Here is a 288,358-nt window from a genome sequence, read left to right as displayed (position 1 = left end):
TGCTGGATGAACAGCAGCATGTAAATACAGCAAATAGAGTTGTTTTTTTCACATGAGCGCTGTGGGCACCACTGGCCTTTTAAGATAATTTTGTTTTAATGTATTTAGCTTATGAGGGAAACACATGTGAGTGGAGGTGATAAAGTGAAAGGCATGGGTGAACGAGCAGCTGCAGTATTAAACCAGTTGACATTTCCTCTCCTACTCCCATTGGGCTGTCTCAAGGCTCAGTCACCCTCTTGCAATCTCCCCTATGCCCACAGCCCATCACTGCCTGTTCTGCTTTCTAACATATATCTTGGGCTGTGTACTAGTTACAGTATAATGTTGGCCGCTTTGGGACACATTCACAATGATGAGCCTGTTATCAGCTATCAGTTAAAGGCTAAAATGTTGATGAGGCTCTTTAAGGCATATTTGACATTTATTCCCCGTGTGGGTGTGTTGTTGTTACTGTTGTTCTCAGAAGCTCAGGTGAGCACTGTGGGATTTTATAAGCTGTTGGAGATTTGATAAAGGGCTGCTGCCGAATCTCAGAGAAAGAAAAGGCAATTAATCCACAAATAAGGAAATAAACCCAGGCAGATAGCCTGCCTCAGTCAGCCAATGTGCATCCACCCTCCCTGATGAGTACACACACACACACACACACACACACACACACACACACACACACACACACACACACACACACACACACACACACACACACACACACACACACACACACAGTGATGTTTAAATCCCCTTTTCTGCCCAGACAGCCACTTTCCCTGCTCTAATCCACTCGGTAACAGGTTATTTAGGAGGAGGAGAAATGGGATCCGCCTCCTCCTTGGTAATTTTAATTATTCCTCTTTTAATCCCTTTGTTTTGATTTAATAGGTATGACATTACCTGGTTGATAAACCCTCTTCCCCTACAATTAAAAATGCTAAAATCTTTGTTTGCCAATGTCATGTTTAATACTGTCTAGCCTAGTCACGACTGTTTTACTGAATTATGGCACTTGACACTTTGAGATAGTTCATCAAATCAGCGAAGTGGGTGTGTTGTTTCCTACCGTCACCACCTGGGGGCGGCCCGTCAGGAAGTTCAGGACCCAGTTCCACAGGGTGAGGTTCAGACCCAGGGCCCCGAGCTTAATGATGAGCTTGGAGGGTACTATGGCGTTGAAGGTTGAGCTACAGTCAATGAACAGCATTCTTACGTAGGTATTCCTCTTGTCCAAATGGGATAGGGCAGTGTGCAGTGCGATGGCGATTGCATTGTCTGTGGATCTATTAGGGTGGTAAGCAAATTGAAGTGGGTCTAGGGTGTCAGGTAAGGTAGAGGTGATATGATTCTTAACTAGCATCTCAAAGCACTTCATGATGACAGAAGTGAATGGTTCGGGGCAATAGTAATTTAGTTCAGTTACCTTTGCTTTCTTGGGTACAGGAACAAAGGTGGACATCTTGAAGCAAGTGGGTACAGCAGAATGGGATTGGGAGAGATTGAATATGTCCGTAAACACTCCAGCCAGCTGGTCTGCGCATGCTCTGAGGACGCGGCTGGTGGCACTGTGTTATCCTCAAAGCGGGCGAAGGTGTTTAGCTTGTCCGGAAGAAAGACTTCGGTGTCCTCGACGTGGGTGGTTTTCCCTTTGTAATCCGTGATTGTCTCGTGTCTGAGCCGTTGAATTGCGACTCCACTTTGTCTCTGTACTGAAGTTTTGCCTGTTTGATTGCCTTAAGGTGGGAATAACTACACTGTTTGTATTCTACCATATTCCAGTCACCTTGCCATGGTTAAATGCGGTGGTTTGCGCTTTCAGTTTTGTGCAAATGCAGCTATCTATCCACGGTTTCTGGTTTGGGTAGGTTTTAATAGTCACCGTGGGAACAACATCCTCTATACACTTCCTGATGAACTCAGTCACCGTGTCCGTGTATACGTCAATGTTATTGTGAGAGGCTACCAGGGACATATCCCAGTCCACATGATCAAAACTATCCTGAAGCATGGATTCCGATTGGTCAGACCAGCGTTGAATAGACCTTAGCACGGTACTTCCTGTTTGAGTTTCTGCCTATAGGAAAGGAGGATCAAAATGTTGTGATATGATTTGCCGAAGGGAGAGCGGGGAGGGCCTTGTAGGCATCTCAAAAAGGGGCAGTAGCAGTGGTCTAGTGTTTTTCCAGAGCGAGTACTACAGTCAATGTGTTGATAGAACTTTGGAAGTGTTTTCCTCAAATTTGCTTTGTTAAAATCCCCAGCTGCAATAAATGTTGCCTCAGGATATGTGGTTTCCAGTTTGCATAAAGTCCAATGTAGTTCCTTGAGTGTGGTCGTGGTATTTGCTTGAGGGGTAATATACGGCTGTGACTATAACCGAAGATAATTATCTTGGGAGGTAATACGGTTGGCATTTGATTGTGAGGTATTCTATGTTGGGTGAAGAAAAGGATTTGAGTTTCTGTGTGTTATCACAATCACACCATGAGTCATTAATTATGAAACATACACCCCCGCCTTTCTTCTTCCCGGAGAGTTCTTTATTCCTGTCTGCGCGATGTACTTAGAACCCAGCTGGCTGTATGGATGGGGACAGTATATCCCGAGAGATCCATGATTCTGTGAAACAGAGTACGTTACAGTCCCTAATGTCTCTCTAGAAGGAGATCCTCCCCCTGAGCTCGTCTACTTTATTGTCCAGAGACTGAACATTAGCGAGTAATATACTCGGAAGCAGTGGAAGGTGTGCACGCCTCCTGAGTCGGACTAGAAGTCCTCTCCGAATACCTTTTCTCCGCCGGCAGCATCTTGGATTAGCCTCTTGGACAAGTTCAATTGCCCTGGGGGTTACGAACAAAGTATCATGGTCATAATGCTGGTGAGTTACCGCCGCTCTGATATCCAAAAGTTATTTCCAGCTGTATGTAATAACACAAAAAAAGTAATGGGCTAATAATGTAAGAAATAACACACAAAAAAACGAAATACTGCAAAGTTGCTTAGGAGCTGGAAGCAGAGCTGCCATGTCTGTTGGTGCCATGTCGGTTTGGCAAAGAATAATTTGAACAGCACATATCTTTTTTTCATACTATAAAACGCAAATGTTTCTAGTTGTTCTAGTTGTCAGAACTACTCTCTTTAAAGTCATAATGGGAAGCAGAGAGTGACAGTGAGGGTTGTTGCTATATGATTAGACTTTCAAAGGGCAAACTTTACACTCCTCCTTCTCTTTACAAATGGAGCAGATATTGGATATGGCTCACTGTATGCTGTGAGACGTGTCTCCTGACATATTGACATTGAGAATGAGATGAAGATGGAGGAGAGAAGGAAGGGTAGATCCACAGGCAGGCAGGGAGGATGGTAATTATTCTGGACTGGATTTTACGAGGGCAGCGTGTGAGTTATTATGTTTGCCCCAACTCCAGCTGACTTCTGCCAGTAGCACTTTCACCCAATTAAGGTGATGTTGATTAGATCAAACAGCCCTCTGTCTCCCTCTATCCCTCTCTCTCTGCCTCCTATCCTTCTTTCAGTCTCTTTCTCTCTCTCTCTCCCTCGTTCTTTCTCTCTCCATCATTCCCTCCACATCTCAGCCTCTCCAGGTACAGCAGGTGTGCTGGTCACATTTTCCTTCCCATTTTCACTCAGGTTGGTGGGGGTAAGGGTCTCTCTTATCTGCTCCGTGCCTGACTTTTTTGCCTCCATGTGAGAGCTGAGGTGAATTGATTTAGCTGTTTATTTTCATTTTTCAGGCCGTGAGTTTTTAGCCAGAGGGGAAAGAATTGGTATGTTTCAAGGCCCGCACGCGTGGATAAAGGTTCCCAGAGTCTCATTACATTCGCAAAACACATCTCTGAAGCATGAGTGTCTTCGCTGTGCTCCAGAGTGTTATTCAACTTATAGTTCCTTTGCAGAATCACTTAGAGCAACACAGTAGAAAAGAGGCTCAGTGAAAAACAACTGTGAAAATAAAAAATCTATAGTTCCTCCCATTAGATATATCCCCCATCAAATTAGGCCCGCTTCGATCGTTTCGAAATTTTGGGATGTCTAAGGGCCAATTCATTTCAGAATGTCTCACAAAATTACAGTTCACATTTCTCAAAACCACTCTCTAAACTTATTTTGAGGACACAGTGGAGAAAGAGGAGCAAAGACAGATGGAAGAAGAGAAAGACATATTTCACTTCAAATAAAACAGAAAAGTTTTAATCCCCCCCCACACACACACACAAAGGGAAAAGGGAGCTGAATACAAATCAATGAAACTCCTGAACATGTAATAAAATGGCTACCCAAACTATTTGCATTGCCCCCCCCTCTTTTACACCACTGCTACTGTCTGTTGTTATCATCTATGTATGGTTGCTTTGATAACTCGACTGGCCGGTGCCCCCTCGCATTGACTCTGTGCCGGTACCCCCCTGTATATGGTCTCGCTGTTGTTATTTTACTGCTGCTCTTTAATTACTTGCTACTTTTATTTCTAATTCATATTTTTTTAATATATATTTTTAACTGCATTGTTGTTTAGGGGCTCGTAAGTAAGCATTTCACTGTTGTATTCAACCATGTGACAAATACAATTTGATTTGATTTGAATCTAACTGTGTATACCCAATTTATCAAGGAGAGTGGTGGAATCATTTTCATTTACATATCTCTTTTACAGTATTTTGTACTGCATGCATTTTACTTGTCGATCAGCAGTGAAGGAAAATCTTTTGACATTTAGTTTGCTAAAGAAAGCTGGACCCTTGAGCACATCATGAACTTACAACTCTCCATGTATAGATGGGCAATCTCATCTCTTTCTGTATATCAGATATAAAATGCCTTATCTATGGGCTAAAGAAATGGCCGCTACAATGCCTCCCCATTCACATAGCAGAATCTGTGTAGCATACAGACCTTGAGCAACAGCACAGCTGCTCTGCAGCAGAGAGAGTGCCTGTCTCCACTAGCAACAGGAACGACACACTCGTACACGAGCTCAGGCAGGATCAGTCCCATGGTCCTGAGGGGCTGTCCTTACTGTCCAGACACGGCTGAAAAACAACCATACTCATACAGCGGCTACATATCATAATGGAGAGAGAAAGACAGAGACAGAGTTCTGAGTAGAGCCCACAGTGACAGAACAGCGGAATGAGAGATGGCAGAGGGAGACAGACAGCTGGATCGATAACAACTCACATTTCATAACGCTGTGTGTGGAACACATGTCTGTGTGAAGAAAGGTTTAGCTAGCAGCACAAACTGTACCCAAAGTCTGTGCATCAATCTGATTTATTTCACTATAAGATATATACATGTATTACCCTACTTTTATGTAACTTCTTATAAATTACATATAAAGGCACCAGGCTGCAATTCATGTGTGTTTTTCCTGCTAGTCTTGGGACTTATTGTCACGCCCTGGCCATAGAGAGGCTTTTATTCTCTATTTTGGTTAGGCCAGGGTGTGACTACGTTGGGCATTCCAGTTTCTTTATTTCTATGTTTTCTGTTTCTATGTTTTGGCCGGGTATGGCTCTCAATCAGGGACAGCTGTCTATCGTTGTCTCTGATTGTCAATCATACTTAGGCAGCCTCTTTTTCCACCTTAGTTGTGGGTAGTTGTCTGTGTTAGTGGCCTGTATAGCCCTAGTCAGCTTCACGTTCGTTTCTGTTGTTTCTTGTTTTATTAAATAGCTTTTTCCATCATCAATCTACACACAATACCCCATAATAACAAAGCAAAAACAGTTTTTTGAAATTTGTGCAAATTAAAAACTGCAATATCACATTTACATAAGTATTCAGACCCTTTGTTGAGGCAGCCATTGCAGCCACGAGTATTCTTCGGTATGACGCTACATTCTTCTCTGAAGATCCTCTCAAGCTCTGTCAGGTTGGATGGGGAGCGTTGCTGCACAGGTATTTTCAGGTCTCTCCAGAGATGTTCGATCGGGTTCAAGTCCAGGCTCTGGCTGGGCCATTCAAGGACATTCAGAGCCTTGTCCCGAAGCCACTTCTCAGTTGTCTTGGCTGTGTGGTTAGGGTCGTTGTCTTTTGGATGGTGAACCTTCATCCCAGTCTGAGGTCCTGAGCACTCTGGAACAGATTTTCATCAAGGATCTCTCTGTACTTTGCTCTGTTAATCTTTCCCTCATTCCTGACTAGTCTCTCAGTCCCTGCCGCTGAAAAGCAACCCCACAGCATGATGCTGCCACCAGCATGCTTCACGCTAGGGATGGTGCCAGGTTTCCTTCGGGCCAAAAAGTTCCATCTTGGTTTCATCAGACCAGAGGATCTTGTTTCTCATGTTCTGAGAGTCCTTTAGGTGCCTTTTGAAAAACTCCAAGTGGGCTGTCATGTGCCTTTTACTCGGGAGTGGCTCTGTCTGGCCACTAACATAAAGGCCTGATTGGTGGAGTGCTGCAGAGATGGTTGTCCTTCTGGAAGGTTCTCCCATCTCCACAGAGGAACTCTTGAGCTCTGTCAGAGTGACCATTGGGTTCTTGGTCACCTCCCTGACAAAGGCCCTTCTCCCCCGATTGCTCAGTTTGGCTGGGCGGCGAGCTCTAGGAAGAGTCTTGGTGGTTCCAAACTTCCATTAAAGAATGATGGAGGCCACTGTGTTCTTGGGGACCTTCAATTCTGCAAAAAAATGAAATGTTGGCACACTTGCCCAGATCTGTGCCTCGACACAGTCCTGTCTCAGAGTTCTACGGACAATTCCTTCGACCTCATGGCTTGGTTTTTGGTCTGACATGCACTGTCAACAGTGGGACCTTATATAGACAGGTGTGTGCGTTTCCAAATCATGTCCAATCAATTGAATTTACCACAGGTGGACTCCAATCAAGTTTAGAAACATCTCAAGGATGATCAATGGAAACAGGATGCGCCTGAGCTCAATTTCGAGTCTCATAGGAAAGGGTCTGAATACTTATGTAAATAAGGTATTTCTGTTTTTTCTTTTTTACACATTTGCAAAAATGTCAAAAACATTTTTAACTTTGTCATTATGGGATAGTGTGTATAGATTGCTAAGGATATTTTTTTATGCATTTTAGAATATGGCTGTAATGTAACAAAATGTGGAAAAAGTCAAGGGGTCTGAATAGTTTCCGAATGCACTGTAACCACTATAGAAAATAAATACATGTTCCATTCAGCAGGGTGTGACAGAGAAGCACATGTCATTGTCAAGTTCTCAAATGTGTCCATGGCCATTTTACACAGACCAATTGAGTCTCTTTATTCTGTCTAAATCTGTACCAAGGGTGTATATTTCTATCTTCTCTGTCCTCTCCATCCTGAATGTTTAATGTAGGATACCTATCACCTGTCTTGTGTAATTGATTGCAACTGATCTGTGTTGACGATGCCCTTGACTATCTGTTTATCTTTCTTTTCCTCTCCCTGTCATTCTCTCTTCTGCTTTTTCACTTTCTATCCACTATTCTCTCTTTTCTTACCAGGCCTGTAAATTGTGATGAAACCTACTGTAGTCTACTTGCAACACTGAAGAGAAACAACATATCTCACCTACGCCATCAAGCCTAAGGAGAGAAGACCTCTCACCATAACTAAAACAACTAGCAAACAATTACACAAAAACACAATTCAGACTGGCCCTCTGTGGTATTAAGCTTCTTGGGTTTCCCTACATTATCTTACCCCCCCCCCCCCCCCCCCCCCCCCTTGTTCCACACCAGCTTTTAGTTACCTCCCTTCACCTCTACCCCACCCCTCTCTCCGTCCACTACCGCCCCTAGCTCTGTTCCACCTCCCCTGAACAGTTGTCCTTGCCACTGGTCTTCTCCCTCGCCCATCCTTTCCCACCCCTCGCCCGCCCGTCTCCTCCGTCCATCTCTGTGGGTTCTGTTGTCACGGACACCACCGCCTGAATGGACTCTTTTGCTGGGCAAGGAAACACTGCATAGTCTGAGCTACTGGATGGGGAACAGCATTGACTTTTTGATGTATTACTTTATTTTCTCGTCACAGACGAGTGTATTTGATCTTGTTTCCTACTGTAATGAGAGAAAAAAAACTGTTTTTGTCTGCAGTGGTTGTGGTTAGGGCAAGGTGGTAGCCATAAGCCTTCTCAAGTCAGAAGTTTCTGGAGTCTTTTTTGATTCGTTCTGTTTCTATTGCATTAGTTGTCATGGAGTGGAAAACAATATATCTTTATAGTAACGGTGTGAAACTTACAAAAAAGTACACTATATATATTTTATTTTTTACCATTGTACAAATATATTAATTAACTTATGTATTTGGACTGCCGGCTCTCAATTACCCCCACAGAAAAAAAGAGAAACATTTTTGTGGACTTTAGGCACTATTTCTAATGCTATCGATGTGTTTTACTATTTTTAATGTACATCTCCAGTTTTTTGAGAATCTGTGATTAATTTTAATCTGGAGTCTTGAATTGCTTTGCTGATTAGGAATCTGTCTGCCTTGTGTTACATGGTTTTGTTTCTCTGACACTAGTACCGCCTCCCCCTGAGTCACACAAAGAGGTCAAGGAAGGCTAGTGAATTGGTGGTTCGTTTTTTTGCACTCGTAAAAAAAATGGTGTGTGTGGGTTTGTGTGGAAGACCCCATGAGTCACGATAAAGCAAGAAAAATGTGACATTTTGAGTGAGTTATGTCTGTCTTTTGCACTAATTTAATAAAGCCGTTACTGTAATTCCCATCACATTAAGTTTTATTGCTTGTAAGAGCCCCTACAGGGCTTGTAAGTGTGTTTACCAACTGGTTGTGACAGCAAAACGGAGACCCAAGGCTTCTCACAGACATCCTCCTATTACTTATTCATACTCCTTCACACATGGACACCTACATGACAGAGCTCATTTACATAGAGACCACATGTATAGTAGTTGATGAAAGCAGGCATCCCACAGATGATGTGTAGGTAGGTGTGTGTGGGGGGGGGGGGGGGGGGGGGGGGAGGGATACCCTGTGATTGCCTGAGACAACTCATTGGTTGTGTCTGGCTGGTAGCCTAGTGGTTAGAGCATTGGGCCAGTTCGATTCCCCGAGCCGAGAAGGTGAAAAATGTGTCAATGTGTCCTTGAGCAAGGCACTTAACCCTAATTGCACTTAACCCTAATTACACTCTCAGAGTGTGTCTCAGGGAGAGTTGAGATATGCAAAAAACATAATGTCCAATTCACACATCAAATAGGACAAATATACTGTATTCAACCACCAAATGATTATTATTTACAATTATTATTATTTGTTTAGCCTTATCTATGAACACATTCTAAAACACATCCTTCTATTCAAGCCGTATCGCAGAAGTTCCCATTTTAGACTGCATTCACGCGAAACGCTGCACATCTCGGCTCAATTGGAAAGTACCTTTACATTTCTATTACGCAATATGTAACGCTTCAGCGATCCAGATTGAACAGAGCACTTCAATTTATTTCTTACACATCCTCTGACAATGTTCTGTGTGATTGCTATTGATTGCTCTCGTCTTGTCTAGACTGCACAGTCATTTTTTGGGACTTCTTTTTTTATGTTGATTATAGAAAACCCCTTGTTCTATCTCTCATTAATGCATTTGACAGCATTAAAGCCTTTTGTCAGCCACCCTGAGTGACAGGCTGCTGCTCATTAGGTCTGGGACAGAATACAGACTCCTCAGTCCTCATAGACATTTACATTTACATTTAAGTCATTTAGCAGACGCTCTTATCCAGAGCGACTTACAAATTGGTGCATTCACCTTATGATATCCAGTGGAACAACCACTTTACAATAGTGCATCTAAATCTTTTAAGGGGGGGGGGGGGGTTAGAAGGATTACTTTAGACACACATAGACACACATACACAGACTTTACTAATGGGTCGTTCCACTAATTTACAGACGTAAATGAATCACTAATCACATTAAATAAATAATCATCTTCAGAAAAAGCTTTGTCAAAGCAACCAAATAACTAGGGGAAAACGTGGATACGTTTTGGGGTTAAGTGGGTTAAAATCTGCACAGAGGGACAATTGAAAATGCTTAATTTTTGTGTACTTTACATTTATTTCATTCTCCATGTGTTCGATATTAAAGGGCACTTCATTTAATTTAATAGGCTTTTAAAATGCAATATTGGTGCACAATTTCCACTTAAATATCAAAGGGACACAAAGACACTCATTTCGTGGAACGACCCTAATACACTCCCGTCACTAAATGAACACTGAGGGGATTGGTCATGGTGGTGGAGAGCAGTAGTACGGTAAGTTCACCTGAGGTCAACGTCATGTTACCACATTCAGAGCTCTCTGGTGCTAATACCTAACTCAGGTTAGATTCTGCTGTCTTTCCCACTCTTACAGTTGATTTCCATGAGTTTGTTATTCTGCACTTTGACATTTCCTATTCTGCCAGTGCTGCTTACTGTAGAACATGGAAGGGAATGCTAAAGAAGTCTTTCTCACACAGGATACAGAGCCCACTGGGCACAAAGTGGTTGAATCAATGTTGTTTCAATTTAATTTGTCAATTTATTGTGATGTGGAATCTACAGGTAAAATACATTGGATTAGCAAAAAGTCATCAACGTAAACAGTTTTTTTGAGGGTGAAATTTCAACCACAGAATTATGCCATCATGTTACCCAATTTTTCTATATATGTTGAATTTGTACTTTTGAAACATCGTCAGATCTTCAACGTTATATCCGCTTTAAGAATAAAATTGTCCAGGCAGCACCTCCTACAGGACAGTTGATCTATTGTCCAGGCAGCACCATTATTAGTATAATGCTAGCTGGATAATGCAACAAATAGGTAACCTGGCCTATCTTTAGGCCTAAACACTAAATGACAGAACTCATGTTAATTATGATAGCAGGGATATTGGAGAAAGGTTTATATACCGTGTCTGATTATGGGTAGCTAGTAACCTAACGTAGCAGGCGTAAAAGAAGCGCCTGAAACTAGATCCCTTACATACCGGTCTTGACTAGAAGGAGGTTTTCTTCTGCACTGTTCAACCAATCCAGTGAATGTGGAGGAGTTAAGATTGAGGGTTGCCTTGTTAACGTCCAAAAGTGGAAGTCGCACCCATTTCCCCTGAAAACCGGAACATCCGGTTGTTGGGGGCTTGGCAGAGGCTAGCTAGCTAATAACATTAGGCTAATTGTAGAGCCTTTGCTACCACAGATTCCCACAAAGTCTCAGACTCCAGGACGGACAAATGCTTATAAGAAAGAAACAAATGAAGACACAAATGTTATCGATTTCAATTGTTACTTGTAATGTAAAAAGAGGAGAAAAAGACAATCATGTTATTCACCATATTTATAGGATGCAGTTTTGAGTCACCACTAAAATAGTTATTTTGTGTTATTGAGAATCCCTATATGTTTGTTTAATCTAATTAATCTAATTATGAATCTAAAAATAAAAATCCTTATTATTCTGTAAGAAATATAAGGTATTTTTATATGTTGCAATAAAGTTGACGAAAGTAGAAGCTTATCCTTTGCAGGTATTTTCACTTAGTAATGAGTCGTAAGTATAGTGGCTATAGAAATCTACACCCCTTTGAATTTTTTTCACATGTTGTTGCGTTACAAAATGGGATTAAATTGGATTTAATTTTCATTTTTGTCAAGATCAACACAAGATACTAATGTCAAAGTGAAAAAATAAATAAAACACTACTATGCAGTACCTTGATTAGACAAGTATTCACCCTCTAAGTAAATACATGTTAGAAACACCTTTGGCAGTGATTACAGCTGTGACTTTTCTTGGATAAGTCTCTTTGTATTGTGCAATATTAGCCTATTATTGTTATCAACATTTTTCAAGCTCTGTCAAGGTGTTGGGGATCATGGCTAGACAGCCATTTCCAAGGATTTCAATAGATTTCCAAACAGATTTAAGTCAAAACTGTAACGTGGCCACTCAGGAACATGCACTGTGTTCTTGGTAAGCAACTCCAGTGTAGATTTGTCTTTGTGTTGTCGGTTATTGTCCTGTTGAAAGGTGAATTCCTCTCCCAGAGTCTGGGGTAAAGCAGACTGAAGCAGGTTTTCCTCTAGGACTTTGCTTGTGCTTAGCTCCATCCTGTTTATTTTTATCCTGAAAAACTCTGCAGTCTTTGACGATGTCAAATATACCCATACCATGATGCAGCCACCACCATGCTTGAAAATAAGGAGGCAGTACTCAGTGATGTGTTCTGTTTGCCCCAAACATAAGACTTTGCATTTAAGCCAAAAATTGTATTCCTTTGCTGTGTTTTTTAAAAGTATTAATTTATTGCCTTCTTGCAAACATATGTGACCTACCGGCTCGATTCGGTCTTATGTAGCAAAATTTGAAATTGTATTACATTACATTGGATAAAAGTAGAGAGTCAGAGCTAGAAAATGGTATATCATACACTACAGTTGAGGAACAATGGGAAAGTAATTCTGCTTTGAAAGTTGATAAACTTGTAACCTCACTTTTGATAAAATTGCCCTTGAATGTTTTGGTACCTACTGGAGAGCTCTTCTTTGTCTACACCCATTCAGCATCGTTCACACCATTTTAAGCTTTAGCCCCACCCATCTCTTCACATGTGAGGCTATGTACAAAACAACCAAAGATTTCAAGACTAAAGGCTGGTTTATACTACGGGTGTGTTCATAAATTTAATCTGGCGTGCCAAAGTGTGCTCTGGGTGTTCGTAAACTCAGAGTGTTGTCAGATTGTCCGTTCGTAATCTCAGAGCGTAGCTAGCCAGAGCGAATTTACCAGCTACGTCTATCGATAGTTGTTGCAGTGACATCGTAAACATTCTATTGAAATAGTTACTTGCATAGTGGAGTCTTTGGTTTAGACATGTATCTAGCTAAACAATTAACCATAATCCCAACTCATAACGTTACTATCCTGCATGAATCTGCAGGTAGCTAACCAACCAGGTTCAATGTTAGCTAGCTAACATTAGGCTACAACTAGCAATGCAAATGGCTCTGAGATATTAATAATATTACTACACAGATCATACACGTAACATTAGCTAATAGCCAGGCAGCTAACGTTAGCTAGCTATCTAACATTTCACTTTAACTTGAAATGAAAATGACTTTCTGACAAAATTAGAAACGTGTAATATCTGAAAATATATCTAGCAAGACTCTCTTACCCATATAGATGGATGGATGCTTCTCTCTCTCTGTCATGGATGTCATGGTTGCCCTTCTGTATGTTATCTTTTCAACTCCGTCTGCATATTTGCAATCAAACGCCAGAATTTTCTCAATTTCCTTAGCTAAATCCACTGATTTCAAAACTCGGTCCTCCAGAAAGTGGAGGGCAACACTTTTGCAGTTCTACTACGTGATATCTTTTTTTTTTAAAGCCGCATTAGAAAGGATGACCTACACACACTGACCAGCTCATATTATAGACAGAAGCATGGCAGACCAATCCTAACTCATCTCTCGGCATGTCCAGCCCATTCATTATCTCAGCCCATCATGGCTAGCAGGAAGGTTGCTGGCTTTTAATATGGCTATGGCTAAACCAACTAGGCTCGTAATTTAACAATTTTATTTGTATTTAAAGTTCACGAATGTTCCAGAGGGCATTTCTACAAAAAACGTTTAAGTTTACGTTCAAATGTCGCTCCTGTGAAGTAGTGACGTGTGGCATACGCCTAGTTTCCTGAAACGAGTCACATACTTTATGTATATTTTGGAATATTTTTTTCTAAATATTTGTATTCTTCTTTTCACTCTGTCATTTAGGTCATTATTCTGGAGTCACTACAATGTTATTGATCCATCCTCAGTTTTCTCCCATCACAGCTAATTTAAGTCAAAACTGTAACTAGGCCACTCATGAACATTCAATGCCGTCTTGGTAAGAAACAGTGTATATTTGGCCTTGTGTTCTATGTTATTGTCCTGCGGAAAGGTGAATTTGTCTCCCAGTGTCTGTTGGAAAGCAGACTGAACCAGGTTTTCCTCTAGGATTTTGCCTGTGCTTAGCTCTATTCTGTTTCTTTTTATCCTAAAAAACTTCCTAGTCCTTGCCGATGACAAGCATACTCATAACATGATGCAGCCACCACCATGGTTGAAAATATGATGAATGGTACGCAGCGATGTGTTGCATTGGATTTGCCCCAAAAACTCTTTGTATTCAGGACATTAAGTTAATTTATTATCCTTTTTTGTTGTTGCAGGTTTACTTTAGTGCCTTATTGCAAACAGGATGCATGTTTTGGAATAATTTTATTCTTTACAAGCTTCCTTCGTTTCACTCTGTCATTTAGGTAAGTATTGTGGACTAACAGCCATTAAATTCTGTAACTGTTTTAAAATCACCATTGACCTCATGGTGAAATCCCTGAGTGGTTTCCTTCCTCTCAGGCAACTGAGCTCGGAAGAATGCCTGTATTTTTGTAGTGACTGGGTGTATTGATACACCATCCAAAGGGTAATTAATAACGTCACCATGCTCAAAGGGACATTCAAGTGTCAGATTTTTTTTTTACCCATCTACGAATAGCTGCCCTTCTTTGCGAGGCATTGAAAATCCTCCCTGGTCTTTGTGGTTGAATCTGTGTTTGAAATTCACTGCTCTATTGAGGGACCTTACAGATAATTTTATGTGTGGGGTACAGGGATGAGGTAGTCATTCAAAAATCATGTTAAACACTATTATTGCACAAAGAGTGAGTGCAACTTATTATGTGAGTTGTTAAGAACATTTTTACTCCTGAATTTACTTAGGCTTGCCTTAACAAAGATGCTGAATAGTTATTGACTCAAGATATTTCAGCTTTCCATGTTTAATTATTTTTTATTAATTTCTAAAAACATAATTCCACTTTGACATTGCGGGGTATTGTGTGTAGAACAGTGACACAAAATCGACATTTTATCAATTTTAAGTTCAGTCTGTAACACAACAAAATGTGGGAAAAAGTCAAGGTGTGTGAATGCTTTCTGAAGACACTGTAGGTACACAATAATTACAAGTAAGTAACCCTCAGGATTCACTTAGTTTGAACTATCCAAATCATGTGTAACACCTAGTAATTACATTGTATTTAGGCAGATATTACATGTACTCTGTGGTGTACTAGTAACTAGTGTGTTTATCCTCCCACTTGAATGGTGCTTCCAGAAGCTTTAAAATGAGGGCCATGCTGTTAATATGGGTAATGTACTATATAAGTACACATTAATTACAAATAGGTACCCCTGAAAATACACCTCTTTTTAACTAACTAAATCCTGTTTAAAACCTAGTAATTACATTGTCATAAGACTGATACAGCATTACATGTACTCTGTGGTGTAGTAGTGGGTTTTTTCTCCCACTATGATGGCAAGGATGTTCAGATTGTGATATTGGGTAATGTACACATTAATTATAAGTTCATTAAAAAAATTAGTCTTTGATGAAACCCGTATGCCGTTTAGTGAGGTTGACAAAATCAGATCTGTCTCTGGAAACTCAACCAAGTTAACCCATATGGTACACTTTTTTGGGGCAAGTGCTAGCAACACTGAGTGGAGATTTTGAAGAGTGCATTCATGGATAGGTAATTAAAGCCCATTGATCCTCCAACCTTTGTAATCTTGGACAGCCAATACATCTGTCCATTAGAGATGACAACTTTGTGACAGTTGTTTTTTAATTTTTTAATTTGTAATTATTTATTACAAAAAACACAAGGAAGGGGTAACATTAAAGTATTAGAACATGAAGGACAAACAATACAGCATCAAGACACTATCAAACATGTATCAGTCTTTCCGCAACAGAGCCATCCTTGTGTGAGGGTGCATGATAGTGATATAAAATATGTCAGTTTCCTTTTTCATGATCACAATCTTGTGGAGGCCGAACCCTCCAAGATCCCCCCCACAGTTCCCCAATAGCTGTACCGCAACCATTCGAGACCCCTCCCACAGCCCACCCCCCCCCCCACGGAAGAAAAAAATATATACAATTAATTCCATTCCTCACCCCCAAGAACCCCCCCAATGCACCAACAATAAAGAGAATGAACTGAAGAGAAAAAAGGAAAAGGAAAAGACAGAAGAAAACAGCAAACAACAATGCAAAAATAACAAACAAAAACATTACAATTTAAACAAAGGACATCAAGGAGAACTGAAATCATAACAGCAATGCCTACTTTATATGTTAGTGTGCATGTCTGGCACTATTACATGTATGTGTGTGTTCTTGTATGTGTTTATTTGAATGAGAGTGTGTGTATATGCATGTGTACAAACACCTGCACAGCATCAGCCTCAGGCAAACCGGCATTAGTTGTAAAAACACTGCCCCTCAGTGTCATTCAAATGTACTTTTATTATGTTTTATTTTGACTTTTTTTCCCTTTATCTTTTGTAACAGTTGTTACTGAATCAGATGCAGCTGAGAAGGAACAAAACACAAAATTGGTGAATTTAGTGGAAACTGGCCCATTGGTAACAAGCATCCGTTGTTACACCTCTGTAACTACAGACTGCAATTCAAGTCAAATCAAATGTTAATTGTTCCATGCGCCGAATACAACAGGTATAGATAGACCTTACCGTGAAATGCTTACTTACAAGCCCTTAACCAACAATGCAGTTCAAGAAATAGAGTTAAGAAAATATTTGTTAAATAAACTAAAGTAAAAAAATGTAATATAAAATGAACACAATAAGATTACGTAACATTAACGAAGACATATACCACCAGTAACATGTTATTATTACAGTGTAAGTTTGAGTTTTTACAATCAACTACAATACATTTTACAGTGTAATTACATGTGTAATAAGGACTCCTTAAAATTTCCATTGGAATTTGGATGTACTTCTAAATGATTAAAGGCATAGTGATTACAAATTGGAAATTGAAGAAACTTTTTGCTGTCTTTTAGAGTGGGTGTATATACAGTGCCTTCGAAAAGTATTACAAATAAAACACTGAAGAAACACATTTACATAAGTATTCAGACCCTTTACTCAGTACTTTGTTGAAACACTTTTAGCAGCATTGAGTCTTCTTGGATATGACGCTACAAGCTTGTCACACCTGTATTTGGGGAGTTTCTCCCATTCTTCTCTCCAGATCCTCTCAAGCTCTATCAGGTTAGATGGGGTGCGTTGCTGCACAGTTATTTTCAGGTCTCTCCAGAAATGTTTGATCGGGTCCAAGTCCGGGCTCTGGCTGGGCCACTCAAGGACATTCAGAGACTTGTCCAGAAGCCACTCCAGCGTTGTCTTGGCTGTGTGCTTAGGATCGTTGTCCTGTTAGAAGGTGAACTTTTGCCCCAGTCTGAGGTCCTGAGCGCTCTGGAGCAGGTTTTCATCAAGGATCGCTCTGTACTTTGCTCCGTTCATGTTTGCCTCAATCCTGATTAGTCTCCCAGTCCCTCCCACTGAAAACATCCCCACAGCATGATGCTGCCACCACCATGCTTCACTGTAGGGATGGTGCTGGGTTTCCTCCAGACGTGACGCTTGACATTCAGGCCATAGAGTTGAATCTTGGATTCATCAGACCAAAGAATGTTATGTTTAATATGTTTAATCCTTTAGAATAAGGCTGCAACGAAACAAAATGTGGAAAAAGTCAAGGGGTCTGAATACTTCCCAAGAGCACTGTAGGTTGTAATCTCATTAATCTCAATGATCAACATTTCAACCAAATATTACCCAATTGTCCACATTGAAATTATTTGGTGTCCCAGTGGGAAGCATCTCTAAGCTGGGTATTGTCTAAGGCTCCTGCAGGAAAGAAAGGCTCTTAGGGGGGTATTCAGACCTGAGTTATGCACGTGTAAATGGAGCTTAATCCCCTTTCTAAGCATTTTTCTTCTCTATGTGTATAGGTGCACTCTGACTTTGAACTTAAGCGTGGGGAAACGCATGCTAGCCAGCTATACATTTGGGGTGGAGATCACAGAACTCGAGTTGTGGCAGAGGTCTGTCTACACATACCCGTATTCTGACCTTGACTTAATGCCATGTTCAAGACAACTCGGAATCTTGGAACGTCCATGTTAATATGTGCATACGTTTTTTGCGTAGAGATTCCTATTGGTTGATTCTGATACATTCCAAGTGGGAAAATGGAGCTCATCTTTCTACGATTAGTTTCCAAGTCAAACATTTCGAAGTTTCCGAGTTCTGAGTTGGCTTGAAAACTGCATAATTCCCTCATAATTTCACCACCTTTATGTGTGAGGAAACCATTAATACAAGTTGAGCAACCTGTTGGTTTCAAACATCTACTTAATGTTTTCACTGATATAAATAACACCATTCTCCATGCACTATCATTTATACATTGATAAGAGCTGTTATAGCTAGATAAATGAGTAATCAGTTTGGAGAAGGAGATGATAAATACAAATACTGGAAACACCAGGTTTTAAGGTAAGACCCAGATGCAGACACGTTGAATTGACAATGGTTTAATATTCCAACAGGGGCACACAATAGACAGGCCAAGGCAGGCAGGGGTCAGTAAACCAGAGGTGGGGCAACGGTACCGGACGGCAGGCAGGCTCAGGGTCAGGGTAGGCAGAGGTCAACAATCCAGAGGTGGGGCAAAGGTACAGGACGGGAGGCAGGGGCAGGGGCAGGCAGAGTGGTCAGGCAGGCGGGCTCAGAGTCAGGACAGGCACGGGTCAAAACCAGGAGGGCGAGAAATAGAGAGACTGGGGAAAAGGAGGAGCTGAGAACAAAAACGCTGGTTGACTTGACAAACAAGACAAACTGGCAACAGAGAACACAGGTATAAATACACAGGGGATAATGGGGAAGTTGGGCGACACCTGAAGGGGGGTGGAGACAATCACAAGGACAGGCGAAACAGATCAGGGTGTGACAGGAAATGCATAGTGATTGATTTGAATTGTTTTCCCTTATGATCGCTGAAGACAAAATCACATCAACATTTTGGCCCTGTTTCCACAGTGAAGTAGGCCTATAAATAGTTGTGCCATTATCATAATTTTTATTATTTGGCCTTGTAATTTGTGGGGATAAAATTTTGGAGACCCAAGCCAAGTAGGCTGTAGACTATGGAATGAATGCCTTGCTCAATGATAGGTGCACTGAACCTACCAAGTGTTTTGTGCGCTCTAGAATATTTTAGAATACTTTTCTCATTTCTACAATTTGTATCATGTCAAATATTGGCCACTATCTGTAGCCACCATCAGTATTAACCACACACATTTATAAACTATCACTTTAGTGTTAGTTTCCTTCTATTTGTTGCCTAAATCAGCTTTGCACACTTATGGCATTCTCTCAACCAGCTTCATGAGGAATACTTTTCCAATAGTCTTGAAGGAGTTCCCACATATGCTGAGCACTTGTTGGCTGATTTTCCTTCACTCTGTGGTCCAACTCATCCCAAACCATCTCAATTGGTTTGAGGTCGGGTGATTGTGGAGGCCAGGTTATCTGATGCAGCACTCCATCACTCTCCTGCTTGGTCAAATAGCCCTTACACAGCCTGTAGGTATGTTTTGGATCATTGTTCTGTTAAAAAACGAATGATAGTCCAAATAAGCAAAAACCAGATTGGATGGCATATCGCTGGAGAATGCTGTGGTAGCCATGCTGGTTAAGTGTGCCTTGAATTATAAATAAATCACTGACAGTGTCACCAGCAAAGCACCATCACACCTCCTCCTCCATGCTTCACGGTGGGAACCACACATGCAGAGGTCATCCGTTCACCTACTCTGCGTCTCACAAAGACACGGCGGTTGGAAACAAAAATCTCAAATTTTATCAGACCAAAGGACAGATTTCCACCGGAGCCAATGATAATAATGCTCGCCGGACAGGATGGCTGCCGTTTTACGGGCTCCTAACCAACTGTGCTATTTGTTCATTTTTTCGCATTGTTTGTAACTTCGAACCCTCAACATTCTAGTTTACAATTAGTATTTGGTAGCATTGCCTTTAAATTGTTCAACTTCGGTCAAACGTCTTAGGTAGCCTTCCACAAGCTTCCCACAATAAGTTGGGTGAATTTTGGCCCATTCCTCCTGACAGAGTTGGTGTAACTGAGTCAGGTTTGTAGGCCTCCTTGCTCGCACACGCTTTTTCAGTTCTGCCCACAAATTTTCTATAGGATGAGGTCAGGGCTTTGCGATGGCCACTCCAATACCTTGACTTTGTTGTCCTTAAGCCATTTTGTCACAACTTTGGAAGTATGCTTGGGGTCATTGTCACTTTTGAAGACCCATTTGCAACCAAGCTTTCACTTCCTGACTGATGTCTTGAGATGTTGCTTCAATATATCCACATAATGTTCCATCCACATAATTTTCCTGCCTCATAATGCCATCTATTTTGTGAAGTGCACCAGTCCCTCCTGCAGCAAAGCACCCCCACAACATGATGCTGCCACCCCTGTGCTTCAAGGTTGGGATGGTGTTCTGCGGCTTGCAAGCTTCCCCCTTTTTCCTCCAAACATAATGATGGTCATTATGGCCAAACAGTTCTATTTTTGTTTCATCAGACCAGGGGACATTTCGGTTTTTAATTATACACTTTTTCAAGATAATTGATGAGAAGAGTATCGTCTAACCCATCAGGTATCTCACTGCACCCTCTTATGACATTTCTTGAAATATGCAGACAGACGGATTAAAAGTACATTTCCATTGTAATACTTCTGACAGCCAACTTTCTAACTCCATCCATAACTGTTGGACTGGAATGCCTATCTGCAAGGTTTTGTATATCTTACCGATCATATGAATATAATTTTCTGACTCAAAAAGGATACCCTTAAGATTGCTCTGATCGAAATTTTGTGATATGAAACGTTTAAGATGAATGTATTTGAAAATATCTAACGGTTTGTGTTCCGTAAGGATTTAAAAAGTCTGCATGTTATGATTTATTTTTTACTATAATTTGTATTTGGTCTTCATTAAATATTATCCACTATTACTTGACCCTCAGTAACAACCACATGGACGTGACTGAGTTTACAGAGGAAACAAAAAAGGTAGGCTTAATCTAACAATGGAATGGAATGATAAGAAGGTAGTGTAGGGCCTACCTACGAACACTAAATTGGCAGTTAAATATACGTGATTATTACTTGTGGTTGCTACTGATAGTGGCTAATAATATTTAACATATAACCTACAAATTGAAGGAAATACGAAAAGTTGGGGCATATGATTAAAACATTCTAGACAGTACAAATGTTACATTTTGTGCGACTCTTTGGCATTTCATCTTATTTGGCTTGCCTATCGAAATGCATTCCCTGCAAATTATAAAGCCATACAATTAAAATTCTTCACTGTGGGAGTGGCATAAATGGTTTCCTGACATATGAATGGTTTCACATTCATCTCCAGCGAAGGTAAAATAGATCTTATATCAAATACAATTGTAATTTAGCCTGTAAGAGCTAGCTCTTATCAACAGCTCTTTTCAATTGATAAATTACAGTGCATGGAGAATGGTGTTATTACTATAAGAAAAAAGAAAGAAGATGTTTTCTACTTGGAACCGACAGGTTCTCTCGACCTTATTCATGGTTTCTTCATGCATAAAGGTGGTGGAATTACGAGGGAATTAAGTCGAGGTCCGAATATGGCGTATCTGTGGACACAACTGTGCCACACCTCCATTTCTGTGATCTCCACCCCAAACGGGTACCTGGTTGGCACTGGCTTTTTCCCATGCTTAAGTTCAAGGTAAGAATACGCATAGAGAGAAAAGTGCATAAAAAAGGGAATTAAGTTCCATTTACGTGTGTGTAACTCAGGTCTGAATTACCTTAGAGAAGAGAGGAGAAGGTCTTGTTCTATTTCTACTTTAGTTTATTTCAGAAAAAGTTTCCTCCTAAAAAGACAACTCACTTAATTTCAGGTTTTATTTTGTATATATATATTTTTTTAACGTAATTAATAATTTTTTCCCCATGTTTGCTTGCTTTGCCCATCAGATAATTAAAGATCTACAATCAGATAATGAAAGATCTGCTATGTAAAATGGAGGAGCAGCTGAAAAGGCTGAGAGGTTTGTTGATTGATTAGCTTTGTCATGGTATAGGGCAGGGATGAGCAACTTTGATGGGGGTGGGGGCCACAAAAAATCTGAACTCATCAGGCCTACCCACACATGCAGTCAGAGCCAGCTCGAGTTTTTAGGGGGCCCATAGTAAAATGTTGTTGGCCCCCAGATAATTTCCTGCAATTCTACATATGGGCCATCGAAACAAATGCTGCTGTTTTAAAGCAAATTTGCTGCAATTCTATTTTGCCATGTGGCTGAGAGAAGATTTTGCAATTTTATAACTCATTTCATGCAATTTTACTCATTTTGCCAAATCAATGGGGGCCCCCCGGTCAGTAATTCGACCATGATTACTCTAAGTTCAGATAGCTGGCTGCTAGACTAACTTACCGATCTAAAAAATGTTAGCTAACAAGGGCTAATTGTGTGACTGTCAGTGACTGACATAAGAGGAAAACTACTGATGCACAACCAAATTTCGAAATTGAACCTTGTGTATACCTACATTTGTCAGTTGCTCAGCTGAATAAATTCAATAGAAATGTGTCTTCCCGCATTTAACCCAACCCCTCTGAATAGGGAGAGCTGCGGGGACTGCCTTAATCGATGTCCACATCACCAGCGCCCGGAGAGCAGTTGTTGTTTAAGTGATAATGCCAGAGAAGCCGGTATTTGGAGGATATATTGGCACAGGTGTTGTTAAGCCTGAGATGCGGTCGAGGGCATCATCACTTATCACCAGCTTCGAGGACATTATTACTTTTATACAACGGGTTACCAACATATTCAAATAATGATTTATATATTTTCATTAAAAAATATTTTGATTAATTTAATAATACCATTTAATCCTTCCACGAGATATAGTCCCGACACAAATCTAGGGTTGGTTGCCAGAGAAGCGACCCAGTTGTTAAGTCTTTTTATTCTAAATCTATGGACAGCCGTTTGTTCTAAATCTTCCGTTGCCATGATGGCTGACAACATTATTATCCCTTGCTTGCTAGCTAGCTGACTTTGGCTAACACAGTCACGTCAAACAGTACAGCCAGAATAACAGCAAAGTCACTGCATTTGCATTTGTTTAAGCTGTTTTCTGGTGATTGTTTTTGGATACATGTATAACAATGAGCTAATAATTTGCGATTTCACATGGCATATAACATTTGCTCTCTCGCCAGGCCACTGTTCAGAAGAGATTGACAACTACACAGCTAACACAATCACTTCAAACTAAAGCTGGAATGACAGCAAACTAGCTGCATTTAATGTTTTTATTTTAACATTTCTTTGTCTATATCCATATAAGTGATGTTGATTTATAATTTCGACTGACTGAGAAAAGCTGCTAGCCTGTTTGTCTCGTCCTGATTCCCGACACGTTCATTACTATAGGACAGCTGGAGATCGAATTTCAATATTGGAACAATGTTGCAAATGTCAGAGAGACAGACAGCAAGGTTATTACAAATCTCCGCTGTTGAAAATCAAATGCTAGTCTAAAAGAAATGGGAGATGATGTCTAGATCATTTTTACAGTGTGGATCTAGAATATACAGTAAATTGCCTGGCTGAGCTGATGAGACAGTGGATTGCACAGTCAGATGGAACAGAGTAAATAGGCATTTTAATATCATAGATTTAGCCGGTGGTAACTTGTGGAATAGACAGCAGCCGGAATGTGTTTTTATACAATCAGCACCTAGGATTAGACCTACCTGTTGTATCATGGGGGTTATCTGCCTTGCAGAGCAGCAAAGTTTTTGGCAGATTTTTCAGGCTCTTGGATTCAAACAAGCAATCTTTCAGTTACTGGCCCAACGCTCTTAACCACTAGGCTACTACTCTAACTCTTAACAGTTAGTTGAGTCCCCTACTGAGTATTTTTTGGTGGCAGGGATACTTGATCTGCGAGACTACAAAAGGGGGGCCCTGGCGAAACAATGTTCTTGTTTTTTCAATTTACGGACAGCCAGAGGCACACTCCAACACTCAGACATAATTTACAAATGCAGTATTTGTGTTTAGTGAGACCGCCATATCAGAGGCAGTAGGGATGACATCGTGTTATATTTATAAGTGTGTGAATTGGACCGTATTAATGTACTGCCTGAGCATTCAAAGTGTAGTACTTTTGGGTGTCAGGAAAATTCTATGGGAGTAAAAAGTACATATTTTCTTTAGGAATGTAGTGGAGTAAGAGTACTTACAGAGGGATTAACTCCCTCTCTAAGGCCAACTGTGAGGCCAGGGGCATACAGACAGGGCTCTGACAATAGACCAGATAACTGAACTGACTGGGTTCACTCAGTGGACCTGAGGAGGGATCTAGACATTCAACCTGACGCATCCCAGAGATGATTATTCATGATAAGCCTGCTTTCTCTCTCTCTCGCTCTCTCTCTCCCACTCTCCCTCTCTCTCTCTGTCTCTCTTTCTTTCTGTCTGTCTCCCTCTCTCTCTGTGAGGAGAAGAGACGTGATGTATTTTATTTGTTACAGGTGCTATGGTGAAGCTGCTCTGGAGGATGCAGCGGTACAGGTAGGTGTGTGTTTGACGTGACATGTGAGTGCCCTGGGGGCAGATAGATGCTTCCTCAGTCAGGAAGAGAACCAGAGCTGTCAGACACCTAATTGTTCCTGCAGAGCTCCTGATGGGGAAAAAAGGGGCAAGACGGCCTCCAACCTGACTACTAGAAATCAGGCAGCTCAGTGTGTCAACACGATGCTCTCGCAAGGGTGTGTGTCTATGTGTGTCTGTCTGTCAGTGTGAGAGTGTATGTGTGTACTGTACACTGAGTATACCAAAAATGAGGAACACCTTCCTAATGTTGAGTTGCACCCCTCCCCCTTTGCCCTCCGACCAGCCTCAATTCGTTGGGGCATAGACTCTACAAGGTGTCGGGGATGCTGGCCCATGTTGACTCCAATTATTCCAACAGTTGTGCCAAGTTGGCTGGATGTCCTTTGGGTGGATGGATAATTCTTGATACATAGGGGAAGCTGTTGAGCATGAAAAACCCAGCAGCGTTGCAGTTCTTGACACAAACCAGTGCGCCTGGTACCTACTACTATACCCTGTTCAAAGGCACTTACATATTTTGTCTTGGCCATTCACCCTCTGAATAGCACACATACACAATCCATGTCTCAATTGTCTCAAGGCTGAAAAATCCCTCTTTAACCTGTCTCCTCCCCTTCATCTACACTTATTGAATTGGATTTAACAAGTGACATCTTCACTTGGATTCACCTGTTCAGTCTATGTCATGGAAAGAGCAAGTGTTCTTAATGTTTTGTACACTCATTGTGTGTGTTGGCTGTGAGGAAGCAGTATGGACTTTTGCCCCATGTTTTTATACTGATATCCTGTGGCAGGCAGAAGATGGAAACCTTCGTAACCTGCTGGTCCCATGGAGTTAATTAGCATGTCATAAATACCCTTCTTTGGCTTCTTGTACAGGACACGGCTGATAACAGATACAGAAAGCAACTGGCAACTACCTATAACACTTTCCTGTTGGAGGACACCTGTGGGCCTGTAGTTTAATGCCTACAATTGAGGTCAGAGAGTGTCACTATCTTTGAAAAAGCTTCCAAACACATAGAAGGTTGTCCTCCCACTGTCCCAAGGCTCCTCTGTCAGACAAACTGTGAGTCATCCATGTTTCATCTTCACCACAGGCTGAACACTGGGATGGGATTCTAAACGTACTCAGAAAAACACACCACCACTCCTAGGCACTGTGTTCCCCTCCTCTGTATGTGTCCTTACAAGAAAAATAATCAACACCCCCTGTCTCATCTCTCTGCACCCCTCTCTCACTATGTCACACACACACACACACACACACACACACACACACACACACACACACACACACACACACACACACACACACACACACACACACACACACACACACACACACACAGAGATAGTTGTGTATTACTAAACTTGTGAGAACATTTTGTGGACCAAAAATTGATTCCCATTCAAAATCCTATTTTCCCCAACTCTAAACCTAACCTAACCCTACCCTAACCTTAACCCTAATCTTAACCGTAACCCTCAATCCTAATCGTAAACCTAACCCCTAACCCTAATTTTAACCCTAACCCTTAAATAGCCTTTTTCCTTTTTAGGACCGGCAAATGTCCTCACTTTTACGAGTTCTCATTGGTTTACTATTCTTGAGAGGGATTCTGGTTGTGGAGGTAATTGACTGTAGGGGAGAGAATGTGTTAGTGTCTCCATCTGTCTCCCTCCCTGCTCCTGTGTTGTTCACTGTTGTGTGGCCTGGGAACAGTGGAGAGCGGCCCTCTCTCCCAGTATTGACTCATGAATTATTGAACCCAACGGGATCACCTGGGTGATCTCATTATGGAGGTGCCGGAGGAGAGAGGGCTGCAGTATGGTAGGCATGAGACTCCAATCAAACAGCCAACAGCATGAGGCCGGCTACTCTACCACATCTCCACCCCAATTATCGCTTTAGAGACAATGTAACACACAGCGCACACACTGAGTTTGTCTCTCGCCCTGTTCTCTCACACACACATTCCCTCAGCCTCAGAGTTAATCTAACATGACGATATACACAATGTGACAAACAGTTGCTGTTTTTTCAGGAAGTCACATCCCAGCTAGCACATTTGGTTCCTTGGAAGTTGCGGGAATGTACGTTTTTGGTTTTCCTTTGCTTCTGGGAACGAAGCCATACGTTTCCTAACTGGTAAACAGTTTTTTAAACGTTCTGAGGATGGAAGTGAAAGTTTTGCCTGTTTTGCGAATGTTCATTTTTAGGTTGCAGGGAGGTTCTGGAATGTTTTAGTATGGTTCCCTGAAAGTTTTCCTGGGAGGTTTTATTAACATTCTGAGAATGGAAATGAAAGGTTATTCAATTTCTGATGTTGCGCATAAGACACACCACTCGGACTGGAAGGAGAGCGAGTGCACAAATTGTTGAGAGTGAATTGTTTGATGCTAAAGGTTAAGTTTAATATTCTAGAGTCTATTTGTTATAAAAAGGTTAAGTTTAATATTCTAGAGTCTATTTGTTGCAAAAGGTTAAGTTTAACATTCTAGAGTCTATTTGTTTAATTACATTTTTCCATTTGGGTGTATTTACCGACAGCCTGTATAGGTCTGGAAAAATAAAAAGTTATTGTCTCTTCTTTTTTTACTCTGCCTGTAAATAGTTATCTCTGCGATACGGACTCTGTTGCTGTGTCTCTTCTCATGGAGGCTTCCCCGTTCAGAGGAAATATTTAGCATTTTGTGCGCTGCAGGAGCTGTATTTACTATGCTCTCTTTCGGGACAATGCAACCTTGTTACCATACAGAAAGCCCTTGTTGTATTAAAACTTGTACTTAATGCACGCAAGACTAAATACATGTTGTTCTCAAGTTCTCGCAGGAATGTTTCAGATGGGCTACATATTTATTAATTGGATGGTTCTCCCATTGATCGGGTTCCCGTCTACAAATATCTGGCCATTTGGACTGACAAAGACTTAACGTTTAAAAAACATACTGATGAGCTAGTTAAAAAGCTAAGATTTAAAGTGGGCTTCTTTTTTTTTAGAAATAGATCTTGCCTCTCCCTAAATAGCAGGAATCAGATTGTACAGTTAACTTTCCTGCCAGTTCTTGATAATGGTGATACCATTTACCAGATTGCAACAGCCACTACTCATAAACCTTAGGATGCTGTCTAACATAGGGCCATTAATTTTATCACTGGTGCCAGTTTTAATACTCACCACTGCATCGTGTATCAAAAGGGAGCCTGGTCCTCATTAAAGTCCCATAGATCAATGTATTACTCCCATTTTGTTTACAAAGCCCTACTACACAAGCTTCCAACTTACCTAACTTCGTTGCTAACGTATGACATATTGGGGCAGCAGGTAGCCTAGTGGTTAGAGCGTTGGGCCAGTAACCAAAAGGTTGTTGGATTGAATCCCTGAGCTGACAAGGTAAAAATCTGTCGTTCTGAACAAGGCAGTTAACCCACTGTTCCCTGGTAGGCCATCATTTTAAATAAGAATTTGTTCTTAATTGACTTACCTAGTTTAAAATTAGGCAGTGGTGTAAAGTACTTAAGTAAAAATTATTTCAAGTACTACTTAAGTCGTTTTTTGGGTATCTGTACTTTACTATTTATATTTTTATATACTTAAGTATATTTTAGCAACTACATTTACTTTTGATACTTAAGTATATTTAAAACCAAATACTTTGAGACTTTTACTGAAGTAGTATTTTACTGGGTGACTTTCACTTTTACTTGAGTCATTTTCTATTAAGGTATCTTTATTTTTACTTAAGTATGACAATCAGGTACTTTTTCCACCACTGAATTTAGGAAAATACTCCTTTAGTTTTTGTGCCACCCATTGTTGGAATAACCTACAAAATGCATTGTATCTTGATTCCCTGGTGCAGCTTGTCACACCCTGATCTGTTTCACCTGTCTTTGTGATTGTCACCACCCCCTCCAGGTGTCTCCCATCTTCCCCATTATCTCCTGTGTATTTATACCTGTGTTCTCTGTTTGTCTGTTGCCAGTTCATTTTGTTTTGTCAAGCCTACCAGCGTTTCCCTCTGTTCCTGTCTCTCGATTGTTCCTGGTTTCTAGTTTTCTACGGTGTTGACCTTTTCTGCCTGCCCTGAGCCTGCCTGCCGTCCTGTACCTTTGTACCTTTATCTGGATTACTGACCCCTGCCTGCCCTTGACCTGTCGTTTGCCTGCTCCTGTTGGATTAATAAACTGTTGTTACTTCGACGTTGTCTGCATCTGGGTCTTACCTGAAACGTGATAGCCGTTGGGGCAGTTTAAGACTCTGGTGTTGAATTAATTCATTAGGGATTGCTTGTTTTGATTGATTGTAGTGGTTTATTTGTTGAAATTGTGGTGTTGAGGTTGTGCCTTGTTCTTATTCTTCTGTTGTCGTGGAAATTCTTACACAGGGACACTCAAAGTCAATTTTAAATTACTAATTATTTATTGTCAGTGCGCTGGAGAGGTTCCACCAAACTTGATGCACCATAGTGAACGTCTGTCAGGAGTTCTCCCAGGGCAGTCCCATTAGTTCTCATATATACCGCAGACAAGTCATATTTGCACGATTTAGCTTATTCATAATTAATTAATCACTAACATTTGCTTCATTCATGTGACCGACCAATACTGGGTCATGCATATGACAGACCAATACCTCATGAGGCTCCTTCTCTCCAAGATGAGACCTTGAAACTGAGATCTATTTCATTCTCAAAACAAGGGTCTGGGAGTACTGGCAAATTGCAGATACTGATAGTGAGAGTTTGTTCAATCAGTCACTTGCATGAACACAAAGGGTTACTAGAAAAGCACAAACATAGAACACAGAAATTGGTAAATAGAAAATCACCAACATTACAATTCAAACAATATGATGGAAGATGTCAAATGTTTCTACTAAGGGCACCATTGTGAATGAGACCCTGGTCTCAATTGGACTACCCGGAGTAAATAAAAGTTAATACAAAAATGATAACATTTGAAGGTAATTAAATAACGTACTGAACATTCTCTAAATGTTGTGAATGTCTTCTGATAGGTTATGTAGAGGTTTTTGAAAACTTCCTTAAAACTTTCACTGAATGTTTTAATGAGACTTTTAATAACAGCGCTAGCTCAGTTTGTGTTTACTATTTTGAACTCCAAGCACAGATAAGACACATTAATTTGCTTAGGCATTAATCATGCAGACACATTTCTTTTTTGTAGGGTCATGGTGTCAAGGAGATTCAAACCTATGATCATCTGTTCTCTGTTCATGCAATTAGACCACATTTTTTTACTCATACAAAGTTGTTCATTTTATTATATTAAAAGAAGACCCCAATTTTAAAGGAAAAAAAGCACTAATTTGCCATGTCTAGACTTGACAGTTCATGCAGCTTAAGTATTCTGATCATAGAGTTCTGATCATGGAATTCTGAACGCATCATGCGTCTACACCTACATTTTTCCCGTGAAGTACAGAGAGATATTCAAATGCCAGTATGCATTCTACAAACAGTGGAATAGGAAAAATATGATAATAACACAACAACAACCAATGGCAGTATCTACATAACTACTGTAGCTAACTAGCCAGCTAACCTCTGTAGCCAGCAAGCTAGCAGGTTAGCATAACTCTAGCCAGACAAATATTTTTTCTAAATATTAGCTAGCTGGCTAGCATTTATGAGGCCAGCACACACATTCCTCACACGCTAGGAAAGTATTTCCTCCAATGTTATAATGAAAAGGTGCCTCTCAGTCCCAAAACACAAGTTTTCTGGAGACTTGTGGGAGGAGTGCTGATGACGTCGCCCACTGTATGCGCTTCGGTAGTCTGTTTGCGATCAGACTGAGGAGAAATCTGCACACAATACATCCTTGACCACCTCCTGAAGTGGTCAGCCAGATCTGAACACAATCAGACCATGAAGCGACTTTTGTGCGTCTCGACCTGTCTTTTAAATGCAATCTTTGTATTCTGATAGTAGAAGTCACATGTAAGTGTCAAGTGTAGATACGACCCTTGAGATCAGGTGTGGCCAATTAGTGGGCGTGGCCAATACACCTAAATACTCCTAACAAGACAGAGGATGCGTCTCAATCCACTGCATCCATCTGTGGTGAATGGTGGTAGACCTAGAGAAGTGTTTGTCAGACCATGAGACATCCTGAAAATCGGTCTTCTCACGAAAACGTCTGTAGCTGTCACGCCCTGATTTGTTTCACCTGTCTTTGTGCTTGTCTCCACCCCCCTCCAGGTGTCACCCATCTTCCCCATTATCCCCTGTGTATTTATACCTGTGTTCTCTGTCTGTTGCCAGTTCGTCCTGTTTGTCAAGCTTACCAGCGTTTGTCCTGTCAGCTCCTGTTTTTTCCTAGCCTCCCTTTTTCTGACCCTCCTGGTTTTGACCCTCGCCTGTCCCGTCTCTGTACCCGCCTGCCTGACCACTCTGCCTGCCCCTGACCCTGACTGCCGACCTGTAACCTTGCCCCTTCTCTTGATTATTGACTCCTGCCTGCCTTTACCTGTCTCTTGCCTGCCCCTTGGACTATTAAACCATTGTTTATTCAAAGTGTCTGCATCAGGGTCTTACCTTGATTCCTGATAGTACGAACTGGCCATGACTGATCCAGCTGACCCGGGCCAGCTGCGCAATGGCATCTCCACCCAGGGCGCCACCATCGGTATGCACGCGAAATTGCTTCGTGGCCTTGCGGAGGGGTTCCAAACGTTGGCTGAACATGACCGGGCGTTGGACAGTTTGCTGGAGCAATTCTACGGGTTGTCGGGGAGGCCGCCTACCACGATGGTAACCCCACAGCTCCTCAGCGACTCAGCTACTAGCAGCGCTGGCTCATCGGTCACTCCACCTTCTCAGGAGCCCCGCTTATCTCCTCCGGAACGCTTCAATGGAGAGCCGAGCAGCTGTCGGGCATTCCTAGCTCAGTGTGCCCTCGTCTTCGAGCTTCAGCCCTCCTCCTTCCCCTCATATCACTCCAACATAGCCTACCTCATAACGCTGATGTATGGGAGGGCTCTCACCTGGGCTACTGCCGTGCGGGAACAACAGCCGTCCATATGCGCTAGTCTGGAGGGGTTTGTGGGAGAAGTGATGAAGGTCTATGATGCCCCGTTCTCCGGGCAAGAGGCCGCCTGGAAGCTAATCCAGCTTTGGCAGGACTCCTCCAGTGTAGCTGATTATGCAGTGGATTTCCTCACGTTGGCAGCAGAGAGTGCTTGGAATCAAGAGGCACTGTTCGATATGTTCCTGCACGGAACCTCGGAGGAGGTCAAGGACGAGCTTGCAGCCCAGGAGTTACCTATGGAGCTCGATTCCGTCATCACTTTGACCATCCGTATCGATGGGCGATTATGGGAACAACAGAGGGACAGGAAATTGGATTTCGCGAGCATGCCCAGGGATCCCACTTTGCCTCCGAGTCAACCCGGAAGCTCCCGACGGACTCATTGTTGAGAGGACCCGAGGCTTCCCGATCTGCCCCGAGGCCTGCCGAAGACAGCCGAGTCACCGCTTCCTGAGCCTATGCCACTAGGCAAATCTGGGCTGTCGCCAGCGGAACGGCAATACAGGATCGACACGAAGAGTTGTCTGTATTGCGGGACTCTTGGTAATTTTGTTTCCTCTTCTCCTTTAATGAAGCCAGGCTCACCGGCGGGAGCAAGGAGTCTGGTGGGCCATATGGAGAACATTCCTGCTTCCTCTGCTCTCACCCCTTTTCATGCCATTCTGCTGTGGGGAGACCAGTCCAAATCTCCCCGGGTTCTCATTGACTCTGGGGCCGACGAGAGCTTTTTTGACGCTACCCTATCGTCCGCGCTGAACATCCCCACTCAGCCCCTCTCCATTCCCATGGACGTTAGAGCGCTGGATGGGTGCTCTATAGGCCGAGTCACCCACAACACCACTCCCATCCACCTACGGGTGTCAGGGAACCACAGCGAGGCTATCCAGTTCCTGCTCATCATGTCCCCTCAGATTCCCATGGTATTGGGATTCTCCTGGCTCCAATGACACAATCCCCTCATTAACTGGTCCACTGGTGCCATCATGGGCTGCAGCCCATTCTGCCATGCCCATTGCCTGAAGTCATCACAACCTGCCCCGGGACATCTTCCTGGGGGCTCGGAAGGTGCCCCGGACCTCTGAGCCATTCCCGCGGAGTACCAGGACCTCCGGGAGGTGTTCAGCAAGGCCCGGGTCACGTATCTTCCGCCGCCACGACCCTATGACTGCGGGATTGACCTTCTCCCTAGCATCACGCCGCTCCGGGGACGTCTGTACTCTCTGTTGGGACCTGAGACCAAGGCTATGGATACCTACATTGGGGACTCCCTAGCTGCTGGATTTATCCGTCCCTCTTCCTCTTCCATCGGCGCAGGCTTCTTCTTCGTGGAGAAAAAGAACAAGACCCTGCGCACGTGCATTGACTACTTGGGACTCAACGACATTACAGTTAAGAATCGTTATCTGCTACCACTCATCTCCTTGGCCTTCGCGCCGCTCCAGGGGGCCACTGTGTTTTCCAAGCTGGATCTACGGAACACCTACCACCTGGTGTCGATACGAGAGGGGGAAAAGTGGAAGACCGCCTTCAACATGGCCAGTGGCCACTACGAGTATCTGGTCATGCCCTTTGGCTTCACCAAAGCCCCTGCTGTGTTCCAGGCTCTAGTGAATGATGTTCTCCGTGACATGTTGAACTGGTTCATCTTCCTCTACATTGATGACATCCTCGTCTTCTCCCGCTCCCCTCAAGAAAACGTTCTCCACGCCCGGCAGGTCATTCAATGCCTTCTGGAGAAACAGCTGTTTGTGAAGGCGGAGAAGTGCGAGTTCCATTGCTCCACCATCCCCTTTCTGGGTTACATCATCTCGGCTGGGAGTGTCCAGATGGATCCCAGGAAGGTGAGAGCATTGATGGATCGGCCTCAGCCTACATCCAGGGTGCAGCTGCAACATTTCCTTGGGTTCACCAATTTCTATCACCGCTTTATCCGGGGTACAGCACCCTGGCTTCCCCCCTGTCAGCACGCACCTCGCCCAAGGTTCTGTTCACGTCGTCCCCAGCTCCTGACCGGGCGTTCCGGGACCTCAAACATCGCTTCACTACAGCTCCCATCCTGGTTCATCCGGACCCATCTCGTCAGTGGTATATAACCTGTATATAGCCTCGTTATTGTTCTTTTATTGTGTTATTTTATTGTGTTACTATTTTTTTCTCTATTTGTTAATTCTCTTACTTTATAAGTGCATTGTTGGAAAAGGGCTTTTAAGTAAGCATTTCACTGTAAAAGGGTACACTTCCTGTATTCGGCGCCTGTGGCAAATAAAACTTAATTTATTTGAGTGACTGGGTGTATTGATACACCATGCAAGGTGGAATTAATACCTTAATCTTGCTCAAAGGGATATTGCATGTCTGCTTTTTGTATTTTTACCCATCTACCAATAGGTGTCTTTCTTTGCGAGGGATTGGAAAATCCTCCCTGGTCTTTGTGGTTGAATCTGTTTGAAATTCACTGCTCGACTGAGGGACCTTACAGATAATTGTATGCCTACCACTCAAATGAATAGCAAATTTGGTTTAAAAAAACATAAAGCAACACCTTACGGCACAACGCATCTCCCCAATTTAACCTAGATAGTTTGTGTATGTATCGATATGTAGGCTACGTGTGCCTTTTTCTTCTTTGATTTTTATTGATTCTGTCCTTGAGTTGTTCTTGTCTATTAATGTTCTGTATTATGTCATGTTTTGTGTGGACCCCAGGAAGAGTAGTAAAATACAAAACAAAAGACCAAATACCACATCACCATGAGGAGAACTCATATCAATAATTATGCATTTCTGTGTAGTACAGATGAGGGTCCCGTGGTTAAATTCCATTACTGCAATTTAATTACCCGGTGTAAATCTGCTTCACTTAATGTAGTTCAATAACTCCCCTCCTCCAAAAATTGCTGACACACCATTCTTTCTGCAGACATCGTTTAATCTTAATTCGGAGCAGATATTTAACAGAGTTTTCTGAAAATCTGTAGGCATAACAAACTGAGTGAGATTGTACCAAGATTCAGTTACCAAACTTCCATTTTCAGTGTAAGTTGTTAGAAGTAGTCCTTGTGCATAGAGTTGTATGGTTTGTTAAACTTTGCAGTCAATGGTTTTTGTTTGGCATACTGTGTATTCGGAAAGTATTCAGACCCCTTGACTTTTTCCACATTTTGTTAGGTTACAGCCTTATTCTAAAATGGATTAAATCGTTTTTTCCCCCCTCATCAATCTACACACAATATCCCATAATGACAAAGCAATTTTTTATGCAATTTCAATTTATGTTTTACCCCAGAAATACTCCAGACATTTACATAAGTATTCAGACCCTTTACTCAGTACTTTTTTGAAGCACCTTTGGCAGCAATTGCAGCCTCGAGTCTTCTTGGGTATGACGCTACAAGCTTGGCACACCTGTATTTGGGGAGTTTCTCCCATTCTTCTCTGCAGATCCTCTCATGTTCTGTCAGGTTGAATGTGGAGCGTCGCTGCACAGCTATTTTCAGGTCTCTCCAGAGATGTTCCATCGGGTTCAAGTCCGGGCTCTGGCAGGACTTCTCAAGGACATTCAGAGACTTGTCCCGAATCCATTCCTGCGTTGTCTTGGCTGTGTGCTTAGGGTAGTTGGCCTATTGTAAGGTGAACCTTGGTGGTTCCAAACTTCTTCCATTTAAGAATGATGGAGGCCACTCTGTTCTTGGGGACATTCAATGCTGCAATTTTTTTGGTACTCTTCCCCAGATCTGTGCCTCGACACAATCCTGTCTTGGAGCTCTATGGACAATTCCTTCGACCTCATGGCTTTGTTTTTGCTCTGACCTGCACTGTCAACTTTCGCACCTTATATAGACAGATGTATGCCTTTCTAAATGATGTCCAATCAATTGAGTTTACCACAGGTTGACTCCAATCAAGTTGTAGAAAAATCTGAAGGATGATACAAGGTAAACAGGATGCACCTGAGCTCAATTTCGAGTCTCATAGCAAAAGGTCTGAATACTTATGTAATACATCTGCAAAAATTCTTAAAACCTTCACTTTGTCATTATGGGGTATTTTGTGTAGATTGATGAGGGAAAAAATAGTTAATCCTTTTTAGAATAAGGCTGTAACATATAAAAATGTGAAAACGTCAAGGGGTCTGAATACTTTCCGAATGCACTGTACATTTATTTTAAGTGAGAAATCTGAGTCTTACCGTGGAATTGCCCACGGACATTATAGACATTATAATAGTATGGGTTCAGAAGGTTAGGTTGCTAGAACCAGCTCTTAGCCCTTTAATCTTGTTTGCTAGGCACATACCGTATAAAGTGTATAAAGTATTCACACCTTAAAACAGTTACAGAGTTTAATGGCTGTGATAGGAGATAACTGAGGATGGATCGACAGCATTGTAGTTTCTCCACAATACAAATATTCCAAAACATGCATCCTGTTTACAATAAGGCGCTGAAGTTATGCTTGTCATCGGCAAATACTTGGGAGTTTTTTTAGGATAAAAATACACGGAATATAGCTAAGCAGAGGCAAAATCCTAGAGAAAAACTTGGTTTAGTCTGCTTTCCAACAGTAACTGGGAGACAAATTCATATTTTAGCAGGACAATTACCTAAAACACAATGCCAAATATACATTGGAGTTGCTTATCAAGACAACATTGAATGCTCCTGAGTGGCCTAGTTATAGTTTTGACTTAAATCGGCTAGACAATCTATGGCAGACTTTAAAATGGCTGTCTAGCCATGATCAACAAATAACTTGACAGAGCTTGAAGATTTTTTTAAAGAATAATGTACAAATATTTTACAATCCAGGTGTGTAAAGCTTAGAAACGTACCCAGAAAGACTCACAGCTGTAATCACTGCCAAATGTGATTCTAATATGTATTGACTCAGGGGGTTGAATACTTATCTAATCAAGATATACTGTAATGTTTAATTTTCCAGGTTTTTTTGTTAGAATGTTTCTTCCATTTTGACATTAGACTATTTTCTGTATATCTTTGACAAAACATGACAATTAAATGCATTTTAATCCAACTTTGTAACACAACAAAATGTGGAATAAGTCAAGTGGTGAGAATACTTTCTGAAGGCACTGCAGGTGTGTATGGCCAGTGGTATAGACATTAGTGCTTCCTCTGTACATGATCATGTGGTATAATGATCTGAATAACAATCAGTGTTGTAGATGGTCATCACTAACTGCCATATCAAGGTGAGGAACCTGTCATGCTGAGTTGAGGATACTGATGTGATGGCTGCTGTACTATACAGTTATGAAGATTCAGAGCAGGAGCGGTAACAGATTCACAGCAACATTGTGGTGTCTGATGGGCTCTGATTGATCACTTTCTCTTGCAATTAGCCACATTTGTATGTGTAAAGTTATGAATGCAATTTATTTAGTTTTGCTGATATGAGGATGCTATACATCACATTAACACATTGTGGAGTCATCTAATGGTTTAACAACCTCTTAATGCTTTTGAAATTGAAAATGAAAAGAAAATCCTCTTGCTCTTTCTTTTCACTAACTCACTGTCTCTCTCTCTTTCTTTCTCTCATACACACACTCCCCCTCTCTCTCATCATACATTATATATTTTTTTAACTCAAAGTAATTTAAATTTAACACGTAGTGAAATTAAAATGTATGAAAATATGCATACTTAACGGCACTCACTTGCCACACATCTTGACATCACTTTATTGGTCAATTGCACACAAGATCCAAACGAAATTTGACTTCTGCTTTTAACCCAACCTCTCCGAAAGACACAACAGACACTACCGGTAAAAAGTTTTAGAACGCCTTCTCATTCAAGGGTTTTTCTTTATTTTTACTTGTTTATACATTGTAGAATAGTAGTGAAGACATCAAAACCATGAAATAACACATATGGAATCATGTAGTAACCAAAAAAGTGTTAAACAAATCAAAATATATTTTATATTTGAGATTCTTCAAATAGCCACCCTTTGCACACTCTTGGCATTCTCTCAACCAGCTTCATGAGGTAATCATTGCCTTGCTAAAAGTTAATTTGTGGAATTGATTTCCTTCTTAATGCGTTTGAGCCAATCAGTTGTGTTGTGACAAGGTAGGAATGGTTTACAGAAGATCGCCCTATTTGGTAAAAGACCAAGTCCATATTATGGCAAGAACAGCTCAAATAAGCAAAGAGAAACGACAGTCCATCATTACTGTAAGACATGAAGGTCAGTTTATATGGAACATTTCAAGAACTTTGAAAGTTTCTTCAAGTGCAGTCGCGAAAACCATCAAGCGCTATGATGAAACTGGCTCTTATGAGGACCACCACAGGAAAGGAAGACCCAGAGTTACCTCTGCTGCAGAGGATACGTTCATTAGAGTTACCAGCCTCAGAAATTGCAGCCCAAATAAATGCTTCACAGAGTTCAAGTAACAAACACATCTCAACATCAATTATTCAGAGGAGACTGTGTGAATCAGGTCTTCATGGTTGAATTGCTGCAAAGAAACCACTACTAAAGGAACAATAAGAAGAAGAGACTTGCTTGGGCCAAGAAACACGAGGAATGGACATTAGACCATGGAAATGTGTCCTTTGGTCTGGAGTCCAAATTGGAGATTTTTGGTTTCAACCGCTGTGTCTTTGTGAGACGTGATGTGGGTGAACGGATGATCTCCACATCTGTATTTCCCACCGTAAAGTATGGAGGAGGAGGTGTTATGATGTGGGGGTGCTTTGCTGGTGACACTGTCTGTGATTTATTTAACCACTTAACCAGCATGGCTACCACAGCATTCTGCAGCGATACGCCATCCCATCTGGTTTGGGCTTAGTGGGACTATCATTTGTTTTTCAACATGAGAATGACCCAACACACTTCCAGGCTGTGTAAAGGCTATTTTACCAAGAAGGAGAGTGATGGAGTGCTGCATCAGATGACCTGACCTCCACAATCCCCCGACCTCAACCAAATTGAGATGGTTTGGGAGGAGTCGGACCGCAGAGTGAAGGAAGAGCAGCCGACAAGTGCTCAGCATATGTGAGAACTCCTTCAAGACTGTTGGAAAATTATTCCAGGTGAAGCTGGTTGAGAGAATGTCAAGACTGTGCAAAGCTGTCATCAAGGCAAAGGGTGGCTATTTGAAGAATCTCAAATATGAAATATATTTTGATTTGTTAACACTTTGTTGGTTACTACATGATTCCATATGTGTTATTTCATAGTTTTGATGTCTTCACTACTTTCTACCATGTAGAAAATAGTCAAAATAAAGAAAAACCCTTGAATGGGTAGGTGTTCTAAAACTTTTGACTGGTAGTGTACAGATATACATTTTTGGAGAGGTGCAGGGGGCTGCCACGCTGGATACTCGGGGTGCTGTTGTTGTGGGCGGGCATCTAGTATTTCATCATACCAGCAACCCTTTGGTTGCCAGCTCACTTCCAAACAGATTTTTTCACTCTGAAATGATATTCAAACTGGCAAGCCAACCTAACCGCTAGGCTACGTGCCGCCCATAGAAACCAGTAGAAAAATACTTCAAGTTCAAACGAAGGTAAGTAATTAAACGTCAACACCTCTCTCCATTCACACTAATGTGCATAATCGCATGTTACATGCAATTATGTACATTAATATGAAAGGAAATCAGTGGTGGCATTTAATTACTTACCTTCCTCTGAATTTTAAGTATTTTTGTACTGGTTTCTATTTCTAGCTAAATGGTTAATTAGTCAGTTTGGACTGTATGTGACAGTTTTACTCCTGCAAATTTTACAGTTCAACCATTCATTAACATTTTTTATAAGTGTACAGTAGTGTACTGTACTGTAGTTAGCAGTACACTGTATTGCTCATTAATATCCCTTCAGTGCATACCCACAATGTTTCAAAGGTTGCTGAAATATTATAGCAATTACCCGTTTCTCCTACATTGCTACTTTAGGCATTGTAATCTGTATGTGCGTTCAATGTAAATCACAGAATAGCGTAACTCAGCACTTGACCTATGTTCTCAACCCTTAGCAGACATGAAAATGAGAATTAAAAACATGTGCAGCCCCTGATTCGGCCGTGATCTTGCAGTTACTCGACCTCAAGAAATGCATTTGGCGACTGGCTCTCGTTCAGGCAAATGAAAAATAAGTGCACTCAGTGTCACGACTTCCACCGAAGTTGTTCCCTCTCCTTGTTCAGGCGGCGTTCGGCGGTCGACGTCACCGGCTTTCTAGCTGCCACCGATCCATGTTTCATTTTTCCTTTTGTTTTGTCTGTTTACACACCTGTTTCCCATCTCATAATTATGTTCCTTATTTAACCCTCTGGTTTCCCTTTCTGTTTTGTGCGTGATTGTCTTTCGTGTGTTGGAGTTCGATGTCCTGTTTTGTCCTTGTTTTTAGGGGATTTTCATTACGTTATTGGATTGAGTAAATACAGTGTTCTTTTACTCGTACCTATGTCCTGCGCCTGACTCCTTCGCTATCTTCTAGATAGCCTGAGTGTCAGAGTCTATCTGGAAGGCCAAAATTAGTTACTTTAAGGAGCAGTTCTCTCTCTTTGGGTCTAACCCCAAGAAGTTCTGGAAAACAGTTAAAGACCTGGAGAACAAACCCTCCTCCTCACAGCTGCCCATGTCCCTTGACGTTGATGATACTGACAAGAAGCATATGGCTGAGGTCTTTAATCACAACTTCATTAAGTCAGGATTCCTATTTGACTCAGCCATTCCTCCTTGCCCATCCAACATTTCCTCATCTCCCACCTTTTCTAATGCGACTATCCCAGATGCTTCTCCCTCTTTTTCCCCTGCCCCGCTACAAAGTATCTCCCTGCAGGCGGTCACTGAGTCCAAGGTGTTAATGGAGCTCGTGAAACTTGACCCCAAAAAAACATCAGGGTCAGATGGTTTAGACCCTTTCTTCTTTAAGGTTGCTGCCCCTATCATCGCCAAGCCTATCTCCAAATCTTTTTAACATGTCTCTCCTTTCTGGGGAGGTTCCCATTGCTTGGAAGGCAGCCACGGTTCTTCCTTTATTTAAAGGGGGAGATCAAGCTGATCCTAACTGTTATAGGCCTATTTCTATTTTTCCCTGTTTATCAAATGTGTTCTAAAAATGCTCAGGTTATGGATGTGTCACTGCAACCTTAAAGGTCCTCAATGATGTCACCATTGCCCTAGATTCTAAAAAATGTTGTGTTGCTATTTTTATTGACTCGGCCAAAGCTTTTGATATGGTAGACCATTCCATTCTTGTTGGCCGGCTAAGGAGAATTGGTGTCTCCGATGGAGTCTTTGGTCTGGTTTGCTAACTACCTCTCTCAAAGAGTGCAGTGTATAAAGTCATAAAATCTGCTGTCTCAGCCACTGCATGTCACCAAGGGAGTACCCCAAGGCTCGATCCTAGGTCCCACGCTCTTCTCAAATTACATCAACAACATAGCTCAGGCAGTAGGGTGCTCTCTCATCCATTTATATGCAGATGATACAGTCTTATACTCAGCTGGCCCCTCCCCGGATTTTGTGTTAAATGCTCTACAATAAAGCTTTCTTAGTGTCCAACAAGCTTTCTCTACCCTTAACCTTGTTCTGATTACCTCCAAAACAAAGGTCATGTGGTTTGGTAAGAAGATTGCCCCTCTCCCCACAGGTGTGATTACTACCTATGAAGGTTTAGAGCAGGGGTGGGCAATTCCAGTCCTCGAGGGCCTGATTGGTGTCACAGTTTTTCCCCAGCCCCAGCTAACACACCTGACTCCAATAATCACCTAATCATGTTCTTCAGTTTAGAATGCAATTTGATTAATCAGCTGTGTTTGCTAGTGTTAGGTTCTTATTTTTCTGAGTAAATAACTCACGAACACTAGAGAAGCTTAACCAAGTTTAATTATTCCCAAAGGGTCGACACAGCTGTATTCAGACAAAAAACATTTCTCACCATCCCAGGTATGTATACCCCACTTTAGACACTCCTCCTTCTCTCCAATCCTTACATCTTATGGTTCCACAGGAAGAGGGTAACAGGATAATAAACCCTTATTACTCCCTTCAGGGGATCTGACCTGACCTCCTGACCTCAACCCCTCCTTTGCCTAATCCACAGATGTCCATCTGCTTCCCCTATAGCAATCCTGTGATCTCCTCCCGTCCACCCAGCACATTCCACAGCCACTCTGTCTTTCTACAGATCTCACTCCTTTATATAGTATGCGTCTGATCTATCATGTCTTTAATATCTCAATGTTCACTAGGGATGGAGAAAAAGTGTAACACCAATCAGGCCCTCGAGGACTGGAGTTGCCCACCCCTGGTTTAGAGCTTGAGGTAGTCACCTCATACAAGTAATTAGGAGTATGGCTAGATGGTACACTGTCCTTCTCTCAGCACATATCAAAGCTGCAGGCTAAAGTTAAATCTAGACTTGGTGTCCTCTATCGTAATTGCTCCTCTTTCACCCCAGCTGCCAAACTAACCCTGATTCAGATGACCATTCTACCCATGCTAGATTACGGAGACATAATTTATAGATTGGCAGGTAAGGGTGTTCTCGAGTGGCTCGATGTTCTTTACCATTCGGCCATCAGATTTGACGCTAATGCTCCTTTTAGGACACATCACTGCAATCTATACTCCTCTGTAAACTGGTCATCTCTGTATACCCATCGCAAGACCCACTGATTGATGCTTATTTATAAAACCCTCTTAGGCCTCATTCCCCCTATCTGAGATATCTACTGCAGCCATCATTCTCCACATACAACACCCGTTCTGCCAGTCACATTCTGTTAAAGGTCCCCAAAGCACACACATCCCTGGGTTGCTCGTCTTTTCAGTTCGCTGCAGCTAGCGACTGAAACGAGCTGCAACAAACCCTCAAACTGGACAGTTTTCAAAGACTCAATCATGGACACGCTTACTGACAGTTGTGGCTGCTTTGCGTGATTTATTGTTGTCTCTACCTTCTTGCCTTTGTGCTGTTGTCTGTGCCCAGTAATGTTTGTACCATGTTTTGTGCTGCTACCATGTTGTGTTGCTACCATGTTGTTCTCATGTTGTGTTGCTACCATGTTGTGTTGTCATGTGTTGCTGCCTTGCTATGTTGTTGTCTTAGGTCTCACTTTATGTAGTGTTGTCTCTCTTGTTGTGATGTGTGTTTTGTCCTATATTTATATTTTATTTTTGTATTGTTAATCCCCCGTACCCGCAGGAGGCCTTTTGCCTTTTGGTAGGCCGTCATTGTAAATAATAATTTGTTCTTAACTGGCATGCCTAGTTAAATAAAGGTTAAAGAAAAAAGAAAAAAAATGAACAGAAGGAATAATAGCAATAATTTCGGCAATGTTCTGTATGTGCTGATGAATGAGTGCTCCACTTTTCCTTGTGGAGTATGGTCTGGTGATTATGATGGCCCTGTAAAGAGCCAAGTAAAATTGCCCCACTGAACTATTATGACCATAGTCACTCACAGCATGCTCTCTGAGTAACCATGTGGTCTATGGTATCAGAAACATTATTTTGTTGATATATAATTTGATCTCTAAGAAATTAAGCTAATTGATTGCACCCAAATTGGCCACTTGAATGTATAGGATTCAGGTAATATAGAATAAATATAGTTCCCAACATCCGATTTGTGCCAAATTTCTTCCTACCAATGAGTAAGACATGAGGATCCCCCCCCCCCCCCCCAAAAATTTTTTTGAAAAGCTACCCATGGACCCACCACACCGATGCCAATCCCACTCCAACAACCAGTATACAGTATTAGTTCTCTACGTTTGAAGCTGTGGCTTGGATTAATTGCTTCTCCGTAGTAAATAATGTATTCCCTGTGAATCTGGTGATGTTTTTTCCCACATTCACAGAAATGTGTAATTGAAGTCACTTGCATTATATACCGTAAAGCAGTGTGAAAGTACCACGTTTTAACCAACAGATGCCACTGATCCTGCTATACCGCCGCACTTTTTATCCATTTCTCTGGTCTCCTGTGTTTATTAAATATCTGGAATAAAAATATAAATGCAACATGTAATAATTTCAAAGATTTGACTCATACAGTTCATATAAGGAAATCAGTCAATTGAAATAAATAAATTAGGCTCTAATCTATGGTTTTCACATGACCGGGCAGGGGTGCAGCCATGGGTGGGCCTTGGAGGGCATTGGCCCACCCACTTGGCAGCCAGTCCCCCCTCCCCTTCAGACGATCGCGCAGGTGAAGAAACCAGACGTGGACTGGCATGGTTACATGTGGTCTACGGTTGTGAGGCCGGTTGGACGTACTGCCAAATTCTCTAAAACGACGTTGAAGGCGGCTTATGGTAGAGAAATTAACATTCAGTTCTCTGTCAACAGCTCTGGTGGACATTCCTGCAGTCAGCATGCCAATTGCACACATCCCTCAAAACTTGAGACATCAAATCAAATCAAATGTATTTATATAGCCCTTCTTACATCAGCTGATTTCTCAAAGTGCTGTACAGAAACCCAGCCTAAAACCCCAAACAGCAAGCAATGCAGGTGTAGAAGCACGGTGGCTAGGAAAAACTCCCTAGAAAGGCCAAAACCTAGGAAGAAACCTAGAGAGGAACCAGGCTATGAGGGGTGGCCAGTCCTCTTCTGGCTGTGCCGGGTGGAGATTATAACAGAACATGGCCAAGGGGGGGCGCCAACCCAGACAGGAAGATCACGTCAGTGACTCAACCCACTCAAGTGACGCACCCCTCCTAGGGACGGCATGAAAGAGCACCAGTAAGCCAGTGACTCAGCCCCTGTAATAGGGTTAGAGGCAGAGAATCCCAGTGGAGAGAGGGGAACCGGCCAGGCAGAGACAGCAAGGGCGGTTTGTTGCTCCAGAGCCTTTCCGTTCACCTTCACACTCCTGGGCCAGACTACACTCAATCATATGACCCACTGAAGAGATGAGTCTTCAGTAAAGACTTAAAAGTTGAGACCGAGTCTGCGTCTCTCACATGGGTAGGCAGACCATTCCATAAAAATGGAGCTCTATAGGAGAAACCCTTCCTCCAGCTGTTTGCTTAGAAATTCTAGGGACAGTAAGGAGGCCTGCGTCTTGTGACTGTAGTGTACGTGTAGGTATGTACGGTAGGGCCAAATCGGAGAGATAGGTAGGAGCAAGCCCGTGTAATGCTTTGTAGGTTAGCAGTAAAACCTTGAAATCAGCCCTAGCCTTAACAGGAAGCCAGTGTAGGGAGGCTAGCACTGGAGTAATATGATACATTTTTTGGTTCTAGTCAAGAATCTAGCAGCCGTGTTTAGCACTAACTGAAGTTTATTTAGTGCTTTATCCAGGTAGCTGAAAAGTAGATTATTGCAGTAGTCTAATCTAGAAGTGACAAAGGCAGAGATTCATTTTCTGCATAATTTTTGGACAGAAAGTTTTGGATTTTTGCAATGTTACGGAGATGGAAAAAGCTGTCCTTGAAATAGTCTTAATATGTTCGTCAAAAGAGAGATCAGGGTCCAGAGGAACGCCAAGGTCATTCACAGTTTTTTGATGACTGTACAACCATCAAGATTAATTGTCAGATTCAAAAGAAGATCTCTAAGTTTCTTGGGACCTGGAACTAGCATCTCTGTTTTGTCTGAGTTTATAAGAAAAACATTTGGCGCCATCTACTTCCTTATGTCTGAAACACAGGCTTCCAGCGAGGGCAATTTTGGGGCTTCACCGTGTTTCATCGAAATGTACAGCTGTGTATCGTCCGCATAGCAGTGAAAGTTAACATTATGTTTCCGAATGACATCACCAAGAGGTAAAATATATAGTGAAAAGAATAGATGTCCTAAAACAGTCCTCTTGTAACGAGTGCGCTGAGAGTCAGGAAGCAAGTTCAGGTAATGAGTGTTTTAATAAATAAATGAAACAATAAACACGTAACACAAACAACACACCAACATGAAAACAGAGTCAATAACACTTGAGGAAAGAACCAAGGGGAGTGACAGATATAGGGAAGGTAATCAGGGAGGTGATGGAGTTCAGGTGAGTCTGAGGATGTGCAGGTGTGCGTAACGATGGTGACAGGTGTGCGCCATAACGAGCAGCCTGGTGACCTAGAGGCCGGAGAGGGAGCACACGGGACACCTCTACTCGGACAATTAATCTACATATAAAAGGGTAAACCGAGTTTGTTTCTAGTAATATCTCCTCCTTCAGGCTTCTTCTTCTTCTTTGAACTTTATACGGTGGTTGGCAACCAACTGTTAGGTGCATTACCACCACCAACTGGACTGGGGTGTGGACCTCAGTTCATCTTTCAATTGCCCACGTGGGTATATGCTATTTTTTACCCTTGACGCTCTGCAAGTCATTGCCTCTCCCATCTCCTCATTGGTTTTTAGGAGGATATACCCACATGGGTGATTGAAAGATGAACTGAGCTCCACACTCCAGTACAGTTGATGGTAGTAATGCACCTTAAAGTTGGTTGCCAACTGCCATATAAAGTCCACAGAAGAAGATGAAGAATAAGAAGGAGGCGGAAGGAGGAGAGATTACTAAAAACTAACTAGGTTTCCTCTTTTATCTGTGGAGTAGAGAACACACGAGTTTGTGTGACTCAAAATGGGTCACAATTCTACAAATATACAGAAAAAAAGGACCTTGTGCATTAAGGTAAAATAACAACCCAATGTTTATATCCCAGGACAAATTAGCTAGCAATAGCAAGCTAGCTAGCTAAATGGCCATGAATGTTTCATGTGTTTTGAACTTATCCCAAATATGATATTTAAACCTGCATGTTCTAATCGCATCTGGTAGGGATGGACAAAATCAACACACGCACGTGGACACACGTGCCCGGTCTAGTCGGCGTGTTAGAGAACATAGAAACCATTAGAACTGCTGTAGCCTAATGGTTTGCTTGTTCACCGGGAATGGTCTAGCAGTAACTAATCCACACCTTTTTTTAAGGGAATAAACCACACACAAAGGGGCCGTTTCCTGGACACAGATTAAGCGAAAAAGAAGAACAAACTGATTTGCTTTCATGGAGGGCTGGCTTGAATTGTGAGGATGACCACACACTGTATTGTAACCATGAGCCAAATCCATTGGTTTTTCTACCCAAAGTTGCAAAGAAAATGTGATCTATTTAATAAACACGAGACCAGCAAAATGGATAATAGAGTGTGGCGGTATGGCTGGATGGTGGTAAAAACCTGGTACTTTCACACTACTTTATGGTAAATAAGGCAACCGACTTCAATTACTAATTTCTCTGAACAGGGCAAAAAAAACATCACCAGATTCACAGGGAATACATTACATAGTATAGAGAAGCAATAATCCAAGCCGCAGCAGAACTGATACTGTATACTGGTTGTTGGGGTGGGATAGGACTGGGTGTGGGGGGTCCGTTGGTAGCTTTTGACCATTTATTTGGATTCCTCAGGTCTACCTCATTGGTAGGAAGAAGTTTGGTCCAATTTGGATGTTGGGCACTATATGTATTGAATATTATCTGAATCCTATAAATTAAAATAGCCAATTTTGGTCCATTCAATTAGCTTAATTTCTCAGAGATTAAACAAAATGTAAACAAATTAATGTTTCAGGAATACCAATCTTACATGTTTCTAACTGCAGAAACAATTTCTGAACAATCTAAGATGGTGGGTGTCGTGGTTTGTGGAAATGGCGATGTTTCACTATCCCAAATGCCATGCTAATGTAAAACATTACATTAGCATGGCATTCTCCCTTCCTTCACTCCCCCAGCCTTCTCCCCTCTCTCTTTCTCTCTCTCTCTCTCTCTCTCTTAGAACTCGGTGACAGGGTGCCCCTCCGCCATGTTCTTTTCTGTCCTCTGCCACCAATCTCATTACCTGCTGGGCCTGTGCATAGTCAGCCCTAACAGAGACATACAGCACAATTACACACACTTTCACTGCTAAACATCTGAAATGCCATTACCCAACAGCATCTCCAGGCTGAATATTAAATAGGGTTGTAGCCAGGCTGAGAGGAGACAGAGGGAACAGGAGGAGGACTTTAAGAGCCCTGAGAGGGGGTAGAGGGAACAGGAGGACTGTAGGAGGCCTGAGAGGCCTATGACTATGCAGTGTGGTTCCACTACATTATTCTCCCAATTAAACCTGTGATCTTGGAACTTGAATACAACTAGAATACTGTATTCAAATCAGCCGAGATGGCTAGCCAATGGATATTAAAGGCCAGTTGCCCATCGTAAGAGGCCCCATCCATTTAGCAGGTTGGAATTTATTTGGATGAATCTTGCCCTGGAGGCAGCTCTAGAGAGTGGTGGCACAGACACAAAGTCAAAAAGCCCTAAACTTGACCCTAATGTTAACAACACTGCTAAACCTAATGCTTGACCTTAAATTATGAACAAAAAGCACATTTTGGTTTTCAGGAATTTTTACGCTATAGCCAATTTGGACTTTGCAGCTGGCCCGTCTAGCGGGAATCGCTCAGTTCTGCCTCCAGGGCAAGATTCATGACAATTTTTAACTAGGCAAGTCAGTTAAAAACAAATTCTTATTTACAATGACAGCCTACCCCAGCCAAACCCGGACAACGCTGGGCCAATTGTGCTCCACCCCATGAGATTCCCAATCACGACCGGATGTGATACAGCCTGGATTCAAACCAGGAACTGTAGTGACACCTCTTGCACTGATATGCAGTGCCTTAGACCACTGCACCACTCAGGAGCCCATATAGGGCATCAAACAGCCATGGTCCAGAGAGAGAGAGAGAGAGTAGAGGAGGAGGGGTGGAGAGAGAGGTGGAAGAGTGTGACTGGACCAGCTGGTGGCCATCCTGTCTGGTTAATATGTGTAGAGAGTTCAAAGCCAGTCCAGCGGCTCCTCTCGCAAAGCTTCGTTAAGCAAAGTACACACACAACCCTGGTTCACAGAATAATATTCCTCCTCATCCATGCTGTTTACATGCTCATCCTGGCAAATTGCAGGGTGGAGATTTGCATGTTTAATTCACTTGTTGAGGACGCGCTGGAGTGAGCAGACAGACAAAGGCTTACTGTGAGCGCTCAAATCCTCCTCGCCGCCCATCCTCAAAGCGGCTGTGTATGTCCCAACATGTATCATGTTATGGCTCGACATTTCCCATTTCACTAGATTATTCATTTTGTTGCCATTTCCTCTTTGTTTGGGCAATTGAACATTGTTATTTAAATGTTCACCTTATATTCTCCTGGGGTGTGAATACCGAGACTATACTGTACAGTACATACATCTTGAGAATGAGAACAGCAGGGGAATTGTTCTAATTCCGTTAAAAATCATCCCATTCATTCCTTGTGTTCACTATGTCCAAGCACAGCTGTTCCCAGAATTCAATACAAACTCTTATCAAATGGATTTCTCTTCTCTCCAGGCTCCACCATTTTAGCACCTATTAGGACTGCAGTGTATAAAGGCTGTTTGAGTCAGCCAACTGACAGACAATTGTAATGCAGGAGTTGCAGTACTGTAGCATGCTGATAACAAGGTTTGAATTACCATTATACTCCACGAATGAGACATTATATCTCATGTGATGGGGTTGAAATCTCACCTAGCCACCACAATGGCTGAGACAGAGGAACACAATACAGTGAGTCATGTAGAGGACAATAAAGAATAGAGTTACAATATGTATCTGAATAAGTGGAACTGTTTTCTCCTGAACACTTCATTATTGAACTGAGCTCGATGATTGTATTCTCAGATTTGATACAATAAGGGAGAAAAAACAAATTAGTCTCTGCTGGTGTGAATAACATTCATGAATATCATAAATCCCAAGTTCCCAAAAACCACTGTGGTGTTTTTCAGCAACATATACTCACTCAGTGATGCCTTCATGTAACATCTTTAAATGTGCAGCTCAACCATTCAGACAGAAACCCCCATAAAATGTAGGTATCTACACGGCTCGTCAAACATCTCAGCATCATGGGTATTACAAATTGAATTGGTCCACCCACACAGACAGCGTTGTGAAGAAGGCGCAGCAGCGCCTCTTCAACCTCAGGAGGCTGAAGAAATTCGGCTTGTCACCAAAAGCACTCACAAACTTCTACAGATGTACAATCGAGAGCATCCTGTCGGGCTGTATCACCGCCTGGTACGGCAACTGCTCTGCCCAGAACCGTAAGGCTCTCCAGAGGGTAGTGAGGTCTGCACAACGCATCACCGGGGGCAAACTACCTGCCCTCCAGGACACCTACACCACCCGATGTCACAGGAAGGCCATAAAGATCATCAAGGACAACAACCACCCGAGCCACTGCCTGTTCACCCCGCTATCATCCAGAAGGCGAGGTCAGTACAGGTGCATCAAAGCAGGGACCGAGAGACTGAAAAACAGCTTCTATCTCAAGGCCATCAGACTGTTAAACAGCCACCACTAACATTTAGTGGCCGCTGCCAACATACTGACTCAACTCCAGCCACTTTAATAATGGGAATTGATGGAAATGTATGTAAAAATGTATCACTAGCCACTTTAAACAATGCCACTTAATATAATGTTTACATACCCTACATTACTCATCTCATATGTATATGTATATACTGTACTCTATATCATCTACTGCATCTTGCCATCTTTATGTAATACATGTATCACTAGCCACTTTAAACTATGCCACTTTATGTTTATATACCCTACATTACTCATCTCATATGTATATACTGTACTCTATACCATCTACTGCATCTTGCCTATGCCGTTCTGTACCATCACTCATTCATATATCTTTATGTACATATTCTTTATCCTTTTACACTTGTGTGTACAAGGTAGTAGTTGTGGAATTGTTAGGTTAGATTACTCGTTGGTTATTACTGCATTGTCGGAACTAGAAGCACAAGCATTTCGCTACACTCGCATTAACATCTGCTAACCATGTGTATGTGACAAATAAAATTTGATTTGATTTGGTTTTTAATATGGAGTTGGTCCCCCCTTTGATGCTATAACAGCCTCCACTCTTCTTCTAAGGCTTTCCACATTGCTGCAGTTATGTGCTTCCATTCAGCCACAAGCATTAGTGAGGTTGGGCACTGATGTTGGGCGATGAGGCAAACCATTTCTGTATGGACCTCGCTTTGTGCACGGGGGCATTGTCATGTTGAAACAGGAAAGAGCCCAAAACTGTTGCCACAAAGTTGGAAGCACAGAATCATCTAGAATGTCATTGTATGCTGTAGCATTAAGATTTCCCTCACTGGAACTAAGGGAGTGTAATTGTTTTTAGGCCAGCTGTTTTTAGTCAAGACTTTCGTGTTTTTAATGTAAAATGTTTTTGTTGTAATGTATGTGTGTTTATAGTTTTGTTTAATGTTGTGTTAGTGTATGTAAGTTGTTTTGTATGAAACGTTGTTCCCTCTGCTGCTATTGGACCAGGTCTCTCTTGGAAAAGAGATGTTATCTCAATGAGAAAAACCTGTATGAATAAAGGTTAAAAAAATAAAAAATAACCAAAAAAATGTAACAAGGGGCCAAGCCTGAACCAATGAAAAACAGCCGCAGACCATTATTCCTCCTCCACCAAACTTTACATTTGACACTATGCATTTGGGCAGGTAGCGTTCTCCTGGCATCTGCCAAACCCAGAGTCGTCCATCGGACTGCCAGATGGTGAAGTGAGATTCATCACTCCAGAGAACACGTTTCCACTGCTCCAGAGCGAGTGGTGTAAAGCGGCGAGCTTTACACCACTCCAGAAGATGCTTGGCATTGTGCATGGTGATCTTGTGCTCGGCTGCTCGGCCATGGAAACCCATTTCATGAAGTTCCCGACGAACAGTTGACTGACGTTGCTTCCAGAGGCAGTTTGGATCTCTGTAGTGAGTGTTGCAACTGAGGACAGACCATTTTTAAGCGCTGCGTGCTTCAGTACTCGGCGGTCCCGTTCGGTAAGCTTGTGTGGCCTACCACTTTGTGGCTGAGCTGTTGTTTCTCCTAGACGTTTCCACTTCACAATAACAGCACTTACAGATGACCGGGACAGCTCTAACAGGGCAGAAATTTGACGAACTGACTTGTTGGAAAGGTGGCATCCTATGACAGTGCCATACTGAAAGTCACTGAGTTCTTCAGTAAGGGCCATTCTACTGCCAATGTTTGTCTATGGAGATTGAACGGCTTTGTGCTTGATGTAATACACCTGTCAGCAACGAGTGTGGCTGAAATTGACAAATCCACAAATTTGAATGGCTGTCCACATAATTCTGGCCATGTAGTGTATACCTATTTTGGCACTACTGTGCAGTGCTGCTGAGAGTGTAAGACTGGATGTGACTGTGCAAGCATATAGACGCTCAGGTCTGACTGCTCTGCTCTTGACACAGCTTAAAGCTCTGTGCCTGACTGCCTGAATGCCTGGCAGTGGCTCCCCATCCAGAAACACACAGACAGAACCACTTGTCTGCTGCCTAAACACTGGCGCAGGACTCAAAACGTGAGAGTGAAATTATGTTGTATGTGTCTCATATCAGGAGCAACATTGGATTTGGCAACTCCCCTTCCACAATATGATATGTCATATTTCAATCACCAAGGTTGAGATAAGGTAACATACTGGAGTTGTTCTCGAAGGTAGCCATAGTCGGAGAGAGAGGAAGTCATTCTGAGGGAGCAAATAACCTTTTCTCAGAAATGTCTATCAATTTAAGGCATCTCCAAGACTCTGTTACAGCTGTTTACTGTTCTTTTTTTTTATTTGACCATGTCTTCTCACATGCGCATGTTCCATTCTCACACTCTCCCTCGAGTTGTCAGTGCTGCCATGTAAATTGTTCGGCATTCCCTCATGCTGCATACCTGTGTGATAATTCTGTTTCATTCCCTATCGGCACATACTGTACCACCGTGTGAGGAAAGGTTAGAGAAGTGATTGAATTAGATGTTTGTGACTGACCACAGCAGGATTCAGAGAAAATGAGGGAAGTGATGTTAGTTATTCATAGACTTAGTGTGATTGGCTGGTCCCTCTGGCAACACATCAAACCAGAGACTTTAATTACATCTGCAATTCCTTTGTCACGGGAGAAAACAACAGTGACGTTGTTCATTTTGACAGAAAAATGTACTCATCTCCCTCAGAACTAGCAAGCGATTAGTAAACAAATTCTCAGCCATGATGTGACTCTGCTGTGCAGCCACTCGTGCATTCAAATGTTATATTGACAAGGACGGAGGGAGATGTGAATGCAGTGGCACAAACAGAATTCATTTCACTGAGCCTTGTCCTCAATCTGTTCTTCAGTCCCTGAAACGGGGTACTTAGTGAGGAAAAAATTATGTTTTCTTTGGCTGGATTATTACTCATAATCTGAGACATAAATGAATCATCTCAAGCATTATGACATCTCAAGCATTGTAACTTTCCAGAGGGGTGACTATACAAAGGAAGAAAATGTCACAAATATTTCCACTTCCTCCCTAGACGCAGGTATTCTATAAGAGCACGTCTTATGTCTCAGCAGTTAGCTATCCTCCTCAACACACTCTGTGAGTCTCAGAGATGTTTATCCCTGGAGAGGAGCAGCCCAACCAAGGATAACAAGAGGTCATTAAATACATTTACTTTCTGCAATTGTTGCCTTCCGCTTGTTTCTCAGTGCGAATCCTTGTGTGATATGGATTGTTTTCAAGTAACAGGCTGTGGAAATGGATGGCTCATTATTTTTAATAGGGATTTGAGATGGGCCCATTGCAGAAGCGTGCTGTCATTTAGCTGCCCAGGCACAGCACAGGATTAAAGGGAGAATGAATGAATGAATGAGGTGCCAGGGGAAATGGGCCCAATTCAGAGGCAGATCGGCATGCTCTGTGTCCCAACACCTTTTCCTTCTGGTGGTGGGAGAGCCTAATAGCTCGTGGTCGGTTCTGTTGCCATGAGAATATTCTAATGTGTTTACTTTGATCACTGGGCTTTAATTTACCAGAGAGATTTGTTTTATCTGAAACCTAATGGTGTTTGTGTCTGGCCATGACCCAAGTGGCCACAGCACACTAATTGTGATCATTTTTCAATTTACATTAGTCAGCTGGTTAGTGAGCCCCTCTCAAGTTCCCCCACACCTTGATTATATATCTCCTAAGTCCACAGCACCTTAACAAAGGGCATTTCCCCCCTGCATTTTCCATCTAGATGAGTTTTAATTAAGTCTGCTCTCCATGGTCCCCTGTGGCTGTTATAATCAAACCACGAGAGCGTTCCTTCTTCCTCTGCTGTTTTCTAAGGGATCATGTAGCATTATGGGTTTCTTGCTCAGATACTCACTATACTCATGTTGGGAGGGTGGCAGAGCAACATGAGCTCAGAATGTATCACTTACACTGAGAACATCTCATTGGAAATACTTTACTCTGAGATACAGCTTTAAGATATTTGTCAGATTTGTGACATCATGAGAATATGTTTTACTTGTCATCGAAGATGTAGTGTACAAAACGGTCCATTTTACTTTAAAATAATGAGAAAAAAGAAGAAACCCGCACACTGCTCTTGATAATATCACTGCTCTTTAATAAGCTTTATGTATCAGCTTCAGGGCCTTCGTCAGAGCTTTACGTATCGGCCTCAAGGCCTTCGTCAGAGCTTTACGTATCGGCCTCAAGGCCTTCGTCAGAGCTTTACGTATCGGCCTCAAGGCCTTCGTCAGAGCTTTACGTATCGGCCTCAAGGCCTTCGTCAGAGCTTCTATGTGCGGGTTTCTTCTTTTTTCGCATTTTATTAAACTGTTACAATGCACCTGCAAAAAAGATAGGTCAGATGTGCACGTGACTTTGACTTTAAGATAATGGACATGGACCTGTGTTCCTCTTTAGAGACACGTACACAGCCCCTAGAAAACATTACAGATGTTAGTAAACAATTAGATATCACATATAAAATTAAGCTCTAGGCATACCATAATGGTGACACGATACAACCAATCTTCATAAACAATAGATTGATATTTAGGATATGATTTCATTGAATGTGATTGTGATTGTGTTAGTGTAGTTTTTGTGAGTTTTGTATTTGCAGGTGTTCAGGTGTTGCATTCTAAACTAAATTTGCTTGGAAGTCAGGAGCAATATGCTGTTTCACACGATTTAATCTGGCCCTAACAAGGAAACATTTGAAGTAAATCTGTAATGACTTTTTTGTGCCAAGTCTAGTTTTCCTCCCTCTGCCTTCTCATCTCCCTTCTTTTTTTGGAAATGATTATTTATTACGTGACGCATAGAATTGTTACTGCCCACAAAGCTGATAGAGGTTCACAACAACATAATGTGGAAGTCATTGCTGAAGATAAGACAATTCAGACACAATTACCTGAAGAAAAATGTTTATTTTTGTGTAATTGAGTCATGGAGCCACAGAGAAAACAAAGTACAAGAGTAAGAATGTTTGATCTCAGCCTGGCAAGAGCACTACATTAGTTGAGGTGTATGTATTTAACATTCTTATAATTATGAATGATCAGAGTTTTCCGTGAAGACACCAGCAGTGGATGGGTTTAAATCCTGCCTGGTTGACCCTGTCCGGTGGTATTTTCTGATTGGGCTACAGTGTCCCTCTATACTGCAATGTCCCGGGGGTCTGGGGTCAGTCTGTCCTATCTGGTGTAATTATCCTGTCTTATCTGGTGTCCTGTGTGATCTTAAGTATGCGCCCTCTAATTCTCCCATGTCTCGCTCTCCCTTCCCTTCTGGAGGAACTGAGCCCTAGGACCATGCTTCAGGACTACCTGGTCTGACGACTCCTGGCTGGTCGTACTGCTGATCCCGTTTCTGCTGTTCTGCCTGTGGCTATGGAACCCTGACCTGTTCACTGGATGTGCTACCTAGTCCTATACTTGCTGTTTCGACCCTCCCTCTACATGTCCATCACACCACCCTTTCTCACTACATTAGTGAGGAAAGAAAACAACCTATACAGAACCTGTTTTATAAGAAAAGGGGCTGCTGTTGGGAGTTCATTGTATATAGTACAATCATTTTACTTTTTATAAACTGACATTTACTCCTGAGGTGCTGACCTGCCGTACCCTCTTTAATCACTGTGATTATTATGAATGTTTGAACATCTTGAAGAACGATCTGGCCTTAATGGCCATGTACTTTTATAATCTCCACCAGGCACAGCCAGAAGAGGACTAGCCACCTCCTCAGAGCCTGGTTCCTCTCTAGGTTTCTTCCTAGGGTCCCTCCTTTCTAGGGAGTTTTTCCTAGCCACCATGCTTCTACATCTGCATTACTTGCTCTCTGAGGTTTTAGGCTTGTATAAGCACTTTGTGACATCTGCCGATGTATAAAGAATACCTGGTTACATTTTTTAAATAATAAATGTATAAAGGGCTTTATAAATGCATTTGACTAAAGTGAGTCTTGAGAATTCAACATGTCAGAAGAGCAGGATGGAGACCAGGGTGGAGAGATCGGTGAACTACAGAAAGAGAGATGAAAGGAGAGCCATCCACACCGTGCATTTAAATCAAAACACAGATAATTGTTTGAATTGTTTTAGGTCTATTATTAATAATTGATGTGATAGAAGGATAAAGGCAGAAACTATAGCTTCATTAAAAGTTGCTCTTAGTGGGTCCAGTCAAAAGATATTTGCACTGAACTTTTTTTCAATGAGAGAACAACTACTTTAACAGTAGGAAAGGAATGAGATAGATTTTTCACAAAGATATTATTGTATTCTCCTAATTGTATTCTTTATCATAAAAGGATGGTGAGACAAAATCCAATTTGAGATGCTTGGGTAACTGCAGTTATCTTTTATATATTTTCTCTCTTGCTGCCTGATTTGTGTTATGTTCCTTGACGATTTAATCTGTTGGAGCTCTCTGTCTCTCTCTCTCTCTGATTGCTCTGGAAATGCTTACATAGCAATGCTTACATAGAAACTTCATGGGGAGGAGGAAGATGTAAGATCTTAATTTGATCACTCTTTTGTTGCCACCAATCAAGCAACATTATCAATGTTAAAATCTGGTTGCTGCAGGATTATTTTGCTGTGGCAATATAGGTCAAATTAAGATCCTATATCTGTATGCTTTTTACATTTGTATCACAAACCATTTTTGGGGAAAGTGGCAATTTTAGGCCCTTTATAGAGCCATACATGCCTCTGGTAAGACCCCTATGATCCGTGAACCGCACATGATCATGTACCTCTTATAGTGTGCTATAAATATGGAGTATGTCTATAAGTATGTCTAGATTCTGAAATAAAAAACATTGCATGAATTTAAATATTAAAATATTACTATGAAATGTACCCTTTTTGATTTAGCTTATGTTAAACATTGTTTGGAACAATATACTCTATAAACATGTCAGATGTCAAACTAGTGGCTGCCAGTGTAACGACTTCTGCTGAAGTTGGGGCCTCTCCTTGTTCGGGCGGCGTTCGGCGGTCGACGTCACCGGTTTTCTAGCCGCCACCGAACTACGTTTCATTGTCCATTTGTTTTGTCTTTATTGTACACACCTGGTTTCCATTACATTATTATTTATTCCCTATTTAATCTTCTGGTTCCCACATGGTTTTGTGCGTGTTTGTTCTGTGTTTAGCAGTCGCTACTATTTTGTGAGCTGGATTGTTTTCCCTGCGTGGAATTTATTTTGTTGTCGTCTTGAGTAAAAGTCTGTTATTACTCATCCTCTGTGTCCTGCGCCTGACTCCGTCCCACCTGCTGCACATCGACCCTTTACAGAAACACGCACCTAAAATATGGAGTCAGCAGGTGCACCCAGTCCTCCGTTACCTGTGGAGGAACGCGTCCAGACGATGCTACAAAATCTTGGCACAGCCATGGATCGCGTGCTGCACACCATGGAGCGATGGGAGAGAGGGGGTTTTCCCACACCCCCATCAACTTCACCCCAACCCACACTGCTGTGCACCCCTCCGTCACCTGGACCCAGTGGGATTCAGCTCTCGCTCCCGAGGGCATATGATGGGACGGCTGCCGGGTGCCAGGGGTTCCTGCTCCAGTTGGAGCTCTACCTGGCGACCGTCCACCCGGCTCCCTCGGGACACGAGAGCATGTCTGCCCTCATCTCCTATTTGTCGGGGAGAGCACTTGAGTGAGGCAACGCCATATGGGAGAGAAGGCCCACTATGAGGATTTCACCCACCGCTTCCGGGCGATCTTCGATCATCCACTTGAGGGGAGAGTGGCGGGGGAACGTTTGTTCCATCTTAGACAGGGGATGAGGAGCGCACAGGACTTTGCACTGGACTTCAGGACCCTGGCAGCCAGCGCGGGATGGAATGAAAGGGCCCTGATCGACCATTACCGGTGCAGTCTACGGGAGGACGTTCGTCGGGAGCTGGCATGCAGGGACACCACCCTTATCCTCGACCAGCTGGTGGATTTATCCTTCCGGCTGGATAACCTGTTGGCCACCCGTGGACGTCCGGATCGGGGCCCGTTCATTCCATCCCCCAGCACCTCCGATCCTACACCTATGGAGCTCGGAAGTGCTGCTCTGAGGGTGACCAGAGGGGGGGCCATTTCCTGTACCACATGTGGCCGCAGAGGGCACACTGCCGGTCGATGCTGGGGACGTTCCCCACGGAGTCGAGGGAGCAGGCAGGGCACTGGTGGATCATCCCAGGTGAGTAGGCACCCGAGTAGGCACCCGGCACCCAGAGCTCCCTGTTGCGCACATGTGTGTGTATAGAATTTCCTGAGTTTTCCCCGCATTCCCAGCATAAGGCACTAGTAGATTCAGGCACAGCTGGGAACTTTATTGACCGTTCATTTGCACTTAGATTAGGGATCCCTATTGTTCCTGTTGATGTGCCCTTCCCTGTACATGCCTTAGATAGTCATCCTTTAGGGTCAGGGCTGATTAGGGAGGCCACTGCTCCACTATGTATGATAACGCAGGAGGGTCATGAGGAGAGAAGTAGTCTCTTCCTGATTGATTCTCCTGCGTTTCCCATGGTGTTGGGCCTTCCCTGGTTGGCCTATCATGACCCCATTATTTCGTGGCAACAGAGGGCTCTCAAGGGATGGTCACGTAAGTGCTTAGGGAGGTGTGTAGGTGTTTCCATCGGTGCTACTACGGTGGGGAGTCCAGACCAGGTCTCCACCTTGCACATTCCCTCTGAATATGCCGATTATGCTCTTGCCTTCTGTAAGAAGAAGGCGACTCAACCACCACCCCATCGACGGGGGGATTGTGCGATAAATCTCCTGGTAGACGCAGCACTTCCCAGGAGTCACGTGTATCCTCTGTCACAGGAGGAGACAGCGGCTATGGAAACAAATGTCTCCGAGTCTTTGGGGCAGGTATTACATTCGGCCTTCCACTTCACCTGCCTCCTCAAGTTTCTTTTTTGTGAAGAAGGACGGTGGTTTACGCCCGTGTATTGACTATCAAGGTATCAATCAGATAACTGTGAGGTACAGTACCCGTTGCCTCTCATAGCCAGTGCGATCGAGTCAATGCACGGGGCGCGCTTCTTCATAAAATTGGATCTCAGGAGCGCTTACAATCTGGTGCGTATCCGGGAGGAGGATGAGTGGAAAACGGCATTTAGTACCCCCTCTGAGCACTATGAGTACCTCGTCATGCCGTACGGGTTGATGAATGCTCCATCAGTCTTCCAATCCTTTGTAGACAAGAGTTTCCGGGACCTGCACGGGCAGGGTGTAGTGGTGTATATCGACGACATTCTGATATACTCCGCTACACGCGCCGAGCATGTGTCCCTGGTGCGCAAGGTGCTTGGTCGACTGTTGGAGCATGACCTGTATGTGAAGGCTGAGAAATGTCTGTTCTTTCAACAGTCTCCTTCCTAGGGTACCGCCTTTCCACGTCAGGAGTGGAGATGGAAAGTGACCACATTTCAGCTGTGCGTAATTGGCCGACTCCAACCACGGTAAAGAAGGTGCAGCGGTTCTTAGGGTTTGCCAACTACTACCGGAGGTTTATCCGGGGCTTTGGTCAGGTAGCAGCTCCCATTAGCTCACTGCTTAAGGGGGGACCGGTGCGACTGCAGTGGTCGGCTGGGGCGGACAGGGCTTTTGGTCACCTGAAGGCTCTGTTTACCCAGGCTCCCGTGCTGGCTCATCCCAATCCCTCCTTGGCATTTATAGTGGAGGTGGACGCGTCCGAGGCTGGGATAGGTACTGTGCTGTCTCAGCGCTCGGGTACAACACCCAAATTCCGCCCCTGTGCTTTCTTTTCGAAGAAGCTCAGCTCGGCGGAGCGTAACTATGATGTGGGGGACCGGGAGCTACTGGCTGTCATAAAGGCTCTGGAAGCGTGGAGGCATTGGCTTGAGGGGGCTAAACACCCTTTCCTCATCTGGACTGACCACCGCAATCGAGGTTTATTATAGGTTACAGCTCCCCCCTGATTACCGTATTAACCCCTCGTTCCATGTGTCTCTCTTCAGGCCGGTGGTGGCTGGTCTGCTCCAGGAGTCTGAGGTTCCTCGGCCCCCTCTAGACATCGAGGGGGCCCCGGCGTATACTTTCGAGCCATCATGGACTCAAGGCGTCGGGCGAGGGGCCTTCAGTACCTCGTGGAGTGGGAGGGGTACGGTCCGGAGGAGAGATGCTGGGTGCCGGTGGAGGACATCCTGGACGCTTCGTTACTGCAGGAATTTCACCATCTCCTGCGCCTCGCGGATTGTCCTGCATCTCGTCCTCCGGGTCGTCCCCGAAGACGGTGTCGGCGCCTTGCTGGAGCCGCGCGTCAAGGGGAGGGTACTGTCACGACTTCCACCGAAGTTGGTGCCTCTCCTTGTTCGGGCGGTTTTCGGCGGTCGACGTCACCGGTTTTCTAGCCGCCACCGATCTACATTGTCCATTTATTTTGTCTTTATTGTACACACCTGGTTTCCATTACATTATTATTTATTCCCTATTTAACCCTCTGGTTCCCACATAGTTTTGTGCGTGTTTGTTTTGTGTTTAGCATCCGCTACTATTTTGTGAGCTGGATTGTTTTCCCTGCGTGGAATTTATTTTGTTGTCGTCTTGAGTAAAAGTCCGTTATTACTCATCATCTGTGTCCTGCGCCTGACTCCGTCCCACCTGCTGCACATCGACCCTTTACAGCAAGCTAGTTTTGAAGATACTTATGACCCATTGTCAGGCTCGGGGAGTAACTGATTACATTTAATCTGATTACCAAAAATGTTTCACTGTAATCATTTACATTACAAGCTAAATATTGTATTCAGATTACAGATCATTTTGAAGGACTAGGTGATTACTACTTGGATTGCTTTTGAATTCAGAAAGGATGTGTTTGCGAAAAAAATGCATTGTCACTAGGATTGTTGCTGTGACCATATTAACGCCAGAACGGCAGTCATGAGTCATGACCACAGTAAAATTCTACATGACCGTTGAGTCATGGTAATCTCCTTTTATGCACTCTGGACATGTGTTAGTATTACCCAACTTGCTAATGATCATCAGGTCGCTAATGGCCTGGTACTCGGGGCTCTATTGTCCCTCTAACCACTCTGAAATCAATGCAAATGCTATCGAAAATCAAAACAGTTTGATTTTAAAACTCACCTCACTGTGATTGATGGTCGGGAAATTCTTGAGGGAAACCTGTTTCAGTCTTCCAGAGATTTGAGACTGGGACGGAGGTTCATATTCCAGCAGGACAATGACCCTAAGCATACTGCTAAAGCAACACTCGGGTGGTTTAATGCGAAACATTTAAATGCCTTGGAATGACCTAGTCAAAGCCCAGACCTCAATCCGATTGAGAATCTGTGGTATGACTTAAAGATTGCTGTACACCAGCGGAACCCATCCAACTTGAAGGAGCTGGAGCAGTTTTGCCTTGAAGAATGGGAAAAGATCCCAGTGGCTAGATGTGCCAAGCTAATAGAGGCATACCCCAAGAGACTTGCAGCTGTAATTGCGGCAAAATGTGGCTCTACAACGTGGCTCTACAACGTACCAAAGCTATCTTTGGTACGTAATTGGTCTAGCCTAAATTAAACAAATTCAGAGCCTACAATTATAGTGAATATGTATTTGCTTTTGAAGAGCCTAGTAATATGTCATTGTTTATATTTTCATAAATAATAGGCTGACACATTACCTTTAGCTACAGAATTTCTCACCACCGTGCTTTCCATATCCTCCCCATTCTCCTTCATTCCTTTCTCCAGCGCACAGAGAAATGGGCTGTCGACAGTTTAACAAAATATGTTTTGTTATCAATATTCCTGAACAGATTTCACTTCGTTTCCTAAATTAAGCACTGGTTAGCTGCAGGAACAGCCTTGAAGAGCCCATGGCATACAGAGTTTGGGCGGAATATCACCTGTCGCACAGAAAAATAACCAGAGTAGCCTACCTGACATGTTTTTTCCCCCTGCCTCTGTTCCTGCCCATTTGATAATGGGACATTCTAAATTGAAACTAGTTGTAATTCCTCCCAAACCCGGATCCGGGAGCACCCCCATCAGTAAAAAAGCTGACTAGCATAGCCTAGCATAGCGTCACAAGTAAATACTAGCATCTAAATATCATTAAATCACAAGTCCAAGACACCAGATGAAAGATACACATCTTGTGAATCCAGCCATCATTTCTGATTTTTAAAATGTTTTACAGGGAAGACACAATATGTAAATCTATTAGCTAACCACGTTAGCAAAAGACACCACTTTTGTTACTCCACCATTTTTTTGCTCCATCAGTAGCTATCACAAATTCGACCAAATAAAGATATAAATAGCCACTAACCAAGAAACAACTACATCAGATGACAGTCTGATAACATATTTATTGTATAGCATATGTTTTGTTAGACAAATTTGAATATTTCAGGTATAAATCATAGTTTACCATTGCAGCCACCATCACAACTCTCACCAAAGCGACTAAAATAACTACAGAAAGCAACGTGAATTACCTAAATACTCATCATAAAACATTTCTGAAAAATACACAGCGTACAGCAAATGAAAGACACAGATCTTGTGAATCCAGCCAATATTTCAGATTTTTTAAGTGTTTTACAGCGAAAACACAATATAGCATTATATTAGCTTACCACAATAGCAAACCACACAACAGCATTGATTCAAGCCAAAAATAGCGATAACGTATAACCCAGCAAAAGATATGAATTTTTTCACTGACCTGCTCAGAATTCTTCAGATGACAGTCCTATAACATCATATTACACAATGCATATAGAGTTTGTTCGAAAATGTGCATATTTAGCGGCACAAATCGTGGTTATACAATGAGAAAAGTAGCCAAGCTGCAAAGAAAATGTCAGGAGAAATCTTGGGAAAGGCACCTATTCTAATCGATAAGTAATCATAAACTTCACTAAAAAATACAGATTGGACAGCAAATGAAAGATAAATTAGTTCTTAATGCAATCGCTGTGTTAGATTTTTAAAATTAACGTTACTGCGCAATACAGCGTGCGCTAAAGCGAGACCGCACCGAAATTCATGGCGGAATTATTATTTGACATTTGTCAACATAAATACGAATTAACAGCATAAAGACTGCTTACTATTTGCTGAGCTTCCATCAGAATCTTGGGCAAGGTGTCCTTTCTCCAGAACAATCGTCTTTTGGTTGAAAGATGTCCTCTTCTCCTGTCGAAATAGCCGCTAACGTTAGCTATGTGCCGGAAAGGTGTCCAACTCCTGATAGCGCGTCACAAAGAAATCCCAGAAAATCGCAATAAACTGATATAAACTGCTATAAGTCGGTTTAAATTAACTACCTTATGATGTATTTAACAACTATAACGAATAAAAACATGACCGGAGATATAGAACTGCTAAAACGAAAGCTTTGCAGGACGCCATTGTGATGTCCCTGATGCGCCAGGCGCCCCGTTGAAAAGAACGGTACTTCCGTTCCACGGTCTTATATAGGGCCCCAGATGGTGCAATCCACTCCATTCAAATTCTCACCGCTTACTGACATCTAGAGGAAGGCGTATGCAGTGCATGTAGCCCCACAGCTTGCATGGGGACTTATAAACTGACCTCAGAACAGGGACCTCGATTTCAGAAATCTCACTTCCTGACAGGAAATGTGCTGCAGAATGAGTTCTGTTTCACTCAGAGAAATAATTCAAACGGTTTTAGAAACTAGAGAGTGTTTTCTATCCAATAGTAATAATAATATGCATATTGTACGAGCAAGAATTGAGTACGAGGCAGTTTAATTTGGGAACGAAATTATTACAAAGTGCAAATAGCACCCCCTATTGCCAAAACAAGATTAAATTGAGAATAGTCCGATGGGTGAAAATATGATCACTTGATGAGAGAACAGCGATCGCAGCCTGAGGCAAGGAACAGAGCACACGCTTTTTTTGTGAATTTCTCATGTAATCAATAGCCTATAGTCGCTTCATGCAGCCCATATATCTTTGGATTTATAAGGCATTATACGGTTTGTATCATTCCCAACTACAGTTGCCAAATAACTCTGAATCTAGTACATAGGACCGGTTTCAAATTATCACTTTTACGCTCAACATAGCCACTTCATATGTGCACTCTCCGAAATGGTACAAATATCCTTTCTATTTTATTCAGCTCGGTGTTCAATTATATATATATATATATATAAAATATGAAATAATGGCACGGTACTTAAATCATATATTGTCTGCTAAATAAACACGCCTACAGTCTATGGTATGGCACATAGCAGGATAACATACAGTAGGCCAACTCATATTCTGTTCTTCCAACTCAATACATTTTCTTCATATCATAATGTTTCTTTAGACCTGCATAACATAAATAATGGATTTATTGTGATGGTGTATATTCAATTCATTTATTAGACTTTGATGTTCCAAAGACACGCATCAGCAGCTTGAATGCGGCTTGTATGTGTGGAGGCCTGGAGATGCTAAACGTGTTTGTTAGTTAACGATCAATTACCATCATGCATCAGCATGACAATAACTATCTGACAAAATGTCATGACCGCACTGACATAATTATGACACCTTTCTGTTTTCTCAATGACAATGCTTGAGTTTGTTCCAACTGAGACCACTATGATGACACACCAAATGCATTTCATGGATCCTTTAAGTGTTCTTCTAATGCCTCTTAAGGGGAAGTAATCCAAAAGTTACGTTACTGATGACGACTTTGGAAAGGTAAGTAGTTACTGTAACGGATTATAATGGTGTCGGAGGGGATGGCTGCCGTTTTACAGGCTCCTAATCAACTGTGCTATTTTATTAGTTTTTTTCCCGCATTGTTAAAACCAAGATGGCGTAGCAGTCAGACGTCTTTGTCCTTCGTCTTGTCGTTTCCCATGTATATATCTTTTATATATTTTTCTTTACATATATTTTTATATTTTTTCTAAACCTCAACTTCAAAATACTCTCCTGCAACCCGCCTCACCCAATGTGGTGTGGATCTGTTTTTTCTAAAGCATTTTTATTTACCTCGGAACCGGAATCCCCCAACAGAAGCTAGCCAGCTCAATAGCTACTAGCTAGTAGTCAGCTAACCACTGCTAGCGGTCATCAGCTAACCTTTAGCTCGGGAAAGCTCTCGCCAGTTTGTACAACGCGACTCAAACCAGAGCATACTGGACCTATTTTCTCTCCATATCCCCGGATTCCTACCGAATGCTCTGGACCATCGCAGCTAGCTAGCTGCTATCTGAGTGACTACTCCTGGCTAACGTCGGTCCCAAAGCAAGCACCAATTAACCTGGAGCTAGCCCATGCTAGGCCCTTTCTCGAGGCTAGCTAAAGAGGCCCATCAGCCACTCCTGGGCTACAAAACCCGGACCCCTTTTACTGCCGATACGGTGCACGGAACCCCGCCGATCCTTCACGACTGGACTACGACGTAATCTGCTCGAGGGGGTACTCAACTGGCCCCTACATCTCGCGATGTCCCTTGAATGCCCATCTGCTAACCGCGGCCCGCTAGCTGCTAGCCGCGGCCCGCTAGCTGTCTAGAGCATATTGGACTGTTAGCTGTATAGATCCATCGGCCAATTTCTTGGGCCACTATACCTATTTTGCCAATTGGACTTGGACCCCTCTGCTACTCGGAACCCTACTAATCCATCGACGTCACCGCACGCAGAGGCTAAAACAGACTTTTCTCCGTCGAGACGTCCCTCTAAGGCCCTTCTGCTAGCTTGCTTTCCCCGGCCTGCTAGCTGTCTGAATCGCCGTGTCTCCAGCCAGCCCAACCACTCACTGGACCCCTATGATCACCCAGCTACGCATGCCTTCTCCCGAATATCAATATGCCTTTTCCATTACTGTCCTGGTTAATGATTATTGTCTTATTTCACTATAGAACCTCTAGCCCTGCTCAATATGCCTTAACCAACCCTTTAGTTCCACCTCCCACATATGCGGTGCCATCACCTGGTTTAAACGTCTCTAGAGACAAAATCTCTCTCATCATTACTCAATGCCTACCTCCAATGTACTCACATCCTACCATACCGCTGTCTGTACATTATGCCTTGAATCTATTCTATCGCGCCCAGAAACCTGCTCCTTTTACTCTCTGTTCCGAACGCACTAGGCGACCAGTTCTGATAGCCTTTAGCCATACCCTTATCCTACTCCCCCTCATGTGGAGGTGATGTAGAGGTTAATCCAGGTCCTGCAGTGCCTAGCCCCACTCCCACTCCCCAGGTGCTCTCATTAGTTGACTTCTGTAACCGTAAAAGCCTTGGTTTCATGCATGTTAACATTAGAAGCCTACTCCCTAAGTTTGTTTTACTCACTGCTTTAGCACACTCTGCCAACCCGGATGTCTTAGCCATGTCTGAATCCTGGCTTAGAAAAACCACCAAAAACCCTGAAATCTCCATCGCAAACTATAACATTTTCCGCCAAGATAGAACTGCCAAAGGTGGCAGTGTTGCAATCTACTGCAGAGATAGCCTGCAGATTTCTGTCTTACTATCCAGGTCTGTACCCAAACAATTCAAGCTTCTACTATTAAAAATCCACCTTTCCAGAAACAAGTCTCTCACCGTTGCCACGTGCTATAGACCACACTCTGCCCCCAGCTGTGCCCTGGACACCATATCTGAATTGATTGCCCCCCATCTATCTTCAGAGCTCGTGCTGCTAGGTGACCTAAACTGGGACATGCTTAACACCCCGGCCATCCTACAATCTAAGCTTGATGCCCTCAATCTCACACAAATTATCAATGAACCCTCCAGGTACAACCCCAAATCCGTAAACATGGGCACCCTCATCGATATCATCCTAACCAACTTGCCCTTCAAATACACCTTTGCTGTTTTCAACCAAGATCTCAGTGATCACTGCCTCATTGCCTGCATCCGTAATGGTCTGCGGTCAAACGACCACCCCTCATCTCTGTCAAACGCTCCCTAAAACACTTCAGCGAGCAGGCCTTTCTAATCAACCTGGCCCGGGTATCCTGGAAGGATATTGACCTCATCCCGTCAGTAGAGAATGCCTGGTTATTCTTTAGAAGTGCCTTCCTCACCATCTTAAATAAGCATGCCCCATTCATTTTTTTTTAACCAGGAACAAATATAGCCCTTGGTTCTCTCCAGACCTGACTGCCCTTGACCAGCACAAAAACATCCTGTGGCGTTCTGCATTAGCATCGAATAGCCCTCGTGATATGCAACTTTTCAGGGAAGTTAGGAACAAATATACACAGGCAGTTAGGAAAGCAAAGGCTAGCTTTTTCAAGCAGATACTTGTAGCACAAACTCAAAAAAGTTCTGGGACACTGAAAAGTCCATGGAGAATAAGAGCACCTCCTCCCAGCAGCCCAATGCACTGAGGCTAGAAAACACTATCACCACCGATAAATCCACTATAATTGAGAATTTCAATAAGCATTTCTCTACGGCTTTCCACCTGGCTACCCCTACCCTGATCAACAGCCCTCCACCCCCCACAGCAACTCGCCCAAGCCGCCCCCATTTCTCCTTCACCCAAATCCAGATAGCTGATGTTCTGAAAGAGCTGCAAAATCTGGACCCCTACAAATCAGCCGGGCTAGACAATCTGGACCCTCTCTTTCTAAAATTATCTGCCGAAATTGTTGCAACCCCTATTACTAGCCTGTTCAACCTCTCTTTCATATCGTCTGAGATTCCCAAAGATTGGAAAGCTGCCGCGGTCATCCCCCTCTTCAAAAGGGGGTGAGACTCTAGACCTAAACTGCTACAGACCTATATCTATCCTACCCTGCCTTTCTAAGGTCTTCGAAAGCCAAGTTAACCTCTCTAGGGTATGTGGGACGGTAGCATCCCACCTCGTCAACAGCCAGTGAAACTGCAGGGCGCCAAATTCAAAACAACAGAAATCCCATCATTTAAATTCCTCAAGCATACAAGTATTTTACAGCATTTTAAAGCTACACTTGCTGTAAATCCAGCCAAAGTGTCCGATTTCAAAAAGGTTTTACGATGAAAGCACACCAAATGATTATGTTAGGTATGAGCCAAGTCACAGAAAAAGACAGCCATTTTTCCAGCTAAAGAGAGCAGTAACAAAAAGCAGAAATAGAGATAAAATGAATCACTACCTTTGATAATCTTCATCAGATGACACTCATAGGACTTCATGTTACATGTATTTTTTGTTCGGTAAAGTTCATTTATATCCAAAAATCTGAGTTTAGGCAAGACGCTACTGTATCACTTGGCAAAAAGCCTGAGAAAATGCAGAGCGCCAAATTAAAATTAATTACTATGAAAATTACTATAAAATCAAACTTTCATTAAATCACACAAGAAAGATACCAAATGAAAGCTACACTGGTTGTGAATCCAGTCAACATGTCAGAATTCAAATAGGCTTTTCAGCGAAAGCATACGATGCTATGATCTGAGCATAGCACCATAGTAAACAAAAGAGAGAAAACATTTCAACCCTGCAGGCACGACACAAAACGCAGAAATAAAAATATAATTCATTACTTCCCTTTGACGACCTTTGTTGTTGGCACTCCAATATGTCCCATAAACATCACAAATGGTCCTTTTGTTCGATTAATTCCGTCGATATATATCCAAAATGTCAATTTATTTGGCGAGTTTGATCCAGAAAAACACCGGTTCCAACTTGCTCAAACGTGACGACAAAATATCTCCAATGTTACCTGTAAACTTGTCAAACTACTTTTGTAATATAACTTTTTTTTTATTTTTTTACGTTAATAATCGATAAAATTGAAGACGGGATGATCTGTGTTCAATACAGGATTAAAACGAAATGTTGCATGCCTTCTGTTTGATTGAAGCGCATGTCCAGGACACCTGGAGTGCCTCGACTTCAAGATGGCCGTATTTCTTCATTACACAAAGGAATATCCTCAACCTATTTCTCATGACTGTTGACATCTAGTGGAAGCCGTAGGAACTGCAAGCAATTCGCTTAGAAATCTGGTTTCCCAATGAAAACACATTGACCTCAAAAACACAGTGACCTCAAAAAAAAGAATCTGAATGGTTTGTCCTCGGGGTTTCGCCTGCTAAATAAGTTCTGTTATACTCACAGACATGATTCAAACAGTTTTAGAAACTTCAGAGTGTTTTCTATCCAGATCTACTAATAATATGCATATCTTATCTCCTGGGGATGAGTAACTGGCAGTTGAATTTGGGTATGCTTTTCATCCAAACGTGAAAATGCTGCCCCCTACCCTAGAGAAGTTAACAAACAGATTAGCGACCATTTCGAATCCCACCGTACCTTCTCCGCTATGCAATCTGGTTTCAGAGCTGGTCATGGGTGCACCTCAGCCACGCTCAAGGTCTTAAACGATTTCATAACCGCCATCGATAAGAGACATTACTGTGCAGCCGTATTCATCAACCTGGCCAGGCTTTCGACTCTGTCAATCACCACAGTCTTATCGGCAGACTCAACAGCCTTGGTTTCTCAAATGATTGCCTCGCCTGGTTCACCAACTACTTCTCTGATAGAGTTCAGTGTGTCAAATCGGAGGGCCTGTTGTTCGGACCTCTGGCAGTCTCTATGGGGGTGCCACAGGGTTCAATTCTCGGGCCAAGTCTCTTCTCTGTATACATCAATGATGTTGCTCTTGCTGCAGGTGATTCTCTGAGCCACCTCTACGCAGACGACACCATTCTGTATACCTGTGGCCCTTCTTTGGACACTGTGTTAACTAACCTCCAGACGAGCTTCAATGCCATACAACTCTCCTTCTGTGGCCTCCAACTGCTCTTAAATGCAAGTAAAACTAAATGCATGCTCTTCAACCGATCGCTGCCCGCACCTGCCCGCCCGTCCAGCATCACTACTCTGGACGGTTCTGACTTAGAATATGTGAACGACTACAAATACCTAGGTGTCTGGTTAGACTGTAAACTCTCCTTCCAGACTCACATTAAGCATCTTCAATCCAAAATGACATCTCGAATCGACTTCCTATTTCACAACAAAGCATCCTTCACTCATGCTGCCAAACATACCCTCGTAAAACGGAACATTCTACCGATCCTCGACTTCGGCGATGTCATTTACAAAATAGCCTCCAAAACTCTACTCAACAAATTAGATGCAGCCTATCACAGTGCCATCCATTTTGTCACCAAAGCCCCATATAGTACCCACCACTGCGACTTGTACGCTCTCGTTGGCTGGCCCTCGCTTCATACTCGTCGCCAAACCCACTGGCTCCATGTCATCTACAAGTCTCTGCTAGGTAAAGCCCCGTCTTATCTCAGCTCACTGGTCACCATAGCAGCACCCACCCGTAGCACGCGCTCCAGCAGGTATATCTCACTGGTCACCCCCAATGACAATTCTTCCTTTGGCCACCTTTCCTTCCAGTTCTCTGCTGCCAATGACTGGAACGAACTGCAAAAATCACTGAAGTTGGAGACTCATATCTCACTCACTAGCTTTAAGCACCAGCTGTCAGAGCAGCTCACAGATCACTGCACCTGTACATAGCCCATCTGTAAACAGCCCATCCAACTACCTCATCCCCATACTGTATTTATTTATTCATCTTGCTCCTTTGCACCCCAGTATCTCTAATTGCACATTCATCTTCTGCACATCTACCATTCCAGTGTTTAATTGCTATATTGTAATTACTTCGCCATCATGGCCTATTTATTGCCTTACCTCCCTTATCCTACCTCATTTGCACATGCTGTATATAGACTTTTTCTAAAGTATTATTGACTGTATGTTTGTTAATTCCATGTGTAACTCTGGGTTGTTGTATGTGTTGAACTGCTTTCCTTTCTCTTGGCCAGGTTGCAGTTGCAAATGAGAACTTGTTCTCAACTAGCTTACCTGGTTAAATAAAGGTGAAATAAAAAATTTAAAAATAGTTTGTAACTTATTTTGTACACAAAGTTGCTGCTACCATCTCTTATGAACGAAAAGAGTTTCTGGACATCTGTCGTGTCTTTAGTATCATTCTATGTGAAGACTGTTATTTTATCAAATCAATTCTCTGTAATTATTATTACGTGATTAAACTAATCATGTAAATGAAATTAACTAGGAAGTCGGGGTACCACAGAAAATGTTCAGATTACAAAGTTAGAATTTTCATTTTTTTCTCGAATTTCCGAATATAACTCTAAAGATATTTTAATATCTGATCAATTAGTATTCTATGATTGTATTATTCTTATTACCTTCGTCAGTCTCATCTGAATGTCGTAAATTGTTGGTTATCTGCACGAACCCAGCCTCTACTATGAATCATCCATACACCAATTGGCTCAATTATTTATTTACTAACTAACTAAATAATCACAGAAATACATAAACAAACAGTAGATATTGGTTACTAATAATGATAGGAAAGAATCCCTAGTGGACTAAGCCTATATGACGACTTGGTGGACAAAGGGAAAGGGGTGGGACTGAGAAAGAGAGGGAAAGACAAATGGATTCATTACACACAGTCTAAGTATGTACATTGAAATACTGCTAATCCTTTGCTCATGAACGGCCGCTCACTCAGAATAATTTCAAGTATATATTTACGGCCGTATGTCATTGTTGTCTTCTCTGTTGGAATCCGGTCCGTCTGCTGGAGAGTTCATCAGCGTCTCTATGGTTGCGTTTCCCCGAAGATCAATGTATTTTGTGGTTAGAATGGATACTTCAGAGTACCATTCAGAAACATTCTCATAGATAGATGTTTCGGCGGTTGTCGGTATTCGCATCCTAGGTTTACAGAAATTCTAGCTGCAGTCTAGTAATTAGTATCTAAGATTTGCTCTTATTCTGTAGGGATCGATAGTCTCAGAGTTTAACCATTTCCAGCCTTGCAGCCAATGCTCCACTTGGTATGGTTAGGAATTCACCGGGGTTTGCGTGGTCTTAACTATTCGCAAACACAGCTCACGCTGGGGGTTTGCTTAGTCTGTTGTGAATTTCCTCAGGAGTGGGTTTGATTCGTAACAATAGAAAAGGGCGGTTCCATGACGCCCGACCATGTCTGTGCTCACGGGGGCGTGGCCACTGACTAGTTAAACTTTACATGGAAAACAATTCTCTCAAATAAAAGGTTAACATCATATTACATAATTTCACAAATAGTTTCATCTTTACTCATTCATTGCATACAAGAATTTGATGCAAACCCCATAACTGAGAAATGTACACATTCAGAGATATAGTTATGTGTGTTTCCTGTCCTTCATGACGTCACCAAATGTAACACACTCAACATAACTGTCCCTTAAGTGTCCACGGACCATTCCCACAAAAGTGGACATATTGTTTTTAATTCTCCCATTTTGGGGATTTAGGTGTTTACCAAGTGAAATCCCTTGTTCTCTCTCTGTGTTCTCTCTTTCTGCATGGCCAGGGGGAGAGAGTCTTTATGACCTGAGATAACAGAACATGGGTGTAGGAGAGAGAGTGAGAGAGAGGGGAGCCATGATCTACACCCAGAAAGGGCCACATCATGACACATCAGAACAGCAATTACTCACCTCGAACTGGACAAACATTTTTTTTTTTATGAATCTGACGAGAAGGATATACCGCTTTCCGGAGAGCAGGAAAGCAGCAGCCTTCTTCGCATGAAGAAAAGGCGGAGATACAGAGAGAGAAGGTCGGGGTGCTTTGTGAGGATTCGGAGGCGAGTAAGTAAATCACCACTATCATTGGTTCTATAAGTCAACATGCAATCACTGGAAAACAAACTCGGTGATCTACGGTCGAGACTATCCCACCAATGGGACATTAAAAACTATAATATCCTATGTTTCACCGAATCGTGGCTGATCAACGTCATGGATAAAATAGAGCTGGCTGGGTTTTCCGTGCATAGGCAGGACAGAGAAGCTACGTCTGGTAAGACCAAGGGCGGGGGTGTGTGTCTATTTTTCAATAACTGTATTCACCCCCCTTGGCATTTTTCCTATTTTGTTGCCTTACAACCTGGGTTTGTATCATTTGAGTTACACAACATGCCTACCACTTTGAAGATGCAAAATATGTTTTATTGTGAAACAAAGAAGAAATAAGACCACAAAACTGAAAACTTGAGCATGCTTAACTATTCAGCCCCCCAAAGTCAATACTTTGTAGAGCCACCTTTTGCAGCAACTACAGCTGCAAGTCTCTTGGGGTATGTCTCTATGTTTGCTTAGTCTGTTGTGAATTTCCTCAGGAGTGGGTTTGATTCGTAACAATAGAAAAGGGCGGTTCCATGACGCCCGATCATGTCTGTGCTCACGGGGGCGTGGCCACTGACTAGTTAAACTTTACAGGGAATGTCTCTATAAGCTTGGCACATCTAGCCACTGGGATTTTTGCCCATTGTTCAAGGCAAAACTGCTTCAGCTCCTTCAAGTTAGATGGGTTCCGCTGGTGTACAGCAATCTTTAAGTCATACCACAGATTCTCAATTGGATTGAGGTCTGGGCTTTGACTAGGCCATTCCAAGACATTTAAATGTTTCCCCTTAAACCACTCGAGTGTTGCTTCAGCAGTATGTTTAGGATCGTTGTCCTGCTGGAAGGTGAACTTCCGTCCCAGTCTCAAATCTCTGGAAAACTGAAACAGGTTTCCCTCAAGAATTTCCCTGTATTTAACTCCAACCATCATTCCTTCAATTCTGACCAGTTTCCCAGTCCCTGCCGATGAAAAACCTCCCCACCGCATGTTGCTGCCACCACCATGCTTCACTGTGGGGATAGGGTTTTCAGGGTAATGAGAGGTGTTGGGTTTGCGCCAGATATAGTGTTTTCCTTGATGGCCAAAAAGCTCAATTTTAGTCTCATCTGACCAGAGTACCTTCTTCCATATTTTGGGGGAGTCTCCCACATGCCTTTTGGCGAACACCAAACGTGTTTCCTTATTTTTTTCTTTAAGCAATGGCTTTTTTTCTGGACACTCTTCCGTAAAGCCCAGCTCTGTGGAGTGTACGGCTTAAAGTGGTCCTATGGACAGATACTCCAATCGTCGCTGTGGAGCTTTGCAGCTCCTTCAGGGTAATCTTTGGTCTCTTTGTTGCCTCTCTGATTAATGCCCCCCTTGACTGGTCCATGAGTTTTGGTGGGCGGCCCTCTCTTGGCAGATTTGTTGTGGTGCCATATTCATTAAATTTTTTAATAATGGATATAATGGTGCTCCGTGGGATATTCAAAGTTTTGGATCTTTTTTTAGAACCCAACCCTGATCTGTACTTCTCCACGACCTGATTTGAGAGCTCCTTGCTCTTCATGGTGTCGCTTTCTTGGTGGTGCCCCTTGCTTAGTAGTGTTGCAAATTCTGGGGCCTTTCAGAACAGGTGTTTATATACTCAGATAATGTGACAGATCATGTGACACTTAGATTGCACAAGGTAGACTTTATTTAAGTAATTATTAGACTTCTGAAGGTAATTGGTTGCACCAGATCTTATTTCGGAGCTTCAAAGCAAAGCGGGTGAATATACAGTATATGCAAGCACCACTTTTCTGTTTTTAATTTTTTATAATCTTTTGAAACAAGTTACTTATTTAATTTCACTTCACCAATTTGGACTATTTGTGTATGTCCATTACGAGAAATCCAAATAAAAATCTATTTAAAATACAGGTTGTAATGCAACAAAATAGGAAAAACACCATGGGGGTTTAATACTTTTGCAAGGCACTGTATGTGAGAATGCTGTTCATTGACTACAGCTCAGTGTTCAACACCATAGTGCCCACAAGGCTCATCCCTAAGTTACCAACCCTGGGACTCAACACCTCCCTCTGCAACTGGATCCTGGACTTCCTGACTGTCTGCCCCTAGGTGGTAAGGGTAGGGAACAACACATCTGCCACGCTGATCCTCAACACTGGGACCTCTCAGGGTTGCGTGCTTAGTCCCCTCCTGTAGTCCCTGTTAACCCTCAACTGCATGGCCAAGCACGACTCCAACACCATAATCAAGTTTACTGATGACGCAACAGTGGTAGGCCTGATCACCGATAACGATGAGACATCCTATAGGGAGGAGGTCAGAGACCCGGCAGTGTCGTGCCAGGACAACAACCTCTCCCTCAATGTGAGCAAGACAAAGGAGATGATCGTGGACTACAGGAAAAGGAGGGCTGAACAGGCCCCAATTAACATCGACAAGGCTGTAGTGGAGCGGGTCGAGAGCTTCAAGTTTCTTGGTGTCCACATCACCAACAAACTATCATGGTCCAAACACACCAAGACAGTCGTGAAGAGGGCACGGAAACACCTTTTCTCCCTCAGGCGATTGAAAGAATGTGGCATGGGTCCCCAGATCCTCAAAAAGTTCTACAGCTGCACCACCAAGAGCATCCTGACCAGTTGCATCACCACCTGGTATGGTAACTCCTCGGCATCCGACCGTAAGGCACTACAGAGAGTAGTGCGTATGGCCCAATACATCAATGGGGCCAAGCTTCATGCCATCCAGGGCCCAGTCTAGGTCAAACAGGCTCCTTAACAGCTTCTAGACCAAAGCTATACGTCTGCTGAACAATTAATCGTCCACCTGGACGATTTACATTGACCCCCCCCCCCCCCCCCCCTTTGTTTTTACACTGCTGCTACTTGCTGTTTATTACCCCGACCTACAGTACATGTACAAATTACCTCGACTAACCTGTACCCCCGTACATTGACACGGTACCAGTACCCCTTGTATATACCCTCATTATTTTTATGTCATTTTATTGTGTTACTTTTCATACACGCTGTGTACTACTCCCTTTACAGAACAGCACAAACTGGCTCTAACCAGAATAGAAAGAAGATTGGGAGGCCCCGGTGCACAACTGAGCAAGAGGACAAGTACATTAGAGTGTCTAGTTTGAGCAACAGATGCCTCACAAGTTCTCAACTGGCAGCTTCATTAAATAGTACCCACAAAACACCAGTCTCAATGTCAACAGTGAATAGGCGACTCTGGGATGCTGGCCTTCTAGGCAGAGTTCTTGCCAAGAAACTGAAGATCTCGTACATCGCCTTCTAGGCGTTGTACAAGATCTTCAGTTTCTTGGCAAGTTCTCGCATGGAATAGCCTTAATTTCTCAGAACAAGAATAGACTGACGAGTTTCAGAAGAAAGGTCTTTGTTTCTGGACATTTTGAGCCTGTAATCGAACCCACAAATGCTGATGCTCCAGATACTCAACAAGTCTAAAGAAGGCCAGTTGTATTGCTTCTTTAATCAGAACAACAGTTTTCAGCTGTGCTAACATGATTGCAAAAGGGTTTTCTAATGATCAATTAGCCTTTTAAATGATAAACTTGCATTAGCTACCACAACGTGCCATTGGAACACAGGAGTGATGGTTGCTGATAATGGGCCTCTGAACGCCTATGTAGATATTCCATTAAAATCAGCTGTTTCCAGCTACAGTAGTCATTAACAACATTAACAATGTCTACACTGTATTTCTGATCAATTTGATGTTATTTTAATGGAAAAAAATATTGCTTTTCTTTCAAAAACAAGGACATTTAAGTGACCCCAAACCATTGCACAGAACACACCCACAAACGCACACACACACCACATCAGTGCTAGCCTTTACTGTGCTTGGCCTACGCAGCATAAATACCCACTGTAAGCACAAGTAAAGGCACAACATTATGATAATGAATACATTAACTTTGGGTGTAATTATTAGTCCGAACACTTGCAACACGAAACATTTTGCAACTAAAACTAAAGTTTCTATTGGACAAATTTAGGTAGGTCTCTCCCCGTTTTTTGTTTGCTTCCATTTAAGAAACATTTTGTAACAGATTTGGCATATTGAATATGCCCCCAGGTTTCCATCCAACCATTTCATGCAGTCCTGATGGAAACAGGAAATGTCGGGTTCAATTTAATAAATGTTGACAGACAATTCGTTTTTTCGACATAGTGGGATCTTTTTGTGTCTGTAAAATACATTTTGTGAGAAATTGTAATGGTAAAGCTTTTAAGAGCAAATATTGATATAATAACCGTCCAATCGAAGTAAATTTGGAGTCACGCGATGATATGGTGGTGAAGTGATGGACAGTGGTGAGCTTGATGCAAATGATCAATTAATATCAAGGGTATTATTTGAATGCTGGTGACATGATGATCAATTATATTATATTGCTCTTATCCATATAATCCACTTCATCAGCTGTTGTCTAAAGAGCATGCGCCAAAACTAGATTGGACAAGTTTGCGATTTATTGCAACTGTTTTTGTGTCAAAACCATCCGTAGAGTTCAAAATGCAACGGAAACCCATTTAACTTAACTTAACTATTTTTATGTGCACTATGTCATCATGCACAGTCTTTTATCCGCAACAAGTTTGTTTGATGGAAACACACCTTTGGTGAGAAAATATTGTTTTCATGCAGATTTTTGAATATTAGCATGAAAATCTGTCGCCAATTGGATGGAAACCCTATACAATACAGACACAGCACACACAGCAATACAGACACAGCACACCCACAAACACATATACGATGGCAATTTACAATAGAACATAGCTTACATAGCACAAACTGTACTACAAATTCACACTTACACTACAGGATCTAAGTTGTACGTAATACAACACATCTCCAATTGTACCCTGGCAGTGCACATATAATGCTGTGCCTGGCCATGATGTGATCTCAAAGCATGAGAAAATATTTTCATAAGGATGTCATCATCCCAAACTAGCCTAGTAGAGAGAGCTCCATCCCCTCGCAATGAAAGCTCAGCTGCATTTAACTAGTTAGATGGGTTTAGATGGCTTCTATTTTTATTTTTGCACCTAGCTCCCCTTTGATGCTAATTGGTTTTCGGGAAAGATTTTCTGTTTTAGCACCTTTTTTGTATTGGTTATGCATCCGACCGGCATTGAGATGTTATTAATACCAGTATTACACTCATTGGAAGTGTGAATGCTTAAACTGGGGCTTTGATATGCTGATACACAGATGTAAATGGGAAAGCTATTTGTCTTCTTATTATACTCTGTTTTATTCAAAGTATTTCCAACTGTTCAGTGTCCATCACCCCTTTCACCATCATCCTGAATGGAGGAGAGAAATACAGCATTAAGGGCCATCCACATAGAGGATGGTACCTATAACGATGCCTTTTTGTATAGTTATTTTAGAAGATTGCTTTGAATAATTCACATGTACACAGTTGAGTGTGTGTGCATGCGTGTTTGTGTGTTTTTGATTTTTTGGGTATGGATGTATGTGCACACACTATCTTTTTTTAAATTATTATTATTATTATTATTATTATTATTGGCCTGTCCACCACACCTCCCTCTTCCGAGGACAAACATGTACTCTTTTTTTACAGCTTTTTCAGTACATTCTACACAAACATTTTACATACATGGCATTTCACTTTTTCTTTTCTTCGCAGTAGTTAAATGGCAAGAATATAGTTACTTGACATACATCATATCCAGATAGACAGTACCCAAACACATAAAGCATACATTATATATCGTGTTTTTTTGTCAAAATTATTATAGAACATGATCTTTTAAACCCACTATTATTATATTGTTGATTGATTGACTATGGCTTTCCAAATCTCCTAACAGTGCTATTTATAGAGTTAATTTAGGTAAATTCCTGAACCTGTGACCAGAAAATATAGCTACATAGGGGAAATACCAGAATAAGTGATCTAATGATTTTGTCTTTTCGCAGCAAAATCTGCAGCACTGAGATGGTTGTGTGCCCCATATACATAACATTCTATTGGTGGCAAGAATTTTGTATAAAATTTTAATTTAAAAACTCTAAGTTTTGAATCAAGTGTTATTTTGTGTATCAGTTCATAAACCATGTGCCATGGAATCGGCACATCAAAAAACTCTTCCTAACTATTGCAACCTGTTGGTGCCTCAAATGAAACTGGTCTATTTTTCTATTTATGACAACAGCAAATTATTATTAAGGGCAGACAAACATGTTCCTTACCTTCTCCCTCTTCCACTTCCACCTACATTTTTGCGGTAATGCTGCAATCAGCTGGTTGCGATTTTGGATAGAGCAAACGATTCCATATATTTCTTTAGCTGCACATGTGACAAAACACCCCCTGTCATATTCCTTTTTTTGAAAAAACATTTCCATAAAAAAGTTTTTTTTAATTAATTAGTATATTTGAGTTTAACCATAATATTTTTAATATTTTTTCTATATTTTCGGGAGGATGAAATTGGAATTGCAACCAGCTTTGCATGGCTTGTTTTAGAAAGGGTGATATTTTTTAAAAGGTTCTATTTTCAATTAACTGAAAGTGAGAGGTTGTAATCTGGATAAAGGGGTGAGCCATTCTTACTAATCTTCTGGTGAACCATTTCCGGTTTAAGTTTAACTTTTGTATGACTGATGCTTTAAGTGAGAGTTTTAATGCTTTAATATTTAATAATTTTATCTCCCCAAACTAACTGTCATTATATAAATAAGAACTTTTAATTTTGTCTGGCTTGCTGTTCCAGATAAAGTGAAAAATGTTTTGCTCGTATAATTTTAAAAACTAATTGTTCAGCGTAGACAGGGCCTTAAGTTAATAAGTAACTGGGATATGACTACATCATTAATTAGGGTGATTTTTCTAGTAGTATTTTTCTAAAGTATTTACCTTTCCATGGTAGTGAGAACTTATCTATTTTTGCTAACTTTGTATTGAAATTTGATGTAGTGAATTAGTTTATTTCTTTAGGGACATGAATACAGAGTATGTCAACTTTACCATCAGACCATTTTATTGGTCAACTACATGGTAATGTAAAAGTGGTATTTTTTGTGATCCAATACGTAATATGGTAAAGTTGTCATAGTTTGGTTGCAATCAAGAGAGGTTAGAAAAATTACATAGATCCTCTTTGAGGCTGTGTAGGGATCCAGATTGTGGATTTAAGAGGAAATTTGAGTCTTCAGCATACAATGACACCTTTGTTTTTAAGCCCTGGATTTCTACATTATTGTTGGATCTAATTTTAATAGCTAACATTTCAATGGCCATAAATGAATAGATACACCGACAGTGGACAACCTTGTTTAACTCCTCTTGACAGTTTAATACTTTCTGAGAAGTAGCGATTATTTATCATTTTGCACCTGGGGTTACTATACAGAACCTTAACCCATTGTATAAAATATTCTGTAAAATGTAAATAGTCCAGGCATTTATACACTGCTCAAAAAAATAAAGGGAACACTTAAACAACACAATGTAACTCCAAGTCAATCACACTTCTGTGAAATCAAACTGTCCACTTAGGAAGCAACAGTGATTGACAATAAATTTCACATGCTGTTGTGCAAATGGAATAGACAAAAGGTGGAAATTATAGGCAATTAGCAAGACACCCCCAATAAAGGAGTGATTCTGCAGGTGGTGACCACAGACCACTTCTCAGTTCCTATGCTTCCTGGCTGATGTTTTGGTCACTTTTGAATGCTGGCGGTGCTCTCACTCTAGTGGTAGCATGAGACGGAGTCTACAACCCACACAAGTGGCTCAGGTAGTGCAGCTCATCCAGGATGGCACATCAATGCGAGCTGTGGCAAGAAGGTTTGCTGTGTCTGTCAGCGTAGTGTCCAGAGCATGGAGGCGCTACCAGGAGACAGGCCAGTACATCAGGAGACGTGGAGGAGGCCGTAGGAGGGCAACAACCCAGCAGCAGGACCGCTACCTCCGCCTTTGAGCAGGAGGAGCACTGCCAGAGCCCTGCAAAATGACCTCCAGCAGGCCACAAATGTGCATATACTGCACCAGCCCTACGCCGGTGTCCCCAGTTCGCCAGCACAGCCCAGTGCGGCCTGTTCCAACTCCCCGCACTTGCTGGGCTATAGGGGGGATCCAGCCAGGATGAGTTGTGCTAGCTCTGCGCTCGAGACCGCCAGTGCACCACCACGGTCCAGTGCATCCGGTGCCTCGGCCAAGGACAAGGCCTCCTGCATGTCTCCCCAGCCTGGTGAGTTCTGTGTCTATGCTAAGCCCTAACCCTCCTGCATGTCTCTCCAGCCTGGTGAGTCCTGTGCCTTCTCCCAGAGCCAGGCCTCCTGTGTGTCTCTCCACTCCAATGATGATCCATGCAAAGAAGCCTCCAGTGATGATCCATGGCACGAAGCCTCCAGTGATGATCCATGGCACGAAGCCTCCAGTGATGATCCATGGCACGAAGCCTCCAGTGATGATGCATGGCAAGAAGCCTCCAGTGATGATCCATGGCACGAAGCCTCCAGTGATGATCCATGGCACGAAGCCTCCAGTGATGATCCATGGCACGAAGCGTCCAGTGATGATCCATGGCACGAAACCTCCAGTGAGGATCAATGGCACGAAACCTCCAGTGAGGAGTTATGGCACGAGGACCCCAAAGAAGGACGTCAGTCCGGAGCCTCCAGCGTCGCCCTCCAGTCCGGAGCCTCCAGCGACGCCCTCCAGTCCGGAGCCTCCAGCGACGCCCTCCATTCCGGAGCTTCTAGCGGCTCCCTCCAGTCCGGCGCTGCCAGAGCCTCCCGCCTGTCCGGCGCTGCCAGAGTTTCCCTCCTATTCGGGGTCCGTTGTAAGGGTCCCCAGTCCGGGGTCGGCGGCGAGGGTCGCCACTCCAGAGGCGCTACATAAGGGGGCCAAGACTAAGGTGGAGTGGGGTCTACGTCCCGCACCAGAACCGCCACCGCGAAGAAATGCCCACCCAGACCCTCCCCTATTGGTTCAGGTTTTGCGGCCGGAGTCCGCTCCTTTGGGGGGGGGGGGGTACTGTCACGCCTTGACCGTAGATTGCTTTGTATGTTTCTATTTTTAGTTTGGTCAGGGTGTGATGTGGGTGGGTATTCTATGTTGTAGGTCTAGGTTTTCCATTTCTATGTGTTTGGCCTGGTATGGTTCTCAATCAGAGGCAGCTGTCTATCGTTGTCTCTGAGAGCCATACTTAGGTAACCTGTTTTCCCACTTGTGTTTTGTGGGTGGTTATTTTCTGGTTAGTGTTTGTTGCACCTGTCAGAACTGTTCATTGGTCGTTTTGTTGTTTTTTTGTTCGTGTATTCATTTTGATTAAAAGTATTATGGATACGTACCATGCTGCACTTTGGTCCTCCTCTCCTTCTCCAGACGATTATCGTTACATGGTTAAAAACAGGTTGTCATCCAATAGGCTTTGATTACATTTCCAATATCCTCGCCCTGTGGAAATTCTGTAAGAATAATGTGGATGCCAATTATTTGATTGTCTGACCGCATTCTGTCCCCTATTAAAACTTTTGGTGCTGGTGAGGACACAAGAAAGTAGTCAAGACGACAAGCTTGATTAAGCCTCCTCCATGTATATATCTCACTAGGTCAGGATTTTTAAGCCATATATCCACTAGTTCTAATATGTCCATGATATAATTTCCTTAAGTGCATGAGGGTGATAGTTTGTAATGTGATTTCCTTTTACAGGCCTTTGAGGTACTTGAAACCGTATTATAATCTCCCGCCTGTCACGTGCTGTCACGTGCTCCCTCTCCGGCCACTAGGTCACCAGGCTGCTCGTTAGGGTGCACACCTGTCACCAGTGTTACGCATAATGACACTCACCTGGACTCCATTACCTCCTTGATTACCTACCCTTTACATGTCACTCCCTTTGGTTTCTTCCCCAGTCGTCATTGTTGCAGTTTCATGTCGGTGCGTTGGTTGTGTTTATTGTTTTTTTATTAATTAAATGTTTTCACTCCCTGAACTTGCTTCCCGACTCTCAGCGTACATCGTTACACTGCCACAATAATAGAGTAATTTGTTGCTTGTGAGTTAGATAGATAATTATATATTTGAGGAAGTGTGGACCATCATTATTTGGACAGTATAGATTACAGTGCCTTGCAAAAGTATTCTTCCCCCTTGGCATTTTTTCTATTTTGTTGCATAACAGCCTGTAATTGAAATTGATTTTTATTTGGATTTCATGTAATGGACATACTGTCACGATCATCGTAGAGAGGAGACCAAGGCACAGCGTGATTATAATACATACTTATTTTAATAAAGAAATATACAAACTAATAACAAACTAATACAAAACGACCGTGACCTCTATAAACACTGAGTGCAGCCATGCAACATCACATACACAATAACCCACAAACCAAACTGGAAAATGGCAACCTAAATAGGATCCCCAATCAGAGACAACGATAAACAGCGGCCTCTGATTGGGAACCAATCTAGACCACCATAGACCTACATATGCCTAGACTACACACACACATCTAGACATACAAAAACCCTAGACAATACAAAACAATCATATCCACCCTCGTCACACCCTGACCTGACCAAAATAATACAGAAAACATAGAATACTAAGGTCAGGGTGTGACACATACACAAAATAGTCCAAATTGGTGAAGTGAAAAAAAAAAAAAACTTGTTTAAAAAGATTATAAAAAACAGAAAAGTGGTGCATCCATATGTATTCAGCCCCTTTGCTATGAAGCCCCTAAATAAGAGTGCAACCAATTACCTTCAGAAGTCACATAATTAGTTAAATAAAGTGCACCTGTGTGCAATCTAAGTGTCACATGATCTGTCACATGATCTCAGTATATATACACCTGTCCTGAAAAGCCCCAGAGTCTGCAACACCACTAAGCAAGGGGCACCACCAAGAAAGAGGCACCATGAAGATCAAGGAGCTCTCCAAACAGGTCAGGGACAAGGTTGTGGAGAAGTACAGATCAAGGTTGGGTTATGAAAAAGATCCAAAACTTTTAATATCCCACAGAGAACCATTAAATCCATTATTAAAAAATTGAAAGAATATGGCACCACAACAAACCTGCCAAGAGAGGGCAGCCCACCAAAACTCACAGACCAGGCAAGGGGGGCATTAATCAGAGAGGCAACAAAGAGACCAAAGATAACCATGAAGGAGCTGCAAAGCTCCACAATGGAGATTGGAGTATCTGCCATAGGACCACTTTAAACTGTACACTCCACAGAGCTGAGCTTTATGGAAGAGTGGCTAAAAATCAGCAAGTGGCTAAAAATAAGGAAACACATTTGGTGTTCGCCAAAAGGCATGTGGGAGACTCCCCCAAAATATGGAAGAAGGTACTCTGGTCAGATGAGTCTAAAATTGAGATTTTTGGCCATCAAGGAAAATGTTATGTCTGGCGCAAACCCAACACCTCTCATCACCCACAGTGAAGCATGGTGGTGGCAGCATCATGCGGTGGGGATGTTTTTCATCGGCAGGGACTGGAAAACAGGAATTATGGATGGAGCTAAATACAGGGAAATTTGAGGGAAACCTGTTTCAGTCTTCCAGAGATTTGAGACTGGGACAGAGGTTCACATTCCAGCAGGACAATGACGCTAAGCATACTGCTAAAGCAACACTCGAGTGGTTTAAGGGGAAACATTTAAATGTCTTGGAATGGCCTAGTCAAAGCCCAGACCTCAATTCAATTGAGAATCTGTGGTATGACTTAAAGATTGCTGTACACCAGCGGAACCCATCCAAATTGAAGGAGCTGAAGCAGTTTTGCCTTTATTGAATGGGCAAAAATCCCAGTGGCTAGATGTGCCAAGCTTATAGAGACATACCCCAAGAGACTTGCAGCTGTAATTGCTGCAAAAGGTCGCTCTACAAGAATTTACTTTGGGGGTGAGGGGGGTGAATAGCTATGCACGCTCAAGTTTTCAGTTTTTTTGTTTTATTTCTTGTTTGTTTCCCAATAAAAAATATTTTGCATCTTCAAAGTGGTAGGCATGTTGTGTAAATCAAATGATACAAACCCCCAAATAATCTATTTTAATTCCAGGTTGTAAGGGAAAAAATTTTGGAAAACCATTTAGCCAAATCTGTTTATTGTCCAATAGCATATTTAAAAGGATCTACCTTCCTTGAGGATCTGTTTGGACAGATCATACTCCTTTTGAGTTTCTCTGCCCATGACATAAATATATTTCTCCCTCCCGGTACTTTTTCCACACAACTTCATCTATAGTTGTAGAATGAGATTCCTGTAAACAATACATATTATATGCTTTCTCTTTCAGCCAGGTAAAAATGTATCTTCTTTTTAATCTGCTAAGAGTAGGCGTTTCCAAACTTTTGACTGGTACTGTACTTTTTATTTTTCATACATGATGGACTCATCCTTTTTACTCATGCAATACGGAACCTTGGACTAGGTGGACTCAACATTTGGTTTAGATTCATTGAAAGGCGAAAATGGGGAAGACTGACTCTTTTTTTCTTCTTTGAGGACTGCACAGAAATTAATATGGAAAAACCAAGTTTGGGTTTTGTGGTTGATCTGATACACGCTAATTGTAGAGATTGGGGTATATTATAACTTGAATGCTGTTAAACTGTGGCTGCCCTTCTATCGGATGTGAATCGTAACGAATAGAATTTAAGATAAGCAAAACAATTAAGAATCTAATGTGAGGCTAGGATAGGATATAGGATTGATACAGTAGGAGGGTTAATAATTTGTCTCGATTTTCTACTGGAGCGGGCCTATACGATCCTATAATAATTGGTGTCACTATATTCTCAACACCATTTAAACCATAAATCTCATTTAAAAATGCCAAGGACACATTATTATTCCGATACACACCGGCATATGGGTTAGGTGTTGGTCTAAAGGTTCTGTTAACTCTGCTAGCGTGCGGTTGGCAGGTCAACACTGGGTAAAACTGATTCTAGCCGAAAAACATCAGCAGCCAATACAATAACTGACTTATGGAAATAATGATATAAGCGAGATGTATACTATGTTTTTACACTATCTACAGTACCAGTCAAAAGTTTGGACACATTTTCTCATTCAAGGGTTTGTCTTTATTTTTACTATTTTTTACATTGTAGAATAATAGTGAAGACATCGACACTATGAAATAACACATATGGAATCACGTAGTAACCAAAAAAGTGTAAAACAAATCAAAATATATTTAATATTTTAGATTCTTCAAAGTAGCCACCATTAGCCTTGATGACAGTTTTGCACACTCTTGGCATTCTCTCAACCAGCTTCATGGGTAGTCTCCTGGAATGCATTTCAATTAACAAGTGTACCTTATTAAAACTTAATTAGTGGAATTTCTTTCCTTAATGCATTTGAGTCAATCAGTTGTGTTGTGACAAGGTAGGGTTGGTATACAGAAGATAGCCCTATTTAGTAAAATACCAAGTCCATATTATGGCAAGAACAGCTCAAATAAGCAAAGAGAAATGACAGTCCATCATTACTTTAAGACATGAAGGTCAGTCAATACTGAACATTTCAAGAACTTGAAATGTTTCTTCAAGTGCAGTCACAAAACCCATCAAGCGCTATGATGAAACTGGCTCCCATGAAGACCGCCACAGGAAAGGAAGACCCAGAGTTACCTCTGCTGCAGAGGATACGTTCATTATTATTTTCAAAATTCTATAAGCTCTGTCAAATTGGGTGTTGGTCATTGTCAGACAGCCATTTTCAAGTCTTTCCATAGATTTTGAAGCCGATTTAAGTCAAAACTGCAACTAGGCCACTCAGGAACATTTGATGTCATCTTTGTAAGCAACTCCAGTGTTATCCTGCTGAAAAGTGAATTTGTCTCCTTGTGTCTGTTGGAAAGCAGACTGAACCAGGTTTTTTTCTAGGATTTTGCCTGTCCTTAGGTCTATTCCATTTTTTTTATTAAAAAAAACTCCCTAGTCCTTGCAGATGTCGCGCATACTCATAACATGATGCAGACACCACCACACTTGAAAATATGAAGAGTGGTACTCAATGATGTGTTGTGTTGGATTTGCCACAAACATAACGCTTTGTATTTAGGACATAAAGTACATTTCTTTGCCAATTTTTTTGTAGTTTTACTTTTGTGCGTTATTGCAAACAGGATGCATGTCTTGGAGTAATTCTTTACAGGCTTCCTTCGTTTCACTCTGTCATTTAAGTTAATATTGTGGACTAACTACAATGTTGTTGATCCACCCTCAATTTTCTCCTATCACAGCCATTAAACTCTGCAACTGTTTTAAAGTCGCCATTGACCTCATGGGGAAATCCCTGAGTGGTTTCCTTCCTGTCCGGCAACTGAGTTAGTTATGATTAATAACTTCACCATGCTCAAAGTGATATTCAATGTCAGATTTTTTTTCTTCTTCACCTTTACATACGGTGCATTTAGGTGCATTTCTTTGTAAGGCATTGGAAAACCTCCTTGGTCTTTGTGGTTTAATCTGTGTCTGATATTCACTTCTCAACTGAAGTACCTTACAGATAATTGCATATGTGGGGTACAGAGATGAGGTAGTCATTCAAAAATCATGTTAAACACTAATATTGCACACATAGTGAGTCCATGAAATGTATTATATGCCTTGTTAAGCAAATGTTTACTCCTGAACTTATTTAGGCTTGCCATAACAAAGGGGTTGAATACTTGACTCAAGACATTTTAGCTTCTCATTTTTGCTTAATTTGTAAAAATGTCTAAAAACATAATTCCACTTTGACATTATGGGGTATTATGTTTAGGCCAGTGACACAAAATCTCAATTTAATCCATTTTAAAGTCAGCCTGTATTTAGTCATCCGATGATGCAGTCAATGGTGTGAGTCAGAGGTGATTTGTGGCAATCAGGACCAAGGAACAAGCAGTGAGTTTAATGTTTTTTCTGAGCCTCAGACCCTGTGTTCATGTAATTTTTTCCTAATTTCAGCCGTGTCGTCTCTCTTAATGTCAAGTGATTGCTGTGAAAGTGGTTGATAACTACGCTGTTATGACCTGCTACCCAGTATATTACACGCTCTTGCCAGGGAAGAAATGGAAATGTGTGATTGTATCAAACACCTCAAACACAGAACACTGAGTTTAGAGCTACATTTACTTGTCAATGTCACTGCATGGTGCAGATATGGAGGAGAGATCACAGTGTGGTGTGTCTACAGTATGTGCTGTGTAAGTTACATTGTGTGTGTGTTTAAGCATGTGTGCACGAGCATGCATGTGTGTGCATGTGTGTGTTTTGTTTTCATCAGTGTGTACAAGTAGACTGGGGGCGTTTGTGATGGTAGATGATAAGTGTCTGTGGCTCAGTTGCAGGGTCCGAGTGAGGGAGGGAGGCTCTGTGCCATAAAGAGCAGGGGAGGATGATGGAGCACGGGGCACAGCAATGTTTATTCGCTCAGCTTGTAGCTTAATGCCGCCGCTGTCTGAGGGACTGGGCTTGGGTCAGCCAGGAACACAGATCGATGAGCAGAGAGGGGACTGGGCTCTGTCACAGAAGCTCCCCGGGAACGCAACACATCTGAATTCCATCAGGATGCACAATCCATCACAGCTCTGCCAAAAACATGCAGAGAGACAGGAGGGAGAGAATCCGCCGGACCTGATTTGAATAAAACTGTTGAGACACAGGAGATCCCTGCGGCCGGTCTCTCTCTACCCTGTCAGGCATCAAGATTAATGCCCAGAACGCAGGGACACAGGAATGTTAATCCATATATTACACATTACTTGGCTCCAGGACTGCCATCGTAACGTATATACATCATGGTAGATATTGATTTAGCCCCTCCTGACAAGGCCTGGTAAATGAGATATTTCATCCTCGGAGGACCCACACTGTATAAATTCCTTAACAAGGGACACTCAGACCACTGAAGTGAAGAATAATAGGAAAATTATATTGCCAGAGGGTTCGCTGGGTTGATGAAAAGGCAGCATTTTTAAGGTGGTCTAAAGTTCCATATCCCTCTGACTACTCAAGAAGAACCTCTATATCTCCCAAGGATGATCTCAGGGTAAAATTATGTCTATTGGACTTCTGTGTTGTTCCTGCTGTCCTTGAAATACATTATAATTCTTGAAGTTCAGTTTCAAGCCACAGACTGAGATTGAATCCTGTGGATCACTATATTCACTTATTCATAGAGCTAATGCATTTTAGAGCTCTCTTTAAATGTGTGTTTAAAAATCCAACTGTCCTTATCAACCATAGCATACAGAGCCTAGCACATGTTCATTTAGCCTATCGGTCCAGTGAGACATGATTAAACAGATTCAAGGGGCCTGATCAAACTTTCTCCTGAAATGCTCTGTGCACAAATAGAAGGGAGAGAAAACTAATTTAACGTTCGGCTCCTGTGAAAATTGTACCCTAGTGTTTTGTCTCCTCTTTTGCCATCCGAACCATTCCGTTAGCAGTGTCAGTCGGTGGAGAGATAAATGTGTATTTGAGCTGGGGCCCAGCTATCTATAAAGCACAGCTGGGGAGAAAAGAGACAACAAAGACAAACATTCATTCTCATTACCTCTGTGTTAGATTATTCAACCCAGTTTACTCCCAATATCACCCAACAGCACTACTCTGCTGTAAGCTGCCCTATAGCCATCATCAAGGCAGCTATAGACCTTCTCTCCCTCTGCTCTCTCTCCCTTCCTAGCTTTCTCTCCCCTCTCTGTGCTTTGTTTTCCTGACAGTGATCCTCACAATTGCTGTGTTCTTCTCGATATCTGGCTCTCTTAATATTCCTGGGAGTCTGTTCATCACCATCACCACATAATAAAGCTCCTAGCGTGATGATTACAGGCTAAACCGTATTAAACTCTGAGTTGGGACACACAGGGGCCACAGGATCCTCTAATGGAGGCCAACCACAGCTTAAGAGGATTTCACCACACATCAGTCTGGAGGCCCCTGGGAGCAGGACAGACTCTTTGTACAACAACACTACCCTTTCACCTCTGCTGTGTGGGCATCACAGGCAGCTGGTGGTACCTTAATTGGGGAGAACAGGTTCATTGTAATGGCTAGAATGGAATGGTATCAAACAAGTGCTTTCTATGTTTTAAAACCATTCTATTCACTCCATTCCAGTCATTACTATGAGCCGTCCTCCGCTCACTAGCCTCCTGTGTGTGTGTGTGGTGTGTGTGTGTGTGTGTGTGCACGCATGCTAAGTCTCTGGATTTTACAGTGAAAAAAAATCCTGCTAAAACAGTTTCTGATTTGAAAATTAAAGCTAAAATATTCTCACACCTCACTTTAGCCAAGAGCAGACAAATGCATGCACTGTAACTCTCGTCGTTAGGTGGAAGAGAGGAGGACCAAAGCGCAGCGTGGTATGTTTCCATATTTATTGGAAACACTTAACAACACGAACAAAACAATAAACAGAAAATGAAACTAACGACGCTACAGACCTGAACATGTGAACATACAGACAACGAAAGAACGCAATGAACAGGAACAACACCCACAAACAAACAGTGAGAACAGCCTACCTAAATATGGTTCCCAAACAGAGAAAACCTAAAACACCTGCCCCTGATTGAGAACCATATCAGGCTAGTTGACAACCCTAAACCAAACATAGAAACACATAACATAGAATGCCCACCCAGCTCACGTCCTGACCAACTAAACAAGACTAAACAAAGGAAATAAGGTCAGGAACGTGACAGTACCCCCCCCCCCCCCCCCCCCAAGGTGCGGACTCCGGCCGCAAAACCTGAACCTATAGGGGAGGGTCTGGGTGGGCATCTGTCCACGGTGGCGGCTCTGGCTCTGGACGTGGCCCCCACCCCACCATAGTTAATCCCCGCTTCCGTGGCCTCCTCTTAATGGCGACACTCCATATTAACCCCACTGGACTGAGGGGCAGCACCGGACTGAGGGGCAGCACCGGACTGAGGGGCAGCTCCGGACTGAGGGGCAGCTCCTGGCTGGCTGGCGGCTCTGGCAGCTCCTGGCTGGCTGGCGGCTCTGGCAGCTCCTGGCTGGCAGCTCCTGGCTGGCTGGCGGCTCTGGCAGCTCCTGGCTGGCTGGCGGCTCTGTCAGCTCCTGGCTGGCTGGCAGCTCTGTCAGCTCCTGGCTGACTGACGGCTCTGTCAGCTCCTGGCTGACTGACGGCTCTGGCGGCTCCTGTCTGGCTGGCGGCTCTGTCAGCTCCTGGCTGGCTGGCAGCTCTGTCAGCTCCTGGCTGACTGACGGCTCTGTCAGCTCCTGACTGACGGACGGCTCTGGCGGCTCCTGACAGACGGGCGGCGCAGGCGGCGCTGGGCAGACGGACAGCTCAGACGGCGCTGGGCAGACGGGCAGTGCAGGCGGCGCTGGGCAGACGGGCAATGCAGGCGGCGCTGGGCAGACGGGCAGCGCAGACGGCGCTGGACAGACGGCAGACTCTGGCCGGCTGAGGCGCACAGTAGGCCTGGTGCGTGGTGCCGGAACTGGTGGTACCGGGCTAAGGACATGCACCTTAAGGCTAGTGCGGGGAGCAGCAACAGGGCACACAGGGTTCTGGAGACGCACAGGAGGCTTGGTGCGTGATGCTGGAACTGGTGGTACCGGGCTGGAGACACGCACCACAGGGCGAGTGCGTGGAGGAGGAACAGAGTTCTGGAGACGCACTGGAAGCCTGGTGCGTGGTGTAGGCACTGGTGGTACTGGGCTGGGGCGGGGAGGTGGCGCCGGATATACCGGACCGTGCAGGCGTACTGGCTCCCTTGAGCACCGAGCCTGCCCAACCTAACCTGGTTGAATGCTCCCCGTAGCCCGACCAGTGCGGGGAGGTGGAATAACCCGCACTGGGCTGTGTTGACGAACCGGGGACACCATGCGTAAGGCTGGTGCCATGTATGCCGGCCCGAGGAGACGCACTGGAGACCAGACGCGTTGAGCCGGCTTCATGGCACCTGGCTCAATGCTCAATCTAGCCCGGCCGATACGTGGAGCTGGGATGTACCGCACCGGGCTAAGCACATGTACAGGAGACACCGTGCGCTTTACCGCATAACACGGTGTCTGCCCGTACTCTCGCTCTCCACGGTAAGCTCGGGAAGTTGGCGCAGGTCTCCTACCTGACTTCGCCACACTCCCTTTTAGCCCCCCCCCCCCCCCCCCCAATTTTTTTTGGGGGGGCTGTCTCTCGGGCTTCCTACCGCGTCGCCGTGTTGCCTCCATTCGCCGGTATCCCTCCTCACACTGCTCCAGAGAATCCCAGGCGGGCTCCGGCCTTCTCCCTGGGTCGATCGCCCACCTGTCGATCTCCTCCCACGTAGTGTAGTCCAGACTCTGCTCCCATCTCCATTCCTCCTTGCGCTGCTCCTGCTGCCGCTGCCTGTTACCACGCTGCTTGGTCCATTTGTGGTGGGTGATTCTGTAACGCTCGTCGTTAGGTGGAAGAGAGGAGGACCAAAACGCAGCGTGGTATGTTTCCATATTTATTGGAAACACTAAACACGAACAAAACAATAAACAGAAAATGAAACTAACGACGCTACAGACCTGAACATGTGAACATACAGACAACGAAAGAACGCAATGAACAGGAACAATCACCCACAAACAAACAGTGAGAACAGCCTACCTAAATATGGTTCCCAATCAGAGGAAACCTAAAACACCTGCCCCTGATTGAGAACCATATCAGGCTAGTTGACAACCCTAAACCAAACATAGAAACACATAACATAGAATGCCCACCCAGCTCACGTCCTGACCAACTAAACAAGACTAAACAAAGGAAATAAGGTCAGGAACGTGACATGCACACACACAAAAACAGCACACAAAGACAGTTGCAGACACACATACTGATACAGATCACATTTGAACTTTCATCATGATTGTTCAAAGGTAAAAGCATGGTCAACAGGTTTCAAGACAAGTCTATGGGTGTCTCTTCCGTACAGGACTCATGTTGCTTTGTGGGTTTAACTGCTAAAAGACCAGATAATCCACAGGTAATTATTATTATTACATTTACAGACTATTTTGCCTGTAAAAAAAATCTGGCAATGTTTTTTAGAACCCAATTCATACAGTCCCATTTTTACATAAGCCTTTTATATATCCCGTGCACATGCCTGCAAGTTTAGGAGTAGGAGTAGACGTGGGCAGATGTGGGTGGACTTCCATTGAATATAGACCATCACAAAGGAATCAATTATTCATTTGTTTTAGGAAGGTCTTATAAGACAAATATAATTTATTTTCAAAGAATAGAATGGCATATTTTGAGTTAAATGATGTTACTGGTCTGTGCAACCTATGGGTTACATGGCTGTGTCATGCACATGAAATCAATAGTGATTTTGTTCAGTAAATACACGACACACGTAGGCTACCCTGATCACAGTAAATACACATATATTTTATAGTAGGCTAAGAATATCATGAAATGTAACAGAAAAAAATACAAATAATATTTTTCCAACACATCTTGCCTCACTGCAATGTGTGGAACTTCTGTCATATAAAAACATTATATTTTGTAACAGAGCCCATGCTTTTTTTGATCCACGTTTCATGTCTTTCCTGCATTCACTACGCTTTGTTATCGAGCAAGTGTAGGGTCTGACATCGAGAGTATCTTCATCATGATACCGATAGAAAATTATAGCAATCTATATTTTCAAAAGCATGTGAGTCTCGTGTTTATAATATGAACACGAGACTGACATACTTTTGAAAATATTTCACATCTTTTGGAGTTACATACGCGATCAAGCAAAATAATATGCCTACACTTGATTTAGGCTACATTATTGCATCCCAAAAAATTCTGATCAATGAGCAAACAAATAGATGAGCTATACCACCTCCACTTATTTGCCCAGACAGAGAATGAACCAAATATACAGATGGAGATTCAGTGAAACAACATCACATTGATTGATTCAGACAAGTCAAAGGGTTTTGGTCTGGAGTAGGTTTAGGCTACTAAGCGATTGCGAGTGAACAGCAAAATAATCCACTTGTTAAAGTACTGTACATACAGTAACATTCTGGCAAAACGTTCTGATCAGTGCTAATAAATGAGCCAACTAGACATCATGATCATGAGCAGCACTCACCTCAACTTAGCTAACATTTCCACAGCCTTATCGTAGCGTAATCAATATCCAAATGGAGATTTAGTGAAAATAAAAATCTGACATTGATTCATCAAGACCAGTCTCCACGCTTGTCTCAAAGCAGCGTGAAACGGTGCTGAAATAGTTGACCAGGCTATATCTTCAAATGTATTATAACAATTGGATGACTTTTGGGAATTTCAGTAAGCAACAATTTGATGCCTTTAATTGAATAAACACACTTTACTCCAATATTTTCATAATTTTGTGATATTTATTCCCACAGTAATTCTTTATGCATTGTTGTGGTAATTTCCTGTATTACTAAATGATGTGTTTACAAACCACACACAAGTCAGAGTTATATTATAAAGTCCATCTTTAATTATATGAGCTTCACCATAGCCCTTTTGACTCTCAGATCAATTCAGTGTCTATGAATGAATTCTCTGAGAGTGCTTACAAAACAATTCTTAGTATCTTTTATAGCCAAGATACACCCCTCTCAACTCACATGACGAACCACAGATCTTAGGAACATTACAAAGAACCGTTTACTTGAAAGAGGAGTATCCCATAGCCAGATAGCATTAGCTATAAATTATTGTTCAGTTTGGTCTCTTTAACCGAGGTTCTAATCTCGTTCTTGGTACCACTTAGGACCAAAACATTACTTCATCCAATGGCATATATTAATTGTCAATTATAGATACTCCCATCTCAAATACACCCCCTCTTCCCCCCACTCCTGGAGAAGCTCACTAAGGGGAGTGAACCTCTAGGTCATATACTATGAATGATAAGTTCAACATCAGCGTTGGTGGTATAATGGTTCCAGACACTGCCATACTCCTCCTCCCAATGGGAAAAGAAGGGACTGCCAACAGTATAGTCCAAAAGAAGACATTCTAATGACAAGCATAAAGATAAATAAAACATCTTATTTATATATGTTACCTGACTAATTCTGATTCAGCTACGACATTCCCCTCTCAAGGGACTCTATCCCTTCTGGAGAATCAGAACAGTAATTACATACTCAATATTTAAAATAAAATAAAAAATAAAATCCCTTATGTCAAGTACCTTAGTTTATATGTAAGCTTTTTCCCTTCTGAAACTAAGTTAATATAATTTTACGTGGTGTACCTCTACAATCAACCTGATACTCCAAAAGTCTAAAACAATTTTATTGGCACAGTTGACCAACCCCCTCCTTCAGGCACTGATTCTTCTGGCGTCCTTTTCGTTCTTCTTCCGATAACTTTACAGTTCAAAGTGGAATGCCCATGATAATGTCCCAATTTCAATGTCTCACCTTTACCACTCATTATGTCTTGTCCATTCGTCAACCAGTATACCAGCAACATAAGAAAAGTTTAGAACAGATCTCTCTCCATGCTCACTCCACGTGGACTCCTCTCACACTCCTGAGAGAAACATGAGAGAAAAGCAGTTGATAGCATAGATCGGATACTGTACACCAATTTCTGGCTTGGCTCCCTTCTCCCGGTAGAAGTGGTCCAGACAGGGCCTTATTCAACGCCTTTGTCACTCTTCTTCGGCCAGTTAGAGGGGGTTTTGAGGTACACACACTGTTCGGTCCAATTATCTCTTCCATGCATTAAGATACCGTCTGTCACTTTTCATGATATCCTCGAAAGAACAGATCAGAACAACAGTTTAGTTCCGTTCATTACCAACATGATAAATTATTACTTTTACCAATTATTCTTAATACACATGTCTAAACATATTTCAAAGAGAATATCCACACATTCTATTGAAACGATTCTTTCAAATTGGCTTATACTCCCCATCACACTGTCAACTCCATCGTAGAGCCAACGATCAGGAATTTAGACCTATATCCCCTCGGGAATAGAACAAAACAAACACAACAATACAATACACTCCTTCACATATCACTCAAGGTGTATATAAACTTCAATCCAAAACCTCAAAGAACTGAATCCTCCCCCACTTTTTTAACACATATTTCTCAGTATGAGAGTAATGTATAAAACAAAACTAGTACTGGTACAAAAGATAAAACAAAATTTAAAATAACCTAATCAAATTAAAATCACTACTCTGAAAAACTCCACAAAGAAAAATGTTTTAACCCATATGGTCATAGGAAAATAGAATTAAAAGAGCCTTAGTTAATATGGCTAAGAACTATATTTTTCAATTACACAAATTACCTTGAAATCAGTATTACAAATGACCATAAATTCATTATCCAAATGGCTTTCCAATGAGGGTGATCAAGCCACAACGGAAAGTCATGATAGAGATCATAGGTCATACAAAAACCCTTTAACCTGTCTGGCCCAGGCGTTCCGCTAGCGGAACTCCTCCCACATTCCACTGAAAAGGCAGAGCGCGAAATTCAAAAAATATTTTTTAGAAATATTTAACTTTCACACATTAACCCTTTCATGCGTGAGTTCCAAATATTTCTAACGGTCGCCCCAGCGTGAGTTTTTTTATGCACGTGATGTTAGAACGTTCTCTCCATTCAAGAATGTGATTGTTATGTAACAGTACATTTAATCTGAGCTGCCCTCAAACCAAAGCACGCAGCCTGTTTTATTTGTCAATTTTAAATTATTTTCTAACAAGTTTATTATTTTCTAATAACAGTTTGAAATGAGGTGTGTTCCGCCTCATTCATTCACATAAAAGTAGTCATTTTTACTTTTGCGGACCAATTAATTTTTTTGACATTTCTGACCCGGACAAAATTCCCCAAACACTTCTCAATTGTTTGTGCAGGACATTTACTCATCTGCCGTCCTGCATACACATGTTCATATTTTCCACCTGTCGCCTGCATCGAAATCAAAGTTGTTTTCGTTACCAATAATACCTTTGGAAATGTGTGCGTTTCTATCAAAGTGCCTTAATACGTTATAATAGTTTCTGCATGTCGTGTTATGTCGTTTCTACTGTAACGTCATGTTTTTGTGTATATTCCTTATAACCGCGGACACGCGATGTAACGTTACTCATTTCATAACATTTATGGTGTTATACTCAATGCTTAGGTATCTAGCTACATTCTCCTATTAGCTCTGGAAAACAATGCTAATTGCGTCAGGGAAGTATTAGCATGTGTTGTATTTCGAAGCTACCCTGGCCTTATGACTCCCAAGTGGCACAGCGTCTCAGTGCTAGAAGCGTCACTACAGAGACCCATCTTCAAATCAAGACTGCGTTTCTATCAAAGTAAGTGCCTAATTACGTTATTGTGTCGTGTTATACCGTTTCTACTGTAGCTCACTGTGTGAATGGAGCATAATATATTTGTGTATATTCCTTATAACCGCGGACACGCTAGGTAACGTTACTCATGTTACTCACCTTTTATGGTGTTATATTCAATCGTGCTTATGTAGCTAGTTACATTATTCTATTAGTTCTGTAAAACAATGCTAAATGCGTCAGAAGTATTGGCATGTTGTATTTTGACGCTACCCTGGAAAAATATCTTATACCACTTGGTCGTTTTCTGAGTGCATTCCACAAAGCTGTTTATCATGTCAGCCTTATCCACTGCCCCCATTTTGAGGTAATAGTCAAGCACGCAGTCTGGTTTGATGGTTCTCTGTCTGGTTTGTTTCTCTCTCCCGTCAGGTGGTCCACCTTCCCTGTGGCCGACATGGTTGCTGTATGGACAGTGGAGAGGACATGGACGTCTCGTTTGTCATGCCACTTTACTGCCAGCTGTTAACATTTCTTATTTTGTATAACGGGTCATTTAGGATGGTAGTAGCGTTGATGAAATGCAGTCATAGCAGCAGAACTAGAAAGCAGTCTTTACTGTCACCAGGAATGTATACATTTCACTAATTGTGGTTGTCCCCCACTCCTGGCTCTCTCTTATCCTGTAGCTCCAAGGCATAGCGATTGGTCTCCTCTACTATGTCTCCCACCAGCTCCTCTGTCAGAAACAACTTGAAGCACTGCCTCAAATGGAAATGGCAAGGGGCGTTGCACTCCAGACTGGGACTCGCCAAAGCAAACAGCAGGGCCAGGAGGGGTGAAATGACTGGTGGCCTTCCAGCTACCACAGAACTCCTGTACTTCATCCACTGTTGGTATGCCTCCATCACCACCAGCATCTTCAAAGGGACCTGGGACTTCGTCAGTGGACAAGGGAAATTCAGATTCAGGGTTCTCAATGGCTACAAGGTTGGGGGGCAGCTCCTCACTCAGTCAGAATCTGATTCCTGACTTTCATACTCTGACTCATTGTCAGAATTTTAAAAAAATCTCCAGAATTTCCACATTTGTTTGTTGTCTCCTTTTGAAAGACATTGCTAATGCTTCAGCTTAGCTCACTAGCTACATACATAAACAACAACACTGAATGGTTTACAGTGATGATAGATACACTAGTTCTTAATGCAATCGCAGTGTTAGAATTCTAAAAATATCTTCATTACGACATCCACCTTACGTTATAGCGAGAGAGTGCCCAAAATCTGGGCGCAAAACTACTAGTATACAGTTTGACAGATATATGAAATAGCATCACAAAATGGGTCCTACTTTTGGTGATCTTCCATCAGAATGTTGGACAAGGGGTCCTTTGTCCAGAACAGTCGTTGTTTGGATTTAGAACATCGTTTTTCCCTCTTGAATTAGCAAGCACACTGGCCAAGTGGCTCGAAGCTCTCCTTTCTGAACAAAGGCACACAACGCAACACGCCTAACGTCCCGAATAAATTTCAAAAATCTAATAAAACTATATTGAAAAAACATACTTTACGATGATATTGTGACATGTATCAAATAAAATCAAAGCCGGAGATAGTAGTCGCCTATAACGACGGCTTTTCAGAAGGCAATTCCAGGTCCACCTTCGCGCTTTCCAGAAAACAGGAAATGGATGACTCGTCGTGCCAAGAGGATATATTCCACCTCAGACCAAGATAAACACTTCATTTCTTCTCTCACTTCATCTTGACATCTAGGGGAAGGTGTATGACGTGCATGTATACTCATACATATCATGCCCATTTATAGGCAGGCCCTTGAACAGAGCATCATTTTCAGACTTTCCACTTCCTGGTCAGAAAGTGTGCTGCCAAATGAGTTCTGTTTTACTCACAGACAAAATTCAAACGGTTTTAGAAACTAGAGAGTGTTTTCTATCCAATAGTAATAATAATATGCATATTGTACGAGCAAGAATAGAGTACGAGGCCGTTTAAATTGGGCACGATTTTCCCCCAAAGTGTAAATAGCGCCCTCTATCCTCAACAGGATAGGCGCACGGGGGGAAGAAAAAAAACAGAAGTATTTTTTACTATATTAGACAAATGACAGAAATTGTCAAACCTATCCTTCATGTTGTATCCCAGGTTCCCATAACAGTCGTTTATCAAAAGAATTAACGTGTTTAAATAAAAACTCATAAAAATTCCACGTGCGTGCCCCTTTAAGATACCTTAGCACTAACACTAGCACTCACCAAACCCAAAGGAAATTTTTTAAACAAATCAAACATAGTATTTTAAGAACACCAACAAATAGTCATAACAAATGTTTTGTGTGTGTGTGTATTTGCAAACCAAAAGAAGACATTCTAATGACAAGCATAAAGATAAATAAAACATCATATTTATATATGTTACCTAACTAATTCTGATTAAGCTACGACAGTATCCATCCAGTTGTGGTTAAGAAAACAGTGCATACTTAGTGGTGGGCTATGAGAAGAGATGGGTGAAGTGACATGCCTCGCAAAGTTTAGACCTATCAGGAGGATAGTAGTATAGTGCGTGTCAATGCCGCCTCAGCATTACGGCTACATTTCATACTAAGCCATAGGCAGAACTTTGAATCATGAATAGGTCGGTTGGCGGACATAAAAGTAGAGGCTTTGTCGCCAGCAATACCTTTCATATATAAAGACAATTCTGCAAAAAGTTGGAGGGATGCTAAAGTTGACAGAAAAACATCTTGGTTTGAACGGTGTATTAAAGAGAGATAGAAAAACTTCAGTCATTTACTTCTCATCTGATTACCTGACAGAGCCGTGGCTCTAATATGAAACACTCAGATCAATCCACCTATGTGGAGACACAGACACCTCTGTTGCACTGGCTTAAATCTTCATTATGCTAAAGTTGACGCTCAATCCTCCTGAGTACTTCATTTTCATTGAGCTTTGTCCACCACAGTAAACAACCTGTGGTATGAATCAGTATCCAGCAGCGTTGGGTTCAATTCAAATTAATGTCAGTCACCAATGTATTTTATTCTCAATGATTTCTCAATAAATAACAAATGAGAAGCTACAGTTGAAGTGGGAAGTTTGCATACACTTAGGTTGGAGTCATTAAAACGTGTTTTTCAACTACAGTTTTGGCAAGTCGGTTAGGACATATACTTTGTGCAATGACACAAGTAATTTTTCCAACAATTGTTTACAGACAGACTATTTCACTTATAATTCACTGTATCACAATTCCTTTGGGTCAGAAGTTTACATACACTAAGTTTACTGTGCCTTTAAACAGCTTGGAAAATTTCAGAAAATTATGTCATGGCTTTAGAAGCTTCTGATAGGCTAATTGACATCATTTGAGTCAATTGGAGGTTCAAACCTTCAAACTCAGTGCCTCTTTGCTTGACATCATGGGAAAATCTGAAGAAATCAGCCAGACCTCAGAAAAAAATTGGAGGCCTCCACAAGTCTGGTTCATCCTTGGGAGCAATTTCCAAACGCCTGAAGGTACCACATTCATCTGTACAAACAATAGTACGCAAGTATAAACACCATGGAACCAAGCAGCCGTCATACCGCTCAGGAAGGAGATGCATTCTGTCTCCTAGAGATGAACGTACTTTGGTGTGAAAAGTGCAAATCAATCCCAGAACAACAGCAAAGGACCTTGTGAAGATGCTGGAGGAAACAGGTACAAAAGTATCTATATCCACAGTAAACAAGTCCTATATCAACATAACCTGAAAGGCCGCTCATCAAGGAAGAAGCCACTGCTCCAAAACCGCCATAAAAAAGCCAGACTACGGTTTGCAACTGCACATGGGGACAAAGATCATACTTTTTGGAGAAATGTCCTCTGGTCTGATGAAACAAAAATGTAACTGTTTGGCCATAATGACCATCGTTATGTTTGGAGGAAAAAGGGGGAGGCTTGCAAGCCAAAGAACACTATCCCAACCGTGAAGCACGGGGGTGGCAGCATCATGTTGTGGGGTTGCTTTGCTGCAGGAGGGACTGGTGCACTTAATAAATGGCTTCAACCATTTAAATGGCATCATGAGGGAGGAAAATTTATATGGATATATTGAAGCAACATCTCAAGACATCAGTCAGGAAGTTAAAGCTTGGTCGCAAATGGGTCTTCCAAATGGACAATGACCACAAGCATACTTCCAAGGTTGTGGCAAAATGGCTTAAGGACAACAAAGTCAAGGTATTGGAGTGGCCATTACAAAACCCTGACCTCAAACTGTCGTGGAGAATCGTCTCAGAAATATAACACTCTTACAAGAACTTGTGAATTCAATATAGGCTTTAATACAAAGTATATAATTAGCCTAGATGGTCCGCGGATCACACACCTTCCCAGAGCACTGGCTCTGTCTTTATACACACACAGCATATCAGTTCATCACACATGTTAATGAAGTTACTTCCCTCAGGTCATCTGCCACCATTATCTTTCATTTCAGACTTCCTGCTTGTTCACGCCCAATAACGCCTGTATCCGCTCTTGATTATATTACAATGGTGGCAGGACCCTTTCGTGTCCTATGAATGATATATGTATTATGCCTATAGTCCATCTGTTGGTCATTTGGCTGGCACCCTCCTTTGTGTGTGTCCCTCTGACCTCGGTATGTCGAGCTATCCTATGCACTCATGGCCTTGCTTTGGTTTCCTGTCCTCTACAATAGACAATGCACTTTAAGTGTCGCCTCTTCCTCTTTTCCCTAAGCCATTATGTCTGTTATGTCTTGGTTTCCTGTTTTTACCAGTCTGTGGCCATTCACTCATGTCTGCTATTTCTCTTGTGGTCTAATGTACACTTGTCTTTGCTCAATAGTGTCATATCTGTCTCTATATGTAACAATACTGTATATACTACAAAACCTATAGAACATTTGTGGGCAGAACTGAAAAAGCATGTGCGAGCAAGGAGGCCTACAAACCTGACTCAGTTACATCAGCTCTGTAAGGAGGAATGGGCCAAAATTCACCCAACGTATTGTGGAAAGCTTGTGGAAGGCTACCCGAAACATTTGACCCAAGTTAAACAATTTAAAGGCAATGCTACCAAGTACTAATTGAGTGTATGTAAACTTCTGACCCACTGGGAATGTAATGAAAGAAATGAAAGCTGAAATAAATAATTCTCACTACTATTATTTTGACATTTCCCATTCTTAAAATAAAGTGGTGAACCTAACTGACCTAAGACATGGAATTTTTACTAGGATTAAATGTCAGGAATTGTGAAAACTGAGTTTAAATGTATTCGGCTAAGGTGTATGTAAACTTCCGACTTCAACTGTATTTAAAAAGCTTTTCAAGTTTTGATTTTAAATTCCAATTACATCCTGAATTGAGTGACGTAAATTCGAATTGAACCCAACCCTGGTATCCAGACTTCTGTTGACTCAGGAGTCAGTCTGACATAGAGAGAGAGAGAATCAGACTGTCAACAGCCACCCAGTTAAGTATTTTATCTCTGCCTCACCGTACATGCATAGATCCCTAAAGAAAGACTCTCAGGGGTGTGAGGTGTACAACACAGAAACCTAGAGTTGACATTGATGTGATATGGAAAACAAACTCTCCTGAATATTTAACAATCAGTAGACCGTCTTATTTACAGATCTGAGTGACCCTGCCAGAGGTTTCTGTCCTCCACAGAGTTATCAAAAACAGTGTCAGAGAAGAAATTCTAGAGGTCCCTGCAGAGCCTGATCTGTCTGACAGAGCAACGAGAGGGAGCTGAACCAGGATAGGGGTTCCCAAACTTTTTTGGCCTGCCACTCCATTTTGATATCTGAAAATTCTCGACCCCAACCATGTGAGAAAAAAATGTATGTAATTAAGAGCCAATGTTTACTTTTTAAATTGGGGCTATGGCAGTTAATTGCAAAACATTCTAGCAGTATTTCTGATTCTATTCTCAACTCACCATCATGTAATTTTAATGTGGGGCTATGACAGTAAATTGCAAATGAGTCTGACATAATTATCTCACCACCACTAATTAGATGGGTGTGCTTGATGCATGTCGCGTCGGAGCTTCTCAAAGTCAGGGGGTGTGGTCGACAGTGTGCTCCTCATCTCTCCTGTCACATCCAGCCTGGATCGACATTGGTTTGGTTTGGTTTTAATGCAGAATAGATCACTGAATCAGCGTAACATGAGTTTTAATGCTAAGAGGGAGACGGCACAGTATTCCTTTTGAGTCAGGAACCAAAACTCCTCCATAGTGACCCGTGAATGTATTGTCTGCAGCATTCGGTCACATGACAGCTCGATCAGCTGTTCGATTTCACTTACCTGCATATCAACTAAGCCAGGATCACAGTCAAACAGATTTAACTGATTTGGTCACTCATCTGTAGAATGTTTTTGTATTTCCCCTGCATGCTTGCATTTAGTTTGTTCAGTTTCCCAAATATGTCTGTTACATAGGCAAGGAGACATTTTTTTTTCATTACACAGAATGTCAACAAAGTCTGTTTTTACATCCATTGCGAATGACAACAGGTCTAAAAAAATCTTTCCAACACTCCACCTTGAGAACCACTAAGCGTTGGTGTGAAATAGAACATTGGCATGCTCTGATTCCATAAAAGTGCCTTCGGAAAGTGTTCAGATCCCTTGATTTTTTGCCATTTTATTACGTTACAGCCTTATTCTAAAATGGAATTTAAAAAAAAATACTCACCAATCTACACACAATACCCCATAATGACAAAGCAAAAACAGGTTTCCTACAACTTGATTGGAGTCCACCTGTGGTAGATTCAATTGATTGGAGAGGATTTGGAAAGGCACACACCTGTCTATATAAGGTCCCACAGTTGACTGTCCCTGTCAGAGAAAAAACCAAGCCATGAGGTTGAAGGAATTGTCCGTAGCGCTCTGAGACAGGATTCTGTCGAGGCACAGATCTGGGGAAGGGAACCAAAACATTTCTGCAGCATTGAAGGTCCCCAAGAACACAGTGGCTTCCATCATTCTTAAATGGAAGAAGTTCGGAACCACTTAGACTCTTCCTAGAGCTGGCCGCCTGGCCAAACTGAACAATCGGGGGAGTCAGGGCCGTGGTCAGGGAGGTGACCAAGAACCCAATGGTCACCCTAACAGAGCTTCAGAGTTCCTCTGTGGAGATGGGAGAAACGTCAAGGACAAGCATCTCTGCAGCACTCCACCAACCAGGCTTTTATGGTAGAATGGCCAGACGGAAGCCCCTCCTCAGTAAAACACACATGACAACCCGCTTGGAGTTTTCCAAAAGGCACCTAAAGACTCTCAGACCATGAGAAACATCTGGTCTGATGAAACCAAGATTGAACTATTTGGCCTGAATGCCAAGCATCACGTCTGGAGGAAACCTGGCACCATCCCTACAGTGAAGCATGGTGGTGGCAGCATTATGCTTTGGAGATGTTTTTCAGCAGCAGGGACTGGGAGACCGGTCGGGACTGAGGGAAAGATGAACGGAGCAAAGTACAGAGAGATCCTTGATGAAAAACCTGCTCCTGAGCGCTCAGGACCTCAGACTGGGGCGAAGGTTCACCTTCCAACAGGACAACAACCCTAAGCACACAGCCAAGACAAGGCATCGGAACAAGTCTCTGAATGTCATTGAGTGGCCCAGCCAGAGCCCAGACTTGAACCCAATGGAACATCTCTGGAGAGACCTGAAAATAGCTATGCAGCAACGCTCTCCATCCAACCTGACAGAGCTTGAGAGGATCCGCAGAAAAGAATGGGAGAAACTCCCCAAATACAGGTGACTAATCAATGCCAAAGGTGCTTCAACCAAGTGTTGAGTAAAGGGTCTGAATATTTATGTAGATGCGATAATTTTTTTGCAAACATTTCTAAAAAACTGTTTTTGTTTTGTCATTATGGGGCATTATGTATAGATTGACGAGGAAGAAAAACAATTTAATACATTTTAGAATAAGGCTGTAACAAAATGTGGAAAAAGTCAAAGGGTCTGAATACTTTCCGTACGCATTATATCTCCACATAATTTTGCAAACAGGCCTGTGCAATGTAGTTACCTGCTGCATAGCTCATATTTCTGCGTTCAGCTCTTTTTCTACCATTTGCTCTCAATGTATCCATTATAGCTCAGTGGGTGCATCATACAATGCATCCATATAACAGAGGGAGACACATTCTTAACTAGAGAACAGGGGCCTGTCCCATGATAGATGGTGCCCCATCTGTACAAAAGCCCACCATTCAATCCAGTGGAATCGTTTTTTCAACAGCATAGCCACGCAGCACACTGAATATCCCCTGTTCCGTTTCATGCTTTGGAATCGTGAGACAGAACAAGGTTTTACCAGTAAACTACGAGCATTTGATTTATTTTACAATGCCATTATGTCTTTGATGTAAATGTTTTGGTGCCAAACTGGTGGCAGTTGTGAAAAAAGTCAATAGTTGGAAGAGTTGTAGTGTTAAAAGAAAATAATGGCATTTGTTGATTAGATGCTTTTTTTACCGTATGGAAACTCATAGACAATGTGAACACCGATATAAAACAATTCTACTATATATGAAAACCTATTTTAAAAGTTATTCAAGTATAAATTACCAAAGGTACCATTGCCACAATTACAGAATATTCTGGTAACTTTGGTCAATTACCAATAGTTTTGCAACCCTAGGTGAGAGAAATAAGGAGAAAGCTAGAGAGAGAGGAAGAGCGAGCGGGAGAGAGAGAGAGAAATGGTATCTAAGGGAGAAGCGTAATGCCATGCAATCCATGACATTACTACTGTACCAAAGGAGTGCTTTATTTTCATTGCTTGAATGTCAAGTCTAGATTGTTCCAAGGAGGGGGAAGGAGGGTGAAATAAGGCTCTTGAACATCTCTCCCCTTCCCTCTTTCTCTTTCTCTCCCTCATCCTCTACATCTCGTTTCATCACCCTGTGTATTTTATATTGCCTCTCCCTCCTCTTCCCGTCTTCTCCCTGGGGATAGAAAGGGAGCAGCGTAACAGGCCCCTGGCCCCTGGTTGCGCGTGATAATGATCTAGTGGTGAAGTCTTGCAGAGAGTGGCGATTACACTGGGGCCGGTGGAGGCACACAGCCCACAACTCTAATCTTTCTAAGGCTAGGAGGGAGGCCTCCTGAGGAATAGAGTGGCCCCTGGGCCCTTGCTTTGCTCCACACACCGGGCCACACAGAAAAAGAGGTCTGTGAAATATTTGGCCAAGTCCACCTGACGGTTTGTGGTCCTTATAGGATACATTGATGTTAGCTATGATGACAGCCATTCAGACAGCCAACCCACTTTCAAGGCTCAATGCACTATTGGAATTGCCAGCCAGCATACCCCTCAAAGTCTTCACCATCACAGGAACAATTTCCTGTAATTTATTCCCAGGGTAACCATTAGCATGTATTGAATTCATCTGTAAATATTACCTTGCAGGTTGAGCTCTGTTGTTATTGAAGGATTATGTCCTGTTTCAATACCCTTTAGAGCCTCTATGTTCATTTCTCCCCAGAGACCCAGGTCTGGTCCTGCCCATTGATATGAGCTGATTGAACTAAAGCTAGTGAAAGGTAAGAGTCACACAGGGCACAGGGGAGGCAGGTGCTGCAGCAGATTAGGTGCTCACCGACGTCTGGGACTGAGGCAGAAGATTGAGAGATAGATAGCTCATTATCTGAACCACAGAAGCAAAAGAGAGCAGGAAAGGCCAGTGTTTCACTGAGTTAATTGACTTTGCTGCAGCAGTTCATATGGTAAGAGGGAGATATAGATAGTAAGACTATTAAAGGGACTACTAGCAATAATTAGAATTATGTAAAGAGTCCTGACTCAATAAAGAAAACAGGGGTCTCTGTATTATCTAGATTTCTGAGGAAGCCATGCTGAGTAAATGAGGCCTCCTGGAGAATGGTTCAGTTCAAAATGCTGGGTGAGAAATGGGGTCGCTCTGGTGATATTTAAATGCTGTGCTTCCTACTGTTGGGATATAAGATTAATGGAAGTCTCCTCTTTTATTTCTATGATGTTCTATGAAAAAAATGAAACGTTAGAGAGGAATGGGCTCATCCTACAGGGTGACCTAATTCTAAAGCAAATGTATTTAATCCCAATGCAAATTTGCCAAATTCCTGTAGGACATTATACTCAATCTGCAGTAAATGGCACTAATTCTGTGATAAATTTGCTTAGCTACCTCAGCAAATATGCATAATAAGTTTGTGCCTGGAAATGTTCGTTTTTCTGTACACACTACTTTCTACATAACGGGTGGGACATAGACCCGCAGCTTCAGTGGTAAATACCAGAGCAGATATAAGGAAGTAGTGAAGGTAGACATAGGTGATTGCGTGGAACTGTTTACCTGCTATTCCTCCTTTGCTCACACTATTGGTAAGCCAACAAACATTTCTGAACCTCATTGCTTTGTAAATAGTTGATTGTTTAAATCTCTATGTTTTAAGGTATGGTAGGGCTGTGCCCCGAGGTATGTAAATACATTGTATACTTTTATTATTTTAATCTAGATGTACTCGGTTGTGTAGCGACGCTACGAGAAAACGCAGCCTCTCCGAGGTATTGTGAATATCATGCTATTTTATTGTTTTCTTTGTGGGCCCGCTAATTGCCAACTAACATTGTTTTTTATATTAGATTTGTGTGGTCACACCTGCAATCTGCTGTAACTGAGCCATAGTACTAGCACAGTGGTTTGCGGTATGCATTGAAATAATGCCATTTCATTTATCATAATTTAATATGATTTTAACATGGATCTTTTAACAGAAGCACTCATGCTTCAGTCCTTCAAAATTCCATAACTTCTCTGGGATATGTGGGACGCTAGCGTCAACAGCCAGTGAAATTGCAGGGCGCCAAATTCAAAACAACAAAAATCTCATAACTGAAATTCCTCAAACATACAAGTATTATACACCATTTTAAAGATAAACTTCTCGTTAATCCAGCCACAGTGTCTGATTTCAAAAAAGCTTTACGGCGAAAGCACACCTTGCGATTATGTTAGGTCAGCGCCAAGTCACAGAAAAACATACAGCCATTTTCCAAAGAAGGAGAGGTGTCACAAAACTCAGAAATAGCGTTAAAATTAATCACTAACCTTTGATGATCTTCACCGGATGGAAACTCCCAGGACTTCATGTTAGACAATAAATGTGTGTTTTGTTCGATAAAGTTCATCTTTATGTCCAAAAACCTAATTTGAAATAGGTGTGTTAGGTTCAGAAATGCATTGTCTCAAACAAACATCCGGTGAAAGTGCAGAAAGCCACATCAAATTACAGAAATACTCATAATAAACATTGATAAAATATACAAGTGTTATGCATGGAATTATAGATAAACTTCTCCTTAATGCAACCGCTGTGTCAGATTTCAAAAAGGCTTTACGGCGAAAGCACACCTTGTGATTATGTTCGGTCAGCGCCAAGTCACAGAAAAACATACAGCCATTTTCCAAAGAAGGAGAGGTGTCACAAAAGTCAGAAATAGCGTTATAAATATTCACTTACCTTTGATGATCTTCATCGGAATGCACTCCCAGGAATCCCAGTTCCACAATAAATGTTTGTTTTGTTCGATAAAGTCCATAATTTATGCCCAAATACCTCCCTTTTGTTCGCACGTTTAGCCCAGTAATCCAAATGCTCAATGCGCGATCACTTACTTCAGACGAAAAGTCAAAAGGTTATATTACAGTTCGTAGAAACATGTCAAACGATGTATAGAATCAATCTTTAGGATGTTTTTATCATAAATCTTCAATAAGGTATAACCAAACAATTCCTTTGTCTTTAGAAAGGAAAAGGAACGCAGCTAACTCTCATGGGCGTGCGCCTGACTGAGCTCATGGCATTCTGCCAGACCTCTGACTCAGCTCTTATTCTCTCCCCCTTCACAGTAGAAGCCTGAAACAAGGTTCTAAAGACTGTTGACATCTAGTGGAAGCCTTAGGAAGTGCAATATGACCCCATAGACACTATATTGGATAGGCAATGACTTGAAAAACTACAGATCTCAGATTTCCCACTTCCTGGTTGGATTTTATCTCAGGTTTTTGCCTGCCATATGAGTTATGTTATACTCACAGACATCATTCAAACAGTTTTAGAAACTTCAGAGTGTTTTCTATCCAAATCTACTAATTGTATGCATATTCTAGCTTTTGGGCCTGAGTAGCAGGCAGTTTACTCTGGGCACCTTATTCATCCAAGCTACTCAATACTGCCCCCCAGTCTATGTAAATACATTGTATACTTTTATTATTTTAATCTAGATGTACTCGGTTGTGTAGCGACGCTATGAGAAAACGCAGCCTCTCCGAGGTATTGTGAATATCATGCTATTTTATTGTTTTCTTTGTGGGCCCGCTAATTGCCAACTGACATTGTTTTTTATATTAGATTTGTGTGGTCACACCTGCAATCTGCTGTAACTGAGCCATAGTACTAGCACAGTGGTTTGCGGTATGCATTGAAATACTGTCTTTTCATTTATCATAATTTAATATAATTCTAACATGGATCTTTTAACAGAAGCACTCATGCTTCAGTCCTTCAAAATTCCATAACTTCCTCTCCAGGCTCCAGGGCCTGAACGGGTGGTACTGCTCGTGCCAGTACCTCATGTAAATCCTTTGCCGAAAAATCCTTCAGTCCCCGGAAACGCTCTGCCACATGCACAATAACATCCATCGTTCTGGACCTCTTCTCCATCTTAGCCGTGCCATTGACCACCATTGACATAACAACAAGAAAGTCCAGCTTCTTCACATGCAATATCTCTGGGTCCTGCTGGTGAGGCCACCCCTGTCGCCTGCAGAGAAGGCCTACCCACCACCATACTCTCTTCAGGACCACTCAATCCCTCAACCCTTCTCACTGTTGCTGCATATGAGATGCTGTGATTAGGCCTGACTCTAGCCACGTCATCCTCCTTCACCCTCCCCGGGCACTCCAAAGATGTCACTTCATGGTTCCCACCACAATTGCAACACGTCACATTGTCCTCACTTCTACAACACATTAGATGATCTCCTCCACAACATGGACATCTCGGCATTTCAATTCTGAGGACAGTTTTCAATATTCCCAAAAGCTTACAGTGATCATACTGCATTAAGCTCTTGCATGACAATTCACATATCCCAACTTGACTCTAGCCACCTCATCCTCCTTCACCCTGTTGTACTTTTTTTGTGTATACCTGTGTTATTAAGGTTGGCTGGGCAATGAGCGTAGTGCACCTCTTCGATCAGATCGCAGGGTTGCTGTTGCCTTGCCCTTCAATGGGGTGTCTGCATTTTTAAATGGGCTTCACCACCAGAGTCCGGAAAGACTGGTCCCAATCATTTTGTGGGTTTAGGTGCCCAGTCACCACTCCTGTGAGGGGAGATCGCTGCGCATGAAAGCAGTTTGGTGACAACAGAACCCCAGTGCGTAAATGTGAGTGCAGGCAGTATGTTGTGAGCTGCTTTTTCTAGAGACTGATTATTACTCACCAATCACGTTAGATTATTACCCACTAATAAAGTTACAGTTGGGGAGGTTTATTAAATCATTTTTTTTTTTTATATTAATGTTACGTTTTAAAGACTGAAGGTTTGCAAAATGGGGTGGCATGTAGCTTAGTGGTTAGAGTGTTGGGCCAGTAACCGAAAGGTTGCTGGATCGACTCCCCAAGCTGACATCTGTTGTTCTGCCCCTGAGCAAGGCAGTGAACCCACTGTTTCCCGGGTGCAGTGGATGTCAATTAAGGCAGCCCTTCCCCCGCACCTCTCTGATTCAGAGGGGTTGGGTTAAATGTGGAAGACACATTTCAGTTGAATCCCTTTCCCAAGTGTGTATGCAGGATGAGCTGAATATGCCGGGCAAACCATGACTGGCTTGGCTGCACAAACCCACCTTCTTTCTACAGAATCGAAACCTGGATCTAGTTGAGTGCTGTGCTTTGCATGTTTAAAATATTCCAGTGTGTATTGAAGATGTGATTTCTTATTAGTGTGCCTTGCATGTACACTACCAGTTAAAAGTTTTAGATCACCTACTCATTCAAGGTTTTTTCTTTATATTTACTATTTTCTACATTGTAGAGTAATAGTGTAGACATCAAAACTATAAATTAACAAATATGGAATCACGTACTGTGGTAACCATCTCAATTTGGTTGAGGTCGGATGATTGTGGAGGCCAGTACATCTGATGCAGCGCTCCATCACTCTCCTTCTTGGTCAAATAGCCATTACACAGCCTGGAGGTGTGTTGGGCCATTGTCCTGTTTAAAAACAAATGATAGTCCCACTAAATGCAAACCAGATGGGATGGTGTATCGCTGCAGAATGCTGTGGTAGCCATGCTGGTTAAGTGTGGCTTGAATTCCAAATAAATCACAGACAGTGTCACCAGCAAAGCACCCCCACACCATAATACCTCCTCCTCCATGATTTACGGTGGGAAATATGTGGAGATCATCCGCTCACCCACACCGCGTCTCACAAAGAGATTGGAACCCAAAATCTCCCATTTGGACTCATCAGACCAAAGGACAATTTTCCACCAGTCTAATGTCCATTGCTCGTGTTTCTAGGCCCAAGCAAGTCTCTTCTTATTATTGGTGTCCTTTAGTAGTGGTTTCTTTTTAGCAATTCGACCATGAAGGCATAATTCACACAGTCTCCTCTGAACAGTTGATGTTGAGATGTGTCTGTTACTTGAACTCCGTGAAACATTTATTTGGGCTGCATTTTCTGAGGCTGGTAACTCTAATGAACGTATTCTCTGCAACAGAGGTAACTCTGGGACTTCCATTCCTGTGGCGGTCCTGTGATGGTTCCATTCCTGTGGCAGTCCCAGTTTCCTCATAGCGGTTGATGGTTTTTGTGACTGCACTTGAAGAAACTTTCAAAGCTCTTGACATTTTCCATATTGACTGACCTTCATGTCTTAAAGTAATGATGGACTGTCGTTTCTCTTTGCTTATTTGAGCTGTTCTTGCCATAATATGGACTTGGTATTTTACCAAATAGGGCTATCTTCTGTATACCCACCCCTACATTGTCACAACACAACTAATTGACTCAAAAGCATTAAGAAGGAAAGAAATTCCACAAATGAACTTTTAACAAGGTACACCTATTAATTGAAATGCATTCCAGGTGACTACCTCATGCAGCTGGTTCAAAGCTGTCATTAAGGCAAAGGGTGGCTACTTTGAAGAATCTAAAATCTAAAATATATTTGGATTTGTTTAACAGTTTTTTTGGTTCATATATGATTCCATATGTGTTATTTCATAGTTTTGATGTCTTCACTATTATTCTACAATGTAGAAAAGAGTAAAAATAAAGAAAAACCCTTGAATGAGTAGGTGTTCTAAATCTTTTGACTGATAGTGTATATATAATTTTCTTATTCCATGTTATATTTATAATTGTCCAATGTGAATATACATTTTCAAGTTGCAGGGAATTCATTTTAATTTTGACATTCGTCGCCTAACTGTGCCCAGGTGTATCTTGTTATTGAGGGGTGGGGTTTGCCTCATAAAATGCCAGTGTTTCCCTGTGCCAGGAGATTTATTTCACATGTGTAAAGGTTGCTGTGCCTGGTGTGGACAAAAGCTGTGAATGTGGCTTTAGTCCAAATTCCAGTGTGGCAGCCTGGTTGCCTAATTGTAAGTATGTGCCGTTCAGCCAGGATCCGCTCTCCATCTACCTGTGGGACGCTTCCCTCAACAAAGCAATTTGTTTGTAGGCTCTTGTCATATCTAGCTAATAATTGTGCTAGATTGACTGTACGAGCGACAGTGTGGAAGATTGTGTTCTATTTATACGCAGAGCACTCCGGTGTTGGTTATTAGTCTGTGACCATACAATTCTCTTGAATCTACGAACTGAAACTACTGTATACTGCTGCAGAAAAGAAAAGGGTTTCTATTTGCAACTTCATTGAATAGCAGGTGAACAGTTCCCAGCAATCACTAATGTCCCGCCAGCTACAATCTACCCCTGCAATTTGAATCAGCGTCCCGTCTATGTGCCTATTAAGTTTACAGCCAGAGCTGTGGATGGCTACAGCTTAAGGCTGCAAACGGACTTGACATTCCTTATGTGGGATATCTGGAGCTGGAAGTCACAGACCTGGGGAGAAAGTTCCCAGGGTGTGCAGTACTAATCATCAAAGACCCGCTAGCTCCACAGACTTTCAAAAAAGGAGCTAACCCCAGGACTGCTGGGTATGAACATTATTAGCCAACGCTTTGCAGAGTTGTTTGGACAGCACGGCACTGCTTTGTTCTCTACCCTCAGATCGCACAGGCTAAACCAGGCTGGAGACAGGCTCTCTTACAGTCAGGCTGGAGACAGGCTCTCTTACAGTGTCAATAGCTGGAAGCGGAAAGCAGTGCAGTCTGACTAGGGAAACTGTGGGTGAAAGTGAACAACCCAGTTCAGATTCCTGCTGGCACAACCATGATAATCCCTGCAACTTGTCCCAAAGGAAACATCCGCACATCCTCAGCAGTTTTACTTGAGCCAGACAATGGCTAGACCCACCTCCTGGCAGGCCTGTTAGATTCAACGGCTCTGTTAACCCTTGAAGAAGCGGCGGGGTATGTTCCTGTGGTCGACATTAGCACTAGTATTGTTTATCTCCAGCCTAGAGTTACATTAGGATCACTGAGTTGATACAATCTAACCTTCAGTCCGCCATCTCATTTAACAAAGACACTACCCCCCCCCCCCCCCCCCCCGTCACATAAACGTGAAGTGTCACCAGACTTCAGTTGTAGCAAGAAATTAACGAGATCCATTTCATTCAACCCTATCTGGCTTGAATTATTAAGAGCTTGCTGCTACAGTACAGTGCAAAGTGTTCACAAGAGATGATAATGACCTTGGCTGTATAATTAATTGAGCACCAGATTCCCCCACCATGGAATGCCCCCATCTCTTTGAAGCAGTTAAAGCTCATATCAGACTGTTAGAAGGCCGTGTCATCAGGGAGAGTTGCAGAGGTGGGACCAAGTCACTACTATTTGAGTAGTGACACAAGCAAGTCTCAAGTTACAAGATCCAAGTCTCAAGTAAAGTACCAAGTAGAATGGGTCAAGTCTCGAGTCATGCATTCTAAGAGCAAGTCAAGTCTCATATCAATTTTTTTTTTTTTTATCTACTCAAAAAAGGAGCTAACCCCAGGACTGCTGGGTATGAACATTATTAGCCAACGCTTTGCAGAGTTGTTTGGACAGCACTACAGTTTAACTACAAATATTTGTCTATGTAATAAGGCTACCAGAGAGTCCTTGTCATTATTTGACTACAAAATATTTGGATGATGTAATCATTAAATTTAACAACAAATTCCAAATGCAAGCTTCATAAGTAAATTAAACATTTCAAGCAATTTCAAACCAAAAGACCATGCTAGTAATTGTTGTTTGATGCCCCATTGCTGGTGAGCTTGCAAAGTAAACAGTTAATATTCTTGATCACCAAACAATTTTTAAAGCTGTGTATTTATTTATGGCAATCCTGTCTCCCTACAATTTGACATTTGCGCTGCACTCGATCCTATAGCTGTACAGGAAGTCAGCAACCTGTTCGCTAGCCCCCCATAGATTTTCGTTTACTATGTTACGTCTAGTCTATGAGACCAGCCTGGTATGCTGAGTAGGTTGCAAGAGACTGATGAAAAGCACGGTATGTCACCGAGCTTTGGAGGGCCGTGTGCCTGCAGGAGTGCACGTTGTTAACTGGGTAGCCCCTTCCTCACAAATATTGTAATACATGTACCATTTTCATCCCCTAATTTTGAAAGCAGTGGGATGTTACAGCTATCTTCAGACATACAGTATAGCCGATAGTCCTACTTGGGTGGCTATCTGATATATAAAATCACTAGGTAGGCTAATGTTATTGTTCTGGCAAATATGCATCAGTAGTAGATTGCTAAACTGTATATATGGAAAACTTTTATATCGATAATATACATGTAGGCCTACTCTGTTTTTGCCAGGCAAAACCGAAGTAAAAATGAAACAAGTACTTTTTTTTGACTAATCTTGTTTTTTATAATGATTTGGTGCAATACTGTAAGCCTATGTTAGACACCAGATCAAATAGGCAAAAATATAAATACAAAGGATATGTATATGTAGCTAATTAAAATACACAGAAAAAAATATGTTGGTCCCATGTTTGATGAGCTGAAATAAAAGAACCCAGAACTTTTCCATACACACAAAAATATTATTTATCTCAAATTCTGTACAGAAAAGTGTTTACCTCCCTGTTAGTGAGCATTTCTCCATTGCCAAGATAATCCATCCAGCTGACAGGTGTGGCATATCAAGAAGCTGATTAAACAGCATGATCATCAACAGGTGCACCTTGTGCTGAGGACAATAAAAGTGTCTAAAATGTGCAGTTTTGTCACACAATACAATGCCACAGATGTCTCATGTTTGAGGGGGCGTGCAACTGGAATGCTGACTGTAGGACTGTCCGACAGAGCTGTTGCCAGAGAATTTAATGTGAATTTCTCTACCATAAGCCGCCTCCAATGCCTTTTTAAAGAATTTGGCACATGTAACCATGCCAGCCTAGGACCTCAACATCCGATTTCTTCATCTGCGGGATCGTCTAAGACGAGACACCCGGACAACTGGTGAAATTGTGGATTTGCAAAACCTAATAATTTCTGCACAAACTGTCAAACCATCTCGTGCTAGTGGTCCTCACCAGGGTCTTGACCTAACTGCTCACCTTTTTTTAATTAAACATTTCATGCAAATGTTTTCGTTTTATTTTGCTAAGATGGCAATATCATATACTGTTTTTAAAATACTACCACACTCCAGCTGCAGACCCCGTCATGACCTTCTGGAAGCAACAAAGACAACCTAACCATGGAGAGAGGAGAACAACACCTAAAAAGGTTTTGTAGATGGTGAGGTAATGGGACAGATTGGTGGAAAAGGATAATATCCTGTACCAATGAGTTAAACCCCCTGATGTAGGCCCTGAGTCGCATCAGCCCCTTATTGCCACAGTCACTTCAAAGTGAGGTCCTAAAGAGCCTACATGACAATCATGGACATGTGTGGAGCGAACCACTTACATGTACCTGGTTTGACAGAGATGCTACTAGCCAGGTATGAACACAACCATTGAAAACTACTGTAAAAGTTGTGAATGTTGCACACTAGCAAAAACTATCCAGCCTAAAGCGAGAAACTTCTTGGGGAATCTACTGGCTTCAAAGGATATTCTGGCAATTTTACTGTCCTGGAGCCATCTGATAGAGAAAATGTGCTTGTTATGATCAATGTATTTTCTAATTAAAGGCAGCCAGGACCTAACACTCTTTAAGATGGCATGGTGTCTGCTGATGATCTTGTAGAGGGCAAGTCTTGGAACCATGCTGAGTCTATAGCCACTAGACTTCTCCTCCTCCTCTCTGTGTAGCAGCCACTTGGGTGATGCCTCAGCAGCTCTGGGCGCCAGAAAGCTCACCACACAAAGTTTAGAATAGTAGCCAGTTGTCTATGAGCTCTCTGCCTCAGCACTGCTGTATTCCTCTGTCTCTCATTCCTCTCACACGTCAGGCTACTCCTCAAATGATGCTCTCAAAAGATCTAGAATTAGCAGCCAGGTGAAACAAAAAAGATGGTACCCACTCCAGATGTATTTTTCAAACAAAAGTTAGCTAGCCAAGCCAAAAAGTGTTAACCTGTCAGTCAATCTACAAATACGTGGCTCAAAACTGCCAGATATATGCAATAAAAATTAAATATTATCAAAAACAAAATAGCTGATTTAAAAACAATTAAAACCACCTAAAAATAACTAAAGTTGTACACATTTACAGGAACTCTGTTCTTAGGCTGCTACTAGGGAGCGGTGGCAACATTAGATCTATAGTGTCTAGATGTACGCGGTTGTGTAGGGACGCTACGAGAAAATCCAGCGTCTCCAAGGTATTGTGAATATCATGCTATTTTTTTGTTGTCATTGTGGGTCCTATTTGCCAACTAACATTGTTTGATATTAGAGTTCTGTGGTCACACCCGCAAGCTGCTGTAACCGAGCCTTAACACTAGCACATATTTAGTATTTATGATTACTTCTCATACCGGTTTATTGCACTTATATTCTCTGACATCTCTTGTAGCCTTCCAAATTGTACCACGGCCGGTGGCGGTTACCAGGACATGGGCCCGGGCCTGTGCAGTGCGATTCATTTTCAGGTGCGCTTGTGTTTTTATTTTGGTACATGTATATAGCATAGTAAATGGTTTGCAGTGGTTTTAATTACTTTAAATGAATGCATCTATAGTATACCTTGTGATCGGTGAATCGCCCTTCCGTGGTGCATGCTTGCTTTCCTCTCCCATATCCCGCTGCTTTATTTATTTAATTCATTCAAATACAGGATTCATCTTCAGATAATATACCCTGTAATTTGACCCACACACTGACTGTTGTGCTTTTTATTGAGTATGTGTCACGACTTCGACCGAGGCAGGCTCTCCTTCCCGTTCGGGTGGCGTTCGGCGGTCGTCGTCACCGGCCTATTAGCTGCCACTGATCCTTTTCTCCCCCTCCCTATGTGTTTATTGGGCGCACCTGTTTTGTATGAGGGTTAATTAGTTGGGCTTATTTAAACAGCCGGCATACACGTTTCTTTGTGCGGGATTGTTTGTATGTAAGTTGGTGTTGGTTTTGTGCTTCATGTTTCTGGACATTATTCATTCCCCACGTGTCTGGGGTAGTTTATTAGTGTACACCCAGTGTGTTAGTAGGGTGGCCTAGTTTGTCCGTGTTTCAGTAAAGAGCATTTGTTTTGCAATTGCTGCTCCTGCGCTTTTTTCCTTCACACTCCGACACCCAGGCCTTACAGTATGCTTGTGTTAAGTTTGAAAAGGTTCCCCCCTCCCTTATTATAATTAGGGGTGGTGTAGTCTAACGGCTTCTACTTGCCACAATACGTATATCTATCAGATATCTACCCTCACATATCATAACAACTTAGTCTCCCACATCACACATTATGTTAGTATATTATGTATGTTTGTAATAGTGTGTTATACGTGGAAATGTGTTCGTATTATAAATTGTATTTTAATTTTTAAGGACTCTTGGAACATTAGTCCAAATGGGGACTAAAAGAGATCCAAATAAAACATTTAAAAAATTAAAAATCACTATTGTCAGTCTGTTGACATTAACATTCGACCTTAAACGGTTGTTGTAACTTAGGTTTGTGGAAAGATGACAGTTATCTATTTGGGCTCCTGAGTGGCGCAGCGGTCTAAGGCACTGCATCTCAGGCGTCACTACAGGCCCTGGTTCGATTCCAGGCTGTATCACAACAGGCCATGATTGGGAGTCCCATAGGGCAGCGCACAATTGGCCCAGTGTTGTCTGGGTTAGGGTTTGACCGGTGTAGGATGTCATTGTAAATTAGGATTTGTTCTTAACTGACTTGCCTAGGTTAAATGAAGGTTAAAAAGAAGAAATCTAGTCATGGGTCATATAGACCCATCTCCTGGCCTCGTCATTAAAGTTGCGTACGCAGTTCCTAAACAGAAGTAAATATAATCACGTCAGACTTCAGATGCAGCTCATGCAACTTCGCAAACACGTAATTAAATGGTTATTGTCTAAAACATTGCAGGATTGGTTACCTAGCAAGCCAGCGAGGCAAGGTAAAATATCACAAATGGAGCTAGATAAAGCCAGAAGAATAATATACTTGTTGAGCATATGTAACGGACGTCACACTGCTTACTAATCGGGGATTGCTTCCTCCTGATTCGGCTCAAACCCAGGACCTCTACCTTGCTGGCACATGTGACCGCCCTCCCGAAACATCTTAAAAACCAGTAGACTCCACTGAAAAGCTAGCTTTTCGGCAGTGCAAGTGGGGACACTACAGGCTGATGAGTGAGTTTCACACATCTCCATTCGCTACACATAACTATAGCCATCAGTCTTGTTTGATTTTTAATGGCGGTCACTCACTCGCTAAGTTTGTCAAGGTTCCGACATCAGTATATATCTATCTGCTACAGGCCTTTTAGTTGTGAGCATGTGTGAGGATCACTCAAACGTGGCGCTTGCTTGTAAACAAAAAAAGGCTCTATAGAATAATTCTATATATGGTCCAAAATGCCAATGGTGAAACATGAATCACTGAACAGAAAGGTAAACCAAACATAACATTCAAAATGCCTGGCAGTCCATGGAGCCCTGTGAGAAAATCTCTGATGTGGGCATGGTGATTGTGGGACTCCTGTTGTGGAGCCTTGGGTAAGATCCTTGTGATTCAACTCCTAGTCATGTGGAAAAAAATCACAGGCATCGCACTACAAAGTGAAAAGCAGCCAGCAGTGAAAACAAATTGATACTCCAGGGAATGCTTTTCCCATTTTCATACCGTGTTCAAGTTTGTTGGAGATGACATAATGTGGTTTGTCCCTGGGGGCTGGGTAGGGGTGCTGGTAGGATTGGACCACCACATGGGTTCAGTCGGAGTCCCAGCGAGATCTCTCCACACTCTCTTATCACATACGTTGGCGCGGAACACTCAAAGGTCAAGCAGAACTAGTTTCCTCGCATGTAAACAGTCACACTGACACTCGCATTGCATGAGTGAGCATACTAAGTATTTTTGATCCATGTTTGCTTACATCTGCTGTGTAGTAAGAATGTCTGTGTAATTGGTATTACAATAGGTTTTGCCTTGCAATCAAGTGCTTGGTTATACCATATCCATACATTGCAGTCTAGTTTGAATGGGAAGGTTGTCTCTGTACTCAGTCATGTGACAAAAATTATATACACACTGAGTGTACAAAACATTAGGAACATGCTCTTCTAATGACATAAACTGACCAGGTGAATGAAGGTGAAAGCTATGGTCCCTTATTGATGTCACCTGTTGAGTGTGTTTACGGGCATAATCAATCTCTTCCTATCCCAGTCTGCTGTCCCCCCATGCTTCAAGATGGCCACCATTGTTCCTGTACCCAAGAAAGCAAAGGTAACTGAACTAAATGACTATCGCCCCGTAGCTCTCACCTCTGTCATCATGAAGGTCTTTGAGAGACTAGTCAAGGATCATATCACCTCTTCAATGGTTCTACTTGTAAAAGTTGCATCATACTGCAACACACCTTGCGGGCTGCCGCAGAATAGTATGGCACATTATTTAATTGTCAGCCATTGTTACCATTAATGCTAGTTAGTGCTAGTTTGACCACCAGAGAGCATCTTTGAGAAGCATTTGATAGCCTTCAATATTGGCGGTACTAGAGAATTTAAAACCTTTTTTTGTAAGAACATAGTATATGGGATTGATTTTAAGAAATGTAACTTCATTAATTTGATTAATATTATAGTCTTTCTATTCCAAGAAAAACGAAAATGAAACCCTCATGGTTTCCGTTGGGGAAATATAGGCTCCCGAGTGGCGCAGCAGTCTTAAGGTACTGCATCTCAGTGTGAGAGGCGTCACTACAGTCCCTGGTTCAAATCTAAGCTGAATCACATCTGATGTGATTGGGAGTCCCATACGGCGGTGCACAATTGACCCAGCATTGTCTGGGTTTGGCTGGGGTAGGCCGTCATTGTAAATAAGAATTTGTCTTAACTGACTTGCCTAGTTAAATAAAGGTTAAATAAATAAATAAAAAACAACATGATGGTCGGGCGTGGGCTACAGTACTAAAAGCATAACATTGCCACACCCTAATTGTAGTCTAACCAATACCCAAACTGAGATTCAGTGAAAATAAAAATCGCATTGATTTATCAAGACCAGTCCCCATGCTTATCTCAGAGCAGTGTGAAACGGCGCTGAAACCACAGCGGGTAGGCTATTGCTTCAAGTCCTATTGCTTCTAAATTCAATATGCTTTATAAATAAATAAGACCTATACCACTTTTAACAGCACATTACTCAACATTAGTCAGACTCATGTTGAAAAATGTTTTTTCAATGACGTGACTCTCCGCCAATAATTCGATTTAGAGGATTCTAAATGAATATCTAAGGGGCATTTTTCATTAGGGCAAATCTGATCTGTGAAATATCTAAGGGGCTTTTATATAATTCTCAATTAATTAATTTTAATAATAATAATCGCTTTGTTTAAAAAATTATGATATTTTGGAGATTCTTTTGTTTTCAAATAACCTAAAGTGAGTGATTTAAAAGGCCATTCTTGAACATGGGGTGAGACATTCTTACTAATTTGTAAATAAAGCCAGTTTGTTATTTAGAATGATTATTTATGTTTTTAGAGGGAGAGAAACCAAAATCCCACCGTCGCCTCATAGGTCTCCCAGTTGCGGACTGGCACGGGAATCGAACCAGCATCTGTAGCAACGCAGTTTGCACTGTGTGAGAGCAAAATTGCAAGATTGTTATAATACTTTTATTGCTTCAAATGGTTGTTTTATTCAACAGAATAGAGTATTGTTAACTATTGTGTGTTCTACTGAGGATGGGCATCTGGGAGATAACACTGACAGGAGATTTAAGATGTCTTTTGGGTGATAAAACATAGAGCATTCCAGAGCATTAGTTAATGTTTCTGTTCTATACCATACCAGGAAGAGATGGTTCCAGTTTGGCGTCGGAGGGACAGACACTGGTCTATACAATGAAAACTGTTGACACAGCAGATACTGTCTGCTATGTATTTTAAGTATCTTTCATACAAATCTTAACCTTATGATCCATTCTATATATCTGTTGTTCGTCATGTAGGTTGAAAGGGGTGTATCTTGGCTATAAAAGACCTTTGTACTTTTGTCTCGGGGCTCTCAACAAATCATTTGACCGGTGAATCGTCGACCAGCCATGACCAGCCGTCCTTATCGTAGAGCACTCAATCAATTCACTTTATATGTGTGCGTTGTATTGACCTGCTCCCTTATTAATAAGTGATTAAAGATTTAGTTTAAGTATAACTCTGACTTGTGTGATAAGTTTGTCTCTCCTCATTTGATAGTAAAGAAATTAACCACCACAACTGCGATGCAGTGTCTTTTACCGCTACGCCACTCGGGAGGCCCCATCCACAAAGTTTTTCATGCTGATCAATTGCCTTGCACAAAGTATCAAAATACAGAGATGTGTTGGCAAGAGTCTATTGTCCTGCTAGTAGCCCATAATGGTCAATAATAATACATGGTGTCCAGGTCAGGATAACCAAAACATTTATTTATTAAAGACTAACACTTTTTCCAGTGTCTGTGATCTTCTGCCAATCTTAATCTTTTAATTTTATTGGCCAGTCTGAGATATGGCTTTTTCTTTGCAACTCTGCCTAGAAGGCCAGCATCCTGGAGTCGCCTCTTCACTGTTGATGTTGAGACTGGTGATTTGCAGGTACTATTTCATGAAGCTGCCAGTTGAGGCATCTGTTTCTCAAACTAGACATTCTAATGTACTTGTCCTCTTGCTCAGTTGTGCACCGGAGCCTCCCACTCTTTCTATTCTGGTTAGAGACAGTTTGCGCTGTTCTGTGATGGGAGTAGTACACAGCGTTGTACGAGATCTTCCGTTTCTTGGAAATTTCTCACGTGGAATAGCCTTCATTTCTCTGAACAAGAATAGACTGACGAGTTTCAGAAGAAAGGCCTTTGTTTCTGGCCATTTTGAGCCTGTAATCGAACCCACAAATGCTGATGCTCCATATACTTAACTAGTCTAAAGAAGGCCAGTTTTATTGCTTCTTTAATCAGAGAAACAGTTTTCAGCTGTGCTAACATAATTTCAAAAGGGTTTTCTAATGATCAATTAGCCTTTTAAAAATGATAAACTTGGATTCCTTACTTAGAATTGTGTGTATTGGGTATATGTTGTGAAATTGTTAGATATTACTTGTTAGATATTACTGCAATGTTGGAGCTAGAAGCACAACATTTTGCTACACCCGCAATAGCATCTGCTAAGCACATGTATGTCACCAATAAAATTTGATTTGATTTAAATCCACTTAAATAATTGTAAATGAAGGTGAGGAGACCGGTTAAAGAAGGATTTCTAAACCTTGAGACAACTGAGACATGGATTGTGTCTGTGTGCCATTCAGAGTGTGAATGGGCATGACAAAATATTTAAGTGCCTTTGAACGGGGTATGGTAAAAGATACCTGGTGCATCGGTTTGAATGTGTCAAACTGAAACGCTGCTGGGTTTTTCACGCTCAACAGTTTCCCGTGTGTGTCAAGAATGGTCCACCACCGAAAGGATATCCAGCCAACTTGACACAACTGTGGAAATCATTGGAGTCAACATGGACCAGCATCCCTGTGGAACGCTTTCGACACCTTGTAGAGTCCATGCCCCAACGAATTGAGGCTGTTCTGAGGGGAACAGGGGGTGCAACTCGATATTAGGAAGGTGTTCAGTGTTCCTAATGTTTTGTACACTCAGTGTATGTGCTCTGTCTGGATGGAACATAGAGTAATCATGGTCTCTGTACAGCATGTCAGTTGACCTAATTAGAGAGCACTCACTCCTGTTGCCTCAAGCTGCAGCTGGTCTTTGATCAGGCCTGTTGAGCTGGGTGGATAGGAGCAGTGGCCAGTGGACCTCTGCTGGTTGTAGGGTGGTTCTGCTCTTCCGTCATGCCCCTAAGCAAAGCTATGAAAGCCACTTACTGCTCCAAGGCATAAATTAGTTTATTGTCTTTAGTATCAGTTTTGTAACACAATGTCATTTATGCTTGTTGCTTTCACTGTATGTACATTCAGACAACTTCATCAATTACTTTCTGGATCGCATTAGGCGTTTCCAGCTAATGCTGAGCACAAAGTGGTTGTCATAGCAACAATGTCTGACACGATGAAGAATATGATGTATAAAACAACAATAAAAAGTTATCATCTCAGAAAAAGCCTTGTATTCCACTATGCAATTAATGGTAGGAATAGAGCCTGATGCTTATCATCCACTGGCTTCTCAGAATTTGACAGGACAAGACCTAGAGAGAATTCAGAGAGTGTCACACCCTGGCCATAGAGAGGTTTTTATTCTCTATTTTGGTTAGGCCAGGGTGTGACTAGGGTGGGCATTCTAGTTTCTTTATTTCTATGTTTTCTATTTCTTTGTGTTTGACCGGGTGTGGTTCTCAATCAGAGGCAGCTGTCTATCGTTGTCTCGGATTGAGAACCATACTTAGGTATCCTTTTTTTCCACCTGTCTTTGTGGGAAGTTGACTTTTGTTTAGGGCACATAGCCTGTAGCTTCACAGTTTGTTTTTGTAGTGTTTGTTGTTTTGTTCGGTGTCTTTTTTCCCAAATAAAGAGAAAATGTACACTCACCACGCTGCACCTTGGTCCTCTTCTTTTCACGGCCAAGACAGAGCGATGGGAGTGAGAGGAAGAACGAGGGAGAGAGAAAGTAAATTCATGAAGTGATTTAATAAAAAAATCTGACATTTTGAAATAAATAGCTTCTACTTTTCAGTTTTTAGAGAAGTAATTGAAAACAAATGCTATTTTTCCCCCTTTTATTTATTTGTTTACTTCCTGAATTGATTGCGTTCAATTAGAATTGAGCCCAACCCTGTCATACAGGGAGGTGAAGAGCAGGGCTAATCTACTTCAACAGACATGGCCGCTGTTAGCTTTGTAGTGCATACTAACCAGGCACTCATCACTACAGATCTAAATGACTCTCTTGACACGAGGCTGATTCTGTGAGACTTCAAGGTAAGGAGGCACAGAATGCAGCCAAAAGTCCCCCTGTCTGCTTATTATCATTTGTGTTGTCCAGATTAGTAACTGAATAGCCCTCCTGAAAAGAAGAGCATAGATCTGCCTATTAATCAGGGGTTATTATTCAGTGTACTTACTATGCCTGTAATATGTGGTTGTCCCACCTAGCTATCTTAAAATGAATGCACTAACTGTAAGCCGCTCTGGATCAGAGTCTGCTAAATTACTAAAATGTAAAATCTACTAAAGATGGGACAGCATACCTGAGTGATGCTCCTGGATTCTCTCTACACAAATCAAGGTCATCCCACAGAGCATCTACCTTTCTTTTTTTCTCTGTCTATTGTCTACCAATGCCACTACATGTTTTGACAAAGCCATACAAATTGGTCCTTGACATAGAGGTTTGGTGTTCCTCTTTAGTTCACTTCAGGCAATGTCTCTGTTGCATAATCTACATTAGAGAAGGCCTCTGAGACATACCTTAGACAGGGATGTCTACAACCAGTCACTGACTAACTGTGTGTGTGTGAATAGTCAAAGACTCTGTGTCCACCATAGACCATCCTTTCCCTTACCACCATAGGGACAGACAGAGACATACAACGGAGCAGATGAGCAGATGACATTGCTTGTGGGAGGACAGAGTATCAGGTTGATAAGCACCAAATAACAGCTGATGAATATTAGAAGGGCTGGGTTAACACGCGTTAATTACCACAGCTATTGCCCATGCAATGTAACTTCTTGGTTCAGAGCCTTACTTAACCTTGCTAAGTGAACGTAGAATGTGACTGAAAATGATAATTGAATGGCCATTTCAGATTGAGATCCCGTGTTAATTGGTTTTAAATGTTCGTCTACGAGCTGAGTGGTAGAATGAGACAATAAGAGATGATTGGACCCCATTATTATGGGTGGGTTTAGTAGGCCATAGGCTACCTCTCTGGAGAGAAACACTTAGAGGGAATTGTTGAGGAGGAGGGCTGCTGATTGACAGATTCTATTCTAATTAGGACAGGGAGGCTATAAAAAATAATGTGCATAGAATGACTTCGTTTTAAAGGGTGAGATTGTCTGAAAGTCACCTTCCCACACAAAGTTTTATGTTTACACCGAAAAGGTTTTAATCACCTTCCTCTCTGTCCTTCCTCACATTGTTCTACATCATCTTTTGTCTCTCAGAGAGCATTTCAGTTTGTTAAAGGGATAGTGGGAGAATATGGAAGTTAAGCCTCCGAGTCAGATGAATTTGTGGACACCGTTTTTTTATTTACCTCATTGCGCTAACGGAAGTTAGCATTGAGTAGAGTAGTACTTTATTGAATGGCTGCAACAATAAATTGGCAAAATCTCACACTATGCCTTTAACACACACACACCTTCCCTTTTGCTGTGATCTATATTGTTCCAGTAGAGGGGACTGCTGAGGCAGTATGAAGCTATGAACTCATCATAAAACCCACACAGACTGATAACGTCTCAGCTTTAGAAAAGCAGAAAACACTCTCAGATTTGAGGTTTTGTAAAGATAGAAACTTTATCAACTTGTGAAGTCTATTGATTTATCTTTGTAACAGAACAGAAACACATTGTTGCTTGTATTCTTTTATTGCAGCAGTGTAACATACAGTAGGTTAGACTGAGCCAAATCAAGTTCACTGATTGAGAGAGTGAAATAGGTAATCCAACATGTTGGAAATTATGTACTTCACTGAGAGCACAATGAAAGGGGTTGATTTCAGTATCCGAAAGTGGCAATCATTCTCTGTAATATGTCACGACTTGAATCCAGCCTCTGACTGTAATAGCGTTGTATGGATGTGTGGTTAAATATGAGGCTGCCTGTTATTGATGCTGCCTCTGGATCCATTGATCTAGTCTACTGCAGACAGATGTATCGCTGTGTGTTTTAGATCCCATAACAGTTCACAGGGATTTGGAAAAGCTGGAGCACAGACCTCCTGCGGTGCTGACAACCCTATCAGGGGTTAGTGAAAACGGAATCAAAGCTGATACAAACCTATTATTTTACATGAGTGGTATTGAATGTTGTAACAGGTTAGTATGCGAGGTGTCTCTCCTGTGGGTTGGACCCAGCCACAGCCTCCACATGTCATTTGGATAGTTTTTTAATGGTGTGGGTGAAAATGGCTGCGCTCACAGGTGTTTCTATGGTGACGTGGGAGTGGACATGAAAGGCTGTGTGAAAGGGGGTGCCCAGAGAGACAGATGAAGAGAACAGGATTTCTAGCAGTTCTATTCATCTACCTCTTCATTGCAACCATACTGTTGTTTTACATTCTCCTCTGATACAATTTCATCTTCCCTCTCACTCCCCTGCACTCATCCTACCATCCTTTACTGTTTTTTCTATGAATGTTCTCTCTCTCAATTCAATTTCAATTTAAGGGCTTTATTGGCATGGGAAACATATGTTAACATTGCCAAAGCAAGTGAACTAGATAATAAACAAAAGTGAATAAACAATAAAAATTAACAGTAAACACTACACTCACAAAAGTTCCAAAATAATGAAGACTTTACAAATGTCATTATGTGCAAATAGTTAAAGTACAAAAGAGAAAATAAATAAACATAAAAATGGGTTGTATTTACAATGGTGTTTGTTCTTCACTGGTTGCTCTTTTCTTGTGGAAACAGGTCACAAATATTGCTGCTGTGAAGGCACACTGTGCTATTTCAACCAATAGATATGGGAGTTTATCAAAATTGGCTTTGTTTTCAAATTCTTTGTATCCGTGTAATCTGAAGGAAATATGTGTCTCTAATATGGTCATACATTGGGCAAGAGGTTAGGAAGTGCAGCTCAGTTTCCACCTCATTTTGTGGGCAGTGTGCACATAGCCTGTCTTCTCTTGAGAGTCAGGTCTGCCTACGGTGGCCTTTCTCAATAGCAAGGCTATGCTCACAGAGTCTGTACATTTGTGTCAGTCACAGTGGTCAGGTATTCTGCCACTGTGTACTCTCTGTTTAGGGCCAAATAGCATTCTAGTTTGCTCAGTTTTTTTGTTAAATCTTTCCAATGTGTCAAGTAATTATCTTTTTGTTTTCTCATGATTTGGTTGGGTCTAATTATGTTGCTGTCCTGTTGCTGTCCTGGGGCTCTGTGGGGTCTGTTTGTGTTTGTGAACAGAGCCCCAGGACCAGATTGCTTAGGGGACTCTTCTCCAGGTTAATCTCTCTGTAGTTGATGATTTTGTTATGGAAGGTTTGGGAATCGCTTCCTTTTAAGTGGTTGTAGAATTTAACAGCTCTTTTCTGGATTTTGATCATTAGCGGGTATCGGCCTAATTCTGCTCCTAATGCATTGTATGCATTAGTGTTTGACATTGTACACGGCGGATATTTTTGCCCCATTTTGTGAATCCTTGGTTGGTGAGCAGACCCCAGACCTCACAACCATAAAGGGCAATTGTTTCTATAACTGATTCAAGTATTTTTTGCCAGATCCTAATTGGTATGTCAAATTTTATGTTCCTTTTGATGGCATAGAAGGCCCTTCTTGCCTTGTCTCTCAGGTCGTTCACAACTTTGTGGAAGTTACCTGTGGCGCTGATGTTTAGGCCGAGCTATGTATAGTTTTTTGTGTGCTCTAGGGCAACGGTGTCTAGATGGAATATGTATTTGTGGTCCTGGCAACGACCTTTTTTGGACCACCATTATTTTTGTCTTACTGAGATTTACTGTCAGGGTACAGGTCTGACAGAATGTGTGCAGAAGATGCTGCTGTAGGCCCTCCTTGGTTGGGGACAGAAGCACCAGATCATCAGCAAACAGTTGACAGTTGACATTTTACTTCAGATTCTAGTAGGGTGAGGTCTGGTGCTGCAGACTGTTCTAGTGCCCTCGCCAATTCATTGATATATATGTTGTAGAGGGTGGGGCTTATGCTGCACCCCAAAGCCCTGTGGAATGAAATGTGTGTGTTTTTTGCCAATTTTAAAAGCATGAAAAGACTTTGCCTTTGTTTTGGTTCGTTTTTTTCAGTTAGGGTGAATAAGTGGTCTGTAGTACGGTAATTTGGTAAAAAGACAATTTGATATTTGCTCAGTACATTGTTTTCACTGAGGAAATGTACGAGTCTGCTATTAATGATAATGCAGAGGATTTTCCCAAGGTTGCTATTGACGCATGTCCCACGGTAGTTATTGGGGTCAAATTTGTCTCCACTTTTGTGGATTGGGGTTATCAGTCCTTGGTTCCAAATATTGGGGAAGATGCCGGAGCCAAGGATGATGTTAAAGAGTTTAAGTATAGCCAATTGGAATTTGTGGTCTGGATATTTTATCATTTCATTGAGGATAACATCAACACCACAGGCCTTTTTGGGTTGGAGGGTTTTGTATTTTGTCCTGTAGTTCATTCAGTGTAATTGGAGAATCCAGTGGTATATATTTTTGCAGTTTGTTCTTTGTTATAGAGCCAAAAAGATTGGAGAAGTGGTTTACCCATACATCTCCGTTTTGGATAGATAACTCTTTGTCTCTTTCTCTCTCCTTCCCTCTCTCTCTCTCCTTCTCTCTCTCTTTCTCCTTCCTTCCCTCTCTCTCTCTCTCTGTTGACTTGAGGCAGTACACTTGAGCGGTGTGACCTCCTCTCTGTAACTAATTACTGATATCTTAGGGGCTACAGCTCACCCACAGTAACCTTGGGCAGTGGGGAAAGGTCTAATTAAATCCACTAATTCCACTGGCCATCGTGTGTGAAGACGATATGCAATTTGAAAGGGCAGTAAGCGGTCACGCTTTGTGGAGTGTCTTCTCTGTCTTAAGGCGCACAAGGTGAAGCCCCAGATGAACACATTAGCCATATTTAAAAAGGCGTTTAATCCATCTTGTGGGTGGGTTGCGGTCCTATGTCTAAAAGAGGAGACCGTGAAAGTGCCTATAATGGAATCCTCTCTGATTCGGATCTGTCAGAGGAAACAGTGTAGCTACAACCGTGAAAACACCTTTCATGTCCTTGAGACAATACTGAGTATCAGCCACCTATTCTTTCACTAACCTTGATGAGACAGATTTCTTTGATCTGTCCCTCAACTCCCTTCTCCTTACTGTCGACCCAATTCAACCTTGCATTACGTTTGTTGAATGCAATGAAGTGGAGTTCACAACATAACTTTTCTCCCTCAATCTTTACATTGGATATCAGTAAAGGGAATTACTGTGGTTGGCCAAGAAGTTGCACATCACACCATTACAACAGTGTGACTGTTTCGGAATAAAATTGTCTCCATTTTCTTAAAAATCCTCTGTATTGTGTGCTTTTTTTTAACCATTGGGCCATTTTGAGACCTTATTAAGGAGCATCAGGTACTGCTGGAATTTATACTAATGGCATGTCCATCTTTTTGTGAGAAATTACAAAAAGATGGGTTGGATACATGGTGTCACGGATCCCCCCGGTACTGATGCTCATTCTGTTTACCAGTTCCGGAGGTCTACGTCATCGGCTTTCTAGGCTTCACTGAACTGGATCATCACCACCAACCCCGGACTGTCTTGAATGATTACACATGCCTGCTCCCATTTCCCTTGATTAGTATGTTATATATGTGCTCTCTGTTTCCTCTGTCTTTGTTGGTTATAGTTCCCATGTCTGTTGGTGGTGCGAGTACCTATGCGTTGGTGCAGCTGTTATGCTGCGTGCTTTACATATTGTGTATTACGGGTATCATCCCGTGTCAGTCAACAAGGTTTACCCTCACTCTTTTGTTTGTGTACAGCCCAGTGTTTTTGTATACGTGTTTGTTTTGGGTCTATTAAAAACCGCTATTGTGTATTCCTGCGCCTGTCTCCAAATCCTTTATACCAGCGTGACACATGGCCTCATCTAACCCACACTTTAGATGAGGCCATGCATCTGAAGGCCACGTAAAAAGACTTAACTAATGATTAGTAAATGGTTTACAAAAGACCTGTATTAAAAATCTTATGAATGATCTTATGAATTACTATGAAATACTTTAAAAGACTAGGTTACTAACATTTACAAATGTGGGAGTAATGATTAATACATGATAGACTATTTACTAATCAATTATACATGCTTTATTATGTGGAGTTATTATAAAGGGCTTCCTCAGATTGTTTATTTCAGGATAATCAATTTGTAATTCGTTTTTAACTCTTATGTTGCTTGAGTATACACAAGCTACGTGGTTTGATCTAAACAACTGTGTACACATGGCCTTCTTTTGATTAAATAGTTTAGGCCTCGAACTGTCTCTGTGCACATTTGTAATTGTACTGTGCACAATGGCAGGCATTTATTTATTGAGGTGCATTGTAATGTGTTTATTCTAATGCAGACAAACTACCAGTATCTTTAATCTCCTAGGCTAGGGAAACCCACTTACACGGAATTACAAAGCGGTGAGCAAATTCTTACAGGTAATGATATTAGCCCTGATTATGCACCCCGGAATTGCACTAAGCTCGCTGTTATTAAAGTGTGCTGCAGCTATTGCTACTGGTAGCACAGGAGAAAGGGATGGATATAATTAAATTACATTTCAATATGAGAATTAGATGGTGATCGGCATGGGGTCAGGCAGGAGGAGGTGCTCTGTGAATTATAGTCTTACAGGACTTACAGGCTCGTAGGTGGCAAAAAAAATGCAGTTCTGACACGGAGATCCATGATCTTTGACACTGCATGGTGTAATTGCAGTGATCAGCCTTTTGTGTGGCAGAGAGCAGCAATCACAGCGTCCACTTAGAAAGCGGAGAGGGTAGACCCCACAGAGAGAAGCATGTACTGGAACTCACCGAGTGAAAGTACATTGCAGGGTGTATACTGTAGTTGGGTCCTGCCATGTCTCTCGTGGATAAGTGGTCTCAATCAGTTGCTATATAATTCCAAATCTCCCAGCGAGCATATACGTCGAGGACATTAATGTGTGTAGATCTGAAATCATTGGATTGGATTACAGCAAGTCGTTTCCCCTCCTGGTCAAGACAGACCATTTACTGTGGACTCCCATGAGACTGGTAGAGTTAAAGGTCAACTGCACTTCTGGATTTTGCCTTGTTTTTCATCAGTGCTCATTAAGACATGCTAGCGGCCATGACAGAAGGCAAACAAGAGTTGTCGGGGGGGGGTATGCTTTTATGTGGGTGTTTCTTGGGTGCCTCTTTGCCATTCAATCACAACAAACAAGTACAGTAGTGAGTACAGCGAGGTAAGCTAAGCTAGATTTGCTATGTAGAGAACAAAGTTTTGAAGTTGACTTCTCTCCTGACTGACTCGCCATCTCCAGATGGTCAGCTAATTAAGTTCTAAGTGTAGGCTAAAACCTGCGCTGACCTCGTGTTTAGCCAAGCTGACAGCAGCTAGCTAGCATAGCTTGGTGATAGCTGAAGCTGGTTATCCAATCTAGATTCCAGCGTTTGGAATGCCTGCACGGTTTTCAGTCCGACACAAATATTCTATAACTGGCTATTTTTGTCTTGTCTTGTTTCTCCTTATGTCCGCTGTCCCGGGAGACAAACCCCAGAACTGAATGGCATTTCTATTTCTATGGTCTATTTGCCCAAATCTAAGGGTTTGTCTGTCTAACATGCACAGCTCTCTGGGTGAAGTTCTGTCTTCAAGTCTCCAGTGGGTGATGAAGTCCCAACCATCAACAGTGCATTTGGAAAGTATTCAGACCCCTTGACTTTTTCCACATTTTGTTACGTTACAGCCTTATTCTAAAATTGATTAAATGTTTGTTTTTTTCTCATCAATCTACACACAATACCCCATAATGACAAAGCAAAAACAGGTTTTTAGAAATGTTTGCAAATGTACTATAAATAAAAAACGTAAATCACATTTACATAAGTATTCATACTCTTTACTCAGTACTTTGTTGAAGCACTTTTGGTAGCGATTACAGCCTCAAGTCTTCTTGGGTATGACGCTACAAGCTTGGCACACCTGTATTTGGGGAGTTTCTCCCATACTTCTCTGCAGATCCTCTCAAGCCCTGTCAGGTAGGATGGGGAGCGATGCTGCACAGTTATTTTCAGGTCTCTCCAGAGACTGGGCCACTCAAGGACATTCAGAGACTTGTCCCGAAGCCACTCCTGCATTATCTTGGCTGTGTGCTTAGGGTCGTTGTCCTGTTGGAAGGTGAACCTTTGTCCCAGTCTGAGATCCTGAGCAGGTTGTCATCAGGAATCTCTTTACTTTGCTCCATTCATCTTTCCCTCGAATTTTACTATTCTCCTAGTTCCTGCTGCTGACAAACATCTCCACTGTAGGGATGTGCCAGGTTTCCTCCAGATGTGACTCTTGGTTTCATCAGAACAGAGAATCTTGTTTCTCATGGTCAGAGTCCATTAGGGGCTGCCATGTGCCTTTTACTGAATGGTTTCCATCTGGCTACTAACATAAAGGCCTGATTGGTGGAGTGCTGCAGAGATGGTTGTCCTTCTGGAAGGTTCTCCCATCACAGAGGAACTCTAGAGCTCTGTCAGAGTGACCATCAGGTTCTTGGTCACCTCCCTGACCAAGGTCATTCTCCCCCGACTGCTCAGTTTGGCCGGTCGGCCAGCTCTAGGAAGAGTCTTGGTGGTTCCAAACGTCTTCCATTTAAGAATAATGGAGGCCAGTGTGTTGTTGTGGACCTTCAATGCTGCAGACATTTTTTGGTACCCTTCCCCAGATCTGTGCCTGGACACAATCCTGTCTCGGAGCTCTACGGACAATTCCTTCGACCTCATGGCTTGGTTTTTGCTCTGACATGCACTGACAACTGTAGGCCCTTATATAGACAGGTGTGTGTCTTTCCAAATCATGTCCAATCAATTGAATTCACCACAGGTGAACTCCAATCAAGTTGTAGAAACATCTCAAGGATGATCAATGGAAACAGGATGCACCTGAGCTCAATTTTGAGTCTCATAGCAAAAGGTCGCAATTTAAAAAAATATATATATATATTATAATAATAATACATTTCAAACATTTCTAAAAATCTGTTTTCGCTTTTTCATTATGGGGTATTATGTGGAGATTGAAGAGGGAAAATGTTGTTTTTATCCATTTAGAATAATGCTGTAACGTAACAAAATGTGGAAAAAGGGAAGGGGTCTTAATTCTTCCCGAATGCACTATGTAGTGTATTACAGGTTATGGACATGTGCAGTCAGGTGGCCTCATGGGTTTGCCTCGTGGGTCCAACAGGTAGAGTTCAATAATTACAGGCATATGTGAGATGCAGGAGGATGGCACTCTTCTCATACTGAGTAGCCTACAGAGTAATATGAGAAGAATTCAATTACTGAGATTATGTACACTGAGTATACAAAACATTAAGCTCTGTCCATGACATAGACTGACCAGGTGAATCTAGGTGAAAACTATGATCCCTTATTGATGTCACTTGTTAAATCCACTTCAATCAGTGTAGATGAAGGGGAGGAGACAGGTTAAATAATTATTTTTAAGCCTTGAGAGCATTGAGTAAGGGTGCCATTCAGAGAGTGAATGGGCAAGACAAAAGATTGAAGTGCCTTTGAACGGGGTATGGCAGTAGTTGCCAGGCGCACTGGTTTGTGTCAATAACTGCAACACTCGTGTTTATCAAGAATGGTCCACCACCCAAAGGACATCCAGTCAACTTGACACAACTGTGGGAAGCATTGGAGTCAACATGGGCCAGCATATCTGTGGAATGCTTTCTTACGTTTTTTGTAACTTATTTTTTTACTTATTTTGTACACAATGTTGCCGCTACCATCTCTTATGACTGACAATACCTTCCGGACATCAGGACTGCGATTACTCACCACGGACTGGCAGAATCCTTTTTTTCCTTTAACGAGTCTGACGAGCCCGATGCAAACGATAAACTGCTTTCTCGGGAACAGGCCCAGTGTCACGTTCTGACCTTTATTTCCTTTGTTGTGTCTTCATTTAGTATGGTCAGGGCGTGAGTTGGGGTGGGCAGTCTAGTTTTGTATTTCTATGTTTTTCCTATTTCTGTGTTTGGCCTGATATGGTTCTCAGAGGCAGGTGTTTTGTGTTGTCTCTGATTGGGAACCATATTTAGGTAGCCTGTTTTGTGTTGGGTTTTGTGGGTGGTTGTCTTCAGTCTTTGTGTGTCTGCACCAGATAGAACTGTTTCGGTTTTCACGTTTGTTGTTTTGTATTTTTGGAAGTGTTCAGTTTATTGTCTTTTATTAAACATGATGAACACTAATCACGCTGCGCTTTGGTCCTCTCCTTCTTCCACAGAAGAAAACCGTTACACCCAGATCCCCGTGATTTGCATGAAGAGGAGGCAGAGAAAAAGGGGTAGGAGGGCGGGCTGCCTTCTGAGAATTCGTAGGCGATCGAATAAACCCCCACTTCCGTTCTGCTAGCAAACGTGCAATCTTTGGAGAATAAAATAGATGACCTACGCGCAAGATTAAACTACCAACGGGACATTCAAAATTGTAATATCTTAAACTTCACGGAGTCGTGGCAGAACGACGACACTATCAACATACAGCTGGCTGGTTATACGCTGTACCGGCAGGATAGAACAGCTGTGTCTGGTAAGACTAGGGCCGGTGGACTATGTATTTTGTAAATAACACCTGGTGCACGATATCTAAGGAAGTCTCAAGCTATTGCTCGCCTGAGGTAGAGTATCTCATGATGAGCTGTAGACCACACGATCTACCTAGAGTGTTTTCATCTGTATTTTTTGTGGCTGTTTACATACGTACCACCACAATCAGAGGCTGGCACTAAGACAGCATTGAATGATCTGTATGATCTGTATTCATCTGTGTGATCTGTAAAACATTCACCCAGAGGCGCCGCTCCTAGTAGCCAGGGATTTTAATGCAGGGAAACTTAAATCCGTTTTACCAAATTTCTATCAGTATGTTAAATGTGCAACCAGAGGAAGAAAAACTCTAGACCACCTTTACTCCACACACAGGGACGCATACAAAGCCCCCCTCGCCCTCCATTTGGCAAATCTGACCATAATTCTATCCGCCTGATTCCTGCTTACAGGCAAAAATTAAAGAAGGAAGCACCAGTGACAAGATCAAACAGGCAAAGCGTCAAAACAGGGCTAAGATCGAATCGTACGACACCAGGTCTGACGCTTGTCAGATGTGGCAGGGCTTGCAAACCATTACAGACTACAAAGGGAAGCACAGCCGAGAGCTGCCCAGTGACACAAGCCTACCGGATGAGCTAAACTACTTCTATGCTCGCTGCGAGGCAAATAACACTGAAACATGCAGAGGAGCACCAGCTGTTCTGGATGACTGTGTGATCAAGCTCTCCACTACCGATGTGAGTAAGACCTTTAAACAGGTCAACATTCACAAGGCCGAAGGGCCAGACGGATTACCAGGACGTGTACAGCAAGAATGCGCTGACCAACTGGCAAGTGTCTTCACTGACATTTTCAACCTCTCCCTGTCCGAGTCTGTAATACCAACATGTTTTAAGCAGACCACCATAGTGCCTGTGCCCAAGAACACTAAGGTAACCTGCCTAAATGACTACAGACCCGTAGCACTCACATCTGTAGCCATAAAGTGCTTTGAAAGGCTGGTCATGGCTCACATCAACACCATTATCCCATAAACCCTAGACCAACTTCAATTTGCATACCGCCCCAACAGATCCACAGATGATGCAATCTCTATTGCACTCCACACTGCCCTTTCCCACCTGGACAAAAGGAACACCTATGTGAGAATGCTATTCATTGACTCCAGCTCAGCATTCAACACCATAGTGCCCTAAAAGTTAATCAATAAGCTAAGGACCCTGGGACTAAACACCTCACAACTGGGACTAAACACAGCTAGGTCCTGGACTTCCTGACGGGCCGCCCCGCGGTAAGGGTAGGTAGCAACACATCCTCCACGCTGATCCTCAACACAGGGGCCCCTCAGGGGTGCGTGCTCAGCCCCCTCCTGTACTCCCTGTTCACTCATGACTGCACAGCCAGGCACGACTACAGCACCATCATGAAGTATGCCGATAACACAACAGTGGTAGGCCTATTCACCGACAACGACGAGACAGCCTATAGGGAAAGGGTCAGAGACCTGGCCATGTGGTGCCAGGACAACAACCTCTCCCTCAACGTGATCAAGACAAAGGAGATGATTGTGGACTACAAGAAAAATAGGACCAAGCACGCCCCCATTCTCATTGACGGGGCTGCAGTGGAGCAGGTTGAGAGCTTCAAGTTCCTTGGTGTCCACATCACCAACGAACTAACATGGTCCAAGCACACCAGGACAGTCGTGAAGAGGGCACAACAAAACCTATTCCCCCTCAGGAGACTGAAAAGATTTGGCATGGGTCCTCAGGTCCTCAAAAAGTTCTACAGCTGCACCATCGAGAGCATCCTGACTGGTTGCATCCCTGCCTGGTATGGCAACTGCTCGGCCTACGACCGCAAGGCCCTATTGAGGGTAGTACATCACTGGGGCCAAACTCCCTGCCATCCAGGACCTCTATACTTGGCGGTGTCAGAGGAACGCCCTAAAAATGGTAAAAGACTACCGGAGTGCCAAGTCTAGGTCCAAGAGGTTTCTTAACCCAAGCCATAAGACTCCTGAACTCCTAGTCAAATGGCTACCCTAGCTATTTGCATTGCCCCCCTCTTTTACACTTCTGCTACTCTCAGTTGTTATCATCTATGCATAGTCACTTTAAAAGCTCTACCTACATGTACATATTACCTCAACTAACCGGTGCCCCGGCACATTGATCCTGTACCGGTACCCCCCTCTATATAGTCTCACTATTGTTATTTTACTGCTGCTCTTTAATTACTTGTTACTTTTATCCGTATTTTTTAAACTGCTTTGTTGGTTAGGGGCTCGTAAGTAAGCATTTCACTGTCAGGTCTACACCTGTTGTATTCGGCGCATGTGACTAATACAATTTGATTTGATTTGAACCCTTGTGTTCTTTCGACACCAACTCGACTCAAATCCCCGCGCTGACAAGGTAAAAATCTGTCGTTCTGCCCTTGAACAAGGCAGTTAACCCACTGTTCCTAGGCCGTCATTGTAAATAAGAATTTAACTGACTTGCCTAGTTAAATAAAAATTAGGAAGGTGTTCCTAATGTTTGGTATACTCTGTGTATAAAGTATATTCTAAACAAAGTGTTTTGATAACTTTTAAGTGTAACAGTTTCATGTAGAACAAACCCTCCTTCACATAATATTGTAGAAGCAGTGTTCTACTAATATAACAATGTACAAATATTACACTTGTCTTTCATATTTTATTGTCAGTCACAGTCAATTGTCACTACTGTGAGAGGAGTAGGCAGGAGCAGGTTTAGAACTACTACATTTATTTAAGCACCATAGAACAAAGCGGGACGAAACCCAAACGCTGTTCTGCTCAAAATATATCTTCATAAACAAAAAGGCACAGGGCGAACCCAAAGTGCAAAATGGAAAGTACTCAGGAAATAGGAGAGATTCCTCTCAGGAAAACAAGTAACATTTACAATGACCGACAAAGGGCAGAGGGAGTATATATACAGTGATAGAGTGGGGATTGGAACCAGGTGTGTGTAATGATGACGAGACAAGTCCGGGGTTGATGAGTGAAGGGCGTTTGCCAGCAGTAGGTTCGGCAGCAGCTAGAAGGCCGGCGACACCGAACGCCTGAGCTAGACAGGAGGGGGAGCCAAAGCGAAGGCTGGTGTGACATCAATACAGATACCGTATCAACATTTTGTCTGGTGGTGCTGGGGCCAACTTAACCAAACATGTCAGTCATCATAACTTCCGGTATGGTGTCCCATATCTCCCCCCAATGAAAGTACCATTTGATTCAACAACAAAAAAAAGATAATAAAAAGTAATACATTTCTTATATAATTTCATTGCTGAGTGAAAGGTCTCTCTCCATTCAGAAATTATACCCTGACGAAGACAGCTTGTCTGTCGAAACGTTGGTTATTAGGTTATTAAATTATTGCATCTGAGCTCCTAGCTCCTTAAATTTTTAAGTGTTCTACTCCGCTAGCCATCACCTCGCCTAAATTTGTCTGTGTTTCTTTCACCTCTAGACCTCTCCATTCAGAGACATCAGCAACAAGCCTGTCCTGTCAGTCTGGACTCCATCACATCATCTCACTCACACAGAGCATTGATTACATTATCAATGGTGGTTCAGGTTAGCACGGTGATACCAACTTGATCGCTGCTTTCACCTTCACCTTTCTATTTCACTTCAGATGTCATATAATGTGAAGTGAAATAGAATGGGGAACACAGCGATCAGGCTGGTTCCACCAGGCTAGGTGATGCCCTAGACATTATATACATCTAAAAAGTAGAAACTAAGCAACAAATAATGTCAGTTTACATAAATTATGTTTCACAATTGTGTTATCAAAGTAATGAAGTGGGTTACCTTCTGTATTTGTAGAAATGATGAGCCTGTGAAAGCTGCTGCCACTGACAGGTGAAGGTTGCCGGCCGGATACTTGCCGGCCGGATACTTGCCAACATGTGAACATACTTGCCAACATGTGGCTGACAGTTCCATTCATAGTGAGAGCATGTCTGCATGATGCTGATGAGGTCCCCCTTGCTGCTCTTCTCTATGCTGTGTTTTCGGCTGCGAACTGGATATCTCTCAAACAACTGCAGCAGGCAATCTTATGAGTTGGTGTTGACTGGGAGGGCCTGTGACAGGGAGATATAATAGACAACCAAGGGGTAAATTGCATTTTGTTATTAGGAAAGAACAAAGCATTTTGTTAATGCACAATTTAACATAACACACATTACATGTTGTTGTGTCATCAGGGCAGTAACTCAGGTCACTAGCAGAGGCATGATGTTGTGTCCTTTTCATGGGAGTCAAGGGAGACTCTGGCAACAACGGAGGAGGTGTCACAAGCGTAATTGTGTCGCATGGCACACTTTTATTCTGAGGTCTTGCCTGACAAGCTGTGAAAATAGCAAGTGAACAGTGAATTAAATTATTTTGGGAGGTCGCTCAACCATTGCAATCACATTGCTGGACATGTTATGATATCCATCTTTGCTCCTGGTAGGTCCAGGCATCCATTCATGACCAGGGGATCAGTCTGGCACCCAACTGTGCACTTTGTCTAACAGAAAAACAGGCTCAACAATTGTCATCCCTGGATTATAAACATAGCTCGAGAAATAACAATCTCATTTGGAAGCTAATTCTATGCTTTACAGAAGTAGACTGACTTGCTCCAGATTTGATTCAGGCCGGTGACACCGTTCCACTATGTAACCAACTGACATGTTTTGCTATGGCACTGGGTTGGTTTGGGTTTGATGCTGCTAGTTGGTTTGGGTTTGTTGCTGCTAGTTGGTTTGGATTTATTGCTGCATGGTCAACTCGTATAGGGCTTTTCAGTCTCAAACAGCCGTGTACTTTCGAACGCGGTGCAGGCGATGAAACAACAGAGCCCCATTCAATGAAGCAAGGTGAGCGGAGGGGCGATTTGTACGTGGAGCTTGGCAAAAGGGGGCATGAATTGTTGACATAACTGCAATCCAAACACAACCTTCATCTACTCGTTGTGGTTTATGACCAACATTTTACTATTACACTTTGTAGTCAATTTTGACACTAGAAAAATGTTTCTGACTCGTATCGATGTCACATTGGCCGTTTTCAAAGATATTAGTTGGATTTTATGGGCAGTCGTTCTTTGATTAATTTATTGACTGTTCATTGACTATTCAGCCATTTGTTCATTCATTTATCTGTAATTGTTTTGCAGATCGGCTCTTGCTGTGCATTATCTTCTATAACTTGAATGTGACAGGATAACACAGAGTGGTAAATGTGTGTGCCTTAAATTCCCTTTGAACCATGGCTTAGACTTCAATAGCAGTCACTCTATCAGCTCAACATAATTAAAGGGGAGGAGCAACACAGCTCTAAGGAGGATGTATTGCTTCAACACAGAGCAGTGAATTCAGAACTTTAGGGTGAAAGTCATTTTTAAAAATAAATCACAGACACGTGACAGAGCTGAGACCGAGCTATCTATTAAATCCCATCAGTTCCATATGACAGAATGTATAGGTTCCATCACATCCTCTCAGCTTCCGCACGACGTGCTGTTGCTGCTGCCTGTGTTTCCTTGAGATAGCACACCTCGTACGGAACTCATTCAACCCGACAGTAGTGAGGAGCTGAGGTAGTGAAGGAGACGTATGTCTCTCAGAACGTGGACAGTGGTGCTTGTCGGAGGCCTGTCTGATGTACGTACCGGGGAAAGCTAGCTAATTAGCAGCGAGCAGAGAGCGTAATCCCCATCTAAGTCATTAGGCAGAGAAACAAACAGGGCCCCTCTGCTTTGCTCTGAATGGCTGTAATTAAGACAGATCTCTGACACCCAGCTAAGTGTTGCAATGGTATAAACTCCACCAATCTGTCCAAACAAACCTCCCTCTCTACACCCTGCCCATACCCCTCTCTGCCTCCTCTACACACTAAAAGAAAATCATTTTAGGGGTCCTTCAAATAGAAACTGTGGGGCATAAAACATTATGAGACAAACCAATACCAATTGTACATACCTTTGTGTGCCTCCTCGACGATAGGCTATACCTGCAGATACAGACACACACACAAGTGAGCAGTTCAGTCATCTGCGCAAAATGTAGCTATAGCCTTTAAAATATTCTTACCTCGTTTGTTGATTGATATCCATTGAATTGTGTCCATTTTCTGTTTCAGAGAGAACCTTAACTTACATTGAGGAGATCTTAAAAATGTTAAGTGCCTGCACCTGCTGTCATCATAAATTAAAACATTTTCAGTTGGGCATTTAAGTTCCTGCAAGAACCCCCAAGAACTAAGGAGATTCCTCAATGAATGCTACACTATCGTTCAAAAGTTTGGGGTCAGTTAGAAATGTCATTGTTCTTGAAAGAAAAGCACATTTTATTGTCCATTAAAATAACATCAAATTGATCAGAAATACAGTGTAGACATTGTTAATGTTGTAAATGACTATTGTAGCTGGAAATGGCAGATGTTTTATTGAATATCTATGTAGGTGTACAGAGGCCCATTATCAGCAACCATCACTCCCGTGTTCCAATGGCACATTGTGTTAGCTAATCCAAGTGTATAATTTTAAAAGGCTAATTGATCATTAGAAAACCCTTTTGAAATTATGTTAGCACAGCTGAAAACTGTTGTTCTGATTAAAGAAGCAATAACACTGGCCTTCTTTAGACTAGTTGAGCATCTGGAGCATCAGCATGTGTGGGTTCGATTACAGGCTCAAAATGTCCAGAAACAAAGACCTTTCTTCTGAAACTCGTCAGTCTATTCTTGTTCTGAGAAATGAAGGCTATTCCATGCGAGAAATTGCCAAGAAACTGAAGATCTCGTACAACGCTGTGTACTACTCCCTTCACAGAACAGCACAAACTGTCTCTAGCCAGAATAGAAAGAGGAGTGGGAGGACCCGGTGCACAACTGAGCAAGAGGACAAGTACTGTACATTAGAGTGTCTAGTTTGAGAAACAGACACCTCACAAGTCCTCAACTGGCAGCTTCATTAAATTGTACCCTTAAAAAACACCAGTCTCAACGTCAACAGTGAAGAGGCGACTCCGGGATGCTGGCCTTCTAGACAGAGTTGCAAAGAAAAAGCCATATCTCAGACTGGCCAATAAAAAGAAAAGATTAAGATGGGCAAAAGAGCACACACTGGACAGAGGAACTCAGAAAATCTGCTTTTCTTTCAAAAACAAGGACATTTCTAAGTGGCCCCAAACTTTTGAATGGTAGTGTACCTCCTATGGGGTTCTTGGAAGAACCTTTCGGGGCATTTTTCAGTGCCAAGAACCCTTAGGTTCTTCAAGGAACTTTGAGGCTCTTAGAAGAACCCTTGTTGAACTCTTTTGTGTACGCCCCTATCTCTTCTACTCAACAAATCCTGGCCAGGACTGACACACTGAGTAATGAATCCCCTCAGCACTGCTGTAATGCCATCCTGAATGTGTAATTTAATGATAGCTCGTGCTCTGTCACTTCCCCCCCCTGCAATCATAATCCCATCTTTTCTTTCATTTATTCCATTTTCTTTCCTTGATTTGAGTCATCCATGGCACTATGCACTTCAAATTGCCTGGAGGATGGCTCATAATAATGGCTGGAATGGAGTGAATGGTATCAAACACATGGAAACCATATGTTTGATGTGCTTAATACCATTCCATTTGTTCCGTTCCAGCCATTATTATGAGCCCGTCCTCCCCAATTAAGGTGCCACTGGCCGCCTGTGCCGCCTGGATATTAGACTGAGCTCTGGGCAGGCAGGTACCTGTAGTCTGTCCCTTTATCACCATGCCATATTTATAGCTGACAATCAAGCGCAATGACAGAGACTGTCTGGAGGCACTTCTTGCTGACGTTGTTCAGGTCTTATCGTGATTGTAGTGGATATTTCAGATCAATCTGTCCTGAGATCCATAATTACTGCATATAAACATCAACCGCGCCCTGCGGTCAGACATGTTCCTACACCAATCACTGCTGTGGAAGGAACACAATTGCAAAATCACTGATGAAGACAATCACACTAGTTACACAGGCACATTCACATGCTGCCAGAAAGAAAGACACACACACACACACACACACACACACACACACACACACACACACACACACACACACACACACACACACACACACACACACACACACACACACACACACACACACACACAGCGAATGAATGACCTGGTTTTGAGATTAGTTTCTCCACAGGCAATAGAATTCAGCTCCCAGCGGGACCTGTCAGAAGAATGAATGACTCCGCTACAGACAACTGTTTTGCTATGGAGGAAAGCCCTTCATAGCCGATATGACCATAATAAGACCAGATTCATTCAATGCCTAAGGTCAGGGATCAAGGCTGGAAATATGATTGCTTATTATTCAACATTCCTGAAATATCTCAGAGATAGAATATTGAACTTTGACCTTGTCAGTGTTTACATGCAACTCTTGTGGAAGAATGGTTTGGGGCACTGAGCAAAGGATGGGTGGAGAATATTTTGTTAGGCAGTGAACGTCTCACCTCATACATACAGGCACATTAATTAGGCAGCGTGCATCTGATATGTTATAGATTGAATGTGATGTGGAAAATAATGAAGTGCATTTGGCTTAGGTTGGGTTGAAAGTTTATATGTGATTCAATGTAGTCTAGACAATCACATCGATTGAATATTAAAGTTACCAAACCATTTTCAAACCCATTCTTTTTAGAATTTGGAAGATGGCAGCTCTTTCCAACTGGCCCTAATAGCTGGCACACACTCACCTTAATCAGCCTCTGGAATTAATAAATGAACAACGCATTTGCCTCCATATCTCTTATGCAGATGAGCATGAGTGTTGACACCTGACCCACACTTGGCAAGCAGCTGCAGGTGATGGGAACAATCCAGGCTCTTTTAGATCAAAATAACCCTGGGTGGTCGGACACTCACTCCCTCCCTCTCCCACTACTCCTAGTTAGACCACAGAGACACACAGCCAAAAGCTAGTTCTTACCCTTTCACCTTTGAACTAGTGATGATTTCTGAGTTCACGTTGGAGCTCAGTTAGACAAATAAGCTAAATTAACCCTTGATCATAGTGAAGACTTTGTAGCCAGAAGTAGGCAACTGTATCACTTCATTCAGACCAAGTTTAGTTCAAGCTGTACTCATGCATTATGACCACCATTGCATGTGTTACCTACACAATGGAACATGGTGCAGAACCCAGTGCAAACATTCCAGTAGCTTTTGCCTGTTATGTCCGTGTTTATGCCCATAGCTGTAACTCCTTTTTCTATTTCCCATAAACAGGATTGACAGAACTTCAAGTCAACAACTTAATCAAGTCCAAAATCTGTGTCACACCCTGGCCTCTGTTATATTGATTTTCTTTATTAGTTTAGTTAGGTCAGGGTGTGACATGGGGGATGTTTGTGTGTTTTGTCTAGTTTAGGGTGTGTGTATTGTTTAAGGGGTTTTTAGTATGTATGGGGTTGTGTTCAGTGTAGGTGTTTAGGAAAGTCTATGGTTGCCTGATTTGGTTCTCAATCAGAGACAGCTGTTTATTGTTGTCTCTGATTGGGAGCCATATTTAAGGCAGCCATAGGCTTTAGGTGTTTGTGGGTAATTGTCTATGTTGAACGTTTGTAGCTTCTTTGTTGTTTTTGTTTTGTAAAAGTGTTCGTTTCGTGTTTCGTCATCTTTAATAAAAGAAGATGTCTTCATATCCCGCTGCGCCTTGGTCCGCTTATTATGACGATCGTGACAATCTGCCAATATTATGCTAATTGACGGGATTACTATTTTCAAAGTTTACAAAAAAAAAACAATCACCTCCATTTATGATGTGATTCTCTTTTACTATTTGCCTTTTGAATAAAAAGAGAAAAACAAAAGCAAACAATTTGTTTTTTCCCCCTCATTGAGTTCTTTGACTTAATTACTTCTGTAGCCTAACCCTCAGGAGACACTGTGGATTTAGAATTGTGATTAGAGACAGAACAGTGGCCCACAGAACCTAACCAAATGAAAACACCAGCTACAATGTGCAGTTAGGGGAGAATAAACTGCTATGGCTTAGCATTTTAATTAAACAATCACCCTTTCAGAAATACCACAATTCATTTATATTCCATTTCCTTTTTACAAATCACTATTCCCATTTCAATATCTTGTGTTTACTTTCCATTGGGGAAAGAGAGAAAGGTGGCAACATCTTCAGTATGTAAACAGAACATATTGTAATCAGGATGGCTGTGTTAATTGACTGCTTGGCTCTTTTTGGCTTTTCTAAATGCACCTTGCTACAGCAAAACAACATACAGCACTCAGTACAGTAATATGGTGTAAACTCCTACATTTGTAAAGAGAAAATAGAATTTCATTATCTGGTCAAATAATTCATAGAAAATAATGATCACAGATGTAGAATGGTGATAAAAGGACATTTCCAAGTTAAAATGTTTACACTATGCTATTTATTTAGATGCAATAAGGGGGAAAGAAAAATGGGAAAGAAAGTAGCTACTGAGGTCCCTGGTGTGTGTGAAAATCAACTAATAATAATAATATTGCTTTGCAATAGTATAGCATTGTATGAGTACAAGTCTAGCATGTTTGAAAACTATCCTTAACACACAATCTACTGTACTATACCTATGTAATAATCATGAAAACATTATTTTCTTCTGAATATATAAACTACCAAGTGGTTCTTACATCCTACACAGTACTAGGTATGACTTTAATACTTTACTGCAACTGTAATACCATACTGTTTTCATTTTCCTTCAATTACTCTCTCCCTTTCATTGCTCTCTCTTTCACTCGAATAATCTCAGGCCTATTATAAGACAGCCAATGCATTTCTTTTTCCCTTTAAGCTTTTTCTTTCCTCATGTCTCATCTAAGAAGACGTTTCAGTTAAATCCACTGTTTCAATGACTTATTGTGTGAACTCACCAAGGTGTTAAATTCTATTTCTGGTAACTTTTGCAATCCATATTCATCAGGTCCTCAATATACTTTAAGGTTTAAAGATTTCATGACTTACCAGTGCTATGAATTAGACAGGCCATCCGCTTGACATTAGACTGGACCAGGCTGTATTAATATGTTCAGCTCATTCTCATTTTCACTATGTTTCATGTTAGACACTCAATATTCATATCAAGAGCAGGAACATGAGGGTTGATGTATGCGCTGTCCAAATGTGCTGTGATATGGGAAAAGAACCTTGTAGCTTGTGTACCTTGCCAAACTGTAATGGCATATTCCAGCCATTAAAAATGGTGTAAAGTGGCTACTAATCAATTCTGTCTGTAATTGCTTATTAACAAATGGGCCCTTAAATGTTAATGTGGATTTGGCAGGAGGCTGGAGGCGTGTTGATTAGAATGCTGCGACATATCGCCAGGTCGTCAGTGTGGCCAGCACACATTTGCATCTTTATGCCAACACATTCACCTTGTACGACTCAGTTTGCATTTTCTTTGTAAAAATTACACAGTATCAAAAGGAAAGCCTTACACCCTAATATTGATGAAAACACAAGCTGTATGTTTCCATTCCATACAGCTTTACCATAGCGGTCATAGTCAGTAATCATCCTTTGAGTGCTGTTAAAGAAAGCTGTGTGTGTGTGTGTGTGTGTGTGTGTGTGTGTGTGTGTGTGTGTGTGTGTGTGTGTGTGTGTGTGTGTGTGTGTGTGTGTGTGTGTGTGTGTTGAAGCAGCAGCAAATAGTGTGTGCCAAATGAGATGGATTCTGAATAGAGAGTGAGATGTCTACAGGACTTCAATATGAATGTAATGCTGTGACTGACAGGTCTAGTAATTCTTTGAGAGGTACCTAGAATAAATCAGCTTTTCTACGGGATTCAAAAATGCTTCTAAGATGATCCCCTCTCGTGCAGTGCTCTATTCAAATTGAATTTATCAGCCTATAATGATGGCAATAATATGCCCATGCTCTCATTCACACATTGCATACACACACACACACATTATATATATATATATATACCCTTCACACTAAATGTACATTAACGCAACTGACAGGTTTATTCACACATCAAATCAATTCAAGCACATGTACATGCTCTGTAGCTCTTTTCTCTTGTCTGACAATGAAGGACATAAAGTGGAAATGTAATGTTGTGATATCTCTGTTGACTCAGTGCTCCAGTTCGTTGACAACTTTTCCAGTTCTTGAGTTCAATGTCATTCAAGAATAAACACCACAGAAATCCATCCATCTATGTTGTTGAATTGATAGAACAGTAAATATTTTCTTTGCTTGGTGGAAAGGTAGGGATATGTCATTGTTGTTTCCATTCAAAATCTCATCCATGGTTGTGAAGGGTGTGACAGCCTTGGACTTTGCACTGGAGCATCAGCAGGTGTCCACCCTCCCTGTCTGTCTCACGAGAGGAATGCTTTCTCAGGGGCATCCTATAAACAGTGTCCTTTTATGCTCTCTGATTTCCTTCCCGGATTTACAGTGAATACTATAAATATATCCATTTATTTTAACTTTATTTCTCACTTCATTAGTTTCTGGGACACTGTGTGGCTGGCTCGGAAATAAAGTTTGGCTCCTTTGAGAGATAAAATGTAATTTCACAGTCAACTTGCTGTGATATAGTCTTTCAAAACAATAGAGTGGGGGCAGATATGAGTCCCACTTGGTTCAGTACTTTGGTGTAGCAGTACATCAGATATGTGTCTCTAGGGGGGAGTGAGTGGTGGCAGGTAGCAAACATTTCCAAACACCCTCTGCAATGACTATGGTGTCAGCCATGGCGACTGAACACATTTTGGTATGAAACATGACTTAGCCTTTTGCAGAACATAACCACTTCTACATATACTGTAAATTAAATTCAAAATGTTAAATCTCTTGCGAGCACAGCTCATTAAAGAATAGCCTGACTGATCATCAGTAATTCAATCAAATCAATCAAATTGATTTATAAAGCCCTTTTTATATCAGCCGATGTCACAAAGTGCTGTACAGAAACCCAGCCTAAAACCCCAAACAGCAAGCAATGCAGATGTAGAAGCATTATTAATTAACTGATTAGTAGAGATTGTAGGGTGACAATCAGTGTTCGAGACAATATGGTACTGTATTGCTGTACATAATTCTATACAATGTGGGTGTCTATTCTCTTTTTTGCCTGCCCGGCTCTGCACGATCACACACACACACACACACACGCCTCTTTGCAGCTAAACAGATCAACCAAATGATCAAAACATGGTTTATTCCAGTAGCTCTGCAGCCTATTTGCTGTGCTACAGCATCACACACATTGTCAAGTAGAAACATGGCACGGCCTGATATAGTGGCTTGCGAAAGTATTCACCCCCTTGGCATTTTTCCTATTATGTTGCCTTACAACCTGGTATTAAAAATGATTTTGGGGGGGTTTGTATCATTTGATTTACACAACATGCCTACCACTTCGAAGATGCAAAATAGTTTTTTATTGTGAAACAAACAAGAAATAAGACAAAAGACCTGAAAACTTGAGCGTGCATAACTATTCACCCCCCAAAGTCAATACTTTGTAGAAACACCTTTTGCAGCAATTACATCTGCAAGTCTCTTGGGGTATGTCTCTATAAACTTGGCACATTTAGCCACTGGGATTTTTGCCCATTCTTCAAGGCAAAACTGCTCCAGCTCCTTGAAGTTGAATGGGTTCCACTGGTGTACAGCAATCTTGAAGTCATACCACAGATTCTCAATTGGATTGAGGTCTGTGCTTTAACTAGGCCATTCCAAGACATTTTAAATGTTAACCCTTTAACCACTCGAGTGTTACTTTAGCAGTATGCTTAGGGTCATTGTCCTGCTGGAAGGTGAACCTCCGTCCCAGTCTCAGATCTCTGAAAACTATAACAGGTTTCCCTCAATAATTTCCCTGTATTTAGCATCATCTATCATTCCTTCAATACTGACCAGTGTCCCAGTCCCTGTTGATGGAAAAACATCCCCACGGCATGATGCTGCCACCTCCATGCTTCGCTGTTGGGATGGTGTTCTCGGGGTGATGAGAGGTGTTGTGATTGCGCCAGACATAGCATTTTCCTTGATGGCCAAAAAGCTCAATTTTAGTCTCATTTGACCAGAGTACCTTCTTCCATATGTTTGGGGAGTCTCCCACATGCCTTTTGGCAAACACCAAACGTGTTTGCTTATTTTTTTTCTTTAAGCAATGGCTTTTTTTCTGGCCACTCTTCCGTAAAGCTCAGCTCTGTGGAGTGTACGGCTTAAAGTGGTCCTTTGGACAGATACTCCAATCTCCGCTGTGGAGCTTTGCAGCTCCTTCAGGGTTGTCTTTGATCTCTTTGTTGCCTCTCTGATTAATGCCCTCCTTGCCTGGTCCGTGAGTTTCGGTGTGCGGCCGTCTCTTGGCTGGTTTATTGTGATGCCATATTCTTTACATTTTTTGCTATGTTCAAAGTTTCTGATATATTTTTATAACCCAGCCCCGATCTGTACTGCTCCAAAACTTTGTCCCTGACCTGTTTGGAGAGCTCCTTGGTCTTCATGGTGCCGCTTGCTTGGTGTTGCCACTTGCTTAGTGGTGTTGCAGACTCTGGGGCCTTTCAGAACATGTGTATATATATTGAGATCATTTGACAGATCATGTGATACTTAGATTGCACACAGGTGGACTTTATTTAACTAATTATGTGACTTCTGAAGGTAATTGGTTGCACCAGATCTGACTTAGGAGCTTCATAGCAAAGGGGGTGAATACATATGCACGCACCACTTTTCCATTTTTTTATATATTTTTTTTTTTGAAAGCAGTTGTTTTTTTATTTCACTTCACCAATTTGGACTATTTTGTGTATGTTCATTACATGAAATCCAAATAACAATCCATTTAAATTACAAGTTGTAATACAACAAAATAGGAAAAAGGCCAAGGGGGATGAATAGTTTTGCAAGGCACTGTAAATGTCTCTCGCTTCATTAGCTGCAGTCTCTCACACCATAAAACACAGTCTATCAGAGATGATAACACCACACACAGGAAGGAAGGGAGAGGAAAATCCATGCGCTACATGGGCTAGATTGCAAATAGAAAATAACAAAATAAATGAATATCATTCCACAAATTGTCTCCATGTTTAAATTTTTTAAATTTTTAAATTTACATTTTTATAATTTTATCCCCTTTTCTCCCCAATTTTCGTGGTATCCAATCGCTAGTAATTACTATCTTGTCTCATCGCTACAACTCCCGTACGGGCTCGGGAGAGACGAAGGTCGAAAGCCATGCGTCCTCCGAAGCACAACCCAACCAAGCCGCACTGCTTCTTAACACAGCGCGCCTCCAACCCGGAAGCCAGCCGCACCAATGTGTCGGAGGAAACACCGTGCACCTGGCCCACTCGGTTAGCGCGCACTGCGCCCGGCCCGCCACAGGAGTCGCTGGAGCGCGATGAGACAAGGATATCCCTACCGGCCAAACCCTCCCTAACCCGGACGACGCTATGCCAATTGTGCGTCGCCCCACGGACCTCCCGGTCGCGGCCGGCTGCGACAGAGCCTGGGCGCGAACCCAGAGACTCTGGTGGCGCAGCTAGCACTGCGATGCAGTGCCCTAGACCACTGCGCCACCCGGGAGGCCGTCTCCATGTTTTTCAACGTGTTTTGTTTTGGCACATTAGATCAGAGCTGTAAAGTCAGCCAGTCCTGGACCTAGAGACATCTTTGATACCAAGTGTGTGTGTGGGTGTACATGTGTATCCATGAAGCTCAGAGTTTGCTGTTCTTCTGAAACTGTGAGACCAAGCCCAGCACCTGCTCTGTAACTGTGATGACTTTGTTGTGCATGTAGGCAGCGCTGTTGGACGGGGTCTCCTGCAGGAAGTATCTGTAGTTCACCATGATGCCACAGGAGTTGGCCACTCCCCGGGGGCTGGTGTCTGCATGCCAGTTCAGCCTCCACATGGTGGCACCGTTCTGCAGGTGGAAGTTGGCCACAGGGTTCAGGGTATAGCCGCGCCGCTTCTCTCCGTAGAGGTACCAGGCACAGAGGCGCATCAGGGCAGGCTCCAGGACGTGGACCAGGCGTTCAGAGCGGGTCCACTCGCCAGTGCTGATCAGCTTACGCAGGGCATCCAGGGCGTTGGTATCGGGGGCTGTGTTTGTGACATCTGCCACCTCCCTCCACTCACGTTCAGTTAGCAGCTCCATGCGGCCCTCCTTCCGGTGCTGGCTGAGCAGGCCCTGTAACCAGGAGGAGAAGCCCGGGATGGGAGACAGGCTGGAGAACTGGGACATGTGGGGGAACTCACTCTGCAAAAAGATAGACAGAGAGGATAGACTTTGTCTACACCAGTTAATGAATAATACCAATGAGGTATTACAGAGAGAAAAGTACATGAAAAATTAACATTAAGGAAAGGGTGAGATAGGTTGGATAATATATGTTCAATAATAAATTGTCATCCTGTCAAATTTAAATGTTCTGGACCTGTCCAAGGGAATGCACTTTCAAAACAAATGATAATGAACCCAGTATGTAATACCCCAGTGTCTCTCGGAGGAGCTGAACTCATTGAACTACCTATCAGATACAAACGGCTTTGTTTCCCACTGCAACACACAGCAACAGCACCAATCGACTCCATCTCCACATATCTGCCATTGGGATTGATAGAGATGGATGACCCCCTCATTCTCTTGCTCTACCCTGCCCTCCCTTTCTCTCTCACTTTTAATACCTTCCAAGCTCTTGACTCTGGTCCCTAGTGCCTCTCTGCCATCATCATACACTGCCTGCCTGCCGCCTAGGTTTCTCTCTCTCCCCCCTTTCTTTCACAAGTTCTCTTTCTTGCTCTCTCTCTCTCTTCTATTACCTGCCTTCTCTCCCCCTCTCATGTTGGATCTTTCTTGTCTAGGCTGATAAGGTACAGAGCTGTGTGGTGTGTTGATTCACAGGAGGCAGCAGAGGAGGCAAAGTGTGTCAGACAACCCCTGGAGGCAGATGTTGGAGTGAGCCTTTCCTTCTACCTCTCCCTCTTTCTCATTCATTCCTCTGTACTTCCATCACACGAGTCAGTAGATCTGAGGATAACCATGTCAAGAGGTCACTTTCTATTCATCAGTTCAATTTACTGTAAAGCCTTGGTCAGCAGGCTTAGAGCAGGCATGCAATCCACAGAGAAATAAGTAAGGCCAAATGATAGGGAGACAGAAAAGGCCCTAGAGAGTAATGCTGAAAGACAACGGGATCCTCCTCCCTACTTCCTCAACCACACTGTGACCTTCTCTTTCCCTCCCCATCATCCATCCATTGTAGTGGTCCCTCAGTGGCTGTAGAGGTGTTCTATTGCCCTTAATATGGAGCATAACACTGCAATGGCACTGCACACAGTCACAATGTCATCTTTCTTTGTTTTTTGTCCTACTGATATAAGGGGTTATCAGCATGACCTCGGGATAAAGCCAGAACTCATTGGTGACAAGAAAAGGCGTGGTAAAACAAAATTACATTTCTGCTTTAATTCAATATCTGCAGAGTTCAGATGGAATCGGGACTACAGATAAAAAATCCAAGCCCTACAAAACAATGTACATCCCTAGAACTTCATAGATCGGTTTACCAATGTCAAGAGCGCAGATTGAACAATGGAGAGGCTAGAATACTTAGGCCAGGACTAACGTTATTGAATGTAAACAAGGCTACTGTACAATTCAACAAGAAACACACTACATACTCTTATCCTACAAGTCTATACTCTGCCAGACTAACAACTACACTCACAGAAAAAAGCTATTCAAAAACAGAGTCCATATTTACTATAAATAAAGATTCCAATAAATAAAGGCTTTCATGATCATTTGCTTTGCATGTCATTATAGCGGGATATGACAGGATATGACCATTTCAACCTTTCAGACAAGCCTCCCAGCTATGTAAATCCATCAGGTTGAGAGGCTCTTATTTTTCCATTCAATGTTCCAATCATTTAATAAGAGCTATAGCAGGAGCACCTTGACATGGAGTGGTTTCCTCTCCTCTCAACATGATTAGGTCTGACAGCTGAAAAGTCAATATTCCTCTCTCTATCTTGGCTGAAATGTGGAGAAGAGCATTCAATCCTACCGCAATCCCCTCTTTACCCACAAGCACACACCTAACATGCAGGTGGAAATACAGGATTGTGCGAGTATTTAGTTTAATTTATCTTGTCTAGGTTAAAAAGAACATGTCTAGGTTATATTACAAGAAATGTGTATCTTATAATAATTACCACTCTTCCCACACTGAAATAGCCTCCAGCTTATGTTGAACTACTGTTGTGATTGACTGCCATCTGTTTCTTGGCCATGGCCAGAAGTGCTTGGGGTGTCGTGAGTGGTTGTGGTTATAATAACTTGGTGGAAGTCTGGAGAGAATGGAATCCATCAGGTGACACTGAAGCGAGTGACTAACAGTGTAAAAAACTCTGACCATGGAGATGGCTAATAAATCACGTATTATGACGCAGGGGAGCAGCTGATTGACTCAGGAGACGTTCCACAGTGTTCAGATGTGGGGGCCCATGAGAGGGGCAGTCCGACTTTGCCTGTCATTCTGCTCATAGAAACAGTGGTGTGATGTCATTCTCCACCCACCTGCAGCTCCCGCACCACTCTCTTGATAAGAACGTTCCCCAGCTCCACCCCCTGCAGGCCAGCCTGGGTGGAGGAGATGGAGTAGAACACTGCTGTATTGACCTTGTTCACATCCTCCTCCGGGTCCAGGGTAGCCAACTCTCTCACGATACTCTACGGGACAGGAGAAACAACATTGTTGGAGTCAGACATACAGTCTACTATCAAATTGTGGTCTCCAGTACTATAAAGAGGAATTAATCTACATAACAGCTAAACCAACGTCTCAATTTCTACATTCTCTCTCATAGTCAATAAACGAGGTATTCCATATAAAACCTCTCACCTGTATGTTATCAGAGATGTCCTCTGTGAGTGCCACATGCAGGACGACCAGTGGTTCCCCTGGCATGGCAGCGTGAGTGAAGGCATAGCAGCGACGGTACGGCCCCACCCTACGTTTTATATCGGTCCAGTTCCTCACAGGGTGGACAGCCTCGTACCTGCCAGGACATACACAGCCCAGCCAGACATGGGTTCACTGTAGAGCTGTGTGTGTGTGTGTGTGTGTGTGTGTGTGTGTGTGTGTGTGTGTGTGTGTGTGTGTGTGTGTGTGTGTGTGTGTGTGTGTGTGTGTGTGTGTGTGTGTGTGTGTGTGTGTGTGTGTACTACAGGGGCTTCTTACTGGCTGATCTTCTGCAGTATCTCGCAGGGTGACTGCCAGGTGATCCTCTCCAGACGCAGCAGACCCACAGAGAACCACTCCGACAGCAGACTCTTCAGAGTGCCATTCAGGTCCTGCAACATCAGAACCCAGAGGTAAAGCTCCTGTGTGCTCTGGCCAGCTACTCAATAATTAGTTAGTCATGAGAGAGACTAATCAGAACCAAATACAGGATGTAGCTGCTAGAGTGTGGCTGCCACAAACAAGCTATTTCTATTTACCTATTAACAAAAACATTTGCTTACTGATTAAAGTGATAATTTAAAGCATATTAGTGCCTCAGAGCCCCACACTCCCAGTCCCAGCACCTAATGCCATCCAAATGGGTTTAGCACACTGAAAACAAGCTGCCATAGTGCTTACAGGTGTTCTTTTTTTCTCAATCTGTAACTAGTGTCAGCTTAATAACACTGAGAACAGCTCAATCAGTTCACTTAAGTATAATTCATGACTGAATGTCATCACACTATCTAGTGACTGACAGCAGCATTAATAACATTCAGCCTAGCTTCCCTCACAGGTTGGTATCAAAGGCATGGCTGTCACACAATCCTGTAGTTCCATGATCACCTACAAGGCCTACTTTTTGTGGGTGTATGACCTCCTGGGCATTTGTTTGTTTTCATTATATCTGTTGGTAGTGATGATGGCACAGATGGATCTGGAGCCTACGGTACTGTATATGGGGAGACATAGGCCTCACACTTCAATAAACACATTGTCATATGAGCATGGTATAGTCCTCCTCCAAGGATCTGACTTCATTATAGCAGAGAAAGGCTCTCTCAACAAACAGACAGTACACACATACAAAGGGAAACACACAAATCCATACCATTATACCTGCATAAACTCACACTGAGTTAAGGCTAGACGTACTCTATTCTGTCCATCTACAGCAGCACCTGGCAAGTAAACAGCCAAACACTGTACCTGCCAATAATAATGTGCACTAACATAGCCCTCCAAAAAATAAACATTGATAACTGTCGGGCCTAAATACAGTTTATGCCTATCCCTTCCAAAGCAGCTGAAAGTGCTTGTGAATTCTACACTTAGCAAAAGCAAATTACAAAACTTAGAATTCTGCACCAAACATGAATTATACTGAAAAAAATATAAATGATTTTACTGAGTTACAGTTCATATATAAGGAAGTCAGTCAATTGAAATGAATTAACTTGGGTTCCCGAATGGCGCAGCAGTCTAAGGCTCTGCATCTCAGTGCAAGAGGAGTCCCTACAGTCCCTGGTTTGATTCCAGGCTGTATCACATCCGACCGTGATTGGGAGTCCCATAGGGCGGCGCACAGTTGGCCCAGCGTCGTCCGGGTTTGGCCGGACAAATAAGAATTTGTTCTTAACTGACTTGCCTAGTTTAAAAAATATATAATATTGGCCCTAACCTATGGATTTCACATGACTGGGCAGGGGAGCAGCCATGAGTGGGCCTGGGAGGGTATAGGCCTACCCACTGGGGAGCCAGGCCCAGCCAATCAAAATGAGTTTTTCCCCACAAAAGGGCTTTATTACAGACAGAAATACTTGTCAGCTGTCCAGGTGGCAGGTCTCAGACAGTCCCGCAGGTGAAGAAGCCGGATGTGGAGGTCCTGGGCTGGAGTGGTTACACATACAGTAGTCTGCGGTTGTGAGGCCGGTTGGACGTGCTGCCAAATTCTCTAAAATTATGTTGGAGGTGGCTTATGGTAGAGAAATGAACATTTAATTATCTGGCAACAGCGCTGGTGGCTATTGCTCCCAGCATGCTCCCTCAAAACTTGAGACATCTGTGGCATTGTGTTGTGTGACAAAACTGCACATTTTAGAGTGACCTTTTATTGTCCCCAACAGGTGCACCTGTTTAATGATCATGCTGCTTAATTAGCTTCTTGATATGCCACACCTGTCAGGTGGATGGATTATTTTGGCAAAGGAGAAGTGCTCGCAAATAGGGATGTAAACAAATTTCTGCACAAAATGTGAGAGAAAAAAGCTTTTTTTGCATTTGAACAATTTCTGGGATCTTTTATTTCAGCTCATGAAACATGAGACCAACACTTTACAGGTTGCATTTTTGTTCGTGTTTTTACAGACAGTATATTTTACATTAGTTATCTTGTATTCTGATTATTTTTGCAATTTTTTGTCCCATCCATATTTCCTTATCTAGCTGAATTTCACACTGGAAATACACTCAACTGAATTATTCCCCTGCTCTATGTTCGCTACATACTGTACCTCATTGCGGAGAAGAAACTAACATCCATGGGCGTGGCGTAGCTTTTGGCCGGAGTAAGGATTTGGGGTAGCCAGGCAACCACATAACCCCCAGGGCCAAAAACTTATCCAAAACAGCACATTTTAAAAGTGTGTCGATGTGTGTGTTTGTGTGTATTTGATGACTCACAAAAAAAAGCCAAACTTAGAATCTGATAACAGGAGCAAATAAATAATTCTGAGATTTATGATGAACCCTGAAAAAGCGTTAAGATATCATGCTATGTCGACACATACAACCGCAGCTGCCGCCTTGCCTCTGGGTTAAAGAAGCTCCCAATTCTTAGTCACACAAAAGAACAGCAAAACTCAGGGACAAATCTGTATTTCGTTGACCTTGCGGCAGTTGAAAAACCTTTGAAATGGAAGAGTTGCAATAGTCAGGTTTAGTGACATGGAAGTAGAAGGGAGAGCAAGAGAAGAGGCTGAGGAATCAAAGACCTTGAAATTAAACTGGCCCGAATGGCTGTGACAATAATGTGAGCCTTTGAAAAAAAGCTTGAGAGATTCTAATCCTTGAGAGAAAATTTCATTTTCTTTCATTGGCGATGAATTTGTGTTACAGTATATGCCGTTGAGGACATTGATTTGGAATTTGCACGGTTGTTACACAGTTGCTAGTATTGCATGCACAAAGAGAACCATAAGGAAACTGTGATGCATATGAAACAGGAACCAAAGCCAAAGTTATTCAGTTGTGTATTCAAAGTTTCCAGGGTGCAACAGGACAGCCTCCCAGCCCTTACTACACTATATGCCTTTTGCTCCAGTAGGCCTAGATGACATGTGACAGACTTAGGCTAAAATTGCCTCTGAGAAACCACAACCAATATACTTGTCAAATGTAAGGGACCACTAAACTGAAGTCATAGCAGAAGTATTTATATGAATCTCAGTTATTTTCCTAATCTCTCACCTCCCAGGTTATTCTGTGCACAGGTAAAGAAGAATGAAAATAGTGAGAGAAAATACAAAATTGATAGACCAACAGCAAGTCTAAGTCTACTTGGTAAATGCAGTCTTGGCAATTCAGAACTTTTATAAGGCCTATTTGATTCTGCTTGACTCGCTGTTTTAATTGCTATCATGTTTATGAATACCTCTTTCTTTCCTCCCACAGACACATTGTAGGTGAGAGGCTCTTATTTTACTCTCACCTATTACATTTTTAAACCCCAATTTTTCTTTCCCCAAAGTAAGGTAGTCAGCTGTTCTCGCCTACTGCATTGACAGTGCCACCTTTTTAAAGGAACTCCTGTGGGTGAAATACTGTATATCATATTTAGCATCATTCTCAAACACAGGTAGAGAGCTGATGCAGCAGAACATAAACGGATAAACAAATCCCTGTGTGAGCTAACTTATATGTAAAGAGGTCAAATAATAACTGCGGGAAGATGCTGGTAAAATGAGTCAAGCTGAGCAACCATTTCCGAATTGATGACCAATTAGATTTCAAGCAATTTTCCCATTCAGTGCAAATGTCCTTTCACCTCCATGTCCTACATCACCCAAGATGGAGAAAAGTAGGCCTTTGTCGGACAGACTGATGTGGGTACAAGTTGGTAACTTGCCTCAATAGGAGATTGGGGAGTTATGGGAGCAAAACAGGAAAAACATCTGATTCGATAGATATTTAAACAGCTGGCACAAACAGTTGTGGCCAAATATATTGGTATCCTTGCACTTTTCTTTAAAAAATCAAATTTTCTACTGAAATTGAAAAAATCTTTGTCTCCACACCATGTTATTGGATTTTCAACAATACAGAACCAATTTTATTTTTGAGATGTTTCCACAACTTGGAGTCCACCTAAATTCAATTGATTTGACATGATTTGGAAAGGCACACACCTGTCTATATAAGGTCCCTTAGTTGACTGTGCATGTCAGAGCAAAAACCACGCCATGAGCAACTTCTGCAGCATTGTTGGTCCCCAAGAACCCAGTGGTCTCCATCATTCTTAAATGGAAGAAGTTTGGAACCACCAAGACTCTTCCTAGAGCTGGCCGCCAGGCCAAACTGAGCAATCGGGGGAGAAGGGCCTTGGTCAGGGAGGTGACCAAGAACCCGATGGTCACTCTGAAAGAGCTCCAGAGTTCAACCATCTCTGCAACACTCCACCAATCAGGCCTTTATGGTAGAGTGGCCAGAAGCCACTCCTCAGTAAAAGGCACATGACAGCCAACATGGAGTTTGCCAAAAGGCACCTAAAGACTCTCAGACCATGAAAAACAAGATTCTCTAGTCTGATGAAACCAAGTTTTAAACTCTTTGGCCTGAATGCCAAGCGTCATGTCTGGAAGAAACCTGGCACCATCCCTACGGTGAAGCATGGTGGTGGCAGCATCATGCTGTGGAGATGATTTTCAGCGGCAGGGACTGGAAGACTAGTCAGGATCGAGGCAAAGATGAACGGAGCAAAGTACAGAGAGATCCTTGATGAAATCCTGCTCCAGAGCGCTCAGGACCTCAGACTGGTGCGAAGGTTCACCTTCCAACAGGACAACAACCTTAAGCACACAGCCAAGACAATGCAGGAGTAGCTTCTGAAGTCTCTGAAGTCTCTGAATGTCCTTGAGTGGCCCAGCCAGAGCCCGGACTTGAACCCATTCGAAAATCTCTGGAGAGACCTGAAAATAGCTGTGCAGCAACGCTCCCCCTCCAACCTGACATTGCTTGGGAGGATCTGCAGAGGAGAAGAATGGGAGAAACTCCCCAAATATAGGTGTGCCAAGCTTGTATCGTCATACCCAAGAAGACTCAAGGCAATCGCTGCCAAAGGTTTTTCAACAAAGTACTGAGTAAAGGGTCTGAATACTTATGTAAATGTGATATATATATATATATATATATATAAATCAGCAAAAATGTCTAAAAACCTGTTTTTGCTTTGTCATTATGGGGTATTGTGTGTAGATTGATGAGGGGGGAAAAAACAATTTAATAAATTTTAGAATAAGGCTGTAATGTAACAAAATGTGGAAAAAGTCAAGGGGTCTGAATCCTTCCCGGAGGCACTGTAAGGGATGTAAACAAATCTGTGCACAACATTTTAGAGAAATAAGTTTGTTGTATGTATAGAACATTTCTGGGATCTTTTATTTCAGCTCATGAGACATGGGACCAACACTTTACATGATGTGTTTATATATTTTTTTAAGCTTAAGATTCAGCTGCTGCCGATTTTTTTTCTTCTTGAGGGGATGGTCAGGGGGCCGGGACATAATAAAAAAAAATTGTAGACTGCAAATTGACCGCAAGAAGCCCAAACAGATACATAGGCCTAAGCATTTCAAACCTTGCTTACATTTGTATACGATCACTTTTACATGTTCATATCCAAATCATCCTAAAGTATCAAAACATTTATTATGTAACTCAATTATGTTACTTATAGATGATTTGGATATGAAGCATGAAAATGCTAATATAGGTAGCATTGACTTTCATTGGATTTGTGCAGCAAATTGTAAAAAGTTAGCATTTGAAACAGTGGCCAAGAATGGGTTGTGGTCATACATTGTCCATAGACTGCTTACAGGCTAAGGAAACTAAAATGTAATTTTGTAATTTGTTTGAACTATCCCTTTAACATGGAGGGGGGCAGCACTGTCTCATGGTCAGAACCTGGTAATATCAGGATGTAGGATGGGTAATAAACCTAACAACTTCAATGACTAACTTCTCTGAACGGGGGACAAAGCATCACCAAATTCCATGAGAGTCCATTACATAGGATGAAGAAACAATACTCTGAGCCGCAGCTCCATACTATTTGTCAGACATAGAGAACTGATACTGTATATTGGTTGTTGGGGTGGGATAGGACTGGGTCTGGGAGGGTCCGTGGGTAGCTTTTGACTATTTATTTTGATTCCTCATGTCTTACTCATTGGTAGAAAAATGTTTGGCACAAATCAGATGATGGGTGCTATATTTATTAAATATTATATGAATGCTATAAATTAAAATGGCTTAAATTCTCAGATCAAATTATATTTCAACTAAATAACGATGCAGGAATGCTAATCTTATCTGTTTCTAACTACAGAAACAATTTCAGAAAAATCTGAGATGGTAGGTGTCATGGCTTGCTGAAATGTCATGGAATGACCTTCGTGACACTTAAAAAATAAATAAAACAACCCCATACGATTTTGAAATGCTTGAATCAGTCACAGTTTCTTCACTAGGGCAAAAGTGATCAGAGATGAACTGCTCTAGCAGTCAGTTGAAATGGGACACCCATACCAATGTAGGTCAAAGGGGGCTTCCATGTCATACAGCGTTGTCAACACCTTTATTTAGTATAGTACATTAGGCCTGCAACTGATTTGCCTTTGACACACAAGTTTTAAATGTGCTGTACCTACAGTATACATTGGTTACATTGTATAAGGCACCTACATCTGTTTTGTTTCTTGGCATTAAATATAGAAACATGTAATCTATTAGCTTGTTTGTAAACAAATCACGTGTTTTATGTTATTTTCCATTGGAAAAACTTCAATTTTCAATAACACTTATCTGGTTATGGCAGTAGAACTGGCTCCATTTAGTGACCGTTAGTTTTTGAGCAGGTGCAGTCAGATAATTGTGTTAATATTTATTGTTTATCTATTTCCCGAAAACTCAGAAGAAATAAAAAGTCGATTCCAAGTACTGAAATTCATATACTGTTGTGTAGAATTCCTGCCTGCACCTGTCAATTATTTCCAAAACGCGCTACGTGAATTGACATTAGCAGGCCACCATAGAATATTGTAAACAGTGGCTTTACCCGAATGTGAGGACTGTCACTTCCTTTAGATGATATTATTTCAAGCAGATCGGCACGTAGGTCCACCAGGAACTTCACTCCCCCCTCAACTCTGCTTATGTGATTAAGCAACTGTTTATAGCGCGGAGTCAGACTGTATCGTAACCTGTCCTCTACTTGCAATATTGTAGCCAAGTCCCTTAACTGAGTGTCGAGCAGCTTGCCTGCTAGCTCTGAAACTCCTTTGTGGTCCACACCAAAATCGTGTGATAGCGTTGCTAGAAATTGTGACTTCTCTTCCTTTTCAAGGCTTCTGTAGAAATGCATAAATTCCAAACTGTTCGATTCAGGTGGAGGCGGGGACTTCTCTCTCGTCTCGTATGTAGGTAACGGTACCACAACCCTCGTCAGTATGTCCTCCATGGATCTGACAGTACCAGGTGCCGATGTAGACCGACAACGTACGCTTCGAAAGTCCAAGGCCTGGGGCCTTAAAGCCGTTACTAAAACACTTCGATGTCGCCAGCAACTCACACCACTGCGCAATGTAGAAATGATGGGCTGGGGTATCATCGCAATCTGTAAATTCTCTCTTTCCAGTTGTAAATAATACCAGTACCACCCGGTGCACAACCTGATCCTTTACGGTATCTTATTAAAGAGACAGTACAACAACTATCACAGAGAGCCTGAAGGAAATAACGCCAGTGTTTTTTGTTTTTGTCCCCAAACTGTTTTGCCAATGTCACTCTCTCCACCTCAAAATACCTGGTTTAGTTTTGGAATCTACTTTTTATTCCACGTGGTCGACCTTTGCCTCTTGTGTGTATGGGAGAGCAATTATGTAACAAAAAGAGAAAGCTTGGATTGGAAATGAGTGAATAGGTAGTGAAACGAAAATTCCACTCAGCCAACCAAAAACTAGGTATATGACCCTAAAATACTACTTTATTAAATACATATTTAATTCCTCCATTAAAATAATCACTGAGCTTCAATAGCAACTTTGTTTGCTGATATGATGATAGCTGCATTATTGAGGAAAGTGTTTACTTGCTATAACTGTGATATGTGGTTGTTTTGTGTAAAATTCTTGCTTACGCCAATCCAGTCGTCAGATCAGTTATAACCTACTTCAAGGGAGAGGAAGCTAGGACTCGGGAATAATGCGTAAGATTATTAGAATAGGGCCCTGTCAGAAAGCAAATAGAAGTGCATATTTAAAATAGATACAATTATACCGTATTATTAATGTAACATATTTATTGCTGTGCTATGAGCGTCCTTGTTTACTTTATTATGTACTTTCATTCCTCATTATATTCCCCATAAATAACACATATTAGCTGCAGTAAGGCGTATTCGCAGACAGAGGGCGTTGATCGCCAGCTAATTAATTTATTCAGCCAATCAGACTCAATAGCGTTGAACTTGGACTTTAAAAATCTCGCGCTACTTTCTACAGACAGAGCGGTTTGGAGATTTCAGCCATACACCAAGCCAGTTAATTAGCCATTCGTAGCAAAAGTAATCAGTCAAGGCAAATTTTAGCACACAGAAGTAGTGGTAAGCTCATGGAACTGATAATTAGATTTTCCAGCTAACCACACACCGCTAGTTAGCTAGCTACCGTAGCTAAGCAAAAATGGTTTAGTTTAATACAGTAGTATGTATGCTAACCCATGTGACCGGGATATTTTGCTCGCGCTAGCAACCCATAGCATCACACTATCTTTTGCTGTTCAGAGCTAATTACGTCACATTTTGAAAATGCACGTATGTAACGTTAGTTTGTCATTTTTACTGCACTTCCATGCTTGTCAGGTTAGCGCTGCCATCTGAGTTAACAAACCATTCTGTACCAAGCAAATCATTCTGCTAGCTAATGAACGGTCTGTATTACAGTGCTCTGTAGGAGATGGGCGGAGAGAAGAATGTTGGCCAAGCCAAAGGAGGGAAGGCCAAAGCGAAGACACCCAGACAGAGGCTGAGTGATAAGGAAGGAAGCTCGGGTGGAGACGCACCTAGGAAAAGGTGAGTCCAGACAGTGACTTATGTGCAATATCAATCTCAGGAACAAATCAGCATAGGCATCTATGAAATTGTCTTCCTCACCATCTCTAAGACCCAAGTAGTACATATTGCACTAGCTAGGCCTAATCTGAAACATATGTTCACTGCAGCATTCACTTTTTTTTGTATATCTCATTATGTAAAGATGGTCTTTGCATGTAGGTAGTTAGACACTACCTTTTACACGCACTGCATCGTAACTTTCTTCATGGCTTCTATACTTCTGAATTACAGTTAACTGAAACAACAGTCAACATCTTCCCGTTATTATACACATCACAGCTCTGTGGTGTAGACACACAGAATGTTGTAAAAAAAATTGAGAGAAATTAAGTCTCCAAACAAGCCAGCAATTGTAAATCTAGCAACGTGCTACAATGTGTGTGGGCGCCTGCTTTCATTACCCAGAGTAGGGTACTCCATCTTTATATGAATACATTAATTATCCTTGATATTGGATGCATTATATGAGCAAACAAATGAATCCAGAGTCATCTGTCACTGGCATGTGTAATTAATGGGATGAAAGAGAAGAATAGATACCTGTAAGTATGACTGGCAGCAGCCTTCTGTGACAGTCCCTGATGACATTTCATGGCAGACTAGAGTTAAGTTGGAGGTACCAACTCGGGGAGAGAAATATGACAATCTCTATTTTTCTCCCTGTCTCTCTGTTCTGGTGGTCTGACAGTACAAAGCCCAACAAGGAAAGAACTAAAGCCACAGCAAAGTCTCAGCGGGCGGAAAAAGTAAAAGTCCAGAAAAAGGTAAGTATCTTTTTCTTAAATCATACACTACATATTGTGTGTTCGTAGTAGCCTAATAGTTACGGCAGTGGCGCTATCAACAGGAGCAGCTGTAGTAGTAGCAACAGCAAGTAGGCCTAAATCACCACCGCTACAGCTTTAGTGACTTACATTTGTACTACTGGATAGTTTTTCCTGAGAAATTTGACCCCAGGTTACATCTTCCCAGCCTGTGCTGCCAGCGTGTCCCTGTGTGAACCCCATGATAGTTGATTCCAGAAGCTCCCCAAACCAGCTAGATAGAAATGGATTTCCTGATGCTGTACTTGGACTGGTGCCCAAGGTCCATTACCCTCATACTGAATCTCTCAACATAGGGGTCTTCTCATACAGTGCCTTCGGAAAGTATTCAGACCCCTTGACTTTTTCAACGTTTTGTTAGGTTACAGCCTTATTCTAAAATGGATTAAATATACTTTTTTTTTCTCTTCAATCTACACACAATACCCCATACAGACAAATAAAAAAAAAACAGGTTTATTTTTTTTTTGCATATTTATATTTAAAAAACATACCTTATTTACATAAGTATTCAACCCTTTGCTATGAGACTCGAATTTGAGCTCAGGTGCATTCTGTTTCCATTGATCATCCTTGAGATCTTTCTACAAGTTGATTGAAGTCCACCTGTGGTAAATTCAAATTGATTGGACATGATTTGGAAAGGCACACACCTCTCTATATTAGGTCCCACAGTTGATAGTGCATGTCAGAGTTAAAACCAAGCCATGAGGTCGAAGGAATTGTCCGTAGAGCTCCGAGACAGGATTGTGTCGAGGCACCAGTCTGGGGAAGGGTACCAAAAAGTGTCTGCAGCATTGAAGGTCCCCAAGAACACAGTGGCCTCCATCATTCTTAAATGGAAGAAGTTTGGAATCACCAAGACTCTTCCTAGAGCTGGCCGCCCTGCCAAACTGAGCAATCGGGGGAGAAGCGCCTTGGTCAGGGAGGTGACCAAGAACCCGATGGTCACTCTGACAGAGCTCCAGAGTTCCTCTGTGGAGATGGGAGAACCTTCAAGAAGGACAACCATCTCTGCAGTACTCCACCAATCACGCCTTTATGGTAGTGGCCAGACAGAAGCCACTCCTCAGTAAAAGGCACATGACAGCCCTCTTGGAGTTTGCAAAAAGGCACCTAAAGGACTCTCAGACCATGAGAAACAAGATTCTCTGGTCTGATGAAACCAAGATTGAACTCTTTGGCCTGAATGACAAATCTCACATCTGGATGAAACCTGGCACCATCCCTATGGTGAAGCATGGTGTTGGCAGCATCATGCTTTGGGTATGTTTTACAGCTGCAGGGACTGGTAGACTAGTCAGGATCAAGGGAAAGATGAACGGAGCAAAGTAGAGATCCGTGATGGAAACCTGCGCAGGACCTCAAACTGGGGTGAAGGTTCACCTTCCAACAGGACAACGACCCTAAACACACAGCCAAGACAACGCAGGTAGTGGCTTTGGGACAAGTGTCCTTGAGTGGCCCAGCCAGAGGCCAGACCTGAATCCAATCGAAAATCTCTGGAAATACCTGAAGATGGCTGTGCAGCGACGCTCCCCATCCAACCTGACAGAGCTTGAGAGGATCTGCAGAGGAGAATGTGAAAAACTCACCAAATACAGGTATGTCAAGCTTGTAGCGTCATACCCAAGAAGACTCGAGGCTGTAATCGATGCCAGAGGTGCCTCAACAAAGTACTGAGTAAAGGGTCTGAATACTTATGTAAATGTGACAGTTTCAGTTTTATTTTATTTATGTTTGCAAAAATGTTTAAACCTGTTTTTGCTTTGTCATTATGGGGTATTGTGTGTAGATTGATGATGGAATAAAAACAATTTAATCAATTTTAGAATAAGACTAATGTGGAAAAAGTCAAGGGGCCTGAATACTTTCCGAATGCACTGTACATCCTACGATTTATTTTTGATTGAATTGCTACATTATTCACAGGTCCTTTGTAGCCCTAGGTTACTTGATATGTGTCAATTTACTTAGTAAATTATTTTGTCCATTATATAGCTTAATGGCCGGAACAGTGAGTTTGGTGTATTTGATACCATTCCACTGTTAACGCTCCAGTCATTACCACGAGCCCGTTCTCCCCAATTGTTGTCCACACCTACTCATTCAAGGGTTTGTCCTTATTTTTACTATTTTCTACATTGTAGAATAATACTGAAGTCATCAAAACCATGAAATAACACATGGAATCATGTAGTAACCAAAAAAGTGTTAAACAAAGAAACATATATTTGAGATTCTTTAAAGTAGCCACCCTTTGCCTTGATGACAGCTTTTCACACTATTGGCATTCTCTCAACCAGCTTCATGAGGAATGCTTTTCTAACCGTCTTGAAGGTATTCCCACATATGCTGTGCACTTGTTGGCTGCTTTTCCTTCATTCTGCGGTCCAACTCATCCCAAACCATCTCAATTGGGTTGAGGTCGGGTCATCTGTAGCAGCACTCAATCACTCTCCTTGGTCAAATAGCCCTTACACAGCCTGGAGGTGTGTTTTGGGTCTTTGACCTGTGGAAAAACAAATGATAGTTCCACTGAGCTCAAACCAGATGGGGATGGCGTATCGCTGCAGAATGCTGTGGTAGCCATGCTGATTAAGTATGGCTTGAATTCTAAATAAATCACCGAGTGTCACCAGCAAAGCACACCATCACACCACCACCTTCATGTTTCACAGTGGAAACCACACATGCGGAGATCATCCGCTCACCTACTCTGCGTCTCACAAAGACACAGCGGTTGGAACCAAGCATCTCAAATTTTGACTTATCAGACCAAAGGACAGATTTCCACTGGTCTGTCCGTTGCTCATGTTTCTTGGTTTCTTTGCAGAAATTCGACCACGAAGGCCTGATCCACACAGTCTCTTTTGAACAGTTCATGTTGAGATGTGTCTGTTACTTGAACTCTGACGCATTTATTTGGGCTGCAATCTGGGGTGCAGTTAACTCTAATGAACTTATCCTCTGCAGCAGAGGTAACTCTGGGTCTTCCTTTCCTGTGGCGGTGCTCTTGAGAGCCAGTTTCATCATAGCGCTTGGTTTTTGCGACTGCACTTGAACAAACGAACTTTCAAAGTTCTTGACATTTTCCGGATTGGCTGACCTTCATGTCTTAAAGTACTGATGGACTGGCCTTCTTGCCATAATATGGACTTGGTCTTTTACCAAATAGGGCTATCTTCTGTATACCACCCCTACCTTGTCACAACACCACCGATTGGCTCAAATGCATTAAGAAGGAAAGAAATTACACAATTGAACCTTTTATCAAGGCACACCTTTCAATTGAAATGCATTCCAGGTGACTATCTCATGATGCTGGTTGATAGAATGCTTAGTGTGCAAAGCTGTCATCAAGGCAAAGGGTGGCTACTTTGAAGAATCTCAAATATATGTTTCTTTGTTTAACACTTTTTTGGTTACTACATGATTCCATGTGTTATTTCATAGTTTTGATGTCTTCACTATTATTCTACAAAGTAGAAAATAGTCCAAATCAAGAAAAACCCCTGTATGAGTAGGTGTGTCCAAACTTTTGACTGGTACTGTATATACAGACCACAAACGGAGTTGAGAGAAGAGCTTGAGTATTTTATCTTTTGTGCTGAGCTCTGACTTGTTTTTCTGTTTTCCCTCTATATTAGGTCAAGGCTTTCAAAACGGAGAGCGTGGAGAGCTTTGATGATGTGAGGTGGGCATTTTCCTCTGAGACTGCATCCTATTAACAGTATTGGTAATGAGAGAGCCAGCTAATTGTCATGGCTTTGCTCAACTACAGCTCTGTTGCAGTTGTGTGGCTTGATATCGCTCAAAGTGTCACATCAGCACATTTCTGCTGCCATTTGGAAATTTAGTTTTAAGCCATTAATGTTTCAAATGGTAGGGAGGTGATCGAAATGAATTCTTGTGATTTGGATTTCCAAGAGCCTGGACAGGATCCATTCCCCTTTTTTTCAGGGAGTGTTGGCTGTCTATCAGAAAAATGTATTTCCTGCTGTATTGAAGAAAAGTGTCTGTGGCTTGTCAGAAAAGCAATAAATGAAAAACCGCTGTGTTCTGAGGGGATGGATGGTGGGAGTTTAGGCTAGGTCTGAAAGGTACAATCCGCTGCAGATAACAGTATCGGTTTTGCTTCCTTATAGTCACACTGACAAAGTGAATGACATATACAGTTAATTCTCTGTTTATGGACTCTCAGACTTACTCAGGTTTTTTCTCCCTCACAGACGAACCTATTGGCATTTCAACATTTTCCTAATCCTATTGAAGTCTACCTCTCTCGCTTAGGAATTGGAAAGAATATTTTGATTTACCATACAGGAATGAGTTGTTCAGATGAATTAGGTGACATTCAGACAGAACGTTGGAAGAAACTGAGAGAATATCCCATCATTACCCATCTGTACTGTTGTCGGTGACAAGAAAAGGGTGTGAAGGGAAGGGTTGGAGGTCCTTAAACGGATAGTTCGGGATTTTGGCATTCTACTTCCCCAGATTCAGAAACTCGTGAATACCATTTTTATGTATCTGCATGCAGTTTGAAGGAAGTTTAATGACTGGATGTTCCTGTAGACTTCCAGTCATTGCGCTAACGCTAGTTAGCATTGGCTTGCAAAACTACCTCGCAGACTGGACAGGCATGTTCGCTCTCCGCTTATCAAAGTTTATAACCTCAATTGTCAAAAGAGCAGCACGGCAACTTGTAGTGCTGTTTTGTCTATAATTGTTGCAGAATGCTTTATGACAGCATGTGATAATATAGCCTACTACTAGGGATTTAATCCACAATGTAGATTAGCCCAGATCCATAGCTCACATTATTCCCCTTGTTTGATCATTGGCAATTTAGCACTAGGTTGATAAGGCTATAACAACGAAAAGGCAGCGTTTAGAATAAATGTTGTTAGGGTGACCTGATTTGTGTAACTATATTATGAACACTATTTTGCCCTTACAAATTGTGAACCCAAATGTGTACTGTAACTGATTCTAGTGGGAAAGGGGGATACCTAGTCAGTTGTACAACTGAATGCATTCAACTGTTTTCTGCATTTAACCCAATCCCTCTGAATCAAAGAGATGCGGGGGGCTGCCGTAATTGACATCCATGTCTTCGGTGCCCGGGGAACAGTGGGTTAACTGCCTTGCTCAGGGGCAGAACGACAGATTTTCACCTTGTCAGCTCGGGGATTTGATCCAGCAACCTTTTGGTTACTGGCCCAACACTCTAACCACTAGGCTACCTGCCGGGACAATACATTGAAAGATCATTTGGGTTTGGTGTAGCAACAGATTTAGGCTATGTTGTCTTCAGGAGATTTTATCTGTAATTTGTTTGGTCTTACACAATAGCTGATGTAAGTCACTAGAACAATTCCCTTCCCCTACAATGGGCTAAAATATAGACTTATTCTTGTGCTTATCTCAGCAAGAACACTACTGTTATTCCCCATACTTTTATTATTTAACTTCTTAATATTTCTTACCAATTCTGCTGGTGTAATTGGTCTATTCGAAATCTGATTTGCCAACTTGTCTTCAAACTTAAAAAAAAAAGTATATTTATTTTCAATGAGGGCTGTGCATTTTTGTAAGCATTTATGGACAGTTTTGAAAACAGTGTGGTGTGGCTGTCATAAAATGAGAATAGGCTATATTGAAATGTCCCTTGCCTCAAATATCTTGTTTTGTCATTTATTCCTACCGAAATGATAGGAAAGATATTTTGCATTTATTCCTATGTAGAGTAAGATGGTGGCAACATTTTGCACATCAGCCTCAACCACCTGAAAATTAATATTAATTTGATTTTTATTGATTGTAGGTTAATTTTGTAGAAATGAAAAGTTTTTGGGGAACATAGATCAGGTGTGGGCCTCCAACCCTCTTGGAGAGGGACCTCTAGTCAGGAGATTTTGAAGGGATAGTTCACCCAAATTACATTCACATTGGTTTCTTATGGACAAAGAAACTGCAGTCTGTCCTGTGGTTAGCCACTGCTAATATTAGCATTTTCTAACAACAAAATCTAATTAAGTGTCCCCCAGTTAAGGACCCCCTGGCTAGGGGTGGAGACAATGACATTCACCATAGGGAATCTCACTCCAAGCGATTTTCAAAACTTGGCTTCGCTGTACATTATTCTGTTCCGTTCTGCCTGTAATGGGAATTAGCATCTACAGCTGTGTTCTTTCTTTTCCTTCCATCCAACCATGTGAAATGAAGCAGTACTGTAATTGAGTTGTAATGTTGATTTATTAATTTGGTCAATTTCCTTCCCACTTCCAAGGCACACTGCAGGGAAATACAAGCTTGCCGTATTATTATTATTATTATTATACTATCATCAGGCCCTTTTCTATAATGTTTAATCACTGTAATTATGTAATTACGTGTGGTCACTAAATGGTGTACTTTTGGATTGAGGTATTACTCTATGAATAGCTACGTCTTACTGGGAAGTAAAAGGGAACCGCAGCAGGTTGTGGTCATGCTTTCCAACCACTTGATATGGGAGTGAAAGTGACTGGTCATTGTTCAGTGTCTCTTCGTGCTTTCCTCAGGTTTAATTTGGCTGTAAAAGAGGAGCCTGAAGATGGAGACTTTGCACAAGAAAAGAGGGGGAAAAAGAGGAAAAGACCAGAGGATGAACCCATGGAAGGTCCCTCGTGTTCCAGTGCAACCCCAATGTGAGCAGGTCTCCCTTATTTATTTACGTTAGCCCTCACTCCATCTGTCATTCAGTTACCCTATGACTAAGTATTAGCAACATCTGAACATCAGTTCCACCACACCACTACCTGTTGGAGGTGAGCAAATAGTGTTGCACATTGTTGCTGTACACAGATGTTATTTGCTGCCCTCAGGTTAAATAGGAAATTGAAAGAGAAGGACGAGGCTGACCCGAGGACGGAGAAGAACACAAAGGAGGGGATAAAGAAAGAGAAGGTAGGCATCCTCCCCGAGCAAGGGAGCAGGCAAATGTTCTAGTTTTTAGCTGTTTATGTAGTAGCATCATTTTCTCCCACTTTTCACTCACATCAACTGAGAAGTGGAAACTATATCTGAACAAAAATAAACGCAACATGTAAATTGTTGGTTTCATGAGCTGAAATAAAAGATCCCAGAAATGTTCCATGTGCACAAAAAGCTTACTTCTCTCAAATTTGTTTACATCCCTATTTGTGAGCATTCTCCTTTTGCCAAGATAATCTATCTACCTGACAGGTGTGGCATATCAAAAAGCTGATTAAACATGATCATTACACAGATGCACCTTGTGCTGGGGGACAATAAAAGGCCACTCTAAAATGTGCAGTTTTGTCACACAACACAATGTCACAGATGTCTCAAGTTGAGGGAGTGTGCTATTGGCATGCTGATTGCAGGAATGTCCACCGGAGCTGTTGTCAGATAATTAAATGTTAATTTCTCTACCATAAGCTGCCTCCAACGTTGTTTTAAATAATTTGGCATTATGTCCAACCGGCCTCACATCCCGCAGACTACATGTAAACACGCCAGCTCTGGACCTCCGGCTTCTTCACCTGCAGCAGCGTCTGAGACCAGCCACCCGGACAGCTGATGAAGCTAAGGAGTATTTCTGTCCATAATAAAGCCCTTTTGTTGGGAAAAACAAATTCTGATTGGCTGGGCCTGGCTCTCCAGTGGCTGGCCTATGCCCATCCATGGCTGTGCCCCTGCCCAGTCATGTGAAGTCCATAGATTAGGGCCTAATTCATTTATTTCAATTCACTGATTTCCTTCATATGAACTAACTTAGTAAAATCGTTGACATTGTTGCATGTTGCATTTATATTTTTGTTCAGTATAGATGTTTTATAAATATTTTATTGTGTTCACAAACATTGCTGTTGTATAATGTTAGTGCTTTGCGAATATGCCTCAGATGGGTACAGCTGAAATAACAAACAAGCTTTGTTTTGGGACATTTTACAATGGGCTCACTGATTGTGTAAATCACCTACTGTGTAAATTGTCTTGTTTCTGTGGTGCTGTCTTGATCTCCCAGAAGCCAAAGAAAGAGGAGGCGGAGCATCCAGTCACTACAAAGAAGAAGTCAAAGGAAGAGATTGAGGCAGCAAAAGCGTTGAAGATCAAAAAAAGAGAAGAAGAGGAGCAGCAGCGCTGGAGATGGTGGGGCTTGTTTGTTTTTCTATATGCACGATGTGTGGGAGGTGGTTGTATGAACCTTTTTATGAAAGAGAGGCTCATTCTGAAACACTCTTGTCCCTCAGGTGGGAAGAGGACAAGTATGAGGATGGTGTAAAATGGAAGTTTCTGGAGCACAGGGGTCCCTTTTTCCCACCGGAGTACCAGCATCTCCCAGACAACGTTAACTTCTACTACAATGGTCAGTACAGCCCTGCTGGTTTGAAGGTTTATATTCACCTTCTCAGATCATCGACCATTTAGAAGTAAACACGTAACACTTCTCAAAGCGAGGCTCTTCACTCTAAATATCTAAGTAGATTCCCTGGCATGAGAGAGTTGTGCTAGGAAGGCTTGTAACTCACTTTCAGACTGTCCAAGCATTCTGTCTGGGTCAGGTTGAATGTTGTTGACACTTTCTCCTCCATCTACGACACTCTGGGGAGGATCCTCCCTTTCATCATTCACCCCAGAAGATTGTTCCTCAACTCTGTATTGATTTGCATGGATCAACAGCTGCCCACAAAAGATCAGCCTCCTTTATTTAGGGCATACAGCCTGGGGATGTCTGGCTGTCTGGATCAAACATTTTGATTGAGAACTATAGTTTTTCACCCCCCCCCCCCCCCCCCCATAGTGCAGCCCTGACAGCTCCTATATCAAGAGTAGGTTTGATAAGTTAATCCCTGTGTGTGTAGTGAAGTCCCTCTCTGGGGCCAGGCCTCCACAACTAATTCACACCTCGGAGTGGTATGGAATGTAAGTCCACAGCCGCTCACTGCAGGCCTCTCTCTCTGGGCATTGATTGGCCTGCTGAGCCAGCTCCTAGGGGACCTCTGGGGATATTATGGAGGGGAATTGCCAGGGACCTCACTATACGATATTATCACAATACTTAAGGGTCTGATACGATATGTATGCAATTCAATACTGTGATTATTGTGATTCCATGGTCCAAACATGTTGCTCACTATGTGTCTGCTGCAGAGGGACAAAAGAGCCATGAGAAAACGAGTTTTGATCAGTCATGGAAATTTGAAAAAAAATTGGCTCCATATTTAAAAAGATGGAGAACAAGCTATGAAGGACAATTACTGGAGTTTTGGTGCAGGTACAGCCAACTAGCGCAACAATAATATAATCCCCATCACTAGTTGATATGGTGCATTTGGTTCTGACTAAGCTCCAAAAGCTTGACTCAGGTCACAGCTCCTCTAGTCACTTCAGCTACTCGTATAGTGGTGCCACTTCGCTCCCCTATTTGGAGAACATGACAAGGGCAAGATTTACCAAGCATTTGCACCTGTTAGTTTCAGACAGTAATACAAGGGAAAAAAGTAAAGCAGAGTACTAAACTATTTTACAACATTATATATTTTTCCCACTTAGGACCTGCAAGCTGCTTACTGAAAATGTAGCCCAACTAAGATTATGGATCTTATGGAACTATGTGTGTGATGTGCTTGTTCACCAGGTAAAGTTGTGAAGCTGGGCCTTGCTGCAGAGGAGGTGGCCCTGTTCTTTGCTCAGATGCTTGACCATGAATACACCACAAAAGATGTGTTCCGAAACAACTTCTTCAAGGACTGGAGGAAGGTGAGGAGTGAAGGAGGAAGAAAAGCCTAGAGAGACCAGCCCTTGAAACATCTTATTTTGTTTTCTAAGCTTATTCTTGGAATAACATCAGTGGCTCAAGTTGTCGGTATAGCATATTTAAGATAAAAAAACAAACTATTTTGGAGTTGGAAGTCCAACCGAGAACCAAACAAGTAGTGGTTGAGTGTGAACATGGTCCTCAGGACCCTATACTGTTCAACTAATAGAGATATGTTGAATGTCCCTGCAGAGGTAACTATACTGAACAAAAATATAAACGCAACAATTTCAACGATTTTACCAAGTTAAAGTTCATATTAAAAAAATAAATGAATTAAGCCCTAATCTATGGATTTCACATGACTGGGCAAGGGTGCAGCCATGGGTGGGCCTGGGAGGGCATAGGCCCACCCACTGGGGTGACAGGCCCAGCCAGTCAGAATGAGTTTTTCCCCACTAAAGGGTTTTATTACAGACATAAATACTCCTTTGTTTCATCAGCTGTCTGGGTGGCAGGTCTCAGACAATCCCACAGGTGAAGAAGCCGGATGTGGAGGTCCTGGGCTGCCGTGGTTACACGTGGTCTGCCGTAGTAAGGCTGGTTGGACATACTGCCAAATTCTCTAAAACAAATGTTGGAAGCGGCTTATGGTAGAGAAATTAACATTCAATTATCTGGCAACAGCTCTGGTAGATATTCTTGCAGTCAGCATGCCAATTGCACGCTCCCTCAACTTAAGACATCTGTGGCAGTGTGTTGTGACAACCACATTTTAGTGGCCTTTTATTGTCCCCAGCACAAGGTTCACCTGTAAGGATCATGATGATTTAATCAGCTTCTTGATATGCCACACCTATCAGGTGGATGGATTAGCTTGGCAAAGGAGAAATGCTCACTAACAGGGATGTAAACAAATCTGTGCACCAAATCTGAGAGAAATAAGCTTTTTGTGAGTATGGAACATTTCTGGGATCTTATTTCAGATCATAAAACATGGGACCATCACTTTACATGTTGCATTTCTATTTTTGTTCAGTATAGATGCAGTATGACAGACATGGGTGTATGTGGGGTGTCCTCTGTACACAACACTCCACCAGGCCCAAAGGCGTATCATGCAGAATTAATTTCGTGCTGCTTAGTGCCCAATGCTCTTGAAAATATGATTTGTGTAAAGGCATTGATATGCTAATCCAGACAAGTCGCTCCCCGCATATGAACAAATCCAATTAAACTGTTTTATTATAACGGGAAACCTCTCTTCGCCTGACTGCCCCCAGTCTCCGCCCACCCGCTGCCTGTCAATCATGCTTAGAGGGAAGGTCGGTGGTGCCAAGTGTCCACACTGTCATTGGAGTGTCTGGACTGGATCTGTATTAGGGAAACTATCACAATTTTACTGGTGCCAAGACAATGCATTAGAGCTCCTTATCCCAGATTTTTATATTTTTATATTTATCTATAGCTAAACTCTCCTTCCTTTTAAATATGTTGATGTGCTGCTAGTATGGATTCCTTGCTCAATGAATGTCCCCAATTATTTTTGGGGTTCTGGATTCTGGATATGTTGACATGCTGCTCTTATAGAATCCTTCCTCAAATAAGTAGAAATAAATTAGTCATATACACCCAAGTGTACAAAACATTATGAACACCTCTTTCCATGACATTGACTGACCAGGTGACGCTATAATCCCTTATTGATGCCACTTCTTAAATCCACTTCAATCGGTGTAGATAAAGGGGAGGAGATAGGTTAATAATGGATTTTTAAGCCTTGAGACATGGATTGTGTGTGTGCCATTCAGAGGGTAAATGGGCACGACAAAATATTTAAGTGTCTTTGAACGGGGAATGGTAGTAGGTGACAGGCGCACCGTTTGAGTGTCAAGAACTGCAACGCTGTTGGGCTTTTCATGCTCAACAGTTTCCTGTGTGTATCAAGAATGGTCCACCACCCAAATGACATTCAACCAATTTGACACAATTGTGGGAAGCATTAAGGTGTTCCTAATGTTTTGTACACTGTGTACATTGACATTTACTCAAATGGGCTTCCTGATTTATGGACAGAATGAGGTGGCCATAGTGACATCCCCGGGGCCGTGCAGGCCAACTCGTCTGCTGTAGGAGGCCACATTAAAGGGAGTCAATATTGTCATGACATTTTACTGCAAAAAAAAAACATTGAAATTAATCATAACTGAATAAAAGGGCTACTTGTTTAGCGTCCCTGTTGGAGGGACCTGTTGGCATTCTGTGTTTTACTAGGTAGGTCTACTCAGAAGATTTCTGATTGACTGAGGACGAGGACAATTCGGTAGTGAATCTGTTTTTTGCGTTTTGTCCCTGTGTTTGTCTGAGCAGGAGATGACCCTGGAGGAGAGGGTGCTAATTAGTGACCTGAATAAGTGTGACTTTCGGGAGCTCCACAACATGCACAAGGAGAAGGTGGAGGCTAGGAAGGCCATGAGCAAAGAGGAGAAACTGGTGAGTGGCACTCGGACAAAACAGGGCGATTACTCAAGGTAGATCTAAATGGCTACTTCAATATTGGATTGAGTGTAATTGCTATGGATACAGAATATTGTGAGAGCGAAGGCGGTTCATAGCATTATTGGCATAGCTGATAACCAATATATATTTCACACAGGTGATGAAAGAGGCCAATCAGAAGATAGTGGAGGAGTATGGCTTCTGTATACTGGACCATCACCGGGAACGCATCGGCAACTTTAAGATTGAGCCGCCAGGTCTCTTCCGAGGACGGGGGGAGCACCCCAAACAAGGCATGCTTAAGAAGAGGATCCAGCCGGAGGACGTCATCATCAACTGTGAAAAGTGAGACTGGCTCAGATCAGAACATGAATGGCTAGTAAAGGGGAGGTTTCAGAAGTGAAAAGGGTTAATAAAAGGTAAGGTTACTGCCTGGAGAAACACTATGGAACAGTCCCACAACAGGTTTGGATGTGCAATATTCATCCCCTCCATTAGGTTTAGTAGTTGTATCTAGAGGAAGACTACAGTATGGTAGTTCTCCACACTTCTCCACTCCTCCAAGAACTGTGTCTCTTGACATTATGATCCAAGTCTGTGATTAACCTCCCAGTCACAGGTCTAAATTAGTGTCAGCTAAGGACTGATTTGTACCCTACGGAGACAGACCCTATGGAGCGCAGCGGTGTCGCAATGTTTTTCGTTACAAAAGGAACGACTCCTTGTAGTGTGCTCCAACATTTGACATGCTTCCGTGTCACATGAAAATTGTAATGTGCTGTATCACTCCTTGTGTAGCCGTGGGGGCAGTGTTGTGTAGGCAATGAAGCTCTCTTGGTTCCTTCATAACATGACATTCTATTTTTAGCTGATATGGTAGTGAATACATTTCAAGAAGCAAATTAAACTGGGATAATGTTGTAGGTTACACAGGCAAGTATAGAAATGTTTGCCACGGCATATTTAATTATAAATCTGATTATTTCACATGGCAATGTGGGAAGCTAATCTACTTCAAAATCACTTCAAGATTGCTGTTAAATTGCTGTTAAAGCTTGGCATTAAATAAGTATCTTATTTTGCATTGGTAACCAATTATAATCTGTGACTGCTCAAACCTTAAAATATTCCACCAAACTGACTTGTTGCAGATAAAATCAGTGCGTGATGACAGTGCACACAAAATCTACTTTTTCGCTAAAGTTTTCATGTACCATATAAAAAAACGAATCTTCAATGTGTTTCCATCACATTTTCAACTCTACCAATAGTTTAGTCACAAACTGTTGCGTTAAATAGGATTTGTGCACAAACAGGTCACAGATAGGCTGTGCGGGTAGGCTAGTTTTACATGAGGTAATTATGGATAAGAGAATATTTTAATTTGTCAAGCATCGATCATCATGCCACCAGAATAAGACCTTCGATATTTATATCAAGCTCATCATCGTTCACTTTCACCACCCTGTGAAGTTCATTGTTTTATTTCTTCTGTAGCCTAATAAACTGAGGGGTTTCCCGAGTCGTAGTGGGAGGACCACATATCATCGCGTGACTCAAAGTTTACTTCGATATGATGGTCATTAGTGTTGGGCCAGTAACCGAAAGGTTGCTGCATTGAATCCCGAGCTGACATGGTAAAAATCTGTTCTGCCCCTGAGCAAGGCAGTTAACCCCCTGTTCCCCGTGCGCCGAAGACGAATGTCAATTATTGCAGCCCTCCGCACCTCTCTGATTCCGAGGGGTTGGATTAAATGCGAAAGACACATTTCAGTTGAAGGCATTCAGTTGTACAACTGACTAGGTATCCCCCTTTCCATTATTATATCAATATGTACGCATAAAGGCATTTTCACCGCCATTTATCGCATAATCCATTTTACCGACACAACAAGATCCCACCATGTCAAACAAACAAATGATTTGTCTGCATTTATAAAATTGTACTTTAAACTTACTGTTTCTATCACAGCTATCGGGATAAATTTTTATACGGTATGACTGTACTTTCATAAGTGGATGAAAACATGGTTTGATAAGGAAATTATGACATTCTATTTTTTGCTGATATGGATGTGAATACATTGAAGCATTATATAAAATTAGGATAATGTAGGTTACACTGGCAAGTATAACAATATTTGACAGGGCATATTATTTAATTATGAATCTGATTATTTCACATGGATATGTGGAAAGCCAGAAGGCTAGCTAGCCTGCCGTGTTTCGCCAACTTGCTAGTAAGGGAAGACGAGACTCTTTTGCTTTCACAACAAATGAGAAGACGACAAGAAAATCTGGCACCCCCTTGGGAATGTTGAATTTTGGGAGTCTGGACTAGCACGGTATTATGTTACCAAAAGGTGCACTTTGCTCAAAAAAAATCTGACTCCACCCAGCACATGCAGATCTACGCATGTGAAGCTTGTAGAGGGCTTTAGGGTCTTTATGTAAATCAGCAAGCACCGCAGTAGTCGGGGTTAAACTTCAGCCCCTGTGTAATGATCTTCACTAGTTAACACAGCCACAAAATCATAAACCTTGTCTATTTATACAATTTCTCTTAATGTCATTTTAAACCAAATCATAAAGAGAAACTTCACCATTTTTCAACTTCATATTCATCATCCCCATGACCCCTACATCAACATATGTGAAAATGGTGTGTTTCTATGTGTTGTAGTAAAATAAATTGTTAGTAAGCATTGTCTACTAATTGGTTGATGTCATTGTAAACACTTATGTTTCAGTCTTTTTTTACTACAAAACATAAAGGTGCCATTTTCAGACTATATGTATATGTGGTCACCCCTTCAAATGAGTGGATTCCGCTGATGGGAGTATAAAATTGAGCACACAGCCATGCAATCTCTATAGACAAACATTGTCAGTAGAATGGCTTTAATGAAGAGCTCAGTGACATTCAAGGTGGCACCGTCATAGGATGCCACCTCTCCAACAAGCCAGTTTGTCAAATTTCTGCCCTGCTAGACTTCCCCGGTCAACTAAGTGCAGTTATTGTAAAGTGGAAACATCTAGGAGCAACAACGGCTCAACTGCAAAGTGGTAGGCCGCCCAAGCTCTCAGAACGAGACCGCTGAGTGCTGAAGCGCGTAGCGTGTAAAAAATTGTCCTTGGTTGCAACACTTACTACTGAATTCCAAACTGCTTCTGGAAGCAACGTCAGCACAAGAACTGTTCGTCGGGACCTTGGCCAAGCAGCCGCACACAAGCCTAAGATCACCATGTGCAATGCCAAGCGTTGGCTGAAGTGGTGTTAAGCTTGCCACCATTGGACACTAGAGCAGTGGAAACGCGTTCTCTGGACTGATTAATCACGCTTCACCATCTGGCAATCCAACGGATGAATCTGGGTTTGGCGGATGCCAGGTAAACACTGATTGCATAGTGCCAACTGTAAAGTTTGGTGGAGGAGGAATAATGGTCTGCGGCTGTTTTTCAGGGTTCGGCCTAGGACCCTTAGTTCCAGTGAAGGGAAATCTTTATGCTACAGCATAGAATGACATTCTAGACGATTCTGTGCTTCCAACTTTGTGGCAACAATAAAATAAATACCTTATGCCTAAACTTAAATTAAGACCAACAAACAAGTTTGTTTTCATGAATTTTTAACGCAGCCAAAATTGTCTATCATAGTTATCTAGTGGAAACCCTGTGTAATGCTGTCTCTCATGCTTACAGTATCTGACCCTTGACCTCTCCACCCACCTTAGAAAGTCTTGTATCCCAGAGCCCCCTGCTGGTCACCACTGGAAGGAGGTTCGCCATGACAACACAGTGACCTGGCTGGCCAGCTGGACTGAGAATGTTCAGGGCTCCTGCAAGTATGTCATGCTCAACCCCAGCTCCAAACTCAAGGTATGAGGCATGTTTTTCAAATATTACCCTATGAGCTCCGGAGCCTCCTGATTTTTCTTTTCTATCTGATAATTAATTGCACCCAACTGGTATCCCAGGTCTAAATAGGTCTTGAATGGGGGGGGGGGGGCAGTGCAACTGGCTTCGATGTCCAGATTTGAATTTGAGGAACATAGGTAGTCAGGGTGGTGCAGTAACTGCAGACAGTTTTTGTCCTAAGTAACAATTCTCATAGTGCTTTAAAGTATTCATACCCCTTTTTGATGCACCTGGATTGTGAAACATTTGCCCATTTTATTATTTTGAACATTCTTCAAGCTCTGTCAAATTGGTTGTTGATCATTGCTAAACAACCATTTAAGTCTTGCCATAGATTTTCAAGTAGATTTAAGTCAAAACTATTATTTGGCCACTCAGGAACATTCACTGTTTTCTTGGTAAGCAACTCCAGTGTAGATTTGGCCTTGTGTTTTAGGCTATTGTTCTGAAAGGTGAATTAATCTCCCAGTGTCTGGTGGAAAGCAGACTGAACCAGGTTTTCCTCTAGGATTTTGGCTGTGCTTAGTTCTGTTTATTTTTTTCCTGAAACTCCCCAGTCCTTAACAATTACAAGCATACCCATAACATGATGCAGCCACCACTATGCTTGAATATATGGACAGTGGAACTCCGTAATATGTTTGGGGCATATCAAATACAACACTTTGTATTCAGGACAAAAAGTGAATTGCTTTGCCACATTTTTTGCAGAATTATTTGAATGCCTTGTTGCAAACGAGATGCATCTTTTGTAGGCTTGGGCAATATTTCTGGGGTATTTCAAAATACAGACAGTGTGATTTTCAATACTGCTTCGCAGGGGCTGCGTGGGGGGTGCTACGGCACTGCATATAAGTTAAGTAAAACTACAGTACCAGTGAAAAGTTTGGTCACCTTCTCATTCAAGGGTTTTTCTTTATTTTTACTATTTTCTACATTGTAGAATAACAGTAAAGACATCAAAACTATGAAATAACACAATCATGTAGTAACCAAAAAAGTGTTATAAAATATATTTTATATTCAAAGTAGCCACCCTTTGCCTTTGACAGCTTTGCACACTATTGGCATTCTCTCAACCAGCTTCATGAGGAATGCTTTTCCAACAGTCTTGAAGGAGTTGAGCACTTGTTGGCTGCTTTTCCTTCACTCTGCGGCCCAACTCATCCCAAACCATCTCAATTGGGTTGAGGTCGGGTGATTGTGGAGGCCAGGTTATCTGATGCAGCGCTCCACCACTCTCCTTTGTCAAATAGCCCTTACACAGCCTGGAGGTATGTTGGGTCATTGTCCTGTTGATAAACAAATGATAGTCCCACTAAACGCAAACCAGATGGGATGGTGTATTGCTGCAGAATGCTGTGGTAGCCATGCTGGTTAAGTGTGGCTTGAATTCCAAATAAATCCCTCACCGTGTCACCAGCAAAGCACCCCCACATCACACCACCACCTCCATGCTTCACGGTGGGAACCACATATGAGATTATCCATTTCGCTACTCCGTTTCTCACAAAGACACAGCGGTTGGAACCAAACATCTCAAATTTGGACTCATCAGACCAAAGGACAGATTTTCACCGGTCTAATGTCCATTGCGCGTGTTTCTTGGTCAAGCAAGTCTCTTCTTATTATTGGTGTCCTTTAGTAGTGGTTTCTTTTTAGCAATTCGACCATGAAGGCATGATTCACACAGTCTCCTCTGAACTGTTGATGTGTCTGTTACTTGAACTCTGAAGCATTTATTTGGGCTGCAATTTACTCTCTAATGAACGTTACCTCTGCAGCAGACTCTGGGTAACTCTGGGTCTTCCTTTCCTGTGGCGGTCCTCATGAGAGGCAGTTTCATCATGGTTTTTGGGACTGCACTTGAAGAAACTTTCAAAGTTCTTACAATTTTCCAGATTGACCTTCATGTTTTAAAGTAATGATGGACTGTCATTTCTCTTTGCTTATTTGAGCTGTTCTTGCCATAATATGGACTTCGTATTTTACCAAATAGGGCTATCTTCTGTATACTACCCCTACCATGTCACAACACAACTGATTGGCTAAAACGCATTAAGAAGGAAAGAAATTCCACAAATGAACTTTTAACAAGGCACACCTGTTAATTGAAATGCATTCCAGGTGACTACCTCATGGCATTCTCTCAACCAGCTTCATAAGTGTGCAAAGCTGTCGAAGGCAAAGGGTGGCTACTTTGAAGAATCTCAAATAAAGAAATCAAAATATATAGTTTTTTGATGTCTTCACTATTATTATACAATGTAGTAAAAAATAAAGAAACCCTTGAATGAGTAGGTGTGTCAACTTTTGACTGGTACTGTATAAGAAATCTACGATGTCAGAATTCTATCCAGCTCAGGGCTCAGCTATGCATTTGGTTGGCTAACTTGCAATCTGTGGCTAGATGTCAAGATCAAGCTTCTTGGTTACAGTAGAGACAACCTGTGTATCAGTCTCTTTAGCTAACATTACTCCTTGTCATTGCCAATGAGACTGGCCTTTCTGCCATTTTCAAATATGAACATTCTTTCATTAATGAGCTTGAGGAGAACAGAGGAGTTGATCCTGATTCATGACACTCGCAGTTATCCTCCAATCACAATGGCTATCCAAATATTATACAACGGGAGCGTCTAATCTGGATGCTGATTGGTTAAAACCGCATTCCAGCCGTTGTCTATTCCACAAGTTACCACTGGCTAAAGCTATGACGTTGAAATTCCTATTTACTCTGTTCCATCTCACTGCAATGTCTCATCAGCCCAGCCAGGCAATTTACAGTGCATTCGGAAAGTATACCCCTTGACTTTTTTCACATTTTGTTACATTACAGCCTTATTCTAAAATTGATTTAAATTGTTTTTTTCCCCCCTCAATCTACACACTACCCCATAATGACAAAGCAATAGCAGGTTTTTAGACATTTTTGCAAATGTATTAAAATTAAAACACATTTACATAAGTATTCAGACCCTTTACATAGTACTTTGTTGACGCAGCGATTACAGCCGAGTCGTCTTGGGTATGGCAGTATAAGCTAGGCGCACCTGTATTTGGGAAGTTTCTCACTTTGTCTTGTTGGATGAAGAGCGTCGCTGCATAGCTGTTTTCAGGTTTCTCCAGAGATGTTCAATCGGGTTCAAGTCCGGGCTCTGGCTGGGCCACTCGACGACATTCCGAGACTTGTCCTGAAGCCATTCCTGTGTTTTCTTGGCTGTGTGCTTATGGTCATGGTCCTGTTGAAGGTGAACCTTCACCCCAGGTCTTGAGCACTCCAGAGTAGAGGTCGGCCGATTTTAATCGGAATGTCCGATTTTTAATTAGGGCCTATTTCAAGTTTTCATAACAATCGGAAATCGCTATTTTTGGGCGCCGATTTACCGAAATTATTTTCTTTTTTTTTATCTTAAAAAAAAAATAATGTTTTGTGTGAATTTTTATATATATATATCTTTTTTATACCTTTTTATTTAACTAGGCAAGTCAGTTAAGAACACATTCTTATTTTCAAGGACGGCCTAGGAACGATGGGTTAACTGCCTCGTGCAGGGGCAGAACGACAGATTTTCACCTTGTCAGCTCGGGGGATTCAATCTTGCAACCTTACAGTTAACTAGTCCAACGCAATAACGACCTGCCTCTCTCTCGTTGCACTCCACAAGGAGACTGCCTGTTACGCGAATGCAGTAAGCCAAGGTAAGTTGCTAGCTAGCATTAAACTTATCTTTATAAAAAAACAATCAATCATAATCACTAGTTAACGACACATGGTTGCTGATATTACTAGATATTATCTAGCGTGTCCTGCGTTGCATATAATCTGACTGAGCGGTGGTAGGCAGAAGCAGGCGCGTAAACATTCATTCAAACAGCACTTTCGTGCGTTTTGCCAGCAGCTCTTCGTTGTGCGTCAAGCATTGCACTGTTTATGACTTCAAGCCTATCAACTCCCGAGATGAGGCTGGTGTAACCGAACTGAAATGGCTAGCTAGTTAGCGCGCGCTAATAGCGTTTCAAACGTCACTCGCTCTGAGCCTTCTAGTAGTTGTTCCCATTGCTCTGCATGGGTAACGCTGCTTCGATGGTGGCTGTTGTCGTTGTGTTGCTGGTTCGAGCCCAGGGAGGAGCGAGGAGAGGGACGGAAGCTATACTGTTACACTGGCAATACTAAAGTGCCTTTAAGAACATCTAATAGTCAAAGGTTAATGAAATACAAATGGTATAGAGGGAAATAGTCCTATAATTCCTATAATAATTACAACCTAAAACTTTCTACCTGGGAATATTGAAGACTCATGTTAAAAGGAACCACCAGCTTTCATATGTTCTCATGTTCTGAGCAAGGAACTGAAACGTTAGCTTTCTTACATAGTACATATTGCACTTCTACTTTCTTCTCCAACACTTTGTTTTTGCATTATTTAAACCAAATTGAACATGTTTCATTATTTACTTGAGGCTAAATTGATTTTATGATGTATTATATTAAGTTAAAATAAGTGTTCATTCAGTATTGTTGTAATTGTCATTATTACAAATAAATAAAAATAATAAAAACATAAATAAAAAATTGGCCGATTTTTAATCGGTATCGGCTTTTTTGGTCCTCCAATAATCGATATCTGCGTTGAAAAATCATAATCGGTCGACCTCTACTCCAGAGCGCGAATCTTGTTTCTCATGGTCAGAGTCCTTTAGGTGCCTTTTGGCAAACGCCAAGCGGGCTGTCATGTGCCTTTTTTTACTGGGTGGCTTTTGTCTGGCCACTCTACCATAAAGGTGTGATTGGTGGAGTGCTACAGAGATGGTTGTCCTTCTGGAAGGTTCTCCCATCTCCACAGAGGAACTCTAGAGCTCTGTCAGAGTGACCATAGGGTTCTTGGTCACCTCCCTGACCAAGGCCCTTCTCCCCTGATTGCTCAGTTTGGCCAGGCAGACAGCTCTAGGAAGAGTCTTGGCGGTTCCAAACTTCTTTCATTTAAGAATGATGGAGGCCATCGTGTTCTTGGGGACCTTCAATGCTGTCATTTTTTGGTACCCTTCCCCAGAGCTGTGCCTCGACACAATCTTGTCTAGGAGCTCTACGGACAATTCCTTCGACCTCATGGCTTGGTTTTTGCTCTGAAATGCAACTGTGGGACCTTTATATAGACAGGAGGGTGCCTTTACAAATCATGTCCAATCAATTGAATTCACCACAGGTGGACTCCACGTTTGTAGAAACATCTCACGGATGATCAATGGAAACAGGATGCACCTGAGCTCAACTTCGAGTCTTATAGCAAAAGGTCTGAATACTTATGTAAATAAGGTATTTCTGTTAAATTTAAAAAATAAACTTAGCGAAACTTTCTGGACCTATTTTTGTTTTGTCATTATGGGGTGTTGTGTGTAGGTTGATAAATGTTTTATTTAATCAATTTTAGAATGAGGCTGTAACATAACAAAATGTGGTAAAAGTCAAAGGGTCTGAATACTTTACCAACGCACTGTATAAACTTGATCACCACTAAAAATTAACTAGACATTATCTGACAACCTCTGATTTCAGAGGGGTTAGGTTAAATGCGGAAGACAACGGAATGCATCTCTTTCCCCCTACTGGATCAAGATCCCTGTTGCCTAAAATTGTGATTAAGTAAAATTATATATTTTTAAAACATTTAATTAGCGCCCCCAGTGTGCTTTTCCGATAATACCCTGGTATGGTACAGAAACGGTATGACGATATGAGAATCTGGATACCTCCCAACCTTAATGTTTTGGAATATTTTTATTCTTTACGGGCTTCATTTTCACTGTGTCAATTAGGTTAGTATTGGGGAGTAACTACAATGTTGATTCATTCCTCAGAGAGTTTAATGGCTGTGATACGAAAAAAACGAACTGTTTTTTTAAAGTCACCAATTGCCTCATGGTGAAATTCCTGATGTTTCCTTCCTCTCCGGCAACTGAGTTAGGAAAGTCCCATGTATCGTTGTAGTGACTGCATATGTTGATACACCACCCAAAGTGAAATGAATAACTTCACCATGCTCAAAGGGATATTCATTGCCTGCTTTAAAAAAATATATATATATGTATCCACCAATTGGTGCCTTTTTCTTTGAGAGGCATTGGAAAACCTCCCTGGTCTGGGGTTGAATCTGTGTTTGAAATTCACTGCTTGACTGAGGGACCTTACAATTATCTGTATGTGTGGGGTACAGAGATGAGGTAGTCCATATACAAAAATCATGTTAAACACTATTTTTGAACACAGTGAGTCCAACTTATGTGACTTGCTAATCAGACTTTTACTCCCGAGCCTATTTAGGCTTGCCATAACAAAAGGGTTGACATACTTGACATTTCAGTTTTTCATTTTTTATCAATTTGTAGAAATGTCTAAACATTCCACTTTGACAAATTGTGTGTGTAGGCCAGTGATGACAATCTCAATTTAATCTATTTTAAATTCCGGCTGTAACGTAACAAAATGTCGATGTGAATACTTTCTGAAGCCACTGTAGGTGTCTGCGTACGAGAGGTGTACGTGTTTTGTATGTCTGTGTCTTCAGAGCTACCAAATTCCTTAACTTGCGAGCAGAATGTTCATTGTTGCCTTTTAAGAATGAGCCATCTGAATGGAGAACAGGCTATCATTGTGTGTGTGTGTGTGTGTGTGCAGTTGTAAGAATCTAACAGATATTTCAATCAATTTAGTTTAACGGAACCTCTCAAAGCCAAGTAATTTTATTGCAATGGCCTACAATATCTCCAATGCCACAAAGTGGTAACCTTGTGGCATTTTCATGGGTAAAACATACAGCAAAACAAGTATCAGAAACCCAAGGCTGGTTGTTAGTCTCTCCAATTGTCCTGAACAATGTTTTATAAGATATATAGTTGATGACCTTCCATTCATTCAAACACGCACAGATTACCATAGTGCATTTACTTGCTTCATACAGTTAGGAAAATGACTCTCAATTTGATCTCGAAATTGCTTCGATTATTTACATAGATTCTGTTTGAATACTGCATGGCCATTATGATTAGATTCCGCAGCTGTTGAAATGTTTAGTTTCTTTTGTCATAGAGCAGTTGGGTGTGTGTGTTGTACTGTATTTTACCAAGGCATATTGAATAGAGGAAACCTTTTGAGTTTAAGTTGAGGGCGTGATTTGTGCTTTTGAATAGTTGAATAGGCCTAGAAGTCATACTGGGAACTTCTGAAGCTTTGTCTATTGTGAACAATTTTTGTGAGTTTTAAGGAGAGGTCTGTGGGGAGCACATGTATCTGCGAGTTTAGAAGCCATTTTCTTTTGTTGCTTGAGAGGAACATGTCGGGATTCAGTGCAATTTGTCACCTTTGTTGTGTTAAGTGGTGTATATGGATCAGAGGTGTGTGTGTGTCTGTGATTCAAATTGCCATCTCTCCACCACTGCTTAGTGAGAGAAGTGTGCATTGAGATTTGTTGGGTAAAGCGGGTGCTGCTGCTGAGAGATCAGAGACAAACTGGTCTTTGACCATGGTGTTTACAGGACATGTAAATCCACTCCGTATCCAACCTTTCATCTCCACTGTGGTGATGGTCTGCTCTGCTCTATCTCCCTGGAGTCTTTCAGAGATTAACAAGGTTACTCAGAGGCTTAAAATAGAGTCTCTATCACTATCCTACCCATACAAATCCCACAAATCTCTTCCTCTACTGCATTTCTGAAGGATTCCATTTCATGACATACAGAGGGAAATAAACTAGTACTAGGGTCTATGATTCTTCTCTCTCTCACTGTTCACTACCTCTCGTTCCCTCACAATCAAATCGAAATGGAATATCAACATGGCTAGTTCCTGAGCTCCTAGCCTCTTGGTCATCTCACATCACCATCTCCTCTCTTCCCTTCCTCCTTCCACATACCTCCCTCCTCGTATCTCCCAGTTCTTTATTTTGAAGGTTAAGTTACTCCACAATTTGTCGCCATGACGATGTGGTGGTGGCAACAGCGAGGTGGGAGTCAGGTTGTGTGGGGCTAGCTAATTAAACAGCCGCTGGCTAGTTCTACACTACTACACAAACACAATGTCACCCTTTCTGACTGGCTCTCTCCATTAGACATTTAACAGGTTAGACACGTGGAAGAATTGGATTACTAGACACATGACTATGAATACATTGTTTTAGCCACAATCTCATGAAATACTAAAAGGGCTATGATTGAGTGTTGGCCCTCGGTTGTCGCAAGTGCAAGGCTTTTGAATGAGAAGGCACTGCCTGGAGGCTGCACCTTACCATGTAATAAAATCCATGTGGATAGACCATGTAAAGAAGATGTATTCCTAAGGCTCAGTGTTGTGGTTCCCCAGGGTGAGAAGGACTGGGAGAAGTATGAGGTGGCCCGCCGGTTGAAAAGCTGTGTGAATGGGATCCGCCAGCAGTACCAGCAGGACATCAAGTCCAAACAGATGGAGACCCGCCAGAGAGCTGTGGCCCTTTACTTCATAGATAAGGTCTGTCTCTCTGTGACCCTCCTCTGCCATACATGGGTTGATGGGTATTAAACCACAGCCAAGGGAAAATGTAAATACTCCAGTTCTTTAGTCAGTCACCCCATTCTGCCAGACCATATCCCCTGTGTATGCTAACTCTGGTGGTGTCCTCCAGCTGGCCCTGAGAGCGGGAAACGAGAAGGAGGAGGGCGAGACAGCGGACACGGTGGGCTGCTGCTCCCTGAGGGTGGAGCACCTCACCCTCCACGACCTGCTGGAGGACAAGGACTGTGTGGTGGAGTTTGACTTCCTGGGTAAAGACTGTATCCGCTACTACAACAAGGTCCCCGTAACCAAGAGGGTAAGGAGCCAGCAGCCTCAGTACTACTAACAAGGTCCCCGTCACCAAGAGGGTAAGGAGACAGCAGCCTCAGTACTACTAACAAGGTCCCCGTCACCAAGAGGGTAAGGAGCTAGCAGCCTCAGTACTACTAACAAGGGATGTTTGAAATGGCACCCTAAATGTACTACTTTTGGCCAGGCAGTCAGAGTAGGTGCCCTGGGGTGGAGGACTGTAGTGCGCCCTGGGGAGAGCCCCCCGGGATAACTTTTAAATTGAGGAATATGCCAACACTAAAACCCAAAAGACTGCTTTATGTGTTCAAGATAAAGTATTGAAGGAAAAAATGTATCCAAAAACTTGTCTACTCAAACTTTTAACTGATTTTCCCATCATGCCCAATATTAAAGAAACCATCCATAATTTCTATAAAATATGACCTATCATTAAAGCTGGAATCCTTAATGGTGAAACGGCCACATCCGGTGGCGATATTACATCAACAAAGTTATTGCAAACAACGAACACTGTTTTTTTCCCCCTCGGACATCAAGGCACATGCGATAGAAGAGCACAATATGTAATGGTATTTTGTATAATTTTTTCCCATGCTGCGCTATGGTCAGCTTGGAAGCAAAAACAATGGTGGTGCAGCGACCAGTGGCCCCGTTTCCCGCTACTGCAGATTGCGTCTTTAACTACAATATGAGTGAAATAGTTTCTTCCAAAAAATGGTAATTATGTATGTTAAAAAACAGCTTTTCTGTGTTTCAACTGTGTGGGCATACCCCAACAACAGTATGGTGTGGGTGTATACCGGTCATAATTTTTTTAAATGAATGACAAGTAAACAGCTCAGCCAAAGAGCCATCTCAGACAAAAAACATAACGTTACACGAGGAAATGGCAAGCATTTTGGGAAAGGTCTGTTTGAGATACAAGTTTAAGGTCTGTTTAAAAAAAATATTATAATAATAATTCTCTAATGTATGCTTTGGCCACATGAATATAGGCCAAGTCAACATTATTTGTGTACGAGTTAACAGAATTAGCTTTTAAAAGGTGAGATTTTCAAAGGACAGTTATGTTACTTTAAATCCATCAAAGTAATTCTGACACCAAAAAAAACCGAATAGAGAAATATATTTTTCAATTTTCGCCTGGCTCCGTTCTCTGTGTTCTGCCAAGCAGCTGTCTGTCAGGTGGAAATGAGGCTAAACAACATTAGCTGGTGAGTGTCAGGATTCAGCCCCAGTATGATTCAGCCATGCTATCTCCAAGATCGAATAGGAAATGTTGCACCTGACACAGTTCTTTTTTTTTTTGGCAGAAGGTGTAATTATTCAAATGAGAGTATATTTAAAAGCAACACATCAGGTAAAGTTAATGAGTGTTCTGAATATTTTAGCATGTTTATTCCGAGGGAAGGGGATAGCTGGTTAATTTCAGATTAGATGGAAGGAATTCTCATTCCAGCTCCATGGGAGAGCATGATGAATTGCAATGCAAAGTGTTGGCTAGCCAGATCATCACAATCATTCATTATCTGTTTACCAAGCTTCACTTGCCAGCATCTGCATTCTGTGTCCGGTCACTATGCTTATCATCTAAACAGAATTTAGAATGTTGAACCACCATACTGCTGCATTCTCCTATCAAACATAGCTGTGTCGTAGACATCTGTTCATACATAAACAGCCTGTGATGAGTGCAGATTGTTGCCATGTTTTCAGGTCCATCCTGATGACACCGACACATTGGTTGATCAATCAGCCGTTGTCTCTGTTGCTCCACTCCAGACACTGAGTCTGGAATAAATCTTTCGAAATCCTCACGCGTCCATCCGTTCATCACAGGCTCTTATTTCCCTATTAATTTAGTTCTGGCACAAGAATAAATTGTCATTCAAATCAGTCTGTTTTGAAAAGCAACACATCTGCTACCATTAATTAGTTCCTTGCATATTTTAGCTGGTTTATTTAGAGCAGGAGGAAAACAGGACTTCTTGGAAATGTCAAATATAATTAAGTGGATCTTTTTTCCTCTCCCCTGTGAGCTGGAAGAATGGGGTAGACAGCCCTGGGCTCTCCTATCATGATCAGTGTGTAGACTAGCTGTGAGCAGCTGTTTCTGGTCCGGAGGTCTAGGACCGACAGGGTGGGATGTAAAACCAGTCTCTCTTTGTCTTGTCCTTGTTTTGTTTATCCAGGTGTTCAAGAACCTCAAGCTCTTCATGAAGAACAAGGAGCCTGGAGACGACCTGTTTGATCGCCTCAACGTGAGTCGCACAGAACCAGTCTGGCTTGTTTATCTCAACATGTAAAAAAGAAAACATCCCTCACAGCATGTTGCTGTGCTGTAGACGGCTGTAGCCTGACGATATGGTAAAGCCCAGTGAGTGACCATAACAGCCGCAAGTGTGAATTTAGCCTCAGAGAACCCTCTCCATCCCGCTGTGTGTTTGCCTGTAGCCTCTGTCTACTCCCAGCCTCTCCGGTGCCTTAAAGGGGGAGCGGGAAGGCAAAGAGGCCGATATTGGGTGGGTGGATTATATATAAATCCTCTGTCCTTTCACCTCTCCTTTCGGCAGAAGGAAGGCATCGTCACCAGGCAGTGGAGGAGGTCTTGCCCGGTGGCCAAGGTTATTGCTATGATTGGTGTGAAATGACATGGTTGTGATCCGCTCCTGAGAGGCGGGCGGGGGGCCTCCTTTGTGACCTATGGCACATCAGGAAATGGAGGGGCATGTTGGAGGGTGAAATGTTAATCGCTGCTCTGAGCCGAGCTGATTGACACTTTTTAAAAGGCCAGGTGAGCGGGTGGGAGATGATGTAAGCACCAGCCACGGAAGAAATTGGTACAGGCTCTAATAACTGCCTTCCCTCCACCACGTTTAGCTGGGCCAGGCTTGAGACCTGATTTACTGTCCGTAGCAGGTGGATAAAGGGTCTGAGTTTGTGTGACTGTCAGTGTGCATGTACAGTAGCCTATATAAAGGAACCGCAGTGGGCTCAACGTTGCTACCGGAGTGAGTGGTCGGTTCAAACTTCTACCTCCCGTGTGGCTGAGTTGGTAGAGCATGTCACTTGCAACGCCACGGTTGTGGGATCGATTCCTACGGGGGACCGGTATTGAAAAAGTATGGGGGAAATTAACAAACCAAATGTTTCGCTCACTACTGCAAGTCGCTCTGGATAAGAGTGTATGTTAAATTACTAAAACGTCAATATATTCAGGCTGAGAACTAGGAGTGTGTAATATGGAGTTTATATGTTAGCATCCCACCATCAGCAGCTTCTCAAACCCTTGTGATGTACCTGTCCTGCTTTCCAAACCTTCTCCACGGCATTCTTGACCCTTTATCTCTGGCAGTCAGAGCAGGTTCAGGGAGAACATAACACAACCAGACAGTAGCTGACCACAAGGCTAGGCTGAGGTATCTCTGCAGTCCAGAGCCATGGTATCAGTGAAGGCCAGATGGATGTGGTCTGATACTGGCTCACCTCCATCCATTGCCTCTGTCAAGACTTCTGTCAGGGGTCAATATCACTACACACCTGGATGCTCACAGATAGCAGATCACACCTGTCTGTACACACACACACACACACACACACACACACACACAAACGCAGTGTGAGAACAGCCTTGGTAAGAGAGAAGCTCCTATTGTTAGTGTAACACTTAACCACTGTAATGACACCAGCATGTAGAGGACAACATTTGACCCCCAAATTCACAGCCAGTGTCATTATAGTCTCTGCAAGGGCAGGAAGACAATTAAGAATGCAGATGTGTGTGTGTGACGGCATCCTGGGTTTTGGGCTCCCCCAGTGGGTGAGGAATGGGTGGAGGGGTATGAAGGTCGTTTTACCCAGCAGCCTCTCTGTATGAGGGGACGGGAGGGATGGGTGTGTCCTGAGTGACCCAGGTCTGTCTGCGATTTGAGATTTTCATTATACCAGCATCACCCTTACGCCACAACACTGTCGTGCTCTAGGATCTCACTGGGATTGCTTTAGTTAATTCATCGTCTATACACACACCCATGTGACACCCATGTGATTGTGTGTACTGGGTGTCATTACAGCTGTAGACCTCTGCTCTTAGCCTCCAATGCATATTTTGTTATTTATATATATTTTTTTATTTACCAGAAGCTTCTATCCAGAGCAACTTACAGGAGCAATTAGGTTTAAGTGCCTTGCTCAACACTTTTTTTCAATGATTCGAACAAGCGACCTTTTGGTTACTGGCCCAACGCTCTTAACCGCTAGGCTACTTGCCAACCTGTTATTGGTGAGGAGAGCCTTACTGTGTGGTGGTGCAGTTAATGGAAATGTAATTCTTGTCTTTTAGGCAGATCTAACTATTTAATAAGTCAGAGGAAAGTAATATGATGGCCTTTTTTAATCTACTCCTTATTCTGTATGATGATGGCGATAATGCAGAGACAGTATTTTTCATTTTCTTCCTTTTTTCTTAAAGGTCCAATGCAGACTTTTTTTTAAATTCGATATCAAATAATTTCAGGGTAACAATTAAGTACCTTTTATGTGATTGTGTTCAATTAAAATAGTCAAAAAGAAACATCTTCTTAGCAAAGAGCAATCTTTCAAGCAAGAATTGGACAGGGACTGTCTGGGAGTGGTCTGACTGGGGAGGGGAAAACTGAAAACTAGCAGTTATTGGCAGAAAGGTTTGGAACCCTCTTCCTTATTGGTCTAACTAATTAAACTCCATACCACAAACAGGCTGAAATTTCAGCCTGTCTATTCATACAGTTGTTACACTAAAAGGGCATTATCATAAATTTTGCAATTTCATAGTATTATTCCAACCTCATTGAGGGAAAGTATATAACAGGCAAATCATGTTTTTGACTACTCTGGGCCTTTTATGGAAGACTGAGTTCAAACATCAGGACTATACTGCCATCTAGTGTTTCTGGACATACTTTTTCACACCTGTCTCGATCCAGTTCTCGATTCTTGCGTATGTGTGTCTCCTCCCTCTAGACGTGCTTGTTGAATAAGCACCTGTCATCCCTGCTGCCTGGCCTGACTGCTAAGGTATTCAGGACTTTCAACGCCTCCATCACCCTGCAGGAGCAGCTCCGACAGCTGTCCAACAGTACGTCCCCCAAACACCACACATACATTTACATGCCATCCTTAGAGGTGCACCTGTTCTTTTATAGCATTTGTTTACCAGACTTGTCCATCAACCTGTTCAAATGTCTGTGAATGCAATGGCTATGTTTAGAACTCCTGCAAGATCCTGCTATGGAGCTGCATCTCATGCCCTGCCTGTTAATTTCAGCAGTGATTCATTCCTTTAGAACACTGTTGTGTATCAGTCCCAGCATGTTCTGTGTTCACTCAGTATTAGTGTCCCTGCTTGCAGTATGTCGGCTGAGATTCTCTCAGCGTGCTGAGTTATTACATTGTTAGTCCCTATGTTTTGCTGGGGCCCAGTATCCCCCTCCCTCTCCTCTTTCCCCTCTCATGGTGGGATGGTTCTCTGGATTGTTACTGAGATTAAATCTGTTCAGTGTGGGTAGCAACCTCTAATTAAATTAGACATGTGCATGTGTTCAAAGGCAAGCAGGTGCAAGTGAGAATAATCTGGGTGGGGGAAGAGTACATTGGCCAAGGGGAGGGTCTCTGGAGGTACAGAAAGGAAATGGAGTGCTCCCTGGTGGTCTGGTAATCAAACATTCACTCACCCCCTCTGCACATTAAACGTTTGACTGCTCTGTATATATTGCTTGAATTAAGCCATCCACTTTATCTTGTAATGACCAGTGAGCTTATGTATTTCCAATGAGCTAAGGTATTAACTTCACTCACCACCAACATTCATAGTCCTTTGTTCCCCTGTTGCTCCACAGTGACAGACAACCCGGCAGAGAAGCTGCTCTCCTACAACAGGGCCAACCGAGCTGTTGCAGTTCTTTGTAACCACCAGCGGGTGCCGCCAAAGACCTTTGATCAGTCTATGGCCAACCTCCAGTCCAAGGTGAGGGGGATCAACAGATACTTGATACATAGATAAATCGAGGGTGATATATGATAGTGACGTTGTCGTGTCCTATTTTAGCTCAATGTTTACTTCAGTCTGCCCTCTCTCGTCATACACCATTTCCAGATTGATGGCAGGAGGGAGCAGTTGGCCCTGGCCAAGAGTGAGCTGAAGCTGGCCAAGAAGGAGGTCCAAGCTCACAGTTCAGACAGCAAGCTGCAGGCGTGAGTTGCCCTTACTGGCAGCAGACAGACAGGGAAAATGATTGCTCAACAGGGCAGACAATATTCAGACTGAACTCCTGTGTGTGTTCAGGGTGGTGGAGCGTAAGAAGAAGGCTGTGCAGCGCTGTGAGGAGCAGCTTATGAAGATGGAGGTTCAGGCCACAAACCGAGAGGAGAACAAGCAGATCGCACTGGGCACCTCCAAACTCAACTACCTGGACCCACGCATCAGCGTGGCCTGGTGAGGGTACACACACACACACACACACAGGTCTGAAATATGACACTGTATGTGCATCTGACACCTAAATTATGTATTCACACGCATTTGCAACATACATTATTATCCAGTTATTAATGTTGTGCATTATTTCTTATACGTTTTGCCCTCACCATAGGTGTAAGAACATGGAGGTGCCCCTGGACAAAATTTATAACAAATCTCAGAGGGATAAGTTTGCCTGGGCTGTTGACATGACCGGGGCAGATTTTATATTCTAAGTCAGCCTCTACCCTTTAGTTCTACCTAAATGTAAAGACTAGGAGGCAGGTTTTATCCTCTGCTCTCTGGTTTTAACTGCCCATGTGTTGAACTACAGAACCCTTGAATTTTTCCCTCCACTTCACAGCAAGTTTTTTCCAAGTTTAATTGTTGTATTGCTGTTGGCACTTTTATTTTTAAACTATTGTTAATGGTAAACTAAGATGATCTTCTAGAAAGTATGGAGAACGTTTCCTTTTATAAACATTTAATAAAGTTTCTTAAGAAAAGAACAGCAAAGCCTCTTCTGTGTTTTTTGCATGTCAGCTCCTCTGTTATCAGACATGCCTTTAGCATGTCTCGCCTAAGGTCATCATGAATGGATGTTATCACCACAGTCATAGAGCTGGCCATGTGGATGGAGTGATGTCAGGTGTGACTTGGTGTGCAATGTAAAGAGTCAGGAATTGAAAGTGTTAGGGTCTGATTGTTGTTCAGTCAAGAACCTCTAGTGCAGGGATCAGCAACTATACTGAACAAAAATATAAATGCAACAATTTCAAAGATTTTACTGAGTTACAGTTCATATTAGGAAATCAGTAAATTGAAAACTTCATTAGGCCCTAATCTATGGATTTCACATGACGGAATACAGATACCTTAAAGGTAGCAGCGTGGATCAGAAAACCAGTCAGTGTCTGGTGTGACCACCATTTACCTCATGGAGCACGACACATCTCCTTCGGAAACTGGAACATGCTGTCATACGCGTTGATCCAGAGCATCCCAAACCTGCTCAATGGGTGACATTTCTGGTGAGTATGGAGGAACTGGGACATTTTCAGCTTCCAGGAATAGTGTAGAGATCCTTGCGACATGGAGCCATGCATCATCATGCTAAAACATGAGGTGATGGTGTCGGATAAATGGCACGACAATAAGCCTCAGGATCTCGTCATGGTATCTCTGCACATTGAAATTGCCATGGATAAAATGCAGTTGTTCGTTGTCCGTAGCGTATGCCTGTTCATACCATAACCCAACTTGAGACATCTGTGGCATTGTGTTGTGACAAAACTGTACATTTTAGAGTGGCCTTTTATTGTCCCCAGCACAAGATGCACCTGTGAAATGAAGATGCTGTTTAATCAGTTTCTTGATATGCCACACCTGTCAGGTGGATGGTTATCTTGGCAAAGGAGAAATGCTCACTAACAGCGATGTAGATACATTTGTGCTCAGAATTTGAGAGAAATAAGCTTTTTGTGCATATGGAACATTTCTGTGATCTTTTGTTTCAGCTCATGTTGCGTTTTATATTCTTGTTCAGTGTAGATTCAGCCGCGGGCCATTTAAAAAAAAAATATATATATATATATGTATATATTCTTGAGCGGATGTTCTGGCCCCCTGACCATACTTAAAAATAATTTGTAGACTGCAAATTGACTGCAAAAATATTTGGTTACATTTGTAAACGATCACATCTCTATTGTACGTGGGAATACTTTGGAACAGATTTCCAGTTGGAGTTGATTTGCTGGGTTTTTTGTCTTATTTCCAACAGTAAGAAATCTAACTTGGGGGCCAAATTTGGCCTATGGGGCACCAGTTAGGGAACTCTGCTCTAATGCGACACTATCCTGATGCACACATGAAGGCACGTCTCTCAAAGCCCCATAAGATAGGTTCAGGGCATTCAGGCTGTTTTTAAAAACAAGCAAACAAGAAACTAATATGTTGATTTATTTCCTAAGAATGAGACTGGTTTAAGATTGCTCTATTCAAGTTATTTAATACAAACCAAAAGTCAGTTGAATTTGGAATGCATTCTACTTGGCACAGAGTGCTGTTTATCACTGGCTTGCCTTCTACTGTATACTTCAATCAACCATTACTCATAGGGCTGAAAAGTTCTGAGGGAAATACTCATTTTCAAATAAATCTTCAAGTCACTACATAAGAACTGTTACTTTTATTGCAATAGTCAATATAAAAAATAACTTTACAACACACCAAATCAAAATAATTAATGGTTACAGTGGAAAAGTATGCTACTCCTGGAGAAAATCCTTGACATCTTGTTACTTGGCAACCTGTAATTGACACTGGTTTTTTTAGTTGGTTGAGCAAACACTTATCTACTGTATGGGAGAGATGCATTAACTTTTCCAGATGGAATTAATTTGGTAAAATGACAGAATTTTTACGGTTCCTAACTGCAATCATCTACCTATAGACCTACGAAGCACTTTCCATCAATTCAAGTCAAAGGCAGTTCAGAGATTCTGAATAATTCATTTTGAAATGGCTTATAACTAATAAACATAAAGTTGTCCATCAATTACACATTTGATCAACTTAAATTGTAGTGACATCAAAGGGTAGGCCTAAACTATAATTTAATTTAGGCATGTAAATACTACCCATAAGACATTTTCTAAATGGTAAATATCAATGTTCGCCAGCAAGGATATTTACACAGCTTAAATTATAGACCTTTCACCTAAAATCTTAATTTTTGTAAATCCAGGACTACTACTGACTTGGATACAGCGATGAGTGCCAGAAGGTGAGTACTAATGATAATCCATTGCAACATACAGAAATAGAAAACATGTATTAAGATGCTGTCAGATTACCTTCATGACCCTTGCCCTTCTTTCATCTGTGGTTCTTTGACCCCTTCTATCTCCTCCACGCCCGCCTGGGTCATGAGGTCGGCAATGTTCTTCTCCAGGTCATCAATGCGGGTGCTCATCTCATCGAGTGAACAGGGTTGAGGAAGACAATGGGCTGGCCCATAATAGGCCTTTGGATAACACCGACCAGTGGGTTGTGCTGGCTGGAATTTTTCTCCATAACAACATGAACGATGACCACCCACAGATATTCCCCAGACTACAACTGGTAAGACGTATATCTAATGTATTCCTCCTATGCACTATACTATGTTATTACCGTTTCATTCTGTAATGTAAAGTGCTACCAGAAATATTTTACAACTTAGCCTATGTAAAAAAAAAACATCAAAATGGAGTAAAGACAGTTGTTTGGCAATAAAATGGGTATAATGGGGGTGTGACTGTATGACACCCTTATTTATAAATGGGCCTTATGATTTGAAAGATCTAGGCCCATACCAAGTTTCCTAAATATGTGGGGGATGTTGCTGTCCCCTTTCTGATCAGTGCATTTTGCTCAGAACTGAACTGACAGCTCTGAGTGATAGTTGTCTGGAAGGATATTTCTCCCGATGATCTGGTCAGACATGGTCTGGAACTTGTCCTGCATCTGTTGCAGCAGCGTCTGGACCTAACAACATGAGGGCACAGTTTAGAGAGCAGTATCAACATAAAACAGGCTGATGTTATATCTAGTTACCGGTATTCAATGACCAAATGTGACCCTTCTTGCATGCAATTTATGAAGATAGTCCAAAAGGCAAATTAGCCTATACTGCACGGCTGGTTTGGGGTCAATTCAGAATCATTTGGTCGACCTTTATTTAGCATGATTCAAAGCACATACAAATTGGTCGTTTTGTGATCCGTGTGTTTACACTAGCTAGCAAGATATGCAGAATGATCATGGGAGATGTAGCTACAGCAGTAGGAGCCATTGGTGGTGATGAGCTATTTTGCTGATCGGTGTAGAGTAGATTCACTACTCCTGAGATGTTTCGTACGATCCAATGTATTGGCTACAGGCTATTGAAATCATTGGCTAATGCACATTGACAAATATCCCTTCCAGGCCTGGTTGAATGGTGTTAGCAATCTAATTTGGCTATCTAGCGACACTGTCATTGTAATAAACTCACCACATTAGTAAGGTCCTGAACTGACTTTGGATCGGTTTCTGCCATGTTTTTCCTGTGAACGATACGCGTGTTATGAAGTGGTGTACAATGAACTCTAACTAGCTAAAAATAGCTTTGGCTGAAATAAATCCAGGATCCCTTTCCCTACCAGCAGCTCTAGATGCAAAACACGTTGTCTCGCGAGAACACTGAAGCAGGAAACTGACAGAATGGAGGATTGTGGAACATTGAGGTTTTTTTGGTATGCAGAGCTTCATAACCTGGCTACACTGATTATAATCCCGTGGTTTTCACGTGTGTACACATTAAAACTAGAGGGGGGGGGGGCGACTCAGAACACTGTGAACTGCATTGTAATGTGACAATAATAAAGACACCATATTTGAGAAACGAATCATCATTGTGTGTGTCATGCAGTGACTCCCATAGATGCTTTCCCATAGCCAATAGTTGCGTTGGTTGAAGTCAAATTGTGAAGACTGTATACTGTATACGGTATATCTAATTTGTCTATGAACAGGTTGGAGCGCATGACTGAGGAGTTGTCAATAAATCTGCGCGTGAATGGTGAGGTATGTTCAGTGGTGAACAACGTCTGCAACCGCAGTATATTTGAAGTAAATATAAAGTATTTTTTTTCCTCACTTTCTATGTTATTGAGTCATTGTTCAGGATATTCGAAGACCAAACGCGTGACCGACCATGCAGGTAGGCCATCTGCCTAAAACCTAAAGGAAAATGTGCACGTTTTCTTAGTGTACACAATGTACATCAATTTCCTCCAAGCGAAACTGTCGATGGCGGTCTATCGGCGCGCACGCTGCAATTATATTTTTTTCTATGGTCTTGTATTCTTTGGTCATTTTTTCTTTCTCGTGTTACCAGTTTATTATTCTGTCGATGTACAGATTACTTACTACATTGCCCCGGGAATATTATCTCAAGGACAGCTTCTGCCAGGTGTTTAGTCAATCCAAAGGGGTTTAAATTGATATGAAATTCTGAGATGGGGGAATCCATTGCTGGGAGATGTTCTTTATTCCTCAAGACAAAGTCTGGTTTCTTCACTTTCTAACTTGTACAAAAAGTTCAGATTTTGGGTAGTACAGGCACTAGAACTGTAGAATATTTGGAATTTTTCATGCAACTAGGCATATGCTAATTAACCTGTATGTTGAGGCATGTTGAAGCCCAACCCCTTCATGCTTTGCTTACATAAGTGTTTTTCCCAAGTCTTCCAAATACAGTTATCCTAGTATGACAAAGACATTGAATGAAAGCACACCTAAACTCTGTAGCCTAAAAGCACATGGTAAAGAAAACACTGGAACATTTTCTTTTGGTTATTATTGGATAGTCTATCAGTTATTCACTGTAGCTTAATGTTCAACTGAAAAAGTAAGCAAAGAACATTCAACTTGTGACCTTTTGCTCAATTTTAATGACATCGCAGCTCTTACACAGTCACGTTTCACATGCTGCTCTATACGAAATGACAAAATGTGTATTTTCCCTGAGAGACTTTGAATGTCACCAAAGTATCTATTGCCTGTGAAATGTCACCCACTCTTTCTGTATTCCCAGTTCCCTCTTCCTTTATTGCCTGCCGTCCCCCTACTGAATGTTTAATTGAGAGGAATCCTGGAAGTATGACATGATCTGGTAGAAATCATATCATACTTAGACACTTAGTAGAGCTGAGTTATGCAGAGTAACAGATGTGTTAATGTAATTAAGTATCTCTGTTTATCCTCTAGATGTCTCGATCAGTCTCTCTGTGGGGACATGTGGAGGTAGTATTAAGTCAACTGTGAACATTGCATCAATATGGGCCTTGTGGTCTACATTGCTCGGAACAGTTCAACAGCCATATTTTCTTCAGCACACCCCAAAGAGCTCTTTTTACAGAAAGAGTGAATCAAATGTATTTATAAAGCCCTTTTTACATCAGCCGGTGTCACAAAGTGCTATACAGAAACCCAGCCTAAAACACCAAACAGCAAGCAATGCAGATGTAGAAGTGACATTTTGTTGTTTCAATATTCTTCCTCTGGTTGCCTAGGGAAAAAGGTGAACTTTTGTTTTACTCTACCCTCTCAAAAGTAATTTGAGAGATTGGGCCAAAGAGAGGGGAAAAATAAAAAAAAGTTTATCCAATGTAAATACTGGCAGCTTAGAGGAAAACCTTGGTCTCTTTACAGGTTTGCGACATTGGCATATTACTAGAGGACTTTTTGGGATATCCTTCATTCAGATCAGGGTGTGAGAGAATGGGTGTGGGTGGCAAGGTGACTCATGTTTTAAAGGCCCTATTCAATCAAAAAGTTTATTTTCCTGTGTTATACAGTACCTACTCATTCCAGGGATTTTCTTTTCTTTTTACCGCAGAGTGAAGGAAAAGCAGCCAACAAGTGCTGAGCATATGTGGGAACTCCTTCAAGACTGTTGGAAAAGCATTCCTCATGAAGCTGGTTGAGAGAATGCCAATAGTGTGCAAAGCTGTCAAGGCAAAGGGTGGCTACTTTTGAAGAATACAAAATATATTTTGATTTGTATAACCCTTTTTTTTGGTTACTACATGAATCCATATGTGTTATTTCATAGTTTTGATGTCTTCACTATTATTCTACAATGTAGAAAATAGTAGAAATAAAGAAAAGCCCTTGAATGAGTAGGTGTTCTAAAACTTTTGACCGGTAGTGTATGTACAGTTGAAGTCGGAAGTTTACATACACCTTAGACAAATACATTTAAACTCAGTTTTTCACAATTCCTGACATTTAATCTTAGTAACCATCCCTGTCTCAGGTTAGTTAGGATCACCACTTTATTTTAAGAATGTGAAATGTCAGAATAATAGTAGAGAGAATGATTTATTTCAGCTTTTATTTCTTTCATCACATTCCCAGTGGGTCAGAAGTTTACATACACTCAATTACTATTTGGTAGCATTGCCTTTAAATTGTTTAACTTAGGTAAAATGTTTTGGGTAGCATTCCACAAGCTTCTCACAATAAATTGGGTGAATTTTGGCCCATTCCTCCTGACAGAGCTGGTGTAACTGAGTCAGGTTTGTAGGCCTCCTTGCTCACACACGCTTTTTTAGTTCTGCCCACACATTTTCTATAGGATTGAGGTGAGGGCTTTGTGATGGCCACTCCAATACCTTGACTTTGTTGTCCTTAAGCCATTTTGCCACAACTTTGGAAGTATGCTTGGGGTCATTGTCCATTTGGAAGACCCATTTGCGACCAAGCTTTAACTTCGTGACTGATGTCTTGAGATGTTGCTTCAATATATCCACATAATTTTCCTCCCTCATGATGCCATCTATTTTGTGATGTGCACCAGTCCCTCCTGCAGCAAAGCACCCCAACAACATGATGCTGCCACCCCGTGCTTCACGGTTGGGATAGTGTTCTTCGGCTTGCAAGCATCCCACTTTTTCCTCCAAACACAACGGGGGTCATTATGGCCAAACAGTTCTATTTTTGTTTCAGATGACATTTCTCCAAAAAGTACGATCTTTGTCCCCATGTGCAGTTGCAAACCGTAGTCTGGCTTTTTTATGGTGGTTTTGGAGCAGTGGCTTCTTCCTTGCTGAGCGGCCTTTCAGGCTATGTCGATATAGATACTTTTGTACCTGTTTCCTCCAGCATCTTCACAAGGTCCTTTGGTGCTGTTCTGGGATTGATTTGCACTTTTCGCACCAAAGTACTTTCATCTCTAGGAGACAGAACGCGTCTCCTTCCTGAGCAGCCTGTATGACGGCTGCGTGGTCCCATGGTGTTTATACTTGCGTACTATTGTTTGTACAGATGAACGTGGTACCTTCAGGCGTTTGGAAATTGCTCCCAAGGATGAACCAGACTTGTGGACGTTTACCCCAAAAGATTCTGAGGTCTTGGCTGATGTCTTTATTTTCCCATGATGTCAAGCAAAGAGGCACTGAGTTTGAAGGTAGGCCTTGAAATACATCTACAGGTACACCTACCAATTGACTCAAATGATGTCAAAAAGCGTATCAGAAGCTTCTAAAGCCATGACATTTTCTGGACTTTTTCAAGCTGTTTAAAGGCACAGTCAACTTAGTGTATGTAAACTTCTGATCCGCTGGAATTGTGATACAGTGAAATAATCTGTCTGTAAACAATTGTTGGAAAAATTACTTGTCATGCACAAAGTAGATGTCCTAACCGAATTGCTATAACTATAGTTTGTTAACAAGAAGTTTTTGGAGTGGTTGAAAAACGAGTTTTAATGACTCCAAACTAAGTGTATGTAAACTTCCGACTTCAACTGTATGTATGTTCATTCTACACTGAGGTTGGAATAATACTGTGAAATAGCGGAGGTGCATAATGATGGCAGCCCCCATCCACTTACCATAAATTACTTGTTTTGCCGTATTGTAAATTGTTCTCCGTTACTTTTTATTTTTTATATGATTATTAGCAGAGTATACATGATTTACATTTTATCTTCAAGATCCTGTCAATTTGAAAAAACGAAGTAGATTGTGCTGATGGCACATTGAACAATATCGCGCTCCTTAGTTGAAAAACTTTGGATAGTGCTAGAACAATGACGTCATATCTGAATTCTGCCATATTTATGCACGTTCGCCCTCGTGAAAATGATAATGCCTCTTTAGTGTAAGAGCTGTTTGAAAAGGCCGTCTGAAATTTCAGCCTGTTTTGGTGGGCTGGAGTTTTGGCCTGCTTGGTGAAATCACCAGGCAGTAAATTAGTTAATAGACCAATAAGAAAGAGTTTCAAACTTCTCTGCCAATAACAGCTAGTTTTCAGTTTTCCCCTCCCCACTCAGACCACCCCAGATAGTCTTAGCAAAGTACTTGTCTCTTTGCTAAGAAGCTATTTTTGTCTTTTTTGACAATTTTTAATTGATAATCACAGTAAAGTTGTTAGCCAGAAATATTTTGATATTGAGGTGCATTGTAATTGTTGTTGTGTCTTGACTGAGTGGGAGATGGTGCATGCAGTTTGTTGGTAACTCGGCTTTTAAGGGTACAAGAGGGTGAAAGATAAGTTCTCTAACAACACATGTTATTCATTTCTAAGCTTGTTCATCAGGAGTATCTGTTTGTCCACTCCACAGGGCTGGGTGTGACTGAGGCCAGGCTGCCGTCTGTGAGTCCCTAGCTAGAGATGGACATCGAGGTGGACATCCAGGAGGAGGACATGGAGGGCTCGTGGACCTTGCTGTCGTGGCTGGCATCCTGTGTGATGGTGTTTGGAGGGGCCCTGCCTTACGTGCCTCAGTACCAGGAGATCCAGAGGAGCAGCAACACTGAGGGATTCTCCACCCGTGTTTGCCTGCTGCTGCTCATCGCCAACATCCTTCGCATATTCTTCTGGTGAGGCCATCGGAGAGAAGGGTCACTGGGACTGATTTCAAAGTGAACCGAATAAACTATTGTATGCTCATACAGCAGTTTGCAGGTTATCGTGTTTACATTAAACATGGATAGAAAAAAACTAAGTGGTTAGAGGAAGTGAGCGTTGTCTGTGCAGAATTTTGATTAGTTACCGTAATGTCTACCTACAGGATAGGGAAGCAGTTTGAACTGACTCTGCTCCTCCAGAGTGTGGTGATGATCATCACCATGCTATCTATGCTCCACCTCTGCTGCAACATCCAGCAAGCCAATCGGGTCAGCACCAACCAGCACCACTTCACAGGTAACCAAACCATAACCACATCAGGCAAATAGCCCTACTTCACTTGTAGGTTACTGTAAAAACACATGTATTACACATTTATTAAGTCCCAACCATTAAGTCCACACACTCTTTAATATCACCTGAGAGGCAATAGCTATGGCTAAATATGCTGCATGTACAGTACTTGCCAATTACAGCTCATCACATTTGACAAATGATCACTCATCACATACAGTACATATAAGCCTATGTAGTGGAGCTCTGTTTCAACACTGAGCTCTTGCCAAAAGGGGGGGCCATAGGAGAAGGTATAATCACTCAGGCCTCTGGGATATCTCTCTTGTTCTATTTCTTGCGCTCTCGCTTGCTCTCTTTCTCTCACACACTATCAGTCTTAAGTCATTTCTTGTTTAGATTTTTGGATGTTATAGATGGTACACTATGTTTACGCCTGGGGTCCTGTTGAATTGAGTGATTTTAGTATTTATTTTTTTGTTGATATTACGAGGATTAGTGTGGAGAAAGGGGAAATGTTGGATGGATATATGCATAGGGCTGTCACGTAAAAGAGATCAGCGGCTGGGGTCTCGTCTATCAGGGTGTGTGGAGTCGGGGTTAAACTGAGGCCCTATTTCCACTACGAGAGATTAAGGAGAGTCTGAGGAGCAGAGTTCCGAAAGAGATTTCTACTTTTCAATTCACGTTACATCCTTTCCTTACCTTTCGCGGTGGCAGTGTTTTTACAACTAATGCTGGTTTGCCTGAGGCTGATGCCGTGCAGGTGTTTGTACACATGCATATACACACACTCTCATTCAAATAAACACATACAAGAACACACACATACATGTAATAGTGCCAGACATGCACACAAACATATAAAGTAGGCATTGCTGTTATGATTTCATGGGACTTGATGTCCTTTGTTTAAATTGTTTTTTTGCATTGTTGTTTGCTGTTTTCTTCTGTCTTTTCCTTTTTTCTCTTCAGTTCATTCTCTTTATTGTTGGTGCATTGGGGGGTTCTTGGGGGTGGGGAATGGAATTAATTATATTATTATTTTTTTCGGGGGGGGGACTGTCGGAGGGGTCTCGAATGGTTGCGGGACAGCTATTGGGGAACTGTGGAGGGGATCTTGGAGGGTTCGGGTTTCACAAGATTGTGATCATGAAAAATGGAGAAAAAAAACACGACATTCTTGGTCCTCAGCTCAAATTGACCATAAATATCACAATAGCCACTAGCCAGTTAGCACAAACTATTTAACAATGTGACAACTTTTATTCTGAAACGTACAGTATTACGATATTAAATAATGCAACCAAACCATATTACACCCTTGAATAATGCAACAATCCACAAGCATGTGCAGACAAATAAAGGGTTTATTTTCTAAATTAGCTGACAATACACCGCTGACTCCTACTCGCTAACAACATGCTTCATGATCAAGTAATGTTAGCATATCGATTATGAATGTTTACCCCTCCACTACGACTAAAAGTAGAGTAACGCTATCATAGTGTCGTACATGTTATTATAATATTGGCTACACAGCTAGGTAACGTTAGCTAGCTAGCGAAACAGAATAATTTCTATATCTTCACATAAACGTGCTGGCTGTAGCTGAATGCTGACGTTTAGCTGAACCATAGCTAGATGGTTGCTCTTAACTTTAATGCGGTAGGTAGTTTAAGCTTATCTTTGAAAAAACAGGCTTCATTTGATCAGTATCATGGAAGTCATTATATGAGGTAAAGGCAAATAGCGAATTTAAAATATGAATAATTCCCTGTGGAGTTGATTCTTGCCTGGACCTCAGTGACACAGTGCGGTCTAGCAACAAACAAAAAAACACTGCGACATTTACAGAATGTAACCGGCTGTTACTATTTCATGTAAAAACTCAAAGCTGTTTCAAAAACGTTGCTTTGCTATTATGTGTTGACTCAATGAGACATTTCTGTTTACACCGCCCTGTTTAGAGGGGGGCGAGTGTCGTGTGTTACCTCTGAGGTAGCGGTCGAGACGTGACAAGGTCACAAGTTTACATTGCAGTATATGTGTAGCATGTATGTGAAGACCCTTTTAGAGTGACTGGCTGTACTCTAGTAGCCATTGTACTGGGGACCCGGGAGGACCAGAGTCTGTCCAAGTTCATGCTCAGTCAGCTTTTATGGACTGGATTTATGGGTAATTATGTTTGCACACAGATTGATTTTAATCTCTTTCAGCACAATTACAGAGCCAATCTTAAGGCAGCTTTTTATTAGGCTGCAGACTGAGAACGAAATGAAATCTCGTAATGTTCCAATAATTTAAAAGTTATTAGATCCCTAACTTCTTGGCACTAATAATGTACCTTTCATGTTGATTGATTAGTGAAGAGAGGTTAAGTTATTCATGGTGAGGTTATTCATGGTGTAGATATCGGTGAGTTAGTATGGGGTGTGTGTACCCATGCGCGCGTGTCTGAGATTGTGGTATACTGTAGATAACCCTTACTGGGGCATAGATGTCTGTGAGAGAGTGTCGGAATGAGAGTTTAATTTCCTGGTAGTCTTGTCATGAGTATAGTCTGCTAAGGCAGAGTTCAAGACTGTCTGAATTTGTTGTCCCCTGTTGGGAGCTGGAGAGTCTCACTATTTACTCCATCCATTTTCAGTCCTGTCTCAGCATCCAAACCAATAGAGAATTCTGTTTTGACTGCTCCTAATCACCCTGTCCACAGACACTACAGTAGACTGTCAACGCCACAGGAACGCTACTTCCTTCTGCTGAAGGGCAGGCAACGTGTCTGATTTCAGAGGGGATGGAGGGGTGTGATGGTATATACTCAGAATAGCCCTTAACCCTCCCCACCTATCCCTTCCCCTCGCTCCCCATCTGAAACCTGCTAATCACCACTGTACTTTCCTTACCTCAGGGACATCCTGCTCTATGGCAGCCAGCACAGCAGCACCTGTCCCCATGTAACCATACCACATACAGTGGTTGCTCCACTAAAAGTTTTGTGATTATGCTGCGGGACTTAGAGGTAATTTGTGGTTTAGTACGGTACCCTGCGTCACCACTTCATTGCTCCAGACCAGTGCAAGGGGGAGTTAGAGCACTGATTATGCTTTTGGGTCCTACTGTGTCACTAACTGACAATGAATGAAGTGGTGACGCATGGTACCGTACTAAACCACAAATTACCTCTAAGTCCCGCAGCATAATCACAAAACTTTTAGTGGAGCAACCACTGTATGTGGTATGGTTACATGGGGACAGGTGCTGCTGTGCTGGCTGCCATAGAGCAGGATGTCCCTGAGGTAAGGAAAGTACAGTCTACATAAACCTAAATAGAAACTTATAATTGTGCATGACTTCAGTATTACTTACTAAAACTGTTGTTATACTAAGGTTTTTATTCTTTTATTTTGTTAGGATTATTTTGCTCTTACTGTAGTACTGTAGGCCACTCCCGGCCGGTCATGTTGTACAGCACCTGGGTGGTGCAAAGGTCTAAGACACTGCATAGCAGTGCAAGCTGTGTTGCTACATATGCTGGTTCAATACCCGTGCTGGCCTCACCTGGGAGACCCATGAGATGACTGTAGGTTTTTGGTTTCTCTCCCTCTAAAAACGGAAATAAATCACTCTAAATAACATACTGGCTTTATTTACAAATTAGTAACAATGTCTCACCCCATGTTTAAGAATGGACTCATTTTAGGTTATTTGAAAACAATCATCTCCAATATTATTTTTTAAACCAAGCGATTACTATTAGTTTTGAATTATATAAAAGCCCCTTGGATATTCTCACAGATATATTATTAACCCTGTTATTAGCAGGACAATATAGTTGAAGTCGGAAGTTTACATACACCTTAGCCAAATACATTTAAACTCAGTTTTTCACAATTCCTGACATTTAATCCTAGTAAAAATTCCCTGTCTTAGGTCAGTTAGGATCACCACTTATTTTATGAAATGTGAAATGTCAGAATAATAATATAGAGAATGATTTATTTCAGCTTTTATTTCTTTCATCACATTCCCAGTGGTCAGAAGTTTACATACACTCAATTAGTATTTGGTAACATTGCCTTTCAATTGTTTAACTTGGGTCAAACATTTCAGGTAGCCTTCCACAAGCTTCCCACAATAAGTTTGGTGAATTTTGTCCCATTCCTCCTAACAGAGCTGGTGTAACTGAGTCAGGTTTGTAGGCCTCCTTGCTCGGACACTCTTTTTCAGTTCTGCCCAGAATTTTTTTCTAGTATTGAGGTGAGGGCTTTGTGATGGCCACTTCAATACCTTGACTTTGTCTTTTAATCCATTTTGCCACAACTTTGGAAGTATGCTTGTGGTCATTGTCCATTTGGAAGACCCATTTGCGACCAAGCTTTAACTTCCTGACTGATGTCTTGAGATGTTGCTTCAATATATCCACATAATTTTCCTTATGATGCCATCTATTTTGTGAAGTGCACCAGTCCCTCCTGCAGCAAAGCACCCCCACAACATGATGCTGCCACCCCCGTGCTTCACAGTCGGGATGTTGTTCTTCGGCTTGCAAGCATCCCCCTTTTTACTCCAAACATAACAATGGTCATTATGGCCAAACAGTTCTATTTTTGTTTCATCAGACCAGAGGACATTTTTTCAGAAAGTACGATCATTGTCCCCATGTGCAGTTGCAAACCGTAGTCTGGCTTTTTTGGGGGCGGTTTTGGAGCAGTGACTTCTTCCTTGCTGAGCGGCCTTTCAGGTTATGTCGATATAGGACTCGTTTTACTTTGGATATAGATACTTTTGTACCAGTTTCCTCCAGCATCTTCACAAGGTCCTTTGGTGCTGTTCTGGGATTGATTTGCACTTTTCGCACCAAAGTACGTTCATCTCTAGGAGACAGAACGCATCTCCTTCCTGAGCGGTATGATGGCTGTGTGGTCCCATGGTGTTTATACTTGCGTACTATTGTTTGTACAGATGAACATGGTACGTTCAGGCGTTTGGAAATTGCTCCCAAGGATGAACCAGACTTGTGGAGGTCTACAATTTTTTTTCTGAGGTCTTGGCTGATGTCTTTATTTTCCCATGATGTCAAGCAAAGAGGCACTGATTTTGAAGTTAGGCCTTGAAATACATCCACAAGTACACCTCCAATTGACTCAAATGATGTCAAAAAGCCTATCAGAAGATTCTAAGCCATGACATTTTCTGGAATTTTCCAAGCTGTTTAAAGGCACAGTCAACTTAGTGTATGTAAACTTCTGATCCGCTGGAATTGTGATACAGTGAAATAATCTGTCTGTCAACAATTGTTGGAAAAATTACTTGTCATGCACAAAGTAGATGTCCTAACCGACTTGCCATAACTATAGTTTGTTAACAAGAAATGTGTGGAGTGGTTGGAAAACGAGTTTTAATGACTCAACCTAAGTGTATGTAAACTTTCGACTTCAACTGTATATATTGGTCATGGCTCCCGAGTGATGCAGTATGGGAGTGCCTTGCAGTTCTCCAGCTGTATCCACTGAAAGCGCACGAGGTTCAAAGCACGAGGGCAGGGGGCACGGGATGTGCCGCAGAGCTGCGCACAGAAGACTGACCTAGCCCATGGGGAGGGGGGTGGCACAGAGCAACACTTTAAGGAGCATTGCACTAATAATGGTGCTGACTAGGGAAACGTTCCCACTGTTCTTAGTGCCTGTCTGCATGTTCAAACTAAAACAATGTCACTAATAATGGCATCTTTATGCTTTCGTTGATAAAATAATGATTAAAATACTCTTTCAAAATGCAGATGTTAATTTAGTTATGGATCCATAACGAATTCTATGGGAATGAATATCACTGAATTACAGAAATATCCTCCAGTCCTCTATATGTAATTATTGGCGGAGAGTCACTTCATATTTTCCGACATACTGTAGGCCTACCGTAGGCAACATGAGTCTCACTAGTGTTGAGCAATGTGCTGTTAAAAGTGGTGTAAATCTTATTTATTTAAAGAGCATATTGAAGTTAGAAGCAATAGGATTTGAAGCAAAAGCCTACAACTATTTTTAGCTCTGTTTCAAGCTGCTCTGAGTCAAGCATGGGGACAATGATATTTTTATTTTCACTTGATCTCCGTTTGGGTGTTGGTTAGACTACAATTAGGGTGTAGAAATGTTATGATAAACCTTTAACTAGACAAGTCAAGTAAGAGCAAATTATTATTTACAAGGACAGCCTACTCCTTCCTCCTCGTTGGGGAATTGAACCCCGGTCTCCCACGTGCCCGCACGACACATGGGATTCTTTAGCTAAATAGCCCAGCACTGTAGCCAACTCCCGGCCGTCACGTTGTACAGCGCCATGTTTTCCGTTCCATCCTAACGGAAACCTAGAGGGTTTTTCTTGGAATATAAACACCATAATATTAATCAAATGAATACCAAACTTTAAAAGTAATTGGAAAGGTAGGTACAAATTATTTGTGACATTGTGGTTACAATAAAGAATGTAAACAAGATGTAAACAAGATGCTGTGTTTTTATTTACAGTAGTGATGGACAGCTGGTGGCATTTTGAAAACACAGGTTTTCAAACACTTGTAGCCCGATTAGCAGGACAACAGACTCTTTATAGCCCGGCTACTGTAGGTGTGAACATCCCCCTACCTGCAATGTATTCCATGCTTAAGTGCTCTGAAGTGTTACATTTCTAACTCAAAATAGCGGAACAGTATTTCTTCAACGTCTTTATGCTTTCATTAATAAAATACATTCAAAATGCAGATAGTTATTTAAACTACATTTTAGTTGGAGTTAATAAAATGATGATTAAAATACTCTTTCAAAATGCAGATGTTTATTTAGTTATGGATCATAACGAATTACTATGGGAATAAATATCACTGAATTACACATATTGGAACAAAGTTGTCTAATGAAGGTAACAAATTGTTGCTTACTGGAAAATACTCTTTCAACCACACACGTTCACGTTGTACTGTGCCATTGTGGCTATTAGCAGGTAGCTGGACAATAGACTTGCCTAGAAGGGTAGAGGAGGAATTCTATCGTGAAATGCATTTCTAAGTTAGGTTGGCTGTATCACAACCGGCTGCGATTAGTTGCAATTTTCAGTTTAATCCACCAGAAAAGACAAAACAAATAATAAAACAAAAATTATTATTATGGCACGATGTGTTTGAGGGAGGGCATGAACAGGTCGTAGTAGGGAACAAACTTCTCACACCTGACCGGGATTGGGAGTCCCATAGGGCAGCGCACAATTGGCCCGGCATTTCTCTATAAACAGAAATAAATGTTTTGGCCTTTATAAATATTATTTTGTCCATTGTTCAAATTACTATCGCTTACTTTTGTTTTTTTGAAAACGAAATAACCTCAAATATCGATTATATATGTATATTATCAAGTTGATGGCACAGTCATATAGCCCGTCACCTACATAAAGCTGAGTGACTCACTCATTCATGGCTTTGGATTAAAATAAATAAGTACTAACAGTCTTTCTGATAGTCTTTAAAGAAATGTTTTGGTTATCCTGACCTGGACACCATACAGTATTATAATAGCCCATGGTGGGCTATTAGCAGGACAATATACCTTTACCAACACCTCTCTGTATTTTGATACTTTGTGGATAGGGCCTCCTGAGTGGCGCAGTGCAAAATGCATTGCTACAGATGCAGGTTCGATACCCGTGCCGGCCACCACCGGGAGACCCATGAGGCGGCTTTTGGTTTTAATTTAGAATCCTCCAATCCTCTATATGTAATTATTAGTGGAGAGTCACGTCATATTTGTCTATATACTGTAGGCCTACCGTAGGCGACATGAGTCTCACTAGTGTTGAGTAATGTGCTGTTAAAAGTGGTGTAGGTCTTATTTAAAGTGCATATTGAAGTTCCATCCAAATGGAAACCCAGAGGGTTTTTCGTTTTGCTTGGAATAGAAACACTGTAATATTAAGCAAGTACCAGTCAAAAGTTTGGACACACCTACTCATTCCAGGGTTTCTTTATTTTGACTATTTTCTACATTGTAGAATAGTAGTGAAGACATCAACTATGAAATAACACATATGGAATCAGTTCAAGTACACATTCTTATTTATAAGGACAGCCTACTCCTTCCTCCCCGTCGGGGAATTGAACCCTGGTCGCCCACGTGCCCGCACGACACGGGGATTCTTTAGCTAAATAGCCCAGTACTGTAGACTACTCCCGACCGTCACGTTGTACAACGTCATGTTTTCTGTTCCATCCTATTGGAAGCCGAGGGTTTTTCAGTTTTACTTGGAATAGAAACACCATAATATTAATCAAACGAATTAAGCAACATTTCTTAAAATCAGACCCATATTCTATGTTCTTACAAAAAAGGTTTTAAATTCTCTAGTACAGCCACTATTGAAGGCTATCAAATGCTTCTCAAAGATGCCCTCTGGTGGTCAAACTAGCACTAACTAGTATTAATGGTACCAGTGGTTCACACTTAAATAACGTGCCATAGAATTCTGCAGCACCATGCAAGCTGTGCCTTAGTACGCTGCAACTTTTAAAGGACGAACCACTGAACACACACACACAACAATAAACCAAAAACACACATGCAGACAAGTACCTGTGTTGAGAGATGCCAATTAGCTTCCTTTAGTGGGGGTTACCTGAGGTCAGTAGGTAGTATATGTGCATAAGATACCCTAAAGGCACTCAACGGTAAAATGAAATATGTCCGAGCAGGTGTTTTCTCAGCACATTATTTGGAATAGCACCTCAAGGACTAGTCCATTAAATAACCACCAGGAAATAACGAGAGAGTGCTGTGTAATGTGTTGTAATGTGCACTTCACTGTGTTCAGTGTCATTGGCTCTGCTCAACACTTGAATGACTTTGCTCTGACTTCCACTGACTGCCCAAAGGCCATACATAACAGGTTGCCCTTATGATGCAGGTTTTGGACGTGGACTGAGGAAAAGGGGAAAAGAAAATACAGATGTGTTATTATAACCTTTTTAGCAACTTTTAAGTTGCAAAGATGAAGGATGAAGGTACTGTTTTTTTCATGCTGCCGAGTGCTGCAAAATAATGTTTTAAGAATTTCAAACTAAGTGAAACTTACTGATAGATGGGGGACTAGATGGAATGAAATGAGCATTTCTCCTCAATACATCAAGGTCCCTAAAGAAAGGTTGACTCGCTTTATTGTCGGTGAGAGTCAACATCATGTGTGTCTGGAGTGGGAAAGGGAGATTCATTCTCTCCACAGTTTTCCTCAGAAAGATTCTCGCGTGAAGACCTTGTGGCTCATAGTTCCTGTATTGCTCTGCTGAGGTTGGATATTGCTCTCTACTGATGTTAAAGTCAGTGTTGGCCTTGGCTGAGCTAGAGTGCACAATCTGCTTTATTAACCTCACCAAGTTTTATCACCAAGTTTTTTTTTCACCAAGTTTTATTGTGTAGCCTCACTCCCAACCTCAAGAATAGGTAACTACACTGCTCAAAAAAATAAAGGGAACACTTAAACAACACAATGTAACTCCAAGTCAATCACACTTCTGTGAAATCAAACTGTCCACTTAGGAAGCAACACTGATTGACAATAAATTTCACATGTTGTTGTGCAAATGGAATAGACAAAAGGTGGAAATTATAGGCAATTAGCAAGACACCCCCAATAAAGGAGTGATTCTGCAGGTGGTGACCACAGACCACTTCTCAGTTCCTATGCTTCCTGGCTTATGTTTTGGTCACTTTTGAATGCTGGCGGTGCTCTCACTCTAGTGGTAGCATGAGACGGAGTCTACAACCCACACAAGTGGCTCAGGTAGTGCAGCTCATCCAGGATGGCACATCAATGCGAGCTGTGGCAAGAAGGTTTGCTGTGTCTGTCAGCGTAGTGTCCAGAGCATGGAGGCGCTACCAGGAGACAGGCCAGTACATCAGGAGACGTGGAGGAGGCCGTAGGAGGGCAACAACCCAGCAGCAGGACCGCTACCTCCGCCTTTGAGCAGGAGGAGCACTGCCAGAGCCCCGCAAAATGACCTCCAGCAGGCCACAAATGTGCATGTGTCAGCATATGGTCTCACAAGGGCTCTGAGGATCTCATCTCGGTACCTAATGGCAGTCAGGCTACCTCTGGCGAGCACATGGAGGGCTGTGCGGCCCCACAAAGAAATGCCACCCCACACCATGACTGACCCACCGCCAAACCGGTCATGCTGGAGGATGTTGCAGGCAGCAGAACGTTCTCCACGGCGTCTCCAGACTCTGTCACGTCTGTCACATGTGCTCATGTGTTCAGTGTGAACCTGCTTTCATCTGTGAAGAGCACAGGGCACCAGTGGCGAATTTGCCAATCTTGGTGTTCTCTGGCAAATGCCAAACGTGCTGCACGGTGTTGGGCTGTAAGCACAACCCCCACCTGTGGACGTCGGGCCCTCATACCACCCTCATGGAGTCTGTTTCTGACCGTTTGAGCAGACACATGCACATTTGTAATTTTGAATTCCGTTAAGTTGCCGGGGTCTGACAATTTGGATGGAAAATTAGAGGATAATAGCGGACAATATTGCCACTCCTATTTGCCATATCTTCAATTTAAGCCTACTAGAAAGTGTGTGCCCTCAGGCCTGGAGGGAAGCAAAAGTTATTCCCCTACCTAAGAATAGTAAAGCCTCCCTTTACTGGCTTAAATAGCCGACCAATCATCCTGTTACCAACCCTTAGTAAACTTTTGGATAAAATTTTGTTTGACCAGATACAATGCTATTTTACAGTAAACAACAAACTTTCAGCACGCTTATAGGGAAGGACATTCAACAAGCAAAGCACTTAAACTGATGATTGGCTGAGAGAAATTGACTCAAATATTGTGGTAGGTGTTAGACTTCAGTGCGGCTTTTGACATTATCCATCATAGTCTGTTGCTGGAAAAACGTATGTATTATGGCTTTACTACACCTGCTATATTGTGGATAAAGAGTTACTTGTCTAGCAGAACACAGATGGTGTTCTTTAATGTAAGCCTCCAACAAAATCCAAGTAGAATCAGGAATTCCCCAGGGCAGGTGTCTAGGCCCATTTTTATTATTATTACAATTTTTTTTATAGCTAATGACATTTTATAGCTAATGACAAACATAGACATGTTTGTCTATGTATGAGGGTGACTCAACACTACACGTCAGCTACTACAACAACTGAAATGACTGCAACACTTAACAAAGATCTGCAGTTAGTTTCAGAATGGCTGGCAAGGAATAAGTTGGTCCTAAATATAAAAAATATAAAAATAATAGCTTTGTATTTGGGACAAATCATTCACTAAACCTTAACTAAATCCTGTAATAAATTATGTGGAAATTGAGCAAGTTGAGGTGGCTAAACTGCTTGGAGTAACCCTGGATTGTGAACTGTCATGGTCCAAACATATTGATACAACAGTAGCTAGGATGGGGAGAAGTCTGTCCATAATAAAGCGTGCACTGCATTCTTAACAGCACTATCAACAAGGCAGGTCCTACAGGCCCTAGTTTTGTCGCACCTGGACTACTGTTCAGTTGTGTGGTCAGGTGCCACAAAGAGGAACAAAGGAAAATTGCAATTGGCTCAGAACAGGGTTGTACGACTGGCCCTTGGATGTACACAGAGCTAACATTAATAATATGCATGTCAATCTCTCCTGGCTCAAAGTGGAGGAGAGATTGCCTTCATCACTACTTGTATTTGTTTGAGGTATTGACATGTTGAATGCACCGAGATGTCTGTCTGAACTACTGGCGGACAGCGTGGACACCCATGCATACCCCACAAGACATGCCACCAGAGGTCTCGTCACAGTCCCCAAGTCCTGAACAGACTGTGGGAGGTGCACAGTACTACATGGAGCCATGACTACATTGGACTCTATTCCACATCAAGTAACTCATGCAAGCAGTAAAATTTGATTTAAAAAAACGGATAAAAAATACACCTTATGAAATAGCGGGGACTGTGAAGCAACATAAACATAGGCACATGGATTTTGTGTTGTAGAGTAGGGCCCTGAGGGCACACACTTAATATGTTGTGAATGTATTGTGATGTTTTTAAAATTGTATAACTGCCAATATAGGCCATCATTGTAAATTAGAATTTGTTCTTAACTGACTTGGCAAGTTAAATAAAAAGTATTAACTGGACCCCAGGGAGAGTAGCTGCTGCCTTGGCAGCTAGTGGGGATCCATAATAAATACAGATACAAATAACGCCCTTATTTGCTGTATACTTTGGAAATATTGGAATTAGGCCAAGACAGTATCTAAAGGAAATGGCAATTGCAAACTTGAACAAATGTCTTTGGAGGTGTTGGCAGAATGTTTTCTTTTGCAGTTTTTGCTCTATCTGACTGTTTCTGAAAGACAAAAACAATTATAAATTGTTGTGGACCTGTAAACAGATCGATTGAATCAATAATGTTTTACATTTACTTTTTCCCAAACCTAAATATACGGCACTGCCCATGAATTCTGAAACATTGTCTACTTGGATTAGAGTAGGCCTACTTAGTTGTAACGCACTTCCATGCAAAATATCAACCCATGCGTATCTGTCTGTTCACCTGTTAAATTATACTGCATGTTATAAACCACTCTCCTTTTCGGATGCATAGAGCAAAAACTGAAATTATAATAGCCTGTTTAATAGGTCCAATTAAATGACAGATGCGTATGGGTGTTGTATGGCTACTTAGGGAATATGAACTCACCATGGCCAGAAAAGATGAGGAATTTATTCTGCATTGGTTATGTGTTATAAATCGATTTTCGCTCTTCTCACTAACAGCAAACGATTGCATCTTGTTATTATATTTAGCTACCTGTTTTTTTTGTTATGAATAATAGTGTCATCATATATTCCCCATTTGCACAAGGCTACTACGCTACTTTTGTCTTGCAATTCAATACTTCAACCACTAGAAACTGCGTACACATGGTCTAAAGTTTGCGGGAGGACAAGCATATTCTCACGTCAAGTTCAGTTTTTATTAATGCCAACTTTTGCGTGACCCTAAGCATGATGGGATGTTAACTGCTTAATTAACTCAGGAACCACACCTATGTTGAAGCACCTGCTTTGAATATATGTTGTATCCTTTATTTTGTCAGTTACCTGTATGTACTAATGAATTAACAGAGCCATCTACTGGTCACAGCTGCACCCACCATCCTGTCTGTTCATATCTCTTTGTCATACACTACCTGTCACTGTGTAGAAAGTGACGGAATGGACAGCGGCTGTGTTGTTGACTCAGAGGTAGGCTTCCTTGAGGAGTGATGACTGTGTACAGTGAGTACTTATGCCAGGTGCCTTAGTGGAGTGGTCTGTTTGTTTTGGATGAGTTTGGCTGTGCTGCTCAGTGTATGTAGGGTCTACTCTACTGCGGTCTGGACTGGGACTGCCAGTCTGTCTGCAGCTCAGGCAGCGTTATCTGCAGCATTGCAGCAAGGTGAATCCGGTGTGACCGCTCTCAGCACAGACTGAGCATTTATTACTATTTACACAGAGGTGTACACTGTGTGTAATTTAAAGCCTAGATAAGTCAAATGAAGCTAGGGGGTGTGTGAGTAGAGTACAGTTGGTGACATAAGCAAAATGTAATCAGTAGCCAACACTTCAGTTTTGTTGTTCTTCAGAGTTGGTTTTGCTGAAGTTAACTTAATTGTTATGTTGTGCGTTTGTCCATGGCTCTGACTGTGTGCATGTTTTAAAATAATCCCCATGGGACTGTTTGCATAAGCTCTGTTTCTGGTTAGGTGTTGGTGATATGCCTGGGCCTCTTAAACATGGAGAACTCCGAGTGCTCAGTCCTCTTCTGGGAAAGGTCGAGTCAGACTTCTGCCAGTGGCTACTCCCACAGGGTCATATGAATTATTAAAAAGGGCAAGAAACACAGCAGATAGCCTACGCAGCAGACTGACTTGTAGTTAGACAGTGTAGGAAGTATATTCGCGTGACCCCGGTGTTTGTACTTTATTTTGTTGGGATGTTTTTCATCGACATTTTTGTGGCGCCTTTAATAATGTCGCACCGTATTGACATTGTGCAGAATTCTAAATCACGGTGCCTCCTGTCACCAATACATATTGACAGTTGCTGCACTATGGGCCTGTCAGAATACCGTTGCTTATTTGTGGCCAATTTATTTATTCATGAGCTCATCTTTGACCTAAGTGTCCTGGTTCTTCCCCCCCACCCACACACAGACACACACACACAGTAGTGTAAGATGGGAAAACAGGACTTATTGCACCAACACCATTGATCACTAGTTCTCCCATGACTCTGACAGTACTGTCAATCCAGAGCAGACAGAGGCTCTATATGTTTTGTTTGCTCCCAGAGGGCTGTCTATAGATGGGCTGCAGGGCTAGAGCTCCCTGTTAACTACAGTATATCTCAATCCCCTCTTAGCAGACACTTTTCTCTTTCCACCACTGTCCCAATTTCCCCCTGCCTTCCCTCTTATCTCCAGTCATTGAGGCCTTAATTAATCTCTCTTGTCTTCCCCCCCTCTCGCTTCCTGTGCGTCAGAGGATGACAAGGTACAGGTGTGACAGACAGGTTGATGAAATTGGCTCCCTAGAGCAGTGGTTCCCAACCTTTTTTTAACCTTGGCACACCTTGATGGGATAGAAAATTCTGCAGCATGTCTAAAATGTCCCTATTAATTTATTGAGTGGTAATGACCTCCATCTCATCCATTCTGCAAATCATCTATTTTCTCTGACAAATGTTTTTTATAGATTTAACAGGGTTTATTTTAAAGGGAAATTTCTACATTTTTGAACTTCATATTCATCATCTCCAGCACCACCCCAACATATCTGAAAATGGCACGTTTCTATGTTCTGTGGAAAAAAGATGGAGGAGGATAAGTGTTTCCAATGACCTCATCGGTGTGCATCGTGATTTTAACCAATTATGAGTAGGCGTTGCCTACTAATTGTCTACCAATTGGTTTATGTCATTGGAAACACTTAGCAATTTTTTTTACTTCAAGACAAACTCGCTATTTTCACATATGTTGGAGATTATGAATATAAAGTTTAAAAAAATAGAAATTTCCCTTGAAATATTGAGTTCCTTACTCATGATGGTTAATTTGTGTGGAGCTCCGGTAAAATCATTTTTTTCTTTTACGGTTTTCGCTACCGACTGGCGGGTTTTTTTGCATTGCGAAGGTGTAACCTTGGACACAAAGCCATGCTCTGTTTGTTTCTATGGCAGAGGCTGTGGTATAGCTAAGCCCAGGGCCATATACACTACATCGTCAAACATCTCATTCCAAAATCATGGGCATCAATATGGAGTTGGTCCCCCCTTTGCTGCTATAACAGCCCCCACTCTTCTGGGAAGGCTTCCATTCAGCCACAAGAGTATTAGTGAGGTCGGGCACGGATGTTGGGCAATTAGGCCTGGTTTGCAGTTGGCGTTCCAATTCATCCCAAAGGTGTTCGATGGGGTTGAAGTCAGAGCTCTGTGCAGGCCAGTCAAGTTCTTCCACACAGATATCGACAAACCATTTCTGTATGGACCTCGCTTTATGCACAGGGGGATTGTCATGCTGAAACAGGAAAGGGCCTTCCCCAAACTGTTGTCACAAAGTTGGAAGCACAGAATCGTCTAGAATGTCATTGAATACTGTAGCATTTACAGTTGGCACTATTCATTGGGGCAGGTAGTGTTCTCCTGGCATCCGCAAAACCCAGATTTGTCCGTCGGACTGCCAGATGGTGAAGCGGGATTCAGAGTAAAATGGTGGCGAGCTTTACACCACTCCAGCCGACGCTTGGCATTGCGCATGGTGATCTTAGGCTTCTGTGCGGCTGCTCGGCCGTGGAAACCCATTTCATGAAACTCCCAACGAACAGGTCTTGCGCTGACGTTGCTTCCAGAGGCAGACGATTGTTATATGTTACGCGCTTCAGCACTCGGCTGTCCCGTTCTGTAAGCTTGTGTGACCTACCACTTCACAGCTGAGGAGTGGTTGCGCCTAGATGTTTCCACTTCACAATAACAGCACTTACAGTTGACCGGGGATGCTCTAGTAGGGCAGAAATTTGACGAACTGAGTTGTTGGAAAGGTGCCATCCTATGACGGTGCCACTTTGAAAGGCACTGAGCTCTTCAGTACGGGCCATTCTACTGCCAATGTTTGTCTATGGAGATTGCATGGCTGTGTGCTTGATTTTATACACCTGTTGGTAGGGTTGCAAATTTTGGGGAATATTTAGAGGTGGAAACTTTCTGTCGGAATTAACGGGAATACATGGGAATAAACGGAAATTAATGCAAATTAATATTAATACCATTGAACTGTAGATGTTTTTTTGCGTAGGATATATTTACCATATCATATGGAGACAGAAACGTAAACCTTTTACCTTCTCATAAGTAGACATATTTGCAAATTAGGAAATCCTTCCAATAGAAATAAAAAACAATTTAGTTACGAATTGAACTTTAATTAAATTAGTTGACTCTTCACATGGGATGATTTCACTGAACAACAAAAGGGAATATTGAATGATCCCCAATTATCCATCGCATCTCCCAAAAATATTTTCAACATACATCTGTAAAATTATAGTCCAGAAACTAAAGCTTTGGTTGTCTTCCTCTCAGGCTTCGATGTGTTCTCCCTGGACCTCCTCAATGTCCACCTCTTGAACATCAGACTGAGACCTCATCTTCACTGTCACTTTCAAACCTTGTTGAGAATGGCTCGTTGTCAGGCTCAAAAAGCCTCAAATTTGTCCTGATGGCCACCAATTTTTCAATCCTTGTATTGGTCAGCCTGTTGCGTGCTTTGGTGTGTGTTCCCAAACAAGGACCAGTTGCGCTCTGAGGTGGCTGATGTTGGTGGGATTTGGAGGATGATGGAGGCAACAGGGGAAAGAGCCTCAGATCCACATTGTCCCTTCCACCAGGTGGCTGATGAGATATGTTGGCACGACTGCCATATTGCATCTCCATCCTAAAGCCCTTGCTTGGATGTGTACTTCACCAGACTCCTCATCCAGGCCAAGGTGGTGAGACACGGTAGGGATGACACCATAGGCCTTGTTGATCTCTGCACCAGACAGGATTCTCTTGCCAGCATACTTGGGGTCCAACATGTACGCTGCGGCGTGTATGGGCTTCAGGCAGAAGTCTTTATGATTTTTGATATATTTCAGAACTGCAGTTTCCTCTGCTTGGAGCAACAGTGAAGTGGGCAGGGCAGTACAGATTTCTTCTCTTACATCTGCACGCAGAGTCTGAAAATCAGACAGGATGGCATGTCTCCCTCAATCCGTGCAATGGCTACTGCTATAGGTTTTAGGCTGCTTACCACTCTCTCCCAAAATACATCATCCAGGAGGATCCTCTTGATGGGGCTGTCCATATCATCAGACTGTGATATGGCCATTTCTTGGAGAGACTCCTTCCCCTCCAGGAGACTGTCAAACATGACGACAACACCACCGCAACGAGTGTTGCTGGGCAGCTTCAATGTGATGCTCTTATTCTTCTCACTTTGCTTGGTGAGGTAGATTGCTGCTATAACTTGTTGACCCTTCATATACCTAATAATTTCCTTGGCTCTCTTGTAGAGTGTATCCATTGTTTTCAGTGCCATGATGTCCTTGAGGAGCAGATTCAATGCATGAGCAGCACAGCCAATGGGTGTGATGTGAGGGTTTAACTCCTCCACTTTAGACCAAGCAGCCTTCATGTTCGCAGAATTGTCTGTCACCAGTGCAAATACCTTCTGTGGTCCAAGGTCATTGATAACTGCCTTCAGCTCATCTGCAATGTCGAGACCGGTGTGTCTGTTGTCCCTTGTGTCTGTGCTCTTGTAGAATACTTGTTGAGGGGTGGAGATGATGTAGTTAATTATTCCTTGCCCACGAACATTTGACCACCCATCAGAGATGATTACAATACAGTCTGCTTTCTCTATGATTTGCTTGACCTTCACTTGTACTCAGTTAAACTCTGCATCCAGCAAATTAGTAGATAAAGCATGTTTGGTTGGAGGGGTGTATGCTGGGCGAAGAACATTCAGAAATCTCTTCCATTATATATTGCCTGTGAGCATCAGAGGTGAACCAGTTGCATACACAGCCGAGCAAGACATTCATCAGCATTTCTCTGACTACGTTCCTCCATTGAGTCAAAAACACTTCTGATTCCAGGAGGACCGTGGGATGTTGCAATCGATAAGGTGTCTGCTTCATCATTTTCACCTCGAATCGAAGTAGAGGGACTTTTGTCAGGTTGCTTGTTGTGAGCGCTGAGGGAACTTTATCTACTTGGCCAGATGATTCTGCATGATTCTGCTTTGTTGCATTCTTCTCATATGATTTGGCACAGTATTTGCAAATGTACACAGCTTTTCCTTCTACATTAGCAGCAGCGAAATGTCTCCACACATCAGATTTTCCTGTAAAGATTAGAAAAAACGAGTTAAAAAACCCCAAATACAATTCCATGTATAGATAAATAGTTAAGCAGTTAGATTAAACAACTCCTTTGTAAGATGTTTTAAAATGAAACATGTATGGAAACAGGTGAATTAACACTCCTCAGTTAGTAGGCTCAAGCAAGCTAAAACCCACATGGTAGCAAAAACTAACTAGCAGAAATTGTTAACAAGTTAGAAATGATTTAAACACACTTTGCTGTAGGCTACCATTTACTAGTTAACAAAAATAATGTATGTCATATAAAATATATTCACCCCACCCAGTATTGTAATCAAAACTTACCAGAAAGCATGTAGTTCTTGGCTCAGACAGTGTAGTAGTGTGGGCTCAATAGCATCTCGTTAGTGTGCAAGATCTTGAGAATCAGCTGTCATGGAAGAATGCACTATGCATGCAGAGGGTTGCAATTCCATTGAATTGGGGATAGTTTAACCAAAATATGCCACAAGACCTAGAATTGCCTTGTGTATCCCACAAAAAAGGTTCACTGTTATAAGCTAACTTCTTTGATGAATTTAAGCAAAATTCCCTAAATTCCCTGGCTTAACTTCCCATGGAAAATTCCGGAAATTTACTGGAAAGTTTCCGACCCTTTGCAACCCTACCTGTCGGCAACTGGTGTGGCTGAAATAGTCAAATACACTAATTTGAAGGGGTGTATTAAGAAATAAATTACTCTAGCTAAGCCTAATCAGATTTTCCTGTGCTAATGGTTTTCCAAGATGAAATAAAATGATACAACTGACTTTGCTTGTGATGCATGCCACAGAAATTATACAAATGTAATAGCCTGAGAGCACTGGACTTGAAACAACGATGTACAGATGTAACCACAAGCCATTTCATGTATTATGACTGGCACTAGTACTCCCAAGTCTAAATTCCATATGCATTCCACAGGTCACGTTTATAATTGAGTGTTCAATTTATTTTATTAGAGGCCTGTTCCTCTACCAGCTGAAACAGACGAGTAAATGAGGCAAAGCATGGCTGACAGTTCAACCAGGGTCAGTGTTGAGCCAAACTTTAGTCTGTCAAAAATGTCAAATATAATATGGTGTTCATATTCATATGAAGACTGCTCGCCTTGTCAAACCACAAGTTCTGATCTGTTCTTGAAGTAATGGAGTATTTCTATTTTTTTCCTGTTCTGATCCTAGGAAGTTGCTAGTGTATGTCTCAGGCTGAACCCTCACCTCTATGGCTGCCTCATTTAAAATAACCTCATCACACATTGCACACAGGGAGCCCCTGAACACCTGCCGAGATCATCCTACTGCCGCACACCACACTGCTCGCTGTTCTCCTCTCGCTACCATTTTCTCAAATCTTCCACAGATTTGAAACTGGAAATACTCATTTCCAACTTTAAAAAACAGAGAGATGCACAAGCTTAACACCTTCTTTGCCTGCATTGAGGAAAACAGAGTTTATGCTTATAAGGACTGTGGGCTCCCATTCTCTGTAGTCAATGTGAGTAGACGTTTCAAGCGTGTTAACCCTCACGAGGCTGCTTTCCTGGACGGCATCCCAAGCCGTGTCCTCAGAGCATGCACAGACCAGCTGGCTGGAGTGTTCACGGACATATTCAACCTCTCTCTATCCCAGTCTGCTGTCCCCACTTGATTCAAGATGTCCATCATTGTTCCTGTCCCAAAGCAAGCGAAGGTAACTGAACTAAATGACTATCGCCCCATAGCACTCATCTCGGTCATCACGAAGTGCTTTGAGTGGCTAGTTCAGGACCATATCACCTCTATCTTGCCGACACCCTGGACCAGTGGTCGCCAACCGCCGATCTTCAAGGAATTCCGAGTCATGGCAGGTTAGAGCCCTGACGGAGTGGTGCCAGGAAACCAACGACAGGCATTCAATCCCAGTCCTGTTGACGACAGTTTGCCCAAAAGTATTGCATGGTCTATCACCAGGCCATCCGACTGTTGAACAGCCATCACTAGCCGGCTACCTGCCTGGGACTCAGCCCTGCACCTTGAGACTAAGCCCCATGTACACGGAGTACACAAACATTAGGAACACCTTCCTAATATTGAGCTGCACCCCCTTTTGCCCTCAGAAGCCTCAATTAGTTGGGGCATAGACTCTACAATGTGTCAGTGTTACACAGGGATGCTGGCCCATGTTGACGCCAATGCTTCCCACAGTTGTCAAGTTGGCTTGATGTCCTTTGGGTGGTGGACCATTCTTGATACACACAGGAAACTGTTGAGCATGAAAAACCCAGCATCGTTGCAGTTAACACTCAAACCAGTGCGCTTGGCACCTACTACTATACCCTGTTCAAAGGCACTTAAATATTTTGAATGGCGCACACACAATCCATGTCTCAAGGCTTAAAAATACTTCTTTAACCTGTCTCCTCCCCTTCATCTACACTGATTGAAGTGGATTTAACAAGTGACATCAAGGGATCATAGCTTTCACCTGGTCAGTATGTCTCGGAAAGAGCAGGTGTTCCTAATGTTTTATACGCTCAATGTATATAGTCATTGAACGCTGGTCACCTCATATTCTGTTTATCTACTGTTTACTCACTGTATGTATATACTGTATTCTCAACACAGCTCATCCTAATATACCTGCTTCTGTACATATCATTTTATTTTCCGAGTTATATACTGTCTACACACCACATATTTATATTCTGGATTCTCATAGATGCTCACTCTATCTACTTTGGATTGTTATTCCTTGTTTCGATAAAAAAAAATAAAGTGAAAATTGTATTTGTGAGACATTCTACATAAACATTTCGCTGCACCTGCTATAACAATAAACTTTGATTTTCGCTCCTCCCTTGTACTTGATTGATTAATTAAGGTCACTAATTAGTAAGGAACTCCCCTCACCTGATTTGTCTTGATTGAAAGGAAAAAACAAAAACCAGCTGAATGAGTTTGACACCCTTGCATTAGACTACACCTGCAGCCAGATCTCCCCTATTTCATTAGATGGCACATAAAAGCCAATCTCTGTATGGTGTTTGCCTCTGTACTGTATAACAGCTGTGATATGTTTGCTAAAAGAATAGTGATACTGTGAGGATTCGTGTGTGTGCGTGCACGTGTGGGTTTGTTTGTGTGTGTGCGCACGTGTGGGTTTGTTTGTGTGTGTGCGCACGTGTGGGTTTGTTTGTGTGTGCGCGCACGTGTGGGTTTGTTTGTGTGTGCGCGCACGTGTGGGTTTGTTTGTGTGTGCGCGCACGTGTGGGTTTGTGTGTGTGTGCGCGCACGGGTGGGTTTGTGTGTGTGTGCGCGCACGGGTGGGTTCGTGCGCGTGGATGCAAGATGTCTGGTGACTGTTTTTGTGGGTTTTGGTTGTGACGCAAGATGGGCTGAAAAATGTCCAGCCCTGTTTGTGCCTAGGGCTCTCCCTGAGGCGTTGAACGTCTCCCGTCTACTCCACCTTGTCTCACACTGGGCTCACTGAGAACAGCCCTCCATACAAACCTCTCACTCTAAGAAACACAACACCTTCCAGAGTCTGTGTCCCAGAAATATCAGGTCCGGTTTAGTGTAACGCCAGTCTGGCATTTTACAGTGGGCTGCTCTAACCTTGCATTGGCGCTGATACCCAGTAAGGGTGTGATTAGGCAGAATAGTGTGGTGCCTCCAGCCCCTTGACCCTGACAAGCTCCTATTAATTAGCTCTATTGGCAGGAAGGATCCAACACACACACACTTGACGCATCAATTGGCCGAACTCTGACCCCTATCTCAGAATGCTGTTTCAGATCAAAGTAAGAATAATATTTGCCAGAACTGACAGACTGAACAGGGAATGCAGAGAACTTAAAAAACCTGTTCGGACATAAAAGGAAGCATCTATTGTCTATGCTGTGCAACCCCTGTTAATGGAGCGAGGAGGGAAAATGCCAGAGGGAAGTAAAGAGACAGAGTAGTGAAAAAGACACTGTAAAGGCATGACAAATGTACAGTTTTGTGGAGTTATAGAGATTCAGACAGAAAGGCTGACAAGATTGAGGCAACCGCTTATGATTTGCCATGCAGGGGAATGGTAAAGGATATAGTGGGGAGAACAAGTATTTGATACACTGCCGATGTTGCAGGTTTTCCTACTTACAAAGCATGTAGAGGTCTGTAATTATTATCATAGGTACACTTCAACTGTGAGAGACGGAAAAAAATCCAGAAAATCACATTGTATGATTTTTAAGTAATTAATTTGCATTTTATTGCATGACATAAGTATTTGATACATCAGAAAAGCAGAACTTAATATTTGGTACAGAAACCTTTGTTTGCAAATACAGAGATCATACGTTTCCTGTAGTTCTTGACCAGGTTTGCACACACTGCAGCAGGGATTTTGGCCCACTCCTCCATACAGACCTTCTCCAGATCCTTCAGGTTTCGGGGCTGTCGCTGGGCAATACGGACTTTCAGCTCCCTCCAAAGATTTTCTATTGGGTTCAGGTCTGGAGACTGGCTAGGCCACTCCAGGACCTTGAGATGCTTCTTACGGAGCCACTCCTTAGTCATTGCTCCATGATGCTCTGTGGTTGCCCCGGGAGGGAGGGAGTAAAGGAGGCCTAACTGCTGTAACCCCCACTGCCCCACCATCTGACCGGAATATATACTGAACAGAAATATAAACGCAACGTGTAAAGTGTTGGTCCCATGTTTCATCAGCTGAAATAAAAAAGCTTATTTGTCTCAAATTTTGTGCACACATTTGTTTACATCTCTGTTACTGAGCATTTCTCCTTTGCCAAGATAATCCATCCACCTGACAGGTGTAGCATATCAAGAAGCTGATTAAACAGCATGATCATTACACAGGTGCACCTTGTCCTGAGGACAATAAAAGGCCACTCTAAAATGTGCAGTTTTGTCACACAACACAATTCCACAGATGTTTTAAGGGAGTTTGTAATTGTGGCATGCTGACTGCAGGAATGTCCACCAGAGCTGTTGCCAGATAATTTAATGTTAATTTCTCTAACATAAGCCGCCTTCGTTGTTTTAGAGAATTTGGCAGTATGTCCAACCTTCCTCACAACTGCAGACCCCGTGTAACCACACCAGCCCAGGACCTCATACGTTTTCTTCACCTGCAGTATCGTCTGAGACCAGCCAACCGATTAAACTGTGGGTTTGCACAACCAAATCATTTTTGTTGGCAGAAACCATCGCAGGGAAGCTCTCACCAGGGTCTTGACCTGACTGCAGTTCGGCATCGTAACTGACTTCAGTGGGCAAATGCTCACCTTTGATGGCCACTGGCACGCTCGAGAAGTGTGCTCTTAACGGAGGAATCCCAGTTTGGCAGACAGCGGGAATGGCGTCATGTGGGCGAGTGGTTTGCTGATGTCAACGTTGTGAACAGAGTGCCCCATGGTGGCAATTGGTTTATGGTATGGGCAGGCATAAGCTATGGACAACAAACACAATTACATTTTATCGATGGCAATTTGAATGAACATAGATACTGTGGCAAGATCCTGAGCCCCAGATACTGACTGGTTCCCTACTTTTTTTGTAATTTAGCAGACGCTCTTATCCAGTTCCATACTTTTTTCGTACTGGTCCACTGTGGGAATTGAACCCACAACCGTTTGTTTACCAACTGAGCCACACGGGACCTATCTGTGACCCATTGTCTGACTCTCAGATGCATATCTGTATTGCCAGTCATGTGAAATCCATAGATTAGGGCCTAATTCATTTATTTCAATTGACTGATTTCCTAATATGAACCGTAACTCTGTAAAATCTTTTAAATTGTTACATGGTACATTTATATTTTTGTTTATTTCCTCTTTATTTAATTGTTCATTTTAGACTGACATTGAAGCAAGATCAGAGTAGTTGGCATACCTCCACACTTGTCTCGTTCCCCGTCTAATATAATGTCACTTATACTTTATTTCTCTCCCTTAATCTTTGATGTTGCTTTTACTCATTCCCCCTCTAGCCATCCCTCTTTCCCAAATCAACTAGTCATTTTGCATTGTTACTACACTGCATTTGGAAAGTATTCAAACCACTTCACTTTTTCCACATTTTGTTACTTTACAGCCTTATTCTAAAATTGATTGAATTATTTTCCCCCCCCTCATCAATCTACACACAATACCCCATGATGACAAAGGGAAAATAGTTTTATTTCGAATGTATAAAAAAGACATACCTTATTTCCATAAGTATTGAGACCCTTTGCTATGCGACTCGAAGTTGAGCTCAGGTGCATCCTGTTTCCATTGATCATCCTTGAGATGTTTTTACAACTTGATTGGAGTCCACCTGTGGTAAATTCAATTGATTGGACATGATTTGGAAAGGCACACACCTGTCTAAATAAGGTCCCACAGTTCAGTGCATGTCTGAGCAACAACCAAGCCATGAGGTCAAAGGAATTGTCCGTAGAGCTCCGAGACAGGATTGTGTCGAGGCACAGATCTAGGGAAGGGTACAAAAAAATGTCTGCAGCATTGATTGTCCCCAAGAACACAGGAAGAAGTTTGGAACCGCTAAGACTCTTCCACCCGCCAAACTGAGCAATCGGGGGAGAAGAGCCTTGGTCAGGGAGGTGACCAAGAACCTGATGGTCACTGACAGAGCTCCAGAGTTCCTCTGTGGAGATGGGAGAAGGACAACCATCTCTGTAGCACTCCACCAATCAGGTCTTTATGGTAGTGTTGACTCCTCGGCCTGCTTGGAGTTTACCAAAAGGCACCTAAAGGACTCTCAGACCATGAGAAACAAGATTCTCTGGTCTGATGAAACCAATATTGAACTCTTTGGCCTGAATGCCAAGCATCACGTCTGGAGGAAACCTGCCACCATCCCTATGGTGAAGCACGGTGGTGGCAGAATCATGCTGTGGGGATGTTTTTCAGCTGCAGGGACTGGGAGACTAGTCAGGACTGAGGGAAAGATGAATGGAGCAATGTACAGAGAGATCCTTGATGAAAACCTGCTCCAAAGTGCTCAGACTGGGGGAATGTTCACCTTCCAACAGGACGACGACCCTAAGCACACAGCCAAGACCATGCAGGATGACTTTGGGACAAGTCTCTGAATATCCTTTAGTGGCCTGGCCAGAGCCCGGACTTGAACCCAATCGAACATCTCTGTAGAGACCTGAAAATAGCTGTGCAGCAACGCTCCCCATCCAATTTGACAGAGCTTGAGACATAAATTAGTTTATAAGGTAGTTAGTTGGCCCTAAATGGGTCCCAGTCAGGTGTGTAGCTTGGCATTGTATAGATTAGAGTCTGGAGCCTGGCTGGTGTCATCTGCATGCTGCGGTGGGAAACCCTGCTGCAGTGCGTGTGTTGCTGTTATGCTTTGCCCTTGAAGCCATGCCACTCTCACTGTCTGGCTTGCATTGTTCTTATGTAACTCTTATCAGAACTGCTTTTTTCTCGCTCTCGCTCACTCTGTCTGTCGCTCGTGCGCTCTGTCTGTCGCTCGTGCTCTGTCTGTCGCTCGCGCTCTGTCTCTCGCACTCTCATCATCCTGCAGTCTTAATCCTGCTGTGTAACTTCCATTTAGCTCAGAGAACTAGAGATAAAAGCCCTTTATTGGCTCTGTCCTTGTCTTGTCCTGATTCTACCCATACTAAGTCATTACTGACTCCCCAGCTACCCATTTGCCCTCAAACCAATGTTGAAAAAAAATAAAAAAATCTGTTTTCCCCTCAGGGCTAGGAATGATTTGTTTTCTTCTCCAGAAAGACATGGTGTAGGTAAGGATAAAATGGTGACTTTTCCTTCATGTTTCTCCTGAGCATAAGGTCACGGTGACATTACAGCCCATGCTCCCTTTGTCCCCCCAGGACACTTCACTGTAATAGCACACAATCAGGAACAATGTGGAAACCAGAATAGAGTTTAATGACTCATCATTCCCTGTATGGCAGGAGAGTTCAGGTAAAACTCACAAATGGATGATGCGCGAACAACTGTAATCTTGCTGTGCTCTTGTAGAAGTTGTTAGAGGGAAGGCTGCTATGTAGGCGCAGGGCAGACCGATTGTAATAGCAGTGTGTGGAGGTAGGAGAGGATAGTGTGAGGTGATGCGGAGAGGTAGGAGAGGATAGTGTGAGGTGATGAGGAGAGGTAGGAGAGGAGAGTGTGAGGTGATGCGGCATGTTGCACACTGCACTCTTGAGGTACGTTTTATTTGAACATCAGCCAGGGTAGGCAGGCCAGCTGCATGTTTAGAGGATGACAACAGGATAGGAGAGAGGAGTGGTTGAACACAGAGGATTGACCTTGGTGAAGGAGGGTGGTCAAGCGTGTAGTGTACTGCTCTGTACGTTTTTAGCATTCTAAGAGGTAGGCATGACAGTCAACAAATAGCCTAGTAGACAAGGTTTGGTAAATTCTTATTGCTGGTGTGTATATACACACACACACACACACACACACACACACACACACACTTAATCCATGTGAAGGTGACTTGTGTGATAGTGATCACCAGGTGAGCAGCTGGCGCAGTGAGGAGGGTCCTGATAAGGGAAAATGCACAGAGGGACTAGCAGGTCCTGCTCGATATGACGCCTGTGAATTATCTGCTACCCAACAGACACATTATCAATAGAAGACTTCCTGGTCAGATAAGACCGGTGTAAATAATAGATAATCTGAGAAAAGGCTGAGGGGGGTGAGTTTAGGTATTACTGGTCAGACAATTGAATCTTTCTATCAGACCACTTTCCAGACAATGCTCTTTTCTTGTCAAAGATATAGAAAGGACAATGTCACCTTGACTATGCCTGGTGGTGTTTTTTTTTCATTTGGCTCGTGACTAGACAGCTAGACAGTGGTCAGAGGCTGCTGTTGAGGAATGACCTTATCCTCTGTTTTTGTATGTCTGTCTTGAACCAAGTCTATGCCATGAATATGTGTACAAAGACCATTAAAGGATTGTTGTGATAATGTTTACTTTATGCTTTCCAATATGAAGACTTTAGAACATGTAATGACCTGACAACTCTATAATAGGGACTGTTCTACACGGTGCATTTGGAAAGTATTCAGACCCCTTGACTTTTTCTAATTTTGTTATGTTACAGCCTTATTCTAAAATGGATAAACAATTTTCCCTAATCAATCTACACACAGTACCCCATAATGACAAAGGAAAAACAGTTTTTTTGAAAATGTTGCTAAATATTACATTTACATAAGTATTCAGATGCTTTACTCAGTACTTTGTTGAAGCACCTTTTGGCAGCAAATACAGCCTCAACTCTTCTTAGGTATGACGCTACAAGCTTGGCACACCTGTTTGGGGAGTTTCTCACTTTCTTTGCAGATCTTCTCAAGCTCTGGATCTGCTCAACCTCTGTCAGGTTGGATGGGGAGCGTCGCTGCACAACTATTTCAGGTCTCTCCAGAGATGTTCGATCGGGTTCAAGTCTGGGCTCTGGTTTGGCCACTAAGGGACATTGAGACTTGTCCTGAAGCCACTCCTGCGTTGTCTTGGCTGTGTGCTTAGTTTTGTTATCCTGTTGGAAGGGTGAACCTTCGCCCTAGTCTGAGGTCCTGAGCGCTCTGGAGCGGGTTTTCATCAAGGATCTGTCTGTACTTTGCTCTGTTCATCTTTGCCTTGATCCTGACTAGTCTCCCAGTCCCTGCCACTGAAAAACATCCCCACAACATGATGCTGCCACCACCATGCTTCACTGTAGGGATGGTGCCAGGTTTGTTCCAGACGAGACACTTGGCATTCAGGCCAGAGAGTTCAATATTGGTTTCAGCAGACCATTTCTCATGGTCCGAGAGTCCTTTAGGTGCCTTTGGCAAACTCCAAGCGGGCTGTCATGTGCCTTTTACTGAGGAGTGGCTTCCATCTGGCCACTCTACCATAAAGGCCTGATTGGTGGAATGCTGCAGAGATGGTTGTCATTCTGGAAGGTTCTCCCAGAGCTCCAGTGTTCCTCTGTGGAGATGTCAGATTGACCATTGGGTTCTTTGTCACCTCCCTGACCGAGGCCCTTCTCCCCAGATTGCTCAGTTTGGACGGGCAGCCAGCTCTAGGAAGAGTCTTGGTGGTTCCAAACTTCTTCATGTGTTCTTCAAATTCCTTTGACCTCATGGCTTGGTGTTTGCTCTGACATACACTGTCAACTGTGGGACCTTATATACACCGGTGTGTGCCTTTCCAAATCATGTCCAATCAATTGAATTTACCACAGGTGGACTCCAATCAAGTTGTAGAAACATCTCAAGGATGATAAATGGAAACAGGATGCACCTGAGCTCAATTTCGAGTGTCATAGCAAAGGGTCTGAATACTTATGTAAATAAGGTATTTCTGTCTCTAAAATCCTGTTTTAACTTTGCCTTTATGAGGTATTGTGTGTAGATTGATGAGGATAGTTTTTTTTATTTAATCCATTTTAGAATAAGTCTGTAACACAACAAAATGTGGAACATTTCAAGGGATCTGAATACTTTTCCGAATGCACATTCCAGCACATTCCACGGGCCTTTACCAGGATGTGTTCTGGGAGGCGTCAGAGAGCCGCACGGGCCTTTACCAGGATGTGTTCTGGGTGTCGTCAGACAGCTTCATGGGCCTTTACCATAATGTGTTCTGGGAGATGCTGGATGATTGATTGATCAGTTCTAACCTGTTTGGCCAAGGAGGTCATTGCAATCAACATTGTTAAATAGACTAGTCTATCTCTGCTGCTCTGACAGAATAGAAACATGTGTTATTGTAATACGTTAGGGGTCAGTGTCTGTCTTGTAGGCTACCTCAGAAAAGGAGTCGAGGACAAATCCTAACTTGGAAGTATGTGTAAATGTGTCCCTTTAAGTAAATAACTTGTCATAGAGGTGACGTCAATGGGACATTTGATGTCATGCAAAAGTTTGAGTTACCCACACTTTAAACTCAAGTCTTCTGCCTGACTGTCAAGTTTTGTTTATTCTTTTAGATTATTATGGAAGGTACCTTGAAAAGGCCCACCTAACATGACCTGCTTTAGTGAGCATTCAGGGATGTGATTGCCTTGGTTTTTGCTGCCTGTGAAATGATCTTCCAGGATAAAATTGTGTACTACTATGTGTATGAATATTATAATGACATATAATGCAAATCAGTCCTCATTATTTATTTTAATAAATGTTAATTGAACACAGGCAGGGGTTGATGTGTGGCTGACCCAGGTCAGAGCCATAGGACACGGCAGCAGGGCCACAAGACAATAGAATAGTACTGCAGTCATCTACTATATATAGCAAAATGCAAATATGGATATGCCTGAATGGCTAAATGATTTAGAAATTGTATTTTAATTCCACTTTAAATCGGTGTACTTAGAGCTGCTTAATTGAATGTAAGCTTAATGACATAGTTATATCGGCACGGTCTTTGTCCTTATATTCAATATAAGGACTTTGAATATTCAAAGAGCTTATGAGAAGGGTACAGTACATTTTCTTTCTCCGGTAGAATTTGAGTAGAGCCACTTTCAGACACACATTACTGCTCCCTGATCAGCAGTCATGTCCATGTCAGTCTGTCTGGTACCCAGTCAGTCTCAGATGCTGTAATACAGCTGTAATCGAAACCCCCTGTCACGTTCGTTCAAATTCAACTTGATGAATACAACAATCCTACTTTTTCACTAGGGGCAAGATTTTTATGACTTTTTGGGCTCTGCAGTGTTCCTATGTAAAGTATGACGTGAAAGAGGTGAAGCTTGAAGAGGAAACATATTGGATGTTTTGTTTCCATGTTGAGTATGTGCAGTAACATACCTACTTGTGTAATATGAGACAGGACAGTGGTCTAGTGTTTCCTAATGAGAGGCCAATCAGTCCCACTGCTGACTGAGGAAACCAGGCCCTCTGTGTCTGCTGCCTTCGTTAAAGCCTGTGCTCCCCAAACCTCAGCCTATCCTGCAGGCTTCCCCTCTGACAGCCAGATCTCTGCCCATAGCCCATGGCACTTGGGCATAGGTGCCATGTTAGGATTTCTAATTGAGAGGTGCTTTATTAGTCACAGTCCGAGTGATGCTGAGTAAAATATGTGCAGACCACGCTGACTATGTACGCCTTCTTCCTGTTGTTCTCTTGGTTTGTCTGGCAGATCTGATTTAATGCTTTTATTATCTTGGATCCAACCTAACTGGATCCAACCTCCCTTTGAACAATCGATACTCGTGAGCGTACTATGAGCTGAAATGGCAGTATCTCTGTGCCGATGGTTGACCTGTCCCAGAGTCATGGGCTCAGAAGACAGACAGAGAGCGTGGCTGGGTTGGCCCTGGTGACCCTGCAGGAGGACAGCAGTGCAGGGATGGCATCTGGAACTGGGGCTCCCTTGGAACTGGGGCATGGGGCCTGGGGTGAGATTTGGAGCATGGGGTGGGCTGTGATGGAGTAGACCCATCACGAGCTGGGTCTCCTCTGGCTGGGAGGCTCAAAGTTGGCTCTCTGGATGATGAGTTTGGATATTCTGGGCCTCTCTCTAGCTATCTTTCTCTTGATATCTCTGTACTCTGCATGACATGAAATGCCTCGAGTGAAATGGGTCTATTTCTTTCCCTCTCCTTTTCCTTGTTGTGGGCTGAGATGGACAAGCTTGATGGGGCACTGTAACACTGCTAACACTGGCAGCTGTTGTGGTGGACTCCGCTGTAAACCTGTTTGCCCAGGATTACCGACACTGTCAAGATGTTTGAAGAATTTTCATTGAGCACTTTTTTTTGTTGCTGTTTTAGTAATTGAAATGTTTGATCTTTGAAGGGCTATTGAAAAAAGAAGCACCTCACCTCCCCACTTTTCCTCCTCAGTACGGCACCTTCTTGTGTGGGTCTTTTGAAGTGCGGCTTGTCAACAAGTCTGCTCTCCTCTCCAGACTGGCTAAGCTAAGCACAATGCCAGGGATCTCACTGGGAAGGCCGGCCTGCCTATGATGCTGTAGGAGCCTGGATGGCAGAGAGAGAAAAAGGGGGATGACAGGAGAGGTTGAAAGGGGGAGATGAGAGGGACATTTACTGATTTGTTCTTTTAGATGTGATTCAGATTCATTGGTTATGTTTCTTCATTATGTTTCACTTGACAAGTTGCTGTAGGTGTTTTTTGAGTGTGCAAATAAAACTATCAGGCTTTTAAAAGGAGAGGTGGAGTGCATGGAGAGAGAGAGAGAGAGAGAGAGGAGTGAATAGATAGAGGGAGCTATACTGTATTTGGGCAAAACCGACCGCAGTTTGAAAAACAGGGCAAGCTGTAGTAATGCCAGTAGTGCTTAGCCCGTCTTATTTAAAAGGGAGGGAAGCTTTCATGTTCCCGACAAAGGGCAGAGCTCTCCCCTGAAGCTTCCAGCACACTAGAACAGATGGAGGGGGGGGGGGGGGGGGTGTAAAATCAGATTTTTCTGTAGGTGAAAATGAAGTCCTCTGAGGATTATTTTTTGAGTAAAGCCTCTCTGCTAGGCCCTGTTCAGATTATATCAGTGTCAGCGTCTGGCTCTACAGATATTATTCATGTGCTGTGACCGCTAGGGCACTGCACCGGTGGTGGGCCCTGGCCCTCACTGCAAGGACGGACGCGACACTGTGTGTGCGTGTGTATGCGTGTGCGTGCTGTCATAAGCGAGTGTACGCGTCCTGTCCCCCTCTCTGTTCTGATCATCCATCCTGCCCTCCCCCCCAGATCCTATCTCTGTGTTGGATCTGTAGGAGCTTAATCATTAATCATGCACGCTGCTCGGTGCTCGCTATGAGACGTCTCACTCTGCCTCTTCCACAATGCCGTGGGCCCGGCGATGGTGTGTAGCGGTCTGTGTTCCTGACAGGTGTGTCCCACCGTCGCCACTGTTACCCCTGGCAGGTGCTGTTGTGTGCAGGCGCTCAGAACGCAGAACCTAATGACAATACGCGGAACACAACCACTTCCTATATGGAATGTCACAGTCGTCGGCTCACTAACAAATGGGCTCTTATTTAACTATCAATCCCATTCAGCTGATGTCAGCTCATTCTATTCCCCCCTCTACAGTAATTTCAAAGGAATATGAGGCCATTGATCATGTGGGATGTCTTGTGAAAAGCTGACTGGTCCTATATATACCATTACCAGACAGAGAACCTCTGACACAGTATGCATGATTGTCTCTGGATTTTAGGTCACTCCTAGCTACTCTTATTTCAGCTTGTGACCCTCAGGGGGCTCTTTCTTTCTGACTGTTCTTGGCTTTTATGTCATGCAGTCTTCCTCATTCTCTCTCCTTTTAGGTTGTTTGTCCATGAATTGCATTAGAATACAATTAGATGAACAATGGCAATATTAACGTCAGTGAAACAGATCTGGAACTGTATTTAAATGCCTCTATTTTCTGTGAACAGTTTGTCTTCTCTCTAGGGCTCTGCTACTATATACAGTAGGCCGACCCTATTGGGCTGCCAGTGCAAACAGAAAATAATGGATGGAAGTTTAAATATTCTTAGAATATCTGAATAATGAATATTTGTTACAGTGAGAAAAGAGCTCTCGGTCTGTGACCACATTTTCTTTCAGCTGCCATGTTGCGTCCCTTTCTCATTGGTCAGAGTGTAGGCTTAGCCTCAACGGCTACATTTGACTTGACTTTGAAAAAGCAGAGCTTGAAAGCACAATCTGGTTATATGAGTTAAGGAATAGCTCTCTATAGCTTTGTATTGGCTCTGTGTGGTGGAAAGGGCCCAGTAATGACACTTGCAGGGTCCAGATCCAGATTGTTTTTGATTTGATGAAAAAGCTTCTGAGTCTCTGTTTCATTCACTTACTTGCACTCTATTGATTTGTGTGGTGTGTTCAATTAATGTCTGTGATGGTGCATTTTCTAATGAAGGGATCTCTCTTCCTCCCCCTTCTCTTTCCCCCCTCCCCCCCTCTCTTAGATCTGGACCTGCGCTACTTCTGGAGCTGGAGTGCGTTTGAGGACTACCTGCTATTCTGTTTTGCCTTCACGGTGCTGTGTGCCTTCCTCACCCTTCTCCTGCTGGACTCTGTGCTGTTCGTGGAGGGCCTGGGCTCCCTGGCCGTGCTGTTTGAGGCCATGCTGGGGGTGCCACAGCTTCTGCAGAACTTCCACAACCACTCCACCCGCGGCATGAGGTGAGTGAGTGGCCTGGCAGGCTGGCACACACTCCATGTACCATGTGTGGTGTACACTGAATTTACAAAACATTAGGAACACCTTCCTAATATTGAGTTGCAGCTCCTTTTGCCCTTGGGGCATGGACTCTACAAGATGTCGAAAGCATTCAACAGGGATGCAGTTGTGTCAAGTTGGCTGGATGTCCTTTGGGTGGTGGACCATTATTGATACACACGGGAAACTGTTGAGTGTGAAAAACCCAGCAGCGTTGCAGTTCTTGACACACTCAAACCAGTGTGCCTGGCACCTACTACCATACTCCGTTCAAATGCACTGAAATCTTTTGTATTGCCCATTCACCCACTGAAAGGCACACATACACAATCCATGTCTCAATTGTCTTGAGGCTTAAAAATCCTTTAACCTATCTCACCTTCATCTACACTGATTGAAGTGGATTTAACAGGTGACATCAATAAGGGATCATAGCTTTCACCTGGTCAGTCTGTTGTGTGTGTGTGTGTGTGTGTGTGTGTGTGTGTGTGTGTGTGTGTGTGTGTGTGTGTGTGTGTGTGTGTGTGTGTGTGTGTGTGTGTGTGTGTGTGTGTACTGTACGAGTCAATATTTCAGACACACCTACTCATTTATTTGTATTATTTTCTACATTGTAGAATAGAATCCGCTAGGGAGCCAGCCAGCTAACGTTAGCTAGCAAGGTAAACCATGAATCTAGCTAGGTAAACAGCATTTAAGATCACACACGTAACGTTAGCTAACGAGCCAGCCAGGTGACATTAGGTAGTTAAACAACAATGAACAAAGTGCCAACAATGCCACAGTGTTGGGAGCTAACCAACCAGGTCCAATGTTAGCTAGCTAACATTAGGCTCTAACTAGAAAACAAATGGCTCTGGGAAACAAATAGTAACGTCAGCTAGGGAGCCAGCCAGCTAACAGTACACTTTAGCTTGAAATTAAACCACTTTCTGTCAAAATTAAAAACATGTAATATCTGAAAATGTAGCTAGCTATCGCTAGACTATCTTACCTGTATACATCATCAAGCATGATGGACGTGCCTCCCTGTAAGGAATGCCATACCACAGTTGCTCTTAGTTTGAAGATGTAATCCGGAGACAGGTGTTTTCTCCATCTCTTTAGCTATCATACTTTAATTCCACTGATTTCAAAACTTGATCCTCCAGAAGGTAGAGAGCAACACTTATGCAGCTCCATTACACAATATATTTTTTATTTTTTACATAAAAAAGCAGTGTTTGACAGGATTACAAACACAGACTGACGAACTCATATAGACAGCAGCCTTCAATATGGCAGACCAATCCTCTCCCCTCTCTCGGCATGTCCAGCCCACTCATTTATATCAGCCAATCATGACTAGTGGGAACGTTGCTAACTTTTTCTGTGGCTTAACCAACAAGGCTCGTAATTTAACAATTTTATTCGTATTTACAGATGGCATACAGATGGACCACACATGCGGAGATCATCCGTTCACCTACTCTGCGTCTCACAAAGAGACAGCGGTTAGATCAAAAATCTAACATTTGTACTCATCAGACCAAAGGACAGATTTCCACCAGTCTAATATCCATTGCTCATGTTTTTTTGCCGAAGCAAGTCTCTTCTTCTTATTGGTGTCCTTTAGTAGTGGTTTCTTTGCAGCAATTCGACCATGAAGGCCTGATTCACGGTCTCCTCTGAACAGTTGATTTTGAGATGTCTGTTATTTGAACTCTGTGAAACATTTATTTGGGCTGCAATCTGAGGTGCAGTTAACTCTAATGAACTTATCCTCTGCAGCAGAGGTAACTTTGGGTCTTCCTTTCTTGTGGCGGTCCACATGAGCCAGTTTCATCATTGCGCTTGATGGTTTTTGCGACTGCACTTGAAGAAACTTTCAAAGTTCTTAATGTTCAGTATTGACTGACCTTCATGTCTTTAAGTAATAATGGACTGTCATTTGTCTTTGCTTATTTGAGCTGTTCTTGCCATAATATAGACTTGGTATTTTACCAAATAGGGCTATCTTCTGTATACCACTCCTACCTAGTCACAACACAACTGATTGACTCAAATGCATTAAGAAGGAAATAAATTCCACAAATGAACCTTTAACAAGGCACACCTGTTAATTGAAATGCATTCCAGGTGACTACCTCATGAAGCTGGTTGAGAGAATGCCAAGAGTGTACAAAGCTGTCATCAAGGCAAAGGGTGGCTACTTTGAAGAATCTCAAATATAAAATATATTTTGATTTCTTTAACTCTTTTTTGGTTACTTCACACGCTGAAGCTGACCCCGAAGTTCAGTGAGGCAATAAGGAACAGAGGCTGGCCTCCTAGAAAGGCGGACCACACTTAGGTGACCGTAGTAGTGATAGTAGCTATAGTACTAGAATGACACACTGAGAGGGCCTGCTACCCACTGATCCACCACTGTAGAGACACCCAGAGACAGAGATGAACCGGGCCTCATGTTCTCACTGATTGGATGAGCAAGTTGCCGCCCAGAGCCACGGTGCAATCACGTCAAGGACAAAGAAATTACAGTCTAGCACCAGGGCTGTGACATATTGATTGTGTTAATATAAAATATGAATTACAGTTGGAAACCATATAAATGAGCCCTCATTCCTCCGTTGCATGCTTAAACTGTGCTCTTGATGGTTAATTTGGCTCATAAAAGGCTGTGCTGCCTGAAGCATGTCTCCACTCTGACTTATCTGCATGGAGCTGAGGACGGATGAGGAAGGATAGCTTCTGTTAATGTGCTGAGCTGTGACTGCTGTCTCATAGTATGGTTATTCTGTCTTGAGGACAAATGGAACTGATTGTATTTAGACTACAGTAGGGTTGGGCAGTATACCGTATACCAGGGTATTTGGAAATACCTACGGGATGGTTTTCAAATACCATCAATACCGTTGAAACTATTTATTGGAAGTTTGTTAATACTTTTTAATGTTTCTAACTACTTTTTAAGTAAATACCTGCAGTCAACTTGTGCAATATGTTACGAGAGAAAGCAGATTGAGTTAATTTCGCCTTGTCACATTATTTTACATTATGAAGCTTACTGTACTTCCACAGAATAGTTAAGCCAGTCACGTGTTTGTTATAAAGAGCACAATGGGAGAAAGCGGGAGCTGGTGAGTCTATAGCGTTCTACGGTGCATTTTGGAAAGTATTCAGACCGCTTGCCATTTTCCACATTTTGTTACATTACAGCTTTATTTAATTTTCCCCTCATCAACCTACACACAATACCCCATAATGATAAAGCAAAACAGGTTTTTTGAAAAAAAAATAAGAAAATTTATAAAAATAAGAAACTGAAATATCAGATGTACATAAGTATTCAGATCCTTAACCAGCACTTTGTTGAATCACCTTTGGCAGCGAACCACTGCATTTAACCATGGCAAGGTGACTGGGAATGTGGCAAAATACAAACAGAGTGGTCATTCCCTCCTTAAGGCAATCAAACAGGCGAAAAGTCAGTATAGAGACAAAGTGGAATTGCAATTCAACGGCTCAGACACGAGATGTATGTGGCAAGGTCTACAGACAATCACGGACTACAAAAGGAAAACCAGCTACGTCGCGGACTCCAACGCCTTGCTCACAGACAAGCTAAACACGTTCTTTGCCCGCTTTGAGGATAACACAGTGCCACCGACACAGCCAGCTACCAAGGACTGTAGGCTCTCCTTATCCGTGGCCGTTGTGAGTAAGACATTTAAACGTGTTAACCCTTGCAAGATTGCCGGCCCAGACGACATCCCTAGCCGTATCCTCAGCTGGCTGGTGTGTTTATGGACATATTCAATCTCTCCCTATCCCAGTCTGCTGTCCCCACATGCTTCAAGATGGCCACCATTTGTCTCTATTCCCAAGAATGCAAATGTAACTGAACTAAATGACTATCGTCCCGCACTCACTTCTGTCATCATGAAGTGCTTTGAGAGACTAGTCAAGGATTATATCACCTTACCTGACACCCTAGACCCACTTCAATTTGCTTACCGCCCCAATAGATCCACAGACGATGCAATCGCAATGCACACGGACCTATCCCATCTGGACAAGAGGAATACCTATGTAAAAATGCTGTTCATTGACTATAGCTTAGCATTCAACACCATAGTACACTCCAAGCTCATCATTAAGCTAGAGGCCCTAGGTCTGAACCCTACCCTGTGCAATTGGGTCCTGGACTTCCTGGCGGGCTGCCCCCAGGTGGTGAAGGTAGGAAACAACACCTCCACTTCGCTGATCCTCAACACTGGGGCCCAAAAATGGAGCTTGCTCAGCACCCTCCTGTACTCCCTGTTCACCCATGGCTGCGGGGCCATGCATGCCTCCAACTCAATCATCAAGTTTGCAGACACAACAGTAGTAGACTTGATTACCAACAACAATGAGACAGCCTACAGGGAGGATGTGAGTGCTCTGGGAGTGTGGTGTCAGGAAATAACCTCACTCAACATCAACAAAACAAAGGAGATGATCGTGGACTTCAGGAAACAGCCCCCCCCCCCCCCCCCCCCCCGATCCACATAGACAGGACACCAGTGGAGAAGGTGGAAAGTTCCTCGGCGTACACATCACTGAAATGGTCCACCTACACAGACAGTGTAGTGAAGAAGGCGCAATGGCGCCTCTTCAACCTCAGGAGGCTGACAAAATTTGGCTTGAGAGCAACCTGTATCACCGCCTGTTACGGCAAATGCACCGCCCGCAACCGCAGGGCTCTCCAGAGGGTGGTGCGGTCTGCACAACACATCACCGGGGGCAAACTACCTGCCCTTCAGGACACCTACTGCACCCGATGTCACAGGAAGGCCAAAAAGATCATCAAGGACAACAACCACCCAAGCCACTGCCTGTTCACTCCGCTATCAACCAGAAGGTGAGGTCAATACAGATGCATCAAAGCTGGGACCGATAGACTGAAAAACAGCTTCTATCTCAAGGCCAATAGACTGTTAATTAAACAGCCAAAGAGGAAGCAGCCTACATACACAGACTTGAAATTGTTGGCCACTTTTAATAAATGGAACACTAGTCACTTTAATAATGTCACTTTAATGTTTACATATCTTGCATTACTTACAATATCTCATATGTATATACTGTATTTGATACTATCTACTGTATCTCAGTCTATGCCGCTCTGACATTGCTCGTCCATATATTTATATATTAATTCCATTCCTTTACATTTGTGTGTATAAGGTAGTTGTTGTGGAACTGTTAGATTACTTGTTAGATATTGCTGCACTGTCGGAACTAGAAGCACAAAAATTTCGCTACACCAGCAATAACTAGGGATGCACGATATATCGGTGAACATATCGGAATCGGACGATATTAGCTAAAAATGCCAACATCAGTATCTGCCCGATGTCTAGTTTAATGTCGATGTTATTAACAGATGTCAAAGCTACCGTGCATACCTATATAACGTAGGTACATGACGCCATGTAAAATTTGGCACTACACGTGCAACACAGCATTCCTAACCTAGCCCACAATGTCTGCTGTGTGGATCGAGCAGTCAACATGTCGAGACGTCATTTGAAAGAGTAAGAACATTTCAGCGAGACAACTCAAAGGCGAAATCCATTAAAGCCAAGATAATGGAATTCATTGCCCTTGACTATCAACCGTTCTCTCTCGTTGGTGCTGTTGGCTTTCGCCAACTGGTTGAGCATCGGTACATACACCAAGTGCGCTATTTTTCAGATGTTTCCCTACCGGAGTTGCACAGTAATTGCATCACTGCTATTAGCTTCATGACATACATAATATGGAACGCCGTTTGGGTCTTTGCGTGTCAAAAATGATACAGTAGCACTGTCAAAGCTGTACAAAAAGTCTGCAGACAAGCAAACACCAGCCACGGACGATGTGTTTACAATACTGCGTTGGTAATAAAGCATCATTTGTTCGACCGCAACTTCTAGGGTAGCTAGCTTTAGCTTGGTACCTAGCTAGCACCAATGCAACCAGCCTGAAAACAATGACCAGTAGAAACTGCAGTAATTTTCATTAATCTTAGCAATGATTTAGGAATCCTTGTGAGTAAGTATTAGCTAGGTTTCCACTTGTTGTTTGCCTATTGAAATTTAACTTCAGTTCATGAAAATAAATAGCTAGCCAGCTACTTAACCCTGTTGTCCAAAGCTAACGTTATAAGCAGCCAGCTAGCTTCATCTGGCTAGTGAGGCTCGACTGGATCGGGTTATGTGTTGTGAAGCTAGCCACAATAAGGATTAGGCACAATAGTGGAATTTGCGGTTTGCCTTCAAATTAAAGTCTGTCATTGACAGTGATGCAAATGAATACAAATAGTATAATTATGCCACACTTTTATTTTGAAGGTTAACTGCAAAGTCCACTATTGTGGCTAATCCTTATTGTGGCTAGCTTCACATACAGTTGAAGTCGTAAGTTTACATACACTTATGTTGGAGTCATTAAAACTTGTTTTTCAACCACTCCACAAATTTCTTGTTAACAAACTATAGTTTTGGCAAGTCGGTTAGGACATCTACTTTGCGCATGACACAAGTAATTTTTCCAACAATTGTTTACAGAGAGATTATTTCACTTATAATTCACTGTATCACAATTCCAGTGGGTCAGAAGTTTACATACACTAAGTTGACTGTGCCTTTAAACAACAAAAAAATACAGATTTTTGGGAGGAAAATTCCAGAAAATGATGTCATGGATTTAGAAGATTCTGATAGGCTAATTGACATAATTTGAGTCAATTGGAGGTGTACCTGTGGATGTATTTCAAGACCTACCTTCAAACTCTTTGCTTGACATCATGAGAAAATCAGCCAAGACCTCATAAAAAAATTGTGGACCTCCTCAAGTCTGGTTCATCATTGGGAGCAATTTCCAAACGCCTGAAGGTACCATGTTCATCTGTACAAACAATAGTACGCAAGTATAAACACCATGGGACCACGCAGCTGTCATACCGCTCAGGAAGGAGACACATTCTGTCTCCTAGAGATGAACGTACTATGGTGCGAAAAGTGCAAATCAATCCTAGAAAAACAGCAAAGGACCTTGTGAAGATGCTGGAGGAAACAGGTACAAAAGTATCTATAACCACAGTAGAACTAGTCTTATATCGACATAACCTGAAAGGCCGCTCAGCAAGGAAGAAGCCACTGCTCCAAAACCTCCATAAAAATGCCAGACTACGGTTTGCAACTTCACATGGGGACAAAGATCGTACTTTTTGGAGAAATGTTCTCTGGTCTGATGAAACAAAAATAGAACTGTTTGGCCATAATGACCATCGTTATGTTTGGAGGAAAAAGGTGAGGCTTGCAAACCAAAGAACACCATCCCAACCGTGAAGCACGGGGGTGGCAGTATCATGTTGTGGGGGTGCTTTGCTGCAGGGGAGACTGGTGCACTTCACAAAATAGATGGCATCATGAGGTAGGAAAATGATGTGGATATATTGAAGCAACATCTCAAGACATCAATCAGGAAGTTAAAGCTTGGTCGCAAATGGGTCTTCCAAATGGACAATGAACCCAAGCATACTTCCAAAGTTGTGGCAAAATGGCTTAAGGACAACAAAGTCAAGGTATTGGAGTGGCCATCACAAAGCCCTGACCTCAACATTTGTGGGCAGAACTGAAAAAGCGTGTGCGAGCAAGGAGGCCTACAAACCTGACTCCGTTACACCAGCTCTGTCAGGAGGAATGGGCCAAAATTCACCCAATTTATTGTGGGAAGCTTGTGGAAGGCTACCCAAAATGTTTGACCCAAGTTCAACAATTTAAAGGCAATGCTACCAAATACTAATTGAGTGTATGTAAACCTCTGACCCACTGGGAATGTGATGAAATAAATAAAAGCTGAAATAAATCATTCTCTCTACTATTCTGACATTTCACATTCTTAAAATAAAGTGGTGATCCTAACTGATGTAAGACATGGAATTTTTACTAGGATTAAATGTCAGGAATTATGAAAACCTGAGTTTAAATGTATTTGGCTAAGGTGTATGTAAACTTCCGACTTCAACTGTAGATGGGTCTGACCACCATCAATCAAATAAGAACTGTGTTATTTTAGATGACACCTGTCTATATAGTTAGCTACTGAAACAGATGTCATATTTCTATGTTTTTGGGGAAGAACATTGTTTGCATCCATGAGCTAGCTATCTTTTTTTATGACCAGCACTGTAGGTGTGCGAAACAACTTTTCCTGCATCATAGCATACGTATTGATGAATTGTTGTGACGTGAAATACGAGTGATAGTGTAATCAAGGTGTAATAACTCCGTAAAAATGTAATGAATGCGTTAAATTATTATGTGACGTGCAGTCATATTCAGGTCCTGATTGGTCAACAAGGTTATTTGACCGGTTAACCTCTCTGGGATGGTAGCGTCCCACCTGGCCAACATCCAGTGAAAATGCAAAGCGCCAAATTCAAATAAATTACTATAAAAATTTAACTTTCATGAAATCACACATTCAATATACCAAATTAAAGCTACACTTGTTGTGAATCCAGCCTACGTGTCAGATTTCAAAAATGCTTTACGGCGATAGCAAACAATGCTATTATCTGAGGATAGCATCAAGCAAACAAACACAGACCATCATATTTCAACCCGCCAGGCACAACACAAAAGTCAGAAATAACGATATAATTCATGCCTTACCTTTGACGAGCTTCTTCTGTTGGCACTCCAATATGTCCCATAAACATCATAAATGGTCCTTTTGTTAGATTAATTCCGTCGTTATATATCCACAATGTCCATTTATTTGGCGCGTTTGATTGAAAATAACACCGGTTCCAACTTGCACAGCGTGACTACAAAATATCTCAAAGTTACCTGTAAGCTTTGTCCAAACTTTTCAAACAACTTTCCTAATACAACTTTAGGTATTTTTAAGGTAAATAATCGATCAAATTTAAGACGGGATAAACTGCGTTCAATAGCGGATAAAAACAAAGTGGAGCGAGCTTTCAGGTCATGCGCCCCAACCACAACAGTACACTTCACTCGATCCTCGTTCTGAACTGCCCTACTGCTTAATTTCTCAAAGGAAAAACATCAACCAATTTCTAAAGACTGTTGACATCCAGTGGAAGTGATAGGAACTGCAAGCAAGTGCCTTAGAAATCTAGATCCCCATAGAAATCCCATTGAAAAGAGAGTGACCTCAAATAAAATATTCCTGGGTGTCCTCAGGTTTTCGCCTGCCAAATAAGTTCTGTTATACTCACAGACATAATTTTAACAGTTTTAGAAACTGTTTTTAGAGTGTTTTCTATCCAAATCTACCAATTATATGCATATCCTAGCTTCTGGGCCTGAGTAGCAGGTAGTTTACTTTAGGCATGCTTTTCATCCGGATGTGAAAATACCGCCCCCTATACCAAACAGGTTTTAACAGCTCAACACAGAATAGCCGCATGTGCGCACTACCTCAAATCGTTGGGAGAAAATATTTATATTTTATTCAGCTTTGTTCAATTGTATTCTTCATACTATAAAATAATATAAAATTATACCACGGAATAATAAGCAAATCTTGTCTGTTAAATGAACTAGAGTAGCCCCAATTGGCATAGCCACATCAGGACTTAACATAAGGACAACTCAGAGTATGATATTATTTTCTTCATATCATGCTCCACCAGCAGCAGTCCCAGCTCAACAACAACCCACCAGCAGCAGCCCCAGATCACTACCAACCCACCAGCAGCAGCCCCAGCAGCCCCAGTGAAGGTGTAGGCTATATGTCATGGATTTATTTGACTTTTTAAAATGGCTTGTAGGCTATGTATGGAAGCCAGGATATCCTAAATGTGTTTATGTTAATTAACGGTCAATTACCATGAGACCAACAGATATTTGCTTGACAATCACCGCCACAGCCCTATGTGGGAGTGCCCTGCAGTTAAATACTTTTGGGAAAAAGTAAAAAAATATATATTTCAAAGAGCGTGAATGTAAATATTCAGTGTCCCCAACCATTATGTTACTTAATGATGATTGAATCTCTCAATCAAATAAGATAAGCTTACTGCCGGCAGGTAGCACTGCTGCAAAATAAATGTTGGCTATAAGACGTCAGCTCTAGGAAGAGTCTTGGTGGTTCCAAACGTCTTCCATTTAAGAATGATGGAGGCCACTGTGTCCTTGGGACTTTCAATGCTGCAGACCTTTTTTGGTACCCTTCCCCAGATCTGTGCCTCGACACAATCCTGTCTCGGAGCTATACGGACAATTCCTTCGACCTCGTGGCTTGGTTTTTGCTCTGGCTTGGTTTTTGTTCTGACATGCACTGTCAACTGTGGGACCTTATATATTGGGCTCCCGAGTGGCGCAGCGGTCTAAGGCACTGCATCTCAGTGCTTGAGGCGTCACTACCAGACAACCTGGTTAGAATCCAGGCTGTATCATGTAATTGGGAGTCCCATAGGGCGGTGCACAATTAGTCCAGCATCGTCCGGGTTTGGCCGGTGTAGGCCGTCATTGTAAATAAGAATTTGTTCCTAACTGACTTGCCTAGTTAAATAAAGGTTACACACACACGCACACGCGCACACACACTGACCCCCCCCCCCCAAAAAATGTACGTATGTCCCCATTACCAGTAAAGCATAATCAAACCTATTTCTTTCACTTACTTGCTGTGCTGTTTCATTGTTCATTTGTTCAGTCATTTCAATCTCAACTAGGATTTCTATGTAACGCCGTTTGGGTCTTTGTGTGTCAAAAAACACTATTCGACGTGTCAAATAACATTATTTAACAAAGAAATGGGTACTCCTATATGCTTAATTTAGAGTTATTAATGTAACTTTAGTTGTTATACAAATGGTGGGCTATATGTTTTGATTTTTAACACATTGTAAGCCTGCAGGAGACTCTAATGATGATTTGAAAAAAGTCACTTGAAAGGAATGAGCTCTGCTTAGTTTTTTGCGCAGGCTGAACTCACTCCAATAGTATCTCATTCACAATTTGACAAGCACTTGATAATGCCTCAAATTTCACGACGCCATCCCCTTTGTGGCCGTAATGCACCCTAAAAAAATCCATGCCTTTTGCGGCCCGCAGTGCTGTGTTGTGCCGTTTTCCCTGAGTGTGCTGCGCAATCCGAAGCGCCTCTCACTCACATGGATCTCCGACACGTGATCGGGTCTTTCTCACAGGCTACAAGTGAAGACAGACACACCAGGCATGCAACTGTGCACGTCCTTATCCAATTCCGAGGTGCATATTGAAGATATTGGAAGAACTGTCCACATTTACTTTTCGTCAGCCAACAAGATGAGTAAGCCTGATGAACAGCAAAAGCACTAGCCTATGTCAATCTACTATCCCACATAGTACAAAAGTCAACCTCTTCTATTCTGTGCGAGAAATAAATATTCCAAACATAGTCTGGGACAGTTGTGGGATGTGATACCCAAATTAATACAACCACTAGCATCAAAAAATATTTTTTATGCAATGTGGCCGACGCAACAGATCGGAACGTTTAGCTTAAAATGTTGATAAACTCTTAAACTATTTTTTCACGTTATAAGTGCAGCAATGCGCATATGGTAGTAGGCTATAAGCGGGAATGTTCCATCAGCGGAAAACACCATTATCAAAAGTGACCGCAAATGCAATTATGCATGTAATGCTTTTATTATTAAGGTGCATTTTTAATGTGAAAATTATCTTCCCCAAACTTGAAACTCAGGCCCTGCTTATTTATGCCAGTTAGTCTCTACACCCCTTGTAAAGCAGATTAATGTGCTTAATTGTAAGAAGTTATTTTCCCACTTTAGTTGTGATACAAACCTTATTAAAACATGTAGGCCTATGGGCCAGGATACATAAGGTGTCCGAATATGATTAGAAAAAGCCGCAAAAAAAAGGCATTATTTCCTATGCTGGGCATCATTCACAAGTGAAAGGCTAATATTGTCACCCATCAGAATTTTCTTGATTTAATCTTGTCTTTACATATACTAAATAATATATGTGTGACATTTGTTTTGATTTAGAATGGACCATTATCATGCACCTGTATAGAAACAGGGGCAGCGGGGGAAAAATACATGTCATCTTTGCACTTAAATAGCGAATGGAGGAGGCTTTTCCCTGTGGTTTAATTCATTCCAGCCAGGTAGGCTGTACTCATGTTGTAAATATAAGCAATGTGCTTATAAATATTTTAGGTCTAGCCTGTAGAAAGCTGATGGGATCCTCCTCTTTTTATTAGGGGCCATCACTCAGCTTTTTCCCGCAATTGCATAGCCTATAGAAATAATGCACAACATGAGCTTATTTGATTAGAGGGACAATAGTGCTGACTACCAGGCAGTTAGCAAGTTGGTAGGCTACTAATGACCAGCAGCAGCATCAGCGCTTGGAGAAGCCTAATTACCATGATTAAACGGTCATGTGTAATTTGACTGCTTTCAGGACTCGTGACCGCCGTGTGCTGGTAATACAGTCACCGCAACAGCCCTATTTCCCGCATCATATGAAGGAATGTGCCTGATTTAGGGGACAAAGTGAGCATTTGGAATTTGGGGCCAATTTCATTATAAAAAGTTTCTTGGGTGTTTGATTGTTCATAGAGTAACTCTTCTTTGTAGCCTCAGAACGAGAGAGAGAATGACAGGTTTGATGGACAGATCAGCTGTGTTCCATTAAAGAATGTGAAGCAAGACAGAGGTCTAGTAAGTACTCAGATTCACAATACCTTTAGGATATACTGTAACTGCTTGCTCATTCTTCTTCTTCCATTTCCCTCTCTTTATCTTGTTATCCTCTCTTCCTGTCTGACAGTTTTCTATTAGCCTGTCTCTCCTCCAGTATTTAATTAAATCCACTGTTAGGCTACATTCTCAAAGCACAAAATAAATAGTACAATGGAAACACAAAACACTCCCAGAGGGAGGGAGATATAAATATACCTGGGTTGTTCCACGCCTTTTGCGTCCCTAAGATATTTTAAGTAGAAATTGTTCACCAATATTGAATTTTAAAAGCCTGTTCTATTACATGAAGTGCCCACATGGAGAATTTAATCTATCTGAATCATATTTTTAATATGAATAAACACTTGCTGAAGTGACAAAATATAGCATTTTGACATGTTATTCCGTGAACCCTATGTGACTTCTAGAAAGATTTTAACCCACTTAACCCCAACATTTCTCCAAGCTTTCACCATCATTGTAAAGCCCTAGTTGTTCTGTAGCTTTGACAGTCATTTCTGAAGATTATTTATTTATTTATTTAATGTGATTAGTGATTAATTTATGTCTGTCAACCCTGTTACTTGAACTGAACTCTCTGTTTTAATATGGTGAAACTATTCCTTTTTAGGTCTTTTTTTCAAAAGGAACGTTGAGCTGGTTCTACTCTTTTTGGTTATTTTCTGGTGTTTTGTGGTGGAAAACTAAGTGGGTTGAGCATAACACATCAATCCTGTTACCCATAGATACACAGGCTATAAATGTTTTAACTATATACTTGTTTTTGCATTTCATTTCCACTCCGTTGCACACAACAAGCTACCATTCATCAACCCTATTACTGCCAACCCTGTTACTTTATTTGGCACTTAATAATAGGCTCTTACTATAGTATTTTTTTGCAATGGGAAAACATGTATTTTATGAAGTTGAACATGTGCTCTTTGACAGAATGTAAAATTAGGTAAAATCTCAAGTTTATTTTGACCAAGTTACACTTCTCAAAGGGCTTAGAAGTGGAGGAACGACCTGCCTGTGTGTTGTTCAGCGCAGTATTTCCCATACCCTGAGACAGTGACAGACAGTAATGCACTGAGCTCCCAGCACCTCAGTCACAGTACAGTCACTCCAAACTCAAAGTTTAGGGCCAACCCTGTTTTTTTTTCTTTCTCTTGAAATAGATTTTTTCAAGTGTTTTTCCTCTTTGCAGATAGGCTCTCACCCCCTGGGAGTTGGTGGTGTGATGATGGCATCTTCCTCTCTCACAGATAAACTCTCATAGCGGTAATCTTACAGTATCCTAGAGCAGTGATTCCCAAACTGTAGGTCAGGGTCCAGGTGAGTCGCGGGATATTTTTTGTGCATTGCCCACCAAAAATTGTTTTGTAGAAAATATAATGGACTTGTACTACCTTTCAAAAGTTTGGGTTCACTTAGAAATGTCCTTGTTTTCCATGAAAACATGCATGAAATTAGTTGCAAAATGAATAGGAAATATAGTCAAGACTTGACAAGGTTATAAATAAATAAATACAAATTATTGAAATAATTGTGTCCTTCAAACTTTGCTTTCGTCAAAGAATCCTCCATTTGCAGCAATTACAGCCTTGCAGACCTTTGGCACAATTTGTTGAGGTAATCTGAAGAGATTTCACCCCATGCTTCCTGAAGCACCTCCCACAAGTTGGATTGGCTTGATGGACACTTCTTACGGTCAAGCTGCTCCCACAACAGCTCAATAGGGTTGAGATCCGGTGACTGTGCTGGCCACTCCATTATAGACAGAATACCAGCTGACTGCTTCTTCCCTAAACAGTTATTGCATAGTTTGGAGCTGTGCTGTGGGTCATTGTCCTGTTGTAGGAGGAAATTGGCTCCAATTAAGCGCCGTCCACAGGGCATGGCATGGCATTCCAAAATGGAGTGATGGCCTTCCTTCTTCAAGATCCCTTTTACCCTGTACAAATCTCCCACTTTACCACCACCAAAGCACTCCCAGCCTTAATTTCTCAGAACAAGAATAGACTGATGAGATTCATAAGAAAGTTATTTGTTTCTGGCCATTTTGAGCCTGTAATTGAACCCACAAATGCTGATGCTCCAGATACTCAACTAGTCTAAAGAAGGCCAGTTATATTGCTTCTTTAATTCAGTTTTCAGCTCTTGCAAAAGGGTTTTCTAATGATCAATTAGCCTTTTTAAAATGATAAACTTGGATTAGCTAACACAACGTGCCATTGGAACACAGGAGTGACGGTTGATGATAATGGGCCTCTGTAGATATTCCCTAAAAATTCAGCAGTTTCCAGCTACAATAGTCATTTACAACATTAACAATGTGTACACTGTTTTTCTGATCAATTTGATGTTATTTTAATGGACAAAAATGTGCTTTTCTTTCAAAAGCAAGATCATTTCTAATTAACCCCAAACTTTTGAACGGTAGTGTATATATTTTTAAATAATAGCCTAATTTTTTTTGAACTTACAATCAACTAAATAAGAGCTAGACAATGAGGACCCCGTTGATTTTGTCATGTTTGAGCATTAGAACACAGCATTTTGTCACAATGTGTAGAATTGCAGGAAATGAGTTTAAAAACTGCAACGTTTTATCTCAGCTCCATGGCAACATTTATAGAATTGCTGAAAATGTGCCTTTAAAACAGCAAGATTTTATTTCAGATCAATGGCAAAATGTGTAGAATTGCAGGAAATTTGCTTTAAAATTGTATCTCCACTGCCAAGATGGTACATCACTAGTTTTTCTTTGGTCTGTTTTTTCTCCACTCAACCCATATGGTGGGTCGCAACTCAAAACACTCCTCAATTGTTGGGTCACGAAGCAAAAAAGTTTGGGAACCCCTGTCCTAGGATATAAAGTATTTTCAGTTTGTGAATATCGAGTGTCAGTATATGGTTAAAGTGGACTCCCTATATAATTTCAACCTTGGCTAAAGGCCATGTACCAAAAAGGCTTTTTGTTTTTGCATAATAACATACTTTAGGTACTATGCATCCTATAACTATGATTGTCTTTAGTTTATGTGTAAACCTGACCTAGCTGGAATGTATTTCTGTGGTCAGTGGTCCACAGTGTTCAGTCAGACAGTGTCTCTGCCTGGCCAGCCACAGCAGGAGGTGGCTAGTGGAGAGAGAGACACCCTCAGGTCTTAGCTGAGGCTGCTAGATGGGTGTTTGTGAGCTGGGGTTGCTGCTGGTGGGTTGGTGGTGAGTTGGGGTTGCTGCTGGTGGGTTGGTGGTGAGTTGGGGCTGCTGCTGGTGGGTTGGTGGTGAGCTGGGGCTGCTGCTGGTGGGTTGGTGGTAAGTTGGGGCTGCTGCTGGTGGGTTGGTGGTGAGCTGGGGCTGCTGCTGGTGGGTTGGTGGTGAGTTGGGGCTGCTGCTGGTGGGTTGGTGGTGAGCTGGGGCTGCTGCTGGTGGGTTGGTGGTGAGCTGGGGCTGCTGCTGGTGGGTTGGTGGTGAGCTGGGGCTGCTGCTGGTGGGTTGGTGGTGAGCTGGGGCTGCTGCTGGTGGGTTGGTGGTGAGCTGGGACTGCTGCTGGTGGGTTGGTGGTGAGCTGAGGCTGCTGCTGGTGGGTTGGTGGTGAGCTGGGGCTGCTGCTGGTGGGTTGGTGGTGAGCTGGGGCTGCTGCTGGTGGGTTGGTGGTGAGCTGGGGCTGCTGCTGGTGGGTTGGTGGTGAGCTGGGGCTGCTGCTGGTGGGTTGGTGGTGAGCTGGGACTGCTTCTGGTGGGTTGGTGGTGAGCTGGGACTGCTTCTGGTGGGTTGGTGGTGAGCTGGGGCTGCTGCTGGTGGGTTGGTGGGGAACATGAGAGTTGGCCAACACAGAGCTACTGTGGACTGTAAATACTGTAAAGGAGACATCACTTCCTAATTCACTATAATACAGTATTCCCAGATGCCTCCTGTGAAGTTATTTACGTTGTGATGACAGTGTCCCTTTTGACCTATTACAGCTTTTAGATGGTGACATCATACTGGGAGTCTCTAAAAGATTACATGCTATTGCTTTGTATCATGCAATATAGTGCTGTAAATAGTGCTGCAATGTCACTATAGTAGAGAGATGGAGAGGAGGATGAAGAGACATGGGGTGGGGGGGGGGGGGTGAGCGAGAGGTAGAGAGAGCAAGGTATTGCAGTTTTGGTCTCCCTAACTAGAGCCTACCTTGCAGTACTGAATGCATACATAGCACAGTGCTGGTCCTTCTCTTTAAGTCAAATAGGTAGTTAGTGGCTGGTGCCTGCTGTGCAGCTGAGCTGAGAAAGCTTTAATCTGTCTCTTAAACGAGCAGGGACATGTAGACACCTCCCTCCCATGGGGCCACCTGGTGAGGCTGCTTCTCCATGGGCCATTGCTAGAGACGCCCAGCCCATACTGCAGCTGATTACCCATGGGAAGCCCAGGGAGAAAGAGAACATTTTCCTGATTTACAGTATAAAAATAGCCAAGTGCTGCATGGCTGTGTGGAGATTACTCACCATAGGGGACCTGGGGAATCTACCTCACGAGACTAGCTACCTCCACAGATTCACGTCTTATTTTATTTTTTTTAGCATAGAGCCATGTAGTGTGTGTGTGTGTGTGTTTTATGTTTGTGTGTCATCTTCTAATTCCTTCTCCTCTCCAATCATACTGAGCCTGTCATGGAGGCCTGCAGTATGTGAATAACTTCTTTCCTTTGATCAATCCCACTGTTCCTAGGCCATCATTGAAAATAAGAATTTGTTCTTAACTGACTTGCCTAGTTAAATAAAGGTCAAATAAAAATGCAACATGAAGGGGCAGATCGCTCAGCACACATACAGTTATGAACACCACTCTCTAAGTGTTAATGTGTGTCTTAGTATTTGGTGATCCATAGGGTGCTATTAAGTTGAGGACATAAGGTTGGTACATTTTACAACTTCTCCATACGGAATTCTCTGGGGATATGGAGTAAAGATGTGATGTCTTCTGCCAGCTGTGACCTGTGAATCAAATCAAATTGTATTTGTCTCATGCACCGAATACAACAGGCGTAGACTTTACTGTGAAATGCTTACTCATGAGCCCTTACCCAACAACGCTCAGTTAAAAAGTAAGAAAAAATAAATAAACAAAATGAAATGGTAACACAATAAAATAACAATAATTTGTCCAAGTAAGGGCTCCCAGTCCTCTCCTCTGGATGACTTGAAAGAGGATGCACACACACGTCATGAAACTCTCACCTACTCTCAGGCTTTTTCTGGGATAATCCCTAGCCCACAGTGACCACCTCAAATTGAGTGAATACAGAGAATATTGTTTGTTTGTGTGTGGGGTCAAATTCTCTTTCTCTCTTGCATCCTTTCTTCGTTGTCTTGCTCTCACTGGAGTGTGACATTTCAAATGTTTTTGCCTTGCCTTGGTGAGTTTTATCTGTTTTCAGTTCCATGTCAATGAGTGTATTTGCACCTGTTGGAGAACTGTTTGCAGTGTGTGATGGTACATTTTAGCATGGTGATGGGGGTGTTGAGGGAGTTGAAAGAGCCCACATGTCTTAACCAAGGGATGGAGGCTGATAGGCTGGTGCTGTAGCTGCTGAAGAGTCATTGATAAAACCCGGCCACATGATTGAATTAGAGGCCCTGCCTTTACCCAGCTCCTGTACAGGGAAATCAGCCGAATCATTCATATCCCCTCCAGGCCAGCACAGGAGAGGAGGAGGAGGAGGAGGAGGAGGAGGAGGAGGAGGAGGAAAGAAGAGGGAGAGGAGCAATGAAATGACAGGGGAGAGCTCGTCAGTTTAGCAGTTTCCCTGACTGACTGCAGCTCATTGTGTGTGTGTAGCACTGTCTTTAATGAATTGGAAGTATCGAAATGGCTACTATCCTCCACCGTATGTTGTGACAGTTTATAACAGTTTGTCCATGCACTTAAAAACAAATGTGCTTGGTGGGTTGTACTTGAATTGCAGTGGCATTTGCATCCCTGGACTTTGCAACCATGAAAAACACTTTAAAATGACATAGTTACACATCATACATGTTTTACTTCATATTGATCTGTTAATCAATGATAAAATAATGCAAGTCCGTTATCGGCAAAACTTTGTTAATGCAATCATTAAAGTGCTTAAGGTAAGCAAATTGGCTTCTCCCAGTAGTAATGTATTTTTGGGATTTAGAGATCTGTTATTTTGAATGCTAGAAAGTGAACAAAAGTATTAAATATAATGTATAGATCAATAAAAACAAAGGCTATTAAAATACTTTTTTTGTTACTAGTGTCATGTATGTCCCTCAGTTTTATGTCATTGTGTTACTGCCTTGAAAATCACTCACTACAAAGATATAGAGGAGAGTTGGGTATGTTGAGCCATTTTATACATTTAGCATCATTACGTCAAGGGAAATAGCATTCTTCATAACAAAGATATCTACATATATTTCAGCATTTTGTGTATTCCTGGAAATAATCAGAATTAATGTAAACATAACAGTTTTAAAACATAACTTGTCGCAAAAAATTGGTCTCTTGGCACAATTTACGGGGTAAGTTGAGCTGCCTTAGGATAAGTGGGTGATGGTGCTGGTGGGTCGAAGTTTAATTCATGGAACGGGTGTGGTACAGCATATTGCATATTTTAAATGCATCTTATTTCAAAGGAGCATAGGGGGTTTAGTGTGTGTGTGTGTGTCAGTCACCAGATCTCAACTCAATTGAACACTTATGGGAGATTCTGGAGCGGTGTCCGAGACAACATTTTCCACCGCCTTCAACAAAACACCAAATGATGGAACTTCTCGTGGAAGAATGTTGTTGCATCCCTCCAATAGAGTTCCAGACAGTTGTAGAATCTATGCCAAGATGCATTGAAGCTGTTCTGGCGACTCGTGGTGGCCCAGTGCCGTATTTATACACTTGGTGTTTCCTTTATTTTGGCAGTTAAATCAAAATTACATTTTATAATTCACATGCGCCGAATACAACAGGTAGACCTTACAGTGAAATGCTTACTTACGAGCCCCTAACCAACAGTGCAGTTTCAAAAAAAAAATACAGATAAGAATAAGAGATGCAAGTATTTAAGAGCAGCAGTAAAAAATAACAATATATACAGGGGGGTGCCGGTACAGAGTCAATGTGCAGGGGCACCGGTTAGTTGAAATAGTATGTACATGTAGATAGAGTTATTAAAGTGACTATGCATAGATGACAACAGAGAGTGACAGTGGAGGGGGGGGGGGGTAATGCAAATAGGCTGGGTAGCCATTTGACTAGATGTTCAGCAGTCTTATGGCTTGGGGGTAGAAGCTGTTTAGAAGCCTCTTGGACCTAGACTTGGCTCTCCGGTACTGCTTGCCGTGCGTTAGCAGAGAGAACCGTCTATGACTAGGGTGGCTGGAGTCTGACAATTTTTAGGGCCTTCCTCTGACACTGCCTGGTATAGGTTCTGGGTGGCAGGAAGCTTGGCCCCAGTGATGTACTGGGCCGTTCGCACTACCCTCTGTAGAGCCTTGCTGTCGGAGGCCGAGCAGTTGCCATACCAGGCAGTGATGCAACCAGTCAGGATGCTCTCGATGGTGCAACTGTAGAACCTTTTGAGGATCTGAGGACCCATGCAAAATCTTTTCAGTCTCCTGAGGGTGAATAGGTTTTGTTGTGCCCACTTCACGACTGTCTTGGTGTGCTTGGATGTTATTTTGTTGGTGAAGTGCACACAGGCCTACCACTGCTGTGTCATCTGCAAATGTAATGATGGTGTTGGAGTCGTGCCTGGCCATGCACGCATGAGTGAACAGGGAGTACAGGAGGGGGCTGAGCACGCACCACTGAGGGGCCCCTGTGTTGAGGATCAGCGTGGTGGATGTGTTGTTACCTACCCTTACCACCTGGGGGCGGCCCGTCAGGAAGTCCAGGATCCGGTTGCAGAGGGAGGTGTTTAGTCCCAGAGTCCTTACTTTATTGATGAGCTTTGAGGGCTCTATGGTGTTGAATGCTGAGCTGGAGTCAATGAATAGCATTCTCACATAGGTGTTCCTTTTGTCCAGGTGGGAAAGGGCAGTGTGGAGTGCAATAGGGATTGCATCATCTGTGGATCTGTTGGGGTGGTATGCAGTTTGGAGTGGGTCTAGGGTCTCTGGGGTGATGGCTTTGATGTGAGCCATGACTAGCCTTTCAAAGCACTTCATGGCTACAGACGTGAGTGCTACGGGTCGATAGTCATTTAGGCAGGTTACCTTAGTGTTCTTGGGCACAGCTTAAAACATGTTGATATTAAAGACTCGGACAGGTTGCAAATGTCGGTGAAGACACTTGCTAGTTGGTCAGCGCATGCTCGCAGTACACGTCCTGGTAATCCGTCTGGCCCTGCAGCCTTGTGAATGTTGACCTGTCTAAAGGTCTTACTCACATCGGCTGTGGAGAGCGTGATCACACAGTCTTCCGGTACAGAAGGTGCTCTCATGCATGTTTCAGTGTTATTTGCCTCGAGCGAGCATAGAAGTAGTTTAGCTTGTCTGGTAGGCTTGTGTCACTGGGCAGCTCTCGTCTGTGCTTCCCGTTGTAGTCCGTAATGGTTTGCAAGCCCTGCCACATCCGACGAGCGTTAGAGCCGGTGTAATACGACTCGATCTTAGTCCTGTGTTGATGCTTTTCCTGTTTGATGGTTCGTCGGAGGGCATAGCAATATTTCTTATAAGCTTCCGGGTTAGTCCCGCTCCTTGAAAGCGGCAGCTCTAGCCTTTAGCTCAGTGCGGATGCTGCCTGTAATCCATGACTTCTGGTTGGGGTATGTACGTACGGTCACTGTGGGGACAACGTCATCGATGCACTTATTGATGAAGCCAATGACAGATGTGGTATACTCCTCAATGCCATTGGAGGAATCCCGGAACATTTTCCAGTCCATCCTAGCAAAACTGTCCTGTAGCTTAGCATCTGCTTCATCTGACCACTTTTTTATTGATCTAGTCACTGGTGCTTCCTGCTTAAATTTTTGCTTGTAAGCAGAAATCAGGAGGATGGAATTATGGTCAGATTTGCCAAATAGAGGGCGAGGGAGAGCTTTGTATGCCTCTCTATGTGTGGAGTATAGGTGGTCTAGAGTTCTTTTCCCTCTTGTTGCACATTTAACATGCTGATAGAAATTTGGTCAAACTGACTTAAGTTTCCTTGCATTAAAGTCCCCGGCTACTAGGAGTGCCGCCTCTGGGTGTTTGCTTATGGCGGAATACAGCTCATTCAATGCTATCTTAGTGCCAACCTCTGACTGAGGTGATATGTAAACAGCTATGAAGAATACAGATGAGAACTCTCTCAGTAGGTAGTGTGGTCTACAGCTTATCATGATATACTCAATCTCAGGCGAGCAATAGCTCGAGACTTCCTTAGATATAGTGCACCAGCTGTATATTTACAAAATACCTAATTCGCCACCCATTGTCTTACCAGGCGCCACTGTTCTATTACATTTACATTTTAGTCATTTAGCAGACGCTCTTATCCAGAGCGACTTACAGTAGAGTGCATACATTTTATTACATTTTACATACTGAGACAAGGATATCCCTACCGGCCAAACCCTCCCTAACCCAGACGACGCTATGCCAATTGTGCGTCGCCCCACGGACCTCCCGGTTGCGGCCGGCTGCGACAGAGCCTGGGCGTGAACCCAGAGACTCTGGTGGCGCAGCTAGCACTGCGATGCAGTGCCCTAGACCACTGCGCCACCCGGGAGGTTCTATCCTGCCGGTACATCGTATAACCAGCCAGCTGTATGTTGATATTGTCGTCGTTCAGCCACGACTCCGTGAAGCATAAGATGTTACAGTTTTTAATATCCCATTGGTAGTTTAATCTTCCCCGTAACTCGTCGATTTTATTGTCCAAAGATTGCACTTTTGCCAACAGAATTGAGGGAAGTGGGGGTTTATTCGATTGCCTTCGAATTCTCAGAAGGCAGCCCGCTTTCCGGCCTCTCTTTCGCCGCCGCCTCTTCACGCAGATCATGGGGGTCGGCCTGTTCCCGAGGGAGCCGTATATCCTCGGGCTCGTCAGTCGTGAAAGAAGAAAAAGGATTCTGCTAGTCCGTGGTGAGTAATCGCAGTCCTGATGTCTAGAAGTTATTCTCGGTCGTAAGAGATGGTAGCGGCAACATTATGTACAAAATGAGTAAAAAAATAAGTTACAAACAACGCAGATAAACGATCAAAAAACACAATCGGTTGGGGGCACGTAAAACGTCTGCCTTCTGCTCCGGCGCCATCTTTGTTCTGTAGACATCTCTATTCAATATCACTTACCCTTCCATTTCTTGAGCAGTTGTCTGGGACAGGGATGATGTTTTGATGTGCCACTTCCAGTGGAGGCTGCTCGGGGGAGGACTGCTCATAATGGCTGGAATGGAGTGAATGGTATCAAAGACTTATTTTGGGTTTTCGTGTTTGATACCATTCACTCCATTCCAGCCATTACACTTAATTGCAGCCATTATTATGAGCTGTCCTCCCCATAGCAACCTCCTGGCCAATTCATAGGCAATTGGCCTGCATTTGAGGCTACTAAGCCCATGAAACTGGTCTGTGAGATTCTTGATATATCAAGCAAGCTCAGACTCCATGTCATCAGATAAGACCTTGTTTTATGCTTGTATACACAGGGCATGATGTCTGCTCTGTAACAATAAAAATGCACTATCTTGAGTTCATATGCAAAAATACTAGGCATATTTTCTTCATAAAACTGACTAAATATAATCATCATTTGTAAGCGGCCATTGGCTCAACTTACCCCACAGCAAACACTAGCCCACACAGCTACAAGGATGCACTTTCATGTTTGGTTTAGGACCTCATATTATATCTTATAGACCCCAACTGATGTACAAAACAATCTACTTTAGTTTGGATATGAGCATCATGAAACTTATAACACAATACATTCATTTGAATTTGTGAAAATCTGTTTATTGGACCTTACTTGCTTACCACTTTTCCATGTGGTTTCTTCCTTCACATTAGTTGATAACGTCTTCCTAAATATTTGGTCACATTATTCATTTTGAGTATGGTTTCCTAGAAACAAGGGCTGGCTCGACTTACCCCTCAGTCACCTACAAGGACCTTGAGCATTCCCTACAGTGGCAAACTGTTATTGGTGGAGGAGTCTCAAAGGGAATACACAGTGAAAACTGTATTTCATTTGAATTTAATTCACTTTTGAACTAAGGAAGATGGAATTACTATCACCGAAGTCTGAAAAATCTATATTATTGCTCTGTCTGTTGAGCTGTATCTGAAATCCAATCACTTGACACTCCGTTTTGCTTTGCCTCAGGTGAGATGTCAGCTCACATACTCATTTTAATATGTACAATGATATGCTTTGTATATACTTAATTCCTGCCCTAATTTGAATGTGTACAGCGCATAACCTGTTACTCCCTGCCATATCTTTGGATTCAGCAAGCAACAGGTCATATAGCTAGCTAGTTACAGTTACGAGCCATTCTTGCTTACCGGTATCTTTGGCTGTAAAAGCAATTTACAGCAGTTCTTTAACTTCCCCAAAAAGGAAGATGGGTTACATTAATTTCCCAAGCTCAGGATGCATCCAAAGTTGATTACAAAGAGTGCCTTTTGCAGAGCACATTTTGCAGATGAGTGCTTCGAAAACCTGCTGCAAAGAAATGGGGTATGCCAAGTTTCTTGTACTGAAGCCCAATGAAGTTCCAATACTTGAGGTGCCACTGACAGTCCCAGCAGCAAGCATGGATCACAATTTACTGGTAAGTAACTAGCTAACATAGAATAATAGAGATTATTTAGCTAGCTAGCTAACATTAGTTAATTTATATGTCAATGTTGAGCCTCCATTAGCTCCGACATGAACCTATATCCTTGCTTTCACTGAACTAACATTGGCTGGCTAACTTAGCTAGATAGCTGTTAGCCAAATAACCAAAATTATATTTAAAAAATCTGTTTTGGTGCATAACCGATCGAAATCTGATTGTAAAGCATCTTCTCTTTTGAATCATAGGGCTAGCTAACGCCATTAGCTGTATGATGATAGATACAGTGGGGAGAACAAGTATTTGATACACTGCCGATTTTGCAGGTTTTCCTACTTACAAAGCATGTAGAGGTCTGTAATTTTTATCATAGGTAGTACACTTCAACTGTGAGAGGCGGAATCTAAAACAAAATTCCAGAAAATTACATTGTATGATTTTTAAGTAATTCATTTGCATTTATTGCATGACATAAGTATTTGATCACCTACCAACCAGTAAGAATTCCGGCTCTCACAGACCTGTTAGTTTTTCTTTAAGAAGCCCTCCTGGGCCTCCCGGGTGGCGCAGTGGTCTAGGGCACTGCATCGCAGCGCTAGCTGTGCCACCAGAGACTCTGGGTTCGCGCCCAGGCCCTGTCGCAGCCGGCCGCGACCGGGAGGTCCGTGGGGCGACGCACAATTGGCCTAGCGTCGTCCAGGTTTGGCCGGTAGGGATTTCCTTGTCTCGCACCAGCGACTCCTGTGGCGGGCCGGGCGCAGTGCGCGCTAACCAAGGTAGCGGTGTTTATAAAATGCACGGTGTTTCCTCCGACACATTGGTGCGGCTGGCTTGGAGGCACGCTGTGTTAAGAAGCAGTGCGGCTTGATTGGGTTGTGTTTCGGAGGACGCATGGCTTTCGGCCTTCGTCTCTCCCGAGCCCGTACGGGAGTTGTAGCGATGAGACAAGATAGTAATTACTAACAATTGGATAACACGAAATTGCGGAGAAAAGGAGTAAAAAAATGTTTTTTTAAAAAAAGGAAAAAAAGAAACCCTCCTGTTCTCCACTCATTACCTCTATTAACTGCACCTGTTTGAACTCGTTACCTGTATAAAAGACACCTGTCCACACACTCAATCAAACAGACTCCAACCTCTCCACAATGGCCAAGACCAGAGAGCTGTGTAAGGACATCAGGGCTAAAGTTGTAGACCTGCACAAGGCTGGGATGGGCTACAGGACAATAGGCAAGCAGCTTGGTGGAAGAAGTTGGAAGAAGAAGTTCAAGTTCAAGATGAAGTTCAAGATGACGGTCAATCACCCTCGGTCTGGGGCTCCATGCAAGATCTCACCTCGTGGGGCATCAATGATCATGAGGAAGGTGAGGGATCAACCCAGAACTACACGGCAGGACCTGGTCAATGACCTGAAGAGAGCTGGGACCACAGTCTCAAAGAAAACCATTAGTAACACACTACGCCGTCATGGATTAAAATCCTGCAGCGCACGCAAGGTCCCCCTGCTCAAGCCAGCGCATGTCCAGGCCCGTCTGAAGTTTGCCAATGACCATCTGGATGATCCAGAGGAGGAATGGGAGAAGGTCATGTGGTCTGATGAGACAAATAGAGTTTTTTGGTCTAAACTTCACTTGACGTGTTTGGAGGAAGAAGAAGGATGAGTACAACCCCAAGAACACCATCCCAACCGTGAAGCATGGAGGTGGAAACATCATTCTTTGGGGATGCTTTTCTGCAAAGGGGACAGGACGACCTCTATTGAGGGGAGGATGGATGGGGCCATGTATCACGAGATCTTGGCCAACAACCTCCTTCCCTCAGTAAGAGCATTGAAGATGGGTCGTGGCTGGGTCTTCCAGCATGACAACGACCTGAAAGACACAGCCAGGGCAACTAAGGAGTGGCTCCGTAAGAAGCATCTCAAGGTCCTGGAGTGGCCTAGCCAGTCTCCAGACCTGAACCCAATAGAAAATCTTTGGAGGGAGCTGAAAGTCCGTATTGCCCAGCGACAGCCCCGAAACCTGAAGGATCTGGAGAAGGTCTGTATGGAGGAGTGGGCCAAAATCCCTGCTGCAGTGTGTGCAAACCTGGTCAAGAACTACAGGAAACGTATGATCTCTGTTATTACAAAGGTTTCTGTACCAAATATTAAGTTCTGCTTTTCTGATGTATCAAATATTTATGTCATGCAATAAAATGCAAATGAATTACTTAAAAATCATACAATGTGATTTTCGGGATTTTTGTTTTAGATTCCGTCTCTCATAGTTGAAGTGTACCTATGATAAAAATTACAGCCCTCTACATGCTTTGTAAGTAGGAAAACCTGCAAAATCGGCAGTGTATCAAATACTTGTTCTCCCCACTGTACATGATAGGACATTGTAATGTCTTTATTCTTTTGGAACTTCTGTGAGTGTAATGTTTACTGTTCATTTTTGTTTATTTCACTTTTGTATATTATCTACTTCACTTTCTTTGGCAATGTTAACATATGTCTACCATGCCAATAAAGCCCCTTGAATTGAATAGAATTGTACTGTTTTTTGTGTGGTTCCCAGTCAAATCCTGTCCTGTTCGCAGCGGAGTTGAGAACATCTCCACCACCCTCCATCCATGATGAGCCTGTCGTGTCCTGAAGTCAAGCCTCTGAACACATAGTCTTGTCCCATACCCTTATTCAATCACTGCTCTGATCCCTTCCCAACACTGTGTGTGAGTAGCCCTCTCATGTTTGGATAAATACCATGGTAAACCAGAAACTTAACTAATATATCATATTAATGTAGATCTATTTCACAACCTGCTTTGACTATGTCTAACTGTTTGGTAATAGTTTGTTTCCAGTCAAATCCTGTCCTGCCCTTAGCGGAGGAGTTGAGCTCTTCTGCATCACCCTCAATCTATGATGAGCCTGTCTTGCTCTGCTATTTCCTAGACGACCTTGTCCCATCTCCCTTTTTGACCTTGGGTGTGATCCCTCCCCTCTCAACACTACTAGATTCCACTGATACTTGTTTTCTCTTCATCATCATGGAGTGTCAATTTGAATTTGTCTCTATCTCTACATGATTGAGTTCCTGTCTCTTTCCCAGCACCTGGACTGGTGAAACACCAAAGGATATCCTGTACCCCGCAGCAGATTCCATGGTCAACTTGGACAGACTGATCCCCCAACAACTGTCCATAGAGTACCACCTGCTAACTTGTGAAAAATATACTCATTGTACCTTTATTTCTGTATTTCTATAGACATGATGAACTCATTATTCAAAGAACCTGTTCATTACTGTTTGGTTACATGAGGATGCAACAAACAAACAAAAAATGACTACTTTTACCATAACATCAATATTTTATTCCATTCAATACATGCATTATACTTACTTAGTCAGTTTTCTCAGACGCAGTTCTCCACAATCTGCCTTATTATGCAAAATTGCCTTCGGAAAGTATTCAGACCCCTTGACTTTTTCCATATTTTCTTACGTTACAGCCTTATTCTAAAATTGATTAAATTGTTATTTTCCCTCATCAATCTACACACAATAACCCATAATGAGAAAGCAAAAACAGGTTTTTAGAAAATGTTGCACATTTATAAAATAAGCTACTGAAATATGACATTTACATAAGTATTCAGACCCTTTATTCAGCAATTACAGCCTTGAGTCTTCTTGGGTATGATGCTGCAAGCTTGGCACAACTGTATTTGGGGAGTTTCTCTCATTTGTCTCTGCAGATCCTCTCAAGCTCTGTTAGGTTGGATGGGGAGCGCCGCTACACAGCTATTTTCAGGTCTCTCCAGAGATGTTAGATCGGGTTCAAGTCCGGGCTCTGGCTGGGTCACTCAAGGACATTCAGAGACTTGTCCCGAAGCAACTCCTGCTTTGTCTTGGCTGTGTGCTTAGGGTCGTTGTCCTGTTGGAAGGTGAACCTTCGTCCCAGTCTGAAGTAGGGATGTACGATATATCGATGAACATATCGGAATCGGACGATATTAGCTAAAAATGGCAACATTAACAATGGTCAATGTCTAGTTTAACGCCAATGTGCAAAACCGATGTCAAAGCTGACGTGCATACCTATATAACGTAGGTACATGATGTAATGATGCCATGTTAAAATGTTGTGCTACACGTGCAGCACAGCATTCCTAACCTAGCCCACAATGTCTGCTGTATGGATCGAGCAGTCATTTGAAAGAGTAAGAAAAGTTCAGCGAGACAACTCAAAGGCGTAATCCATTAACGCCAAGATAATGGAATTCATTGCCCTTGACAATCAACCGTTCTCTGTCGTGGGTGATGTTGGCTTTCGCCGACTGGTCGAGCACCGGTACACACTACCAAGTGCACTATTTTTCAGATGTTGCCCTACCGGAGTTACACAGTAATAGCGACACTGCTATTAGCTTCACGACTGACATTTGGACCAGCGATATCAGCCCCATGAGCATGCTGAGTCTGACAGCACAGTGGGTCATCGAGGATTTCGTACTGAGGAAAGTCGTATTTCATGCTCATGAATGTGCTGGTTGTCATACCGCTGCTGCCATTTCAATGGCATTTGAGAACATGTTTGATACTGGAAACATGAACACACTAGCTAGCTCCATTCGTACAACTGACTCGAGAAATAAGCTCATCAACTGTGCCTGCAGAAGACGTGATACCCTCTGTCATGGCATTGAAATGCCTGCTCAACAAAACTGCCGATACAGGCTGTGAACAAGCGATTCGGTGGCATTCTCTCTTTACTGTGTCGCCACCATGCTCGATGATTTGTAAAGGACCGCTACTTCGATGCAGACAAGAAACAGGGTAACGTGAAATGTTACATACACAGCTGGACAAGATGGAAACGGACTTCGTGACAGTGCGCACCGTGGAAGAGGCCACAGACAGACAGCTGAAACTTCACTGCTTGACATGTATGACGAAATCCTAGTTGAGAATGAAACGACTGAACAAATGAACAACGAAACAGCGCAGCAAGTAAGTGAAAGAAATAGGTTTTGATTATGTTTTACTAGTAATGGGGACATACGTAAATGCCAACAATAACTTTTTGGTCAGTGTGGTGTGTGTGTGTAACCTTTATTTAACTAGGCAAGTCAGTTAAGAACAAATGCTTATTTACAATGATGGCCTACCCCAGCCAAACCCGGACGTGCGCCGCCCTATGGGACTCCCAATCACGGCCGGATGTGATACAGCCTGGATTCGAACCAGGGACTGTAGTGACGCCTCTTGCACTGAGATGCAGTGCCTTAGACCGCTGCGTCCATGTGTGTGTGTTAACTATTTAACTGTAATAGATTATAGATATCGGTTATCAATATAATTTTTTGGGGCAAGGAAAATATCCAATATCGGTAGGTATCAGCCAAAAATGTAATATCGGTGCATCACTAGTCTGAGGTCTTGAGCTCTCTGGAGCAGGTTTTCATCAAGGATCTCTCTGTTCATCTTTCCCTCAATCCTGACTAGTCTCCCAGTCCCTGAAAAATATCCCCACAGCATGATACTGCCACCACCATGCTTCACTGTAGGGATGGTGCCAGGTTTCTTTCAGACGTGACAGTTGGCATTCAGGCCAAAGAGTTCAATCTTGGTTTCATCAGACCAGAGAATCTTGTTTCTCATGGTCAGTCCTTTAGGTGCCTTTTGGCAAACTCCAAGCAGGCTGTCATGTGCCTTTTACTGAGGAGTGGCTTCCATCTGGCCACTCTACCATTAAGGCCTGATTGGTGGAGTGCTGCAGAGATGGTTGCCCTTCTGGAATCTTCTCCCATCTCCACAGAGGAACTCTAGAGCTCTGTCAGAGTGATCATCGGGTTCTTGGTCACCTCCCTGACCAAGGCCCTTCTCCCCCGATTGCTTAGTTTGGCCGAGCGGCCAGCTCTAGGAAGAGTCTTGGTGGTTCCAAACTTATTCCATTTAGGAATGATGGAGGCCACTGTGTTCTTAGGGACCTTCAATGCTGCAGAATTTTTGTTGGTACCCTTCCCCGGATTTGTGCCTAGACACAATCCTGTCTTGGAGCTCTACGAACAATTCCTTCGACCTCGTGGCTTGGTTTTTGCCTTTCCAAATCATGTCCAATCAATTGAATTTACCACAAGTGGACTCCAATCAAGTTGTAGAAACATCTCAAGGATGGTCAATGGAAACAGGATGCACATGAGCTCAATTTCGTGTCTTATAACGAGTCTGAATACTTATGTAAATGAGGGATTTCTGTTTTTGCAAAATTTGCACACAAAAAATAAAAACTATGTTCGCCTTGTCTTTATAGGATATTGTGTGTAGATTGATGAGGGGAAAAATGTATTTCATCCAATTTAAAATAAGGCTGTAATGTAAGAAAATGTGGAGTAAGGAAGGGGTCCTAATACTTTCCGAATGCACTGTATGTTATACATTTGAGGATTCCATTGACAATTTGGTGTGTCTAAATTTAAAGTGTCATTTTGTGTTACTCAATTAAAATGAAGGGAAATAACATTGGGACCAAAATTATTAATCATATCACTTAAGTGAATAATTCTTAAAGCTTAGATTTTAGCATCTGTGGCCTCCATTTAAGAAAATCCTTGAACTTAAAATGTCTCATCGGTGTTACCATTATTGGTGTTACTACGCCTACTGGAGGCACAATATTATCATAATGGTAAAAATTATTTATAGTCATTAAGCTTCCATATTAGTTTTTAGAATGGGAAGGTGTACTGAGTTTGAGTGTATATATATTCTTGCTCACAGATAAAACTGAAGATATGAAGAATTTACTAATAATTGCAAAACACTGATTTAAAATACATAACACCTAATATGTGACATAAATTAACATACTTAACATACTTAACACTTGAAACATTACAGATGTCACGGATTCCCCTGGTACTGGTACTGCTGCTCATTCCGTGCACCAGATCCAGAGGTCTACGTCACCGGCTTTCTAGGCGTCACTGAACTGGATTCATTACCACCAACCCCGGACTGTCTTGTCTCATTACGCACACCTGGTTCCCATTCCCCTGATTAGTATGTTATATATGTGCCCTCTGTTCCACATTGTCCTTGTCGGTTATTGTTCCCATGTCCATTGGTCTTTGTTGTTTCGGCTTTCTTGCTGCGTGTATTGTGCACTTGTTATTTTGGGCCGTGTCGTGTTATAACGGGTCTCATCCCATGTAATCTTTAGAGGTTTATACCTCGCTCTTTTGTTTGGGTGATATCCCTGTGTATTTTATATACGTGTTTGTTTTGGGCTTCGTCCTCGTGCTGTTTTTCATGACATGTTGTATTTTGGGTGGAGTAATAAAAAAAACTATTATGTATTCCTGTGCCTGTCTCCGATCCTTATACAACAGGACATTTTTCATGATGGAAATTGAAATATTAAAATGTGATAAAAAGAAAAAACATTGGGGGGGGGGGGGGGGGGGGCAACCATTTAAGAGCTAGAGTTATTATTCACTGATAGCAGTGGGTAGTGTGGTGTTTTGCAAGCTGTTCATGCGGGCAGTTATACAGGACAGTTCGTGGCTGTTTCTCAGGAGCCTGGTTACCTCAGTTACCTCTTTTTGGAGGGAGCAGATCATTCAGTGGATGGTCAAGAGTGTGCATGTCCTTCGCCAGGTGCACTGCAGCCTGCTCTCGCCTGCTCTGCAGTGAGGGGAGCTGTGGTTGGACTGCTCTGCAGTGAGGGGAGCTGTGGTTGGACTGCTCTGCAGTGAGGGGAGCTGTGGTTGGACTGCTCCACCTCTGGAGATGATCCTCAAGGCCCTCCTCTGTACCCAGTCTAGTTGGGCCTGCTGCTTTTTACTGCATCCAATTAACAGCACTCTACCGTATTCCAGGCCTGACCAGTGTAGTACAGACTGTGACCAGATCTTCAGTGGGTAGGCCATTCCTGTCAAGAACAGTCAACAAGTGCAGGTGTTTTGAGGCCTTCCTCACTGACTGCTCCACATGTGTGTCACCACTGAGAGGTTAGAGTCTAGATGAAAACAAGATACTTAGTTGTTACCACTGGTACTTCCTGTCCTCCTAGGATTAGTGGTGCAGGTTGTGGATGGTCTCCAGAAAAACATATCTGAATTCCAGCTGCTTTGCCTCCAAGCCCATGTTAGTGTCCTCTTTGATGGTGGTTAATGGTATGGCTCAGGACAGTCCTACATCGTCTGCATGTCCAGAGTGTCACTGAAGACAACTTTTCAGGTGGACATGTGAAGGAGAAACAGATATGGGGAAACCGCACCACCGTGTGGCACACCAGAAGTGACCATTGGCTAAATGTGCTATTAGCCATCACCCTCTGCCTTCTTCCGGTGGTGTAGCTGTGGGGCCAGACTAGTAACTTTGGACACAGTTCAATGTCAGACAGATGTTGCAGGAGCTTTGCGTGATCTACTCGATCAAAGGCTTTGGACATATCAGCAAGTAACACCCTCACCATTGTTGGTTTTCTTGAGTCTTTCACAAGGGTGGTAGTAGTACTGGATTTTGGTAGGTAGGCATACTGATTCGTGCACTCAGATAAAACTGTTGGCATTCATTTTTTTTATGATGAAGCTCTCCTGGATTTTTCCAAGGCATGAAGTTAGACAGATGGGCCTCCAGTCACTCGTTGTACATAGGTTTGACACTTTAGGTATGGGACACACATTGGCAGTCTTCCAGGCAGCAGGAACAGTCCCCTGCCAGTAGGAGGTGTTAACTACAGTATGTGTGTGATAACAGGAGCTAGATCTTCTGCTCTTTTAGTTGCCAGGCTGGAATGCCATCAGGCCCACACGCTTTACGTGGGCTGTCTGGTCAGAGCTTGCTTTATATAGCCAATGCTGCACAGCTCAACCTGCCTTGTAGGCATGGGCAGGGGGAAGATGGCAAGAGGTGTGGTGCTTGTCCACGCCTCAGCAAAAAATACATTAGAAACATCAGCCACGTTGTCGGCTTCAATTCCCTCCACCTGTATTCTCCCTCCTGGTGTTTCTTTAGTCCCAGTCCTTTTGGTCCCAGTCCTTTTGGTCCCAGTCCTTTTGGTCCCAGTCCTTTTGGTCCCAGTCCTTTGTTAATGAAGTCCCACCATTCCTTGGGAGTTTTCTTCTTTAGGTCCTGAATTTCAGTTTTTTGTAGTAGTCTTTGCTTATATATAAAAATAAAAAAAATATATCTAGATTTATTTATTTTTAAATACACTGCTGTAAGCTTTTTGCACTGGGAATTTAATTATTGACATAAATATTTTCATGGTTTTAGGTTTAATGTGAAACAACACTTTTTATTCTGCTCGTTTTACCTGTAATCTGTACCTCTCCTGTATCAGTATTCCTCCTCGTACTCCTCTTCCCTTCATCTTGACCATGCTTCTCGCGGGGGCCGTTGATAACAGAAGTTTGACTAATACATTAAAGCTGGGAATTAGAAAGTGTCACTCTGCATGCATATGCAAGTGTTTCTCCTAGTTCTGGCCAGAAAAATGACTGCAGTTTTATGTAAATCTGGGCTTTGAGGATCTGGCAACAATATTTGTACACTATTTTTATGGATGGAAATTTGCACAGTCAAGGGTCCCTTTTTGGCTGTCTCACTTGAATGTGGACTTATTTACTTTCTTGTAAAGAATGTGAAATGTCTGAGGGCAAACTCTCCCCCCTCCTTCGTTTGGGAAAGCAGATCCATCTTTCTCTGGCAGTTTGCGGACCTTCCAGTGTTTGCTTCCTGACAATCGATACGCATGCATATTTCATCCTTTGGGTTAAGAGCAGAATCTTTTTCCCCTGCTGTGCCTTTTGATTTCTGCTCCTCTATCACCCCACTGGGAAAATGGTGTGGATGTCTGCGGTCCCACGGTTAATCACTCCACCAAGTAGCGATGTAATACTGTTTCAACTGAAGGCCTTTCTCTGGGTAATCACACCAGACTCTGGTGCTGAGCCATGTCTGACTCTGAGAAACAGCACTAGTACGTTAGCTGGCTAGCATTAATATGACCCCATTAACAGTTACATTCTAGTCTCTCTCAGGGCAGTCTTTGTGTCCACAGAAACAGCGGTTTTGTTCGTAATTGAATTTCATTTGGAAAACGTGTCTGAATTCTCAATGGTAACACTACAGAGAAGTAGCAGCAGCCTACTGTTTGCTGTCTACCTCAAAACAGATTACAATAGGGCTGGACACATGACATTGTGAACCACTGTCTACTATGCCAATGACCTCTGCCCTATGAGAGGCCAGTGAGAGTGTTAAGAGTGTCCTAGACTGAGTCCTCTCACTGGGTTGACTTCCCTGGAGCAGCCCTGTAAATCTCTGCCCACATTAGACTGCTGTGTGTCAGTCGCCTCCTCAGCGAAGGGGAGGGAGAGCAGGGGAATGAGGGACGCGTCTCAATGTGACCGCAGTGGTTTGAACAGAGCTGCTTTAATAGTGTCCCACCCAGACTCCTCCTTTCCCTCCCCTTCCTCATATCCTCCCTCTTTCCTCTTCTCTTCTCTCCTGTCCTTCCTTTCCTTTCTTCCACTCTCCTCTCTTCCACCTCTCCCCATAACTTATTTCCTCAGCTCCGTCTCTCCTCTCTTCTCCCCCACTCCTCCCCCGTCAGTACAGTGATTAGCTCAGAAAGAAGGACGGAACAGATGAGCCCTGATGCAGGGAGCCGAGGGGATTGCTGGTCAGGTGGTCTAACTCCTCTGATGGCTCTGAGGAAGTTCAGCAGGAGTTTACTGTAAATGTTGCCATCTGCACTCTTAGCGCCGCTGCAACCTTTCAGATGCTCCATCTATCCCAGGCCTCCAAAAGAGAAGCTAATAGGAGGGCTGACACCTCTGGCTCAACACAGAGTACAATTACAGCCAGAGCCAGGTACCAATCAGGCCACCCTCTATCACCTCACTCACACCTTCCCTCCATTTGTCTCTCTGTCATCTATCCTTGGCATCTGCACCACTATATCCCTCTCTCTGCCTCTGGTGTAGTGGTGTATAGAGAGATTTGCTGACACTGTGTTTGTGAAGTGTGTGTTTGCGTGAGATGAATATATATTTTGGAGATGAAGATTAGGTGCCTAATCTCTTTCTCCGTCTCGCACACACACACACGTTCTCGCTCTCACACATCTTTTCTGTTCTTTCCTTCACTCTCTCTCTCCCTCTCTCTCTCTGTTCTCTCCCATGCTCTGCCACTTAGGTCAGATGAAGGTGTAAGGTTAGATGGTATCAATAGGGGACTTGTCAGGTCTAGTGAGGGGGTAGAGAAAGCGCTTTCAGTATTTCTAATCAATACCATAATCACTTCTCCTACCTACAAAGGCCCCCAAGGCCACGATCAATTGTTTACTCAGTATTACTTTCATCTCCTGTTGATCCACAGGACAAGTGACATGACTGTTTAAGTGTGTACAGTTGAAGTCAGAAGTTTACATACACCTTAGCCAAATACATTTAAACTCAGTTTTTCACAATTCCTGACATTTAATCTGAGTAAAAATTCTCTGTCTTAGGTCAGTTAGGATCACCACTTTATTTTAAGAATGTGAAATGTCAGAATAATAGTATAGAGAATGATTTATTTCAGCTTGTATTTCTTTCATCACATTCCCAGTGGGTCAGAAGTTTACATACACGCAATTAGTATTTGCAAGCATTGCCTTTAAATTGTTTATCTTGGGTCAAACGTTTCGGGTAGCCTTCCACAAGCTTCCCACAATAAGTTGGGTGAATTTTGGCTCATTCCTCCTAACTGAGTCAGGTTTGTAGGCCTCCTTTCTCGCACAGGCTTTTTCAGTTCTGCCCACAAATGTTCTATAGGATTGAGGTCAGGGCTTTGTGATGGCCACTCCAATACCTTGACTTTGTTGTCTTTAAGCCATTTTGCCACAACTTTGGAAGTATGCTTGGGGTCATTGTCCATTTGGAAGACCCATTTGCGACCAAGCTTTAACTTCGTGACTGATGTCTTGAGATGTTGCTTCAATATATCCACATCATTTTCCTACCTCATGATGCCATCTATTTTGTGATGTGCACCAGTCCCTCCTGCAGCAAAGCACCCCCACAACATGATGCAGCCACCCCTGTGCTTCACGGTTGGGATGGTGCTCTTCGGTTTGCAAGCTTCCTCCTTTCTCCTCCAAACACAACGATGGTCGTTATGGCCAAACAATTCTATTTTTGTTTCATCAGACCAGAGGACATTTCTCCAAAAAGTACGATCTTTGTCCCCATGTGCAGTTGCAAACCGTAGTCTGTCTTTTTTATGGCGGTTTTGGAGCAGTGGCTTCTTCCTTGCTGAAAGGCCTTTCAGGTTATGTCGATATAGGACTCGTTTTACTGTGGATATAGATACTTTTGTACCTGTGTCCTCCAGCATCTTCACAAGGTCCTTTGCTGTTGTTCTGAGATTGATTTGCACTTTTCACACCAAAGTACGTTCATCTCTAGGAGACTGAATGCATCTCCTTCCTGAGTGGTATGACGGCTGCGTGGTCCCATGGTGTTTATACTTGCGTACAATTGTTTGTACAGATGAATGTGGTACCTTCAGGCGTTTGGAAATTGCTCCCAAGGCTGAACCAGACTTGAAGAGGTCTACAATTTTTTTTCTGAGGTCTTGGCTGATTTCTTTTGATTTTCCCATGATGTCAAGCAAAGAGGCACTGAGTTTAAGGTAGGCCTTGAAATACATTCACAGGTACACCTCCAATTGACTCAAATGATGTCAATTAGCCAATCAGAAGCTTCTAAAGCCATGACATCATTTTCTGGAATTTTCCAAGCTGTTTATTGGCACAGTCAACTTAGTGAATGTAAACTTCTGACCCACTGGAATTGTGATATAGTTAATTTTTGTGAAATAATCTGTCTGTAAACAATTGTTTGAAAACTTACTTGTGTCTTGCACAAAGTAGATGTCTTAACCGACTTGCCAAAACTATAGTTTGTTAACAAGAAATTTGTGAAGTGGTTGAAAAGCAAGTTTTAATGACTCCAACCTAAGTGTATGTAATCTTCCGACTTCAACTGTATGTATGTATGTATGTATGTGACATTTGTGTGTCAAATCAAGTTCAATTTTATTTGTCACATGCACCGAATACAATGGGTGTAGACTTAACCGTGAAATGCTTGCTTACCAACGATGCAGAGTTAAAATAATAATAATAATATCATCACAACGATTAAAATACACAAAAATGTAGCTATATACAGGGAGTACCAGTACTAGATCAATGTGCAGGGGTATGAGGTATTTGAGGTAGATGCAGTACCTTCAGAAAATATTCACACCCCTTGACTTTGCCCACATTTTGTTGTATTACAAATTGGGATTAAAATGATTAATGGAAAATGAAACTGAGTGTACAAAACATTAAGGACACCTGCTCTTTCCATGACATAGATTGACCAGGTGAATCCAGGTGAAAGCTATGATCCCTTATTGCTGTCAAATCCCCTTCAATCAGTGTAGATGAAGGGGAGGAGACAGGTTACAGGAGGATTTTTAAGCCTTGAGACAATTGAGATATTGATTGTGTATGTGTGCCATTCAGAGTGTGAATGGTCAATACAAAATATTTAAGTGCCTTTGAATAGGGTATGATAGTAGGTGCCAGACGCACTGGTTTTGTCAAGAACTGTAACGTGGGCCAGCATCACTGTGGAACGCTTTCGACACCTTGTAGAGTCCATGCCCCGACGAATTGAGGCTGTTCTGAGTGCAAAAGAGGGGGGAGCTCAATATTAGGAAGGTTTTCTTAATGTTTTATATACTCGGTGTAACTTGAATTTAAACACAGGTATAAATACACGGGATAATGGGGAAGATGGGCGACACCTGGAGGGGGGTGGAGACAAGCACAAAGACAGGTGAAACAGATCAGGGCATGACATACCCATAACACTGGGTGTATTAATACACCATCCAAAGTGTAAAATTAATAACTGCACCATGCCCAATGGGATATTTAATGTCAACTTTTCTTACCAATATACCAATAGGTGTCATTTGCGAACCACAGGAAAACCTACATGGTCTTTGTGGTTGAACCTGTGCTTAAAATTCACTGCTCGACTTTGGGAACTATTTGTATGTGTGGTACAGAGATGGGGTAGTCATTTAAAAATAATTTTAAACAATTATTACATATAGGGAGTCTATGCAACTTATCTGACTTGTTAAGCACATTTTTACTTCTTAACTTATTTATGCTGCCATAACAAAAGGATTGAACACTTATTGACTCAAGACATTTCAGATTTTCATTGAGATAATTTGTAAACATTTATAACAACTTAATTCCACTTTGACATTATGGTGTATTGTGTGTAGATCAGTGACACAAAATCTAAATGTAATCAATTTTAAATTCAGGCTGTAACATAACAAAATGTGGAAAAAGTCTAAGGGTGTGAATACTTTCTGAAGGCACTATATGTACATGGCAGGGTAAATTGACGAGGCATCAGGATAGATAATAATACAAGTAAAATAAAGAACGGAGTAGCAGCAGCATATGATGCGTGTGTATTTATGTGTGCGTATGTAGTGTATAGACGCATCCCGGAGTCATCATTTCACTGTTGACGTTGAGACTGGTGTTTTGCGGGTACTATTTAATGAAGCTGCCAGTTGAGGACTTGTGAGGCGTCTGTTTCTCAAACTAGACACTCTAATGTACTTGTCCTCTTGCTCAGTTGTGCACCAGGGCCTCCCACTCCTCTTTCTATTCTGGTTAGAGACAGTTTGCGTTGTTCTGTGAAGGGAGTAGTACACAGCGTTGTACCAGATCTTCAGTATCTTGGCAATTTCTCGCATGGAATAGCCTTCATTTCTCAGAACAAGAATAGACTGACGAGTTCAGACTTTCAGAAGAAAGTCTTTGTTTCTGGCCATTTTGAGCCTGTAATCGAACCCACAAATGCTGATGCTCCAGATACTCAACTATTAGCTAACACAACGTGCCATTGGAACACAGGAGTGACATTTGATGATAATGGGCCTCTGTACGCCTATGTAGATATTCCATTAAAAATCAGCCGTTTCCAGCATGAACAATGTCTACACTGTATTTCTGATCAATTTTATGTTATTTTAATGGACAAAAAATTTGTTTTTCTTTAAAAAAAAAGGACATTTCTAAGTGACTCCACACTTTTGAACGGTACTGTGTATGTATGTGTATATATATATGGAGTGGGAGGAATGGGAGGCCCTGGTATATACACTGCTCAAAAAAATAAAGGGAACACTTAAACAACACAATGTAACTCCAAGTCAATCACACTTCTGTGAAATCAAACTGTCCACTTAGGAAGCAACACTGATTGACAATAAATTTCACATGCTGTTGTGCAAATGGAATAGACAAAAGGTGGAAATTATAGGCAATTAGCAAGACACCCCCAAAAAAGGAGTGATTCTGCAGGTGGTGACCACAGACCACTTCTCAGTTCCTATGCTTCCTGGCTGATGTTTTGGTCACTTTTGAATGCTGGCGGTGCTCTCACTCTAGTGGTAGCATGAGACGGAGTCTACAACCCACACAAGTGGCTCAGGTAGTGCAGTTCATCCAGGATGGCACATCAATGCGAGCTGTGGCAAAAAGGTTTGCTGTGTCTGTCAGCGTAGTGTCCAGAGCATGGAGGCGCTACCAGGAGACAGGCCAGTACATCAGGAGACGTGGAGGAGGCCGTAGGAGGGCAACAACCCAGCAGCAGGACCGCTACCTCCGCCTTTGTGCAAGGAGGTGCACTGCCAGAGCCCTGCAAAATGACCTCCAGCAGGCCACAAATGTGCATGTGTCAGCATATGGTCTCACAGGGGGGTCTGAGGATCTCATCTCGGTACCTATTGGCAGTCAGGCTACCTCTGGCGAGCACATGGAGGGCTGTGCGGCCCCACAAAGAAATGCCACCCCACACCATGACTGACCCATCGCCAAACCGGTCATGCTGGAGGATGTTGCAGGCAGCAGAACGTTCTCCACGGCGTCTCCAGACTCTGTCACGTCTGTCACATGTGCTCATGTGCTCAGTGTGAACCTGCTTTCATCTGTGAAGAGCACAGGGCGCCAGTGGCGAATTTGCCAATCTTGGTGTTCTCTGGCAAATGCCAAACGTCCTGCACGGTGTTGGGCTGTAAGCACAACCCCCACCTATGGACGTCGGGCCCTCATACCACCCTCATGGAGTCTGTTTCTGACCGTTTGAGCAGACACATGCACATTTGTGGCCTGCTGGAGGTCATTTTGCAGGGCGCTGGCAGTGCACCTCCTTGCACAAAGGCGGAGGTAGCGGTCCTGCTGCTGGGTTGTTGCCCTCCTACGGCCTCCTCCACGTCTCCTGATGTACTGGCCTGTCTCCTGGTAGCGCCTCCATGCTCTGGACACTACGCTGACAGACACAGCAAACCTTTTTGCCACAGCTCGCATTGATGTGCCACCCTGGATGAACTGCACTACCTGAGCCACTTGTGTGGGTTGTAGACTCCGTCTCATGCTACCACTAGAGTGAGAGCACCGCCAGCATTCAAAAGTGACCAAAACATCAGCCAGGAAGCATAGGAACTGAGAAGTGGTCTGTGGTCACCACCTGCAGAATCACTCCTTTTTTGGGGGTGTCTTGCTAATTGCCTATAATTTCCACCTTTTGTCTATTCCATTTGCACAACAGCATGTGAAATTTATTGTCAATCAGTGTTGCTTCCTAAGTGGACAGTTTGATTTCACAGAAGTGTGATTGACTTGGAGTTACATTGTGTTGTTTAAGTGTTCCCTTTATTTTTTTGAGCAGTGTATATATATGTGTGTGTGTATCTTCTGAGTGTGCATAGAGTCGGTGAAAGATGGGGTCAGGGCAGATAGTTCAGGTAACCATGAATTAACTATTTAGCAGTCTTATGGCTATTTAGCAGTCTTATGGCTTGGGGGTAGAAGCTGTCTCTGAGCCTGTTGGTCTGAGAGCTGATGCTCTGGTACCATTTGCCAGATTTTAGCAGAGTGAACAGTCTGTGGCTTGGGTGGCTGGAGTCTGGCAATTTTCGGGCCTTCTTTTGACACCGCCTGATGTAGAGGTCCTGGATGGCAGGGAGCTTGGCCCAAGTGAAGTACTGGGCTGTCCACACCACCCTCTGTAGCGCTATGCGGTTGAGGGTGCTGCATTTGCCATACCAAGCAGTGATGCGGTCAGTCAAGATGCTTTCGATGTACTGTAGCAGCCGTAGAAACATTTGAGGATCATGTCAAATCTTTTCAGCCTCCCTAGGGTAAGAGGTGCTGTTGTGCTCTCTTCACGACTGTGTGGGTGTGTGTGGACCATCATAACCCTATCAGTCACGAGACTCGAGCAAAAATCTGCATTTATCTGCATGTCTTATGTTCAGCCTCACAATTAAGTATTTAACCATTTTCTTTTCAGGACAACCAGGGCTACGAGAAGAACAATTTGACATAAATAGTTTCATTCATGAGTTTTATTGACAAATGTAAATAAAATGAAAAATAAGGTCCACCAAAGCAAAAACCTGATACAAATGTATTTATATGAATGCTGTAAATACAGAAATTGTTTTCTCACTGGGAAATGTATATCCAACTAGGCAGTAACAACTGTGTAGTGTTTGGAGTTTGTGACAGCAACTATGTGAGCTTATACAGTATCGTAATAATATTACATTTAATTTTAGTAGCGCTTTTAATTAGTTATCACAAAGCTCTACTGAGTAGGCTTGGACGATATACCGTATACCAGGATATTTCAAAATATAAATTTGGGGGGGTTTTGGGTGCTACGCCATTGCTTCTAACTATAAGTTAAGTATAACCATAAGAAATCTAAGATGTGTCAGATAAATTATGTCCAGCTCAGGGCCCCAGCTATGCTTTTGGTTTGCTAACTTGCTAAGTGGCTAGATGTTAAGATCAAGCTTCTCGGTTACAGCAGAGACATTCAATCCCCTCCTGGATCAAGATCCCTGTTGCCTTAATTGTTTTGTGCGTCAAAAATAGCGCCCCTTGTGTGCACATTCAGTAATACCGTATACCCTGGTATAGTACAGAAACGGTATGACGGTTTGAGAATCTGGATACCGCCAAACCCTTCTACTGAGCAAAAAAATATTAAAAAGGATATATACAATAACTAAATACATTTACAATCAAGGCAGGTAAAATAGCAATAGTTGGATAGGTGCTAAATATATTTTATATTGGGACTAGGACTATGAAAAAAAGTGTGTAGAAGTGGGATTTAAGGCCCTTTTTAAAAGTTGAGTGATCCCCAGTCCACCTGGTCGTGCTGCTGCTCCAGTTTCAACTGTTCTGCCTGCGGCTATGGAACCCTGACCTGTTCACTGTATGTGCTACCTTATCCCGGACCTGCTGTTTTCGAAGCTCTCTTTCTCTACCACACCTGCAGTCTCTCTCTGAATGATCGGCTATGAAAAGCCAACTGACATTTACTCATGAGGTGCTGACCTGTTGCACCCTCTACAACCACTGTGATTATTATTATTATATGACCCTGCTGGTCATCTATGAATGTTTGAACGTCTTGGCCGTGTACTGTTATAATCTCCACACCGTCACAGCCAGAAGAGGACTGGCCACCCCTCATAGCCTGGTTCCTCTCTAGGTTTCTTCCTAGTTTCCTGCCTTTCTAGAGAGTTTTTCCTAGCCGCCGTGCTTCTACATCTGCATTGCTTGCTGTTTGGGGTTTTAGGCTGGGTTTCTGTATAGCACTTTGTAACATTGGCTGATGTAAAAAGGTCTTTATAAATACATTTCATTGATTGATTGAAATTTGATTGATGGAGCGGTTCTCAGATTATTAGGGAGAGCATTCCATAGGTGAGGGGCAAGGGAGCAGAAGGCTCGGTCCCCCGTAGTTTGGAGATATGTTTTGGGGACTTGAGGCAGTGGCTGTAGAGGAGAGTGTCAGGTGGTTCGCTATTGAGATGAGGTTGCAGACGTAGGTGGGGCTCAATCCATTCAAGGCTTTAAATACACGAGCATGAGATTTTTTAAATCAATCCTGTACACCGAGTATACCAAACATTAGGAACACTTTCCTAATATTGAGAGCTTCGGTAGTGATTTGGCTGGGAGGCCCCCAAACAGTGCATTGCTGTAATTGATCAAATAGAAATCGAAGGTGTAGATGAGTTTCTCTGCGTTTGGCTGGGAGAGTGATGGTATGACCCGGGCAATGTTTTTTGAGATGGAAAACTATATTTTAGGGAGTGGGGTCATGGCCAGGTTAGGGTCGCCATTGTACAGCAACCCTGGAGCAATTAGAGTTAAGTGCTTTGCTCAAGGGCACAGCAACAGATCATTTTTTCTCGCCTTGTGTCAGGGTTGTGTGCGGAGAATATTCGGAGTCAAGCGCAGGACACAGGTGTTGAGCGAAACCACAGTGTTTTACTCAAAAATAAGGCAAAATTCCACAAATGGAAATAATCAAATACATACACGTATAAACCACAACCACTAACGCACAAACAATCACGGACAAAACAGAAATGAAAGCCAGAGGATTAAATAGGGAACATGATGGGGGGAATTGAAACCAGGTGTGTATAATACAGACAAAACAAAACGAAACTAAAAAATGGATCGATGGTGACTAGAAAGCCGGTGACGTCGACCGCCGAACACCACCCGAACAAGGAGAAGGGCCGACTTCGGCGGAAGTCGTGACACCTTGTCAGATCTGGTATTCGAACTAGCAACCTTTCGGTTACTGGCCCATCGCTCTAACCTCCAGGCGATCTGTGGATTGGGGGGTGCTCTCCCCTCTTTCTCCTATAGTCACGTTCTGCTCGTTGGTCTTATTGACGTTGAGGGAGAGGTTTTTGTCATGGCACCACACTAACACTAAGTCTCTGACCTCGCTGTAGGCTGTCTCATCGCCATCAGTGATCAGGCCTACCACAGTTGTCTCGTCAGCATACTTGATGTTGGAGTCATGCGTGGGCGAACAGTGAATACAGGAGGTGACTAAGCACACACCCTTGAGGGGCCCCTGTGTTGAGGGTCAGCGTGGCGGAGGTGTTGTTGTCTATCCTCACCACCTGGGGCCGTCCTGTCAGGAAGTCCAGGATCTTTTTACTGAGGGAGGTGTTAAGTCTCAGGGTCACCAGCTTGGTGGGGACTATGGGGTTGAACGCTGAGCTGTAGTCTGTGAACAGCATATTTACATACACCGAGTGCACAAAATTACATTATGAACACCTTATTAATATTGAGTTGCACCCACTTTTGCCCTCAGAACAGCCTCAAGTCATTGTGGCATGGACTCTACAAGGTGTCTTGAGTGTTCCACAGGGTTGCTGGCCTATGTTGACTACAATGCTTCCCACAGTTGTCAAGTTGGCTGGATGTCCTTTGGGTGGTCGATCATTCTTGATACACACGGGAAACTGTTGCAGTACCTGACACACACACACCGGTGCGCCTGGCACCTGCTACCATATCCCTTTCAAAGGCATTACATATTTTGTCTTGCCCATTCATCCTCTGAATGGCACACACACACAATCCATGTCTCAATTGTCAAAAATCTTTCTTTAACCCGTCTCCTCCCCTTCAGCTACACTGATTGAATAGGACTTAACAAGTGACATATACATGTCTCCATTGTGATGTGCTGCTCTTGTACAGATGACCCGTCCCTGTTAATTACCTCGTTAATGATTCATCCTTGTTAATGATGTTTGCCGTCTCTTAGAGCAAAGAAATTAGCAAATATGACTTGGGGACGGCGGGAGAGAAAATAGAGGGGGAATGTAAAAAATCATCTAACATTTAAGTGGGGGGGTTAGTGGGAGGGTTTCTGCTGGAAAGGAGAGCTCATCTTGTGCGGTAGAGGACATATTCAGAAAACATTTAGCCCATCAAAAATACTGGATTTCCCTGTGGAATGGCAACTCAGAGAGTCCCCATCTGTGAGCATAGCCAGCATAACTATTTTGTACTGTAGCCTATTCACAGATTTGTCTGTATGTGACTTGAATTGTTTATGTACAGTCATCCTTTGTCCATTAATGCATCAAGATATGAGTTTTTCCTCACACCCTTACAGCCTCTACAGTGCAGACTGACCTATGCTGACCTACACATTAATGTACAGTGAAGGTATTCTTCCTCGTCTGTATACAAACACATCATATGCTGTAGATGTGTCCACATACACATGCCCTCACCTTTATTTCAACCCATACAAACCTCTAAGAATATACACATGCCCTCACCTTTATTTCAACCCATACAAACCTCTAAGCATATACACATGTACTCAATTGTAGAATAGTTGACAACACATGCTTGACATTGAATATAAAGAAGACCTCAGTGATTTGTTTTTCCTCCAGACAACAGCCAATGGTAGCATCACTCAACATTTTGATCAAAGGAGAGTGATTCAAGCAGGTTTCTGATGTTAAATACAGTATCTTTGAATCAACTCTCAATTTAAGTTTGATAAACATGCAATACAAATCAGCAGAACAGTGAAAGCAAGTCTCAGCTGTTTTAAGTTAATAAGAAACTGTTTACCCTTTGATACTGCACTTATATTTTTTACACACAATGATAATTTAGCAAATATCTCATCTGCATGACAACATGGATTCAGGCGAAACTCACAGTAAACAAATCTATAGAATCACTCTACAATAAAGCCTTAAATTGCTTTTCAGCAGTCTGTCTGTCTTCAGTTCAACCCTGTCACATTCTCTGTCACAATGGTAATCATTCTCACTCAAAAATGTTATTTGAATAAGTGTTGCTGTAACTTTAGTGAAGTTAGAGTATAGTCTAAGCTCAAGTGGAGATAGCTGCTGTGCTCCTCTTGAGGGTATTAGCCTGCACTGTCCAGGCAGCGCTCTGCCTGATCAATCAATGTTTTGCTGGCCACTTTACTCTGTTCATTGATTGTTTATCTGCTGTTCTCTTTTACTCCTCAGACTTTCTGTTGTGTACTGATTTCAGATTGCATTTAGGAAACAATGATACTGTTGAGTCCTGGCATCAGCTTATTGATGTGCCTATCTTTACGTGTATACAACAGATGTTGTTTTCCCAAATGTGGATCAAATCTAAATTAAATTACGTTTTATTTGTCACATGCTTTGTAGACAACAGGTGTTGACTAACAGTGAAATGCTTACTTATGGGTCCATTTTCAACAATGCAGAGTTAAAGATAAGATATACATACTGATGCAAGGAATAAATACACAGAGAATAACAAGTAGAAAATAACATGGCTATTTACAGGGGAAATGATCTTAAACATTTATAAAATGGTGGATAATCATTGTTCTTTGTCATAGCTTGCTACATATTTACTCTTTCTTTCTCATTGTCTCTCTTGTATCAGTGTGAAGATGGTGCTGCTGTGGACTGTTGGAGACATTTTCAAGACGACGTACTTCGTGATGAACCACAGCCCGTCCCAGTTCTGGGTGTGTGGGGCAGTCCAGATCCTCATAGACATGGCCATCCTGCTGCAGGTGCTCTTTTACGGCCAGGACATCAGGGTCAAACTGGGATGACCCTATGGCCTTATCATCCTCCAATACATCAATGCTCTTAATCAAAGACTTATACCTAAACTTGTGTGCCTTACCATGTATTTTTTTAAAGATATTAGATGGAGAATGCCAGAGAGGTATTGTGTATGTTTTACTATTTGATGCCAGTCATTTGTGTCTTCATAGGTCATTTGCTTTGCTAGTTACTGAAGGACAGTGTGTGTCCATCAGTCAATCTCTACCGGCTCCACAGGCAGCTTGAACGACATGACGGGCTACTCTGACTGATGACTCCTTCACTATGTACCTCAGTGTGTTTTTAAGATTAAATATAGACATATGTATGTGTGTCCGTGTGTGTGCGTTTCAGCATGAATTGATGTTAGCCATCGGCATTCTCCAGTGCCACAGGGGCGCAGCGGTCTAAGGCACTGCATCGCAGTGCTAGAGGCGTCACTACAGACCGGGTTCGATCCCAGGCTGTAACCGGCCGTGATCGAGAGTCCCATAGGGCGGAGCACAATTGGCCCAGCATCGTTAGGGGAGGGTTTGGCTGTTGGAGCTTTACAAGTAGGCTGTCATTGTAAATAAGAATGTATTCTTCACCGACTTGCTTAGTTGAATAAAGGTTAAATAAATAAAAATGGCAAGGTATTGGTATTTTATTAGAATCCCCATTAAATCAAATCAAATCAAATTTTATTTGTCACATACACATGGTTAGCAGATGTTAATGCGAGTGTAGCGAAATGCTTGTGCTTCTAGTTCCGACAATGTAGTAATAACCAACAAGTAATCTAACCTAACAATAACCTAACCTAACAATTAGCTGTTCCTAAAGCAGCAGCTACTCTTCCTGGGGTCCACACAGAACATGAAACATGACATAATACAGAACAACATCAAATCAAATTTTATTCGTCACATACACATATTTAGCAGATCTTATTGCGGGTGTAGCGATATGCTTGTGTTCCAACAGTGCAGTAGTGTCTAACATTTCACAACAATACACACATCTAAAGGTAAAAGAATGGAATTAAGAAATATATAAATTTTACGACCAGCAATGTCAAAGTGGCATTGACTAGAATACAGTATGTAACCATGATTAAAGTGACCAGTGATTCCATGTCTATTTACATAGGGCAGCAGCCTCTAAGGTGCAGGGTTGAGTAACCGGGTGGTAGCCAGCTAGTGACAATAACTAAGTTCAGGGCAGGGTGCTGGGTGGAGGCCAGCTAGTGATTGCTATTTAACAGTCTGATGGCCTTAAGATAGAAGCTGTTTTTCAGTCTCTCGGTCCCAGCTTTGCTGCACCTGTACTGACCTAGCCTTCTGGATGATAGCGGGGTGAACAGGCCATGGCTCGGGTGGTTGATGTCCTTGATGTCCTTTTTGGTCTTCCTGTGACATCGGGGGCTGTATGTGTCCTGGAGGGCAGGCAGTGTGCCCCCGGTGATACGTTGTGCAGACAGTACCACCCTCTAGAGAGCCCTGCGCTTGCGGGCGGTGCAGTTGCCATACCAGGCAGTGA

General features: G+C 42.4%; 5 protein-coding genes across 7 annotated transcripts in view; 3 read left to right on the top strand and 2 right to left on the bottom strand.

Annotated features, from left to right (window-relative positions):
- Window positions 1–55,803, top strand: part of cdh13 (cadherin 13, H-cadherin (heart)) — a 568,028-nt gene extending 512,225 nt beyond the window's left edge. Inside the window, exon 15 of one of the 2 annotated variants that reach the window (XM_039017434.1) lies at window positions 55,390–55,803. In XM_039017434.1, coding sequence (XP_038873362.1) covers window positions 55,390–55,391 — 2 coding nt within the window. In that variant the 3' untranslated portion in view covers window positions 55,392–55,803. Of the gene's footprint in view, window positions 1–7,469; window positions 8,696–55,389 lie in introns of those variants that run through there. The other variant, XM_039017433.1, reaches the window with a different exon arrangement.
- A 95,314-nt stretch (window positions 55,804–151,117) lies between these two features.
- Window positions 151,118–162,745, bottom strand: mlycd (malonyl-CoA decarboxylase). Its single transcript, XM_039017431.1, has 5 exons — window positions 161,972–162,745; window positions 154,873–154,985; window positions 154,534–154,690; window positions 154,209–154,361; window positions 151,118–151,883 (listed from the first exon to the last, which is right to left on the bottom strand). The coding sequence occupies exons 1-5, from the start codon at window positions 162,521–162,523 to the stop codon at window positions 151,341–151,343; spliced, it is 1,518 nt and encodes a 505-aa protein (XP_038873359.1). The 5' UTR covers window positions 162,524–162,745; the 3' UTR covers window positions 151,118–151,340.
- On the top strand, window positions 161,971–196,880 carry zgc:173742 (DNA topoisomerase I, mitochondrial). Of its 2 annotated transcripts, none has more exons than XM_039017429.1 (20): window positions 161,971–162,027; window positions 163,856–163,984; window positions 164,715–164,790; window positions 168,501–168,547; window positions 171,420–171,545; window positions 171,723–171,804; window positions 172,889–173,013; window positions 173,115–173,230; window positions 174,503–174,624; window positions 176,993–177,115; window positions 177,279–177,466; window positions 180,856–181,000; window positions 189,396–189,539; window positions 189,694–189,879; window positions 192,068–192,136; window positions 194,877–194,991; window positions 195,752–195,879; window positions 196,009–196,106; window positions 196,198–196,347; window positions 196,505–196,619. In XM_039017429.1, the coding sequence occupies exons 2-20, from the start codon at window positions 163,869–163,871 to the stop codon at window positions 196,605–196,607; spliced, it is 2,259 nt and encodes a 752-aa protein (XP_038873357.1). In that variant the 5' UTR covers window positions 161,971–162,027; window positions 163,856–163,868; the 3' UTR covers window positions 196,608–196,619. The 2 variants fall into 2 exon arrangements, with proteins under 2 accessions (XP_038873357.1, XP_038873358.1); XM_039017430.1 differs by having other exon boundaries at window positions 162,004–162,875; window positions 196,505–196,880.
- A 1,663-nt stretch (window positions 196,881–198,543) lies between these two features.
- Window positions 198,544–200,575, bottom strand: LOC120066665 (heat shock factor-binding protein 1-like). The gene is made up of 4 exons (XM_039018098.1): window positions 200,411–200,575; window positions 199,836–199,902; window positions 199,230–199,356; window positions 198,544–198,683 (listed from the first exon to the last, which is right to left on the bottom strand). Exons 1-3 carry the CDS (start codon window positions 200,453–200,455, stop codon window positions 199,232–199,234), a joined length of 237 nt encoding a protein of 78 aa, XP_038874026.1. The 5' UTR covers window positions 200,456–200,575; the 3' UTR covers window positions 198,544–198,683; window positions 199,230–199,231.
- Window positions 200,576–200,861: 286 nt separating this feature from the next.
- Window positions 200,862–287,306, top strand: si:dkey-246g23.2 (solute carrier family 66 member 2). Its single transcript, XM_039018097.1, has 5 exons — window positions 200,862–200,982; window positions 205,529–205,787; window positions 205,979–206,112; window positions 239,510–239,726; window positions 286,668–287,306. Exons 2-5 carry the CDS (start codon window positions 205,579–205,581, stop codon window positions 286,840–286,842), a joined length of 735 nt encoding a protein of 244 aa, XP_038874025.1. The 5' UTR covers window positions 200,862–200,982; window positions 205,529–205,578; the 3' UTR covers window positions 286,843–287,306.
- The last annotated feature ends 1,052 nt before the right edge of the window (window positions 287,307–288,358 follow it).

The sequence above is a fragment of the Salvelinus namaycush genome, chromosome 21 (assembly GCF_016432855.1).
Source record: "Salvelinus namaycush isolate Seneca chromosome 21, SaNama_1.0, whole genome shotgun sequence".
In the NCBI taxonomy this organism is placed as follows: domain Eukaryota; kingdom Metazoa; phylum Chordata; class Actinopteri; order Salmoniformes; family Salmonidae; genus Salvelinus; species Salvelinus namaycush.
The sequence above is the reverse complement of the archived record's forward strand: the minus strand, read 5'-3'. Positions and strand labels throughout refer to the sequence as shown.

Excerpts from the sequence above, each read along its gene's own strand:
- si:dkey-246g23.2 (XM_039018097.1), top strand. The coding sequence starts at position 205,579 with ATGGACATCGAGGTGGACATCCAGGAGGAGGACATGGAGGGCTCGTGG. Across the intron at positions 205,788-205,978 it reads ATCCTTCGCATATTCTTCTG|GATAGGGAAGCAGTTTGAAC; the intron begins GTGAGGCCATCG and ends GTCTACCTACAG. Across the intron at positions 206,113-239,509 it reads CAACCAGCACCACTTCACAG|ATCTGGACCTGCGCTACTTC; the intron begins GTAACCAAACCA and ends CCCCTCTCTTAG.
- LOC120066665 (XM_039018098.1), bottom strand. The coding sequence starts at position 200,455 with ATGGCAGAAACCGATCCAAAGTCAGTTCAGGACCTTACTAATGTG. Across the intron at positions 199,903-200,410 it reads TTCAGGACCTTACTAATGTG|GTCCAGACGCTGCTGCAACA; the intron begins GTGAGTTTATTA and ends TCATGTTGTTAG. Across the intron at positions 199,357-199,835 it reads TGACCAGATCATCGGGAGAA|TCGATGAGATGAGCACCCGC; the intron begins ATATCCTTCCAG and ends AACCCTGTTCAC.
- zgc:173742 (XM_039017430.1), top strand. The coding sequence starts at position 163,869 with ATGGGCGGAGAGAAGAATGTTGGCCAAGCCAAAGGAGGGAAGGCCAAA. Across the intron at positions 164,791-168,500 it reads AAGTAAAAGTCCAGAAAAAG|GTCAAGGCTTTCAAAACGGA; the intron begins GTAAGTATCTTT and ends CCTCTATATTAG. Across the intron at positions 177,467-180,855 it reads GTCATCATCAACTGTGAAAA|AAAGTCTTGTATCCCAGAGC; the intron begins GTGAGACTGGCT and ends CACCCACCTTAG.
- mlycd (XM_039017431.1), bottom strand. The coding sequence starts at position 162,523 with ATGATACCCCAGCCCATCATTTCTACATTGCGCAGTGGTGTGAGTTGC. Across the intron at positions 154,362-154,533 it reads ACATCTCTGATAACATACAG|AGTATCGTGAGAGAGTTGGC; the intron begins GTGAGAGGTTTT and ends CCTGTCCCGTAG. Across the intron at positions 151,884-154,208 it reads GAGTGGTGCGGGAGCTGCAG|AGTGAGTTCCCCCACATGTC; the intron begins GTGGGTGGAGAA and ends ATCTTTTTGCAG.